This window comes from Camelus ferus, chromosome 10, assembly GCF_009834535.1.
Source record: "Camelus ferus isolate YT-003-E chromosome 10, BCGSAC_Cfer_1.0, whole genome shotgun sequence".
NCBI lineage: Eukaryota > Metazoa > Chordata > Mammalia > Artiodactyla > Camelidae > Camelus > Camelus ferus.
Window position 1 is genome coordinate 9728822 of NC_045705.1, and position 288358 is coordinate 10017179.

The 288358-nt window shown below is 43.2% G+C and overlaps 1 protein-coding gene, 2 non-coding genes and 1 pseudogene across 3 annotated transcripts; 1 reads left to right on the top strand and 3 right to left on the bottom strand.

The window, feature by feature from the left end:
• Window positions 1-9041: 9041 nt before the first annotated feature.
• On the bottom strand, window positions 9042-197331 carry FAT3 (FAT atypical cadherin 3). The gene is given in 29 exon segments (XM_032490429.1): window positions 9042-14737; window positions 15366-15401; window positions 16176-16235; window positions 18299-18412; window positions 21995-22650; window positions 24553-24706; window positions 36491-36959; window positions 44135-44292; window positions 46150-46284; window positions 57273-58071; window positions 61090-61287; window positions 64293-64436; window positions 65489-65599; window positions 65601-65627; window positions 66759-66973; window positions 69652-70041; window positions 91684-91917; window positions 94219-94372; window positions 95395-95591; window positions 100374-104447; window positions 109181-109391; window positions 111815-112090; window positions 128026-128165; window positions 136834-137044; window positions 139295-139609; window positions 189990-190103; window positions 192408-192465; window positions 196304-196362; window positions 197266-197331. Coding segments are annotated over 29 exon segments (10401 nt in total). The 3' UTR covers window positions 9042-14111.
• On the bottom strand, window positions 105926-105997 carry TRNAV-AAC. Its single transcript has one exon. It is a non-coding gene; the product is annotated as a tRNA-Val (tRNA).
• Window positions 112784-112856, bottom strand: TRNAA-UGC. Its single transcript has one exon. It is a non-coding gene; the product is annotated as a tRNA-Ala (tRNA).
• Window positions 197332-263825: 66494 nt separating the features above from the next.
• Window positions 263826-265324, top strand: LOC116666590 (annotated as a pseudogene).
• Window positions 265325-288358: the final 23034 nt, after the last annotated feature.

The window sequence follows — 288358 nt, forward strand, 5'->3', positions numbered from 1 at the left end:
ACAAAACAGAGCCGGCCTTCATGGAGCTGACCTCATGGGCATCATTTTGCACAACCTCATGGATACGATGTACTGTCTACAGTACCAGCAGAGCCAAAGGCAAACTGGTATCCAAACATTCTTTGCCTCTTTCTTAATATCCCTTCCTTCCTTCCCCTTCCTTTTCTCTCTCCTTTCCTTCTTGACTGAATTTGTTTTCAAACTCTTGAGTCCTTTCATATCAACTCAACAAACTCTCCTTAAGCACTTGTTAATTTGATAAAAATCTAGAAATATTTATTTATTTAAAAATTGTTTACTTGGGTATTCTTTTTTTGAGATAAGTTTTATTTATTTGTTTTTGGGGAGGCAATTAGGTTTCATTTATTCATTAAAAAAATTCTTTTTTCTAATGTGGGTACTGAAGATTGAACCATGCATGTTAAGCACACACTCTACCACCGAGCTATACCCTTCCCTTGTTAGAAATATTAAAATGAGTATATCTTTTGATCTAACAATTTCACTCTTAGATCTTTATCACACAATATTCCTGCACAGAATTGTTAAAATATGTTCAATGATATACACTGCAGTGTTGTTTGTGACAGTGCCACCCTGGAAACAATGCAAAATATCCATCAATACGGGGACTGTTAAACACATTATGGTGCATCCATGGAGCAGGAGATTATGCAGCTGTTAAAAGAATGTACTCATTATAGGAAAATATCCAGGGACTCCCGTGAAGTGAAAAGGGCACGTTTCAGAACAGTGTGTACAATTCAGTCCCATATTTGTAGAACAGATTTCACACATTTACATTTCATTATGAAAAAAGACCAGAGAATACGAATCAAATTATTATATGTGGGTACCTCAGGGGAGTAAGTTGGGAATAGGAAAGATTTTAGCTTTCTTCTTTACTTGTCTTCTCATTTAAAATGTGTGTAGATTACTTTTATAATTAAAATAAAAACAGATGAATAATAATTGATCAGCCCTGAACACTGGACATTCAGAGATGACTAAGAGGGCATGACTTCCTGCCCTGAAGGAGGTTAACATTATGTGTCAGCTTGGCTGGGTTACAGTGTCCAGATATTTGGTCAAACATTATTTGTAATGTTGTATTAAACATTATTTTGGTCAAACATTCTTTGAAGGTGTTTCTTAGATGAGATGAACATTAAACCAGTGGATGTTGAGTCAGGCAGATGACCCACCATAATATGGGTGGGTCTTATCTAATCAGTTGAAGACCTCATCAGATCAGAACAAACATCTGATCTCCCTAGAGCAAGAAGGAATTCTGGACTTGAACTCTTAACTCTATCCTGAGTCTCTTGACTGCTCACCTACCCCATCAGATTTTGGACCCATTAAAACACCACAAACACTGAAGCAATTCTTGAAATAAATTCTCTCTCTATAACTCCTGTTGGTTCTGTTTTTCTGGATAACCCTGACCAATACAAAGAGCATGTGGTTTAGTGGACCAGTGACTCTCCCCGGGGAGGGTGGGCCCTCCAGGCAGTCCTTAAGGCTAAATACGTGATCAGTGGGAGCACCAGGGGGTGAGTTCGGGGGTGTTGCAGGGCTCCAGCATTTTCAGCCACCTCAAATAAATGCAAAACCTAAGACTGTGCTTACCCTGCAAAGCAGCTTCAAGAAAGTCCTCATAGGACCTGGTGGGGACTGCCTCTGGAGAACAAGGCATGGGGTTTTAGAAAGCATGCATTCCTTGTGACCAGCAGGGCACTGGGCCTTGGCCTCAAGGTCTCCCAAGGCCTCACAGAAGCATCTATGTCTCCAAGGGGCCTCATTCTCCAACACAAGATGCCCTCGCCGCCGCCACCACTCCAGTGGACAGGCCCATGATCCAAGGATGTCCAGAGGAAACAGGGCCTCCTTCTTTCTGACACCAGCCTCAGCTTTCCTGGCTTGGAAGCTCCATCTTCCATGAACTCATCCATGACCCTCAAATATAAAGAAGGTAGGTCATTAACACTTAATTATGATGACTTTGCAGGAGCAAGAAAAATGTTTCAATATACAGACTGAAAAAACAGAGTATGTAATGATGTCTATACTGTGAATACAACTATGAAAATTATGCAAATGAACGAAAGACTGTTAAGTAATCATAGAAAACGAGAACAGAAATTGTTGGGGGGTAGAAGTGTGGCAAGTTCTCCTCCACAATGAAAGCTTATTTAGAATTGCTCTTGTTGCTTGTCAGTCAAAAAGTGTCAATCATGATGGAAGGATGGCCCTTTTGCCTGAGGAGGACAGGGTTGTTTATCTCTGCCGGGCTTATTTCTTACCTCTAGGCCTCCTGGAACTAGAAACTAGAATCTTAGCGTGTGCCAAGCTCCTATAGTGTTTGTCCCTATAAACAGCTTCTCATTTAACCACAACCCCAATTCTGTAAGGTAGATACGATTTGTTAACACCAGATTTCATAATCCACCTGTCAGCAGGGTTACTTTCTTCTGGAGTTTCTGAGGGCGAATTTGTTCTAAGCCTCTCTCCTAGTTTCTGGTGTTTGATGACAATCATTGGTGTCCCCTGGCTTGCAATCATGTCACTTCAGTCTCTGTCTCCATCTAAACGTGGTGTTCTCCGTGTGTGTGTGTGTGTGTGTCTGTGTGTGTCTGTGTGTCTTCTTATAAGGACAACAGTCATACTGGATAGAGGCCACCCTAATCCAGTGTGATCTCATTTTAACTTGCTTACATCTGCAATGACCCTATTTCCAAATGAGGTCACATTCATATGCATTGGGAGCTAGGACTTCAACCACTTTTCAGGGGACAAAATTCAACCCACAGCTGTGGATGTCAAACCCAGGTCTCTCTGGAACCAAAACTATGCTCTTGGGTGGGGCCCTCAGAAATCTTGATAGTGCAATTAAAGTAGAGATTTTATAGGTGCAAAATGAGGCAACAGATTTCAAAACATCGTTGTCACTGTCTTGAAAAAATGCATGTTGGATAATTGATGTATTAATAAAAAGCATCACAAGTACACTTGGAAATATTTAAATAAGCAATACCTGAAATAATGTGAAAAATGTGAAATTTAAGCACAGTAGATTGCAGCACATCTTCTGTGAATGCTGGGTTCATCCAAAAGTGAATTTCGTTTTTAATTTTTAACTCTATGGGTACTAACTGGAGGCTACAAAGTGTTGACATTATTTCCCTGTCGAGAAAAGCAAGTCACCTCCATTATATAGTGGAATAATTTATTCATCCCCTTTGTCCCAGTGCAAGTAATGAAATAGATTTACACACACACACACAGATACACACAACACTGAGTAATTACAAAAGGAGCAACACGGGCAGCTTAGTGTTAAAGACAAGAGATTCAGTTGCAATTTGTACATTTTTCTATCAAGTATTTTTCAGCTCTGATGATCATTTCCATGATTTAGATTCAATCATTTGATCCTAATTTTGCTGGAAAATCAAAATCAAAAGAAATAATTTAATTTGCTGACTGCACTGGATGAACATTGCTTTTTACATTATCCAAATTCAAAATCTATGCCACATGATGGGAAAATTAAATTTTCTCATTGTTAAAAATGATGAGAATAATTCAGCAGCATGCCTGCAGGTTATGGTTTCTCTAATTACCTTGTATCTTGAATTCTTAATTAATTATATTCTGAGACATGAAAAAGTCCCTTTGTGCTCAGAGCCCATCCTAAGCATTTTTTCTGTGCTAGGTGAATTATTTACACAGTAAATCTTACCACTGCATTTCAGTTTTGTCCCTGAAGTTGCTGCCCTTTTGGTCATTTTAATCTCATTCCACTCAGAGTCAATTTCCTACCATTTAGAACAAGCATCCAGACCGTTAGCCTTCCCGCGCTCCGAGATCTTGTCACCTGTCACTGAATTCCTCTGTGACCTAGTTAAATGGTGTTTTTTTTCTGGGTCACAGGAATGATACAGCTTTAAAATTTCTGCCTGGAGAAGGAGCTCCTGAAATTGATGAGGGACCCGGCTTCATTAGAAAATGACTGGGTGACAGAGGATGAGTTTCAATACGGATGTGCAACCGCATCAAAGCTCTGCACCTCCTATCTGTGCGAAACACATTTATTTAAATAAGATGCTGGATAATGCTCCAAAGAGTTTCCTCAGAAAGCATGACTCCAGAGAACACCTGAGCTTTAACTCAAAAGAGTTTTCTATTTTTATGACTAGCTTTAATCATTATGAACTGAAATCTTTCTCCAGCAGCCAGGCTAGCTGGGGCCCCTGGAAATGATGAAAGCTGCTTCTACACAGTGGGACCTGGATGAAAATTAGGAAAAATCATACGTGGTTGCTGTCTGATTGCTTCTTGTTTGTCAGATACACTCTGTATGCATTGCATCATTGTCTTCCTGGGACCCCCTATCTTATAGATGAAGCAACTGAAGTACAGAGTGATTAAGTAACTCCCCCAAGTTCACACAGCTGGTATGTAGCCAAGTCCAACTCAAAAATCCAGCCATGCTTCCTAGACATTAATGGGCATACATCTGTGCCACCTGGAGAACTTGTTAACTTGCAGATTCTGACTCAGTGGGGCTGGGGTTCTGGAGTTGTAACACATTCCCTGGTGAGATTGATGCTGCTGGACCCTGGACCACAGTGTGAGGAGCAGGGTGGTAGAGCCTAACTCCACAGCCTCTAAAGCAGTGCATTGCGAGTGGCGGGGGTGTAGCTCAATGGTGGAGCACATGCTCAGCATGCATGAGGTCCTGGGTTCAATCTCCAGTACCTCCATTAAAACCATAAACAGCAAAATAAATAAATAAAGTGATACATTATAGTTCCTCTCAATGGTCCTTTTTTGTTTCCAAAACAAAATGAAAGCCCATATGGAAATTCATGTTTTAAGGCTTCCTTTGAGTTTGTCTACATAACAGAGATAAACAATGTCAAGGTTAAAAGTCGTGGAAAAACGATGATTCAGACACAGGCCTGATGTCATGAGAACCTCAGCCTCCAAGCTCTGTAGAATCCGCTTACATTTTTCTTGCCAAAATCTGTCTTGCTTGGACACCTCTGTCCAAATGTATGGCGTGAGAGCCAGGCATCCAGCGTTTCAGTGAGAGCGAGTTCTCGATGGGTCTACCAGCCAGCTGTCTGGCCCTCCTCTGTGGGCCTGCTTTGGACAGGCAGACACGTGACAATATTTATAGATGTCTAGACTTAATGGGTCAATTCTCATGGTGGCAGCAAGTTGCCATACCTAGCAGTCCCCAGCCTGGGATCTCCCAAGAATCTGGAGCAGCAGCATGGCTTCTGGAGCACGCGGCCAGCTCCGTGCACTTGGGGGAGAGACTGCATTATAGAGGTTGCTACGTACTGTGTGTAACTGTTGGTGGGTTTATTATTGGATGAAACCATTTTGAAAGCAATTAAAATGGAGAAATGCTTAGACTTATAAATGGGTGTATTCTTTGACTTAAAAATTCTGCTTCCAGCAGTCTGTCCTTCAGAAATCCTAACACCGTGTGCGTATTTACACAAGGGTGTTCATGGGAGCATTGTCCATCATATCCAAACATCAAAGCAGTGCAGCAAGAAGGGAGTGTGGAATTTAAAACATAAACCAAATGAATGAATATAACCAAACGGAAACAGACTCACAGATACTGAGAATGAACTAGTGGTTACCAGTGGGGAGAGGGCAAGGAGAGGGGTAAGGTAGAGATATGGAATTAAGAGCTACAAACTACTATGCATAAAACAGGTAAGCAACAAGGATATATTGTTCAGCACAGGGAAGTAAGATCTCATTTTGTGATAACTTTAAATGGAGTATAACCTATAAAGGTATTGCATCACTCACTGTGTTGTGCACCTGAAACTAATATAATATTGTAAGTCAACTATACTTCAATAAAAAATAAAGCCATGATTAAATAAAATTATGGAATAACCATGATATGGGAAGCAATGCAGCCATCAAGCAGAATACAGCACCGACCTGCGAAGATGCCTAAGACAGACAGCGGGGCAAACACAGCAAGTTTCAGGACAATATACAAAACAGGATCCCACTGTGTTAACTCCCTCCCGTCTACGTTATGGTTGTCTGTGCACATGGAGGGAGTCTTCACTATCTGGATCCCTTGCGGCTGGGAGGTTGAGAGGGGAAGCAAAGGTATTCACGCTAAGAACATATTCACCAATGAACTGAAATCTGGTAAAAATAGTTTCTACTTCAACATCGCTCTCTGCTTAGCCCTGGAGTCAAGGTCCGTGCTGCGCTGGCTCTAGCTGGCTGTACACTTAGGGCCAGTCAATGTGACTGACAGCCAGATGACAGGGCACATCTGGAGAACGATGCAGGATTTCAGGAAGCTTGGGAAATGGACACGGGAGCACTGTTTGAATCTTGCAGAATTCAGTGGGCCAGTAAGAGGCTCATAGATCAGAGAACATGTGAAAAGGAAATCATCAAGAAAAATCACAAAAAGGCATCTGATAGAGAATAATTTGAATATACAGGATTTAAAAAAATGCTCCCTATATTTCAAGAGAAATGATCCTGTTTGTTTTGGAGGTAGAGGTTGTGAGGGAACACCAACTGAAAAGTGCAGGGGACTATTCATGCTTCGCTTTGCATGCCTTCGTATTATTTCTGTCTTTGCATGGGAAAGCAGTCCTCTATTACTTGGAGCAATATTTTTTAAAATCCCAAAAATATATTCATAGTCTCCTTTTAAAATATGTTAATATATATCGAATATTAGGAAGAATATACTCTGATATACAAGTGATCATTTTTGGAGACATATGTAAATGGGGATTATTTACAACCTTCTTGTGCCCGTTTTTGTTTTCTCATTTTGTAATGAACTCACACTGGTTTGGAAGTAAGAAGAAGATGGGAGAAGGAAGGAAGGAAGGAAGGAAGGAAGGAAGGAAGGAAGGAAGGAAGGAAGGAAGGAAGGAAGGATGAAGAGGGAGGGAGGGATGGAAAGGGGAGGAAGGAAGAGCAGTGTGAAACATTAAAGGGACACTTTAAAAAAAATGCTTTAGAATTTTCTATCTTTAAGCCACATGTTCCTGCTTGGCTTGTTGGGCTGTTTTAATTTGGAGGCCAGTTTGTTCCAAGTTCTCATTTGTTGTTAGGTATCTAAGTTGTTCCAAATCTTCTTGATTAAAAACAGTATGGGAGCAGGCATAACTGGCTGAAAATTAACTGGAATTTAAACAAGCAAAAGAATGGAGATGAAAATGGAAGAATTTTGAGAAATGGGCCAAAGTGCTGCAAGATGAGTATCTAGTTTGGAGAGCTGCCCTGTTGTGCACCAAACTAGCAGTTATCTGAAACTAGTGACCAGAGATGACAATTTTTGGCTATTGAGCAACACGGCTATATTCACTCAGGTGTTTTGGCAGAACTGTATTGGTTGAATCCTTTGTTTCCACAGAGAAGGGCAGGTAAAGATTTGAAGAGCAAGGGGGAGGGTATAGCTCAGTGGTAGAGTGCATGTGAGGTCCTGGGTTCAATCCCTAGTACCTCCATTTTTTAAAAAAGTGGAAATTGTTAATTGCTCAGTTTGGAGAAACAGGATGTCCATTTGGTAGAAATTTCAGAGGGCCTATGGAGGCATTAGCAGGCCTAAGGCTGTCCTCATACGTTGGGTTCCCACCATTTGGAGGTATGGGTGGAGATTTAAACGAGTTCTCTTTCTGCTAAGGGCAGCCACAGGGAGATGTGGACAGGAGTGCTTTCCTGCTGGTCAGTTCATGAGCACATCACCGCGCTGCTGGGTTGAAATACCAGAGAGACTTCGAGCATTCTCTACACTTGCCTCTCTTGAAATACTTCTCACCAGTTACTAAATTCACCAAAATGAGGAAGGATTTATAAGATCAAGGGGATTTAGCTGGAGACATCACTGATTTAACTTTTTAATAAAAAATGGCTAATGAGAGTCAGTACCACACTGGGAACCTGGGGGACAAAGACAGAGAAGGCTCAACTCTGCCCTCGAGTAGTTTCTGGTCTAGTTGGGGAGCCCCTGGAGGCGGTCCACTGGCAATGGCTCGTACTGGCTTTCGAGAGGCGAGTGTTAGACGCCCAAGAACCTGTGGGCTGGGGCACATTGCCCTGGTAGCTTGAAACCAGCCATGGTGCAAGTGTTTATATCATGGAAGCTGACAGATGCGGTAGTCGGTGCCCCCCTCTTTTCTCCAGTTGTCAAGCACTCAGCTGCCTACCAACGCGGGGATGGACAAGCAACTGGAAGGTCACAGCACCTCTAGCTCCACCCGCGCAGTAAGGATTTACAGTAAAGAGAAATTAGAAGCCTCGTCAGGGGCCATTCTGTAACGAAAGTGGCTCCAGGATCCCCATCAGGGTGGGGCAGGTGGAGTTTTGTGCCTGGCTCCAACTCCAGGGGCAGCCCAGGGCCTGAGGAGGGGCCTTTCTGCTGCTGATGCTCAGACAGCGCTGTTCTCCCAGCAGGCCTGGCCCTCCCTCACCAAGGCTGGGTGGCGGGTGCCCTCCCCCTCTGGAGACCTTCCTGGTCTCAACCTAACTCCTTGCAATGTCACTTCTTCGAAAAATCAATTTGTCTCTCCTCCCCAGTTTCTCCTGCATTTATCTTGACTTTCACTCTGTATAGAAAAATGTCCAGAGCTCTGTTCTTTGAAGGAAAACTGAAGTGCAAACTGTGCCTGAAACGTTTGGGTTTATTTATTTTGGAAGAAGGATGCTGGAGAAGTGGGCTAGAAGGCATAGGGGTGTGTTTAGGAGAGATATCTACAGACATGTGGCTAATGACTCTTATTTATCCAAATCTCTAGTACTGTTTGTAATCTCATAAGGGAAAAACCCTACACGGTATGTCCCCAGTAAGAAGTTATTTAAGATTTCAACATATGTGCACCAGATCCAATGGAAGTCTTTCTGGAGGTAAGAAGTGTCTAAAACAAACCACCATCCCTGCAAATTTAAGCACCATGTGAGCAATTTACTAAAGACAAATAAAAGGCAACACTTAATTAAAAAGAGTCAACACAATTGCTAGATTCTTTTTTTTTCTTTTTACTTGAAAACTTGTTTTAACCATCAAATTTTGGCAGTTATAAACCTGTACACTGTTGGATTTTTTCTTTTTTGGCCATCTTTTTTTTTTTTTTTCTTTCATTTTTTAGAAAAAGAACACAAGACTGAATACTGCCAACAGTAATATATGCAGAAACAATCTGTTTCCTTAAGGGACAAGATTCACTTTAAGTGTTAGCTTTCCCTTTGCATAAGATTTGGTGAGTGATGTGTGTGCGAGTTTAAGTGAGTGCACAAGTGTGTGAAGAAATGAAATACTTCATTCTGAACCTGAAGTGGCATAAAAATCAGGTACTTAGTAACAGGGCAAAACACACTCGTTTTTAAAAACGTCAATAAAAATATTTTCTTGGAAACAGAGAAAGTTAAATGAAAACAGTAGAACCAAAGAAATGTTACAGTACATTTTGAAATGATTGAAGAAAACATCATTTTCAAATCTAAAACCCTTTATGTGTGAGTGTGTGTGTAGTTACCTCCAAAGTTTGCAGACCAACAGCCTGGATGACTATATTCGACCCCCCAAATTAAAGCATCCTGACAGGCATCAAATACAGTATCTACAAATCCTGGAAAATTGAAACCATTATATACAGTTTTATAAACATTTGAAACACCAAAACATACATCTTTTACAAACCAGCCTGTTCGTAACAGGTAAATTTACAAGACAATCTCTCTGATACAGTGCTTAAAAAAAACTGTTTCCATTTCTGAACACATTTGAACACGTTTGTCACTTCCCGAAATGCAGTAGTATGGGCTCATAAAATTGGTAAATTGTAGCAAGTCAGGTATTTGCTTGCAGGAAGGGTACTACAGTACATACTAATGGGTCCAAACACGCTCCAAATGACTATGCGATTCTCTAGTGCATCCTAAACACTGGAAGAGACTAATTATGGCCTTTGTGTAATATTACTTACTTGTAATTATTGCTTTTCATTATTACATAAGGAAAGAAAATCTTATTCTTTTCCTCTCTCTTAGCCAGCTGGCTAAATATTAACTGATGCCAAATCCACAAATGGCGACTTTAAACCCTAGAATTGTACAACCAGAAGCTTAAAGACAGTGTGGATTTCCACCAGAATAACGTGCAGTTGAACGTCGCAGGACAAAACCCAGCCACAATGCATAACCGCTTTTGCACAGACCACACAAAATGATGACGCTGAAGAAATGCCTCTTCAAATCTCCATTTCTCATGGTTTGAAGCTAAAAATGGGAAACATAAAAGCCTAACCACTTTAGCAATTTCTGTGCTCTGGGAGGGTAGCAGGGGGAAGAGATCAGGGAATCATCTGGGCAAACCATGCAAAATGAACACCGGATCGTCCTGAATCAGAAAACGCCGAAGTGTTTTCTGGGTCCTAACTGATTTATTTTGCTAATCTCTTTTCTCAATTCCCCTGACGTTGATTATGTAGACTCAGAACTAGTGGGGGTGCAGTGGGAGAGGGAGGGAAGTAAGCAGGAATTGACCAATAGTGTACATCTTTACTTGGTTTTTTTCCAGGCTGTACTAGTGGGTGCCAAGGTGGTTCCAGGTAAGTTCCAGGAATGCATCATCAATTCCCTTTCCAGGGCTTCTCCCTGATTGTCTGAGAGGGTAAACCTCAAGTGCATAGACTTGACTTGTTCATATTACTCAGTCTTCTACATGGCATCTCACGAACTGGCAGGATATGAATGCGTGGAAAGCTGGCGTGGCATGGAACTCAGCAGCAAAACACTCACAGAAGAAAACAAATAAATTAAACACCTACTTTATCTTTTACAGCCCCATAGCTTCTGTTTACTGTATGACAAATATGACTAGTCCAGCTTCTCTCAACCTAACCAGAATGTTGCAATACGAGTAAAGTGCCCACAACAGGCTATGGAAATGGCTTCCAGAGGTAGCACATACATGTTAGAAAAAAGGGCGGGAGACACCAATTGGCTTAAATCTTTTCCACGTTCATCATGGTGGCGTGGGGGCAGGAATAAACAGGGCTGGTGGGGGGAAGGAAAAAGAAAAATCAATGCACCTGGTAGGTAATATCATAATCAAAGTTTCACTGTATTTGCTGACTGGTCTGAGTTCCATTCTGAAATGATCATTCCCTCCTCAGTTTAGAAAACATTCATTTGGCGAAAGCAGCATTTTGATAGATGTAGAAGGAAATGAGTGAATTCTGAAACTGTGTCCCTCCTAGGTGAGCTGTATGGAAACCTAAGATCTTGAGGTTTCCAGAGTAATATTCTCCATGAACTTTCTCTTCTAGCATATTCCAAAGCAGGAATGGTGAGAGGTCAGAAGGTCCAGCAGAAGCAGGCAGAAACCATGCCCCAGGCAATTTAGTGATGAACAAAGTTATATAGAAAGAATACTGGCACAATGGATGGATTCTAGTTCCTTATCAGCTACTTAACTTCCTGTGTGAGCTTGGGCAAGTCCCTTCCCCTCTCTGGGCATGTTTCCTCTTTTTATAAAATAAGGGATTGGACAAGCAGATCTTAAGGAACCTTCCAGCTCTTAAATCAGTGGTCATCCCACCTAGTTCCATCTTGGCTTGACTGCAAACCATTTCAAAATCTACTGGGAAATCTAATTATCCAAAAAAGTAAAAAGATTTCATGTATTTAAAGGTAATGAATCAAACAATAACACATGCTTATCTGGTATAGATTTAGCTGCAGAGATGCTCTGCAAAAAATCAGGGGAAGATATCCTGAAGAAAGAGGTATTTTATGTAGGTCAGAGCCAAGAGCGAGCACAATTTTCTTGGGTGACTTCACAACCACATTAGGATCTATTTATTCCTTCATTACTGTGTAGGTCAGGCACTCTGCCTGGAGGGGATGCTGTGTAAGCAGGAGTGACTCATCGGCATTAATCTCCTTCTACTGTTTCCTGGGGGCGAGGAATGAATTGTTGGTTTTACTTTGATTGTTTTTATGTCATTGCATTATTGAAAGTGTAGCAGTGGTTCTATTCTAGACCATTAGTTAGTCATTTTCTCTGTGATTCTTGCAAATGGATTTTTTACATAAGAAAAATACCAAAGACTTTATTCTCCAAAGCAGCCTTAGTGAAATTCATTTATTTCAAGACCACAGTGTGGATAATGCTTCCATGAGTAGGTCTGACTAAGACATAAGAAGAGGAGAAAAGCTGAAAAAAAAAATCCGTGAAGTGTATGCGTGTACTCAGGAAGTTTGGGAATGAAAAGAATCTTTTTTGTTGTTTACCATGAACTTCGGAAACACTGACTCCTACAAAGAAGTGGACTGAACACAACTGAAACGAGTAAAAAGATGTCTGCGTGGATGATATGGTGGACACACCAATGCCATATGTTATCAGAAACTGTGGACACAGAGATTTGCTCAAATGCAGATAGTGCAAATATGCTTTTATTTCCCATGGCCGCTGCGCACGCGGCCACGATCTGATTGAAACAAAAGAGGAAAGTCATTCAGTTCTTCAACTTTAAGCTTTGGGTGTCGGGTTATTGTATTCCCGGTGGGATGATTCTCTCAGTTGTGGGAACTCTGGGCCAAAGCCCACATGTCAGATGAGAGGAGAACCCCAGGGGGAAATGAAATGTGACACATTTTTCAAATCTGAGTTTAGTTCCGGAAAATTATAACAAAATACTGGGTTTTTTTTCCCCCCTTAAAAAAGCACAGTTTTGCTTCAAGTTAATAGAAATGGCAGTACCAAAATAAAGTTAACTGAACTGGAATAATATATGGCGTTTGGTGTTTCTGTAATATCATCAAGATCAGAGACATTGGAAGGTTGGCCTCTCTGGCAGGATTTTTTAACAGAGTCCTTACCCTGAAACCTTCACGTCAGCTTTCCTCAAGAGCAGCCTTAGGAGTGCAAGCACATATTTGTATATAGGCCCATACACACACACTAATATAATTTATACACAAGAACTAATCTACTTTCTTCTCCTTCTTTCAAACTTAATTGCATTTATAGTGATGATGCTACCAGTTTAAAATAACACATAACTTTTATCTGCATTATCAAGAATTGTGATTATCCAGCTGAAAACTTTGAAAGCATTATATCTTATTGTTTTCTCCCCACATTTGTGAATTCTGATCAAACCTCTCAATATGTCTTGTTCTAGAGAACGATGTACCAAAATACTCTTCTTTTTGTCTTTTTATTTCCTGATTCTCAGAACAGAGGCCAATTTCTGCAGCAATGTTAAAATTGTAGTTACAGCCAGGAATACGTACTGGAAAACACAAAAACAGATAATCACATTCTCTCTAATGTTTGCACAATGTTAACTTTTTCCTCAACCTATAGAACGGAACGCAAATATCCTCATATTCCTCTTCATTGATCTTTCTCAAACATCATAAAACCCAACTATATTATATTGGATGCATAACACAAACAAACAAACAAAAATAACTGCGCATACTAAACATGTTACCCAAACCTAATTTTATAGCTGAAAACCGGGCAGCTTATTTTTTTTAAGTTGATTTTAAAGGCTTCAGCCCATTTCCTTATTTGTTTAATAATATTTGTTCCTCTTTTCTTTTGCCTAAGACACTAACTTTCCCAACAATCATAACTACTATTTTCATTTCCCCCCCACTGGCTCGAAATTACATGCAACAATGCCTCTTTGCTTGTTGCCAGTTATTAATACTGCAAAGACCGACGCTGGAACCCTTGCCAGGGCACAATACTGCACAAAGCCGTACAAGGTGGACTGTATAACTTGCTGAAATTTTTCTCTCCGTTAAAAAAACTTGGTGCGTGTTCTCGGTCAAGAATGCAGGGACCCACTGCCAGGGTGATCGGTCACCTCTCAGAAACAATTTCTGAGCCTTTCCTTTTCACCCCACGGGGGCTGAGCTTTCTTGTGACAGTACGACTCGGGGAGAGGTTCTCAGCGGAAAATGCCGCGTTTGCTGCTCGCTCACCCCGGGACCCTCGGTGCAGACGCGGGCCCAGCCAGCCACCCTCCGCGCGGTTCCCGAACACACAGCGCGCAGGCGCCGAGGCGCATCCCCTACACTTGGGTCTGGTGCTGGGTCTCCACAAAGGGAATGTGAAGGCTGGCGAGGCTGAGCTCCCCGACGCTCTCATAGTCACTCATGGCTACTTCGGAGTCGTCAAAGCCGCAGCTGGCTGACACATCCGAGGACGAGGTGCCCCTGGAATTGTGCAAGGAGAGAGACGCACTGTCTGCTGGGCCCGCTGCGGTCTCTGTGCCCTGGTTCACGCTCACGGCAAAAGTACTGAATTCACAGGTGGCGGGCGGGCCCACCAAATCCGTTTCGTTTGGGAAGGGGTGGGGAGGGAGGTACTGGCTGGGATGGAACTGGGGCCTTCTCCTGCAGTCTGGGCTCAGCGTGCTGGCCAGGGAGACGGGCTGGGAGGGCGGCAGGGCCTCGTACTGGTCCGGGAAGTCCTCTGGCAGGGGTGGGGGCAGCTGGTCCTGACTCAAGAACTCCTCCTCATGAGGGGGTGGGTACTCGCTGTCGATGTCATAGCCGCCCAGGTAGTAATCGCTCTCCAACTCCCGGGTGCTGCCCTGGTGTGCGGAGCCTCCCTCCTGGTTCTCATAGTTGGGTACCTCTTCTATGTCTGACAGGCGGGCCCCCGGCATCCAGTCAGAGGTGTCCCAGTGATAGGCTGTGTGAGAGAAGCCGTGACAGTTAGTTTCCTCTAGAATGGAGTTGGGCGGGGCTCAGAAAGGAGCAGGCAAGGGACCTGACATGCAATTCTTAGCATCCAGGAGACCCTAGGAGAAGCCAGGGTTCCCTGCATGCTTTTTACAAGGGGCTCGTAGGGGCCAGCCATGCTCTGGCCCAGGGAGTACAAGGTGATGGCAACTCTGAGTGAGGATGGTGCCTGGTTGCTGCAGAACTCAGCCATGCCGTTAAGTGTTGGCCAGTGAGGGCATGCCGAGGAAACACGGTTCTAGAACCCCTTCCCCCCATCCCCTCTTCCCAGCCATGGGCTAAGTGCAGAGCCAGGCTGGCAACATGCTCGTGGAAGAGATGCATCAGTGGTCCTGTGGACCACAGGAGGCAGGGAGATGTGCACGCAAATGGATGACTGGCTCACGCAGGGGAGAGGCTGGGGGATGGGTGCTGGCAGAGCGTTCACCTCCGGTACCAAGCACACAGGACACCTGGAACATGCAAAATTCAGATCAAAGAAACTCAGAAAGGATGCAGGGAGAGGGACAGGGTGAGAACAAACTCAGCAATTCCAAACGCATGAGTAGCATGTTATGCTGGGGGCGTAGCAGAGTCACCTCGGTTGTAGTTCTGCCCTTGATCCATGACAGACACTGTTTAAACACAAAGCGAGAAATGAAACTGACAGTCCAGGGCATGTGAAGAGGGTGCAATAGAACATTTTAGATGACTTTAAAAAAGCTCCTGTTTCTCCCTGTTGTTATTTATGAAATGAACAGATAAATCCCATCTATACCAGGCCCTAAGAGTATTAAATCACTAATAAAAGTTACCTGATTGAAATCAATCTCCATAATATTGTAGCTTGGAATGATTTTTTTAAATATTCCCAGCTCACAGTAGGTCAATACAAGTTGAATATAAGAATGAATTTCGTATTAATCTGGATTCTAACCAATTAAGCACTCTTCTCTTGAAAGGGATTTTATTTAAAAAGTACCCTACATATTTATTTATTTAAAAAGTTATGAACTGGATTTTATTTTATTTTTTTCAAAACTGTAAAATTCACTCTGGAGAGAGACATCCAGTGTCTCATTTGAAACCACCTGCTTACTGCCCCCTCTTTTGCCAGCTGATTAAAATCACCCCTAGATCATAAAATAAATAAACTATCAGGCTATACTGAACAGCCCAGAGAATATAGCCAACATTTTATATAATTGATAAATGGAGTATAACCTTCAACAATTGTGAATCAGTATGTTGTACACCTGAAATTTATAATAATATTGTAAACCAACTATATCTCAATAAAAAATGAAATAAAAAAATAAAATCACCCCTAGTTCAAACTAACAAGGAAGCAATATTTCTAAAAGGATAACTCTGCACAAAGAAATGCTATGGAAGAAAACAGTAAATACCTTCATTCTCTATAGTGTCAACTACATTGTTGACAAGCTGAATGACAGTCACTATGGATGCTTGTGGCCAGGAAAAGAAGACAGGAGGGAGGGGAAGGACAGCTTCGGGTTAGTTATGTATTTTAAACATACGTTCACTTGTCTTAGCAACAACAAAGGCACAGCATGCAAACACCCGAACGAAGCTTCCCACAGTCCGTCCACTGGACCCCAGTGGACACTTTAATCTCGGGGGCCTGAGGATTCTTGGAATCGATGGGAAATGGCACCAAATCCGAGCCCAGTCCGCCTGAAAGGCATGATCGCCAGGAATTGCTGGGTAAATTCATACTTCATAGCCCAGTGACTCAAGCTAGGAAGGCAGTGGCTAGTAAGCTCATGCTAATTTCTCATTAGTAACTCCCAACACCTCTCTGAGGAAGACCGCACTCTTCCCAGGGCTAATTACTCATCTTTCAGCCATGCTGCTCTGAGCCACTGAAGGAGCCAGTGATTAAGGATAATCTTTGCAGGACTGATGGCTCCACACTCATATGATGCCACTGATCACCTAGAATGATCCGAGACCCAGCTCGTACTGGTAAAACATAGATGGAAGTCAGCATTTGGCCTCTGAAATAGTCAGAATCTGGGAAGGAGATATCTGTGCTCATGTGGGTTGCCTTAGCACCTGTATCAGTAGCTTGTGGAGAGGTGATCAGGCTTCAAACGAATTTTTTGAAAATCCCTAACACTTTAGGAAGCCTGCTTGCATCAGGACCAGCCCAGAATGCGACGATGCAGGGCCTGGGAGCCAGTCCGTCAGGCACCACCGCTGGGGCTGCTGCCGGGAGTCTGGAAACACAGTGCTCTCGGGTGCTTCTATATAAAATGCAAACCAGCAGCAGCTTTGCTTCTGGGGATGAGGAAGGCCGTAAACACCAAGGCAAACAGATCTGGAGGCTTGCCTTTGACCTTCCGAGATCGCTGGGAAGAAATCCACCGTTACATGGTTTGTTAATCCAGCCGTCAGATTCACTGAGGTTTCTGCACCTCTCAGGAGTGCTGGGCACCGGGGAAGAAGGCGGAAGAGATCTGGGGGTGATGGCGGGGGAAGAAGACTATTTGACTTCCATGATGGCTTCTATGGCCTTGGGGCTCTCCTGTTCCTATACTTACCTGGGGGGAAAAGACTCCATCATTTTCATTTTTTACTTCTGGGTACAAAATGCCCAGCATAGGATTCAGTGCTCAGGAGAAACTCAGTAAGGGCTTAGGGGCTGAATGATTACATACATTAATAAATTGCTGATAAATAGGAAAATGATATAAGGCATAGACTAAGGGAAGGCTGCTTGTCTCTGTATTTGAAATTATTCTTGGCTCACCACCCTAAGGCAAACTCTCACTGTTTTATGACCATTTCTGCTCCCCTCCCTTGCTCTAGGCAGACAAAACCATCCTCCAAAGCTGGTTCCTCAGCTCAGAAAACCCAATCCAGCATTAGCACCCTCTCCATAAACATGGGTTCACAAGAGGTAGAGGCAGCAGCTTTGGAATGTCAGTGAGGTCCATGAACCCCATGGAATTGCACACACTTTGGGTGTATGTGCATTTTTTTCTAAAGAGCTGATCCATCATGTTTTAATAGCTTCTCCAGAGACCCATGACCCCAAATGATTATAAGGGGGATTCAACTGAACGACAGTAGCACTCCTGTGGGAAGCAGGTCTTGTCTCTGAACTACTTCTAATGATGGGGAGGCTGGGTGTATAGTGGAGTGGCGAGACTGTCATCAGTTAAAATTTAAAAAGGAAATAAATCACACTGTTTGCTAGGGAGTATCATTTGGGATGAGGTAGTTCCATCATGAACCAAATCAAAGAGGACGCATTACTGGAGGTCTGAGGGAGTCTCGTCCACCTCTACCCCAGGTCCCCGCCCGCTCACAGCTTCAGTTCACTGAATGCTGCTTCTTCAGTAAAGACAGCCACCAGTGGAGTCCCCCAAAAAGCTGTGAGCACGCGCAAAGGCCCATGATCAGGTCAGGAAACAAAACAGGTCCCATCACCTTCCTCTCAACCAGTGACCGCCAGCACAGGAGACAGAGCCCACCCGCGGGAACAAATCCGATGACTTCTTACCATTGTCGTCGCCAGAATCCGACTGGAAGGAGCTCAGGGACTGAACTTCCGAGTTGCTGCCTTTATTACTGCCTGCAAAGCAGGTCACTTCTCCCGGGTCATCATCCCCTTTGTCTTCGGGGACAGCCAGAGAGAAAGCAGAAATGACACCGTTTACCTTGTGCATATTTCCAGCCCTGTTCCCTGCCAGAGTTCACTTCTCGGGGCGCTTGCATTTGCTTAGAGAAAATAATTTAGCTCCACAGGAGAAAATAGATTGTGCCATCGGGGGCAAAGGTCTGTCAATCAAGTGATTTACATTATGGATTCGAAACCCTTAACCCGTGATAAATGAGCTTCCAAAGAGCTGACAGCCGGAAGTCAGTGTTCCCTCCTCAGTGGGAAGCGACTCAGTGAAGAGTGAAGCGAGGACCAAGTGGCTGGGTTGCTCTTTGCCATTCAGAGTTAATTTAAATCATTTACATGAACCGATGTGGTGTCAACACCAGGTTAAATGAGATTACTTTTAAAATAGGGGTATAAATATTTTATAGGCAAGGATGCCACTACACTTCTCCGAATTTCCGTGTCTGGGGAGCACGTGGAGTACTCAGCTTTGCCTTCCAGAGGGCAGTGTCACACCATTTTTGGGAATTAACAGCAGTCGGCACTGGTAGAAGGGCAGTCGGCGGTGTGGATGTGTCCTTAGCCACACACTTCCTCCCTCTTTGCTGGACAAAGACAGCCTGAACAACATGCACACACATTAAAGGGCTACTTCCTGATCTGATGGACTAAAGGAAGCAATAAAAACAACCCATATTTCACAGTTGTCAAGTGAAAAATGAATCAGTCGCCTAGAGATTGTCTCGCCGGCTGGCTAGCTCTGCCTTGATTAACAAAGAAGGAAATGTACTCGATAAAAAGTCAACAATACTTTGGGGGGACATGTGAGTTTTGGCCCTAGGTGGATTCTGGAAATAAAGCTGTCACATTACAAAGCGGGAGGAGGGAACTGATCACCAGGAAAAGCTTCAAATCATCACATAACGTGATGGTATGAAGAGACGGTGACTTACAATTAAGGGAACAGTTGTGCTTCGTGACTAGAGAAATTGGTCTTTCTTCCACAAAGGGTGATGCTGGTAACAGGCACTGCGGCTCTGCACCTGCTGTCAGATGCTGGAGCCACAGCAAAACCATGAGTTGGATGAACAACTGAGATAAGTGGAGAGAGACACTGGGGAGAAATTCACCTCCCAACAGCAACAGCACCGAAAACATGATGAGCCCCGGAAAAGCAAAAGGTGGGCACCAGGCTTAGCCCTGAACACATGGAAGGAAATGTCGAATGATCCAATCTGGCGGCTACAGTGCTGTGCACAAAACTCTCTTTCTCCACTCCTCCATTCATTCCAAAGGTTTTCTTCATTGCTAAATAGAAAGAGCCTTTCTATCAGTCAGGGGATGTGCAAGGCTGTAGCAAAGTCAAACTCTACACATAATTTGAGAGGGAATATATTTATGGTTAAAATCTAAAGTCAGCGACTTAAAGTGGTCTACACAAAGGCGGAGTCAGCAGAGAGCGTGGTTGAGGCGACACTGGAATAGAATAGAGGCTCTCCTCCGTCATCAGGAGACCCTCTCCCCTCCTGTCCCTCTCCCTCCCCCTGCCATACCCCGTTAAAGTTCCAAAGAGTGGTCCTGGTAAAAGCCCAGGCTTTGGACTTTTACCAGGTTTGAATCCTCACCCCGCCCTTTCCGAGTTACTGCTCTTAGGCAAGTCACTCATCCCCTTCTCCCACTGGTGCACGTGTGGGGCAGATGTGAGGATTTAAGGAGATGACTCAGCACACAGCAGTGGTGGCTTTTAGTGTTCGTCTGCTGCTTCTGTTTCTCACCACTTCTTTGTCCTCAACCCTTGCACTCTGGACTCCATCTTGAGGACTCACTGAGACATTCTTGAGATCGCCAAGAAACTTCTAGGCATTAAGCACAGAAGTGCTTCTGCTTCTTCTTTTTTTTAAAAGACTGTGTCCTCCTTGAGGTTTTATGGTGCTCAGCCCTGCTGACCTTTCTGAGAGGCTTCGGCTTAGATTTCCCTTTCGACTTTCCCTGCACGCTCTCTGTTGGTGGGTGTTGGTTTCCCTTCCTGGCCCCCACCCTCTGCCCACCTCCCACATATGGGCATCTCCAAGATTATTTGAGAGGCCCAGAATGACCATCCTCTCTCTGCTTTGCTCCCCCAGTGAGCTCACAATCTTAGAGATTCAACCATCTTACATGCAGCTGGCATCCAAACTTTCACCTCCAGCTTCTCCTTCCTCTTAGCGCAAGGGGGCTGGGCATGGCTCAGTGGTAAAGTGCATGCTTAGCATGCACGAGGCCCTAGGTTCAATCGCCAGTACCTCCATTAAAAACAAAAACAGAAAATCCCAAAACCAACAAACAAAAAACCTAACAGAGCCAGACATCCCTCAGGTGAACCCTTATGTGTCCCCTACACTAATTGAGCTGCTTCTTGTTCCAGAAGGCCCTCTCCAGTAGTTTCCTACCAAATCGTACTTATGCTTAAAGACACCAGTAGGAATGCCGCCTTCTCCCATGGAGACACCCTTTATCTCCTTGGCTGTGTATGCTTTTTAGCTCCATTGGAAACCAGCCTCCCGGCCACCCTCTACCTCAACACATATCATAGTACCGTAACCCCAGGCTTTGGAAATTCTTGCTAGCCAGGGTGTCACTGCTGCTCAAATATGAAGCCATTAGTCCTGATGCAAAGTCACAGGATACAAAAGAGCTTGCTTTATTTCATCCTGAGCGACATTAGGGCAGGGAAAACAAGCGCCGTCTCTCACCTAGATGTTCAGTCTGCTTTATTTCCTCTTTGGTCCTGTTTAGTCTCTTCTCCACAGATCAATCAAAGGCATCTTTTAAAAATGTAAATTAGTTCATGCTACTTACCTGCTTAAATATCTACCCTAGTAATGCTGTTAAAATGTATCCACTCTCCCCTGTTGCTCACTGAGTTCCAACTACGTTGACCTTGTCTATGTTCCTCAACATACCAAACTCCTTCCTGCCTCAGGGCCTTTGCACTTGTGGCTCTTCTCCTTGTCTAGAATTCTGCTGCATGAGGCTAAAAGGAGAGGGAAACACTAGCATCTGACCTGGACCACTTTTCTTGCTTGTGGTTCACTCTCTTGTTTCCTGGACTCTGTATTCCAGCCAGATAGAAGGACTTTTCTTCCTCTACATGGAATACCCTCCTTTCCCCAGACCTTTAATCTACCATGGTCCAACTCAAATGTCCGTCTGCTGCCCTCAAGTCTTCACACTAAGCCTAGAAGTACTGTCTTCTGACCTGTCAGAGCACACATGTACATCGCTTATGTGGCTACCCTGCTTGTTGTCCTGCCAACGTGCACTACTATTAGAACTTGGGTTTCAGAGGCTGGCAGCCCTGGATTGGAGTACCAGCTGCCTCTTACTAGCTGTGTGACCTTGGGCACCTTGTGCATGTTCTCTGAGCCTCGTTTTTCCCATCTGTAAATGGGGATAAGAAGCAGAGCCATGTTTCAGGGCCGCTGTGAACATTCAGAGCGAGAATATGTCTTCCTGAGAGCGCTGTCCCCGCGGGGCTGCTCTCCCTTCCCGAATTCCCTTCTGGTAAACACTAGTGGCAGAAATAATGATGAACTACTGTTCCCTACTCACTTTCCGTTCCCGCATCCCAGCCGTTCTTCCGGATGGAATCGCAGTCGGAGCGGCAGGGGGACACGGCGGGGAGGTTAGGGGCCACACTGCACACCACCACACCGCGCCTGGCTGTCAGGATGCGCGGGGACTCGGGGTGAAACGTGGTCATCTCCTGGTGCTCGCCGCCCAGACCGTCCACGATCTTATCCAGGTTGCTCCTGGAGTCGCTCTGGAAGCAGGGGGTGTAGGCCATGGGGCGCACGGGGACCTGCGGGGGCCCCACCTCCTGGTAGACGTTGCGGCCGTCCCCGCTGCCCCGCAGGTTCCGGAACGGGACGCCGTTGCTCTTGTTGAGCAGGGCGGCCGTGGCGGGGTCCTGCACCAGCGTGATGTTGTTGCGGGAGTAGTTCTTGCGGAAGACCTTCTTGCGGAAGACGATGAAGAGCACGATGAGGACGAAGATGACGAAGAGGACCACGGCGATGCCGATGAGCTCCTCCTTGCCCACGTAGGGGTGGCCGGCCTGGATGTTGGGCACCACGACCGGGCGCAGCCCGCAGTACTGGCCCACGTAGCCCGGCGTGCAGTTGCAGAGGAAGGAGCCGAACACGTTCACGCAGGCGCCGCCGTTCTCACACTCCTCCCGCTCGCACTCGTTGACGTCCTCCTCGCACCTTCGCGACAAAACACACGAAAGCCCCCTCTCAAGCATCAGGACCTGCGGACGCTTGATTTTTAAACTGCCGTCTTTAAAAGAAACTAAAGCACCTAAAGGGTCCCTGAAGCAAGTCAAAAAATGATGAGGTGCAGCGTGTGGGGGAGGTGGGTGGGCATTTTCGTGCCCACCCGTGGCCCCCAGTCAGCCTCCTGCATGGGGGTGCTTCTCCCAATGCAGTCTCTCCCAGATATCCTGACTCGCCCTGGGTCGGGGGGAGGGAAGAGGCTGTTGTGGGAGAGAAGAGAAGGCACAGGAAGAGAAGGAACAACAGATGCTGTTGAAGAAGCACTGGTCTCCAAATCCTCGCAGCCAGATAAATTTCAGAATGTAAAATTTTGCAGTTTTAGAAATGACATACAGTCCATCTTTCATATTATGTAAAATACCCACCCACCCCAGGGGCTGCTGCTGGCATGGGACCCATAATCAAATATACCAGTGTTTCTACAGTAAAACATATGGCTATTCACACTAAATGAGAGAAATAAAGACTAGAAATAGACTCAGAATGGGTTTGGCTGGTTTTGCCACCAAGTTAGTTTGCCACCAATTTATCCGTAATCCTTTCAGTTCTCAGCGCTTTCGGGGATTGCAGAACTGCAGATCAAGAGCTGTGAACATACAGACCCTATGTAGAGTTTCCTGGGAGGAGATAATCTAGTTCTGAAATTCTCCTCCAATGGATACCATAATTTTTGGTCTCTCTGAGAAGCTGGGGTAATAGGGCATACATATGTAGGTGATGGGTGGGGGGCTACCTGGCAACGTATCTTCTGGATTCCATGCTTATGTTATAGGCTAATGTTAAATGCAGATTATCAGGAAAAAAGGATGGAAGCATTCTAATGAAAAAATGAAATCAGTTTTATTCTCGTTAAAGCAATCCATGACTTGCTTTGAGTATAATTATGAGGCAAAAATTTAAGTCTTACTCTTTCTTAGTTTAACATTATTTGAGAACATGGATCTCTCCTTCATCTCCGCCCTCTACTTCCGCAGTTGTTCTGATACGTTCATTTAAAAGGCCCGGTCACCTACATCTTTAGTAATCTACCTTTTAAAATGTAGTCAAACGTCCCTAATTTGAGCAGATTGAGGCCAGGTCAGCTGGAAATTGGTCAGAATCACAAAGTATTTAAAAATAAATGCAGCTTTATTACTTTAAATTACATCCAACGATTCAAAGTCAGCTAAGTACTTCCTGGTAAAGTCCTCAGGAGATTTGCTTTAATGAATATGTAAGACTGATCGGTAATTAGAGTATCACTTGCTTGAGATTACATATATATGTGTGTGTATATATATATATATATATACTTCTAAAACCATCAAGGATGGTTGAAAGTGGCATTTTACTAAGAACTTAAAACATTCCCTTTCCATTTGGCTAACACTTTAATTTCCCTCATTCTTGGAGGGAAGAAAAGATTTGCAAAGGAAAGGTAAGTTTCAGCTTCTGAGAATGATCATAAAATGCTAGGCAGCAGAGTCCAGTTAATGAGTTCTGGGGAAATGGACTGTTATGTCTGCCTCGGAATTATCCTGGAAATATTAGGGGGCATAGACGACTTTCTTTAAAAAAAATTGTTCTCCTGATTACAGAACACATGGTAATTGTATGTAATTTAAAAATATAGAGAAGTATAAAGTAAAATATATAATTTACCCATAACCTCCCTATCCAGAGATAATTCCTGCTAACATTTTAGTCACTTTTAAGCACTCTTTACCTAACTATATTAACCCTCTGCCTGTCCTAACAGTGGTGAACATTTTACCCCAGTTTGTTGTCTACTGTTTTGTCTTCTTAGCAACAAAAAGCAGCGTAGAGAAAGATTAATTGCACAATCTCACTTACGTGACTCCAGTGAGCCCCACTTTGCAATTGCAGATAAAAGTGTTTCCTATGGGGTCGCAGGAGCCTCCATTCCGGCAGGGGTTTGGGAAGCAGGCTGTGATCTCTGATTCACAGTTTCTCCCGGTGAACTGGGAGAGACAGGTACACTGATAGCCTGGGGAAACAGAGGAGCTCGTCAGCCACCGATGCCACTGGTAATGCTCAGAGTGCACGGACTCGACCGTAATGTGGCCTCCTACTTCCTCCCTACCAAATCTTAGGCAGGACCAAATTCCAAGGAAGATTAGCAAATTGGTTATTTTGAACTTGGAAGACATCTTGCCACAGAAATGCCAAGTTAACGGTTTGGAACTCCTATAGTCCACAAAAATTCATCTAATTAGCCACATATATGAATGATAGTGAGAATGGTAAGAGACATCCCGGGAACAGATCCCAGCGACAAAGACCAGGATGGGGAGAAAGATGCCTTCCCCACCACACTGCTCCTGTTAAGAGGCAGGATGTCTCCACACAGGAGTTTATCACAGGTCCTATGCTCATTTCATTAGAACACATTTTACAGTAGCTTCCTGAGAAGGGGTTTATAAGCAGTCAGTGTTGTGACACCTTGCATAGCTGAATGTGTTTTTACTCCACTCTTACACCTCTTTGATAATTTGAGTATGGAATTCTAAGCAATTCCCCCTATGTTACTTTTAAGAAATCCACAGTTGTTTTGGTTCCTGAAGTTTGCATGTGACCTGGTTTCCTTTCCTCTCTAACAACTTGGAGAGTCTTCTGCCCCCAGTTTTCTGAGCTTTCAGAAGAACTTAAGTGTGGGTTTTTTTCAACCAATACTGGGTATTCAGTGGGCCCTTGCAATCTGGAAATTCTAACAACTTTGGGAAATCTTTAATTACTTTATCGATGATTTTCTTCCCTTTGTTTTCTCTGTTCTGTCTTCATGGAACTTTTAAGGTTTGGATCTCAGATCTTTTGGATCTTAGTTTTATCTTTCTCTCTTATATTACACGTCTGTGGGTTTTTGCTTTACTTTCTGAGAGAGTTTCTCACCTTCTGAAACTTTTACTGAGATTTTCATCTATGTTGTCATTTTCCAAGGCTCTTAATTTGTTTGCTGAGGCTTTATTTTCTTAAAACACATAGCATCCTGCTCCTGTTTTGTTGTTACAGCTTGTCTTAATTCTCTGGAGATATTAATAATATGTTAATGAAACCTTCTCCTTGCATAGTTTCCTCCAAGTTGCTTTTCTCCATTTCTGTGTTTTGGTCTCTGTGAAGGTAGATTTTATATGTCGAAATGACTAGGCTTGGTGCCTAGTTACTGGTCAAAAACCAGCCTGGATGTTGCTGCTGAGGGTATTTGTGGATGTGTTTACCATTTACAATCAGTTGACTGTAAAAGCAGATTACCCTACATAATGTGGGTGGATCTTATCCATTCCAAAGAAGGCTTTAAGTAAAAGGAATTTTGCCTCAAGACTACCACACAGAAATCTTGCCTGAGTTTCCAGCTCTGAGGCTTTCAAATTAAAGATAATTAAAGACTGCAAAATCAACCCTTACGTGAATTTCTAGCCTGCTGGTCTGCCCTATACATTTCAAACTTGCCACCTCCCATAATCCTGTGAACAAATTTCTTAAAATCAATCAATCAGTCTATGTGTGTGTGTATGTATGTATGTATCTAATTGTTTCTGTTTCTTAGGAGAACCTTAATACAGTCCCTGTCTTCCAAGTGAGAGGATTTTCTTCCTTGTCTGGTAATTCTGGATTTTCAGCTAATATTGAAAAGTTTCATGGTGGAAAACTAGAAATCTGATGGGAAACTCTAAGCACATCAGTGGGACTTGTCAACTATGATACTGTGTCTGTATCCTTGGGTTGGTCAATTTCCCCTTGTATGTATTCCCCAGTAGTGACCCTTGTCACCCGCCTAGAGGGGGGTAAAGGCCTCATTTCTAACACTGGGGAGATTGATTGATGTAGAGGAAGGGTGTTTGTGGGTCTCAGCAACCAATGAGCACATTGTATCTACTTTACTCCATCAATAACCATCCTTACTCTTATTTGAAGGGTTCTTGGCCTAATTTCTGCCCCTCAAGGGGTCAGTGACTGATGCTGGGATAGTGTAGATTGATCTTTATAGGTGTAAGATAGTTAATAATCTGTATAGATTGAAATAGTGTATGCTGTCATGGATGTTTTACTGAATCCACACTCCAGAGAACTCTCATGTACAGGAAAACATTATGACTGTGTGGGGGTGTTCATAGGTTTGGAGAGAGAAAGATTCATCTTCAGGAGGCAGGTGGAAGAGGTAAGAAAGAAATCTTTACATTCCCAAGAGGAGGGAACTGTGCGGCCCCAGCCTCCCTGGCGCTAAGAACCACAGAGGGCCAGAGACTGAGGCTCAGAGAGACATATAACACCTCGAATGCGACACCAGTGAAACACCAGGGGACTAACTTATCAGGGAAGACCACTGTAGAAGCAAACTGCGTCCAGAGATGGCTAGTTGAAGTCTAGGGGCAGGATGCAATAACCTGAGGTCTGCTTGGTCCAAATTATGCTGACTTGGGGTAATTTTTTTCCAATTTGGGAAGCTGCTCACCTAATTGGAAGTGTGGATTTCTATGTCTACAAGTCTATTTCTGTTCTGTAAACAAGTTCAAAGAAAACAAACTTATGGTTACCAGGAAGGAAGGGGGGATGGAGGGATAAAATGGGAGTTTTGGATTTGCAGATACTATTATAGGTAAAACAGATAAACAACAAGGTCCTACTGTATAGCAAAGGGAACTAGATTCAATATCTCGTAATAGCCTATAATGCAAAAGAATATGAAAAGGAATATATATATGTATGTGTATGATTGAATCAGTGCTCTATACCAGAAATTAACACATTATAAATAAACTATTCTTCAATTTAAAAAAAAAAGCTGAAAGAAGAAGAAAAATGACAGAAGTATTTTTAAACGAAGAATACTGAAGAGCAGGTTTTCTTTCTGTTAGCACAATTAATTTACAAAATACTAATAAAAACCTACTCTTCACAGTGTGATGCTATCTAAAAAACATGGGAGTGGGGATCACTGAAAGCAGTTGGGATTGGGAAAATGCTTCTTTATGTCACCTAGCTAGTCCTTGGTGAGGATGGCATGCCATTTAGAGGCAGGGTGATTCGTGAGGATGAGTATGATTCCTTTTTCGACTAAAGGGAAGTGGGGGACAACCACAGTAGAGGAATCTGCAAAGTGCTCCAATGATGAGGAGGGAGGGAAGTCAGGAAGGGGAAATCTAAGGCAAGGAGGGTCAGCTCAGGTAAAACCGCTCCCTCTCCAGACCCAATTTGACAAGCTTCTGGCCATTTCTCAAATAAAACTAGAGCAGAAGTAGTCGACGGGCCAGGGAGGGGCAAGGAGGGACTGTCTGGAAATAAGGGACATTTGAATCACTATCATGGAAACTGGATTCTAAAGAGGGTCGAGGGTCGAGGGTCAAGGGTCGAGGGTCAAGGGTCAAGGGTCGTGGGTTTGATTTCTTTGATTTGGTGTCTCTATGCCTTGGAAAATCAGAATTTAAAATGAGGCACTACCTCTAGTGGCCTATTTTACTCCCACACATTTCTTTCTGCATTTTGTCATTTTCATTATCTTTTGTGGGAGATCTAGAGCTACCTGCTGCAGCCGCCAGCCTGACTGATGAACCTCTTCACTGACAGAGTGTCTGAGCCACGGGCAGCGGTATGCTGGAGTCAGCTCGCCCTGGGGGGAGGTCGGGGGCGCCGACTGTGAAGTATTCGGGGAATTTGGCAGAGGGTTATTAAACCGCTGGTAGCCTGACGCCAGCCAGGACGGGAGTGTTTACACTACAGAATTCAACAAACGCTGCCGATCATATTTTTGGAGGGTTGGTTTACCAGCACTTCCCTGGAACAGGGACTGGGGATACAAAGACAGAAAAACGCCACCTGTGAGGCCAGAGATCACTATAAACCATACACGACTGAGAGGCCTTGCTCTTGTCTAAGAAAGCTAGCTTTCTATTTTGAAGATGATGGTGATGATGGTAGCTGACACTTATGTGACATGTGACATTTATTATGGACCAAGAACAGTTCTGTGCACTTTACATATATTAACTCATTTAATTTCCAAAACAAGCTTATGATAAAGGCACTATTATTGCTCTCATTTTATAGATGAGGAAACTGGGGTGCAGAGAAATTGATTCCTTCTTCACAGTCGTGAAGCTAGTGTGGATTTGAATCCCAGCAGTCTGGCTCCAGAGTCCTAAGCCGTTTGGTATTATCCTAAATTGTATTTTTAATAATCACATTTCATTACACTTTCCATCTAGAGTTCTCTGTTTATTAAAAAGAGAAGCAAACTTTCTAGGACCTGTTCTCATGCTCTCAAACCCATGGGGCAAGGGAGGCAGAGACCCTTTGGAAGAATTCTTGCTTTTAGAACTTTAAATCTGGTGGGGTTTTTATGTTAACATGAAAGGGGAAAGCAATTGGATTTTTTAAAAAGGAGGTCAAATTTTTTTTTTTGTTTTTAATGAAAAAATAGTTATGTCTATTATTCAGCCTTTGTGAAAGAGGCTTGTTGAGAAAATTCAACCTATTGTAATGAAGTTATTTTTTATGATCTCCTTAGCCTGGCCTGGGCCCTGTTGTTAATCATTTTTATAATATCAGCAAGTCTGCCATAATTATATTAGTGATCTAATGCTTTAGTGGCTTGAAATCACTTTCAGTCATTCTGTGAAGGCTCAAAATCATCCTGTGGAAGAGAAATAAGAGGCCCTATTAACATCCCAACTCCATGGGGGTGCTGGAGAGAGCATGGGCTTGTTCAAGTCCGCACAGCTAGTAAATGGTTCAGTCTGAACTTGAAGCCAGGCTTTCAGATTCTCAAATCTTTCTACGAAACTGTATTGGCAGTGGAACTTGTCAGTGAGCCAGAACTCCCTACTTACTGGGAATAAGGAGGAGCTTGAAGTTATTCCCTACAACTGTCCAGGGAGCCAATGAGATGCATGAAATGGAGAGCTTCAGACACCCCTTCTGGGAGCCTAATAATTATTAAATAATACAGATAATAGCATAATAAGGCTTCTGTTCTTGCAAAGCATTCCCATATGTTGGTATAAAACACAAACAGAGGGAACGGAATTCCAAAAGATAGCCAGGCCTTATTTGATCACCAATAATATTTTAACACTTTTGTAAATATAAAAGAAACAATAAAATGTAGTGGATAATCTCAGTGGCTTATTAAAAAAGAGTAGGTTTTTTTTTTCCCCTTGGGTTGGGGGAGAATGTCGAGTAAGGAAACTCTTGGCAAGAACAACAGTTTGTTATGCGCTAGGAAAGATGCTAAGCTCTTTCCATGCGTTATCTCACAATTCCTGACAACCACCCTATGCTGGAAGTGCTATTATTGTACAAAACGGGAACTGAGGCTTACATAAGACGCTCCGCCCAGAGTTACACAGTCAGTAAGCGGCAGATGCCACTTCACACTACTTCCCAGACATAAAAAAGATCATTGTCCCACTAGCATTAAGATACACATTAAAAAAAAAACAACAAAACAATGTCACAGCTTCTCTCCTCTCACATCCATGCAAAATGGGAAGTGTGTTTTAAAGCCTTGCTTTGAAGCTATGCTCTTGTTTACAATCCTAGTTACAGTGGATGCAGACAGTTGTGAAATCTGCACCCAGACGAACCTAAAATGCCCCCTCCTTTCCTTGCTCAAAGAGGACACTGCAAAACCTATTAAGTGCAAAAACAGAAATGGTTTTGGCAATTACAGAGTGAATTTGGGCTGTGCAGGCAAATAATCAAGATAATTCATGTCTCATTCCTTTGACTTGCTAGTCTCTTTCCGACCTGATTCATCCAAGTAATGGCTTCAACCTTCGGCCCTGCTCGTGCGGTGTAGGTGAACATCATTCTGGTCGGATTTGGCAGCCTTGATACGGAAACACCTGTCTTCTGCACAAAGGTGGAAATAATGACAAATGGAAAACTAGCACTTGGGATCTGAAGTCAGCATCAACCACTCTGCCTGCTGAATTATGGATTTCACGCAGACACTCCAAGAACTTTATGATTTGAGGAGGCAGCTGTGATGTGTTGGTGAGGCCCTGGGTACAAGTCTAAGTTCTGGCTGTTACCCACTGGCTGGGCTTGATCACGGCTGAGCTGCCTGACCTCTAAGAACCTCCCTATTTGTATCTGATAATTAAGCCTCACTAATGCCCACTTCAGAGAGGATAATAAGGTTCCTGAATTCATCAACCACAATGCAGCCCACAAACATTAGGTGCTTTATTGTTGTAATTACTGTAATTGCCAAGGATTCTGAAATCAGCTTCATTTGTAGGTTGCTCATAAACCAAACAACAAAAAGCCATGGGAGGCTTTTCAGGTTTTTTTTTTTTTTTAAACTGTGACGTTTAGGCTGAATGTCGGGAAGTACTGAAACTTCGAGTCCACATGAATCTCATGAGTGTGAGGAAACTGGTGGCCACATTCTCACATGAGATGCTAATCGTAACCGGAGTGAGCTTAGCTGCAGATTGTGGCCTCGGCCATTAAATTACTTTACTCTTGCAACTTGTAGTCACCTCGACTTTCCTCTTTCACCAAGCAGGGTCCCTGCAGTACCTTCAGACCTTGTAAAATGAAAACCTTTGAAGGCGAGACCTCTAACTTCCCCTAGGAAAGCTGGTTCACATTTCACGTATTGTATATTGGGCTGAGCCTCCAATACTTTCCTTGAGGATCTGGAAACATTTCATGTGTTAACAACATTAGGTGCACAGTAAATTTCCACCCTCTGGCATGTTCTTTTGTGTCTGCACATAACCTGACTGCTTTCGGGTTTGGAGTTTTTCTGTTAGTATCTATATTATATGATTAATGCTGATACCATGAGGTTTTTCCAAAGCACCAAAAAAAAAAAAAAAAAAGTTTAACTCAGTATTTAGAAGAAAGTCACCCAGAAAAAAAAAAATTTTTTTTTTCCCCATAAGCTGCAAAGCTCAGTCAAATTTGTCCACAGGATATTCTCTGGGAGGCTGCTTTCTCCCTTCTCTGTCCCCCTGAGCTCAGTGGGCCAGTAGGCTAAGCACAAGTAGCAAACCCTGTCCAATTTCCTTAAGTCAGCATTGAGGGGAGAGAGGCCACATGAGTGAATCCATTGGTCACAGAGATGGCAACGAGACCCCAGAATTTAACACAAAGCTTGGCATAAATCGGGCACTTGGTGACCGTTTGATAGACTAAGTAATCTGAAGTAATCTAGACACTTATAAGTTAGGGACACAAAATACTTAGCAAAACATCACCCAAAGTTGCACAGGTAGCTTTGCTGCTGAAAATGTTTCTGTGTCCAACTATTTGTAACATCTAAGAACTTGTTTCATTCAACCTGCTCAGATGGAGTAGGTACACGCTATTACTTTGATCTTTGAAGGAGAGCTCAGAGTGACCCCAGACTTCTGACCGTCTGGGGAACAAAGTTCAATCTTCACACTAAAGCAATCATTTAAAAAAATGCAGGTTGTGCATCTGACATTGAATTTCTCATTGTCCTATGTCTCCTGGAACTCACTGATCCACACTCTTGCAAATACAGAGTTCACTGGGATTCCCAAATGTCAGTGGTTCTCAAACTCAGAATTGCACAGAACTACCTTGGAGGCTTGTTAAAAACAGAGATGCTCAAATTCTGAATTCCACCCTTACAGATTCTGAGATCCTGATTCATAGGTTTGGGTGTTTTTAATTCCAAATTTTTCACTGAGAACTTTTTTTGGTTGTTAAGTTTAGGAATTTGCAAATACGACTCAGTGAGCTAGTGGAAGGTTCCCCTGACGTGGACAGGGCACGACGAGGCAAGTCAATAGATTCTCCTTTTCCCTTAACAACTTGGAGAGTCTTCTATCACAAGGTCCGTTTCAATCAGGCCCTCAGGTGATGTGGGGGGAGGGGGTTCTACAAACCTGGATCGGATCCTGGCATGCCTACTTTACAAGCTGTGTGATGCTGGGCTAGTAACTTAACCTCTCTGGCCTATTTCTTTATCTGAAAAAATGAGGGTTGAGGGGAGGAAAGAACAGTACTTGTCCAGAATACTGGGGTAAGAATTGTGTCACAGGGCACAAGCACTTGCAAGGTAGGCTCTTATCACAGTACCATGCGCCCAGGAAGAGACTGACACGTGGAACCTTTTACCGTTGAAAAAGTTACCAACTTCTCATTTTAAGAGCTGGGCTTCCAGTCTCATGCAAAACTGTCGGAATGACTATTTCTGGCCTGGCAGTCATCAGTTGCCACATTGCTTTGCCAAATTGCAGCTTCGCCTTAACTTGGTTTTCCCGTAATGGGTTTGAGCTGAGCAGGATAAAGCATGGGGGACCAACGCCTCCTTATTCAGATTGTGGGTGCTCGCTGGGCTGCCGCCTACCCACTGGGTCTGGAAACGCAGGGGTCACAATGGGACCAGGCCATTTCTTTTCCACGGTGGTTGCTATTTCCAGTTCATATTTATGAAATACATGTAATTTTAAGGCTTTGCCAAGAAAGAGCCTTCCCTCTGTGGTTCATTAACAGAGTCATATTTAGCCTCTTATTACAAGTCAGCGTTCTGGGCTCTGACTCCCCTGGGGTTCCCATGGCTTGCTCCTGGGACAGCCAGACTTACAACACTGGTCAGAGCTGCTGACCATGTCATTCCAAGCTAAGGGTTGCCTCTCACGCCAAGGGTTTGGTTGGGTTTGGAGGTGGCTGGCACAGAATCCTGCTTCTCTGAAAGAAAATACTTCTTGCTGCGGGCTGCCTGCTTTACCAGCTCTGAATGCGCTGGAACAAGGATGGGGTGCTAGACAGTCACAGTTTGAGGGTGGAGTCTGTCACCTGGAGAGCCAATGGCCAATACTCCAGCATTCTTGAGTGGCCAAGGGGATGATTAGGGCAAGGGGAAGTATATGTCCTGGAATTTTAGAGCAATGCATAACTCAGGGTGTCCCAGCGTAAGATATTCAGACAATTCAGTTGTGTCATCAACATTCTCTAGCGGAGGGCAGAGCTCAGTGGTAGAGTACATGCTTAGCATGCACAATGTCTTGGGTTCAATCCCCAATACCTCCATTAAAAAATTATAATAAAGACATAAATAAACCTAATTACCCCCCCCAAAAAAAACTGTCTTATGTGCATATAGTTATTTTAAGGACCTCGCTCAACTTTCTCCAGCTCAAATTTCCTCTCTGAATATTCCATGCGTCCTAGCCATTGATCTAGAGAAGCAAGACTCTCTCCCTGTGATTAGGCATCCCTGGTAGGCAGACAGAATTCTTCCAAGCACGAATATTCTTTTGTTAATGACTCAACCTGATTGTTTTTTTTAAACCATCAGTCATAACTAAGATGATTTCTCCTTTATTTTCAGTAACCTTATAATTAGCTAAATAGTTTCATCAATATGAGTAAAAGGCCAAATTGTTGGTTCTTCCTTTTCTTGCTCCCCTCCCTTTGGTATTTGGCAGCAATTTAGGGAATTTGCAGGGACCTAGCAAAAATTCCTCTGATGTGAACAGATAATGGGGGCAAGAAAATGGATTATCTCTCTTTTTAGAAGCAAAGGCCCCGGTCCTGCTAGCCAGGGAGCAGGCAGGCACCTCCTTGCACATCAGAAGAGGGATCCTGTATCTTTGATTCCCCAGAAACCCTCTTCTTTGATTTCCTGCTGAGTGGCCAGGACTTTGCTGGCCCTGGGCTCAGGACTGCTGTGCGTGAGGCCACAATGCTGCCCCATCCGGACCACGCCAGAGGGGCTACTAAGATAAGGACCATCCAGCCCTCTCAACTAAACAGAGGTAGTAGGCTTGAGAGGAGAGAGTTGTTTAGATGGAGGTGAGGAAAGACACTTTCTTTGGTTTAGGAAAACATTATCTCCTTGGTACAAAGGAGAGATGTGAACTGATAAGAGGCTTTATTCCCCTGGAAGAAAGAGGACCTGCTTCAGAGTCCCAATCCCAAACCCAAACCCAAACCCAATCTTCGGGGAAAGTTGGGGTGGGGGCAGGAGACAAAGGGTAGGAGAGAGGATGCAACTCGTGGGCAAAGTTGGGTCCCTGGGGAGGGGAAAACAAATTCTTTAGACCGTGTGAAAAGTATATGGCAGGTGCTCCTCAGTCTCGAAATTTGGTTAACTCGAATGAGATTTTAAAAATAGAGGAAAACTGCTGTTTCTAATGAGTCATAGTCATTTAACTAACATACCTGCACTCAACACTTTGCTCAAGGATTTCATGGCAGTTAAACTAAAAAAAATTAGAATGCATACTGAGGGAAAACAAGGTTCCTTACTCTTTTTCCTTAATACAGTGATGATTATTATTATTTTAAAGATAGCCCACTGTAGAAGCCCATAGCTTTGCCAGCAAAAACAACATCCTGCCATGGTTAAAAGCATGTTATAATTTGTGGCTATGCATTCAGCACTGGACGTGGAGTGGTGTTCTATTTCAACCCAATTTAATTATATGCTCCTTTTATACATCGTAGATGGCTCACACTAGCAGAATTGTTTTGCCTGGTGAAAAACTGGCCATGACTTGTCATAACGGGCTGGTTTATAGAACCACTGAAGTATACTTACTGCCCATCATTTGGGAATTATGGTACCATAACAACCCTTTATTTACATATACTGCTGAGACAGTAAAAACAGCAAATAGATTTCTTAAATCGAGACGGCAGAAATTTCCCCCCCAGGGCCCTTGGCCCTCATTGTGGCAGTAACATATGCAAGTCTAAATAACTTTGGTGTCTGCGTTTCAGCAGTGCATCATTTCATGGGCAGTTTATAACATTCTAATAATAAAATGGACTCTAAATTTGGAGTTGGGCTTCACGAACAGTAGATGGTAATGCACACGCAGAATCTCTAAGTGATTTGCGGGGAAGGTTTAAATTTGCTAGTCACACTCCCACGGAGAGACTCTGCAGAGGGGATGAAGTGGAATCAGTGGTTGGGCCGTTGAGGTGGCAAAGCCTTGAACCAGGAGAGCGCCTGACCTAGTTTGCTTGAACACAGATCCTGCATCTGGGTAAAGCCAGGGATTCTTTCGTCTTCAGACTCCTGGCACTTAAGTCATCTTTTCCCTTGAACAACAGAAACCCTATAAATCCACACTCCCCCCAGCCCCGCCCCCTTTTGTCCTACTCTATTCTTTCTTCTGTCTTCATGATGTATCTTTGGGGGAAAATTTACTGGGGTAAAGCATCACGCCCTCATTAACTGCTTGTCCTGGTACTTCATGTAAATTGCCCTCTCATTCTTGACTTTCTGCTCCTTTATAGAGTTGTCACTGGGCTTACATTTAATACATACGTTATAAAAGCATGCTCCACTATACTTCTATTCCTGGGGTGATGGGTTCACCTTGTGCCCCCGTTAGCTTCTAACACAGGTATACATCTACCCGGGAAATGACGGTGGGTGGACGTCATAACTCAGACGGTCATTACCAGTCATTCTGCGGTGACATCCAAGTGACATCCAAGGGGCAAATACTTAAAAGGAGAGCCTATTCCTCTAGGCTGCTGAGGCCCGGAAGAGTGTGGAAGGACAAGGGAATCAGCGGCTGTGACAGCATCTCTGGATTCCTGAGGCCAGCGCACTGCGCCTGTGGGACGCTGCAAATGGATTGGCTAAACTGGACATTCCTGTAATTATCAAGGTCTGCGACTTCGGTAAAGGGGATTAGGAAGTGGACGGCCTCCCTGGGGGAGCACTTGGGTCGGTTATGCTTGTGAGAGCGAGGCCCCCTGCAGGTCTGCCCCGCATCCCCCCTCCCCCCCAAACCCGGCAGGGGCAGGGTGCCGAGGGCGCAGGCGCACTCACCTCCGGACGGCAGGCCGGCGCAGCTGCCTCCGTGCTGGCAGGGGCTGCGCTCGCAGGCGTCAGGGTAGAGCACGCAGCCCAGCTTCAGCTCGGTCAGGCCTACCACCTCGGCGAAGCTGCTGCGCTTGTTCTGCAGCGGCAGCTCGTTGTTATTCAGCATCACCGAGTCCAGGCAGCCCTGGAAGCCGCTCAGCACCTGTGTGACCCGAGTGTCGGTCAGGCTGCGGATGTTATCCGCCTGCACCAGGGCCCCGAAGTAGATGGTACTCTCGGTGCTCAGCGTCTGGAAGTAGAGGGGCGCCCTGCGCCGCTCCACGTAGCTGTCGTCCAGGGCCAGGCTCGTGAAATTGCGGTTGAGCTCCAGGAAGACCGAGTGCCAGCTCCCGTCGTTGACAGCGCGGCCCGAGATGCCCAAGATTCCGGGGCCGTTGCCGCAGTCCAGCTGGAACCACAGCTTGCCGTCCACGATCTGTGCGGGAACCAACACCCGAGTGCTTTTAAACATGCATCTGGCAGGACGTTCCTGGACACCCTGCTCCCCACCAGCCTGAGGGCTTCTTCACAAGAAGGTTCTAGGATGGACACTGCGTTTGATCCAGTCATAAATCTGCCCTGGTTTGATTTTTAATAATCACTCTCCCCCCTCATTATGTGCTATGCAAATGTATGCCTGATCTTCCACAAATCTTCTTGTAATTAGCAATAAGAGCAGAGCTTCGGAAATCCACAGTTATGTTTAAGAATGATCCTATTTTTTCTGTTCATCCCTTAAAAATTCACAGCAATTTCTTGTTGAGGAGGGGGTCTGTTTATTTTCTGCACCCTTCTTAGTTACTACCAGGATAGGAATGATTTCTGTGAACTCATTAATACTGATTTACAAATATTTATCGAACACCTACTGTGTGCTAAGCAGTGTGCTATGTGCTAGGGTGACCACTGTGAGCAAAAAGAGTTATCATCTCTGCCCTCTTGGAGGTGATGTTTGAGTCGGGGAGATGGCCAGAAATCAGATAAACACAGAAATGCATACATACTCCCCAAGTCAGTTTATGTGTGTGCTGCAGGGGACAGAAAGGGGCCAAGCAGAAACCAAAGACTTCCTACTTCTCAGCTTTGTACACATTTAAGATTTAAAACCTCTCCCATATTAAACATTAGCATCTTCTTAAAACAGTTCTTCAGGATTGCTGCTCATCATTTAGGTTAAGATTATCTCACAGAGTGCTTGGGGCTTGGCCATTCGCTTAGAATGTATATATATTTAATGACATCTGGAACTCCAGAAGGATCTGGTTAACTGTTCACAGCTTGTGGATACACCCAGCCCCTGGCCTGGGGTCAGCTACAACAGAGACCTGCCTGCTTCTTTGATTGCACTGGTGCAGGGAGGACATTCAAGTATCCCCACCTGAACCTGCCAGGAAGCCAACCCCAGCGGAGCATCAAACTCAGGAAGAAAGTGTGCTGCAGAAGGATACTGGCTGGCTGGCCCAGAGCTGCTGGGCACGTACTGGTCCTCCATGGAGACCCAGGTTCAACTGCTGCTGAGGAGACGGGCTGACCTTTTGAAGCCTCTGTTGTCCACCCTCATCTCCATTTCTCAGAAATACAAGATGGTTTGAGGATCCAGGGGATGAGGGCCAGATCCCTGTCTAGTCAACAAATTGCTATTGGGTCATGAAGGCATTCATAGCCAGAAACCCCTGAAACAGAAGCTCCTCTCCTCTTCTTTGTCTATGATTTAGCAGAAGAAGGATCCTGGGGAGTCCAGCACCTACGTCATGGCAGGGCAGCTGGCCTTTGCTTAGGATCTGCTGACACGTGTAGTCCTACGCCAAATCCTGGTTAGAGAACATGAACTTGTGGAGAGAGGGAGGGCAGGGGAGGAAGACAGACCTTCCAGAGCACTAAGAGCCAAGGAGGTAGGAATGTCAAGTGAATTCATAGAAATCAACCGGACCAGACTTTCCAAAATGCATTTGGCTCACGATAAGCCTGTTAGGGACGACCACAACATCCCCCATCCTCACAAATGGAGTATTTCTCTGTCATCTGTGCTTCAGTGGGATCTGCAGACAGCGGCTTCTCAGGGACTCTCATTTCTGCCTCTGTGGCTCTAGGGATTTTCTGGCACCCTCTCCTTCTGCATATAAAGTTTATCCCACATCAGTGTGTGTATATGGAAGGCAAGGGGCTTTGTGAAGCAGGCAGAGCCTTGGGAATTTAGGAATGAGAAATCTAATTCCGGCTTAGCCATGTCATCATCCGGATGACTTGGAGAGAACTGGCTGGCCTCTGTGGGTTTGGGACCCCTTGCATGGAAAGCAGAGATAAGTGCTGTGGCTTATTTTACAAGGAGACTGGGGCCACTGCAGAAGGCTTAGCCGCCTCATACACAGTTAGTGTGTACCTCCTCCACTCTGCGATGCAAATGTATGCACGTAAAAAGACTGGAGACAAATACTTATGTTCTTTTCAGAGAGCTTTCATGTGTAATCTAAGCTGTTGCCTTCGTCATTTACTTTTTTTTTTTGGTTCAACAAAACGGACTGAATGAATATTGTAAATCATACCAGAATACTTGCTTAGTGACAACTCCTGGATAATATCCATATTCTTATTTCAATGGAAGTCATAAAATGATCAAATGAGACTTCGGGGACTACCTTCCTCTGGCACAGTCCATCTGCTGTTATGCTCAGTGGCTACCAAGTGGGATCCCCAGTCTATCAAGGAAAATCTTGTGATGAGGGTGCAATTCATCTAAGGTTTTGTAAAAGGATGCATTCAATTAATATATTACTTGGTCCATTCCCCTCCCCGACCCTAACCCCAACCTCTCGGGATAAAAAGCAAGTCACAAATTCATCCAGGAGAACTGATGTGGCTCTGATGTACTCACATCCATCAAAGTTCTATAACTAAGGAACAAAAATTATCCCATGGTAACACTGAGCATGGTTGTTTCCTTTTTTTTTTTTTCCTGTTGAAAAAAAACAAAACAAAACAAACCCAGCAGCAACACCGCTGAAGGAATAGAAACCTGATACCTTACATGAGCCTTAGCCTTTTGAAAACAAAAATGACTCCTATCTTCAAAATTCTAGGCGTTTAGAACTATATGTCTTGTTTAGATGACAATCCAGGAAGCTGATGCCAAAAGCTACCTTGCAAAAAGTTAATACTTTGCTAAGTATATTATGTCAGGGAGAGGAGAGGACAGTTTCATATCTGAGTCTTTTCATACTGGAAAACTAGACTCTAATCATATTTAGCTTTTCTCTGCCTTCAGAATAGGGTTTACCCAGTTTTAAAGGATCTTTCTTTTAAGAGGACAGAGCTTTCTTAAATTGGAGGGCAAGCTATTTTAACACAAACTGAGGTGTGCATACAACTGTAAGAAGAGTCTATAGAACATGACCTTGGAACGATGTGCTGTGGGGTGGGGAGCGGCAGCAGGCAGGCAATGCGTTCAATGAAACGCAGAATTCAGGGCGTGGTCCTAATGTCACAAAATATTTAGGTATTCGGGGTTGTGTGAATCAGTGATGTGTTTTAACCCGGATCTTCAGTGGCTTGGGGCTTGGGAGACAAGATATCAGAACTGTAAGAAGTCATCTGGTAGGAAAGTAGGATTTTGAGTTAAAAAGTGTGGCACAAAGTCTTACTCCTTCAGATCCTTGAGATGTGGCTCTAGCAAATGCACTGTAATCATAGAACTCTGAAGAGGGTTATTAAATATTCTTTGAACACGGAACTTTTTGAAAGCCTATTTTTAAGGCTGCCATTACTAGCTATCTGGCACACAATAAATGCTCAAAAAATACGCTCTGAATGAATAAATGAATGAATAAATCTCCGCCCTCCAAATCTCTTCTTTTGATAGATGCTGTAGTACTCCTGACCTGCCGGCCACTGATGCAGGGCCAGGTCCACTAATGACCAGCTTAGGCAAGTCACCGATTCTCTCTGAACCTGTTTCTTCATGGGCAAAAAAAGGCAGGCACTCATAACTGTGCACAGGAGAGTGAGACTAAAAATACATGCTTGTGAAAGCACTTCGTAAACGCTTAAGTATTTTCCTATTATTATAATCTGTAATTATTGTAAGTTAACTCACTTCTCAGTGATACTCTTTCACAGATCCTTGAATCTCTGGAATACTGTGGGCACTTCCTTGTTACTCTTCAGAGCTGTGTTGGACAGATATGGCTGTTCTAAGTGGACTGTTTTACAGACCAAATGAGCTTTCCCTAACTATCTTCCTCTCAGTCTTGGGGTCTTAAATTAACCACGTCTGAGAATCACCAACATGAAGCCATGTTGGGTGACCAGCGCCTGCACTGGATGTTGGGTGGAGCCTCCTTTTTGCTCTGTGGTTGTCACTGCCCTGTAGGGGGCGGTAGCACAGGGAACTACATTCAGTATCTTATGATAACCTATAATGGGAAAGAATCCGAAAAAGAATATATATATATATATATATATATATATATGTATAACTGAATCACTATGCTGGACACCAGAAACTAACACAACATTGTAAATCAACTATACTTCGATAAAAAAAAAATGAAGCATGTTTTGTCCATAATTTTCCTCCAAAATAAAATGTGGTATTTCTAGATTAATAAGCATGTACTTTTTTGCTTTTGCTATATAATATTGGACCTGAGAAGACTGTCATAGGGAAAAAGTTACTTGCATCTAGCAAATCTCTCCTGCTGATCTGGCATGTTTCTTCTCTTTCATTGGTTCAAGGAGAGCCACTGAACTCATCCCACCATTTCATTCTGAATTTGGCTGCCAGGAAATTCAGAGTTATGGTTTGCATTCAACTGACCCCTGGGTCTAGATTTGTCGATGATATTTTGCCATTCCTTGTTTCAGTGGTTGGGTCTTAATCTTTTGTTATCATCTTTTTTTTTTTAAATAAAGTATAATTGACTTACAATATTATATTAGTTTCAGGTGTGCCACATAGTGAATCAATATTTTTATACATTAAAAAATGATCATCAATGGTAAGTCTAGTTACCATCTGTCACCATACAAAATTATTACAATATTAGTGACTGCATTCCCTATGCTGTACATTACACATCCTCATAACTTATTTATTTTATAACTGAAAATCTGTATCTCCTAATCCCCTTCCCCTATCCTTGTTTCCATCTTAATAGTGCTTTGATTTTATTGCATTTGAGTGTTTATGGTAAGTCTAGAATCTCTTTTGGAAGAAGACAGGGCATTCTCATGCTCCTTGTCCATGAGAATTTTCACCTCCCGAGGTCTCCATGCAATTCTTCAACTGTCTTCAAGGGGGTACCCTTCACCCCACAGATTGTCTTAAGTACTTTTTAGAGAATGTGCTCCAACTGGGAAAATATAAACAACCAAGAGGTGCAATTTAAACAAAGCATTTCAGCGTGGTCATGGAACCAAAGTACAAGGCACATACTGTACCTAAAGCCAATGAAATTAAATCTTGCATGAGGCTGAAAATGTTAAGCAAACAGATCCAAATCCCCTAAGTGGATATTCCTGGAGACTCCAGGAGAATATCTGCAATAGTTCAGTACAGCTGTGTCCTGCTTTGGGCAAAGCCAACATATGAAAAGCAAACGTAGAGAGCAGACAGATTGGGGGTGATTATTCACATCACAAAGGGATTAATGGAGGGGTTCCTTCAAATAGCAACCACCCTTAGTTTATTAGAATTCCATTTATAGAGATTCAATTTACACAACTTTCAGAAACACACTTGTTTCATGAAATACAATATACCTTAGGAGCTAGAGCTGCCTAAAAGGTTTAATTATTCTTCTTTCCCATCCCCAGGGATCTGCACATTTTAGACATTTGCAAGCAAAGTGTCAAATGACAAGCTTCATTTTAGGATCAAGCCATTCAGGTCCAATATTTTTGTTCTCTCTCAAATTTAATGCTTTCTAGGAGATTTGCAAATGGAAAGTATATCCCTCCTAAGGATGTTCTGTAACCACCAGCCCTGTAGGAGCCTGAAGGGGGCGAGGTGGAAGGTCAGCGACACCCAGGCAGAGTCCTTGGGAGCTGGGTCCTCTGGATGGGCAGAGCACTTGCCTAGTAGTCATACAAAACCTCACTTCTCAGGGCTGTATAGAAAGTGAGCTAAGGATCCAAGGCAGATTGCTTCAAGGGACAGGAGGTTAAAAAGACAGGACTTAGGTTTTTGAATTTTTCTTCTTCCACTATGAAGATCTGATTTGTATTCATTGTCTTCTAAATTGTGCATTCAGAGTGCTTCTTGTGCTTCTTTTAAAAACACTGCTTTCCTACCAGACCTGAAATTATTCTCTAAGTTGAATGAGTAAGGCCCAACTTTAAAGTCCAGCTCTGCTGACTCTCTCTAGACACCAAGTAATACCTGGCAGTACCAGAAGGGGGTACATACGAGCCTACATGGTAGGAGAGGCCACTGGCATTTAATGTTCTACACACTTTCCTCCCTCCAGGATGAGAGCCTGGGCCACCTAATCAACTTGGATGTGATCTAACAGTCAAAGAACAGAAGCTAAAATGGCCCACCATGATCCCAGTAGTCTAGTGACAGAACACTAGGAAGGAAAAAATCAACAGCCATATCCACTTGCTGGGCATCTCCTACTGGACAGGCTCCACCCGCCTCTGAACACGCTTACAGTGGGCAGTGGGCTGGCATAGCATCTTGGTGAGAATAGCGTTCTATTACACGTGTCTCCCTCCTTCTTCTCCCCTCTCCTCCCATCTTGGAAGGCTTAATCCGGACTACAGATGCCCAAATGTGATTTTGGATAAAATGAGTTGTAGTCACAAGGCTGAGAGTTGGGGAGAGCACGGAGATGAAGGGCACGGTGTGAGAGAGAGTGGAGGGCAGGTCCAGGCCTCTCACTTAGTAGCTGGACAACCTTGGGTAAATCATTTAACCTCTCTGAACTTCTATACTCTCCTTGATCAAATGGGGATGACCATATATATAAAACACATTTTTAGATTAACTTCGTAACAAAAGTCAAATGAGGCATGTAAAGCTATTTATTAGTGTTACTGTTTTCACGAAGGCACCAGAAGCTCTGACCTGAATTCAAATGCCAGACATGCTGTAAAGGAAGTCTGGTGCCTTCCGAGGGTTTCTGAGGCTAGGAGTGATTTAAAAATTGAGCTACTTGGGCCATCATAGGGCATATGGAATTTTCTATACCCCAGATCTCCAACTTCCTCCCTGAGCAAGAACAGAAGTGACCTTCAGGGGTCAGTGGGCAGATCCATGTGGTAGAGGAGGATACAGTCAGTCTTTGTAAAGGACCACCCCTGCCGTGGAACTGATTAGGAAACACATTCTAATGAAGTGTCGAGTGATTACAGCTCAAAGGAGGCCGACCCTTGAGCCCACTCTAGAGAGAGATGCCCCAGTCTCCGAAGAGCCAATTTCCAGGCTGAAATGTTCAAAAGCAAATGGGGTGTTGGCACACTTCCCAGTTCTGCTGCTGCTGCTCCCCTTTGCCCTGAAGTCGGCTTCTGGTTTCCGAACTTAAAAGAACGAAATGATTTCAGACCCCAATCCAAGAGCCAAAATACTAACATGAGAACTGACTGCGGGAAAAGATAACCTGTCTTAATTACCTTCAGAATTATGCAGGGGTTTGCTCTGGTGTACATTATAATCCCGTTGCTTTGCAGCGTTCGCAGGCGCAGAGCTAGCTTAAAGTCCTCTTCTTTGCTATTTTCAGAAAGCCGGTATTTGATGTAACTGTTTCCAGCAAAGCTGAGAGAAGTGTGCCCTGAAAAGACCATGACGGGGAGACAGTATATACTTTTAACACCCAGAAACGAGCAGGGACACATGAACTCACCCAACGACTGCCAAGCAAGTTGATTAAAGACCATGGGAAGTTAATGAAGGCATTGAGGAGAAACCATTTTTTTGATTCAAAACTGCTTCTCCTTTTCAGGTCATTCTCTAATTTCAAAGTGAAAAAAATATTAACTAGTCAGATGCCAAAAAACTTACTGTCTCATGTCAAAGGCAACTTAGTAAATTCTCTAACTTGAATTTTCTGAGTGTCCCTAAGTTCCCCATGCCTCCTTCCTAAAATTAGCACCATTAAAAGATACCCCTTCACTCCCACCCTCATCACAGACTCTCAAGAACTTTCAATTCCATGAAACAAAGGAAAGACAAAACCATTTTCAGAGAATATCCATATTCCTCAAGCATAATAATGCCAAACAGCCAACTGAGGTCATTTGCACTAATGTTGAAAAAAGGTAACTGATGTAAAGGAAGTTCATGTCTTGCGCAGTCACAATTCTACCTTTGGACCATTAATTTCAAGGCTCCCTGCCTAGAATCTTTCGTCCTACCCACATCGGCCAATTCTGAGTTTGCCCTCTTCTTTTTTTTTTTTTCCTGATTCTTAACTTTGTTTTAACAAGCAAAGTAAGGGCTGAAAAGCTGTCTCATTGGGGTAAAAGGTAGAAAGTGTGGAAGTAAACCAACTGGATGATAATCACGGACAATGAAGTGTTGGAAAGGAGAAGAGAGACGGGCAGAAAGAGATATCTGAAGTTAGGCAGCTTGGCCTTATTGTCACCCCACATGCACACCTGCTGTGTGCACAGCGTGTGTGTTAGGGTGGGGACAGCATAACTATCTTTTAAGTCGAAGCCTTAGATGACTTCAGAGGCAAATGTGCTGGTGACCCCCTCAGTTTCAGGGGCAGCTCCGTTCTTGAAATCAACTGTGAAAGAGCTTCGGCTTCCATTTTCAGGAACAGTGCTTGTCTCTGCAAAGGCTGAGCTTCTAGAACCCAGTGCTTGGCAAGTGCCTTGCACACACTAGGAATAATTATTTTTTATTCCTATTATATTATTATTATAATCATCACTCGATAAATATTTCTTGGATTCCAAAATTAGTATCAGTGTGCCTGTATTTTAAACACATCCTCTACCAAAAAGAGGGTTCTCTTGGCACCAAAACTGAACAGCACCCCTGTTAGGGGAAAGAAGCTGTAGAGAATATGGGAGTCAAATGAAGCACAGAAGCTGAGTGATGATCAGAAATGGAGGATCATGTAGACTGAAATAACATAAATACTGATTTTTTTCTTTCTTTAGGACACACAGGTGAGCACCTCTCCTCTTGGGAACATGCAATTAGCAGTACATTTCCTGAGGAGAGTCTGCTTACTTGGGACTGTAGGCTGGGCTTACTCGATGGAAGGTCAACTTGCCTGGCTCAGCTCTACCTTCTGTTAAAAGGTAGAGGTTTGTGTAGCCCTCTGAACATCAAAGGCCATTCCACAAATACTCCAACTCCTCCTGCCTAGCCAACAGCCTTCTATTTTCTGTAATTTCACACCCATAATGTCCAAGTGACATGACTGAAAACACCTGCTGTGGTCTCCTGTTCCATAAGGAGCCCACAGGCCTTGTATGCTTCCTTAGCACAGGCTGCAGCTGTCATAACTCCCAAGGATTCGGGGAGGGGATGCTAGCTGTGGTCCATTCTGAAGGAAAACATTGCATGCAGATAGAAATGTCTTCTGGAAGGGCTACGGGAAGATGAATTTACTCAAGGGCAAGGGCTTCAGGAATATGAATTTAGACCCTTATCACCCCACCCCACTCTGCACCTGAGCACTCTCCGAGCTTCCCCGGTGGACACTGGCAGAGGAACGGTCTCCTGCTGGCTTCGTAACCAACACACTGCATGTCCCCCGGACACGGCTTCTCCATGCAAGGATCGTTGGACCCTGGGCACAGTCCTCCTGTGACAAAGGGAAACGCGCATGATCAGTACAAAGGCAATCAACCAGGCTCTACAGGCTCTGGGCTGAGAGACAAAGTGGCCACCTGCAAGGAGGAGGCCTGGACGGGATTCACCTGGTGTGGATTCCCATCGAACATCCCTGCATCTGCAAAGGCTCACTGCCAGAGTGAAGTAGCTGAGGGGCAAAGAGTCCATGTGGGGCTCCTCTTTTTAGGCTACCCAGCCTCTCGTGGGCTCTGCTGGAGCGGGGTTCCTGCACACTAGTGGCCATTGGAATGCATCACTTGACTTTAGATTTCTCCTACGTCCCTCTCCCATCCTGGAAAACTTAGGGCCAGACTTCAGAAGATGTCAGCCGTTGTTTTCAGAGGGAGGGGGGAAAGGCTTTCCCAAAGAAAAGTAGGACTCATTCTATGTTGTGAAAGCACCACTCCCACTGGGTCCCAATCCCTTCTGCTACCTGCGATCGTATTGATTAGCTGTAAATGTGCCCTGCCGACTACCAAAAATAGTAGAATTATTCTTGGCAGAGGTAGGCTTCCTTTTCACCTGTTCGATGTTTATAGCACCGTGAGATGAAAGGTTAATTCCTCAGAAGGGAAATTCGGGAAAGCACATTAACCGATTAAGGCAGAATTCAGGACCCAAGGGAGTTTTTTTCAGAGATGTGGGGATGGCAAATATGGGTCCACGGAAGGAAATGCACTTTTCAAAGGTCTTGGTTATTTGAAATGTAATCAGGCGAGAGTTTAAGTGGTAAAAGGACTGTAGAAAAGGCGACACAAATTGCAAATAACCCATAGCTGAGTGAGCAGTGGTCTCAAGAAACACCTCTTCTCTGTGAACCAAGAACACACCGGACACTAGCAGCTTCTTTCCTCGGTGAGATCTGGCCCACTCTCCTCCTCCTTCCCATCCAAACTCTTTCCTCCTCACTAAGCATATTGTCCCGTGGTACAGTCATTTCTTTGTCCAGGAGAAAGCAGACAGTGAATGCTAACTACACATAAACACTGTAAGAGCTGTAACCCTGGAAGGGAGCAAGATAAGTAGCATCAGCAAACTCGGAATTCGTCAATCCTCTTTTCCACTGGTTTAGCGCTCAGCCATAAAAGATCATCTTGGCAATGATCCAGCTTATGAAGTCTTCGAAGATGAAGGGATTTTTTAACCGAAAATGTGGACTGATCTTTGCAAATGGTTCTAAAAGACATAAGTGCCCTGAAATACATCTTCCTATTTTCATTCCAAGGAGTCTTTATTCCTGCCACGTATCTATCAATATTTATGGAACTTAAAACAGCTGTTCAGCCACCTTCTGATCTGTTTTAAGAGGCTTTTGATAACCAGTTTTTGAATTTTTGGTGCATTCATCAAACAAGTAATTTTTTAGGGCCAGTGAGGTGATAGGCCTGGACATATAAAGCTGAAAAAAAAGTGATCCCATCTCTTCTCCCGCTCCCCCAGGAAACAGCACCCAAACACGTGATTGCAACACAATCAGGCAACTGCTCTGCTAGGGATACGTGAGAGCAGAGGAAGCACTGGAGAAGGAACAGCCGTGTCTCCTGGGAGAATGTCGGACGTCCTCGCAAAGGAAGAGAGCATTTTCAACTCAGCCTTGAAGGATGAGACCTTTTGAGTAAGAAGAACTGTTTCATGGGAATGAACCAATCGTAGTTGGTGGCTTAACTGCATGCATGCGTCCGTGTTTTCACAACTCTACCAGCCTACTCTGCTCTCTCCATGAGTGGCTTGGTTTCAGTTTCCAGGCCTGTATACTTCTAGGTAGGTTCTACGTGTTGACTAGTTAGCACGTGCTCCAAGTGCAAACTGAACCCAGTGCTCACCTCAGCCACATGGAGGTGGCGATGAGCATAAATGAATCACAAAATGCATCCCATAAAATAGACCTAAGTCTAGATTACCTGGGCATTAGCTTCCAGTTAGACACAGAAACAGTAATTTACATATTCAAGAAGCCAGCTCCTTTCCATCCCATAAATATGCCTTTCCTCATGCCCTAGTTTAGCCAGCCAAAGGTTCACTTTTCTATAAATTTCTGTGTTTCTGAGATACAGCTATATATATATATATATACTGCATTCACAGTCTTTTTGGCTCTAATGCAATGGCTCCATTGCTTAGAAAATCTGCATGATCAAAAATCCAGCTTAAAAGCCCCTTCTTCAAAAGGGAAAAGAGACCTAGATAATTTCAGACTCATGATATCCAAGCTGTTTTCTCTTCTCAGGAGTTACAGTGACATTTAAAAAAAAAAATAGCTGTAAGTACATATAATAAAAGCTAAACACTGTATTTCAGAATAAATACAGCATTTGAGTATTTCTCCCTCTTACTTACGTGTTTTGACCTTTTCTTTTACCACTAGTCCCGCCCTGGTAATTAGCACAGGGCTTCTCACTTTATCACCCAAATCGCTTATATTGGATTAAAACACAAAGTCACTTAGACCAGCAACTGGAGTTCAAAGTCACAGCTTGTTTTGTTCTTCTTATGTCATAACCAAAGAACCATATAATTAAATCCATTAAATCAATGAATTATGTTAGATCCAGTCCCCCTTATAAAAACCCTAGCTGGAGGACAGATAGAAAATATATTAATATAAATATTATAATACATGCATTCTAAAATTAATATTAATGTAAATATTAGACACATGATCATGTATATTTCTATTCATTCCAGCACCCATTGACTTTGACAGGTTATTTTTCCTTCTTTTTCTCTGTAGTAGGTTTCTGAAAGCAGAAGGGACAGTTCTTGGCAAGGGACCGTCTCCTGATGCTTTAAAAAGCCTGTGGGGCCTCCCCCCGGAGTCCCTGCCCGGGACAGGAGTAGCCATAAACATTCGGGCTCCAGCTGCTGCTGTCAGTTTCCTCTGCTCAGAGTCTGCTCTCTGGTGGCTCAAGGAAGGATGAAGGCAGATTAGAGTCTGGAGGTCAGTTTAAATGTAATGTCCTCCTTAGCTGGGGACAGATGTGAGCAGGTGCACAAAATGCAGTCTTTTCCAAATGGAGGGAGACTTCTGGTTACTGAAAAACAGGCTTCCCCAAACCAAATCTTCTCCAAGTGCAGTACTGGAGTTCTTCCCTTTCCGTCAACTATGGTAAGAAATTAGGTTCTTTCTGAAATATTTATTGTCAGAGGGATGTGACCTTCACACGCCAACCCTGAACGCACTGAGTGTCCTTCGACTTCAGATGTACCCAGGTTTGGGTCCTGGGGATACTTCCCTGGGGGTAACAGCCCTCTTCTCAGCCAAAAGCACTAAATTCTCCAGCAACATAAGACCCAGTGTGCTTTAAACGGATGCTGACGGGTTAACTTGTTTTCAGAAGGCATATGCTTCTATCGTCTGCTTTTCAGAGAAGCACGTACACCTAAGATCGTTAGGAGCCTTAAAGGCCGTCTCTCTGGTGGAAGAAAGTGCCTCATCAGCTCCCGAATAACAGTTAACAGACAACAGTGTCAGCTCCCACCGGCTTCTGGGAGGAAGTTTATCTTATTAACTATCATTAAATAATCCAGGTTTAATTAACTTGCGCTGTGATCAGTGACAGCATGGGGGCTGGGGCGCTAGACCTCCCTGCTCTGTATCTCCAGGCATCCATCAATTTGGCGCCAGAGTGAGCGTGAAGGGAGAAGGGTCCCACTTTACCAAACCAACTGATGCCACTGGTGCTAAGTCAGGGCAGGACAGAAGGATCAGACGTTCTTAGCAAGCATCAGAGCGTACAGCACAAAATCTCTGTTCCCCATGCCTAGGGCCCTTCTGGAAGGCAGGAAACCGGAAAGAGTGCTGCACTGACCGAGCAGCAGCCTTGGATTCTGACCCTGACTAGTTATTCAACGTACTGACTGTCTGGCTCGGAACAAGTTGCTTAACTTCCTTGGGACATGCTTCTCTTTTGTGAAAAATGAGGATCAGGATTCTTCACAGAGTTGTGAGCATTACGTGGACTAACATAGCTGAAAGCAACTTGTAAAGGAAAAAAACTCAGAGTGAAAGTAAATCACTGCAAGGTCCCCAAACTGGGGACACCAGCCTGACTGAGCAACACGGCAGAGACCTGAACTCAAGTGTAACCCTTTCCTTGCTGTCCTTTCGGGTCAAATTCATGATTTGTCAATTGACAGATGACATGAAGTACTATGTGCCTGGGAGGAGCTTTTTATTAATCAGTGTCACAGGCCACGTGCAGCTGGCTCAGCCCCTTTGCGACCTTGTCTCGGGTGGAAGTTTTCTGTCCACAAAGCCTCTCCACCAGGGTAAGTGGGCACACAAGGTGGCTGTTCTTCCAAAGAAGGTCCCCCACCCCTTGGCTTGAGTGGAAATTCAGGTCACTTTCTGCAGAACTGAAGACACACAATTCACTTGAGCAGAAGCTCAGAGCTTTGGAACCTGCAGGGAGGAGAAAGGGGATCCCCTTGTGGATTTTAGCAGGGTCTCACTGCCCCGTGCGTGACCCTTCCCTCCTGATCTGCCCCCCCCCACAGCCCCCAGGGTTAAGTCTATGCCTCTAAGCTCACACTTCAGTATCTAACGGTGATTACGACTGCTGCCACTTTGAGCACATTCAACCTCCTGGTTCATAGCAGCCTCATTATACTGAGAAGCTAATAACTAATGGTAAACTTCCTACACGCTGAATTCACATGCTTTGCCAAGATGCCATGTCTCAGCCAATGCCACAGAAGTCAATAAGCTTCCTTCTTAATTCCGAGCCTGCATGAAGTTTTAAAACCTATTCTCCTAAGGTCTCTTGGCTTTGATGCGGTCTCTTGTGGTTCTCCTAGAAGCACAGAATCGTCTAGACTGGTGTTTGGTTGGCTCAGCCGTATTTCTTGGATGATTTTGCTAAGACTGAGCGCATTTTCAATCAAGACATCCTCTCTGGGGCAGTTGCGTGTGGGTGGAATATATAAGGGGCTATTCACATGCTGAGAAGCTGGTATCATCACCGCAGTGGACCCCACCAAACCTCTCCTGGCACTTTTGGACTTAGGCACGCTGGAGATTAAGGATCTGCAGACATATCTGTTATGAATGAAACATATGAACTTCCAACTTTGTAGGGGGAATCTGGTTAAGATTCAGAGACAACACTGGATTATTCAGAACTCCGAGGGTTAGGACCACGGGCTCTCTGCTCTGAGATGAGCATTAACAATCCCCAGCCCAAGTGTGAACCCAACCTCACATTTTTCTATGCTTTTAAAAAACTCATCAAGGTTAAGTTTTAAATGTCTCACTGCCTCCCAGAAGCCGCCGTCATTTTATTTGATTGTGTTTATTAGGAGCGCACTTCTGTAACTGCCTGGCACAGACTCCATATACCTGTCCCACCACACTCCTCCCATGACTGTCCCCATCATCCAGTCTAACTGCATTCCTTGCCGCTGGCCCAGCGCATGATGCTGGTTCATGGGTCACCAGGGTGGGGACCACGACAGCCTCACTCACCACTGTATCTCCAGCCCCCCACCCAAGGCCTGGAAAGGCATTTCATTCACTGCTGAGTGAATGAGGACATGAAAGAGGCCCCCAAGTCCCCTGGGCCTTTCTCTTCACTGCTCTCTCTGCTTAAAATGCATTCCCACGACAAGCTTCATGGCTCCCAACGCCCTTCCTGGACTCCTCCAAGTAGGACAGAAGACTTCTTCCTTTATCCTTGCTCTGTGCCCCAGTGACACCTCCTCAACTCTTTCTAGCTCCTATTTTTTACAGCCAAGAGAAAAGGAACTTCCACTGTTTGTCTAGAAGAAGAGTCAAAGGGTCCTAACAACGACGCTTAGATACCTGGAGGGCGGCTTGTTCAGGAGGGGTTAGAAGGCTCAGGTTCCGTGGCTCCAAAGTGGGGAGTTGGCTCCCATCACACGGAGGTGGATTTTGGTGCCCTGTAAGGTCTGTCCTGTGAGATAGTGAGCACCTGGACTAGGGCTCGAGCCTTGGCTGAACTACTGTACCAGTGAACAGAACGTCTGTAGTCGGTGGGAGGTTGGACTGGGTGACTTTCAAGTTCCTTTCAAATCTGTGCAGAGGTGGTAGGATACAGTGGTTAGGGCTGCCAGGTGTGGACCCTGGCTTGGCCATTTACTAGCTCTGTGACCTTGCGTGCATCAGTTGGCCTTTCTAAGTCTAAATCTCCTTAACTTTTGATGAAAGTTGATGATACCTACCCTTTAGGGTAATTGTGAGGGTTCAATGCAATTATACCTGTGTGAAAAACAGCACAGTAACTGGTCATGGTGCAATAAATGTTAGTTGCTATGTGTGCCCCTGCCTTTATCTGTGCACTGAATTGCACGAGGTTTCTTACCTCCATTCCTTGGCTCTAAGGCCCCTCAGCCTGGAGTGCACCATCCCCATCATCTACTTAATTCTAGGCGTCCTTTCAGACCTAGCGCAGGGAGCATGGCCCTCAGTGCTCCTCTTACCTCCCTGCGAACACTTACGACGGTGCCATAACCCAGTGGCTGTGGGCACAGCTGCTGTTACCCTCACCTCTGCCAGCACTTCGCCTGTAGCAGACACACCACTCATTTCACTGGAGCTCCAGGTTCTAGTCTGGGTTCCACATCTGGACCAGGACTCGACAAATCAGGCATCCACCTCCACCAACACTCTCCCAAACACACTGGTCTTCAACTCTGATGGTCTCGGGGCGAGTCCATGCTCTTGGACAAGCATCTCCTTTCTGATATATTTCTAGATCAGACTTTTGAAAACTCAATAAAGATTTTCCGAAGTGGACAATCAGCATAGCCCCCCAGGCTGCCTTGATGCTCTGTCCTCTGGCTTCGCCTCTAGGGGCTGAAGGATCTCCATTCTTCCCCATCATTTGTGTCAAGCTTTCCTACCCAAGTACCGATGTTCACTGAACGTCTAAAGTTTACCGAGAGACGGCTCACGACATCAGAGCTTTATCTGTCAAACTTCCGTCCAAATGTGATGCTCGATCGATGGTGGCTGGAATATATAATGAGCCTCTTGGGCACTAAAACTCAAGCCTGCTTTCATTTTGTCAAAGCAACTTAGTATTTTGATTCAAGATGCCAATGATGTTAAGTTGCCCCCAAAAGAATCTGCATGAGAGAAAGATGAGTCGGAAGCTGGGAGGAGGGTAGAATATTGAGGCCAAATTGTGTAAATATTACTACACAGTCAAGAATGGGCAGCTACCTCTATTTATCATCGTAATTATTCAACCAAGTGGTGGGAAAGCCCATTTATTGTATCTGCCAGCCTTCCAGGTAAACAAAAAAGCAGCCGAGACTGGTTGTGCATGTGTTGTCTGTGTCTGGGGGTGAGAGGGGCATTTATTGACTTCAATTACCTCTCCTTTCCAATAAACGAGAAAATGCCTAGAATGCTTAATGCTTTCCTTAATGGTTCTTCACTATGTTTATTTAAGAGGATACTTTAGGAAAAAGTGAGAGAGCTATTACTGCTGTAACTAAGAGCTTGCCTCCTGAACCCAGAGGACATTTTTTTCTCCCTTACTGTGCTGTGAGAGTTCTCAAGAGTTTGCTGTCCTGACCGCCAGCACCAGACTCTCCCAGGCTGCCTAGATACTGACTCCCAGGCTCTGAGTGTGCGGCTCAGCGACGGGCATTTCTAGGAAGCCACAGGCGTCCTGCAGACTGAGAGACCCTCTGCTGTCCTACAGTGGGTCAGGGAGGCTGCTGATCAGTCTGTCGGGGAAAATGTGCTTGTTTGAATATTCTTACAGAGTGGATAGCACTGAGGTTATGAGTCCTATAAAAATGGAAGAGTCCCCGTTCTTAAGATGCAGGTAACAAAACAGGGGCCCAAGATGAACCTTTCTTGAAGCAGCACGCTGTTCTCACCAGCTGTATGGTCCCAGCACAGCACGGCACTGCCACATTTATAAAATGGAGATGATCATATATCACCTGCTGAACACAGGGACTGGGCCAGATGATGTTTTCAGGTCCTTTTGCCACAAAAATCCAGCAATTTATTTTATAGCTTAGTTACAAGAGTGACTTGAAGGAGGAGAGCCAGGAGGTGGGTCTGAGTCTGCACAGAGTTCTCGTTCCGGAAACACTCGCTTTTTAAACTGAGAAAGCCTCCTCTTAGGATGTCTAGGGGCTGAATCACAAAAATTTCCAGCATTCTGGGTTTACTGGAAGTAGAAAGGTTTATGGGGACCAGGACAGGAGCCCTGGGCAAGGATATCACCTTGAAACTCACTGCATTTAAAAACATCAGTGTCTTATGCAAAATGCAGAGCCAGCCTCGCTCTCTTCAACAAAACCACCCCTCTAAATCCCCGCTGTAAAGAAATTCTGCCAAGTCTGCCCCACTGTCTCTTCTTGACGAACTCATACTCATCCCTCAAAACACAGCACAGAGGTGGCATCTGGTGTCTAAATGTCACAGAAAGCTTTCCTCTGGCCACAGCAGGGACTCTGTCCTTTCTACTCCCCTGCATTTCTTATAACACTTTACTGCAAACAAGTACTTGCAAGCTGAGTTCACAATAGCCAGCTCCTAAGGGACTGTCATTTTTTTCACTTTGAATCTGCAGTGCCTAGGACACTGCTGCCACCCCAGATTTTTGCTGAGTGAAATGAGTTCTCAGAGCAAAAGGATTAATTAGCTGATTTAGTTTCTCCTGCAGGGTCTGCCCTGTCTTGTTGGGAACCTCTTTTGAACCCTGCTGTGAATCACTGCAGGAAGGCTCTAGCAGAGCTTTGGTGCATAAATCAATTTGTCTAAAAAAGGAAATCTAGGTAAGGCCCGGACAGCTGGCATTCATAAATCCTGCACGTTGGTGGCATCTGCCAGAAACGCATTTCCCCCAGCACGCATGCCTGGAGTCACATTGGAGCTAATTTACATATTCAACAGGTTGGCCATCCCTGCATCTACCTGATGAAAACGCAAACAGAATTCACTGGGCAGCACAGAGTGAACGGCTGGCACTTTTCTAGGCTGCTTGGAGGTCATCGAAAGGTCTCTGGGAGGGAGCTGTGACCTCTGGGGTCTTCCTCTGATGAACTCATTTTCCAAGCTGCAACTAAAAACTTCCTACAAGGGAAGAGGGCAGAGGCCCTGCCTGTCCTCAATTACCTAAAGGGAAGCTTTATAAATGGCCTCTCTTCTGGCCGCAGTCCCTTCGGGCCAAGTTCACACAGGCTAGAAAAACTCCGGGTGCAATTTTCTTTGAAGAGGGCAGTGAATTTATAGCATCACACGTCAGAGAGAGAAAAAGAAGGAGAGAGAAATGCTTCTGGCTGACCACTGCGGCCACGCGACGCTGTGCAGCTACGGCCTCTGACCGGGAAGGTCAAGGTTCAGTGACTCTAGTTACATCGACAAACACGAACCACTCCATCTCTGCCGCTCTGAGGGCTGAATCCTCCTCTTCACTGTGCTCCCGTACAGCTGGCCTGTTTTTCACTCAAGCAAATCCAGCTGCCTTTACCCTCTGCAATAGGTTCCCGACTTGCTTCCCTGCCACTGGCCCTGCCCTGTCTAACCCGGTCCCCTCGGCAGCCAGCAGGCTCTTGGAAAGACAGACCTGACTGTGTCCCTTCTCCACCTCAGAGCAGCCAATGGCTCCCATTGCTTTGGGGTAATTTCTAGACCCTCGTCCTGGCCAGTGGCTCTTGTGTGATCACTGGGCTCAAAAGTCTCTTTTGTCACCACTGAAAATCTCTTTCCACCCCCTCAGTGTAGGTTCCTCTCTTGCCCTTAAACCTTCCTCGTATAAACAGCCTCTCCATCTGGAACGCTCTCCCTCCCTAGCAGTCGTCACACATCTAATTCCTATGTATCTTTTTAAAAAAATTGAAATATAATTGATTTACAAGTTGTGTTAGTTTCAGGTGTACAGCAAAGGGACTCAGTTATATATACATATATATATATATCTACTCCCTTCCAGAGTCTTTTCAATTATAAGCTATTACAAGATATTAAATATAGTTCCTCGTGCTATACAGTAGGTCCCTGTTTTTTGCTTTATAGATAATGGTGTATAACTGTTAATCCCAAACTCCTAATTTATCTCCCCCCTTGCTCCCCTTTGGTGACCATAAGTTTGTTTTCTGTGTCTGTGAGTCTATTTCTGCTTTGCAGAAATTTGCCTCATTTTTTTCGATTCCACATTTGTCTCATTTTTTTTCAATTCCACATAAAAGAGCTATTGTATGATATATGGTGCAGCCACTATGGGGAAGAGGATGAAGGGCCCTTAAAACACTGACAATAGAGTTACCAAATGGTCCAGCAATCCCACTCCTGGGTATCTATCCAGTAAAGATGAAAACTCCAATTCGAAAAGATACATGCACCCCAGTGTTCACAGCAGCACTATTTCCAGTAGCCAAGACATGGAAGCAACCTAAGTGCCCATCAACAGATGACAGGATAAAGTTGTGGGGTGTATACACACACACACACACACACACACACACACACGTGTGTGTGTGTGTATATATATGCATATATATATAAAATGGAATGCTACTCAGTCTTAAAAAAGAACAAAATAATGCCATTCACAGCAACATGGATGGTCCTAGAGATGATCATACTAAGTGAAGTAAGTCAGACAGCGAAAGACTAATTCCTGCTTATCTTTTACCTCAACCTAGAGGCTACTCCCTTTAGGAAACCTTCTTTCTTGATAGGGTCCTCCCACAGAACTCTATACTTCCCCTAACAATGCTTTATCAAGTGGCTCAGGCCAGCCTGTTTGTATGCCTGTGCCGTCCATAAGCTACATGATCCACGGGAGTAGGGGCGAGCCCGTCTTGTTTACCCTGCAGTCCCAGCACCTCTCAAGGTAATGAGGCACATCAGAGGCAGTCAGTAAATATTTCTCCCAGTGAGCGAATGAACAAATGCATGCGTGCCAGGATGGTAACTCAGGCCACCTCTCAGAGCTGGGCATGGGGGGAGGGAGCTCTCCAAACCGCACTCACCGTTACAGGTGCAGCGCACGTTCCTGTAGAAACGCGGGCACACGAAGCTGATGCGAGCCGTGCTGTAGGTCATGAGCGCGTGGGAGTCCAGCGACAAGCCTTGTTCGCAGTGCTGTTCCTGACAGTCCAGCCCCGAGCAGTTCTTTTCCAGGATGGCTGAGATGCGCATGACGTTCTCCAGGTGTCTCCTGGCATTGGACAGCTTCTGGATCAGGTAGGCCGGCTTGTAGAACTCGCTGTTGTGCGTCTCCACCGCGAACAGCATGTCCAACTCGCTGGTGCCCGCCACGGGCTGGATGCTGATGATGTGCAGGCTGTCCTGCTTCTGGGTGAGGACCGCGTTCCGCAGCGTGCGCCGGAACCCGTGCATGTGCAGCCCCACGAAGTCCTCAGGGGACACGTTCTCAAACCGGATGGTGACGGTGTTCTGCAGCATCTCGTGCACCAGCTGCTCCACGTGCACCACCACGTCGATGGGCACCTGGAACCGGCCGTCACTCACCGACACGTTTAGGACGTACTTGCCGCTGTCCAGGCCTCCCAGGGCGATGATTTTCCCATCATGACTGTTCACCTTGAACAAGCTTTTCTGCTCCGATTTCAGGGCAAATGTGAGCACATCATACACGTCTTGGTCTGTGGCATGGATCTTCCCAATGACCCCACCAGGAAAGTCGTCCTCCATGGTGACAATGAAAATTTCCAGGGGGATGGCTGTGGGCTTGTGGATACTTTCCTCGATGACTCGCACGCGGATGTAGGAGTGAGAAACTTGCTGAGGTTTGCCTGAGTCTCTTGCCTAAGACAACCAAGAGGGGGAGAGGAAAGAAAGTAAGAAAAAAACCCATAATAATTAAAAAAAGAGAAACCAACAAAACTCAGATAGAAGATGTCTGTTCCTTTAACCACATTTGCTTCTTCCTCCATCCCCTGCCACTCTTCTGTCAAACTCAGAAGATGGGCACTTACATAAGAGGAGTGATCTATCACCTTCTGTCCCCATATGTACACTCTGTTATGGACAATAAAATGTGCCCACACAAGAAAGCCATTGGGGGGGTGAGTTGGGAGAAAGACAGAGGGTGCAGTGAGATCCAACGTGCCCACAACAAGCTGGCCTTGTTTTCACTTTGGACACAAGCCACTGGAGAACCTCATAAAGTGGCGTTCCCACGTGGAGGAGAAATCTTTGTTCTCTTTGGTGTCTATCCTTTTGATCGGGCCAGACAGTACTTTTCTGCTCATTTAAGAAACAACGTTATTTAAAGGGAGAATTACCCAAGATGAAGACTTAGAATAAAAGATGGTACACTGAAGGGAAAACTAGGTAGCTTGAATAAAACCATCTTGTCTTCCTTCTTTATACGAGAATTGACAGAACCAGTACTCTGACAACAGATTTTTACGAACACCTGCCCCATGTGACGTAGTCAGTCAGGAGGGCTTCAGGGAAGGTCAGATTCCCAGGGGCAGGTATCTCAGGATGTGGGGCCTCAGTGGACCTTGCAGGCCAGGTGCCATCTGGGGAGATGTGTCCTTGCATGTGGAAGGTGGTGGAAAAGCAGGAGCTTGGCCATCATACAGACCTGAGTTCAAATCTTGGCTCTGCTTCTCACTATGTGTCTGGCCTTGCATAAATCACTCAACTTCTCTGAGCTTCAATTTTTCCATCTTTAAAATGAGTAAAATAGTATCTATCTCACCGGACTCTTGTACTGTGGGGATTAAGAGAGACAATGGTTGCAAAGGACTTAGCACAGGTCTGAGCCATAGAAGTACTTAGTACGTGAGAGTTAATGTGGTGGTTGTTATTTTTATTATTACCATCAGCATATGCTTCTTTTTAAAGGACTATATGAACCAGAGATGCTGGAATGGAAAATTCATGTAGGAGATAAATTTAGCAAATTAGGTTGAGCCTCAAGTCAAACTGGGTAGGGCCTCAAAGGACAGTGATAAGTTAGGACTTTATAGGCCAGAAGTTGCTGACTCAAATGCCAAGGGCTAGAAAGATGACAGAAAGGCAGGCATGCAGCCACTGGGGTAAGGTGACAGACTAATGGGCCCGCGGCCTGACCAGGACTGGACAGTCATGTCTGCCTAGAGACTCCGAAATTCAAAGTCTAAAAGAGCCTGGAGGCAGAATTCACAAGTTTTCTGGCACTAGGGAGCTCAGATGGTTTTTGTTTAGGGGTCAGCATACTTTTTCTGTAACAGGCTAGATAAGGAATAGCTGAGGCTTTGGGGGTTATATGATCTGTGTCAAGTACTCAACTCTCGGTCCAGCAGGGAAGCAGCCACAGAGCGTATGTAAATGAATGGGTGAGGCTGTGTCCCAATAAAACTTTATTTATAAAAACAGGTTGAGGACAGGTTGTGGTTCAGGGGCTGTAGTCTGCTGACCTCTGGTTTAGCAAATGACATAATCAAAGCGGAATGATTAACTTGGGAGGGGTTACAAATAGATCAGAAAAGAATGAGGCTGAAGCAGAGGAATCACCCAGGAGGTTTCTGCAATAACATGAGTGCAGGACGATACAGAATAACGCGGGGTGATGGCAAAGAGAATATACCTGATGCACACTGGGAGCTTTTGAAGGCAGACACTTGGGACTTGGTGGTCGTTTAATATAAAGAACTAGGAAGAGAAAGCTCTCTGCGGTTTCCAAAGTCCAAGATGTGAAATCTCCTCTCTAACAACCAGAGAGGTTATGCAAAGAACTGGGCTAGCTTCTGTGAGTAGGCACTAAAAACCTCTCCTTGCCCTTGGGGACCTATACTGTGATATAAAGTTGTTCACATAATAGTGTTGGAGGAGTGGGTGGCAACTGAAGAGTTCACTGATGTGCTCAGGGCCAATGTCATTACTGTGGAAGCTTTCATGGAGTAAACCATAACTTATCCAAAGAAATAACAACATATACAATTAAATGCTATATAAAGATCACGATTGTTGGGGTGAGGGTAGAGCTCAGTGGTAGAGTGCGTGTTTAGCATGCACGAAGTCCTAGGTTTAATCCTCGGTACTTCCATTAAAACAAACAAAGAAACCTAATCCTCTCCCCTACCAAAAAAAATATTATGACTGTTATTCCCACCATTAATAATGAGTTTAGGTTGCCCTCTTTGCCAATTATGGGTAAAAAAAAAGTCATTCAGTTTCACTGAAGGGATCAAATCTTGGTACAGGCAAAATGTGCACACAGGAACATTCTGGTGTTCTTGAATTACCTGCTCCTAACCACACCCTTTCCAAAACTGCCACTTTTGCCTCTTTGTCTCACGTCATTTTACACAATGACTTTGAGGAAGCTGAAATGTTGTAAGGACATTTCCAGTTGAGTCCCTCGTCTCCTCCCTACTCACTGGGGAAACTTACCAAACAGAGGTCTCTTCCAAAGCAGACACCATGAAATGGCTCAATAACGTTAGGGCAAGGATTGGTCACTTCCCCAAGTGGGCGATGTGGGAAATACTTCTCACCACAAAGCAGTAAGCTTTGACCGATTAGCTGTCTTGAGGGGTCAACTGGAACGCCAGGAATGTTCAGAATGCAAATGTGAGGACAGTGACCGTCAGCCTGGCACATCCTCCAGGAAGGTCCCTGTTGAACAAGGATGCTCCCCTTCCTTCCTGTTCAATTTCACACACAGAGGCCGCTTTTACTGGTGTGAAACTGAGTTGGAGATGAAAAGGGGAACATCCCTGCAAGGGAATAAATTATGTCTACTTGCTCAGCAAAGAAAACCCAACCAACGGGCACAGCAAGTAGCCGGGGAGAAAGCTGGCCTGATGCAGGCAGAGAACAAGGTGGTACCTGGACACACAGCACGTATTCCAGAGACTCCGTGTGCCGGAAGACCACCGCTGACCGCAGGATCCCATGCGAGTCCAACATGAATGCTTCCTCTTCGTTTCCCGACAAAACAGAGAAGGAGAAGGGAGGCCCATTGTGAAAGGAGTCTCTGTCTGTCACCACCAGCTGTAAAATGCTGGTGCCTACTGGCTTATTTTCCTGCATAAGAGAGTATATTAAAAAGGAAGATAAAATTACACCTCTCTTCACATTTTAAGAAACCCCATCATTACTGGCTGAGAGTGCTGGGCCAGAAAACAGGGCTTTTAGTGGAAGGGATTCCCCGTGATATTATCTTGTCTTCTGAAAATGTGCTGGCGTCTGTTAGTGTCATGCTTCCCATCCTTGGCTGCCTCCCCGTAACTGCCCCATGAGACAACGAGCTGCAGGTGAGAACATGAGGACTTGGCCTTGAACGGATTCGTAGGCTCCAAGGATGGTGCCGGCTATACTTTGTCCTTGAATTCACCTGAACAGCTCTGGAAATACATGGTGCTCACCAACCTTTGTGACTATGTCAGAAATCTTCTCAGGCCAAGAAAATATCAGCCCTTCGGGATGGGAAGGCATTTCCTCACTCTTGTCACAGCACAATTACACGAGGCCCAATATAATGACACAGTGTCACAATACTGGACTTTTTAGAAGGACAGCCTGGAAACTTCCCAGTAAAAATACAAAGGTACATGTCAGGTGGAACACAGGGCTTTACGCCTCCACCCATCACCACACACAGTTTTGCTGTTTGTGGAGAGAAGGGAAAGGGGATAGAATATTCCTCAGCTTGAGAATGAAGACAAAGGAAAGCCATAACTCCAGCAGTTTTGGAAGCCCGGCTGTTGGCCAGCATTATTTTGCAGAACCTCTGCCTTCTCCCCCACATGGAAATACAAAGCCTCTCTGTCACTCCTTCTTGGGTCAAAGGTTGTCCTCACTCTGAAAATGCAAATTACACTCCTGGAGGCTCAGGGGCTGGCTCCTCGTCCCACTGGTTAGACATCGGCATTACTGCGGCCAGGGCCTGAAGTCGGTTTCATTAGTTCAGGCGTTCTAACGACATCAACTTTGGATTAAGTGACTTTGCGTCACAGAGATGGAGACAATGAGACTTTGCATGGACCAGAGTCACGCACCGGGCGGGCACGCTCAAGTTTTACATGCTGAGTTAGTCTTCTAAGAACCATGTGTTGGAATAAGGAAATGATTCTGGGGTGAACAAAGGGAGGAACTGTTTTTTGAAGGAGAAAGAGAAGGGAACCTCAGAGACCTCTTATTCTGCTTCTCCTCCCAAGAGGCCTTTTGATCATCGGGAAGTAGACACCATCTCCCTCTGGAATCTGCGGTGGAACCGCCTCAGCCCAGCGGAGATTTACTGGTCCACACTGACAGCATACTCAGCACCACACAAAACAGAAGATTTATTAATTTGTTTGCTCGCTCTATAAAGGCCATTTCCTCCGCAGAAGAGAGAGAGGGGGGATGTGGGCCCGAGGGGTCGCATCCGAGGAAGGAGGGTGAAATATAACACAGACAGGCCCCGGCGCTGCAGACAGGAGCCACGGTCACCGCTCACGGGCTCGGAGCCTCTGTTCGCTCCCTGCTGACTTCTGTAGCACGTGTGAGAACAGTCTGTCAAGCTGATTGATGCGCGTCATAAAACCGAACGAGGAGCAGGCAGCGCGGCTTTGCGCTGGCGGCGTGCGCACCGAGGCGGGGGCGCGGCAGGAGCGGGAGGCGCGGGGCAGCCGCGTGGTGGGGACCCGCGTGGTGGGGACCCGCGTGGGGCAGAGCCAGCGCAGAGAGCGAGCCACCGAGGGAGGCGCAGGGCCTGCGCGAAGCTCTGCGGAAGTCGGGGAGGGGTGGGAACGCACAGCTGCTGGAAAATGCATCAGGGAGGAGAGGAAAACCGAAATACCACCGCAGAAGGAATCGGGTTTCCCTGACGAAGGGGTGGGAAGGGAGCGGAGAGCTGCTCTCCTCGAACCTGATCCCGGAGAGCTCAGCGGTGCAGGGCGGGTGGCTATGGATGGCCCCCGCTAAGTCTTGGATGTTATTCCAAAGGAGCCTTCAAGACCTGGCTCCCTCTCATCTCACCTTCTACCCGCAAAGCCCTGGGAACCCATCGCGGGTGATTCTGCGGCCAAACTGCATCAGGCAAGAGCTGGTTCTCTAGCATATCTGTGGTCCCCCAAGGCGCATATATCAATCCCTGTCTCCTATAAGTCCTCCACGCTGACAGTATTCCTGGACTGGATTTCCTGATCCCCCTGAAGTTGGGCTTCAGAAGCTTCTAGAAATCTTGGGAGGTGGAAGTAGCTTGGTGCTTAGTACTGTACTCATGAAATATCTTTTGAATTAAAAAAAAAATAGATGGGAGGAAGAGCCATTCTCTCTGATAGCAGAACACCCAGCAGTAAGTCACTCTATCCTGCAGTCTAACTTTAGAGAGCAGGTGGATTTCAAGTGCTAAACAAATTGCTTATGGAAGACTGGCTTTAATGAGTAGCAGGGCTAGCCTGATGTCGTCTCCCTCTGACAACGGTTTGGTTCGCATCAACCTCCTTCCCCTGCTAGAACAGCACAAAGTGGCGTAAAGGCAGCCTGCCGTCATGGAACGGGAATAGTCCTTTCAGGAGACAGACCTGAGTTCAAATGCTGACCCTACCACTGAACAGCTGCGCGATCTTGGGCAAGTCACGTAACCTCTCAGATCCTTACTTCCTTCACTATAAAGTGGGGGCTGGGGATGCAGTGGGGACAGACGGTGTACAGAAAGCACCCGGCACTTCAAAGAACCCTATTGGAGACAGCGATTATCAACTGTTATTAATCACTTGCAGTAAAAGAATCAGGTTCTTTTTTGCTTTTCTTTCTTCCTTTCTTTTTTTTTGAATCAGGTTTTTTTTTTTAGCTGGAAATATTTTAATACTGTTCACAGAAACATACCATTTATGAATTTAAGAAAAAAAAACCTTTAAACCGCTTTGAATTTCACAGTCTCTTGGGATACATCAGGAATATTATCAAAGGTGAAAACCTTGAATCAGGCTCTTCTCATACCAGCCCTATGACAGGATGAGTTGATATTAGGGAAAACCGATAATAAACCATGATGAACCACAGCAGAGGAAGGAGGCTGGGTGCACAAGGCAAGATCCGCTCACCTGAATCACGGCGGTATAGTTAGCAGGTGTAAAGACAGGGCTGTTGTCGTTCACATCGGAAATATCGATGTTGACAGTGGCCGTCGATGACATTGCCGGAATGCCACTGTCTACAGCCTGGACAATCAGGGAGTATCCAGACACCTGCCAAAGCACAAAGGGCCGACAGTGAACTGTGGCGCTTGCTTCCTTCTGGGCCCACTCAGATGCTGCAGGCTCGCTGTGCTTGTTGAAGACCAGACATACTTACTTTATTTTTTTTTTAACGGAGGTACTGGGGATTGAACCCAGGGCCTCGTGCATGCTAAGCATGCACTCTACAACTGAGCTATACCCTCCCCCTGCTTCACTTTGATTCTTTAAACCAGGGTTTCTCAACCTCAGCGTCAACTGACATTTGGGGCCAGATTAATTCTTTGTTGTCGGGCTGACCTGAGCACTGCAGTATGTTTAGCAGCATCCCTGGTCTCTACCCACTAGAAGCCAGTATCGCTTCTGCCCACTTGTCACTACCAAAAATGTCTCCAAACATTGCCAGATGACCCCTGGGGGTAAACCCCCGCCAGCTAGAACTGCAGCTCTCGGCCTTTGTGCAAACTGCAACAGTTGTCAGCACTGATTTGTCTTATGCACCAGTTTGGATACTTCAGGACTATGTTCGGGGCCTCTATCACCCCACGAGGTCTTTTTGCTTTTAAGTATCATGTCTGTGGCATCTTTTTCAATATTTAATTTCACTTTAAAGACATATTTTGGTCAAAAAAGAAAATGTTTAGAAACTTAGTTTAACCTCGGACAGAGGAAATTTTCTGGATTGTTCTTTCTGAGCTAGATACCTTCAGGTGATCCTTTTGTATCTGCTCACTCAGGGCCAAAGCTGCTCATGAAACCAGGCCCACAGGATCCCAAAGCTGAACGTACTTTTCTGCCTTCTTGCTTTGGAAGAGACAAAATTCAAACCATCCAGAAAGACATATTTTTGCTGTTTCTTTAAAGCCTCCCTAAATTAGAAACCACCAGCAACTTTTGGCAGCCTGTTCTTTCAAAGGTCTAACCCAAATGCTTCCTGCTGCATTTTAGTTCATCCATGTTTACTCCCATTGTTTAAAATGGAGAGACTGCTTACATTTTCAGAAACCATGCTTGATTTCAGTGAAGGGGTGGGTGGTGGAGGGAGCTGCCCCAAACTAGCTTACCCGTTCCCGGTCCAATTTCTTCTTAACCTTCACAAGACCCAAGAGAGGATCCACAGCAAATTCATTGTCCCGATCTCCACTCACAATGGAAAAACGAAGCTGTCCGTTGGGCAGGGCTGTCTGCATCTTCTGCTATTAGCTTCATGGGTTATAAGCAAAACAAAGCACAGACATGACACAAGTGACAGAGAAAAGCTTCTTCTTAGGGTCCCAGGCCTGTACAAATGGGTACAGCTCTGACAGTTTTTTTAGGCGCTCTGTTCACTAATGCCACTGACCAGGCCCCAGCGGGAGAGATTTTGGGTTGGCTGACGGGGGAAAGCACCATTACGGAAGCTGCCATTTTATTTCTGTTCATTTTTATCTGTCTACAGCCTGATGCTTGTAAGGACAGATGCCAAACTAACTGATAGGGCTGTTGCGGTGATTCTTTCCCAATTCTGCAAAACAACGGTCTCTGCCACTGAGCGGGGCATTTTCTAAACCTATGCATTTCCACATTAAGGAAGCCCCAGGAAATTCCCCGCTGTCTGCTGCTCCACATTGGTGATGTTGGGGTTTATACGTATGGAAATAGTCTCATAACAGCCCCAGGCCTCAGGAGAGAGGGCCTGGGAAGTCCACGTTTGATGTGTAAGGAATGACCACCCACAACCCGGTGCTGCGGGAGCCAGAGATGAGGATGGGTGGAAGGGACCTCTCCAACCTGGGGATGGTGGGGCTGCTGAGGCTGCTGAGGCTGGGACTCACTGGTTCCCAGATGAAATTTGTAAATCTAACAGCACCTGTGTTCTCCTAATACACGGCTTCCAGAAAGAGCTCCTCTAAGAGTGACCAATCAATCTTAAGCTTGATTCCACTGCCCTACTGTGTGTGTCTGTGTGTCTGCGTGTGTGTCTGCAGGAGGTGGGCTGGAAGGATTTTCTGTCCTTAGCCACCTACTAACTTGTCATCCCAGGTCACAAACTAGTAGGAGCTGCCATTAGAAATTCATTCATGGTCTGTCTTGTTTTCTCAAAAATCATACACTCCTGGGAGGAAAGTGATTAGCGATCACTTGCATCTTGACATAAATGAGCGTTATCAGACCCTTTCTAATAGACAGAGTGGAGAAGGAGCAGCTGAAAGGCTGGTGCTGACTAGAGTTCTTGGGAACAAAAGGACCCCAGAAGGAAAAAGTGTGAAGAGAATCCGAGGGAGATGTGGCTCACTTTTTAACCCTGGTGAGGACTGTCAGTCCCAGATATCTGGACCTCCCACAGGCACCTACCAAAATGACGGAGTCCCCAACCAAGGCGTCCTCACTTATGACAGCACTGTAGACGTCCTGGCTGAACGTGGGAGGGTTGTCATTCACATCCGTGAGGTTGATGCTGACCGTGGCCACGGCACTGAGGGCGGGGGTGCCCCCGTCTTTCGCTTCCACCACCAGGTAAAACTTTCTGCATAATTCATAGTCAAGGACCTCAGATACAGAAATACCCCCTTGGAAGAAAAATGGAGAGCTTTAGATTTGATTCGGAAAAAACACATGTCAGCAGCTCCACAATCATGGTTGTGTTTGTAACATCATCTCCCGCCAAGGATTTTAGATATTCAGGAATTTGTTTACTTAATGCCCTGCTGAACATCCCAGAGTCTGATTAATGCTGTCAGTTAAAACATAGCTATCCACCAGACACAACACTGAAGAAATTAAAGTCTTTGTGTGTTTCTGCAGTAGTTTCTGAACTTCTCTCAAGCAGCCTGAAAATCTCTGGCATTATTCACCCTCATGCAGTCTGGGGGAGGGACAGAAGGGAGCATCCCTGATCAATGTCTCCCCATGATTCCTCAAGTGGACCTAGGCAGGCTGGGAATGAGCCAAGACATGTGGATGGGATTGTAGGACCCCACCCCTCATCAGTTAGTCTGTGCTTGCAGAGTGAACTGAATTGAATTAGCCGCTAAGGTGCCTTTATAATATGCTTATCTAAAATGATTATGGGCAGAAACAGGCAAAGACTGCAGAAAGTTCAAGGTATAGTGACTTAATGGAAAAGAAATACCTGGGAATCAGTGGCCAAAGAGTAAGAGCGAGTTTAGTGTCTACAACTACAGAGCAGAGCTAATGGCCGTGTCGCAGAGTCATTCAAATTAAGCAAGCAGAACAGATGAAAGCCGCTAGCTGGGCGGCACCCCCAGGGGCTCCGTGAGTGCGCCTTCCCTCCCATCCCAGCCCTTCCTGCTGGGCGGCCCATTCCTGCGTTCTGCAGTGGGTAGCTGGTCATCCTACGGCCTGCAGAGCAGACCTCAAGGGCATTCACCCCTCTCCCACCTGGCAAACAGTCACTGGGACCACAGCACATCCGTTCTCTTCCCAGACAGGCAAGTTCTCTAGGAGCTAAGGCTGCCCTTCTATTTGAGGTGAGAAACAGAAGTCACACTTAGAACAAGAGCCTCTTTCTCTCCATAATTAAGTCTTCTTAGCAATTACCTCCTCGAGTGCTTTATTTTGCAACCCGGTCTCGTTATCCAGTGCCAAATGTACACAGCACTTAACCATCTCCCCACAGTGTTCACATACAATGGCCGTAACTAGACAGGCTAAGGCTAACACATATTTAAATGAGGAAAGTCCCCATACATTTTAATTTAAAGTAATGACCTTAATAAACAGAGCTACTGCTGGGAGATGCTGCTAATGCAGTCCCTCCATCGATACTTCCACCTTCCTGTACTGAGGGCAGGGACTATATGGCCTCCAATTTTTGCACCCCCATGGCATAAGCAGTGTTGTCCGGACATCAGAGCATGTATCCCACAGTCAGGAAGACCCGAATTCAAATTCTGGATCCATGTCCCCGCCCCATGTACTCACATCGGGGAAATAATTTAACCTCTCTGCAGCTGTTTTTCTCGTGTGGAAAATGGGAGAAGTCATGAATGATTTAACAGGAATCAGGCATATTTGCTATGCTAAACATTACTAATTATGATATTTCTTGTTCATATTTACTGGATTATCCAACAGAGAATGGACTCCTTTGCCCTTTTGCTCAACAAGTGCCTGTTCCTTGAGCAATGAGGGAATTATGTCCAACGGCCAGAAGGTGTGAGACTCAACTTTCTTACCTGCAAAATGGGGCTGCCTTGCCTATTCATGGGGGAATAGGAGAACAAATGAGAATATCCACAAAAGAGATTAGAAAATACTAACACACTCTATAAAAATACAAAGGTGAGTATGTTTACTTTTCGAAGAGTAGCCCCACTTTTTTCTGAATTCCCATCTTTATTTACTCAAAGCATCCCAACAGTTATTAACGCCCTAATGAAGAGAAAGCCCTGGGGTGCTCTTTTTGTTTTCTTGGTTTCTTTCTAGGCATCTTTTCCCCATGAAAGGCGCAATCTCCCCCAGAGCTGGAAACGGCAGTGTCCTGACCAGGAGCAGTGAGCAGGAATCCAGTACTTCAGCTCCAGCCAGCTGGCTGCTGGGTTCAGAAGGCTTGAGGGTCACCTTGTCTATCACTAATCAACATCTGTCTTAGTAGGTGACCAGAGAGGGCAGCCTGAGTGTGGACAGTGGCAAGCGGAAGCTAATCTCCAGGAGCACTGCCTAACACATCAACATATGTGAAATCCATGTTAAAAAGAAAAAAGTAATTGGGAATTTGAAATTTGCATCTTTTGGGGAGTGATGGAAATGTTAGCTCTCTTGATTGTGGTGGTGGTTTCATGGATGTATACACCTATCAAAATTCATCCAATTGTACATCTGAAATAGGTGTAGTTTACTGTACAGGAACCATACCACAATAAGGGTGTTTTAAAAAAGGGTGTTTATAAGCAGGAATGAGAGAGAAACAAACTCATATGCTCACTATGCAAATTCTACCTCCTCGCCCCACGTTGAACCACGTTACTGTTCTTGACCTTTCCTCTCTGAAAAGTCCTGGAGTCAACCTGGGGGCCAAGTATTTCCTAAGCAAGCCCACAACAAGGAGCTTCAACTCAGCCGGGGCATCTTTAGGAGCAGAGTGCCAGAGGGCCCTCTGGGGTCTGCCTGCAGGCGCTGCCCTGAGAAGAGCTGTTCCACCAAGAAGGGTGGTTGATGAGAGGGTTGGGAGGAGAACCAGGATATAGCGAAGCCTTGGCCTCTAAGTAGGCTGCCGTTTACTCACCTGTCTTTGGGTTGATCCTAAATTTTTCTTGTTCATTTCCAGACCGGATGAGATACGTAATCTCAGCATTCGTGCCTATATCTTTGCTGGTGGCAAAGACAGCAAGGACTTGGGTGCCAGGGGAGGTGTCCTCGGGCACCGTCACCAGGTAGTCCCTCCTCTCGAACACAGGGGGGTTGTCGTTAATGTCCAGGACGGTGATGGTGACGGTGGCCAGGGAGGACAGGGCCTGGCCGGGGCTCTGGTCGGCGGCCTGCACGCTGATGTTGTAGGATGACTGCTGCTCTCGGTCCAGCGGCTGCTCCAGCATGATGATGCCAGATGAGCTGTCGATGGAGAAGTACCCGTCGGCCGAATCGGCCAGGGAGTACACCACCTTCCTGTTGATGCCTGCGGGAGACACAAGTGCGTGAGCAGACAAAAACGGAGCCGGATGCTCGGCGCTAGAACATTATGGCTCTGCTGACTTCCTAAGGGCCACACACAGAAAAACAGCAATGCCAGAAACCCACAGCCACGATCCGATGACAACTTCAGTTTGTAAAAATTAAGACAACTGAACCAAACGGTAAAAAAACGGAAACTATGGCAACTAATGTCAGAAATAGTTGGATTTTCTTAATATATTAAAGAACCCCACGCATCTTTAAGAAAAACTCTAAGACGCCGCCAATAGATAATATGGGTCATGATGTGCCACAGAAAGAGAAAGACAAATTAATCGACTACGTCAACAAGTACTCCTCTAGAGTCTAGCAGGCACTATTCCAGGTGCTGGAGAGTCTCATAATGGATGAGACTAGAATGTTTTCTGAGGAACACATTTACATTCTGGTGAGAGTAAATAAGAAATGAACAAGAATAAGGAATCAGGACAAAAAATGGTATGTTAGAGAGTAAAAAGGGAGAAAAATGAAGCCATAATGGGGGATCGGGAGTGTCGGGCGCAAGGCAGAGAGTCTGGGAGCTGGAGGAAGGCTGGTCATTTTAAATCAGGTGGTTGGAAGTTTGACATCTGAGTGACGACCGGAAGGCGGGGAGGGACTGAACAGTGAAGACTTCTGGGGAAGAAGACAGCAGGCAGAGGGACCCACGGGTGCAGGGGTCCTAGGGTGGGAGCCGAGCTGGTGTGCTTGAGGAGCGCAGGGGAGAAGACCAGCGTGACCAGAGTGGAGAAGAAAGCCAAAGGAGATGAGATCAGGGTCGGGGAGCAGACTGCATGGCAAGGTGGGGAGCACTGGAGGAGGGGATGTCAGGTGATGCGACTTGGATCTTAACAGGATCACTCAGGCTGCTGGTTGTGTACAGAACAGCAAGACAGGAAGCAGAGACCCGCCGGCTGGCAGACGCCTGCAGGGACACAAGCCTGAGACAACGGCAACTTGAACAGACCGTGGTGTTGGAAGGGGTGAGACGTGGTCGGGTTCCAGATGTATTCTGAGCACGCAGGTGGGAGAAGTGAGGGGGTCTTGGATGTCTTCTGAACTTGGAGGTGGTGAGAAAAGATCCCCTTCTCCTTGTGGAGCTGGCAGGATGTGGGATGTAAATGAAAGAGAACATTCCAGAAGGACTTTTAGGTTTTGGCCCCGAGCAACTGAAAAGAGGCTGAGATGCAGAGGACTTTGAGGAGGACCAGGACTTGGACAAAAGACTATGAGCCCGATTTTGGATAGATGAAGTTTAAGGTGGGCATTTTATACTGCAGTGGAGAATCAAGTAGGAAGTTAGTACAGGAGGCTGGAGATCAGAGGAGTTATATATCTGAGGGTCATCAGCATTCAGGCAGCCAGCAGAGCCATAAGAACGCATCAGGTCATAAGCGAAGGTAAAGAGAAAGAAGAAATCCAATGACCAGGGAGTCTGGAGCTCCCCATCAAAGCAGGGGCAGGATCTAGCCACAGGGTGAGCTCCAGTCCCATGACTTAAAGAAAGGCACTGAGTTTTAGCAAAATACCGTTTTACCTTATTATATACCAAAGCCAGAACATAGCAACCAGGAAATGTCCATTAACAACCAACAAATTAGTGAATGATGACTGAATTGACTTCTGGTTCTGACGGCTGATTCAACTATTTTCATGTGAGGATCTTAGCACTTCAAAATGGTTTATATGCCTCAAATTCAGTAGGAGTTATGGTTTATAAGAAGCATAATATAACAGCTTCACAGGATGAGAAAGCATCCTGTTGATCCTGAATGCTCTAAATGAAGACAGTCATTAGTCATGACTTCAGCTATGAAGACAACCTGAAAATGTCTTTTGTGAATCACGAACCCTTAGAATATAAGCTCTTAGAGAGAGGGCCTTCGTGTGTGTTGTTTTCTATTATAACACCTCACCATGGGGGGACAGGCCTTTGGCAGTAATAAGAGTTAAACACTTTACTCCCTTAATGTTCAATTTCCCTTAAGCCAAAATTCCCAGCAAACCAATAAAATAATATATCTGGAGGGAATGACATAAATTGCATTATGTGGCTTTAACCAAAAGGTCAACACTGAGAACTTGTTCTTGGTTCCATTCCAGAGAGTCCATTTTTTCCCAAAGTTTCATCATTTACTCTTATGTCTCTTTCAAAACAACCGCCCTGTGATATATAAACATCAACCTCTGATTTTTATTGTTGCTGGGATTAAAAACAAGAAGTCTTTCCTCTTCCCTTGCTGCCTCTTAAAATCAGGCTGCCTAGAGCAGAGGTTTTAGGGATGCCTTCTGCTTATCCTTAGAAGTGGCTACAAGATTAAAATTTTCAGCATAAATTCCCAGAGTGAATACACAGAAGATTTCGGAGGTGATCAAATGTACACCTGAAAAACAGTAATCCCGCCTGGGTGTCAGAGCTGCTTGTGCCCTGGAAGCGGCCTTGGCTGATGGGATGATGTCAGGACGCCTCTCCAAGGCACAAACATGCATTTACGGAAGCACATTAGCAACGGAAGTAAATACACCGCATGGGTTTTCAAATCACACACGTTCCTTGGGGATTTGACTCCTACCCCTGGCACATGGAACACCACTCTGAACAACCATAAGATGGGGCAGGAAGTCGATGCAGGAGGCTTTCTCTGAGCATCTGGTGACACCACCCCCCGCTGCACTGATGCTCACACCAAGGGCTGAAGGCTGTGTGTGGTGCCGCTAGCATCTTTAGGTAAGCACGAGGGACAAAGTCCTGTTTTCTCTAAGTTCCTTGCTCAGTCCCCTTAAGGATTTCAGGAGATCTGCTCCTGGATATGGTTCCTCCTCAGGCCTGAAGATCATGCAGGTAGAACGCAATGTCTGACTCGTGGTTCTGAAAGCCATGGTGCCGGGACCAGCTGAGTTAGGAGAGGTAGAGACCGGGTTTGCAAACTGTCGCTCTCTGTGGCCTCAAGGCCTCGAGGAGAGGTGCTTTTCATGGCTGCCTGTGTTTCCTTCGCTGTGACTGAAAGCTAAAATCTAATTAAAAATATCACCTGTGTTCCTGGTCTGCAGATTTCTCTTCCAGCCCTCTCCGGAGGCCCTCGGCTCCGCTTAGACCCCCAAGTAGGAGATGCCATGTTCCCTGAGCTCCGGGCTCAGTGGGCTAGCCTTGTTGTTGGAGTACTGCATTTACAAGGCTGACATTAATCAGCCACACAAAGACCACAGCTCCCCTCCGGGCAGGTTCTGTTCATTTAAAACTTGGTGACAGGGTTTTTCTGCTTTACTGCAGCAGAAAACCATCCCCTTCCCCAAAAGCTGCTGACCCCGGCTCCCCCCACCCCATACATTTTGCTTCTGACAGTATCTTGGGCATTCACACCAGAAGGAACAGGGAGATTTATTGTTCACCTCTCCTTTCTGTTACCAATCCGACTGATATGAAAGTAAGAAGCAAGACCAGAAAATACGGGGGGAAAGGGGCACCCAAACCGACAAACATGTTAAGTGGTCTCACTTCTGATTTGGTGGCTCTCAAGAGAAGAGCAGGACACATTTTTAGAATGTATGAAAACTGCAACTTGGACACATTTGCAACGGACTTCAGTGATTTCTAGAAATAAAGTCAGCTGCATAAATGTCACTTTGCTGACAATACTTTTGGTGTAGTGCTTGGGTTTCTGTTGTATTACCAGACGATGGGGGGCTGTCTTTGTTAAACGAACACAGGTCCTGTCACTAAAGTGGAAACTTTCTATCCAAGGGCATTTGATAAATGCCATCCTTCAAATCACCATCCTTTCACTACGTATCTGGCAGAAAAGACGAACCCGGGCTGAAGACTCGGTTGCTAATTGGTCTAACGCTCTTCCTGCATGGCACGATGTGTTCTATTAAGGTATAATAGTAATCCATCATTTTGCGTCTGTATTTTTAAGTACGTAATTCTCTTCTCCAATTTGTGCCTAATTTAATGAGGACGGAGCTACTTAGCTTCTCAAAATGCTGAAATGCCAGGCTACCAAGAGAAGTATGATTTTCATTGCAAGTGACGTTTCTGCCCGTTAACTGTGGCAAATGGAGCAGGCAGGCCTTCAGAGGATTGAAGGCGAGTAAAAAGAGAATGTTTAAAATCCCGATTTGCTCAAAGGAAGTAATAGGTAGTGGCATTTTTGCAGAGTGGGGTTGGAGGAAAGAAATGGCACGTATGACTTTCCAGGAGGGGAGGCTGTGACATCCTGGGGTGGGTTGCCAAGGGCATCTGTATTTCCTCCCTTGGAAGGTTTCTGAATGGAAACTAGATTCTCCTCAACTCGGCCAAATGGAAAGATAGATTATTTAGGGGCATAAAAGTGCATAGAAGTCCAAGTTTTAATTGCTTTAAGATGAAGGCAATGTGGTCCAGTCCTGGAAGACAGGAGACCTTGCTTGTAGCTCATGGCCTACCCAAGCTCTAAGCATGTACCTGGGTAAGCCACTTCATCTCACTGGGTTCTGGGGTCTTCAGTTTTCAAATGCTAGATCCCAGGTCAGTTGAGGTCTAAGATGATGTTCCAGCACTGATTCATTTCCAAATTACACTAATGGAGCTGGTTTTGTTTTTATTTCCAAAGGACTAACCCTCTCCTCCAACTGCCCCTTAAGCCACTGTGGGCATATGTGGGCTGAGTCACCAAAGGAGAAGTCCACCTTAAACCTGATGATGATGAGCTGTCGGAATCTTCAAGATGGGAAGAGAACTTGACACAGCAGACTCATACCATTGAGTTACATGTTCAGAGTTCACAGCAAGGCTTCTATACGTCAGTGAGCGATAACACCCACTGCTAGGATCATCCCCAAGGATCTCACCTAGTGTCAGAGTAACTCAGCTTCATATTTGAGATCATCAGAGGTGTTAAAATCAGCACCAAAACCAAATGGCCAGAGCAGCCAACACAGCAAGTACACCGAGATTTCTTTTTTTAACCTGGTCTTTAAAAAATGTTTCTCCCCTCCTGGTGAGGTCAAGCTCCCTGCGCTATGGAGCCTATGAGAGCTGTGTTCTTGCTGTGGGGTCTCAAGATGGCAGCTGCTGTGACTGTCAGAGCAGAGCCTTGTCTGTGACATTCACGCTGACTGAACAGGGTCTGGTCTGTAGGCAGCACACACACACAATGTGGGCTGGACTCAATTGCTGTAAATTGACTTTTATAAAGAGACTTGAATTTGTACAGCATAGATATCTGGGGAAAAAAATAACTTGAAACAATCTCAACAATCAGACTCTAGAAACACTTTTAATTTCGATCCTAATGACTTATTTTCCTACCAGCTCAATCGATGTATTCAGGTGTCTTAATTTATTCACAGTAACATGAACACCTTTTAAGTGTTTAGCTTATAACTTCTGACATATGTACACCTCCATGGAACCACCGTCCTCACTAAGATACAGAGCATTTCCATTGCCCCTTAAAGTTCCTTCATGTCCGGTGGCTGTCAGTCCCCCAGTCCCATGACCTAGACAATCTAGCAGCTTGTTCTGGAACCAGCACTTTCTCCTGTCTTCATTAATGCTGTTCATCAGTGCTTGAAATCCCAGAGATATATTTAGATTTCAGTCTTTATGACCCTGGTTTGGTGATTAAGGCACATTCTTATTTAAGCTCTAAGGATTGTCTCTCGAAGAAAAATGATAAACAAAGCTTTGGCTCTTGAATATGTCACTGCATTCCTTTGCAACGGCCTTATCCTTAAAAGATAGTTCTTTTGAGAAGCACTTTGGTTTTTGTCTTTCTCACAGGAGACCTTGGCCGTGACCCTCCCATTTAATAAGAATTTGTTGAGTGCCACCTATTTCACTGTCCTAGGCACCACATTGAGAGGAAGTGGAGACCAAAAGACACCTTCCCCAACTCTAGAAGCTTAGCAACCTGCCAAGGAATTACTTAAACTATTAACTATGTATTAAACTAATATCTAAACCATTAGTTTGGGGTTTCCTGGCCGTCTTCCTCTTCCTATCCTATTGGAACTGGAAGGCCAGGTGCTTCTGATTCTTCCTCTGAGACAGCTCTTGAATGTCTGTGGCCAGGTCTCACAGCCAGCTGGGCTCCCGTCCTCTCTCATCTACACTGTTGCAAGAGACTCCTGATGGCAAACTCAGACTCCATCCCCTCCCGGCTAAACTCGACCGGAGTTAAGTTCCTAAAACTCTGGGTCCAGTCCTGCCCCCGCTGTTCAAGATAGTCACCGACTTGCCACTTCTTAGTCAGAAGTAGAAACATTTGAGAATGGCTTCCGAGTCCTCTACAGTCTGGGTCCCCCCCCACCCCCCCGACCCCGTGTCTTCCTGCTCCACTTTTCTACTCCATCCCTCCTGAAGACACAAGCACGTTTACTCCTGCAGGCTCCACTCACACTTTCCTTTCTACTCAGAACAATCTCTTCCCTCCTTCCCTTGTCAAAATCCTACGTACTCTTTGCAGGATCTGCTTCCTTAATTTCCCCAGTTACTCTCTTCCCTGGGCTCCCTTAATGTTATTTTTGCATTATCATTACTTATATTTAGGTCCTCTCTCCCACTAGATTAGTGTATTTTTTAGGCAGAAGAACTGTGTCTTTTTTTCTTAATCCTTTCCACTTAATCCCCCCCCCCCCCCCAGTTATATTGCGAGAGCACTGACATACAGCACTGTGTAAGTTTAAGCATACAGCATAATGACTGGACTTACATCATGAAGTGATTATCACAATAAGTGTAGTAAACATCTGTCATCTTATATAGATACACAATTAAAGAAAAAGAAAAAAATGTTTTCTTTGTGATGAGAACTCAGGGTGAACTCCTAACAACTTTTATATTTAACGTACAGCAATGTTAATTATATGCGTCACGTTGTACATTACATCCCTAGTACTTATTTATCTTATAACTGGAAGTTTGTACCTTTTGATGGCCTTCATCCAATTTTCCCCACCCCCACTCCCTGCCAAGGGACTGTACCTTATTATCTTTGAACCCTGGTACTGAGCAGAGGGCCTGGCACACAGCTGGAGAGCAATGAATGTTGTTGAACTTCAGAATAAAAAAACCAAGGGACAAAAGCTGGTGTGTGAGGCTGCTAACACGAAAGAGGTAGGGGTGTTGTGCATGTTGCACTTAACTTGCCCTCCACAAATGCATGGGCCAAATAACTAGAGATACTCAAAAGGATGCAAGGAGGGGAAGTTAGGAATGTTTAATGTTGATGTTCATAAACATTCATCAATACATACAAAGCTATTGCTAAGTAGATGTTTGCATTTGTGAAAAATACTAGTTGCTACTCCATTTTCCAAGAATGAGGACTGGTTGAATAAGTTATAGGACATTCGTATCACAGAGTACTATATATATATCATCACATAAAAGTGTAAAAGAACATATAATGACACAGATATATGTTTGCAAGCCAGCGAAAAAGGCAGGTTATAAAACAATATCTAGTTTAGGGGCCCATGTTTGTACAGAAAAAGGTGGAAAAGGCAGAAGGGACTTCTGTCAAAACGGTAACAGTGGTTAGAATTGACTTTTCCTCCCTCCCTTTTTGCCTACCCTTCCAGATTTTACCCAGTGGGCACAGATCATGGTTGTATTAAGTAAAAGAACTAGCTCATGCATATAGGAAATAATCCTTTAGTGTCAATCTTGGAGAGTAGTTGAATTTTCAGGTTATTTTCCAGGCCAGTTAAATTCTTAACATACGGACTACTTGAAATAATTGTAGAAAAAGATGCTCGTGCGTTGAATAAGGATTCTTTTTCTGGATATTTCCATTCTTCGTTTTAGTTTGTGCTCAGAAAGACACTGAATTTACTTAGAAAGTTTTTTTTGTCTTTTGTCAAAGTTCTCATTATAAAGTTATTTCAAGGGCTACATTTTAAAAACAATTTTCACACTTAATCAAGCAGTAGAAGAAAATTGCTAGCCTGAATACTTCTCTCGTCTATTGGAGGCAAGTAAAATTCCATCACAGTGAAAAAGCTCAAACTGACTGCTCTTTTCTTTAAAATATGCCTTCAGATGATAGGAAATAAAACAGAAAGCTGGCATGAGGAGGTCAGTGGAATTGCAATTACTTCTGAGTTAGAAATGACTTTTAAATAGACTCTCTAATTATGTCTGTTTTAAGTGCCTTTTAAAAGTTTTTTCAGTGGGTGATAACTAACCCTGGCATGTTCCCACGGGCAGGATACCAACTCTGGGGGTCATTAGTCCCTTGGCTTTCTGAAGAGTCAGAAAAGAAAAGAAAAGACAGAAGGCAGCCCCAGTCAGAGTCGGGGAGGTCCTGACGGTACCATAAACTTCTTGGGGCCTTGGCAGTTGGGCTGGCACCAGCTCTCCTGGCTAGGGCCCGTGACATGATGTGAGATCCCACAGAACATAAAAATGCAGGGTCCTTGTTTAAAAAAAAGTTAACAAGTTAACTTATTTAAAACATAGAAACAGATCCACAGACATAGAAAACAAACACAATTCCTAAAGCGGGGAGAGGGGGAGGGATAAATTAGGAGTTTGGGATTAGCAGATACACACTGCTGTACATCAAACAGATAAAGGACGAGGACCCACTGTATAGCACAGGGAACTATATTCAATATCTTGTAACAAAGTATAATGGAAAGTAATCTGAAAAAGAATGTATGTGTAAATGTTTAACTGAATCACTTTGCTGTACACCTGAAACTAACACAATGTGTAAATCAACTATACTTCCATAAAAAAATGTTAAGAAGTCCAGTGCAGCCATGGGGGAGCATTAAGCCAACATGGGGCCCTTCTAAGCAGGGGGCCCTGTACAACTGCAAAGGCTGCACACTGATAAAGTCGGCTCCATTGCTGTGGCTGCTTTCTGTGAGCCCTCAAAAGCTGTAACTCATCAGGATATAAACTCTTCCAAGCATCTATAGCTTGGCATTCTGCCAGGTCTAGGGTAGTCAAGTATAAGTAAATGAGTCCATCAACCAAGTACTCAAAATTCCATCTCTGTTGGTGCACAGAACTTCCATGCAGCAACAGTAACACTAAAAATATTTTTGCATCATTGACTATGATGGATCAATTCATTCATCCATCCAACAGATATTCACAGGACTTTTGCCATACAGCAGGCATTGGGGATGCAAAGAAGAATGGATCACAGCCTCAAGTGTCTCCCATTTCTCAGGAGACAACCTATATATAGTTGATTATTGGAGAGTGAGGCCAAGGGAAGTTTTCCAGAGAAGGAAACAAATGAATTGAGCCATGAAGGAAAGACGGGCGTCGTCAGGAGCACCAAAGTGGGAAAGTAACAAGAAGAAAGGGCATTTTGGGTCATGTGAACATACGTGAAGTTAAGATGAATTGCAAGGTGCCCTCAGAAAAGGTCAGGGTTCGGTGTCGCTGAATTCTAAGTTTAGAATGGCAGGTCCCGAAGCTGTCTGTTTTGGGAGCCACTAGCAAGTTACCAGAGCTGTTATAAACAATTACAGGCAGAGTAAATGAAAAACTGGCATAAGTTTATGATAAATTAGCAAAGGGAGAAGAAGGAAGGTTGGAAGGAGAGAGATGGAGAGGGCGTATGGGTGGGAATCACTATATAACACGTGAGAAGTTATTCCAAGAGCTCCCCATGGATGATGGACAACTTAATTGTGCTTGTCAAGGAGGCTTCACAAGGAGAGATGATAGCGTGTATCCTGCAGCAAAGCTGATAAGCACACTCCACTGAGCCTCAACGCACCCTGCAGAGGCATCAAGGCAAAGCTGGGGGGTCCAAAGCGATGCTCAGGGGTAGGTGGAAACTCCCCCAGTCACGCCGGCACTCCCTTAAACCATCCTCTGCATTGCTGCGTGTTGGATAAGGAGTGATCCAACTGAGCGGCTCAGAAGCCTGTTACTGACCTGTGGCATCTCTGGATGAGGCTGTGTGTGAGCTGGGGAGCTCATGGGAATAAATTATTGCGATCAACTGTTAGAATTCCCTGCCTGCGGGCGCCTCCTGAAACACTTCACTAAAATAGCCCCTTTCTGAAAGGAATTAGCTGTTTCATTTGACAACTGGTGTTTTGACCCCTCTGCTTGGAAGAAACTGGATTTTAAAAAGAGTAATAATAACAAATTGTGTATGTCCAATGCAAAGAGTCCTACACAAGGCAGCAAGGTCTACTAGAGGAAAAAAATATATATATATATATCTATATATATATATATATATATAGATATATAGATATATATAGATATATTCAGCTCTCTCCCAGACTTTCTGAATCAGATTTTGGAGATGGAGCCCTTGCTTGTTGGTTTATTTTTGTCTGTTTATTTTTAAAAGCTCCCAAGGGGATTCTGATGTACAGCCAGGGCTGACAACCAGTTTGTCTGATTTTTGTGCATGATTTTATTTCTGCTGCTGATCCTGGATTTGAGAGGGAGTGGTTCCCAGGGCTCTAATCAACTGAAGGCATCCTATTTTCTTGGACATAGGGGAGGTCACTTTGTTTTCCTAAATTCAGCCCCGTGTGACAGAAGTCATTTGCATGGTCTCCAGGGGGACTGGAGACGGGGATTTCCAGCCTCTAAGGAGGATTCCAACACGAGGGAGTCTGGGTTGTGTGTGTGAAAACCCCTGAGGAAGGAATCCACACATGTCCTAGACATGACAGTCAGGAATTAAGGTGGAATGTCTAATTAGTTCTTCCAATAACTTGCAGAAAGCACATAGTGGGTGGCTGGTGACACAGAGATGAAGGGGCCAACCGTCCAGGAGCTCATGGTCTGGAGAGGACACAAGGATTTAATACCTCACTTTGCCTGGGGGGAAGAGGAGTTCAGAGGGGTTGGGGAGCTTATTTAAGGTCAGACAGACAGTAAGGGTTGGAGCTGGGAGACTGGATCTGGTCTCATCCCAAAGCCACTGTGTGATGTCACTTCCCAAAGGGACAGGATGATGTGACCCAGAGGTGACGGGGCGTCACAGTCTGCCATGTCGCCGCATGAACTGCAGAAGATGTCCTGATGCTGGTGGGAGGTGAAGAATCAGTGAGGGGCTTACCGGGCCCTGGAGCCCTTTCCTCAGGGCCACTATCCATTTTACAGATGCCCTGGGAGGAGCTGCCAAAACGTTTTGAAAACTCAGTTTCTCCATCTGCAGGCGGGAGTGTCAAGGTCTGTTCTAGCCATAGCAAGATTACATGTGTAAGGGTTTGGGACTCTCCGGAGAAAGCCTTCAAGCGTAAGATTGTCTTTTTTTGATATCTGCCATAGACAAAGGGCTCCGGCCATAATGTGCTCCAGAGAATGGCTCATGTCTCTGTTTTTTTGGGAATTATTTTGTTTTTATGGACATTTTAATAGTCTTTCAGCTGCTTTCAAAAATTTAATACTTCAGAAAATAACAGAGCTTTGGGGAAGAAAAAAAAACATTAAATCATTGATCAGTGCAGCTTAGAGGTAACAATTTCAAAGGCGCGAGGAAAGACAGAGAACAGGTAATACTGAAGAGCAGACAGGTGATGTCAGAATTGAGTCCCCCTCAAAACATCTTCGGATGGAAATTACTAGAGTAGAGAAGAGAGCGTTACACGGACGTGTCAGGATAGCCTCTTTTTAGACCCAGCTCTGCCACTGACGAAGTCATCTTGGGTAAGTCTCTTTATCGCGGGGCCTCAGTTTCCTCCTTAGAAAAAGAGGGGTTTCACTGGATTTTGTCTCAGAGCCTTTCCAGTGTAACATCCCAAGACCCTCAGGGACCACGGTTCACAGAGGGAGGGGCCTAGCACCCCGGGGAGAACCCATGGAGCCCCGAGAACAGCGGTGAAGAGCAGTCAGCAGCTGTTAGGTCCTCGCTCAGCCCCTGCCCACGTCCCAGCAGCTGTGTCCCCAGCTCGGCTGAGCTGCTCCTCCCGGAGGGAAGGCCCCATCTTAACTGCCACTGAGCCACACGAGCCCTTCGTCCTCACAGAGCAGAGCCCGGGGAAGGATCACGGCTGCAGTGGGGAGCTCAAGGCTACACGTGTGGAATTCAGGAGGCCCATGAACTTGCGTGGGGCACTAGCTTGCTATTGCGCCACGCCACATGCCCCTGGAGCTTAGCAGCAGAAAACAACAAATATTTAGGGTCTCAAGGTTTCTCTGGGGCAGAACCCAGGCCTGGCTGAGCTGGCTGTCTGTGGCTCAAGGTTATACGTGAGGTTGCAGCCAAGCTGTTGGGCAGGGCTGCCCAACATCTGAAGGCCCCAGGGGAGGTGGGGGCGGGGTCTGCTTTCAAGCTCACTCGTGCAGCTGATGGTGGGCCTCGGTCCCCCGTCATGTGGGCCTCCCCCACGGCTGCCTCACCATATCCTAGCTCTCTGCCCCAGGGTGAGAGAGTGGGGGGGGGGGTCTTTGCACTGAACTGTGTCCCCCCAACCCCGAAATCGAGGTGTTGAAGACCTAACCCCCAAGATGACTGTATTTAGAGACAGGGCTTCAGGAGACAGTAAGGTTACAGAGGTCATAAGGATGGGGGTCCTAATCCAACAAGTCTGGTGGCCTGTAAGAGGAGGAAGAGAGAGAGAACTCTTTCGTTCTCCACTGCACATGTGGTCTCGTATAAGTACCCTGAGCTGACATCCAGCCTCCAGAACTGTGAGAAGGTTAATTTCTGTTGTCCAAGCCACTCAGTCTATGGCATTTTGTTCTGGCAGTCCGAGCAGAGTAATGCAGAGAGCATGCCCAAGAGGGGAGTCACAGTCCCTCTGTAACCTAATCCCAGAAGTGATACCAGCCATCACTTCGGCCACATTCTATTCATCAGAAATGAGTCAGGAGTCGGTAAGTCCAGCCAACTCTCTAGGAGAAAGACGTGAATACCAACAGGTGGGGGGTCATTGGGGTCATCTTAGTGGCTGCCTACCACAGAGGGGGAAAATCTGCCTTTTTAAAAATTGAAGTATATAGTTGATTTACAATGTTGTGCTAGTTTCAGGTGTACAGCACAGTGATTCAGTTATACACATATATACATCTATACATCTATTCTTTTTCAGATTCTTTTTCATTATGGGTTATTGTAAGTTAGTGATTATCCTTCCCTGTGCTATATATTGGGACTTTGTTGTTCTTCTATCCTGTATATAGTAGTTTGTATCAAAAACTTACATTTTAATTGTCATTAACCTCTAACTGGATTGAACATCACATTCAGTTACAGATGTAGGCAACAGATCACGATAGGATGGGCAGCACCTGTGATTCTGCAACCGCAGCTGTTTCCACACTATTTTACAGTTGTGGTGCATGCCCCTGCTTACCTCTGTGCAAAAGATACACGTTGTGGGATCTACTGTGCCAGATCTTGTAATTTACTGTACTATGGCAGAAATTCATATGAATATATAGGGTTTTTTTTTCCCAATATACAGTCTTATTTTTATTTTATTTTTTAATGTATATACTTTTTACCGACATAGAGTCAGTTTACAATGCTGTATCAAGTTTAAAAAATATTTGGAGACACCCATTTCATTGGTAACCTTTTGGATTTTTTTCTCAATTGTAAAGCATTATCCTGAGAAGCGATCTGTAGGTGTCACCAAACTGTTAAAGTATTCGTGACACAAAGAGCTTAGGAATTCCCAAGCAAGCGGTTCTCCCGAGTGTGGTCCTGGGAGCAACAGCATGAACACCCCCTGGGAATTACTCTGAAATGCCCAGGAGCAGGTCTCCTCCCAGACCTGATCAGAAACTCCGGGGGTAAGTATAACTTCCTACTTTAACCAGTCCTCTAGCTGACTCTGGTGCACACTGAAGCCTGAGAACCACTTCTCAAAGAAGATAGGTCTAGAGTTCAGTGTCTAGAGTCTCTCATTCAAAGTGTGTAGTCCAGTGACCACGTTTTGAGAAACATCGCCCTCAACAAAAACGTAACTATTAGCTGGAGACCTGTTAACCCAGCCTCCTTTGGCCCTGCCACTAAGTAGTTTGTCTTTCAGGGCAAGTTAATCCTTCAGGGTTTATTCATATGTTAAACAGAACAATAAAAAAAACCCTGCCAACTTGCAGGGTTGTTGTGAGAAGTGGAAATAATGTATCTGCGGTACTTGGCACAGTGCCTGGGATGTAGCGGAGGCTCAAAAAGTCAATGTTATTAGCCAGACTACAGTTGCTGTCATTTAACATGGTTACCAAGCCCCAGTCTTGCAGGGTTTAAGAACAGGAGAGAAGAGACACACACACAAACAGTTCCACGGATGGAAAATCCTGAGCGGCTGCTAGGAGCTAGAGCAGGAGACCTGGCTGCACAGGAGGCAGATGTGGCCAGCGTAGTTCCTGCCTTCCTAGTCACTCTAAGGTGAGCCTCTCTCACCGACCCTTTGTGGTGGGCAAAGCAAGCATCGCTCTCATCAAACACTAGAGAAGACAAAACAGCCTGAGGGAGGCCAATGACTGGCTCAAGGTCACACAGCTTGCACACAACAGAGGGCACTAATCATCCAGGGCTTTCCTCACGCCCATGTGACTGCTGGATCAATCTGGTTACTAGATATGTCTCTTAGGGACATCCCCATGGTCTGATCTGCAGGGTCCAGAGGAGGCTGGGGGGCTGGCTGAGCTGGGGAATGAGGCTGCCACGAAGCTGTCTCCTTGGGAAGTCCAAAAAAAAAAAAAAAAAAAAAAAGGCAGGCCCCTTGGATGGCTCCACTGTGGGATACGGATACAACCGACTTCCTCCAGACTTCACAGACTGCCCCTCCTCTCTGTCCCACACACCCGGGTACCAAAGGCCGAGACAAAGGGATGCTTCAGAATTTACCTCCTCTGTCAGGCATGACTTTTTGGTTTTTTTGCTTTTGCTTTTGGGGCCCAGTGCAAAGGTAACATATTCAGCTACATCCTTCTGAGGGTACATGCTGAATGTCTGCTTTCCTCCCTGAGACTAGAGAGTGATGATGAAAGATTTAAAATCAAACTTCATTACAGGGACCTCCATGAGACCAGAAGGGTGAGAAGGAGAATGCTTAAATTCGAACACCAAAACAGGAGTTGAAACTCTGGCCTTCAAATCAAAGGTAGGCAAGAGCTCCAGGTATAGACAAGCATTTCTTTGCCAGGTGGCGGCAGCTGCATCAAGTCCACCGTGCTTCACTGTGCACTTAACTCATCTCGTAGCTTTTCTTTTCATGGCTCCAACGAGTGGCAGACACACAAGGCTCGGACATGTCAGAAGAGGCAAGGAACCACTGGAGAGGGTCATTTAAAGTGGTTTGGTCAGAAAGATCTCTGTTTAATAACCCTCAGTGGTTATTTCCATGAACAATTCCTCTCAGATAAATAATTTCCTGCTCCTTCATGAGAAGCTGCACTCTCAGAGCAAACAATGCTCCGAGACACTGGGCCAGCACTGTGTTCTGACAAGATCTGTGATTTGGAAAGGCAAGTTCATTCCAGCTTCTGCCCCATGAGAGCACGGCACGGGGGTCACGATGCCATCTATCTCCCTCATGAGAAGACGCAGAAAATGAATCCCCAACCTGGACAGCAAGAGTCCATTCAACAGCGAGTGACCGTGCAAGACTAAGGAAGCCGCGGGCCGTTCGAAGACCAACACTTGGGTAAACACGGAAAAGTTCTGTCAAGAGCTACGTTTCCTCTGCCTCTTTCTTGTTCTCTGTTAATGTGAGGATCCAGCTATCATTCTAGACGACTGTGAGAGAATTTCTCACATTTTCCCCGAATGTAGTGCACATCACTGATCTCTATAACCCATCCCCTACGGAGCCCGCAGGGCTGAGGGATCCCTCTTCCCCGTCTCTGGGTGACTCCGTCTCGCATCGCCTCTGGCCCCGGAAACTAACTCCCTGCGCGGACCTCGGGGCACCGGGCCCAGCCCAGGCCGCCACGTTAGCCTCCTTAGTTGACAGAACGTGTCACCACGTGGAGGGTCTGAGGGCCGCTGTATGCCTCCCAGTGGGTTATCCTCAGCATCCCCCTCTGAGTTTCTTCCTTTGAGTGTCAGGTTTTTTTTGGTTTCTTTCTGCTTCTCTCGTTCCTTTCATTTCTAGGGTCAGGTGGTCTCCGTTTTGCTGAGGCGAACCCTCCCTGTCCATGTTAGTAATGCCACCTCCTCCCGCCTCTTTGGGACCTGCTGGGGCAGTTGTCTGCTCCTGCTTTCATCGCTGCAGAGCTCACCAAATAGCCCACAGTCCCTCCTCCATCTCCAGGCTCCTCTGACTGGTTCTGGGCAGTGGACAGCGTGACGTGGGTCTCTCTCAGGCTGAGGCAGGAAGACCCGGTGGGCCTCCCCCATCCCTCTCTTCTGCTGCAGTGACTTTGGGCACCAAGGGTCACCAAGAGGGTGCTGACGAGATGGAGGGGCCCGATCTCCACATCACTGAATGGACTCATGCCGGCCCGCACTTCACATGGGCAAGAATTAAACTTGGGCTGTGCTAAGCCACTGAGATTTTTCAAAAGTTACCTTGGTCTATTGAAGCCTATCTTGGCTCATACAATCCTCATCCCTCTCTCTCTCTCTCTCTCTCTCTCTCTCTCTCTCTCTCTCTCTCTCTGTCTCTACTGGATCTTTTACCCCCTTCTTGCCTACCCAAGTTCAAGCTCCAACATTTAAAACCCAACTTAAATTCTAATACCACTTTGTGAATTCTTCCTGAGGTGTCCCACTTCGAAATTCATTGTTCATGTCTTCACGTTCCCAGAGAGGCCGTGCTAGCATTCACACGTGCTTACTGATCCTTACAAAATCCCTACTTTTGCACCTGCAACTCTATTACATTTATTACAACTTCCTCTGAATGTTCACTTGGGCTTGCCTGTTTCTCACAATGACTGTAAACCCCTGGAAGGCAAAACCTCCCTGCTTTGTCATGATTAGCAAACTTGCTATCTTTATTCTGATTTTTTTCTGAAGGGCTGTATTTAATTCCCTACGTATCTCCAGCTTTTCATCTTTCTACACCAGGTCCGACTTCAGGCCCCTGGTGCTACTTCTGTTCCCGCAGCTCCTTCACCTGGCACCCGAGCTGGAAACCTTGTCTAGCCTGTCTATCTTGCCTTTAATCCATTCAGTTGCCAAAATGGACAGATTTCACATCTAAAAATCTCTCATCTGCTCCTTCCTTTTAAATCCTAAAGCTCCTGCGTGAATTTTGGCCCTCATGGTCTTTCTCAGTACCTTCCTGGGAGCTTTCCTCACACCGATTTTAGAGGCTCCCATCAGATTAGCATTTCCAAAACCCAGACCTGGTGAATTTCTTTTCTTCTGAGTGCTCAGTGGTTCTTTTCCACTCATCGGTTTAAGCACACAATTCCTGGCTTGGTGAACCACCACGATCAGGCCCAGATGCCTTCTCTCCTCTCACTACCTCCTCTGTGTCCTCTCAATGTTCCTCCTTGTGACCATGCAACGTTCTCCCAACTGTTCAGTTGGGCCCACATTTTCCCAGCTTCGCGACTTTATCCCTCTGGTTCCCATCTTCCTGAATGCCTTCCTCCTTCTGCTGGACGAGATCCCATTCATCCTGGGAGCTCTGCCTTTTCTGCAAGGTCTGTCTGTGTGCTCCTGATTCCTGTCCTTCACCACTGCAGAGAACCTGGGCCTGTCGCCGCACACTCTTCATACACTTCCTTCTGTAATGCCTGCCACCTAGCTGCTCACTAAATAGAGTGGAAATTGAATGGAATGGAAATTGAATGGAAAATAACTAATGTGTATTACAAGCCTCCAAGTTTCTCTGAAATCCCTGAAAGAAGTTCTAAACCTTGCAGGACATATTTTGCATGAAAGGAGCAAGTGAGTTGCTCATTAGAACATTTCCCTGCTTTATGTCCCTGATCCATAAGAGGAAAAGTATGCCCTTTTACATCTCAAATATCTGGACATTGGCCTCTCAATAAATCATGTGCTCTGGCATATTTTCCAGGGCAAGTTTACATTTTATTTCTATGTCCTTTTGCCTAAAATGGTCACATATTTTAGCTCTGATCTTCATGCCGGCATATTCCCTTTCCCAGCTTAAAAAGATCCTCAAAATTGAGAACCTGGACACAAATCTGACCTTAAGAGGTAGAATAAATAGTAAAACATTAACCCCCAAGAGGTGGTGCAACAAAAGGTCTCCTCATCTTTACTGAAAGGATTACATTTTTATCAATGTTAGGTCATAAAGTCATGTCATTCATTCGTGGGATTGGGGATGTTCCCATTTTACAGGACAACTAAGAATTTAATGCTAAAATCTAGACAGTTGTGATACTATTTCTTAGAACTCATGAAATGGGTGCTAAAATGAGCTTGCCCTCCTCTGTTTTTATTTTATTCCTGATCTAGGCAGTTACTCTAACATTAGTGTTGGTTCAGTATGAATTATGAATTCAGCATAGGGAAGAGTTGTTTTGTTAAAAGCAATAATATTTTTTTAAATCAGAAAATCAGGATATGAAAGGATAGCAGGTCATTGTAAGAGTTTGGAATTTAGGAAGCGATGGAGTCAGATTTCAGATTAATGTATCTTTGTCTTTTGTTGACAATTTATACTGATTTAGTATACACTGGAACAAAATGCTGATAAAATCGTTTGTAACTTTAGGTAAAGGGATATGTTTAACAAAAGAAGTTTCATGAACCAAAAAGCCCTGTCACTGATACAAATGGAGCCAATGCTCCTCACTAGGATGAAGAACCAGTTAGACAACTTGGATGGCTCTCAAGGGAAGGATGCTGAGTGAAAGAAACCAATTTCAAAAGGTTACAAACCATGTGATTCTAGGGAAGCAACATTTTTGAAATAACAAAATTATAGATATGGAGATGACTGGTTGCCCAGGGTTAGAGATGGGATGGAAGTGCGGGGAGGAGGGTGGGTATGGTTATGAAAGGGCAGCAGGTGGATGAATGAAGGTGGTGGCAGCTACATGAAGCTGCACGGGAAATAAAACTGCACAGAACTACACACAGACACGTGCGTGTGCACACATGCACCAAAATCTGAGTGTACCAGTTATGCAAGACGTTATCACTGGGATAAAATGCGGGGTGTGAAAAGTACATGCCACCTCCTATACTTTTTTCTGCAACTTCCTGTGGCCCTATGATAATTCCAAAATAAATTTTTTTTTTTTAAATCAGGTTATTTCCTTGTCATTATACAGAAAGGGACTATGAAGTCAGGTGGTAACATAAGTAAGAAAAATGGCTGGGGGTTGGGGGCGTGAGAACAGGCTGCCAGCAAGGAGCAGCTGCTATTAAGCTTCTACCACTGTGGGACTGTGTGTCTGTTATTGCTGAGTCTCTGAGTGCTGTTTTTAGAAAAGGCCAAAAACTGAAAGCGCAAATAAATGTCTCCCGACTTTTCTTGACAATTAATTCAAACTTTTTTGAACACTGGATATAAGCCGAACTAAAGATACTGGAGGGCTGGAGTCAGTCTTAACCATTCATGTGTAAACTCTGCTTCAAGCCAGAGGTGAATCTGGTCCCCAGATGAATCGCCCACTGACAACCTGGTCGTCTCAGGACGTGACTCAGGGTCCTCTGTACTGCCTTACAGAAGACCAAGAAGTGGGGTCTTCTGAGAACACATTAGTGTTCTGATCAGGCCACTAATGAGAACGACGAAAGCCCCAGGTCGCTGACACCCAGGGGCTCTGGAGGACGTGGGCTGGATCACAGCTCAGACTGACGCCCCTGCTGCTGAAGTCCCCCTGCACGCTCTGACCAAGACCTCCATGTCCACCGCCTCAGCTTGGTGCCAGGCTGCAGTAGCTGCTCAGTCTGGGTTTTTAGAGGTGTTCATTTGTTCTTCTTCAGCCATTTTAGTTCTTTTCTTTTATTTTTTTTTTAAAGCTAACTGAGTTCTACAAAAACTGAGACAATGACCCAGAATCTGGTAGGTACCCTACGCTCGAGTTTCCCAAGGCGGATACCGTGGCCCTGTGAACGTGCTTCACGTGAGCAGCACTCATCACCTCTGTGTCTGTTTGATGCTCTGAATGTAAGCCTTTTGCTAATTAGTGCAAATGAGCAGGGGGAGGTGCTTACTTACGATAAGATAAGTTACTCTGCTTTGGTCTTTTAAAGGCTTTATCGTCGCTGCCCTGCTAACACCCAGAGTCTAATCATCCCTTCTTCTCCAGCTCCCAACCTGGACCGCTAGCTTCGGAGAGGTGAGCAGGGGGACAGAGCTAACTGCATACTCTTCACCCCCACCACATCCGTGAGCCAGTAACACCTCCCCACCCTCCCTGGTCTGAAATATCACGTGCATCAGACTCATGTCTTCAAGCTCTAGTGGGTACAGCACACCCAATTCCTTCAGGAAGGAGTGAGCAGAAAAATTCCAATTTTTGAAAATTGAAATTCTAATAAAAATTTTTTTTTAATCTTTAAATTTCATCTGTGGCCCAAGTACAGATACTCAAAGTCAAATATAAATTCGTTTGCATGATTTCTGTCCTCTTCTCCCCCAAAGTCTGCTAACAAGAGTCCAGAAAATGTTTTCTCTAATCTTCCTTGATAGAAGCATATTTGTACATATGACATAATTATAAATCAATGAAAGAGTCTTTTCTTGTTTACCATTTTTTTTTACCAAGCTTTGTAATATGCAAACTTTTAAAGGGTTGGTTCTCAGCCTCAAAAATTATGCTAATGAGGTAAGAGTAATAATTCTAAGTGTAGCCACTAATTTCTCTAAGGGGAAATAAGCAGAGACCCAGAGCTCTCTGTTTGTTTTCAACTAATTACCATGTATTTACTTTTCCATTAGTCCAATAATTTTTCTTTCAATTCATTATTAAGCAATAAGACACTGAATTACATAAAGGCCTGTTTAGCATAGCAGACACACCCCATCGTTCCCCAGTCCTCTGATTTACAGCTCTTAAAATGCAAGACCAAGAGGCTGTCTATGTGCCCTTCCGTATTTATATTCCATCACACAGTCACCTCAATAACTTATGCATTCTCAGAAGGACTACCTAGCAATTAACTCCGGTCTTTTCTAACTCACCATCTCATTATGGAAAGTGGATTTGAACACAAACTTTATTAGCAACTTTCGATTCTAATTCCAGCACTTCCCCACCACCACCCCCCACCCCACCTAGTAACATCAGTTCATAGGACCAAAATACTCCAGAATATGGCAGTTAAAAAAAAAATCCACATTGGACTGGCAGCATATTTAGTAATTGGTCTTTGCTCTGTGGGGCACTATCATAAATCGAGATAGTCATATTTCAGCTGAAGCATGGGATGCAATTCTTTGTAGAAATGGAAATGAATTCTCCCCGCCACACAGCACAGCATTTTAACTATGTTCGGGGGGAATGGGCAAGTAAGAAAGGTATCATTTTTATTCCAAAGGTTGAATCCCACCCCCCCAAACTAAAACTCTTCATTAAAAGACAAAGAATTCATAGCATTGCTTCTTCAAACCCTAGAAAGAGGAGGGAAGACGCCTTGCAGAGTTCTCTTGTGCATCTGAAACTCAACGGAAGAGCTGAAACGTGGACTAATGGACAGGTTCCCATGGGAAAGGGCCCGGTGAACTGATGAAACTAATGGATGAGTAGCACCTGAAGATGTGTCAACTGTACAAACAGGGATGTTTGTACCTGACTTACCAACATCGGGATCCACTGCCTGAACTCTGGTCAACAGAGCCTTGGTGGCCGTGTTCTCATAGACACAGGCGTGATAGTGGCCGGAAGAAAACACCGGGGGGTTATCGTTCACGTCCTCCAGGATCAGGCGGATGTCAGACTGGCAGAACCTGCCACCCCCGTCGGTGGCCCTGGCAATGAGGCTGTACGCAGGGACCCTCTCTCGGTCCAGCAGAGCCAAGGTTTTTAACTCACCTGTGAAAATAAGTGGCCTGGCTTTTCAAAGACTATCTTTGATGAGCAGAGAATCAATGACATACAGGATCCCCAGTACAGGAAGGACTGCTGACTTTTGGCTCAAGTGCCTCAAACTTTGAAAAACAGAGCAAGTTCAATTTTTTTAAGTATCAGGGGAAAATGTATGGGATTCTGGATGCAACAAAAAGCAAATTGCATGAACTTCCAGTGGATTAATCCCACCGTGAAGCCTCTTGTATCGGGGATTCCTTCTTTTGGCAACATGGAGAAAGCTCCACACCATGTTAAACCTCTCAAGACCTGCTCTGGAGATGGCTGTGTTTCTGGATTTCTGCTGTATTTCCAGAAAAAGCGTGGAGAATGGACCAATATCCTTAGTTCTCTGATGCTCCATCATGACAACCATCTGTAGACCCAGAAGGGGCCGTCTCTCTCCTTCCAGATACTTAATATCTTTTTACTCCATCTTCAAGGGGAAAACAAATAGTCAAAACAGGCTGGCTTCAGCAGATGGAGGTCACGAAGGAGTCCCACAGTGACGGGTGGACCCCCCTTTCTGTGTCTGCTGGAGGAGGGTGCCGGTGGAGGAATATTTGAGAAGCTGGGAGCAGCAACATTTATCAGCCAACACGGAGGGAGATTATGTCTGTATTTTAACCACTGGAATGGCTGTCCTGGTCCTGGGTGTCAGCCTCCCTGGAGATTGTGTTGTTGTTTATTTACATTTCAAAGGCTAATGGTAATAAGCACAGGGGCAGGCCTGAATAAACATTGTTTGGTGAAAAGCAGGACTCATGAAATATTATTATGTACTCTCCAGTAAAATTTGGATACGTCATTGGGATGAACCCATCTTTACTTAGGAAGCGGTTCCTCCTAGGGCTTCCTGACTGCAGCCCTTTCTCAAACACAGGCTGGATCGGTTCTCTCTCCTCAAAAACATCCAGTGATTTTTTTTCATTTGGGCATTCAAGGCCCTCCACAATCTGACCTAAAGCTGTTTTTCCCTCCACTTTCTCACAAGCCTTCACAGGCCGTTCTGTGGCACATCTGAGCAGGGACAGTGTTGGGCCTGGCGTTCCCTGGATGTGCCATGTTCTCCGCCCACGGGGCCCCCATGTCTGGCAGAGTCCTGCTTGAACTACTAGCATCCTGGCTCACTTCAAACACCGGTTGTTTTTAAAGACAGTTTCCTCTTCCCTTTCATCAGAATATTAGCTCCTTCTTCCTCTGTGCCCAGACAGAACTCTCCTGATATCTCTCCCAGGCACTCATGTCATTCTGCCTTTCATTGTTATAATTGTCATTTCTGTGATTATTATTACGGACTTACTGCTCTGTCTTCTCCACCAGGTTACAATATTCCTCGGGCCTGGTTTGTTTTGTTCATCTCGGAGTCCATCACAAATATCCTATAGAGAGCCTTTAGGTCTAGCAGTTACTCAGTAAAAGTTGGCTAGTGAATAAAAAATGTCCAGCCCTATATAGCCAAGTAGTACATTGCTATGTAGCTAAGTGCCTCCCAGTAAGATATAGCAGACACAGGAGAGGGCTGGGGAGGAGTCAACACCTTCTGGAGTCTAGTAATTAGTCACTGTTCATTAGGACCAACACAACGCTGGAAATACGCAAGTTATTCAATCTGCACATTTCATTTAAAAATTGCCAGTGGATGGACCATCCAATACACAACACTGAACTAATTTACTTCCATAGAAAATGTCTTTCCATTGGCTTTGGCCTTCCACGCGGGTATCTGCCTTTAGTATACATAACCTTTCACCTTATACATTTTACCTCCATATATAAGCAAATCTGGGGGCTCATAGCTTTGGAGAAACTAGGCAGGAATGCTTAATAAAAACCAGACAAGTGTGTTAACAAGCATTGAGAAGGGACCCAAAAGGGATTTCAACAGGGCACAACTCTCCTACTATGCACTGCTGTCTGGCTTGTGTGAGAACCTGCATTTGTGATACAACCCTAATTACACTCTTTATAGCGCAGCTGCTTTAACTCATGGATGGGAGGAAGAACAGGGGCAAAGAGACACGCCTGATTTCTTGGTGCTAATAAATGCAGGTAAAGTCAGGGCAAGTTTTATTTATAAGACAAATGAAGCTTGTGTCCTGCAGACACCATGTGCTACTAGTGTTTCTTAAGAGTCCAAGGCAGCAGCAGGGCATCGCAGGAGGGTTCTTGTATACTAACTGCCCCCTGGTGATGAGACCGGATGAGGGTTTAACTTCTCTCATGGATTAACAATGGCATTTACCCAAAGAATAAATTTTCCCTTACCACTTTCTGGATCTAGAAAAAATTCGTTGTTTCCAGATCCATAGAGTGAGTATCGTATCTCTCCATTGGATCCAATATCGGCATCCTTGGCACTGACCTTCAGGATGATTTTGTTTGATGGGATGTCTTCGGGAAACAATGCTGTATATGCAAACTAGGCAAAGGTAAAGTAAAGTAATTAAATCATTGGTATTTGTGGAACAATTGTCATATTGAGCATTATAAATGATTTCCATAGAAATGCATTCATATAATTTACCTTCAGCTATTTTTTTCCTTTAGCACAGAATCACCTTACACTATGTGATGAAACACAGACTATCTCTTGCCCTGCCCCTCCCACGCTCATTCATTTAACAAATGCTGATTGAGCACCGGCTACTGAGATGCTAGGAGTACAATGTTGAAGAAGAAAGACAAAAATCCCTGCCCCGGTGGAAACCTGACACACATCACATATTGATCATGTGCCTCTTTTCTGTTAAGCACCAGTGAGTCCTTGGGACCCTTCAACTCTTTAAAGAGCCACTGATAACACTTAGCATGAATCTGAGAGATTAAACCTATCTGCAAGGCTTTTCTGAGCTGCAGAACACCAGTATCATCTCTCCGTCCACACGGTAAGGAAAAGGTAAGTGAAGGGTGATTTAACTTTGGTAAGAAACAAAATAAAATTGAGTCCTGGCACCTTGCACTGGCTGTCATGCTTTGAGCTGTGGTAGAAAGGTCACTGCATGAGGAGCCTAGAGCCCCAACCTCATTCCCAACATCACTACCAGCCAGCTGTGTCCACTTAGACAAAAAAAGGATTCATACCTTCGAGTGGTCCACTTTTCTTTTATGAAATCAGTGGTTCAGACGGAAAAAAATCATCATGTCCTTCATGATTCCTTCAACATTTCATTTTAAGATTCATGGTGTTATTTTTTGTCTGTTTGGTTTTTTGGAGGGCAGAATTAGGTACCCGACGATGTTACCTATATTCTTTCCATGTTTATCATATTTCTACCTAGAGTCCACTTCCTACCCTCTTATATCTAATTGGAGCTCCCTAGTTAAGGTGATAAGGGCAGAAATTAGCCTGGCCTTAAGGAGAAAAGTGAAATGGGATTTGGCCTAATTCTAGAGACGCACAGCAAAAAGCAGTGTTGTATCCGGCGTATCCGCAAATCTTACCTGCTCGCACACGGGGCTATTGTCATTCACGTCACTGACAGTCACTTCCACCATGGCCTGTGTGACAAAGAGCCCGTCGGTGGCAGTGATATTGAGGAAGTAAATGTCTTGTTCTTCTCTGTCTAGAGGTCTCTTCACATAGACCTTCCACTCGCTCTGCACCAGGCCCAGGGCGAACCTTCCTCGGGGGTTCCCTCCTGCAGTGAAAAAAGAGTTTTTGAAGATGTGCAATGAAAAGCCTTGATCTCCACCTACAGGGAGAGGCCTATGCGAGGTCATCCACGTGCCCCTATCATTTATAGTGGAAAAAACTGACACTTCCTTCCTTTTGATTCTCCTGCAACAAAGCATGATATTTATATGCTTGGCTTGTGTGGAAAGTAAAACAGTAACTTTCCAAGAGAATAAAATGCACTCAGAGAAGCTAGATATGATCTCTTGTTTAGTTCCCCTTAAGGACAATCAAATTCAAACTGTGAACAATCTATCTTCTTCTCGGGATGATGCAATTGTCTTTCCACTTTGTCTCAAGAGAGAATGTAATACACTACAGCTCTTGTTACCAAGACAGTTTCATTAGCTGTTGATTATGCAATCAAGGAAAGCAGTCAGTTCTATAAAGGAATCTTTTAATGAAGGCTTCATCATACAGCGGCTTCTCTTGTAAGGAGTGGAATTCGGGGGAGAAAAGTTTGTGTGACAGAGGAAGACCCATCAGGACTAAAGAGCCCCGATGAGGGGGTCGTTGGAGGAGCCATTCAAAGATAAGCACTGCAAGTAGATTAGATTGATCAGAGGGGAGCTGGGGCAAGGGGCAGGAAAGCAGCGGAGTTGGAGCAGAACCGCTTTGGACGAGGCTGGAACATTGAAAGTGGTCCCTGCAACTTTACTTTCCCACATCACTGAATTACACAGAAACAAAAGCAGCTTGGAGGAAGGAAGAAGAAAACCACCTTGGCCTTCTTAACCTGAAGTGGGAAATAATGTCACTTCAAACAGGGAGGAAGACTGGATGAGGCAGCTGGCAGGAAGCCCGGAATCCAGTCAGAGCATCCCCGTTTTGTTTGTTTGGGCATTCAACTCGGATTTGTCACCTGCTCAGGGCCAGGCACTGTGCCAGGCAGTAGGGCTACAGCGGTGGACAGAACTGACAAAAACCCCTGCTCTTGTGGTGGAGCCTGCTTTTTTTTCCCCAGTGGGAAAAGTTGACAGTAAACAAATAAATAAGGAAAGCGTGCCGTCTACTGGCGGCTACTGGGTTGAAAAAGTGGAGCCCTCTCACCTTCCTACAACAAATCGTTCAAAGAACAGAGGGCATATGATGCAGCAATCCCACTCCTGGGCATATATCCTGAGGAAACTCTAATTCAAAAAGATACATGCACCCCAATGTTCATAGCAGCACTCTTTACAATAGCCAAGATACGGAGGCAACCTAAATCTCCATCAACAGATGACTGGATAAAGAAGCTGTGGTGTGTATATACATAGGAATACTACTCAGCCATAAAAAGGACTGACATAATGCCATTTGCAGCAACACGAATGGACCTGGAGATCATCATACTAAGTGAAATAAGTCAGACGGAGAAAGACAAATACTGTATAACCTATCTGTGGAATCTAAAACAATGACACAAGTGAGCTTACCTGCGAAACAGAAAGAAACTCAGAGACACAGAAAGCAAACTTATGGTTACCAAAGGGGAAAGGTGGGGGAGATGAATTGGGAGTTTGGGATTAGTAAATGCAAACTACTATATACAGAATAGATAAACAACACAGTCCTACTGTACAGCACAGGGAACTATATTCAATACTTGTAATAACCTATAAGGAAAGAGAACTATGAGAAAGAATATATATATGTATAACTGAATCACTATGCTGTACATCAGAAACTAACACCATTGTAAATTAACTACACTTCAATTTAAAAAAAAAAAAAAAAAGAAAAGAGAGAAAAATCCCTGGTCCTGCTGGAGGGACTGAGTGAAAAGCAGCGGAGATCTGAGGGGCAGACTGTACTCTGGATGTAAGGCCGGGGCAGAGCAGCCTGGGGCCCAGCAGTGCGGGGTAACCGCGGGATACATGGACTTTACTGGGCACACAGCAGAGAAGGCGAGGGCTGCACATTCCTCTAGGGCAGTGGTCCTCAGTTGCGAGTGTAACCCCCACCCCATCTCCAGGGGAACATTTGTCAATGTCTGGAGACATTTCTGAATGTCACATCCAGGGTTATAGTGCTGGTGGTGCTACTGGAATCTACTGGGTAAAGACCAGAGATGCTGGCAATTGTCCTACTGTGTCACCTACAACAGAGGACAACCACCACAATAGAGACTTACCCAGCCCCAAATGCCACTAGTGTTGAGGTTGAGAAACGCACTCTGGTGAGGCTCGGGGTCCTTCTTGGGATATCACTGTCCTCCACCCCTGGCTGGGATTCAGTTATGCTTCAGCTGAATATGATTTCAGCATGCACAAATTTAACCTCTCTAGTAAATGCTTTCAGTGCCGGCCCACACTGCTCTTTTGTGAAATACAATGATTAACGGTCCTTTGTTAATCTGTGGCAGCACAGCCAAGCTGTGTTAAGTCAAGAGCAAAAGTTAAATACAATTAAAATCAGTTGGTGGTTGGCGTGGCCAATAGTAACAGTAGCTTTAAGCTACTCTGTTTCCATTACTTTGGTAAAGTCGATGGGATGGTCCCTTTAAACAGTCCACTAAGAATTCAGAGACAATAGATAATTAATTAAAGCTGAGTGTTGAACAATTTTTCCAAATAGAAACACATCCCTCAGAATGCCTAAGAAGCTTTATGTCTGAAGCTAAATGCAAATAAATCAAAGTGATGCTTCACTCACCTTTCTTACTTTACCACTATCACTCATGTCTTTATTGCAGAAATACACATTTTAATGAAAAAAAGGCAACGGAAGGTATTAGATAAGGCAGATATGCATACAGACCTTTAAACAAAAGATAACACACACACACACACACACACACACTCAAAAAAAAAAAACAGTTCCATAAAGAAAAAGAAGAGTTACGTGGAAGGGAGGTGTGGTGGTTCCCAGCACTGACACACATACTCTCCCCTGGATCTTATTCGGCAGTGATTAATTAACTTTCCCACTAACGTACTTAAGCAGATTCTGTGTCCTGAGGGCATTCTAATTAATTCATTTTTCACTTTGCATAATGTAGTTTTTCTAAAGGGAAGCCACCTGACTACAAGTATTGATGGATTCTTTAAAATCTTCTGGCACTTTGCTTACGTTCTACCTTTGGCTGTCACAGCATCAAAATAAGAGCTTTAAAACCCGCAAGTCGTTTTTAGGAAGACGCCTCTCACACCAGCAACCCTCTCTTCTTCGCAGTTTAAGGCCAGTCGCCCCCAGAATGCCACCCCCGATCAGTGACACCTCTTCTTCACTCCGACAAGAGATCCTCTGCCCCTTAGAGCAATGGTGGCACTTTTTGTGCACTCTGTGTGACCTCGTTTGTCTACCCTGGCTTTCCTGTTGAACCACTATGTACTATTTGGAAAGGCAAAAAAGGGATCCAAGAAAATTATGATATTAGAAGAAATACCTTTTGCCTTGGAGTTATAATGGAAGATTTTCCAGCAAAACGTCAAACAATGCCCTCTAATTTGTGCATATGTGTGTGAGTTTACATGTGAGTTTCTGCTACCAGGAGAAACTTGTAAGTAACGCTTACTGGGATCAAGCTATTTATTTTTCTTACTGCTACAAAAAGTAGGAAGAAGGAATAGAGTTAAAAATATATCCCCTCATTACAAAGAGCTGTTCTTTTTATTTCTTCAACTGAAGTCTTTCGCTGGACTTTTAAAAAAATGATTAAGTGACTCAATCTCACACTGGTCAGAATGGCCATCATCACAAAGTCTACAAATAATAAATGCTAGACAGGGTGTGGAGAAAAGGGAACCCTCCTTCACTGTTGTTGGGAAAGTAAACTGGTGCAGCCACTATGGAGAATAGTGCAGAGGTTCTTTAAAAAACTAAAAATAGACTTACCATATGATCCAGCAATGCCCACTCCCGGGCATATATCTGGAAAAGATGAAAACTCTAATTCGAAAAGATAAATGCACCCCAATGTTCGTGACAGCATTATGAATGGACGAATGGATAAAGAAGATGATATATATATACACATACATACACACAAACACACACACACACACACACACACACACACACACACACACACACAGGAATACTACTCAGCCATAAAAAAGAAGGAAATAATACCATTTGTAGCAACATAGATGGACCTAGAGATTACCATACTAAGTGAAGTAAGTCAGAAAGAGAAAGACAGATATCATATGATATCACTTATACATGGAAATTATAAAAATGATATCAATTAACTTATTTACAAAACAGAAACAGACTCACAGAAATAGAAAACAAACTTATGGTTACCAAAAGGGTGAACTGGGGGAGGGATAAATTAAGAATTTGAGATTAACACATACACACTAACACACTACTATATATAAAATAAACAACAAAGTCCTAATGTATAGCCCAGGAAACTATATTCAGTATCTTGTAATAACCTATAATGGAAAAGGATCTGAAAGAGAATATGTAAACTTAAATGTATAACTGAATCACTCTGCTGCACACCTGAAACTAACACAACATTGTATATCAATTATACTTCAGTAAAGAAAAAAAAAGTGGCTCAAGGACTAGGTACTGGTCTGGGTAATCTGTCAGAGGCAAACTAAAGAACTCCTAATTTGGGCTGAGTTAACAACAGCCAACAACTGAAAAACCAAGGCTACTCAGAGATCGCTTCCTTAGCCCCAAAGAGATTACGTTACTCTCAATTCCTCATACCATCTTCCTTCTTCTCTCCCACTCTTACCCCCTGCCACCTTCCATCTTTAGAAGGCAGAGCACAGAGTGAAAACTAGAGTGGCAGACTTACCTGTAATATGGTAGCTCACTTGGCGATTAATGTCTGAGGTGTCCCTGTCCCAGGTGCTGAGGACGGCTACCACCTCGCCCGGAGGGTCGCTCTCCTTCACATTCCCTCGGTACACCTCGTGGGCAAAGACTGGAGCATTGTCATTTATATCTGTCACCCTGACAGAGACCAACGCTGTGGAGGAAAGAGAGAAGGCTTCTCCAAGGTCGGAGGCCACCACGGAGAAGGTGAACGTGGGGTCTGTCTCGTGATCCAGGTCCTTCAAAGTACTGATCCAGCCTGTGTTGCTGTCAATGTTGAATGCTTCCATCACCTTTTCGGGCTGGGAATCTGAGTGGAGGAAGTACGTAACCTGCCCGTTGGCTCCCCAGTCCGCATCGATGGCTCTCACCTGTGTGAGTTTGGTGCCCACAGGCATCCCTTCCATTACGATTGCCTCATAGCTAGACGTTTCAAAGACTGGCTTGTTGTCATTCAAATCCAGCACCTTGATGTCTACGTCCACGGTGAACACAATGTCTACCTTGTCCAGGGGTATAGTGGCTGCTACTTTGAAGTGGAAAGCTGGGCTGATCTCATGGTCCAGACGTTTGTCCAGCTTGATGGTGCCTGTGTCCTGTTCTATGACGAAGACACCCCCTTTGTTGTTTTCTGGCCGCTCCCCATTAACCGTGCTGAATCTGACGTTCTGAGTGGGCAAAATCCTCAGGGTGTCCACCGTGCTCCCAATGGCTGTATCTTCTGAAACGGTGAAGGAATACTGAGACTGGGTGAATGAGGGCAAGAATGTTTCAGGGGGTAAGACATGGATGTAGACAGGGATGAGGGAGTGCTTCACGGGGATGCCTCCATCCACTGCTTTGACAAAGAAGGAAAGCACTGTGTTTTTCAGCTGGTTAAAATGGCCCTTGGTGACCATCCAGCCATTGTCAGGATCGATTTCCAGGAGGTCAGCCACTGAGACAGAGGCTTCACTGTAGAGGGAGTAAGTAATCCTTGCGTTTGCCCCATCATCTGGATCCATGGCTTGAACCTGAGTGACCAGGTGGCCCCGTCCAACGTCTGCCCTGACGCTGGCTCTGTATTCTACTGTCATGAACTGGGGGGCGTTGTCATTTTCATCCACCACAATCACCCTGACAGTGCAGAATGTTGTTCTCCCTCCGCCATCAAGGGCCCTCAAAAAAATACTGATGTCTCCTTCCAGAGGGTTTTCCCGATCGAGCCTTTCTGTTGTGATGACCTGTCCGTTGCTATCTATGAGGAATCGATCCTTAGCAAAGTCATTGATGATGGCATAGCTGATCTGCCCATACGTCCCTGGATCCCCATCTGTGGCTCGAACGTGAATTACCTTGGTCCCAGCAGCTGCGTTCTCTCTCACCTCTGCTACATAGGTGCTTTGCGAAAAGGCAGGGCTGTACAAGTTAGCCCCGAGTACCCTGATATGCACCTGGGCAGTGCTAGTGAACAGCCCATCGGAGACGGACACATTGAGACTATACAGAGGTTCCATCCGCTGCTTCCGGTGGTTGGACAGTGTGATGACGCCACTCTTGCTGTCCATCAGAAAGCTCGTCCGGTCATTCCCAGATAAAATGCTGTATTCCAAACGGTCCAGATCAGAGCTATCTGCATCAGAGGCTTGGACACAGGTTACAAAATGGCCCCGGGGGGCTAATTCACTTACATATGACTCGTAAATGAGCTGATTAAAGACTGGAGGGTTGTCATTTACATCCGAGATGTAGATATGAACCAGGACCTCGCTACTCAGGGATGGGAAGCCATTATCTGTTGCTCTGACTTTCAAAGTGCAGTGTTGCACTAACTCGTGGTCCAGCATCCGCGCTGTCAGGATTAAGCCACTGGCACTGTCTATGTGAAAATAATCCGTGCTGTTGTAAGTATCTTGGACAATCTGATAATGTACCATTTTATTGTTTTCTGAGTCTGCATCAGTAGAGACAACTTGTAAAACAGGTGTCCCAATGAGAGATGCTTCTGATAATGTTGTATTGTATGTGGGTTGATTAAAAATAGGGGGGTTGTCATTTACATCATTAATTAGCAAGTCAACGGTGACTTCAGCCCTGGCACCAGTAAGGGCATCACTGGCTCTTACCGTCAATTTGTAAACAGACGTAACTTCATAATCCAGAGGGCTAATGACTTTCAGGACCCCGGTATCAAAGTCAATGTTAAATTGTTTATAAAGGTCCCCATCAGTAATGATATATATGATGCCTTGGCCTTCTGGGCTGGTGGCATTGATGCTTAGAATGGGGGTGTCCATGCTGATGTCTTCGTTGATGGATGCTGTATAAAAGGGCTTATCAAACACAGGCATGGCTTTGTTGACAATAGTGATGGGAAGTTCCACGGATGTGGACAAAGAGGGTTTCCCACCATCTTTGGCTAGGATGGTGACTCCATACTCGATGTTGGACAGGTCGGAGTTGAATGCTTCTTTTAAAATAACATTCCCTGACTTAGGGTTAATTTCAAAGTGGCCATAGTCATCCTGCAGGACGTAGGTCACTTCTCCATTTGCACCTTTGTCTCTGTCAATGGCCGTCACTCGGTAAATCAGAGTGCCAGGCTCGGCATCAACTTGCACAGCAGCATAGTAAGGGAGGCCCACAAAGACTGGAGGATTGTCGTTTATGTCTTCAATGTTAACCCTGACCACCACCCTCGCCACCCGCAGATGGTCCAGTTCACGACTGGCTTCCACCACGAGCTCATATAACTCCTGCTCTTCACGGTCAAAGGGGACTCCAGTGGTCTGAATGACCCCTGAGGTAGATTTTATCTTGAACTTATTTCCTGGGTTTAAGATGCTGTATTTTAAGGGCTCATTAAGGCGATTTCCAACTGCATTGACAATAGCAACTTTGGTTATGTTAGTGTTGTTCTCTGAGATGGAGGTGGAGTAAAAGCTTTGTGTAAAGTGGAGGCCGCTGTCCATGGCTTCTTTAACCAAGATGGTGACCATGGAGGTACTGTAGAACTTTCCGTCAGACACTTTAACTATCAGCATGTAGTGATCTTTGGAGAGGTTGTTGTTCTTTATGGTGAGCACTCCACTGTTTGAGTCAATTAAAAAATGATCCAAGCTGCCTTCCATTAGGCTGTACGTCAGTTCGGGGGGCACCTCGGAGTCGGGATCCGTGGCGCTGACTTTCAGAACCTCCACTCCCACGTAGGTCGGGAGAAGCAGCACAGTCTCAAACACAGCCTGAGTGAAAACGGGCGGGTTGTCGTTCACATCTGTCACCTCTATGCTGACTTCAACGGGACTCTCTGCGGTCAGCTGGGGGCTACCGCTGTCTCTCACGTGCACGTGAAAGTGGAAATGGGCGATGGTCTCGTGGTCCAGGTTGGCAATTGTTCGGATTGCACCCGTGCTGGAGTCCACGGTGAAGAACTTCTTCGCCGTGGACTCCACAATCTGATACACGAGCAGAGCATTCCGGTTGCTGTCGGCATCGGTGGCTCGAATCACCAGCGGGCTGTTATCCAAGCTCCTGACGATGCTGTTGACTGGGGCCGCCTCACTTAGGCTGCCCGAATATTGAGAAAAGAGAAAAACTGGAGCATTATCATTTTCATCAACAATCTGAATATTGACTGTGACGTTGGACGCCATTCCTGCCATGTTAGTGGCCTGGACAATGAGCTGGTAAGAGGAAGTACTCTCGTAATCCAGTGCCTTCCGAGTGGTGATGACTCCAGAATATGGATTTATGGTGAAGGCCCCACCAAAGTTTCCATCTTTGACATCATAGATGAGGGTAGATTGACTGATGGCAGAGATCAGAATGACTGATGTTCCAATATCAACATTTTCATTTACTTCTGCTTGGTAGTCTTTGTGAGTGAACTTGGGGTGAGAATTATCAGACATGGTGACAGAAATGCGTACAATTGCGGTGGCAGACATTGGCGGGGAACCCTGATCCGTGACTTTGACTGACAGGACAAACTGACCCATTGTCATCATGTCTGGCTCTTTGGAAACAGTGATGATGCCCAGGACTGGTTCGATCTTAAATGTGTTCCCAGTGTTCCCTACAATATAGAAATCAACAGGGAAGTGAGTTCATGTGGGTCATTTTCTGAAGATTAACTCTTCATCTTAAGGCTACTTTTACACAACACGGCAAGTAGAAAGCAATTATCTGTACTGATTCCACCGCATTCTGAAATAAAATGAGAGACTTCCCTTTTAGGGGTATTCAAAAGCAACTGAATGAGTTTTTCTAGTAAATTGTGAATTTCTGATCAGTATCTTCTTAATCCAGGTTAATAAGAGCAAGAACAACACCATAGCACTGTGAACCTTCAAACTGGGAAATAAGAGTTTGTAGGAAAGACTTCCCTGTGGAGAATGCTTAGGACTTTCTTATTCCTAGCCTTGTGAGAAAGAAACAGATTGCGCTAGCACGTGCCAATGCCACTGGTAAAAAGGTATTTATCCCCAAACTAGTGCCATATCCTATGTTCTAGATTATGAGAAAGAGGGTTGTAGGAATCTCTTCACAACATTATCACATAGTCATTTGGTTTAAGATGATCCCAAAGGTAAGCTTTGCTACATGGAATTGGTATTGTTTCATCTCATCAAAACCAACTTCATCGCAAACACTACTTTGCTGAGGGGGGTTTTGTGCAGGCATGGAGAATTCTTCCCAAGTCACCATTTGCTTTGCAAGTGATGAGGATTTTTCCTGGCTCCCCTTCTACTCTTCACCGACCTACACCCCAAAACACACACATGCACACACAGACATCAAAGTAGACACACAAAAAATTCTAAGGCAGTTGTTCCAATCTGTAACTGTTCTATTCGCTAAATTATTAAGAGGTTTCCGGTGAAGAAGGAAACCATTAATAATCTGAAGCAGCATCCAAACTGAGCACTCGAGGCATAACCCTTATGAAGCTGAGAAACTTTGACACATCTGAAATGGGAAGGGCTGTGGACAAGGGCTGTGGACAAGGACACCGTGCAAGTTCAGAGCTCTGCCTCTGGAACATGCAGTGCTGTGAAGTCTGCAATTGTTGAGGATGAGGAAGGTAAGAGGAGGAAAGAAGGGGGCACACAAAACTTGAAGAATGTGAAGAATGTGGCCCAAAGGTAGTCGACAGTGTGAAGCAGAATCATCTACCGTGTTGCTTTTTGCATCTCTAAAAAGGCTGTCTGTACTTCTCAAAGACCGTACCTGCTATGGGTCTAGATTCTTTTACATCGAGAGTTTAAAACCTTGGTTATTCAACTAAATCTGAATTTTTCTTTCTTTTTGAAGTGCAATAGTATGGCAGACACAGAGAGAGTTTAAATGTCATTAACATTTAGATAGGGTTCAGGACTGAGAGGGCAGCTATACTGTGTGTCTATTGAAATAGACAACAAATACAGCTGTTGACATACTTCTCAGTACGTATTTATTAACTAAACTTTTCCATGTCTGAAAACAAAGAAGTCATGCTTGTATAAAATCTATTTCTATAAAATACCTTGCTTCTTTCTTTCTTTCTTTTTTTAATGGGGGCACTGGGGATTGAACCCAGGACCTCATGCATGTTAAGCACACACTCTACCACTGAGCTCTACCCCCATCCCTGGTACTTGCTTATTTCTGAAGAGGATGTAAATATACAAAGAGATAAAGAATTTGATTCTAGGCCCCAATGTGAACATTAAGCAATATTACCTTTGATGTCACTGTGATGTTTTTTTTACTTTGCCACCTAACTGTGACCATGCTGTGACAACAAGAAGTTCAATGATCTCATGAACAGGCTTGCAAATTTTGAATAAACAGAACCACGGAATTGAGTGTGATCTAATATCTGATTCATAGATCCTCTCAAGAAGGCAGGAATCATTTCACTTTAGCATCTCAGGGAAGGAAAATATGGAGCTACCTGAGTAATGGTCACCTTCCAGCAGGGGCACCAACAGGCAACCCTGAATGATGGATGCAACATCTTCATTCTAGTGGTCCCCTGTGGAGCTTCCAGGTAAGACCTCCCTTACTCTAGGCTTAGTCCATACACAGCAAGATTCATATGGCAGGGATGAAGGAGGACTAGCTTCTGACCTTGACGGCAGCTTCCCAACCCTGCTGTCCCAAGGCTGCTGACCGGCTTGTTACATCGCTCCAGGATGCTGGGCTCATACGCCAGGTCCAAGTGGGCTGTTTGCCTCTTTCCCTCTTCAACATACTGTCCCACTTTCTTAGAATCCACTTCCTGCTTGTTCTCCTCTGCTACACTTGAATCCTTGGACGCTAACCTCTGCTTGTTTTCTTGGAAGCTAGGCTTCTTATAACTGGGCAAAAGCTGTGCTTATTTACTTATCATTATTTATCTAGTAGATGGAATTGTGCCTGGCACCAAAAAAAAAAAAAAAAAAAAGATGCTCAATAAATATCTGTTGAATGATTAAGAGAGGTAGACCCAACCAAAATTTCTAATTCTCTCTCTGTATGCATCTTGGGATCCAATATGCCCCTGTCCTAACTCAATTTTTAGTCCTGGTCTCTCCTGTACTGCCCTGTCTCAGAGCCCCGCCATGAGCCGCTGTTGGCACCAAACGTCAAACCTGAACTAAATCTAAGACCTGAAGTTCTGCACTTGAATTCCACCTCGGTCCTTCAGGGCAAAGTAAAAAGTTACTTTAGGCCAGGAAGGGAATAGGAAACGGCTGCCCCACCAGTAAACAGAGTAAATCTTGCTTATTTGAGAGAACTTAAATAAAATGCACACTTTATACCAACCACTTGTCATTTCCTTCAAAATCCTGAACTAGCTGTGATCTGACCCCCTCCTACCACGATCTGGGGAAACACTTGACTTAACTAGAACCCGCGCGGGTCTAGTGTGGGTCTGTCTGTCTGGCAAGGGCTCCGGTGACCACTTGGGGTTTATCATGCACACTGTAATTCCCATTAGCTTTTTACACATCCAGTCAACATTATTTTTTGAGATACCAATCATTCCTGTGGGTTTTCCGGAAATTCAAGTTTTCCGTATAAAAGATGTTTTAAGGAAATAACTTTTCTCTCTAGTTTCAGGCAACTGTTGAAGAAATGACTGAGATCTTTATGCTCAGCACCAGGCTACAGTCTATGGGGGTTAAAAGATTAGAATTTTCAGCTGCATGGTAAATTACCCCTAAATCATTCTTTGTGAACCTCCAAATTGGTTTACAAATTGTCTGGCTCTCTGAGAGGAATACAAGTAGTACCCTGAATGATAAATATAAAAAGCAAGCAGACACATAGACAAATGCTTAGAAAATGTTAAGAAAAGGAGAAATAAAACCCTATAGCTAAATGATTACGACGACAAGAAACAATGTGTATGAATACGGAGAAAAGAAAAACACGTAAGATTAGGGGAATGCTACAGAAAGAAAAGGAGTTCTTGGGTTTAGGTGACATTTTCTGTGCCATTATTTAAATACATCTTTTAAAAAGTTTCCCTATATTACTCTTGAAACCAAAAGAACAAGGACTGTATAATGAAATAATTAAAATGCCCTGTGATAAACAAGAGGTGCAAAATAGCATTTTAAAAAAAGTATTGTCAGGCTGTGGGTTGAAAGGAAATTCCATGGAAATCTGGGAAAGAAATGGGTGAATTCTCCTGGGGTACTTGGGTGTTATGAACCAATGTCTTTTTTTCTTTTTTTCTTTTTTTTTTTTCTCTAGAGTTTAGTACAGACTCACGTAAAAGGTAGGTGCCTAATAATAGGAGTTTTCGATTGTCATTCAATAAAGGGGCTATTTAAAAGAAAGTTGTTGGCTTTTTTCCCCCCAATATTTTTAGTCCAAAACTGTCATTCTAGCATTCATATTTTAATTCAACCACTCACAAAAATGCTCCATATTTAAGTCAAGGGAAAGAAAACTTTCCAGGGCTGGCATGAAAGGAGACAGCATTTGGCATTATGCACGACAGACATAATGTTGTAGAACATTCTGGAAACACGTGGCTTGAAGATTCAAAAAAGACAGAACAAGGGAAGGGAAAATAGAGCAGATAAAAGATATTTGTCATTTTTTATGGTTCACAGTCCTGTCCTAACTTGGACATTCATCTCTTCTATCATAAACGTTTTCTAACTGTCCATCTTCAAACCGTCAGAGAACTATGGTCTTCCCTTCTAGATATGAAAATTGATATAAAAAATTAATTATTTTTATTGAGGTATAGTTGATTTACATAAAATTGATTTTTAAAAAAAAACTCTCAAATTTAACAAAATAAGAGCTTGTATTTATTTATCTGTCAGGTTAAGCAGGCAGGTCAGTAGCGACAACTACTTTGGTACTCAGTCATCTCTGATGAAGGGAGTTTGTGCTAACTGTGGGGTGTAGGAATTTCTGAAGCCCAGAGCCCACCTACTGACAAATAAACAAAGATCTTGAAGACTCAATTCACAGAACTGTCTAGCAGCCCTCAAATGATGGGAGGCTTTGGTTATTTTAGTCTGAGGCCATGGCGTGTTGACCCGTAAGTGAAATTCACTGAGTTTATTACACATTCTTCTCTCCTTCCCATTTCAGAAGAATCTGCGATTGAACACTGTCAAAGGAAACTCCTTCCTCGCTGTCAATGATGGAAAACATATTACTGAAATGCCAAGAACTTTATACAAGTATGGTAGTTGCTTGGCCAAAAAATTCATTTGGTGACATTCCAGGGGTAACTATGTGAATTTTACACGGTAATAAATACCACTAAGGGTCAAATGCCATGCATTGCACTGCAATCTGTCCACCAGCTCTCACCTGCTTCTATGGTATATATGAGTTCTGCATTTTCCCCTTTGTCTTTGTCCAGAGCCGTCACTTGCAGAACAGCTGATCCCAGAGCAGCCGATTCAAACACAGATGCTTCATACAGTGGGTTGGTAAAATAAGGACTGTGATCATTAGCATCTTCCACATTCACAATGACTCGGGCCAAGTTTCTTCGATAAGGAAACTCCTGATCTCTGACCTTGAGGCAAAATACAAGAAGCAGTAGGACTAAAAGCTTTAGGTTGCAAAGAATTCACATGGCTGTGCCTATGGTAAAAACACAACGAAATAATGCTCACAAAATGCTTGACCCGGTCCCAGGCCCAGAGCAGGTGCTCGAGAAATGGAGGTGTTACTGAGTGGGGGCAGTGACTGAGCACGTTGAGAGCTGGGGCCACACTGTCTTTACTGCTCAGCCCTAGGCCTGGCCTCTGGCTTGTGTTCAGTCCAGTTTCACAAACACGTGCCGGGATGCCCGGATAGAACAACCACAGCACTTTCCTTGGTCCCCCTCGCCCAGTCACTACTCGCCGTTAGCTGTATACACAGTTGCTAATGGAAAAGTGGATGGAGGCTTTTCTAAAGGGGAAACCAAAACGTGGAATTAATGAATGCAAAGTAGGTATTATCATCCAGTCATTCATTCAACAAATATTTACTGTCATCTGTTATCTGTCAAGACTGCTGGTTCCTCAGTGAATCAGATACAGTCCCTGCTCCCAAGAACCTTATAGTTGACTGGGGAAGGCACACAAGTGAGCAGACAGATTCAAGGCCCAGAGGTAAGCGCTGGAATAGGAGGAGGCAGTAAGAAGAGCACAGCCCAGCTCAGAAAATGTAACAAAAACAAGAAGCAGTAAAATGCTGGGGGAGGGGTGGTTGTGTGCAGCATGTATTCCAGGCAGGAAGAACCAACATAAATAAAGGCCCAGAACTAAGAGAGAACCCTGACCACTGGGAAGACGACCCAAATCTTAATTTCTAAAATCTGTAATATCACCAAAGAACCTTGTCTGACCACTTTAAAGTTTTCCCTGGTTTGCATATGGCAGGACCTTGCAACTAATCAATTCTTCACCTCTCACACATGACTTTGCCATAATCCTCTGGGGTGCTAATCCAATGTGTGCTTTTTTGCTTGTTCAGTTTTAGGTCCCCTAACTTCAGAGAGATGTGAAGAAATTAGAAAATATAGCAGGAAAAGCTATCAAAGGGAAAGGGGTTTTCAGAAATAGTCCTGAGGAGGAACTGAGCAAAATGACTCAAAGGGCTGAGCTTGGAGAAAGGCAGCATAAAAGAGTTGTTTGCTCTACACAGCCAATTACATAAATGATAAATGATGCAAGGCAAACAAACTGAATTCTGAGTCTGTTAAGGTAAGCATGAACAGAAATGACTTGAAGAATCATGAGAATGGAGTCAGTCACCGGCAGGAGATTTCTGCTCCTGAAGACATCTCTACAAATCTAGCCAGTGAGTGCACTGAATTTCTCTCTGGACGCCAACCCATCCCACCTAAGGACCAAGCTGGACTCTCTGAAATCTAGGTCCGTTCCAATCGAATGCTCCAGGGTGTAGGGACTTTGTCTCTTTTATATCTTCAGTGCCTAGAACTTAGCACACAGCATGTGCTTGAGAAATATCTGTTGAATGAATGGATGAATGGCCAGAAGGATGGATCTGATGAACCCTGTGAGTCCCTCTTCTGTTCCCTGGAGTCTCATCTGGAAACCAGAGCTGAAGGCGTGACACTCAAGTTTCCTCTTGCCCAGAAAGGTTCCCAGACTTGGAAAGGAAGAGTAGCACTTAGTGGAACGTTACTTTCAGCTGCTTGGGAATTGGTAGCCAATCCGTACAAAGATTAAGTCTCTGTCATCCTACCTGATCTTAAGATACTCAGGGGGGCTCTGTTAGGCAGTGGTTGTTCAATTGCCCAAAGGTTTCTTGGGCAGTTAAAGGGACAGGTTTTATGTCATAAATGAACCAAGGGTGTTTCCTATTCATCTTTATTTCCCAATTCTGTAAACTCATCAAACTTCGCTTTAAGATGAAAGCAGCTTGTACATAATTTGGAGGCCCCATGGACCCAAATTCAGACTTAGTCTCTGCAGGCTTTCATGAGTTTTGAGCTCTTCTGTGGGCCAGTATTTACCACTGGGTCCAATGCCAGAACAATAAGTAATAAATCTGTTCTCTAAACGCTTCCAAGGGCTGAGCACTGCACAGGTTGAATAAATGATTACCTTCATGATGAACTTCTCAAGGAACTTCTTTTAAACTTTCTCACAAAATCTTCTGGATGCGAACCAATACTACAGCCTGGGAGATTTACGGACACTCCGCCCGTTCCTCCTCTCTCAAATCAGGCCGTCAGCAGCATTTACTAAGCAGCCGCTGTCTGTATCACTCATCTAATATTTCAGTTGGGCAAAAATATGAGTCACTAACAATAGTAATGCTTCACTGAACTCAAAAGGCAAGAATGAATGCAACTCTGCCGGGAAAAGACCAAATTTACTACTACTTACAAAACTCAAGGGCTGTGAATGTCTGAAGGCTAAGGTGTGTGCCTTGGATGGTCAGTGATTCTGCTAGGAGAGCGTGCTAAGTAGTTGGCCCTACCATGATGTTGAGAATGTGCTTGTCCTGGGCCTCATGGTCCAGCCTCTCGGCCGTGTAGAGCACGCCGGTGCTGGGGTCGATCCGAAATTTTCTCATGCTGGCGGAGTCGATGCTGCTGTGGACAGTATAGCTCAGCTTGTGCTTCTCATCTTTATCTGTGGCTTCAATCTGCAGTATCTCCGTGTCTGGAAGCACATCCTCGGAGATTGTCACATCATAATGGGGCTGAGAGAATTCGGGGCCATTGTCATTATTATCGAGCACTTTGATAAATACCTATAGTTAAAACAAGACAAGAGTGATGATGGATGCCGATTTACTCATTGCTAATAAAGGAGGCCCCCTCCCTCCCTCCCTCTCCCCTCTGTGTCCTTGGATCCCAGCTTCTCGCAGCCATCTTAACACGTAGGAAGATTCTTATGAAAACGTTCTGAAATTAGAGGTTGACAATAAACCAGTAGTTCACATTAGCAGGAGCATAAACTATGAGCTGATCAATATTCTCAGTATTAATTGAGCAGATGAGACGGCCCGTGGGGGGTGAGAGTTCCACGAAGCTACTTGAGGCATAATGTAAGAGATCTCAAGGTGACCTTAATTTGTGAAGTTCCTAGTCTCTTACCTTCTTGTTATGTGCTCTTTAGTGTGGGCTTTAAAGTGTAGGCAGTGACAAGGTAAGTAACAAAGAAGAGGCGGAGGAACGGGAAGAGTGAATACGGAGGTGGCTCTTTTTCACATGAGGGCTATCTAGCGAAGAACATGGTACTACTGATATGACGTTCCCAAGTTGTTTCCTTTTATAAAGCATTTGGTTTCAAAATTTTCAGGCAGATAGAAAACTAATAGCTTAATGAACCCTTGAGTGCTGTATTCATCACTCAGCTTTGACAATGATCAATTCATGGCTAATCCTTGTTTTGCTTTTTTTTGAGAGGGGTAAATTAGATTTATTTATTTATTTATTTTTAGAGGAGGCACTGGGGATTGAACCCAGGACCTCATGCATGCAAAGCATGAGCTCTACCACTTGAGCTACACCCTCCCCCCACCACGGCTAACCTTGTTTCATTTATATGCTTAATCATCCCCTCCTACGCCCTCATTATTCTGAAGCAAATCCCAGCCATCATATAATTTCAGTGTACATCTCTAAAAGATAAGGACTCTTAAAATAAACACACACACATATATACACACACACACAATATCATTACTGCCTCTAAACAGAGAAAACAACAATTCTGTAATGTCATAAACATTCAGTTGGTGCTCATACTTCTGTGATTGTTTTCTAACATGTTATATGTGTTTGTGTACATATGTACATATATTCTTATAGTTTTTTTAATCAGGATATGCAAATAAGGTACAAACATTGCACTCACCTGGTATTTCCTTTAGTTCTTTTTTGTTTAATTTATAGGTTCTCCCTCTATCTCCATCTATTTTCCCGCAATTTTTACGTTGTTACTGCTAGCATTCAAAAAATGGAGCCATTTCCTCTTATTTCCCACAGTCTGAATTTTGCTCATTGTACCCCATGGTTTTGTTCTACATGTTCCTCTGTTCCCTGTATTTCTTATACATTAATAGTTTTATGTAGGAGGCTTGATAAAATTCACATTTAGATTTCTTCTTTTTTTGATAAAAATCCATTATGAGCGATATGGTGTGCTTCCATCTGGAGACACATAATATCTGGTTCTTTGTCTTGCTCTGTGATATTAGCAGCTGTTGATGATTATGACTTGGGTAACATTAATTCATTATAAATGCAAAATGGTAATATTTTCATTCTATGATGTCTTCCTCACTTATTAGCTAGAATAGTTCTAAAAAGAAACTTCTGTTCAATTATTTGGTTACTGTGGAGTGCAGTCCATATAGAAAAGGAAGGATAATTCTTTTCCTTTATTTATCATTTCAAAACAGTAAGTTGGTTCTCCAGCTCCTGCTAAAGTGATCATGAGGTATTTTTTTTTCAAGCATCATGATGAGCTCATGGATTTAATCACATCTGATGAGTTTCTGTCCACTGCAGTTACTATATTTACAGATGCACAAATGGTCCTTCCATGGCCATGGAGAGCCTCTTCAAGTTGGCTCTTACAATGCTTTGACACAACCCAAGTAGTCTCTGATAGCTTCCTTACTTCTCAATAATTGCTACTGGTAATTTTTCCAGGGTCATCTTGGACATTTTTCTGCCCAGTCTCAAATTGTCCATTTCTTCAAAAAAGTGTTTGCTTGTTTTTAGTTACAAGTGGCATTTAGAGATCACAATCTGGTGCTAGGAATGCTTACTGTTGTTAGCTTTGCTACTGAAGGAATCAATAGTAGATTAAATGATATAGAGGAAAGGATCAGTGAACTGGAAGACAGAGAAGTGGAAATCGTCTGCTGTTGACCAGAAGCTTATGGATAACAAACTATGTGGAGACAAATAAAAATGGAAATACAATGATCTAAAATCTATGGGACACAGCCAAAGCAACTGGAAGAGGGAAGTATATAGCAATATAAGCCTATATCAGGAAATTAAGAAAACCTTTAGTCAGACTCATCAAGTAAAAAAAAGGCCCACATAAATAAAATTAAAAGGAAAGAGGAGATGTTACAACTGACCACCACAGAAATACAAAGGGTCATGAAAGATTACCATGAACAATTATATGTGAATTAAATGGACAACCTAGAAGAAATAGATAAATCCCTAGAAACTTATAATCTCTCAAGACTATATCAGGAAAATAGAAAATATGAACAAACTGATTACCAGTAATGAAATCAAATCAGTAATCAAAAAACTCCCAACAAACAAAAGTCCAGAACAGACAGCTTTGCAGGTGAGTTCCACAAAACATTTTAAAAATAGTCAACATCTGTGCTTCTCAAAATATTCCAAAAAATTGAAGAGGAAAGAATGCTACTGAATTCATTCTACAAGGCCAGCAGAACCTTGATACCAAAACCAGACAAAGACACCTCCCCAAAAAGAAAATTACAGGCCAATATTGCTGATGAACACAGATGTAAAAATCTTCAACAAAATATTAGCAAACTGAATCCAACAATTCATTAAAAGGATTATGTACCATGATCAAGTGGGATTTATCCCAGGGATGGAAGGATGGATGGTACAGTATCTGCAAATTATTCAACATGATCCACCATTTTAACAAGCTGAAGAATAAAAACCATTTGATCATCTCAGTAGATGCAGAAAAAGCTTCTTACAAATTCAACACCCATTAATGATAAAAATTCTCAGCATAGTGTGTGTAGAGGGAACACACCTCAACATAATAAAGGCCATATTTGACAAATCCAGAGCCAACATCTTACTCAATGGTGGAAAACTGAAAGCATTTCCTTTAAGATGAGGAACAAGACAAAGATGCCCACTCTTGCCATCCTGACACAACACAATGTCAGAAATCTAGCCACAGAAATCAGAGAACGAATAAAAATTTTCAATTGGAAAAGAAGAAGTAGAATTGTCACTGTTTGAAGATGACACAAAACTGTATATAGAAAGTACACCACGACCAGAAAACTACTGAAACCGATAAAAAATTCAGTAAAGTTGCAGGATGCAAAATGAATATACAGAAATCTGCTGCATTTATATACACTAACAATGAACTATCAGAAAGAGAAATTAAGAAAACAACCCCATTTACACTTGTATCAAAAAGAATAAAATACCTAGGAATACATCTAACCAAGGAAACAGAAGACCTGTACTCACAAAACTATAAGACACTGATGAAGGAAATTGAAGACGACACAAACAGATGGAAACATGCACCGTGTTTCTGGATTGGAAGAATTAATATTGTTAAAATGATACTAACCAAGGAAATCTACAAATTCAATGCAATCCCTATCAAAATACTATTGGCATTTTTCACAAAACTAGAACAAATAATTCTAAAATTTGTGTGGAAACAACAAAAGATCCTGGCTAGTCAAAACAATCTTGAGAAAGACGAACAAAGCTGAAGGCATCATCCTCCCTGATTTCAAACTATCCTACAAAGCTACGGTAATCAATGAAGTGTGATACTGGCACAAAAACAGAGACATAGATCAATGGAACAGGACAGAGAGCCCAGGAATAAACCTACACTTATATGGCTCATTAATCTACGACAAAGGAGGCAAGAATATACAGTGGGGAAAAGTCAGCATCTTCAATAAATGGTGTTGGGGAAACTGGGAAGCTATATGCAAAAGAATCAAACTGAACTACTTTCTTACACTATATACAAAAATAAACTAAAAATGAGTTAAAGCCTTAAATGTAAGACCTGAAACTATAAACCTCTTAAAAGAAAACACAGGCAGAACACTCTTTGACATCGGTCTTAGCAATATATTTTTTGAATACGTCTCCTTAGGCTAGGGAAACAAAAGCGAAAAAGGCCAAAACCAAAAACAAATGGGACTACATCAAACTGAAAAACATTTGCACAGTGAAGGAAATCATCAACAAAACAAAAAGGCAGCCTGCTGAATGGGAGAAGAAATTTCTAAGATATATTTGATAAGGGGTTAATAAGCAAAATATATAAAGAACGCACACAACTCAACATCAAAAGAAAAAAAACCTGATTTAAAAATGGGCAAAAAAACTGAATAGATGTTTTTCCAAAGAAGACATACAGATGGCCAACAGACACATGAAAAGATACTCAACATCACTAATAATTAGGGAAATGCAAATCAAAACCACAGTGAGATACCACCTCACATCTGTCAGAATGGTTATTATCAAAAAGATCACAAATAACAAATGTTGGTGAGGATATGGAGAAAAGGAAACCCTTATGCACTGTTAATGGGAATGCAAATTGACGCAGCCGCTATGGAAGACAGTATGGAGGTTCCTAAAACAATTAAAAATAGAACTACAACATGATCCAGCAATTCCACTTCTGGGTATTTTTCCGAAGAAAACAAAAACACGAATTCCAGATGACATATGCATACCTATGTTCACTGCAGCATTATTTACTATAGCCAAGTTATGGAAGCAACCTAAGTGTCCATCAACAGATGAATGGATACAGAAGGTATGAGACATATATATATATATGTAAAGTTACTTAGAATAGCTATTCCCTGTGTAGATATGCTCCCAATGGGGCACACACACAAGAATATTACTCAGCCACAAAAAAGAATGAAATCTTGCCTTTTGTGACAATATGGATGGACATAGAGGGAATTATGCTAAGTGAAATAAGTCAGAGAAAGATGAATACAGTATGATTTCACTAATATGTAGAATCTGAAAAAACAAAACAAACATAAAACAGAAACAGACTCATAGATATAGAGAACAAACTGATGGTTGCCAGGGGGAGAGAAGTGGGGAGATAGATGAAATAGGTTAAGGGGATTAAGAGGTACAAACTTTCAGTTATAAAATAAATAGGTCACAGGGATGTAATGTACAGCCAAGGAAATATAGCTGGTAATATTATAGTAACTTTGTATGGTATCAAATGCTAAGTAGACTTGCTGTGTTGACCATTTTGTAATGTATAAAAATGTCAAGCCACTATGTCGTGTACCTGAAGCTAGTACAATATTGTGGGCCAATTTTACTGCAATAAAAAACAAAACAAAACGAAACAAAAAACAATATTAAGGTGCCCAGCAAGGTTTTTATTTAATCACGTTCTTTTTACATGTGTATCTTCTTTCTCCCATGATGAAATTTCTCATGCTCAGTGACATCATCGTAATTATTCACTGCTTTATCTAAAATACATGCACAAATGTCTCTAAATAACACCAACATTGTTATTATAATTACATTACAATTATGGTCATTCAGAATAATATTATTTTTGTCCTTAGGATTTATCCCACTAGGGATACACAGTCAAATTAGTATGTGTAAAGTTACTTAGAATAGTTATTCCCTGCATAGATATGCTCCCAATGGGAGATATATATATATATATATATATATATATATATATATATATATATATATTCATTTATTTTCATTTACTTTCAAATTTTAGACTTGCTTTTGTTTGTTTGTTTTGGAGGGGGAGGTAATTAGGTTTATTTATTTATGTATTTATTTATTTAATGGCGGTACTAGGGATTGAACCCATGACCCCGTGCATGCCAAGCATGCACCCTATCACTGAGCTATACCCTCCCCCCAGTAATGTTATGTTTTATCCATCTATTCTATTAATATAAACATAGTGTATACGCTTCCCCTCAACTGGCGATTTCACTTAACATTGTATCAATAGTTCTCAGTTGAGAATGACTTTGTCTCCTAGGGACATTTCACAATGTCTGGAGATATTTCTGATTGTCACAACTTGGAGGTGAGGGGAGTTTCCGAGATCACAGTGAGTAGAGGTCAGGGCAGCCGCTAAACGTCCTACAATGCACCGGACAGCCCTATATCATGAAGACCACGTCATAGCAGTCCAGAGATACTCTTCCGCAGGTAGGATAGATGTATCACAGGTAACTCAATCAATCCTTTGTTGACGATCATTTAAGGTGCTTCCAATTTCGGTCTCAATATGAATGTGCAATGGAGAGCCTTGTGCCCATGTCTTTTCATATTTTTGCTAATGTGTATTTGGGTCCCTAAAATTGGGATCGCTGGATCAAAGGAGAAGTGCTTATACAGTTTCGTTAGCTACTTCCATGTTCTCCAGCCATTAGTTTTATCACTTTGCATTTCTGTAGTAATATATGAAAATGACTGTCTTCCCACAGCCTTGGCAACATAGTCTGCAGTAAAACTTTTGGATTTTTGGCCAATCTGATAGATGAAAAATGGTATCTCAGTGTATTTTTAATTTTCCTTTCTCTTATTACAAGTGAAGTTGAGCGTCTTTCTCATGTTTAGAGCCATCTGCATTTCTTTTTTCTGTTAAAACTATATTGGCTTATTCTTCTATAGGTTAAATGGCCTTTTTTTCCCTTTATTTTGAAAACATGGTGATATAAATTGCAAATGTTTTCAATTTTGTGATTTATTTTGCTCATGGTGTTTTTTTTTTTTTTCCTTTTATTTTTATTTTCATGTAGTTGAAGACATCAATCTTTTCCTTTACTGTTTCTGGATGGTAAGTCTTCGTTTGGAATATTTTCCATAATTCCAGGTTATAGATGATCACACTTGTTTTTTTAAAAATAGAATTTAAATGTTTTTCTTCTTACATTTACATCTCTAATCCATTTGGAGTTTTTCTTAGTATATCATGTGAGGAGTGAGTCCAGTTTTATTTTTTTTTTCCACATGGCTCTCCATTTATTTCAATGCCACTTTGTAGAAGATCACCACTTCCCCACTGGTTTGAGAAGCCACTTTTACTGTTAACAAACTTTACATATGCAAATGGTATATGTCTGGCTTTTCTATTTTGTTCCATTGGTTTACCTGTCTTTTCATACATCAACGTCAACACATTTCCATTATAGGGGCTTTATAGTGCTTTTTCTTCCAGTTTTACTGAGATACAATTGACATAAAACCGTGTATAAGTATAAGCATACAGCATAATGGTTTGACTTAACATACATCATGAAGTGATTATCACAATAGTTTAGTGAACATCCATCATCTTATATAGATATAAAATTAAAGGAATAGAAAACAATTTCTTTGTGAAGAGTCCTCTTGGGATTTACTAACAAATTTCATGTATAACGTCCAGCAGTGTTCACCTGTCATGTTGCACATCACATCCCTAGTACCTCTGTATCTTATAACTGGAAGTTTGTACCTTTTTACTACCTTTATCCAATTCCCCCTCCCCATACCACCCGCCTCTGGTAGCCACACATCTGATCTCTTTTCCTATGAGTTCGTTGTTTGTTTTTGAAATACAATTGACCTAGAACACTGTGTTAGTTCCTGATGGATGATGCAGTTATTCAGTATTTCCTTTCTAGTACATTTTAATTGTTTGGAAAAGTTAGGCCTTCTTTTTGTTCTTTTTCAGGATTCTTCTGGCTATTCTTGCTGGTTGTTCTTCTAAATGAATTTACAGTCAACTTGTATAGCACTTGACAAAAATTTGATAGCATTTTAAATTGGGATTATGCTAAAAGTAGAGGTTAGTTAAGGGAGAACTCATTTCTTTACCATGGAGTCTTCCCATTCAAGAACATAGTTTGTCTTTTTCCATTTGTTCAAATCTGTTTTGTTTTTCAAGGGAATTTTAGTTTCCTTCAAGTAGGTTTTGAACACTTTTTAAAGTATATATATGTGCTATCCTCAATGGGGCTTCATTTTCATTATATATTTCCACCGTTTTTGGGGTTTTTTTGTTTGTTTCCTTCTTGGTGGGGGATGGGCTATAAATGTAGGCTATTGGTTTTGAATGTTAAGTTTACTTTACCTGTCATTTTACTAATTTTCCCTATCATTTGAAGCAGTTTTTCCATTCATTCCTCTGAGCTTTTCAGGTATATAATTACACTACATGCAAATAGAGATCAGTGTGCCATTTTCTTTACAATTCTTACAACACAAATTGCTTTATCTTAGCTAACTGCATTGGCTAATAGTTACAGCACAATGTTAAATGGTAGTGGAAACAGAGATATTCTTGTCTTATTCCTGACTAATAAGAAAGCCTTTAGTAATTCTTAACTAAATAAATGCTGGCATTTGGCTGCATTCTAAAAAAATTATTTACCTTTAGAAATAGATTTAGTCAGACCATGGTTGTTCTTACAAATGACTGTACGTTATCCATCACTTTGGTAGAGATGTGCTTTTTTTGAGTGAGAGAAAAAGGGCAGAGCTATGACCTCTGTGCCAGGAAGCCTTGCCAGCCAAGTGAGCCTGACCTGGGAACAAGCTTTGCTTGTAGTTTACGGTAGAAAAAGGTTAGAGGAGTGTGCCTGTAGAGTTTTGGTATTGTTTTATCTCTGCTGTATTTGGAAAGCCATACTAGAGTCTTTGTCGATTCTTTTCCTTTAAAAAGTTCAAGTTAACTTAGTCAAGATGCTAAAATATTTGTGTTCACAGAGGCAGTTATATTAACGGGATAAAAGCCTTTCCAGCCAGCAAGCCTGCCCTGACCTTCCTGAAGTTTCAAAGTTGATGTGCTCTTGAAAAGCTTGCCTCTTTCTGCTTGCTTTGTCCTGAGCCTGATCTACAGTCAGAACAAGTGTTTCTCTGGAAAAGACTTCCTTTTCCTCATTTGCTTTTTATTTCCCACAGTTGGGGCCATTTGTGAGCTCCTGAACTAGCAAACAAAGCAAAGTATCTCTCAAAGATGTTGTGTTCAAAACGGTCATTGAAAGGCCTGAAGAGGTACAATGGACTCAAAGCAGGAGGAAACCTGAGTGTGGGAAGCCTCTTCAGGGCGGGTTTCAATGCTGCGCACCGCAAACACTTCGGGTTTTGCAGGCTCGTCTCAGCCAAGTCTGGGTAGACGCCAAGCTTGGCTTTACAAAGGCTCGAGGCATGAAGCGTCCATGGGGTAAGTGAGAGGGTAAGGCCTCTGTCTTTGATTAGAGCCAATTAAATCCTGAATTACTGAAATTCTGCGCTGCCTCTGTGGGCCCTTCAAAACCATATTTAAAACATTCTATAGTTGTGATTTTAAGGTTGACGTCTGTGTATTCTCTTCAAGCTTACAAGTGTTTTGTTTTTGAACACATGAGGAGAAAAACCATGTCGGCCTGTGCTTGTTTTATAGCTTATAAACCTGTCTCACATTCATTTCTTACACTTTAGTATCTCTAGTTTACCAACGAGGAAAATGAGAATCAGAGAAGTTAAGGGATGTGCCCAAAGTCACAAAGGCGAGGTCACGTTCAGACCTGGGTCTCACGGAGCCAAATCCTATATTCATTCCGTTACACCATTTCCACATGCACTCGAATTATATACATGTTAGCTACAAATGTACAGAACATAAATGTCACCAAAGATGTGTGCCAATATTAGGTACTGTGCTCTGCAGAAATCCTAATTGGCAAAACAGCTAACAGACATGACCATTCACACTTCAGGAACATTAGTCATGGGATTATATTGTTCTGAATGGAAAGTTCCCTGCTGCCTTTAAAACTCGAATCCATTTAAAAAAAATTGATTTACTCATAAGTTGTCAGGCACAGATGTGTTATATGCAGTGAGAGCTTATCATTTTTTTTAACAGAAAGTCTCACGGCAGAGTTGGCCTGCTGCCTTAATTCATCTATATAATTGCTCTTGTTTCAGCATTGTCCTAACTGAAATACACGAGGAAGCTTCGGGCCACTGCCTTTTTCACCTGCTAACAGGGAGATGATGTTAAAGGCGATGAAAGAAAACCCTAGGTGAGAGTGTCCCTTGGGAGTCCCTTGACCTAGGGGTCATGGAGCAGCATTAGCAAAAGTGACGTGTTTCTCCCCTCCATCCTTCTTTAAGCAGGTGCAAGGTGGAGGGAAAGGGTAAGACGAAGTCCAAATCTTTAAGGTAAAGTCTGCTTTTTAAGGAAAGAGGCCAGTTAGGAACTCCCAACGCATCACTTAGAGATAAAAAAGGGAGGGAATGGCTATTGAGGGCCAGGCTCACCCGGAATGCACATTGCAGACCTCCTGGCCCCAGAGAATGCAGACCCGTGGGCAGGAAGACTTTGCGATCAATCTGAATTAACTGCCTTTGTGGGTGTAAGAAATGTGGAGATTACCTGAAAGAGATTTTTAATCTCAGGTTTGGCTGTGGAGCATACAAATACAAGTTGATTTTCATATCTTTATAAATCAAAGCAGGACCCGAATAAGAAAATTCTATTAAAACCGCAAAAGCACGTATCACAAGTCCCTGAATCAAATCAGTGTGATTTTTAGATTATTCTTTGGGCGTGAACATCTCTGCTGCTTTCATAAATAACAATAAAAGCCACATACATAGTATTTTATAGTTAGTAGGTAGGTCTATTATTCCAATTTTCAGTTGAGAAAAGATTTCAATAATAAAACCTGAGTGTGTCTAACACGTTGCAGATCTCAAGATAGCTCATAATACCTTCTTTTATTCTTACAACAACCCCTGAGGTATGTGAGATCTTATTCCTATTATGCAGAAGAAACTGAGTCTCACAGAGACAGAGCTACCTTCTGCGGTAACACAGACAGCGACTGGTTCAGTGCGGACTTGAACTCGGGTCACCTGATTCAGGGTTGGTGCTCCTTCCATGAGACGAAATGCTTCTCCTAATGAATTCAGTTGTATATATAGATATGGAGGGGAACGTTCCTGAGATGGTATCTGATTTTGAGAAGGAAGAAGTGGGTTTGTATCTCTTGACTTGTGTGCACCTAGGGCACCCACCTAACACGTCTGTGCCTCAACTTCTCACTGGAAAAATGAGTATAATGATAAAACTTGATTTAACTATTCCCAGGGTGACAGGGACATGAAGCTGAAGATAAGACTTGGTAAGACTTATTATGCAAATAACGGGTGTTATAGATTACTATGTATTCTCACCCACTGGTCTTTCGGAAGAGCCATTCTGTAGATTTGTTTAAGTGTACTGTGAGTTATTTGCTACCATTCCATGATAGTGTATGTGTAGAAGCTGGGAGTCAGCTTTTAAAAATGTGGGATAATTCTTGGAACACAGAAAGCACTCAGAAATGTTGGCTTGTTTTAGGCAAAGAGAAGGCTGTCAAAAAGCCATCAAAGGTGGCCATCCTGGGAGTGGTCCTCAGGAACCAGGAACAGCCCATTAACATCCCCAGGGTCTGGGGAGCCTACACAGCTCTTGACAACGTCTGCATAATTTGATCAGCATTGACGGTGCCTCAATGAATCCCCACGATACAAATGCTCAGAGACACTAAGAGATAACAGCAATAATAATAGCAGTAGCTAGTATTTACTGAGTACTTATTACGCGTCGACCTCATGCTAATACTCTGTGTATGGAAACTCATGTAATCCTCACAGCAACTCTGATGATGCAGGTGTTGGTACCCCCATTTTACAGACGAAGGGACTAGGGTGCAGAGAAATTAAGTGACTTGCACCGGCTGGAGGTGACTCACCTAGTAAGGGCAAGAGTTGGGATTGGGACACAGATTTATTGCTACAAAGCCCATTTTGTCAAATACGAGGCTTTGTTATACGAAGTATAATAATATCCTTCATAAAGTCAACAACTTCTTTATACAGAGGCCCTTATCCAACTTGCTAGGAGGCTTTTGTAAATGTTGGGATGCTTTGTTCTTGCGCTTGGTACCTGAGTCTTTAAGACTTGAAATCCAAAGAACCATTTTACATTCTGTACTCGCACCAGACAGTCTCAGGGAAGAAAAATTCGTCACCAGATATTGTAGCTCTGAGGCACAAGGACCCTATGCGTTGGGAGAACAGGACAGAACTGAAGATGAAAAAAGGGTTCTCATGTAGACACAGAGGTCCCTGAGGCTCTGATTTATTTGACATTTGTGAAGTGAAATTCAACAGGTTGTTTATGGTTGATTTGAAGCCCGTGTCATACCATGTTTCATGGTTCCAAGTGAACAAAGTAGAGAAAAGTTCCCCAAAGGAAACTGAACAGGTGTTTTGGGGCTACAGGACATTTTAGTTACATGGTGAAGAATCTCTGTCTGATGGTAAATATTTAAGTTGCCTTGGGTCATAGGCTGGAGCTTGCGTTAGTGGTTTAAAAGAAATCTAGAATGCCTTTCCTTTCCCCAAATATCCTTTTGTAAAAAAACGTCCTTGACATTGAGGGCTTTGACTAATTCAGAAACTGCTCCTTTCAATGCCGCCAGAGGAGCTATGGAACATGTGAGCAGAGGCCTGGTGGGCAGCAGTTGGCGGGGTCTTCAGGCCCAAATACAGCTGAACAGACAGAATATTGGTTTTCTGATTGTAGTAAGGACCACACACAAGTTTATGCTTTGGAAATTGTTAGTTCTCACTTCTTGAGAAGGTCATGGCCCTGGAGACATGGAGTGACTTGGAAGCTTTTGACAAGAAAATCTCTTGATGCTCTTTATTAACATACTGAGCTTGGCCTTACCCAAGGGGAGCCCCCAGTTCTCTAATTCCTGGACTGCTCTGGAGATAAGGCTGATTATACATGAGTCTGAAGTAAGAGCAACAAAAGCAAATGTGAACCATGTGCATATTCAAAGTCTTGTAATATATGCTTCTATATTAATTTTTAAAAAGTGGGTGCATATCAGTCTTCTGGGTTTAAAACAGAATCACTGTGACCTCAGGCAACTAGTGCAGCTCCTTGCTCTAATAATTCTAATTCTAATAAAACTCTAATTTGAAATGATACATACACCTCAACGTTCATAGCAGCAATATTTACAATAGCCAAGACATGGAAGCAACCTAAATGTCCATTGACAGAATGGACATTTATCCAGAAATGGATAAAGAAGTTGTGACACACACACACACACACACACACACACACACAATAGAATACTACTCAGCCGTAAAAAGGAAATAATGCCATTTGTAGCAACCTGGAGATTGTCATACTAAGTGAAGTAATCCAGAAAGAGAAAGACAAATACCATATGATATCACTTATATGTGGAATCAAAAGAAAAAAAATGAGACAAATGAACTTATTTACAAAACAAAAAGAGATTCACAGACACAGAAAACAAACTTTCGGTTACGGGGGGGTGTGGAGGGATAAATTGAGTGTTTGGGATTTTAGATACTAACTGCTAAATATAAAACAGATACACAGCAAGGTCCTACTGTATAGCTCAGGGAACTATATTCAATACCTTGCAATAGCCTATAATAAAAAAGAATATGAAAAGGAATACATATATATATATATATATATATATATATGACTGAATCACTGTGCTGTACACCAGAAACTAATACAAGATTGTAAATCAACTATACTTCAATAAAAAAAATAGGAAAAAAAGTGGGTGAATATCAGTCATCTGAGTTTAAAATGGAATCACTGTGACCTCAGGCAACTAGTGCAGCTCCTTGCACATGGTATGAACTCAAGAAATATTTGTGGAATAGATGCTGTTAAATGATTTCCCATCTGGTCCTAATGAAATTCTAAGATAAAGGTTTCATAGGTAATTTTTTTTTCAGTTAACATAAATCAGTTGTATGTTTTGGAGACTCAGCATCCCTGCCTTGTAGACCCTGTTGAAAATGTAGAATCTATGATTCATTCATTCACTCTAAAAATATTTAACATGTATCTATAACATTCTGGGCACAATGAATCACCATTTAACTCACCTGTTATAAGACCTTGAAGAACAGTATGAGATGAACAGGGTTCCACGCTATATTTGTATTGTATTCAAATACATCTTATGTTTTTCAGCGGTGCTAAAAAGCTGAAGTTGGATATGCGAACACATGGCTAATTTAAAAAGTCTAATTTAAGTTCTCATTGAATATGAATTAGCACTAAAGATTTAGCAATACTACAAGTGGGTCGTTTTGTATTGGTCTTCGGGGTTTGCCTTTAGATTGTGTGATTCCCGTAGGATTTCAACCCTGGGGTCCTTTCAAGGTGTCTCTAGGTTAGTCTCTTTTATTTCAATTTTTAAATTAAATTAAATTTTTTAGGGAGAGTAATTAGGTTTTTTTGCTTTTTTATTTACTTACTTACTTTTAATGGAGGCACTGGGGTTTGAACCCAGGACCTCATGCAAGCATGCACTATTCCACTTGAGTTATCCCCCCACCCCTCTAGTTCAGTCTTGAAAATACCCTGAAGTAGTCTGGGGTAATGTTTATTGTCCCAGCTGGGGTAACGTCGAGAGTGGATGGCACACTACTGATAAATACACCAGGGCACTGATAAATACACTCAGGTAAACAGGGTGGTGTGGTCGTCCTCCGGAAGGGCGTGGGTTGAAGGGTGAGGAGTTGAAACCCACTGGCAGCCTTGTCAAGTGCATGTGCTCCCCCTTTCTGGGTTTCAGTTTATTCGAATGAAAAGTAAAAGGGTTGTAGTGAAACAAACCCTACTCTTTCCTTCAAATTCCACCCCTTCATGATCACAAACAGACTCAAAGGGAGGTCTCATCATGTCTCTCAAAGAGCTTCGAACGCGAGGCAGCTGGGTAGACAAGCACAGAAAACCCTCCTCCTCTCCCCTTTTCCAAACCACGTAGTTACAAAAGCTTGCATCATATTTTACACACGTCACCACTTGCTTACTTCAAGGGCCGGCGAATATTTCATCTTTGCTAACTGAAGCACTGTGTTGAGAAGGATTCTGAGGCCACATCTGGCCTCAGCAGGGAAAAAAAGAATGACAAAAACCCAAGACACTCTCATCAATTAGTGATGGCTTCTGGGATCACGGGAACGGAGAGAGAGGTGGGGAGGGTGGGAGGGGTTACGGGCTACATGTGTGTGCCAGTCTGCAGGCTGCAGGTGCTTAGGTCTCTGGTGCTAAAACATTAGACAAAAAATTCTGGCATGTAGGTAGATCCGTCCCATGCTGACATCTAACACTGTGTTGGTCTCACCCAGAGATTTTTCTCCTCTTCCTTGCTCTCAGTGCCTTTTCATAAGCACTCAGGTAGCACAGAATGAGCGATGGTCCTCAACCTTGGCTGCATGTTAGAATCATGTGGGCCATCTTGGGGTGGGGCCCAGGCTGCCCTGGTTTTAACACCCCCACGTCCACTACCAGGGGATTCTACTGTGCAGCAAGGACAACGAACCACTGGCACAGGGGCTAGGACAGGAGAGGGGGGTCAGGGCACCCGGCTATTGGTCCTCGGTTTGTTAAGTTGAGTGACCCTGGATATATTACATAGTTTATGTTAGTTTGTGAATTGGATTTGGACGCAGGTATTCTGTATCTGTGACTGAAATGTGAGATGGCGAAGAATATCATGGTGTGTTAACTCAGACAATATAGATGTTCTCCTTTTTGTAAATTCAAGGAAAGCTGACTTTGTTGTCAAAGAGATTAATCTATAGTAAATGATCAGGAAACAAATACGTATCACTCTCCCACGCAAGAACAATCACGATTTCTTGCAAGAGGCAGCTAAGCTATATAACACTGTTGATAGAATCCTTTGCCTACGCTGTTCTCTCAAATGCTTTTTTTTTTAAACACTCGAAATTCATGGACATAATTTACAACTTTCAACACATATTTTAATTGCTTGTACATCTGACTTTAGCAGACTTCTCAGCACTCCCGCTAGTTAGTAATTTGACATCTTACCTGAGTGACAGCAACATTTGTCCCATCAGTGACTTCCACAGTCATATTATAGACGGACCTCTGCTCTGCGTCCAAAGGTTTTGCAATGACAATGGTGCCAACACCCTTCTCTGCGTCAAAAGAGCTGTCAAAATTGCCCCCTGACGAGTTCACAAAAACAACATGAAATTAGCATATCTGAGAAGTTATTACATGTACTGAAGCATATAGCTTTAAAGGGAGCTCTTAAATAAAAATGGTTTTGGACAGGCATCCCCATGGCTCAATTTGGTACATCTCAAACGGGACCCTTTATTTCTAACTTAATTCATATTTCAAAACACAGCCTCTACAATGCATAACAAATGTCACAAAAAAAGACTGTATTGCAAAAAATCCCCTCAGCACTAATGCTAGACTAATGATGCAAAAACCGATTCCATAAAATATTTAGAAAGTCCCTTCAACCCCTTGTGGCTTCTGGGCTAGGAATTTGTAGACCCTTTGCCTTTCCAAAGTAGATTAAATTCTAAGTAAACAAATAGTCCAGTTATTATTAAAAAAAACAAGTAGGCATTTTTAAATCTATTCCAGGATTGATGGTAAACATTTGGTAGAGGTCAGATGCCCTCAATTAGATGTCAGAAATAAAATTATAAATACTAGAAAAGCAGGAAAAAGCAGCAAGATTGAATTTCATATTAAAAATTCTGTATCTGCAAGCTGGGATATTTATAGAAAAAAAATTTTTTTGCCATCTTGATAGTGTGAATTATTTTTCTCCCCTCAAAGTGGAAAGTTTATGGTCAGATTTACAAAATGAAATTTGGAAAGAAGGAAAAGGAAACACCAGCTTATGTAATATCAACTTAGGAAACAATCCATATAAAAGGTTAGAAAACTTTATACCCTCTTCCCCCCGGACCAGGTATAATCCACAATCTGTGACGAATGTGCTTAAGACAACATAGACTTTGCTGAAATTACTGTAGATGTTTCCATCTCCGTGAACCAAAGTGTGGTTTATGGTCTTTCCCAAAATGAAAGGGTTTTTTGTTTGTTTGTTTGTTTTTTTGTTTTTTAAGGGGGAGACAAGATGTTGGTGTAAAGGCTGGAACGATTTTAATCACATATCAGTATATGTTCACAGGCTCTATTTACTTTTGCCAGGAATTCTGTAATGTCAATGAATTTTGTTCCTGGACAGTAATTTTATTTAATTACAGCACACAGGCCAGTGCATTTATTGAATTTTATACTTTAGAAAAGAAATCTTGCCTTCTCTTTCTTTGCATTTCATTTTGCTGATCAATGAACAATAATATATAGAATTTCAAGGATATTACAATTACAAATGGGCAAATGAATTAAGGGAAAGGAGAATTTTACCTGAATTACTAGAATTTGATGTATAGTGACATGAAATAAGTAATGTGGTGTACTTAAAAAAAAAACCTGGTCATATATATTTCAAATACTTATGACTTGCAGCTGTCATATACACTTAAGATTATTTAATCACTAGAGAGAACATAATTGTCCTTGACATTTAATTAAAGTTATGGGATATGGAGGTACCAGAGAACTGCTTGGAGATGATGTATTTTTCAAAAATTTCATCTAAAAAGAGACTCATCTTCCAATTAATATCTTTAATTGATTTACTGAGGGGCACTAAATGTTAACTACAAAAAAAAAAATCTTTTGAAGAAGTCGATAAGGAGAACGGGGAGGAAATCTCGGCTGACATGGAAGCAAGCTTTAGGTCACCGTGCCTCTTTCAAAGGGAAGGTTTCATGTTGATAACCACATGAAATGAAAATGTGAGGCTGATTCAAGGGTCTTCAGCAACTGCCCTAATGAGCAAAGAAAAATCATTTGCTATCAAGTGGTACAGTCTGGAAAAAAAAAAAAAGAAAGTTTGCCATGGAAACTTTCAAAGAAAGGACATAAAATCACCTGAGTGTACAGAAGGAAAGATGAGGAAACAATTTCTCAAGCCATTTCTGGTCGGTATTAAATCGTATCTTCTTTTTTTTTTAACTTTTTGTTTGTTTGTTTTTTGTTTTTTTTTTTGGTGAGGGAGGGAATTAAGATTGTTTGTTTGTTTATTTATTTAATGGAAGCACTAAGGATTGAACCCAAGACCTTGTGCATGCTAAGCATGCCCTCTAACACTGAGATACACCTTCCCTTCAAATCATATCTTAAATCATGTTTAAAATCACCTCTAGAATGTGTTCCTAACCAAAAGTTTTACTTTTTTAAATCTTAGGACCATGATTTTTGGGTGGTGCGGTGGGGAAGAGGTCATCTTTTACTGTCAGTTAATGTAGACAGTGAAAATTTGTAGGTCAAGGTGAAATAGAAACTATGCGAATTATAAAACTTTGGTTTGCTCCAGTTTAAAGATAAATAAAAATGAAATTTAGAGAACATGCAAGCAAAAGTATCCAGTTACTGTTTCAGTGGGGGCATTTTTGTATCACTGCCTGAGAGTCACTCACATTTTCCTCGGGGCCCTATGCAGAAACACAGCATCATTTCATGTGCTTAGTGACATCAAATTTGCATATTTTACATATGGCATATAGATTGTGTGCTTTCTTATCAGTCATTTTTTATATCAAAAAACATTTTGGGCTACTTTTATGGTGGTAATTTTTTATAGTTCTCTCTCTTCTTGTGTGTGTATTTGTGTGTGTGTGTGTGTGTGTGTGTGTGTGTGTGTATCTCCCCCATTCACTTTTATTGTTTCAAATACTCCAGACCAGAAAGCTTTAACGGAGCAGGGGAGACAGACAAAGAGAAAGCAGATCAAGGCGGGCTTGGGAAAGCCTGTGTCTCTCTGTCCATCAGTGTGGCTAGCAGCCTGGTGCTCACTTCTAGGGCGTTCGCCCCTAGTTAAACCAAGATTTCATGGAAAACAAGATTTCCCAAATCTTCCTAAGTTTTAAAATTAATTTCTGACAAGGGACACAGAATTCAGACCAGCAGTTCACCATCAAACCTCTCGCAATTTAATCACCTACCACTTAAGCCTCCCATTTCATAAATGACTCTGTCTCTCTCCCCCAGGCCTCATTTTTCAGGCTCCCTTTTAGCCTGAAAGGTGATTTCATTTTGTAGGAACCCATGTCCAATTCATCTGGGGTGCGACTCTTGAATGGAAGGAGTCTGCTTCCACTAGCAGCATTCTGTTTAAAGAAGATGTGCTTCCTCAGAGCCAGTAACACAACATGCAAAGCCAGAGTGTGCTGGTGCAGCAGCGTTGGGCTCCACAAAGGGGTGGGGAGAAGGGAGGACACCGCCGAGCCGGTCTGATTTCAACAAAGTGGGAAATTAGAGAAGTCACAGCCTGAGCGTTGCTGCAGGGGCGTGCGGCAGAGATGGTTCAAAGCGAGGTTGTGAACAGCCCACATAACAGATCATTCACATCTGGGACATTTCTCTTTGATCATTTTCGGTCAAGACGGGTGTTAGAGAGTAAACAGAGAGCACAAGAGGCATGTTGGATTTCTACAGGATTCTAAAGGTAAACATCGCAAGTCAGAATGTCCCCAAAAGCTTTAAAAATGGGACAGAAATGAAAATACTTTCAGGCAGCAGTAACTGCTGGAACGGCCGGACAGTAGGGTGTTGGGGCATGATTTAGTTCAGTTTTTCTTTAAAGAGTCACCATCTCTCCCTAATGAGATCCAATGCTGAATATCATATAGCTTTTCCTCTGGAGAGGCTTCCAGGCCTCTCCCCTAGCTACGATTCAAATCCGATCTATGTGCAATGGTAAAAATACCAACCAAAATCTAGTAGCCACCGAGGGGGACGAGTTCTGTGAGAAGCTTCCAAAACACTGAGCTGCTGAATCTCAATGAATTAAGGGAGTCGTTCACAAGCTGTTCATTCAAGTTCAGCACGTACACCGAACTTAAGGAACAATGCTGAACACCAGTTATATGGTTTGATCGTGAATAATTCTCTGCCTTGGAATGAAGCAAGCACAGTACGGGGCTAAAAACGAATATTTACACGGCAGGCTGGAGGTGCGGCGTGGAGGTCGGAAACAGTGGTAGGAAGGAAAATCTTTTCTAGAATCTGGTTTATAAAATTCCTTTTCTTAAAAACAATGAATAGCGAAGGTGTTTTAGGTTTTCTATTATTTTCCTAAAGTCTCTTCAGGTGTGCTCCTATGGGCTGCATTGTTTCTTTGGAGAAAAGAGAGCCCTGTCTGGGATCCAGTTAGGAGAAATGAAGGGTTTGATGTCAACTGAATGACTCTGAGCAAGTGTCCTCCTGAGGGAGGAAGCGCTATATGAGAAATAGGACACAGACATGGCTCCTCTCAGGAGGGATGGGTGAGAGTTTTGTGATGAAGAAACCTGGCCATTTGGTTAGAAAAGACCCAGAGATGCTCTATACTCGTCAAGAAGCAGGGCTGCTGCACACACCGTCAGAGCTTGACTTGCCTATTTGATCAGACCCTCAAAAGGGATGGATGGCTCCACTGGGGACAAGGTTCAAGAAGGACAGGTGTAAGCTTAGAGACAGAAGCAGGCAAGAGCTGAGATTCCGCAGGAACCTGTGATGAACTGAGGGCCAGGCGGTCTTCAGGTACCTGCAGCACATTGCACCGTCACAGAATGATTTTCAAAGGACAGCCTTTCTGCTCTCTAGACATTAGGTGAGGCAGATAGCGATATTTTCAGTGTTTACTATTTATAAGAAAAACGTTTTTCTAGTCTAAGTCGGGGAAGAGGTAGAAAAGCGGGCGGCAGCACCCCACCCCCATCAAAATGTAGGTAAAGAGGAATTGTTTGAAGCGTGTAATAACGGTGGTCTTTACAATACAAATATTTGCCATTGGAATGCAGATACAGGGACCGAACTGTGAACCAGATTGCGTGCACATTAGAGAGTATGTAAATCAGGAAACTGCTGAGTTGAAATCCTGGTCTCCTGAGAAGTGTGAAGATATGTGATAAAGCCACAAAGGATTCTGGGTTATTTTTGTTCCCTTCATTTTCTTTCCTTTTTAACACAGAGAAGGAACATGCTGTGCATTGGGCTGTTTAAACACAGAACAGCTGAACTTTATTATGTTTCCTTTTAATTACAGCGTTCTTAACTCGCTTACAAGTGGGCTTCTGTTTCTGGAAGCTGAGGAGACTCTAGCTACGGAAAATGGAACTCTGTAACACCACAACATCGTAAGCAGTGGTCTCTTTGGAGGCACAAGAAAGTATCCGGCAGGTCCCTGGTGCAGGGGTCCAGACGTGGGAACAAAATCTTGCCCTCTACACAGTTTTTGTGAACTCATATCATGGTGGGAGGAGAAGAAATGCAGTTAAACAAGAGTTGGGCAGGTTTGGAAAGACAGAAACAGGGAGACTACTCTCAGGGGAAAAGGCATGCTGGAACATTATTTCTGCTTATGTAATGAGAATTTATTAGTTACAGCATATGTAAGTTCTAAGTGCCAGGCCAGGAGGTGGTGTTCTCTGGAACCCTGAGTGTCTGTATAGGTGTCCATCCAGCTGTTTCTTAAGCACTGAGAAGCACTGATCCCTCTCTCCTCTCTATGTTAGCTTGGCCTGGGAAGATGCTTTGGCAAGGAAGAAGGGAAGAGACAGCGGCGAGTTTTGGTGGCCAAGGATAAAGAAGCAAGAAATCCTGAAAATGAGAATGAAACATCTGAATATGATAAAGGAAACAACAGGTTTTTAGAGAAGGAGAAAGATGTCAGCAGACTGAAAAAAAATACGACTCTCTTAGATTAGAAAGGATTTTCAAAAGGGGGATTTAGGGGAAGGGGGGCCACAGCCATACTGAACGCAGCCAGCACCCGGGGAAAAGATTCTACTTTCACCGTGAAATAAAAAGAGCTGAACTTTCGAGATGTTGGCTGGATGTGGGGATGGAAATAAAATCATGTTCTATTCGGGCGTTTGGCCCAGTAAGTTCAATCTGCAAGAGAAGCTCAGCTAGATGTTACTAGACCTACAGAGAAATCTGTGATTCAAGCATCTAGACTAGAGGGCCAACCCTGCAGGTCTTCATTAAGAGAACTACTTGTGCAATGAAACTGAGAGGTTCTATAAACAAAGTATAGATTTTGGAACAAAGATGGAGAAACATGAAGATGGATGCCATGGTTTTGATCATGATTCCTGGATTCATATCTGGAGCAGCCTCACAGGACTCCTTCCAGGGAGGACCCTTCATCTGCTGTCTGCCCCTCTCTTCTTGGACCAGTTCTCATCTGGTTAGAGGTGCTGTGGTTGCTAAGGCTGGGACTACAGTGGAAGGTCACACTGACTCTGGAGGGATCTCAGGAGGCATCAGTAGGGGTAACACATCGGCTGCCTGAGGGCATCTCCATCAATTGCCATGTTTATTCCACTCACTCTGGGTGGACATCAACAAAAGCATTGGCGGAAGGAAGGAAGGAGGCAGTGAAGACTTTGAACTTGAGGTTGAAGGCTGAAGCTAGGAGAAACACAAGTGAAAATGTACACTAGCACTAATAGTGCTGGTAGGGGAGTCATGCAGGTAAGGTGACAGGCAGCACCACTAGGCATGCTTACCTCTGCACAGCCATACACACATGCAGGAATGCTGAGGAGCTGCAAAACTGACTTGGATAACTGGGGTCAGGTGGCTGGGCAGACTGAGCATCAGAGGAAGGTGTGCTTGTGGGATTTTGGAAGAGGAGGGCAAACGAGGGCATCGTGGGGTGGGAGGGATGCATGCATGTCAGAAGGGTATATGCATGGATCGTGCAAGGGAGAGAAGCAGTGCTGTCAGGCTCTAGCGGTGCTTGCAAACTGGAGTGTCGGGGGAGGAGGGAGACGAACTGGCGAGTGATGGGAGAGAGCAACTCCTCCCATTGCTCAGGACCGCACAGCAGAAGCCCTGTGGCCGGGTGGCTTTCCACTGCACCCTTCCTTGAGCTATTCAAAAGAAATCACGATTGCACCAGGGGGACATCTGTTGACACTGAGATGCATATTTTGTGACTCTGGGGGTGGTGGTGTAGGAATCACCAAAGGTGACAGTACAGACACCTAGGCAATGCTTATATGTGACCCTCTGTTTCACCAAGAAAGAAGACATTGCATCGGATAATAACTCCACAACCTGAAAGCGACGGAGGAGGTAGAGAAGCAGAGCCATCTTTCACGGATCATAAGCAGTTCCATTTTAAATGCATCAAGTGAAAACAAAGGAGTTGACAGCTTGGAATGAGGATGGTCATATACAGGGATGGTGTGATTAATGCCCATTAAGGAGAAACAAAGACGTCCTACCAGCATTCCATACAATGAAACATGAAGAATAGAAGCCCTTTCTTTTGGGGAGTTCAGAGGGCCATCTACTGAAGTTCGATGGGGGGCCATGGGCATTCTTTTGCTGTGCCTCATTGAAACAGATGTGGAATTTTCTAAATGCTTTCCCAGATCCAGCCGTTCCTGGGAAGAGAGGCAGGTTCCTGCCCATCCTATCCAGGCAGTGACATGTGGAAGGAAATGACTCCCCCAGACCAGCTCTCTGGGCTCCCCGCCTCCCACGGAGAACCGTGGGAAGTCAGCTCCAGCTCCACCAGCGCTGGATCCCTGGCTGGCGCACCTCTCCCCTCGTTTGGTTTCCAGGTCCTCAGCACTTATTTCCTCTCCACCGCCTCTCCGTGCCAGGTTGTGGAGGGCAGGAGTGCTGCTTTGCCCTCTCTTTTTGCAGCCTGGCGTGCTTGCTTGCTTTCTTTCAAGGAATTTAAAGGTTGGCTTCAGAGGTCTGTCTATCCTGCCTGCGTCCATCTGCTTTCCCTATTCGGCTCTCACGGGGCACCCTCCCCGGCTATATATCTGCGTCCCGTTTCCTGCCCTTCCTGCGGCTGTGGACCACAGCCAGGGACTCTCCTGGTGGGGCTCTTTGGTCTACGAATGGCATTCCTGCTGCAAGACTGAGGGGCTGGGATCTACTTTATTTTTCACGTGGAAAAGGCCCAGTTAAACCAACCTACAAAAAAGATCAAAACAAAACGAAAAGCCCACATACCTCGAAAGCAAAGAAAAAATATTTTTTAAAGAAATCTAAACACCCCCCACCACCACCTCCCCAACCCAAATCCAAATCCCATCAAACCTCAAACAAAGGAGTCACTGGATATGAGTAATGCAATAGCTGTTAGAGGCATGTATGAAATCTGTGGGCTGCACTTCAGCCTGTCATAGGCAGTTATGAAAGATGTAATTTAATTTGCTTAAAAAAAAAACCCGTAAAAGGCAGATTGGATAGCTGTATTTTAGCAAACGTGTTTGCACTAAGGGTACCTTCTGTTGAACAGTTCTGCCCACAAGCTGTCTGTAGAATATAGAACATCTCTCGAGCATGCTTGCCACCTTGAAGCAGGGCAGTCGGGAGCAGAAAAAAAAAAAAGAACAGAATGCAGAAAAAAGGTGAAGAAAAAGAGAGAAATGAAGGACAGCAAGTCTAGTACCATCAATACATTTAGAAATGAGATTAGCCAAGTGTGACAATAGAATTTAAATGACACACAGAAAGACATTAAGATCGCAGTAAATAACGTACTATGGAAAATCCAGCCAGAGAGCACTTTCTGTGCAGCTTAGCTACAGGTCGGAACGAAAGCACAGGTCGATTATTCATTTTACTGGCTCTTTTGCATTCCAGCACTATGCAGCTTTTAATCTTAGCGCTAATCGTTAGTGGTTTTTTGTGGTTTTTGTTTGTTGTTTGTTTTGCTTTTTGCTAGTTGCTCTGAACGGTCAACAATTACGTTGCCCAATACTGCTCTGGAGGACTCGAACTTACCAACGATGTCAAACCACAGAGGGGTGTTAGCCGGTTGCACAGATACCACCCCCACAATCTCGGTGACTCTGTCGCTTTCCATGACTGTGAAGTTATAAAATGGCTCATCGAAGGTCAACGGTAAAGGTGAAGGAGGTGGTTTCTTAATCCATTCGATGTGGAGGCGGGCCGTGGAGGATTTCTGAGGCCGTCCGTTGTCCACTGCCTTTATCTACTCATACACGGAGAGGACAGAAAGATGTCTTAGAGCCTGGCTCCTGATGGAAGCCCGGATCTGTCACTCTCACGTGGTTGGGCTGAGAGTCCCTCCTCATCACAGAGTCAGCAAGGGGAAGAAGAGAGTGGATATCGGGGGAGAATGGGCTCAGGAACTGGGGGAAACCACTCGGTCATGTGGAGGCCCCAATACTATGCTTGCCAGAAGGTGATCTGAACCACCACCAGGCTTACTGATGTGGAAAACTTGAAAAACAAATGCTGCACAAACTTTAGTGTTTCTATGGATGTGAATGATAGTTACATGAGTAGGAATAGCTAATCTGATTCCTGATCCTTCTGGTGACGGTGCAGGAAAGGGAACAACCTTGCTCAAACTGTCTTAGAGGCCCTTCAGTTACACCGACTCTGAAGGGTGAAGGAGACCTCTCGGTGGAAACATGGGCTCCTGGGGGCAGTGGGGTGGGGAAGAGGGTGTTAATGACTCTTCCCTATGGTCTGATAGAAGGGCTGAGAGACGCGTGTTTCCTCGCCCAGATGTGCAGTTAACTGCTGTGGTGTTCTGGACCTAAATATGTGTGTGTGGGTGCAGGGAAATCCTACAAGTAGACATCAGTGACAGAAAATTTAAAAATAAAAATAAAAAAAAAAGAATTTAAACATACTACATCAAAAATAACATTTACAAGTGGGTAGCTGATAGTTAGAGCCTTTAAAATAGTGACAACGCGTAGCTTCCTGATGCTGTGTGTTCATGGAGGATCACTTTGCCCCAGAAAATTCCTGTGAGATGAAGGACACTTGAAGACAGATGTCTTAGGTTGGGTTTCCTAGGAGCAGAGCCTGAGATGGGGATTTGAGTACAAATGATTTTAGGGAGAAGTGTTCCCAGGAGAAAGGGAGTGAAGAAAGCAGGAGGGACAGAGGAGGATGCTAAGCAGGGATGTGGTCGCAGCTGAAGTTGAACCTCAGCCTGATCCCAAAGGGAGCTCTGAATCATTCATTGTACCACAGAGTTGGGTCCACTGGAGGCAAGGAGGTTGGACTTTTCTATCTGATGTCAGTTAGCTATTGGCTGTGGGCTGCTGAGTGAGGGTAGAAGTAGTGGAAACTCTTGGGCTGAGCAGCTCAGCCAAGGATGACTCTCTGGAAGAGGGGGCAGCTGTGAGCCCTCAGCAGCCAATGCTCACAGCAATCGGAGGGTAGCTGCACCAGCCTGATAAAGGGGATCTGGGCAGGGCACCAGCCGTATCCACTGCAATCCATCTGTTCCTCAGATTCCCACTAATAGCAAGTCTCACACAACTGCGATAGCACATATTACAGCCGAGCTGCTGATGGTAGGAACAGGGCTGGGTTTTTTTTTTTTTTTTTTTTTTTTTAATTTTCTTTTCTCTGCCCACTCTTCTGGATACATTACTCAGCAGGGAATGGGACCTAAGTCCAGGCCATAGGAGTAAAAAGATAAATAAATGTACTCAGATCATCCTTTAAAATAATAAAGGATTGACCATATGCAGTGGAGAAGACTGAAGACTAAGACAAGGATGACAGGTGGTGCTGACTCTTGACGGTTGTTGGGACCTGGGGAGGTGACCGTCACCTGGGAGGCTGACCAGTCCCCCTTCTGGCGTAGGCACTACATGTCTAAAGTGGTTGGGGTTGAGGGAGCAGGCTGGTACCTTAGGCATGAGAGTTTAAGTCTCTATTTGAGATGGTGCTCATGTTTGTTTTTATTTTTAATTTTCTAACACTGAAACCTTTAGTCATTTTTTTACTTAAGTTTTTTTTTTTTCCTTTTTACAGAATAAGCCTAGCTATGTTTGTGTCTCACAATTTATACAGTTATGTTCGTGTTCTATCACACTGTCAACAGTTACAAGGGTTGTTTCCATTGGGCTGTCTTCAGGACATGTTGAGTGGTAGGTGGGATAAGTCACTTAGCTATTCCTCTCCCCTCAGTTTACGTCTATGCTCAGTACCTTGAAATGATCTGGGGCTGCAGGAAATGTGGTTGAGTACATGACGGAGCAGGATGTGTCCTGGGAATGGGGAGGTTGGCTGATGGGACACAACGAAAGGAAACGATCTCATTATTTAGGATTATCACCGAAACAGAAAGTAGCCTTCCACTGTGTGCGGCTACATTTTTTAACTCTAGAGATCAATTGCTTACAAAATATACATGAATAAGAAAATAACTTTCTCCCCACATTAATGTTACTGAGGTTCAGAAACATCTTACCGTTAGAATGTCGTAACTCCCTGCTGTAAATTGCTTTCTAGAAGAAACCATGCCGGTTTTAGGGTCAATGAAGAACTTTCCATCATCGTTCCCATCCACGATACTGTAGGAGATTTCTGCGTTGGGGCCCTCATCTCTGTCAAATGCAAAAGCCCTGTAAATGGGTTCTCCCCTCTTCTTCCGGTCACGCTCAGGCAGCTTGATCTGGTAGACTTTTTCTGGGAACTGGGGCTTGTTGTCATTTTCATCCAGAACCTGAACCACTACCCAAATGGTCGACTGTTTTGGAGAGAAACCGCCATCTGTCACGGTCACCTGAGGTTTGAAAGAGAAAGAGTCTTATGACCAGAAAAGAGAAAAACTTTTCTCGCCACTCCTCCCCGGGCCACCCCAGGAAAGGTGTATTCTGTGTCTTAGGGCATCTCAATTTCTTTTATTCCTGGAGTTCATGTCAAATGCATAGTTCTTCATAGTTCAATCATAATAGCAAGGGGGGGTCCTAAATCCAGGAATGGAAATCATTGCTGAAAGGGCAGGAAGGAGGCAAGGCTCTTGTCATGGTGTGGAGCAGAGAGGGAGAAGAAATAGGATTGACTTCACAAAATGTGCCAAGTAACACAGACACAGTAGGACTCAAATATGTCCCCCTCAGCAGACACAAAAAACAATATAACCATCATTCTAAGTTAATCCATGGGTGTTTTCATCTCCCTTTGGGCAGTGCCATCCCCATCCAAATTCTTTCAGTATTCACGTTCCTTTCTTTTTTCTTTTCCATCCCCATGTAAAATTTGTGATTTTTACGTTGTCACTGAACACAATTTTGATGGCTGCTTGTAAGAACATTTGACAGTTAAGGTATGTTTTTAACAGTCACGAAATACTTTATTTTCCTCTCTAGGAAATGAAGGGGGATGGCTACGTCTTTCCCATACCTCTGAGATGCTATTCTTATGTCTGGCTGTGAAAATTGAGAGGGAGAAGAGAAAAGAATATGTCCACAAAGAATTTGCATGGCAGATGTAAAAATGTCTTTGAGTCTCAGTGCGAATAATCTTCTTGGTCATAGCGATGATATTTACCATCATATTAATATTTAACATGTGAGTGGTGACACAGTTTATGAAGCAGTCTCTTCCCTGCATTATCTCATTCACTTTCCAAAAACACTTTCTTCAGTAAGTGGAACAGGTTTATTTATCCCCATTTTGCAGATGAGGAAAGAGAGGCTTGAGGTACCATTGTTACTAAATGCTAAATTCGGATATTGAACTTTTGGCAATTTTTGGTGTTCTGTTTAATCACAAAACCTGGAGAAACCTATACTCAGTCTTTTAAATCATGACCTTGAATAAGACAGCTTATTACCTCAAAATATATATTTGGAGGCTGGAAGGAACATAAAGAAGCACTGGGCATCAATGGGAGAGAAACAACAATGAATTACAGCACCTGGCCATCCAGTTTCTCACCCTAATAAAGCAACCTGACAGGAATAATAGAAAAAAAAAAAAAAAGAGGCCAAAAGTGTGGGAAAACAAATTAAAGGTTTTTTGCAAAGCAGAATCACAATCTAGTTTAGTTTCTCTTGTCAAGCTCTTTAGGAGGATGGCTTTAATAGACTGCAGATAAATTTTCATAGGAGTCCTTGCTTTCCTTGAAAAATCAATCAAGTTTCCTTCCAGGGTTATTTTCCCAACTGGTTTGTTATGTTTCACAAAAGAAACATGCCAGGGCTGATACGTGCCAAGGCTGGATTTTCATTCTTGAGCGGATTCCTGGACAAGCTGAGTTCTGAAGAGGCACGTTCCACTGCTGCTGCTGAACTAAAATGTTACACTCCCAGGTGAGCTGTGTTGACCAAAACACATTGATTTCTTGGCTGCTCAGCTCCTATGCTTCTGTTTTCTGTCTGAACGGCCTCTTTCCAAATCCAGACAACTCCCACTGTCTTTACTGGGCACAAAATCATCTCCTCGTTGCTGGTCAATAACTGCCCCGCAATGGGCTCCCAGGTGGAGCTCTGGGGCCACGTGGCTGCCAAGGAATGGAGAGACCCTCCTGGACTCAGTTTACCACTCACTTGAGGATCATGCTGCTAGAAAAATACGGTCTTTTGGAGTAGACCTGGATTTACAAACCCAGGTCCTTGACGTGTCTACTTACAGGCAGGGAAGGTGGCACTGCGCAGGCTCACGAAGCAGCCCCAGGGGCGCTGTGGGGAGCAGGCTCAGCTCCATCGACTACCTCACCCTGGGTACCTGCACTCATGCTCCCTCAGGCCACGCAGGCATCCTTCAAGTCCTCGGACACACTCTCTTCCATCTCAGGGCCTTTGCACATGCCGTCCTTCGCCCCTCCCTTCACCTGGATCTTTCTACTCATCCTTTGGGTCTATCGGAAATGTCATTTCCCTGAGGGTGCCTTCTCTAACCCCACAGACCAAGTGCTAGCCCTTTGCTCTATCCCTTTGCTGAATTACGTACTCTTAAATTACCCTACACTTTCTTCTGCAGCACTTACTCACTGCTGGGGAAATTATCAAATGTACGTTTCTCCACCAAGCTGAAAGTCACCCCAAGCCGTCTCTCTGCCAACGGCTCCTCCATTTCCTTATCCATGGCTTCAACCACCACCTGCATGCCGATCATTCCCCAACATACACTCTTGTGCCTGAGCCTCGTTCCCCATCTCCAAACCAACGCATTCAACTGTTTACTAGGAATCTACTCTCCGGATCTCTCATATGCACCCCAACATCCCCAAAGTCACAGACTGAAATCATGACCCTCCAACCTCCTCTTTCTCCTGTCTGCATCGTTTCCATGAATGACACCCCTATCTACTCACATACTGATCCGCACCAGAACCCTGGGCATCCACCTATCTGAGTTCTAACTATCCACATCCAACCAAACATGGAGGCCAGCAGGCCCCTCTCATGTGCACCCCCCATTTGCATCTTGCTTGACTGCCACAGTGGCCTCCTGGCCTCCCTGCCTCCAGCCTGCATCTTTGTTATAAAGTGTTATTTCTTCCTCAAAAATCTGATCATATGCCACTGACCTGCAGAACATTCTTTAGGGGCTCCTTGAAGACAAGGTTCTGGCTGTCCTGATTCTCACCATGCGCTCTCTGCCCCCTCCCACCCTCTGTGCTCGGTCACGTGGTGAGCTAGGGAGGTCCTGAGTATGCCGTGCTCTTACACCTCCTGCACAGCTGTTTGTCTCCATGGAAGGCTTCTCTTGGGAATACACCTGACTCTTACTAGAAGCTTCAATTCAAACGCTGCTTCTGCGAAGCCATTCCTGCCTCCTGCAGACTGCTGTAGACATCCTCACTGCCTTCCCATCCCACTGCGTGCATGGTTCCAGGACACTAATTATCCTCCTGCAATTTGGAGTGTCTGTTTGCTTGTTGGTCTGCACTCAATCCTTCCAGACCGTGAGCAAATTGAGGCCAGGGACCATCCCATTCATTGTTCTGTTCGGACACCTGGTACAGCATTAAGTGCCAAATAAATGTTGTTGAATGAAATTAAGAGTTAATCCTCTCCAAACTCTTCCTTATGACAATAAATGGAGAAAACATTCAGCCACAGAAGGGTCTCTGCTTCTTCATCGGTAAGAAATGAAGACACCGATAATGTAAGATCTCCCAAGAGCTTCTTGCTTTATGACTCTCTGCATGGAGGTCAGGTAGAGGTAGACAATTTTAACCATGCACTCCGGGGTTCATCCCCACTGAGAACACTGCCAATGCCATGATTACTCATAACAATTCGTAGCCAATCAGATTTGTGTTTCCAAAACCGTGCTGGCCACGGTCTTCACTTGTCGACAATCTATTGAAATGATGTATTCACCTGTTGGCTCCTTCAGGACACTCGAAGGCAAGAACCCTGTCTTTTCCTCTCTTTCCTGGAACCTAGTGTACGCTTGGTAAGTGTTTGTTCAACTGAACTACATTGCTGCTAACCTCAAAGTCTTAATGTCCATTATTATTTCTCCAGACTCATTCATGTTTCCAACCATGTTTGTACCTGGAATATTCATCATTGACAAGGATCTATCAGATCCTCAGACTTCACACTTCATGCTGCCCTAGGCCTCAGTCCATCGTGTGGAATTAGCCTACATGGAAGGAGCAGGAGCACCAGAGATCGAAGCAAAACTAACTGAGATAAATCCCCATCACCTCCTCCTCTGCATCATTTTTCATTAGCAAAGCAGGGAATTAGCCATTGTTTAGAAACTATCCATGTGTCCCCTAGCTCCGCCGCCCTAACCCAGATTTTCTGCTCTCATCATCAATCAATAATTGGTGGTTTGGCAATTAATCAAAAGCCTGAAAGATTAATTTCTTTAGTTCTTTACGGCTAACAAAAGGAACCGCAGATAGTTCAGGACCACTGAAAGGACAGCACAGCCCGTTTCAATTTTCTATGATACCCTTGTGATCTGTGAATACCAGGCAGAGCCAGAAGGCAATCAACACGGCCCAATATGTCACGATGACAAAACTGAAAAGAGGAACCGGTTTTTAAGTCTATCCCTGGAAGATGTAAGAACTTTATCGGACCAAAAACGGGTGGGCATTGAGAATTCTGGAGTTACAACAGTTGGTGGAAGACCACACTTCTCAACCACTGAAATTGCCTGATGTACTTATTTCTGTTTTCTCTCTCCCTGCAGTAGAACGTAAGTATGTAAGCTTCCTGAGACCTGGGGTCCTGTGTCGGGTCCACTGCCTTGTCCCTAGTGAACACAAGAGCATCTGAGAGTACATTCAGTATTTCTAAGACGGAGAGTTCAATTCTGCCATTCTCCTTGACCCTTAATGTATCAAAAACGGCTATTTCTAGGCCACTGTATTGAAAGTTGTAAACCTCTATTGAGGGATTACGTATCTCCCCCTCCCACCCTACTCTACTTTATATTTGTCCTTGACACTTTATTTTCATCTGATACATACATTTCGCATATAAGCTTGTTTACGGCATGTCTGCCTCTGTTAGAATATAAGGTCCATAAAGCATGGATTTTCATCTCTTTTATTTACAGATACATGCTTAGCATCTACAATAAGCATTCAATAAATATTTGTTAAATGAATTAATGAAATATTCACCCAGTGTCTTCTAGTTATGAAACTCTTTTCCAGGCAAATTGGGAGATCAAGCAACCAACCAATTTACCAACAAACAAGCATGGATTCCTTTCAAATTCACCCCTACCCCATGCCCCAAATCCTCTGCAATATTTCAGACCTGCACTCATCTGTCCTTAGTTTAAATATTTTCAGTAAGAACAACTAATGCCTTACGAAGCAGCCCACTTGTTGTTTGATAGGATCAGTCTTCCCCAAGTCCTTCTTATTGAGCCTGAATCTGTCTTTCTATAGACTACTTTTACTCTTTGTAACGATACAGAAAAAGTCAAATTCCTCTTCCACATCATCCCAGTTACCTACTGCCGTGCAACCCCGAGGATCATCACAATGATGCCAGGTCACAGGTATCGAAAGCTTACTCTGCATCACGGACTCACTGTAAGAGGCGCCGCCCATGGACTTGTTCCTTTAGTTGTTAATGTTTTAGTAGTTTTAACTGTTTCTCATGAGATAGGTACTAACTATTACACGCATTTGATAGAAAACGCAACTCAGTTGATGAACTTGTCCAAGGTCACACTGCTCACAGTGGCAAGGTTTCCTTTTAATCCTGGCAGTTTGGTTTTAACCCAGGGATCAGCAAACTGCAGCCAAATCTGCCCACTCGTTTTTGTAAAAAAAAGTTTTATTGGGATGAGGCAGGCCCATTCGTATCATCTGTGAGCATATTCCCTATGACTGCCTTCTTGCTTTCAAGGTGTGGTTGGGTACTTGGAGCAGAGATCGTGTGAACCACACAGCCTGAAATATTTATTATCTGACCCTTTACAAAACAGCTGGCCGATCTCTGTTCTAAACCTCCCGTTCTGCTGTGTCTTTGGTTGCACGGTGCTGACTGCACGCCTGCTTTGCTCAGTCCTCTGCAGGATCCTTTACGTTGTCCCTGTTTTCACAGGAACCCTGCAGGCATCGCTGTTTCTATGCTACAGCTGGAGACGATGAGACTCAGAAGTGGAGTAACTTTTGCAAGGCCAGCAAGTGACAGGACTCAGGTTTGCACCCAAGTCAGCTTGGCGTCCCGGCTCCTGCTCCCTTCCCGCGGCTGCGCAGCCTGTGCAGAAGCATCTGTGAACCATCTGTTTAAAACTCCATCCCCAAGTGCGGCTTTGGATCAGCATCAAGCTTGTAGCTGTGCTTCTAGTATCAAGCTTTTCCCTCCTTTGATAATTGGGACCGTCTTTGACTGTCTCCAGCCTTGTGGCCCCCTTCCCGTTCTCCTCAGTTGCTGGAAAAAAAAACTGCCACCAGGTCGTGGGTCGTGGCTGTCCAAGGCTTCTTTAGTGCAACTATGTCTTCTCCTACTGTTTTGTTACTCATGTACATCTTCAGCTCCCACTCACAAAAGTCGCAATGCCCTTCTCCCTGATAAGGGTGATGGGAGGGAGCGTGTTGACTCTGTGCATGTACTTAGTGAATATCAACTCATTTATCCTTACATCCGTCCCGGGGGAAGGTGGGGTGATTATCCCTACACGACAGGCTAGAAAGAGGCACAGAAAGGGGAAATAAAGTGGTTTCAACTTGGCCCAGGGTCTGTGCCCCTGACCATCACCTGAATGCCCACCCCAGCTCCTTCCTGCGACTACAGTGGGAGCACCTTCACTGGCCGCAGTTTCAGTCCTGAGCAAGGCCGGCAGGGCTAGGGCACGTGGGCCTTGGCTGCTCCATCCTGGCTGCCCCATCCAGAGGCAGCGACAGTTCACTCTTCACGCCGCAGGTGGGCTGCGGCCTCGCGCGTCCAGGATAAAGTTACCCAGAGCGCTGTTACTGCCAACCCATCTGCCACTGTCTAGGCTGAACACACCCCAAATCCCAGATATCCCTGCATTCTGACTTGGCTGCCGCATGCCTTCTGCCCATCTGGCATTAGCCCTTCTTCTGCCCAATACTCTTCACCCTTTTCCTGAGTCTCCCGGTTGCTATGAGCTACTTAAGCACCTGATAGTTATCTAAAGCAGAAGACAAAGCTTAAAAGAGATTTAGTTTTCCCTCCCCGCTATCACTGTCAAAAGTCTCAAGGCCTGGCTAACAGCTTCTGTACAAGGGAAAAATCTAAAGATATTCTTGTGATTTTTTGGTGGGGAGGGAGAGGTAATTAGGTTTATTTATTCACTTTAATGGAGGTACTGGGGATTGAACGCAGAACCTCGTGCATGCTAAGCATGTGCTCTACCACTGAGCTCTACCCTTGCCTGCTAAAAAGTCAAAAAATAAAGCCATTTAAAGCTAAGGCAGAGTTTCCAACCACATGTGACAAGTAAGCGTCAGATTCGCTGCAATACTGAAACTCCTAACTCTTGGGTAGGTACATGTGACCTCCTTCCAGTGGTTCTCAGGGCCAGTCACCTCCAACTGGGGCCCGCCTCTCTCTTTACCTAAAGGTATCATACGCATGTTATCGTCTATGTGCAACATAAAGGGAAAAAGCCCCATAATAAATCACAAATAACCTGTCGCCTTTCTCTTGGAACTGACTGTATTCCAACACAATACACCTAGAGGTCCCTGGATCCAAAGGACGCGCTGTCCACAGACAGGCAGGACCTTAGATGCTGTAGCTGCTGAAAGTTAGTTCTAGCGAGGATGCCTATCTATTTTCACTGTTTTCCTCCAGGACCAGCTGTGGACAGTTTTCATCACTTAACATGTGCTTGGGTGTCTCCATTCATGGTTACCACACAGGTAGGCAAACAGATGAAGGGACCCATTGTTGAGTATTTTTTTTTTCCACCCCTGCCATGTTGTCACACATACTGCAGAATCTCGGGGTAAGGAGAAACTACCCTTCCTTACCTCCTTTATGTTCAGGAAAGCACAGTCCTTAGCAGTTAAAAGAACCCAAGAGTGCGTGGAGTTTAGACACCATTTCTGGTTTAATCTGCTCATTTTACAGATGAGGAAATGCGGGTAGATCAATGAGCTTCCTAACCCAACATCATATGAGTGGAAATAACCTCACTCTTCCCAAGAGATTAGGTCCCAATTCCAAGTCGCCCTTTGGGCTTCAGATGAGACATTCATTCATAAATTCTCAGATATAGATGACTGTGTGATTTCAATATGGCAGAGATTTTAATTTAGGTAGTTTTCAGAGCACTATACTCTTAAAAAATAGAAGAAATGTGTTTAGAGCAGATGTTCTGTTTACTTTTTATCTTTAAAATGTTTCACAAACATTAAACAATTAATCCTTCCAAGATAGCGGAGAGATTGAAAATAACTTGATTTCTTCTTTACAAGTGGAGCAACAGAGAATGACCTTCTCAAGGAATACGCAGGGGCTGATATCAAGATGGGGGATGGAATTTAGACCTGTCTGTCTGTGGGCTCAGACTACTGCATTGCTGGGAAGACAAGTGCTTCCTGTCAATTCCAGAAAGAAAACTATGAGCAAACAGCAAATTAAAGGGTAGGTCTCAAAGGAGGAGCAAAACTCTTGGAAGATAAACTTTCCGAAAGGCGAAGTCATTGAACTGAAATTGACCCGCACTGTCACCTGTATTTGCCATGGAGGAAGAGAAATAAAAAACCAGCCTTGAACCATCTGCCCTCAGATTTATTACATGCAATTTCTTGTATCTGATCTATAATTAGGCATTAAGAAACCAACTGGAGATGGGAAGGTGGTCTGGTCACTTCCCACCCTGCCTTCCCCATGCTGTGTTGCTATCTGTTAGGTAGAGTTGAGGGACCTATTCTCAGATATTTCAGGAGTATACTTACGAGGATGAAGAAATTCACAGAATGGTTCATATTCTAAGAGAAAAGTCTCTACCTGAAATTTTAAAGAAACGGAAGAATGAGGAATGAAAGGAAAGAAAGGCAGGAAAGGAAGAGATGAGAGGAAGGAGAAGGAAAGGAGGAAGAAAAGACGAATATATGGGTTGAGGTAGGGAAGGAAAGAAGGGGAAGAAGGAAATAAGAAAGGCAGGCAGGATGCAACTTTTCAGGAGAGGTGACTCTGGAAGGAATGGAGCAGAGAATGGGGTGCGTTACCTCCATGCAGAGAAAGCCATTGACAAAGTCATGGAAACAGGAAAATCTGTTCATTTGGATAAAACAATATGCTACATATATACAATGGGATACTACTCAGCCATAAAAGAATGAAATAATGCAATTTGCAGCAACATGGATGGACCTGGAGATTGTCATACTAAGTGAAGTAAGTCAAAGACAAATAAATATATGATATCACTTATATGTGGAATCTAAAATGATAATACAAATGAATTTATTTACAAAACAGAAACACACTCACAGACGTAGAAAACAAACTTATGGTTACCACAGGGGAAAGGGCGGCGGAGGGATGAATTAGCAGTTTGGGATTAGCAGATACAAACTATAAAAACATAAATACGTATATGTGTGTGCGTGCGTGTATATATATATGTATATATGAACTGAATCACTATGCTATACACATGAAACTAACACAACACTGTAAATCAACTATACTTTGATTAAAAAAAATTCATTCACTAAATGCTATGCTTGCTAATCTTTGGGGGAACAGATTAGAAAAACCTGATTAGAGTGCTCTAAACCATCTTTCAGAAAGCTTGTTTTTCCTAAAAAGCTGTTTTTTAAAAGGCACAAGCTAGAGGTACTCTGTGATTCGTGGACCCACGGAACCTAGGTCCTAGGGCCACTGAAATCACACCCATCATTACTGTGATCTTTCTTTTTGCTCGAAGATGCCACATTCTTGGGGGAGCCCTAACACAAAATTTGCTCAAAATCCACCCAGAGACCCCTGCCGAGCACCTGTGGTCCGCCTTCTGTGGGGTGTTGATCCCCAGAAGACTGTGAGCCACTCCAGCGGCTAGCATGGTGCCAGCGCAGAGATGGTGCTCAGTGAGTATTTGTTGGTCAAATGCATGTTTGAACCTTGTATCTCAGGACTACAAAGCCATCTTTCCTGGCCATGCTTACACCCAGCAACCGCTACATGGCAGCTTTTTTAGAAAGATCCTCAATTCACTTTGGCGGTGGCTGCTAATAGTACGGCTTTATCCAAATCTCTTCTCTGCACTTCAGGAAATACAGTATTTCCCAGCCTGAAACCCCTTAAAGCTTTTTTTCCCCCTGCAGAGAGGTATATACATCGGCTACTAATCTCATCACATTTCCATTTCCTTCCAGGCTCATCTGCTCATCACTTTCTATTCATAAAGCTTGCTTGATGCTAATCTTCCCGATCAGCAGGAACTAAACACCTCCTCAAAGTTTCTTTAGGACGCTGGTGATGATCACACACGGGCTAACTCCCCCTTTCAAACAGACGGGGCCAATCTGTGTGCTCACATGCAGGTCATTAAGAAAGTTCTGCTGTGAACCAAGATGTGACTTCATTTGGCCCCAGGACTAAATCCCCCTGCGCTATTTCCCAATTCCCCTGACATCAAGGCCTTAGTCAATCAGGATACTATTCCACATGCCCTTCTCTGTGAAACCGAATCCACCAGCTATGAATCACAACGGGAAGTGTGTGTTAGTAGCTTCCCTCCTATTTCACAGCACCGGACCTCACACTTCATGTTACTTCTATCCTGGCAGACGCCACGCCTTAGCTCCACCGATGATGCGATTTGGATTTAAGCTCTAACACTTCCACCAGGCACCAGAGCTTCGGTCGTACTTTCCATAGTAAAGACTTAATGCAAAAACAAGGACGCTGCTCTAATTACCAGCTCAGGAAGCATGGCTTTTCTCCTCTCACTCAGCAATTCAACATGGGCTTGCAGGGCAACTTAGCAGGTCATTTCACACCTTGTCTTCCTAAAAATATGAATTTGAAATCTATCACCTGAAAAAAATTAGGCCCATGTGTATGTATGACAGCACATCTGGACCAAGGGAGAGATCATGACCCCGGGGACAAGAGATATACTTTTCTTTGGCTCAGACAGCATATTGTAAACATTTCTGTCCATATCAAAAACTAGAGAGCTATCACATAAAAATTCAAATACCCAGTTTCCCCTGGAAAATCGCAGTAACTGGCCCCACCACTCTCTGTTGTGTTCTTAACGGCCACCATGTCAGGTGTCATTCATCATCAATATTGTGCAGACGTTTTCCTTGGAGTAGAGAAATATTTCTCACTACACATAAGCCTATCAAAAATGGCTATAAAAGATAGATGGAAAAGACTGCATATTCAAAGACAAACGGAAGATAGCCTGTTTATTTTCATAAACGAAGTACACTGTTGTAAACTTAACATGCAAACACTCAGCCTGAGACATTCTTCTCTCACTTATGATGGCCGAGTGGGCTCTGTAGACATTCGAGTTTGTAATCCTTGGTTCAAGGTCTTGGTAAAAATCTCTCCATAATGATAGGATATGGATATATTTTCATGTATGGTAGAAAGAAAACCATAGCTCTTGGCAAAGCCTGTTCAGAGCAACAGAGTTGTCCTCTCATCATTCCTTCCCCAGATATTGTGACTTCAGATATTATGGTTTTAGAAGAATTAAAAGAAGCTCGCAAAAAAAAATAAGGCATCTTTAGCCATGCAATTATTTAAACAAGAAACATGAGCCATCTTGAACACTTTCTCTTGTTTTCCTCCTCTTTTTATCTCATCCGTCATTAATTAGGGACCCTGCAGCTGTGAAAGAGAAAAAGGTGTCCTTCCTCAGGATGGCTGCAGCCTGGCACTAGAAGGCACAGCTTGGTAACAAAGTGTGTGCCAGAGTCAGTGGCTGGGGACCGCCTTGGCCAGGTGTCCCTGAGCAGGGCACAATCTGTGTGATTCTCATGACACCCCTGACACGTTCTACTTCTGAAATGTCAGTTGTCGCTCTTGGATCTTTCTTCTCTCTTCTTGGGGTCAAGCTCTCATCTCTCTTGCCTAAACTGTTGCACCTGTCTTCAGCCTGGTCTCCCTCCTCTGGTCTTGCCTCACCTACATCCATCCTTTAGAAGACCAGAGAATCTTCTAAAATGAAATCCAGACAATGTTAATCCCCTCCTGAAAGGTCTTTAATGGCTCTCCACCGCTTAGGACAGATTTCCATAAAATGTATCATGGAGAATGGTAGTCTCACAGGGTGAAAAGGGTCGGGATTCTAGAAGTCTGAACATTATCGATTTTTCTTGAAGCTTCACAATGCACATAAGCAGAGGGAAGGCTCAGAGAAAGTCTAAGTAAAGACACTGCTTTAACTTTGGTTTAAACCAGTATTTTCCAAGCGTATCTGACAACAGAATACTTTGGCTGAGGGATGCTTATTTACAACCTTCAGATTTGACATTTCAAGTAACATACTTTGGGGAAATGCTGAATTACAGGATAAAGTCCATACTCTTCAGCACTAAACTATGATTCATTAGTATTGATACAGCCTGTCTACTGGGCTATTCTCGTCCTCTAGTTTCAACCCCTCTAAAATTTTAATCCCACAATCAGATGACTTATTCAACAAATATGCAGAGCGCTTACAATGTGCAGGGTTTTAGACATGGGGTATAGCATGGTGAGCAAGACAGGTTCCTTTCCCACCGGGAGCACAGTCTCCTTGTTCTTCCAAGATGGAGCATGTACTTCAACACACTTGCAGCTTTCCTGAGGTTCCTACTGCCCGGAATCCCCTTTCACTCCCTTGTTTTTGTAATTCTTAGAAACTCCTCCAAGCCCCAATGCAAATGTCTGTTCCTTTATGAAGCATTCTCAGAGACCATGTCCAGGTGGAGTTACTCCTTTTCATGAGTCACTTGACTTGATTCATGTACTATTACGTTGCTGATCACATATCTAATTATTCCAAGTCTGTCCTCTTTAATAGCCTTGCATTAAACTAGCTTGTAAGCTCCCTGGGGATGAAGGCAATGCCACATCAATCACTATTGGCAGCATCCAGCTCGATGTCCTGATATGTAATAAACGCTGAACCAACATCAGTTTCTTCTGGTTCTCATAAAAGGCATCAGGAACAAAGCCCTGCATTGATACAGGAATTATTTACTCTGTTTTATTTCCTGACTTCTAAAGGCATGTTATTTTAATTTTGAGTCCTAGCAAGGATCTTAGATTGCTAATAAATTGGGATAAATTAGTAGATATCCTGTTGGTTAGAATCAAACATTATTCATTATTCCATTAACACAGCCATTAAGAATCCTGTGTACTCTTGTATTCATCAGAGAACAGGTAGGGTTTGTTCTTTATACATAATAAAAGGAAAATCCCTGGGGAAACACATTCAGGATACTGCTATTAAAAGAGAAAGATGGCGCCTCTTAGATGGTTAACATATCTTAATTACTTTCACAAGACACAAGGGAGTATACGCAAGTTTTAAATAAAGATCAATTCAGTAGACTTGAATAGATTCCCAAAGATAAATTCAACGGTGAACATTATGATCAATATGCAATATTTAGGAAGTATTTATCACACATTTGTATGCAGCAAATGTATCAGATGCGCATTTACATTCATACAGTTTTCACCTTCCAGGAGAATGTTAAGACACACACGGCCAGTCCCAGGTCTAAACTATGTCCCTTTTCTGGGTTCCTTCAGAACGTATGCTTCTTTCTATCAAACCACATACAAGCCTGCATGAAGTCTGTCTGTCTGTGAGTTCCCTGAGGGCAGGAACTGTGTCTTTCATCTTTCCACTCTCAGCACCTAGAGCAGGAAGAATGACAGCAACGTATGGAAAAGTAAACTGCCGAAGACAGGAAAGCACACACATGAAAAACACTAGCAATGAAATAATTCCACACTGAATCCAGAAAATGAAATCCATCCCAAGTATAAAATAGAAAACCTATCCATCAAAAAGCGTAGGAATGTTAATACTGTCCTAGAGAATATAAAAAAAAATCACATTCGAATTTGAATGACTGTTGCAAAATCAAGATTGTAACAGTTTTCTTTTGAAGCATCTACATTAAAAAAAAGAAATCTCTTGTCCCAGGTTTAAGGGAAAGAAAAGAGACAGATTATCTTTGGATTCAGAAATTCTGTAACTTAAGAAGATAAACAATGATGTGAAAGAATAATTTTTTTTAAAAAGCCTGAAACTTCCACTTTGTTCCTAGTGAAACTACTGATTTAAATTCCATTTAAAGCCTCAAACAATTCTTCACTTTTCAGTTTTTCAGCAGGGGAGGCAGAGGGCTCAGTAAAAGCACGTTCACCATCGCGCCCTCGGCCGCCCTTCTCACCAGGCCTAAGTAATGTAAAAACAGTGGCTGGTGAACTTTCTGCCCACGTCAAAAGCAAAATAGATTAAATACGTTAAATCATCGAAGATAAATGAGTCATACTGGACCCAGAAGTCAATTAAAAATGTATGTCAGCTGTGCCTCTGTAAACTCCAAAAACAGTCTTTTTGCCCAGTCAAAAATATTGAAGAGGCATTTGAAACGAAGGGCCTCCAAGAAGTACTCAGTTTCTCTGCTGCATGGAAACAGGATACTGTAGTTTTCACAGGTGATACTTCACAATCTTGAATTGTATTCTGGGAATGAGATTATGATGATCAGATATGATCCCCTAGAATGTACCATATTCAAACCGGCCAGAGTCGTCCCAGTGCTTAACAGATACACCCTCCCCGTTCATTCTGTGACCCAGGGCATGACTGCCGGGGCAGGTCCACTGCCCCTATTTCCTCCCCAGACCTTCTTCTCAGAAGATCAGGCCCACAAGGACCCATGCGTGAAAACTTCGGAGATCCCTGGTGGGCAGCGCTGGAGCAAAGTGCGTAATGAATAATGAAATGTCTCTTTGTAAGAACTCTACTTAGCGGGGAGTTGAAAATATTTTTACTTTATGGCAAAAGCACTCTGAGAAGAATATTCCCAAACCACATTTCAGAATGTGTGAGAGGCAACGGAGGCTGCCAAGCGTGGGGTGAGATTTCACACCACCGCGCACACTTGGGGAAGGTCAAGTCGTTTGCTGGTTAATTGTTGTGAAGAATCTCTTGTAGGACTTAAACATGTAACTGTGGCTTTGTCAAAGGAGTGTTTCAGAGATCCTGATATTTGACCAATGCAAGAAAAAATAATTCATAAAATATATGGAGAAACAACAAGTTTCTACTGTATAGCACAGAGAACTATATTCAATATTTCCTAGTAATGTATAATGAAAAAGAATATGAAAACAAATATATATGTTCATATATGACTGAAGCATTGTGCTATACATCAGAAATTGACACATTGTAAACTGACTATGCAATAATAATAATAATAGTAAAATATATATGGAGAATGTCCTAGGAAGCCTTGCAGTTTGACAGTATGAGGAACCAACTTCTGAAGCTCCCAAATGGATTAGATTTTTACTAGAATAAATCATTCAGCAGAAAGCTTATGATAAAACTGATTCTTGAACAGACTTAAAGGCAATGGGAAGATCTAATGATCATAAAAAGTTATCAGTTTCCAAACTCCAATGAATAAGCCCATTACCATAACATAGAAACTCAGAGACATCTTTGGAAATCTCCAGAAATGACACAAACAGAAAGATCACACAAGGCATTAAGATCTTGTGTCAGCAGCAGCTGAAAGCTACCTGGCAATGATGAACGGCTGTTATCCAGGTTCTGGTCCTTTCGGTTTGCAGTCTGACAGTCAGGGGCCTGGGCCACATCACTGCAGTCCAGGGCAGGCTGAGTGCGGGAGGGCCTGTGCTCTCATAAAACTGCTCCCCTCCCACATTGTGGACCCCTGAGCCAGATCAAGTCTCAGCACTCTTTCTTGGTGCTTTTGAGTTTGGTGGGTCTGTTGCCAGGGTGATTTAGTATTGAAAACTTCGGGTGACAGGGACCCTTCAGGTTCTGGGTCCCTAAGTCACTACAATAACAAGATTGAGGCCACCTCATTCATGCCACGTCCTCAGAGCACTTTCACATCGCATCTCCTTTGGTTCTCCCCATGACTGACTAGGCAAGCTGGTCAAGCCATATTAATCCCATTTGATAGCAGATGGACACACCCAGCCCAGCTCGTGGGGACATCCTGGCTGATGTGACGACACCCTCACAGATTCACAGGGCACCAGCGCAAGCTCACATACACCCTGAGGGAAAATCAACTAAAAGTAGGGGAGCATCATGTTTTCATGTATGAAAGCATTGTATTATTCGTATCAGGAGGCTTTGCATTCATCATTATCAATCTGAAATACAGATTGTGTTCAATAATGATTTCTCAGGGACCTGCAATGGGCAAGCACTGCTGAGGAGAGAGATTATGAAGATGAACAAGAACACGGTCTCTGCCCTACGTGAGGCCACCTAGAAGACACAATGGGCAGGTTTACAAATAATGAAGGGATGATGGAAGAGAGAAAAAAGCTCTATATGTGGGCTGTACATGTAAGTGGTTCATCTAAAAATTCCTAACAGCACCATCAATACAGTGGTGCCTGGGGCGTCCTGAGGAATCTGGTGTTTTAAAGGAACACTCTTTACTTTTAGAAAATCAAAGTCCCAGAAAAGAAATGTGGATCGTTGATTTCTCTTTTTATAAGGTAGTTATGGAGTTCTTCCTCAGTAAAACGGGATGTTTTTAAGTCTATCTGGAATGATGTAGTTGTGTTGTTTTGGAGGGCTGCCCAGAGGATTTCTCAAGGTCCTGTTTGTCCTTAAGACCTGTACTTCTCACAAAGTGCTATAGAAGAGGAGATCATAGATTTTACACATCTCTTTTATGGGTTTATAGGACATCAAGGTTATTTATCACTGATTCTCAGCTCCCCTAGCCCCTCTATTCCTCCGTCAAAGTGAACAAGGAAGTATGTAGTCCTCGTTATTTCTGGTAGCCTTCTTAGAACCAGGAGGGATGCTGGCTTCCGGATGACCTGACACCAAGGACAGCAGGAAGAATTAGATTTCTTTGCGTTGTTACACAGCTGAGCAATTCTTAACACTGCGTGGCTCCTGGACTCTAGTTGTATGAGTTATGTGAGGAATGCACTTTCTGACTTAAGAGTTTATTCTTCCCAAATTTCAGTAACTAATTCCACTGAATTTTAAAAAGTTCACTGAAATATCTTGAGAATTCTGACTGCTTGTTTTTAGTAATTCTATGTGAGAATCAAACTAACTAGGTAAATTCTTATCTAATGGCCAGGCCATCAATTTTAGTTACTCATATGACTGTCATGTGTTCCTTTATGAATAAACTTTCATACACACACATGCACACAAATACACAGAAATGCAGACGTACACAGACTCTAACTATGGTTTAGGAAGATGCTCTGGGTGAGGTCTTTAACTTGACTTTGGATAGCTGCAAGTAGGGATCAGGATCAAGTTACTTGCATCTGACATCACCACATCATAATAGAACAAAATGCTCTTTGCTATTCTTTCGACTCTAAGTACTGTGGCTACCCGGAGAGAAGCCCCGTTCATAATGAAAGGACCCCAGATGAATGGAAATCAGAGACTAAAATCAAGGGCTGGTATATCCTCTTTGTTACAGAGTGTAATCAGTAGACCAGGCACATTACTCGAAATTCCAGTGTCTTCCCCCGCTGCTGACAGTACACTTCATCTTGTGCTTTTCCAAACATTTTGAACTGTGACTGAGAATTCTGTGAGGTATTACCACTGCAGTCTTGTGAAAGTTGCAATTAAATATGCTCTAAGTAGATGACACCTTGCCACCTTTTTGGAAAGGTATAAGAGTGAAAAAATTAGCCATCAGAGGAAAAGAATTCATAGTTAAGGCTCTTTCTTCCTCCTTAACCGCATTCTGTTGTCTCTTTAAAGCAACAAAGGTCTGTAATCAGAGACTGGTCCCAGCTTTCTAAAGACACCAGTGAGACGGGCAGAGGTGGGAGGATCGTATCTCCTTTTGACATGTATGAAAGGGGGAACAAAATAAAAGACCACCCTGGAGGTGACTGAAATTGCATCTGATTGACAGATCTTTTAAATTAGTGGATCAGATTCTGACTGTCCGACTCAAATACCAGAAATCTTCCCTTTTTAAAAGGGTATAGGTGTTGCTGTATTTATGGCCTTCTTGCACAGAGACAAAATTTCTACAATATCAGTGGAGACTTTCTGAGGCTTTTGGTGGGACAATGCTAACAGCCTCTTGGCAGCAGGGATTCAGAGGGAAGGCAGGCATCTTTAAGTGAATTTGTCCTTTTTTAGCAGTCTTACGTGGGTGTGGCCAAATATTTAAAGGGTCAATCGACATTATTTATTTTCTCTTATTTAATTCTGCCTCTAAATGCCATTCTGCTACCCCATTTCACTCTTTTGCAGTGTAATGGGGTTCTACTGAATTGACAGGAATCATTTTCATGGTTATCTGAACCTGGTCTGGTGGCCTATAGGTGAGGGATGACAGTGCCCTCTGCAGAGGGGGCACACCTGGGCCTGGGGGAGCATCCTGCGAGGCTGGGATCATGAAAGTCGTTATCTTGTTCATTTCACGATGCTGGTGATGCTCTCCGCTGAGGCTTCTCAAACAGCAGCTCCAGATGGAGACATGAAATGTCTGAGTCAGCACAAACAGGTCGGCTGCAATCATGAGACTTTTCCCTGGAAGAGTCACTCAGTTCCCCACTAGAGAGAGAACTGTGCTCAAGGAGGGTCACGCAATACCTTCAAAGAGCCAGAGAAAAATAGTGCTTCTGGATCACAGAGGTTTGTGTTCAATTCCAGTTTTTCCACTGCTTCTGAGCTGTATCAACCTTTGGCAAGTCACTGAAATTATGCCTCCTTGCCCAAGCCTGTTATGTGAGGAGAGTGATATCTACCTCACAGAGATTTTACTGGAATTAAATGAAATGTTATGTGAATTATTCAGCAAACATTTTTAGAGCACCACCTACCTGCCCTGGGAATACAAAGATAAAGGATCCTCCACCATTGTCTTGCAAGAGTTTCTTTTTCCCCACTGCAAAAATGATTACCACTGTAGCTTACCACCCCATGGCATCGCATAATTACCATTTCTTTATTTGCGCTGAGAACATTTTAAGATTTATCCTCTTAGCAACTTTCATGTATATAATAAAGTATTATATACAAGAAGACAGACAAATGTCCAGTAGGTACATGAAAAATGTGCTCACTAATCATCAGAGTCAAACCCACAATGAGTTATCACCTTATACCTGTTAGAATGGCTACCATCAAAAACTTAAGAGATATGCAGTGATGGTGAGGACGTGGAGAAAAGGGAACCCTTGCGCACTGTTGGTGGGAGTGTAAATTGGTGTAAGAGCTTTGAGTCTAATAGTATGTATGCGTCCAGAACAGCACCTTGCAGGTAGCTGATGTTCAATAAATGTAAGTTCGCTGTTTACTAAAAATTTAAAAATTTTAAAAAGTTATTTTAAATTGTTTTTAAATTTATGATTTTTATAATTTTCTTTTAAAACTGTTACCATGCTCCTGGAAACAGAGCAGTAACTGTTATCATTAATTTCTGTTTGCCTGTCTATTTATCTACCTATCCATCTGTCTATCTCTGTCTATGTCCATCCATCTATCCTTATAATCATTCATTCATGTACATCTGTGTCCATCAGTTTAACACACACACACTTGGAATGGTCAAAGGACTTTTGGACTTCTGGGGGTGGCTGAAAATTTGAGAGCAAAAGGTGTATAAATAATGATTTTCATGACACTAGCCTCATGGAATGGCCTTAATGCAAATGACCTTGTCCTAAGATGGTGAAATCTTTCAGGAAAGACCCCTGTGTAAATTGCAATGATAATTCTTTTTGAACTGCAATTCAATTTTACAATCATGAAAATGTCTATGATTAGCCCCCTAGTGACCTGCAAGTGTTAATGCCACCTCCCAACGTGTCAAGAAACAAACAAGAAGACTGTTGGTGCCGGAAAAATTAGACTTATCATTCAGCATAAGTAGGGGTCAGATATGAGTTGCTCAGACTCCACTGGTGGTGGCACTTGGGAACCCTTGTTTGTTTATTGACTCATTCAATCAGCCACCGTGTTTTGTTAATTCTACCAACCAAATCTCTCCACATTCCATCTCATCTTCTCCACCCTTATCATAGTCCCATCCATTCTCCTCTAGACCAGGGCAACAGCTTCCTGACTTGCCTCTTATTTTGGTCTTGCTCCGACTATAAATAACCATGTTCCCCGTTGCAGGCTCAGGGATCATTTTGCAAAGCAAATGTGATTCAGCACGACCTCTCGACACACCTGCACACCATTCCCACTCTTCCTCTCTCTGTGTTTTTGTGCACACAACTTACTCCCTCTTTCTGGGATAAGCATACCTTATTCTTTTCCTCTTTGTCTATCTGGCAAACATTTCTTTTTTCATTTTTGAATACTTACAATGTTCCAAGGAAACAAGTGCACTGCTTTAAAAAACTTAAGACCTTTTTTTTTTTAAAGAGAAGTGTTAGGTTTATAGAAAAGTTCACTGAAATGCAGTTTTCATATGCCCCCTCTTCCCAATTTCTCCTGTTGTTTATATCTCATATTACGATGGTCATTTGTTATAACTGATGAACCAATATTGATATATTATTATTAACAAACATCCCTGGTTGACATTAGGGTTCATTCTTTGTGTTGTACATTCTATGGGTTTGGACAAATCAATAATGGCATATGTCCACCATTATAGTGTCATAAACATTAGTTTCCCTGCCCTAAAGTCCCCTGTCCTCTGCTGTCCTCTACCTGGTCATCCTTCTCTCACTCCCAGCAAAATCCTGGCAAGCACTGAACTTTTTACTGTCTCCAAAGTTTGCCTTTTTCTAGAACATCATATAGTTGGAGTTGTACGTAGCCTTTTCAGACTGGCTCCTTTCACTTGGCAACGTGCTTTCAAGATTCCTCCATATCTTTTCATGGCTTGACAGCTCGTTTCTTTTTATTATTGAATAATGTTCCACTGTATGTATGTACCACAGTTTGTTTATCCGCTCACTTAAATTAAAGGACATAAAGATCACTTCAAAGTTTTGGCAATTATGAATAAAGCTTTACAAACATCCATATGCAGGTTTTCGTGGGAACATAAATTTTCAACTCATTTGGGTAAAAACTCAGGGGCATGATTGCTGGATCCTATGTCCAATTTTGAAGAAACATCTAAACTCTTCCAAAGTGACCATACCATTTCACATTCCCAGTGATGATCAGAGTTCCTGTTGCTCCACATCCTCGCCAGCAAACACCTTTGTGTTTTGAATTTCAGTCATTCTGATCGGTGTGCAGTGTGTCTGTCATTGTTGTTTGCCTCCTCTTTTTCTGAAAACCACCTCTAGTGGTTCCACCTTTGTGATGCCTGCAGAACTCTCTTACAGCAGGTGTCGGTGTGCTTGTGCTAGGACCTCTGTGACTACTACGATTTTCAGAAATTTGCATGCAAGGCAACAACTACGTATGTGCTTCATGAATATTTTGTTAGTCATAATATCGTTCGTCAACTAAGCCAGGCAAACCAGCTTATATATAATCTAGATATTATTTGTAATAGGTACATCCTAGATTTGACATCACCAATAACCGCAACATCTCTGAATCTCTCAATTTCATTCATTTATTTGTTATTTTTATTATTTTTTAGTGGAGATACTGGAGATTGAACCCAGGACCTCATGCACGCTAAGCACGCACTCTATCACCAAGCTGCACCTTCCCTCAGTTTTAAATATGACCCTCTGTGACATCACCTCCCACATTTCCAGCCTGTGTCCTCCAGTACACCTGCTCACACAGCATTGTTGTATGTGAGACCCTATATCCTCTGGCCTTTCCATTGATTCACTCTCCACCACATGCTGCATCCCCTCTTCCTGACTCAGCTTGGATTCCACTCTAGCCTCCTCAAGGGCTTTGCTCTTGCAATTTTTCACCTCTCTCCCCTGTCCCACCATTTCTGATTCCCTCAGTACCGGCTCATTTACTTAGAAGCACAAACACACCTCCATAGTCGTCATCTTACAACAAAACAAAACAAAGCCTTCCTTAACTCAAAGCCTTTTGTTGCTTCATTTTTTCCATCTTTCTTCATTGCAAAACCCCTCCAAAGAGTCGGCTCCACTTCCTGACTCCCCCTCGCGCCCCACTCAGCTGAGCTGGTGCCTCCACAGTTCCACTGAGACAGATCTATCAACGTCACCAATGCCCTCCACTCGCCACAGCCAATGGTCCGTTCTGGCTTCATCTTACGTGACTTCTCACCACTTCCGCCACCTCTAACCACAGCCATTTTGAAATATTATCTTCTCTGGGCTTCCAAAGCACCACTGCTTGCCTGCTTTCCTTCCACCTTCACTGCCTGCACCTTTGCAGTCTTACTAAGATGCTGGACTGCCCAAAGCTCTCAGCGCTTTCCTCTAGTCTAGCTACATGCTCTGTCTCATGGCTTCAAAAACTACGCATACAGTGAGGACTCCCAAGTTTAGACCTCCAGATTTGGATCTTTTCCTGGGGCTCCAATTCCTGGTGTAAAATCCTAATGGCTTCCCATTATGTCTGGAGTAAAATACAGAGGTCATTTTTTTTTTCAATACAGGGTTTTTCTTAACCATGTCTTGTAAGGCCCCTACATAAGCTGTTGAGTCCTCTAATTGCTTCCTCAACTCCACTCCTTGCTGGAATCTTACCCATTTTAGTTAGCTCCAGCCTCTCAGGAGTGGCTGCCCCGAAACATACCAAGTTCATTACTGTTTGGGGCCTTTGTACTTGCTGTTGTTCCAGCTTGCAAATCTTATCCCCTAACTACCTTCTTCTTTCCATTTGGATCTTAACTCAAATAGGACCTCCTCGGAGAAGGCACGTGCTGCCTACATTGGCTAAATAACTCCGCCACCCACTTGATGACATTACTGGGTTTGTTAACATACTTCTTGTCCACCTCACCCCACTTCAACACAAGCTAAATGCGCAGAGGCACTGTGGGTGTTTCATCTCTGCTTTATCCTCAGTGCTGAACGGTGCCGGGCACAGACTAGATGCTCAATATACACATATGGTGCCAGCTGACATTGTCTCACTTAACGGCTAAAGCAACATTGCTGAGCCTTTTGGGTTCAATTCCAATGACTGAGGTTCCTACTCTATTTCCCTGGGCGGAGTCAGCCTCTGTTTCCTTTTATAGCCTCTGGTACAGACCTCTATGTAAGCCTTACCCCTGCTGGCTGTGATTGTTTGCTTGACTTGCCCCAAGAAGACTTGCAGTGTCCCTAGTATTTAGTCCAGTGCCCGGCACACATTAGGCACTCAAATAAATGGGGGTCTCACTCACATAACTGACACCAAACTGAACTTCACCTTGCTTCTCTCCCCACCAGATGTTATCGTTTTTGCAGAAGTAGGTAGACTCCCATCACAGGGTCTGGTTATTAAGAACTCTCACCATAATAAAACTAGTGGTGGTCCCCTCTGAATTAAAACACCAGACACTCATAGAGTGCTTTGGAGGTTGGAAAATTTCACACAGCTTCCAAAAGTGCCAATTTATCACAAGGGAGTTACTGAGGACCCAGAACATGCTGGCTTATTAAGTGGAAGCACTTATTAAACAGATGCTTTTCAGCAAAAAAAAGTATACTTAGAAGTGCCTCTCTGCTAATCAAATGTCAGACTAAAGCAACTAATTAACACTGGAGAATTTCTTTTAAAAAAATGACATAAAGAACACAAAGAACCATTTACTGACTCTTGAACAATCATCTACGTTTTGATGATTCCCATATGGGTACCTCCAGCTTCAATTTCTTGTTCAAGTTTTCCCCACATATACCCAAGGTGCCGAAGGGAAGTTCTACTTTTTTGACTTCCTTCCCTTGCATCTAAAATATCATGTGCCAAACTCAACTCACCATTTTCTCTCTCAAACCACATCTGCCTATTTCATCCTGGAGCCACCGTGCCCTCGTCCCCCTCAGCTCACAGAGTTAGCGATAGGCTCTCCCCTCTCCCGTTCGCACTGTTGGTTCTTCCTTCCGGAAGACTGCTGTCCATCTTTCTGTTTCTGCTGCTCTCCCCTACGCCAGGTCTATGGTTCTATAACTAAATAACAATCTCATACCTGGTATCAAAACTCAAGTCTTTTCCTCATCTAGGACATCGTACACTTGGTGTTAAAGCACCATGTTTGGCACATCACTGGCAGATGAGAGATCACCAAGACGACCACGATCCATCATAGTCTTGCCTCATTCTACTTATTCAAATTGGTTTCCTGAACTTTCAAACATAAGCCTCGGCTAGTAACCCCAGCTTACGCCAAGTTTACTTGAGTCTTCGCCCAAACCCTTCCAGAACACGCGATTATTGTATTCATCTATGATGTGGTGACCAAGCACTCGAGTTCTCCCAGTGGCTCCCACTTGTATACAGACTGTCTCCTAAGGCATAAAGCCAGCTGCCATCCAGCCTTGTTCTCAGTCTTCGCTACTCTTATGTTCCCACCTCCCTGTCCCTTTCCTCACTCTACGTCTCCCCTCTCCCCTTGCTCCCACTCAACCACTTACCCCTCAACCAACCTGCTGTCTTTATGTCTGGAACATCCTGTTCAGTTTCCTCCTGGGATGAACTTCAACCATTTTCAACAATAAATTCAGTGGTGTTCTCCTCAGAAAGCTGTCCTTCATCACCTTTCTAGCAAATCTCTCTCTGATTGCTCATGGGGCACTTATCAAACTATCTTAGAAGGTTTACTGTCCATTTTTTTCTCACCAGGTCATGACCTCTTTGCGGGAAGAAACAATCTCTTATTGAACTATGTCATCTCTGGGCACATAGCAGACACTCAAAATATGCCTCCTGAATGAGCTAGTGATGGACAAAAGAATACTGTCTAATCTCATCCTATTTTAGGAGCATAGATTGAGCCATTTCACTTCCAAAGGCTTCTCTATCATTCAAATTCTATTTTGATATTTCTGTGAATAGATTCTGATAGCATCCAGCCATTCTGTGTATTATAATTAAATTATATATTGCCATTTTTCTTTTACTCAAGTCTTGCCTCCTCATTCTTGCAAGACAGTCTCTTATATCTTTCTGGCAATGCTATGAGCACCTAGCATCAATTAGTAAATTGATGAATGAATTAACTCGGTGAAAAATAGATCCCCAGATGGCAAAAAGAAAACCAATGGAAAAGGTCAAGCTGAAATCAGAAGACAGAGTGATTCTAAGGAAGGTGATGGGAAACTATAGGCAACTGGAATTTATGATCTATGACTTGAACATAAAACTCTAACAGTACAGTTAAAATCATTCATTCAGCAAATATTTGTTATGTGATTTTTGTGTGTCATTATGCCATAATTTTACTGAGCAGACCAAAACAAAACATCACCCTTAAATTATATTAAAAACAAATCCAAATCTACATTATTAGAGATACAGAGGATACAGATGAAGGAACAACCAACTGTACTCTTGAGGGTCTTCTTACTGTCCCAAATGCTTTTTTTTCCCCAAAAGAATGAATCTAAGGCCTCACAGAAATCCTTAAGCCATCAGAGAGCAAGCCACTTTCATTCCCTAGGTTTGAGATGATATGAAAGCCATTTTCTAGGCAAAAGTTACTGAGAAGAAGTAAGAGTGAAGAAGTAAGAATAAATCTGGATTTCTGAATGATGCTCCCGGTTTAAATGCTGCTGGACCTCCTGGCTTAAACGCATGTTTTGTAAAGCCTGCATTTCTGTGCTTTTCAATGGGAAAACAGCCGGGAACACCTGTGAGATGGAGCTGAAAGATGGGTGCTGTTGATTTATGCTGGTGTTTCTTAACACGGGCAGTACTGACGTTTGGGGTCATATTAATTCTTTGTTGTGGGGGGGCTCACCTGTGCATTTGGGGATGTTTCCTCGCCTCAACCCAGTAGATGCCACCACCCCTCATTGGGACAACTGAAAAAATGTTTCCAGACATTACTAGATGTCCCCGGGGGGTAAAGTTGCCCCTAGTTGAGAACTAGGGATCTATGCCTCGTTGAGAACAGTGCTTTGGAAGTATTTCTAGGTTTGAGAACTGAAAAGCAAACCATCGGTTTCCTTATATGCATTTCTATAGTCAATAAAAATACTTTTCCTTTCTTAGTGATTTTTACTATGAGATTTTTTTGACATAGCTATTTGCATATTACATATGGATAGTTATGTCTTACTCACATTGTAGATACTGTTTCATCTATGGTATTTCATTTATCTTTGTTAAGAAATTCTAAATATTCAAGACCTCGCTTAATGTTATGGATAACTTGTCTTCTGGAATTAGTTACGACCCTAGTGATCTCAAATCTAGACTCTGATAATCCTTAGGGTTCCAGAAAAAGACTTCCCAGGAGCAAAAGTTCTAAAACATAACAGCGACATAAAAATACTCCCTAGAAAGGGACAGAGACCCAAAGGCCACATCTAATGAATTTCAGGCGTTCAGTCCTCCGGGACAGAGACCTGGGAATGCCGTGCCTGGCCAGCATGTTCTCTCAGAGCCCGGGAACCCTGAGAGGAGCAGCAGGTGACAGAATTACAAGAATAAAAATAAAGAGAAGAAGATGAAAGGAAATGGGGGGGCAGCATCAGTGGGGACAAGGGGGCACAGTCACAGAGCAGCAGCAGCAGCAGAGAGAAGCTAGGACCCTGCAACTGAGACAAGACAGAAACATGTGGGGCATTTAGAGTGTCGTCTTAAAGACAAAGATCGTCTTCAGGGTGTGTGAGGAAACAGACAGAGCCCCTCCACAAGATGAACATCAGAGGCTCTAAAGAAAGCCAACCCCTGGTCCTTCATCAGTGCCCACCTGCTCCAGCATCCCAACTGCATCACCCACAGCACCTGATGCGGTGATGACACGATCCCCCTGGTCTGTTTCAGCAGGCAGATGCTGCATTTTCTATTTCTAGTCAATTAAAAATAAAAAGTTCTAGCTATCAGGTCCTCCTTTCAGACTCCCTTATTTCACACCATGACTTTTTTTTTTAAGCACTTATTGCAACTCATGCTAAATAATTATCTGTGTAACTTTATTTAATGTCTGTCTTCCGCAGCAGACTGTAACTCCCATGGGTTCAGGGGCAATGTCTGTCTCAGCCACCACTCACTGTACGCTTCTGTTCCTAGCTGGTGACTGTTGGCACTCAATATTTATTTTTTTAAAAAATGAGTCTCTGATTATCTAGTTTGTCCTCTGAGGACACAAGATTTCAGAAGAAAGCCAAATTGCTAAAAATCATCTGCTGAAATAAACAATACACAGAATGATCAGTTTGCCAAGCACAATTTGCCCAAAATCAATGTGCTAAATTTACTGAAACATTTTTTTTTATTGTAACTGTTTGCAAAGTCCATAGAAATTCATTTTATACTGGGTGGTTTTAATAGCTTTTGAAGATTTTAAAGAAGCGTTAGATGACTATTTTTTCGTTTTGTTTTAAGAGCAGCATTTTAGTGAACGTTCATTGTACTGAGAGCGTTAAGAATCAAAGTGATTTAGATTTCTACCAACTAGATTTAAGACTAAGATAAATTTGATAGTTTCCTGATCTTTTGAGTAGTCCCATCCTATTTCCTGTCTACTGCTTTGGACAGTTCTGTTTACGCTGAATCTGTCTGCCCACTGCTGCCAAGGTGACATATCCCATTTATCAGGCACCCCAGTTGCTTGGTAATAACAAATGAGTTTATCATTTGAGATGGAATGGTTTTAGACATCTCAGATTTCTTTAGTTGTTTTTGAATGTCATCTTCTATTATGTTAGAGTTTAACCATTTTCGTACTTTAAACCAGAGTGATTTATTAACCTTAATTTGGTGCTTCTGGCAACTCATTAAATTTTATCCTATCAAGTGTGAAGGGGTTGTTTTGGGCATCTGAGTATCTTCCATCCTTTGTCATTAAAAATATTTTAAATTTTGTCATTTAATCATTCTTTTACCAATGACTCTAAGGGTATATCAGTTAAGATTTATATTTCTAATAACAAGTAACTGAACTTTCACCATTTCCTATTGATATGGTTGCTCTCAATCTTTCCTCAGCAAATTTGTATTTGTGATGAATACACAGGAAACTAGCGTCATCCTGAAAGTGTGATTGTTGGCGAAAAAAAATTTTTTTTCTGAAGATTCAACATATTGACAAGAAAATTAAACTACCCATGACCCTTAGTTTTCGAGAAATTAAATATCCCTAAAGTGCTGGATAATAAAGAAAAACCTGAACTAGAACTTCATAGAAACTGTCAAAGCTCTTAAAGCAATGCCAACCAATGTGAAGTTCTGTAAACTTTATGGTTGGTGTTTTAATAAATTTGATGAAGAGCCTTAAAGGTCTGCGTAGCAGAGTTTTTTGGTGATTAATTATAGATTTTAAAAATTAAAACCAATTTAAAAATTAGAAAAATAAACTACTTGTAGAGGGATAATGGAGAGATAGAGAGATGGAAAATCAAGGTTTTTGCCACGATTTCCAATCTTGACACAATAGACAGAAATGTTGAGAAGGAGCCTCTATATAAATATAAACCTGAGGGTTATAGCAAAGAAAAAGGATCTCGGAAGGAAAAAAACTCTTTATCATCCTAAATTGACATGCTATTAAGAAATCTGCCTAGTACTTTCATTAAAAAAATCTCAACTGTATCTGATGCAACAGATTATAGAAAGAAAATGGACATTTATGATACCTTTTAAGATGCTAGACCTTTATACCTATAGAACATCCTGGGCTCTCCCTGCTCCTCTGGATGTAAGATTCTATTTGATGGTGTGCACTTTAGGAACATGAAAAAAATCGTTATGCTAGGTACATCTGTGGCAAAATTCAAAAGCAAAATTCACACAATTTCAGCAATAGCTGCTGTTATCCCTGCCACTTCCAGTGGGGGATTAATAAAAAATTGAATATGCATGTAAATATTATGACTGCCTATTTAATAACACCCAGGGCCAAATCATCTTCATCATGAGACTTACTTTAATTAAAATGTAAAGGGGTAAACTGAATAACACCAAACCAGATTCAGCTAGATTGTCTGTGGCAGTGGATTGTAAAAATGGCCACATAATTTTGTAGCTCCTCATATCAAGAGGTGAGTTCTATGTGCCTACCTTTTCAATCTGGGCTGCCTGGCATTCTGGACTGAATGTTTGTGTTCCCCCTGCTTTCAAATTCATGTTTTGAAATCTAATCGCCAGTGATGGTATTAGGCAATGCGGCCTTTGGGAGGTCATGAGGTCATGAGGTCATGAGAGTGGAGTCCTCACGAGTGGGATTAGTGCCCTTATAAGAAGAGACCAGAGAGCTTGCTCTGTTCCCTTCATGTGGGGATATAGCAAGAAGTTGTCAGTCTACAACCCAGAAGAGGGCTCTCACCAGCCCCTGACCATGCTGGCATTCTGATCTTGGGCTATATAAACAGTCTGTGGCACTTTTTAATAGCAGCTCAAACTAAGACATTTGGTGACTTGCTGTGACCAACAAAATGTAGTGAGAGTAACATTGTGCAAGTTCCAATCCTAAGTCTGAAGCTAGGGGATGGAGACCACATGGAGGAGAACTGAGCACCTTGGATGCCAGCCTACCAGTTGCCAGACAGTGTGAGTCTGTCTCAGATCAACCAGTCTTCTTGTCCACTGAACAGAAACTCTTGAAAAAGTCCACCCAAGATCAGCCAAGCCAGCCCAGATAAGAACAACCTAGCAACCCCCAACATTGTGAGCAAAACAGAATGATGGTTGTCTTAAGTCACTAAGTTTTGTTACACAGCAAAATGTTACTGAAGCAAATGTGTTTTATTTTTCGTATCTTTGACTTTCTGGCAGCAGCAGCATCACACTGGGACTCAATAAACCCCTGCCCTGAAGACTGGCATGAGCATCAAGGATGCAGCATTTGTATCTCATAAGATGCAGCCGCAGTTGCAGACAACACACAACTTTTAGAAAATTTCTTAGGCAGTTGATGTTTTCACCTTTAATCTGCAACTGCTATTTGTTTCAACTGAAGGTTTATTAGCATCACTGATGCCTTTATAAGTACATGTAAATTAGGGGGAGGGTATAGCTCAGCAGTAAAGTGCATGCATAGCATGCATGAAGTCCTGGGTTCAATCCCCAGTACCTACGTTACAAAATAAAACCTAATTACCTCCCCCGCCAAAACAACAAAAAATAAACAAGCATATGTAAATTAAACCATTATTTTATTTCTGCACCAGGACATAGCTTTTTAAAAAATACGAGCTTTGCTGAGATAAAATTTACATACCATAAAGCTCCCCTGTTTAAAGTGTGCAATTAAATGGTTTTTAGTATATTTACAGAGCTGTACAATCATCACCAAATTCTGATTTTAGAACTTTTTCATCACCCCAAAAGGGTCACAACTTTTTGCTTCATATTTTTCTATTACTGATAGCTGATAAGGACCTCTGGCATCCCATTTAATTTGTAGTAATATATTTCTTGCATTAGCCCAAGTATCCTATACTGCATAACATATGCAGTGTGCCGTGTTACTAAAAACCTTGCTATGGCGTATAGAATCCTGGACCATCACATAGAAATCTGAAGAGCATAACAAATGCTGAGTTCATATATCATTTGCATTATAGGAGCTTATTTAGCAGATTTTCAATTTGAAGTCCTGGTGAAGTTTAGTAATTTTTTTTTGAGGGAGAAAAATTAAGCAAATTTAGACGGCTGTTAGGACAGTTCAAGTTGCTATTAAGACAGAGGAGAGTTAAATTCCAGAAGCTAGAGTGTGGAATCTAGAAATGGGCTGGAGAAGAAAGCTGAGACATGGTGCAGACTTCTAGAAGTGTCAGAAAACACTCAGGGCACTCTCACCCAGTGTGCGATGCTGCCAAAGAAGGGCCCTCCTTCACCAAATGCATCACAGATTAGTATTTCAAGACACATTTTTAACAAAAACATATCTCCATTTGTATAGTAAAAAAGAAAAATGGCAGGGAACTAACTCCACAGCTCCATCGCTCACCTTATCTATCGCTCACCTATTTCCTAAATCCTAAAGAAAAGTTAACAGGATTACATTTTTTAAGCATTTTCAATTATAGGTTAAAACACCTATATTGGCAATGACTTCCTGATTCATTTTCAGCGTATCAAGCTCTAGGTAAAAGAAGATCATCAATCCCAGAGTTTCAGAGATATTAAAGTGCTCCTAAAGATCAACTAGTAATTATTCCACAACAGCCTTCAGTGCCTGAGAGTTAGATGCTGTGGTTAGCAGTGGGAGGAGACAGATGACCATCAACCTCTTATTCTGTGTAAGACACATCCTCTGGGATGTACAGTGGATGGATTTCAAATTCTAGATGCCTGTATTCTACACATTCCGGTCATAAATAATGACACTAACGAAGCCCGGGAAAAACCTCCAGGGAGAGTCATACAACAAACATGTATCAAGCACTTCAACTGTGCTATGGGAGACACAGGGTGGAAAACACTCTGCCCCCCAAACCCCGGAGTAACCTGACAGCATGACTCTCAGCTTTTCCCCCACACGTCAGGTTTGCCTTAAAGACAGAAAGGACAGAGGCAAGTCCTCTTTGTGCTTTTCCATGTATTTCAGGAGTAAGCATCCATTTCTTACTTACTAATATCTATTGTCCAAAGAAGGCTTGAGGAGACTTAATAGGAAAAGTGTGTGGTGTATATATACACATAATCATTAAAATTATATATGTATGTATATATATGTGTATATACAGTATATGGGTGTATATATACTGGGGGCTGTGGGATAGTAATATGAGAAAATGTAAGGGAAGGGAAGCTACTACCAAACGGTTCATTCCACATCTTCTTGAATTTTAATGATGGACAGAAGCCTCACCATATACGTAAATGATACTAGAAAACGGAAACAAAGCATGGGCAAACTATATTATGATTCAAATGCCAGTAACCTTGACCATTCCTTGAATGGTCAATAATAAATTAAATCTGTTTTGTATGGACTCAAAAAAAAAAAAAACCCCAGTTCATTCCATAATAGAGGGCTAGAGTCTTCATCTCATAGAGGAGGAAATGCACCTTAGCCTTGTCTTCCATCAAGTCCTCCCTGATAAGTCCAGCCCTTAACTCTTATAGGACATACAAACTGTTTCTCACAACTGAGTGCATAATTTTATTATGTACTGTCCTATAGTTAATTATCACTTCACTTGTGTTATCTTGTTGTCCTCAGCTGTTTTAGGGTAACCTTGGGTGCAATGATCACATTTTATGTGTTGGAAGTACTCACATGTATGTGTGTATATGTGTGTGTACACAAATACATCTGTCTGTAGTTATTTATTTATTGTGTCAGCCATGGGCTGTTAACCAAATCTCACATCAAATATTTGCATATTCCCATGAATGATAATTTTCATAAATTTAATGTCAATTTAAATATTCCCAGAGCACTGTATTTCACTTCTTGATACTATTTATTTTTAAGAAGTAGGTTAGCTGCTCTAGAAGACCCAAATGAGATACAAGAAAAGTTAAGGACTTCTTAGATAACCCCAACAGTTTTCTCCTTTTAAAGAAGCAATATGAGAAAACACTATTTTAAAAAGATACATGCACCCCAATGTTCATAGCAGCACTATTTACAATAGCCAAGACATGGAAGCAACCTAAATGTCCACTGACAGATGAATGGATAAGGAAATTGTGGTATATATGGTATACATACATATATATACACACACACAATGGAATACTACTCAGTCATAAAAATAATGCAATAATGCCATCTGCAGCAACATGGATGTACCTGGAGATTATTATACTAAGTGAAGTAACTTAGACAGAGAAAGACAAGTATCATATGATACCATTCATTATGTGGAATCTAAAAAAAAAATGATTACAAATGACCTTATTTACAAAACAGAAAAGACTCACAGATGCAGAAACCAAACCTATGGTTACCAAAGGGTAAAGGGTGGGGGGAGGGATAAATTAGGAGTTTGGGATTAGCAGACACAAACTACTATATGTAAAATAGATAAATAACAATGTCCTACTGTATAGCCCAGGGAACTACATTCAATATCTTGTAGTAACGTGTAATGAAAAAGAATATATATACAACTGAATCACTATGCTGTACACCAGAAACTAACACAACATTGTAAATCAACTATACTTCAATAAAAAATAGAAACAATAAAATAACCAAGACTAGGGGTTCTAGAACAGTAGAGAATTTCCCCTCATAGACAATTCATTCATTCATTCATTCATACATTCATTCAACTAAATAATTCCAGAATACTTACCAGGTGCCAGGTACTGTGTCAGGCACTGAGGACATAATTGGCATCAGAATTACTGTGGGTAGTTTCTATCACGCCAAAAGGAAAATACAATTTCATAGGAGAAAATATGTGGAAATGGTCAGATATTCCAAAGTCCAATGATAGCTGAATTAGGGTGAGGGACCAACTTGGCTGTCCTGATTTAAAAAAAGGAAAGAAACTTGTTCCAGATCCACTTGATTTCTATTTCAGCCTCTTCCGTGGATACAGGTTGACTGAGGCTGGTCAGAGCTATTTAATTGTCACAGATCCACCAGAATTTTCTCTGCTTCTCTCCTGTTTTTCTGTGCTAGGGGATGGTGTTGTGGATGGCTTGGAAGACAGAGACTGGAAGAGGCAGTATACTGAGCCTCTGGATTTCAGTGTGGGAAGTAAAGTTCCTCTGCGTTTTAATAAATTTGTGGACAACCCAATGGCTTTGCTCCAAAACTGTCCTGCTGGAGTGGAGGATTATCTCACATGGGTCATTACACTTCCAAGCTTTAAGCCTCAGAATGAGCATTAAATTAAAATTCCCTGCGTCTCGTGGGCAGAACATTGTGGCACTCAAAAGATGTGGAAGTGCTAAATGAATTCTGAGCAATAATATTATTACCACTGCATATTTATTGAGTTCAACGGGGTGCTAAGCACTGTACAGACAGATAATACAAGCAGCCTATTCAGAAAAAAGTGACAGCAATAGTCTTAGAAGAACTCTCCCATTCATCTGCTGTAGGAACAGACAGTGTAACTAGACTTGTTAGGGGAAAATCTCGTCTTTTCTGAAGTATCCTCAAGGTTTTCTATGCTTTTGTTTGAATTGAAAGTGGCCGATTTTCTACAGTTACCATTTATGAATGTGGCCAAGTCTCCCAATTTCAAAATTACCATAAGAATGCTGTAAGCATTAAACTGGAGAACTTCATCCCCTTGCAATTGGAAATCACGAATGGATTTTTCTGGGAAATCTTAAATAAATCAGTTGTGAAATATGATACTCAGACCATTATGTTTTTTATTCAAAGGGGGAAATACGCATTTTCAAAATTAATAATATTGCTCTTTTTAACTAGCATTCAATTTCCCAAAAATGCATAATTTGAATTTGAATGTCAAAAGAATTTAAGTAGTCTAAAAATTAAAGAGTTCAAATATTCAAAGTCAAATCATGAAGCAAATTTCCCATTTTTAACAAATCTAGACACAAACAGAGGAAAAGTTCAAGCACTGTATACCCAATAGGTATTTACAAGAACCAATATGCATGTGGATGAACCCAAAGAGTAACTCTGCACACAGACACTAATTGTGTTTTAGAATCCTGAGTTTCTTTATTTAAGTGCCAGCCCATCAGGGTTATAAGAAAAAAAAAAAACTTAAGCACTTTAGAGAAAATGGGTTATAAACTGTCATTGTGGCGTTCAGCGTTCTGACAACTTTGAAAGTAACTATAATGTAATTTCTCAAGTTGGTATCTAAAATAATGGAACATCTGGATGCCACTGAAATGTATGACAATCAAGGAGAGAACAGAACAGCAGCGGGAATAATCCTTTTCCTTTGCTTATTGCTCTTTGTGGTTTTGAACTCTTGCTCCAAACCTTGGTTGTGGCCGTCACGGGCAACTCTCTTCTCCACGATTCACCTACCACTCCTGACCCTGTGCGTCCATGTCTGGGCCTACGGATCGCTCCCAGCAGCTGTACTTTCCACCCAGCGTGCCTCCTTACTCTGGTCAGGCTCACGCCTGAACACCTGCGTGAAGTAGTAAGCAGTGCATGGTATCTCGTGTCCATGGGTCAGAGGGTTGATTTCAACCGCGCACGCTGGGTCTGGTTTTTGGAAATGGCATCTCTCAGTAATACCTTTATTACACAACACAGAGTCTGGTGTGTTCTGTCCTTCTGCAAACAAGTGACCCTAATGTGGACAATATAATGAAGTTCAACAGTAGAGACAACAATCTAGATATATCTGTCTCACCAACAGGCAACCTCATAGATGGCGCTTCCTTCTACGGTTTCTGAAGTGGCCTTGCCATTTGTGAAATGGCTGAAGTTACATATTTATCTCATTGGAAATATCTGGGCACAGGCCAGTGTAGCTAAAGCTCCTCCCGGATAAGAATTAATTGTAATTGAGTTGAGATTCACTTTCTCCTTCCTCCTCCTAACCACAATAAAGAGGAAGGGGAAAGAATGTTTTTTCAATCTAATTCAGCCAATAGTTTCTTTGAGTCTAACAAGTTTAACCTCAGTGCCAGGAGAAAAATAGAGATTGTCATTAAGGATCTTGTAAATCTATGGTCTCATAACAGACGAGTACTCATGAATGATATATTTCTTTCCATTTTTACTTTAAGAAGGGATATTTCATAGAAGCATATTATTTTTCCTGCCCTCCCTCACTAAAAACCACATTTCAAGGTTGTTTGAAAGGGGATTTTCTCTGGGTGCAAAGATGACTTATTCTCGGCATCACACCGGAGTCTTTCCAAAGTCCCTCTGCTTACCAGCTCCAAGTTGGAACTGCTGTGGCCTGTGTGAAGGCCTCCGGGCTGCCCTCGTGTCTACCAGGCCTACTTCCACTGTCTGATGGCTTTTTGTTCTGAAGCAGGGGATGGCATATGCACCCTCTCAAAGACATGTCAAGCCTCAGATACAGTTTGGTTTGGATCTTTTCCCTCTTTTGACACCACAATTTGTCACCAGGAGAGAATGTGGACAGCCGTGCCAAATGTGAATGTCGCCTGCGTGCCCACATTTGGCAAATGTTTACTCAGATCTTTAATTTGGGATTTAAACAGTTCATCATCTACTAGCTGATCTCTAAGGTACAGTTCAGGGCTGACATTTTATGATTCTGTGGGATTTGCACTTTTGTGAAGAGATGCTGAAAATATATCATTTTGCCTTTGTTGAGAAAATGTTACAAAGTAGAATATTCATCTACAGTGGAAGGGGGGTAGTTCATATTTGTGGGTAAAACGTTTAGGAGTCTAACATTACATATTTAGGTTACATGTTCTGGTTTCTGCTATAATTTTCCAAATGACGTAAGTGAATATGCAGCAGTCCTTTTTTTTTTTTCGTGTTTCACAGATATTTATGTAAAATTTTCTTATGCTGTGTACTTTTCCCTTTGATAAGTGAATAAGGGCAAGTCTCACAACTCCAGCCAAGGGAAGGATTTTTTGCTTATATTTGTGTGCAGTCTGGTCAAGTGCCTGAAACGATCTGCTAAGTGATATTAGGTCACGTCCCGGGTCTTCCTTTTGGTTGATCCGTAGGCAGGAGGTTAAGGGAACGCCTGCTTGAAAGTGGGCACCAAACCAACACTGCGGAAGTGTGAACAGGAGAGCCAGGAGGCTAGGCTGTACCCATGCAGGCTTCTGGAATAAGTGACGGAGGGTTCATTACTGAGGGTCATTAAAAACCCTACCACATACTGCTGCTTAATGCAATCTCATGCAACCAAAAAAAAAAGCCATATTGAATGTGGATTTTTTAATGTTAAAAAATGCCCATAATAAATTGATAAATGCAAAAAGGAGGTAACAAAACAATAGGTAGAGTATGACTTCAACCTTTTTGACAAATTTTATGTAGGATTATATGTAACAGATGAGCTTATACACATAGATGAAAAAAAGTTCTTAAAGATTATGCTAAAAAATATAAAGTAATCATCGTTTCATGAGGAAATGAGTGTTAATTTTTTCTTTTCTTGCTTATCTTTCTCTTTTTTTTAAACAATGAACATGTATTATATACTACATGTTTCTGACATATCATGTTATGTGTTTCTACTTATTCTGTAATTAGAAATAACTGTATTTAAAAAAAAAAACCTACCATGGGTACCATGTAATTTCTAAAAGAAGAGTTTTGAAATAGACTCTAATTTTCTCCCTTTCACTCAAGTGTACAGACACATGCTTGAAACCATTAGAAATTGAGTTCACTCTTCCTTACACATTGATGTCCTTGTGATATGACAGGAACTTTTAAATGAGTTGCTCCTGGAAGCATCAATTTGGAAGATGGGTAAATGGTTTTGTGCATGTATCAAAGCACATATCATGGATCTGTCACAGCCTTGCACAGAGAGATCCGTAATTCTTCATCCTGAGCTGGAGCATGTCCTGGCTACCAATGGCAGAGACAGAACATCGTCCCCTGTTGTAAAAATGCTGTATAAATCCCCCATCATGTTCTCTAGCTGAAAGCACATCTCTAATTCCCTCACCCACAAGAGTGTCTACTGCAGTGCTGTCTGCCTGCTGGCAAGGCTCTAATGTGCTTTAAACTTAACTGCAGAATTTCTGACTCCCTCACCTAATGAGGACTCAGGCCTTTGGAAGGTAATGATGGAACATGTAAAGGTGAGATTTTGCTAAATGTATTCACAACGGCCAAGAGGCTGCTCCCACATCATAAAGAGGAAAAATCAGTCATTTGGTATTCTATGGGATACCAAAAGTTGCTTTCACAGCACTCAGTGTAAAAACAATACAAGAGCAAATCAAACCCCTCTAAAATGGAGAAATTCTGCTTTTTCAGAACACAGGGCCCCCCTCCCCCATGGGTACTAGTTTCTTAATTGAAAATGTCTTTGTGAAACTTCTTAGGAGGGCCATGAATGAGTACTTATACATTTTTTTTAAAACGGAACTTCTTCTATTTTATTTGAAATAGTATCCTAAAAGTAGATTTTATGTCAATTATATATTAGCCAAGTATACCTTAGCATGGAACTTAGTGCTATGTTCAATTTTAAGATTTATCAGCATCTTTAAAAATGTATAATGGCATGCCAGGAGTTATAACAGGGACCTCATGAAAAATCTACATTCTTCTTTCTGAATTATATATTTATGACCTCCTGAGGATGATAGATTTCCGGTAGGTAAATGTGATTTAGGAACTGCTTTTCGGCTCCATATGTACGCTGGAGCTGGCAAGGGGCCTCTGTACTGGCTGGGAATCAGTGGGGTGAAGCCTCTTCCCTTCCTGCATGTCAGCTGTCACCACTGGAGACCTGTCAACCTCTTGCCTAGGCACCTACTTTCTGTGGATTTCTGGGCAGTACAGATCACTGTAGCCCGGGAAGCATGGATTATCTGGTCTGTGGATAACCTGGAGCCCTAAACTTTAAGTTCAACCAACATTCATTGGGTGCCTATGAGGTTCCAGGTATTGTCTCAGGTGCTGGGTGCACAATGAGGAGCACTTGGCAGCTCTGGCCTCCATCTTACTGCTGGTCTCCGTCAAAGTTAGAGCCAGGAAAGGAGATGATGCAGAATGTCTGGGGAGCCCATCCTGCAGCTTGCGAACAATACTGAGATGGCCTGAAGGGGAGGTGGGGCTTGAAGCTACTACAGGTGATGAATTTTGAATTACGGTATCTGTCGCTGAGTATTCACCACTCTGTGGATTACCTCCACTGAGAACCTTTTGACTAGTAATGACCAGTTTATTATTTCCACACAATGGAGGTTTTGACATCTGAATGAAAAGCGAAAAAAATCCCATTGTGTTTAAATATTAACAATTAAACACAATTTAAGGACTTACTGTGGCTATAATTCTGGGGAAGGCTTGGGAATCAGCGACAAGTCTAGGTAGGCCTGGAGATGGCTAACCTGCAGAAGTTAGCCATCTGTCCCAGGTTAGTCTCAAAAATAATTACTTTATTGAATCCTTGGGTTCTTGAAAATGCTCCTGTTTTGCCATTTGGGCTTGGGTGCCTTTGTCTCCATCTCAGATTCTGACTTAGAAAGCCAGGAAGACCACAGATCCTCCAGGAGAGCCCCAGTGACTTTCTTCATAGCCAGGGAAGACCCACGGTTGACCCCTTATCAGACTATCTTAGGAGAATGAGCTGCTCCAACTTAGATGGTCACAGTCCTTTTAAATGGATGCTGGCAAATGGAAGATGATAAATCTCTGAAACTTTGGGCTCTTCTTCAGAAAAGGAAGGAGGAAATTAATCCTCTTTTGAGTGCATACCATGTGCCAGGATCCCCTCTAGGCACATACATAGATGCTATCTTGTTAAAGTACCATAAATATATTCAACAGCTGTAAGCCAAACTATAAACACAATGCATAATATAACGCACTAAGTGTTCTGAATTCTGCCACAAGACTGCTTCAGGAATCACAAGGAAAAATGTTAAGATCCTAATCATAATAGCTAACACATACAAAAAGTTAGTATGTGCAATGTACATGCACCGTGCGAACCCTCACAAAATCCTATAAAGGTATTATTATTATTATTATTATTATTATTATTATTATTATTATTATTATTATTATTATCCCAATTTTACAGATGAGGGAACAGGCTAGATAGATTTAAAAAGGTTATGCAGCTAGTGAGTGGCTAGGCCTGTCTCCAAATCCTATTATTGGTTTTTTTTCCAGTTGAAGTCTAGTCAGTTTACAGCGTATGAATTTCTGGTGTACAGCAAAATGTTTCAGTCATACATATACACACATATATTCCTTTTTATATTCTTTTTCATCATAGGTTACTACAAGATATTGAATATACTTCCCTGTCCTATACAGCATAAACTTGTTGCTGTTTATCTATTTTACATATAGTATCCGCACATCTCAAACTCCCAGTTTATCCCTTCCCACCCTCTTTCCCCACTGGTAACCACAGGTTTGTTTTCTGTATCTGTGAGTCTGTTTCTGTTTTGTAAATAAGTTCATTTGTGTTTTTGCTTTTAGATTCCACATATAAGTGATATCATAAGGTATTTTTCTTTCTCTTTCTGGCTTACTTCACTTAGAATGACAGTCTCCAGGCCCATCCATGTTGCTGCAAATGGCATTATTTTGTTATTTTTTTTATAGCTGAGTAGTATTCATACACACACACACACACACACACACACACACACACACACACACATATACATACACAACATCTTCTTTATCCAGTCATCTATTGATGGACATTTAGGTTGTTTCCATGTCTTGGCTAATGTAAAGAGTGCTGCTGTGAACATTGGGGTGTGTGTATCTTTCCAAATTAGAGTTCCCTCCATCCAGATCCTATGCTTTAACCTCTGTCTATAATTGTAGCACAAGATTAGTTTAAACTTTAAGTGGACTATTATAATTAGGACATTGTTATGAGAGATGTTTTATCTGTCACTAAATCAGATTGAATAATTGTGCTAAATAACCAAATTTATTACAGATGTTTCTCAATTTTAAAGGAACTGTATTTGCCCCATTTTCCTTGGCTCTGACATCCAGGTCTCTCCTAACTCACCTTCCTTACAGTCATCTGTATCCTGCTGATACAGGAACCCTCTCAGCATTTTGCTGAACTGGTCTTGTTGCAAAATAGATGAGGCTGGTAGCCCCTGATCTGCTACAAAAGCAAGTCACTTGAAAGGTCCCAAAACAACAGCTCATTTGAATCGAGCTGTCTGCAGCAAGCAGGAAGCAAGCCAAAGCTGTTTTCCTTTTTCTTAATAGAGGCACTTCAGTTGGTTCAGTTCCGAACCTGCTATTATTCCATTTTTAATTTTCCCACAAACAGACTTAAAGTGCTCACCTGCGTCATACACACTTGCTACTCGGCACAGATGTGGACGGCTTCTGAAGGGTCCCAATGAATCAGACTGGACAGATGATTCCCTGGCTCACAGAGTGTGCTGCACAAATTAAACTAGGAAAGCAACACAGTGGAGAAGGAGGGAAGAGGAGCTAGGGAAGCGAAGGGTAGAGGTCAATCTGCCATCTCCACACTATAGAGAAGCCAGGCCGGGCTTCTGGGCTGTATGATTTGTTGGAAGTTCTCATTGAGTGTTCAGAGTCATGCACGGAAATCTGAACCTCTTCTCTAAAAAGGGATAAGTCATTTGAGTGATAGTAGACCTGCAGGGTAAGAGGTCTCCCACCCACCCATGGTACCCAAGCCCCGGAAGCTTGAGGGAAGCAGCCTCATGGCACCACATCCAGAAACCACACATAAATAAAAACAGAAGCAGAGCCTCGGCTCCCTGCAGCCTGTGTGCCCAGCTCAACAAGCTGTAGCCCCACGGAGCAATTATCTGCCCGCGCACAACGGTGAGCAGAGCGCAAAAGTTCACTCATTTCCGTTTCCAGGCTGAGCCACTGGCTGGAAGAACCTTCCCGGTCCAAGAGAACAGGTTTCATCTACTGTTGCTCTACGAAATCAGCTTTCAGATTTCAGGGGAAACAAAACAAATGCAACCTTTCACAAACAGGCAAATTAGAGGTGGTTATTTATGGAATCAAAGATGTATTCCTGGTCAATTCTCCTGAGCATAGATGAGTGTTTGCCTGCAGATCATGAACTTGGAGGCTAACCAGGGAGGGGCACAGACAGGGAAGGCTAAGAGGTGAAGCAGCACCAGACAAAGTAGACATGACGCCCATGCAACTCTATGTAATCCAAGGACCCAAAGCAACCCTCCCTTCCTCCATTCAGATGGAGGCTGAGTGGGAAGATGGCCCTCAGCTGGGATCCTAACCAAGTGCTCCCGTGCTATCATTTCCAACCTCAACAGGCTCTCTAAGACTCAGCCCTGAGCTCATTTCTTATTTTTTTTAATGGGTCCAGAGGGTCACACTGTAAAAAAATGGGGGGTGAAGAGATGACAAGAGATTAATTGCATTCTGCAATACATGTGAATTACTTCCATTGTGAGAGGGTTACGTATCATGAGGCAAGTAAGAAAAGAAATCTTCCTTTACATCCAGTGTTGGAAAACAGGGACTCATTGGCTTACAGTGTTAAAAAAAAATGGAGGTGCCAAATTTAATATAGGGAGATTTGGCATGTAAATTTGATTTTTTTTTTTTGAAAAAATGAAACTGTGTGCTTCCACATCTGCCACTGGCTGAGCCTTTTTAGGAGGGGCAGGTGGCAGCCACCATGCTTCCTCCTTCCACCCCACCAGCACGAATGCTGCTGCTTTGTATTACCTGCTCAGCCTTACGGGCCTCTCGGAGTCTCTGTTTTGAAATTATCTTAGAATTAATATTTGCTTTGAAAAATTTGCTTGTGTGTGTCTGATTCAATGTTTATTCTTTGGTCAACTGGGAAAGTAGAGTGGCACGTCTGCAATTCACACAGCTGGGAGGCTCTCGGGAAAGACCACTCTTAAGGACTCGCAGGAACTGGGACTCCTCTGCAGAAGTGGAAGGGCAACCCTTGCTCTTACCTTATACGCATGTGTGCGCTCACATATAGACACAAATACCACCACCAGTACTCCTTTGGGAACTCGGGTGCCTGAGGCCATCTCTGCCCATCACCCTGAGGTCATCTCTGCCTAATTCCCCCCATTTAAGGCATAAGAATGACGCTGATTCAGAAAAATCTGATCGGAAAGAACATTTCCTGAAGGTAAAGAAACACGATTTCTGGGAAAGATGGATTGGAAATCTCATCGAGGAGAGTGGAGGAAGCAAGCCCTCAGAAAGGCAGGTGCTTGAGCCTAGATGCCATTGAGCAGGACCCTATGGGGCCTTCTGGGTAGTGCCCCTCCATGTCCCCCGCCTGTCTCTTGTCTGTATAAAAGCTTTAGCCTCCTAGGCTCTCCCCGAGTTCCAAAGAGTCAATCTAATCAGAGAAACGAGGAGACAGTCAAATAAGATAAAATAGTAACAGTTTAGTCATTAAACAAAGTCAAGGCTAAAGGTCTTCAGTTCCTCCTCAAGGGCTATTGATAGTATTCTGAGCCACATCCTTGGAGCTATACTGAAACCTCCAGCAGGCGGAAGAAGTTAACTGTGCGCTGCCCACAAGCACACAGACCCCAGACCAGCTGCAGCCAGAAGGTTGATGATGTTGCTGACTCCTGACTGTCTGCCTCACCACCAGCCAATCAGAAGAACGTTCACGAGCTGGTCATAGATCCCACGATCCCCTTCCCTCACTCTGTGTTTAAAAACCTTTCCCTGAAAACCATCAGGGAGTTCAGGCCTTTTGAACCCTAGCTACCTGTTCTCCTTGCTTGGTGCCCTGCAATAAACGCTGCGCTTGCCTTCTCCACACTGACTTTACCACGTTTGGTCAGTTACAGGGAAGCAGGAGGGGCCTTCTGTGAAGGATTTAAATTTGGGGTATGGAGCATGGAATATGGAGATGCTCATCTTCAGATGGAGGTTTTAGCCTCCCGCACTGTAAGTGTAGTTGCCCTGGACCCTCAGTAATGTCTGGTGCACGTGTAGATCCTTTGCGAGGTGGTGGGAGGGGCAGGGGCAGGCCAGTAAATGAAGTCTGGCCTGCAACTTCAGGCAGCTGAGGCTGCCGCAACAAAGGACCACAGACGGGGCGGCTTACACAACAGAAATGTATCTTCTCACAGTTCTGGAGGCTGGGAGTCTGAGGTGAGGGCGTCAGCAGGGCTATTTCCTTCTGGGGCCTCTCTCATTGGCTTGGAGACGGCCGTCTTCTCCTTGTGTCTTCACGCGGTCTTCCCTCTGGACGTGTCTGTGCCCACATTTTTTCTTCTTATAAAGACACCAGTCATATTGGATCAGGGCCCATCCTCATGACCGCCCCTTAATTTAATTACCTCTTTAAAGACTCCAAATACAGTCACATTCTGAGGCTCCGGGGGTTAAGGCTTCAACACGTGGATTTGAAGGGGAAGCAATGCAGCCCTGATGTACAGTCACTCTTCCGCTGGAGCACCTGCTGGACCCCACGGCAGGGGCGCAGCCTTCTCTCAGAGGGGCTTTATCCTGGACTCCAGGTCAGACCCAGCATGAGAGTGAGATCCTGTCTGATGCTGGCCCTGCTACTCTGAGCAGCAGCTGAGAGGGAACAGACAACCAAAGGGCAGAAGGGAACATCACCTCTTTTCCTACATGTATATGCTGATTCTCGAGGGGGCTGAGCTGACCCTTGGGTAAATCTGTCATTAAACAAGAGTGGGGAAAGATTCGGTTTGCCACATGTTAATGTACCAGTGGGTGGGTAGGGCCATATCTGCTCTATAAAGGGAGGAGGGCCTAAGCTGGACACTACTGTGAAGTGATTGTATGTCCTGGGGTCTGTCTCTTCTCTCTACTAGGTCTCAGTTTCTGCATCTATATAATGGGAGAGAAGCAGTTTGGATGATATGAATGAAAAACAGCCCCTGGTTTCCAAGACAGCAGCTAACTGTGATAGCTCAAGAATAAGCAGCACACTAGTCCCTAACAGACAGGCAAAGAAACAAACACCCAGTGGCAAAAACACACTAACTCCATTAACAGAACCTTGGTGCCTAGCCCAATACCAGCCCCAGAATAAGCACTGAAGAAAGGAAGAAAAAACAGTGAGTTTCCATTAACGTCGTCGAAGCTGATACAACAATGCAAACAGGAACAACTAAGACTAGCGGAGGCACAGTCCTAGAAGGAGAGAACAGTGAGAGAAGGTTCTGGGCTCTCTCGGGAGCTCCGGAAAACAGAAGTCACGATCAGCTCTCCTTCAGAGGCCCGTGTCTGCTACAGGTGTTGTGTCTGTGCACGGATACACAGCTTGTTTTTGAAGGCCTACTGGTACTTCCTGCAAAGTTTTTTCGAGGGTGGTAGGAAAAAGAGCCTAATGAGAGGAACTTCCATTTCACTTGGAGTTCAATTATCAAACTAGGGACTGCTTAATGGGTTGAAATAGCCCTGCAACTCTCCACCACCAGAAATTACCATCATCTCAAAAGCAGGTGCTTACCAAGGTAAGAAACCGCCAAGGATGTGCACTCACTGAAGAAATCAATTTGCATCCTAAGGCAAGAGGAAATGTTGTAAAAACTTAGCGAAGAGCAATATATTTTTTTCCTTCCCTCAGAAAATAAAACTATAAAGAGGGATGAGAACTTCAGACAGGAAGAAAAAATAGTCACATGAGACGCACTTTATAGAAGACGATGGATGAGTATGCTAAGAAGACAGATACTAAATAATTTACACTCCTATAGATCTAGCATATTCCTCTGTAATGGGTTTTGTTATTTATACCGACTGCACTATAAAATCTCACCACATTCTCTGGGCTACTTCAAGTCATACCTACACACCCAATGTAATTTCTCATCCTCTGTCTTTATACTGGTTACTGGGCCTTGTCATCTTTTTTGATTTGCAAATAAAATACGCTCTCTGTTCTCTTCCGGAGACTTTTATCAGAACCATTCATCCCTGAATGGAGAAGCATTTCAAGATCAAAAGAGAGGCAAAATCATACTCTTTTAGCAAGCAAGATAAAGATTCACACATAATTAGGCCAGGACTACAGGATTATTTAAGTGGGTATATCTTTTAAGAATAATCAAACTGCTATCAGCTATTCAAACACTGGGGCCGGTAATGAAAAAAGAAAGAGAACTGACAAGGTGCTTGTTGAGGACACGGGGAGTGGGGAGGGGAGAGAGAGAGGGGGGCAAACAATGGTTTAAGGGTTTCTGTACCTGCCAGGCCCTCTGTGTGGTTCACTGATGTTGTAGGAATTAGTAATCCTGTTTTATAGATGAGGAAATGGAGGATCAGAGTTAATTTAATTTGGCAAGGCAGATGGAAAGAGGCAAAATATTTCATTCTTTCTGTCTCCAAGCCTATGCACTTTCCTGTGTGCTAATGCGCCCGCCCCCTCTGTGATTTCACCCAGGCGGATTCCTCCTTTCAGAGGAATCATTCATTCACACACACCATTTATTGAGAGCCCCTTGTTTCCCAGGTACTGAGCTAGATGTTCTGAATACAGCGGTAAGTAAGACAGGCGGTGCCGCCAACACCCACCACCATTCCTGGAACACGCTGCCTAACAGACATCAACCTGGGTGCGTTTCACCTGTCATTCTGCAATAGAGAAGAACAAATCTGTCTCCATACGGGATCTGTTTCTTTTACTTTAACCTCTGGATTCTATTCCTTTTGTTACAAGTTAAGAATATTGCTTCTAGCCTGAGATATATAGGATAGTCCATTCTCAAGGCTCTAATCTTTACAGATATAACAACTCTTCCATTTATAGAGAGAGAAAAAGTTGCAGAACAGAGAATAACATTTGTCTTGTTGGAGATTTACAGGAACATTGTGACCTACCTGGATAGCTGCCAGAACAAAGGATTCTGACACGGAGCAGTTTTGCACCAACCAACCACACCCCTCACTCTTTTAGTGTAAAAGAAGACTGAATGCTAACTTGGGTGAGATGATTCTTTGGGATACTAGTCTGCCATCTTCTCGGTCTTCTGGCTTTCCAAATAAAGTCGCTATTCCTTGCCCCAACTTATCATTCACTGGCCTGTCTTGTGGCAACCGTGGACTAAGAAACAATTTCCTATGCTCCTTACGCCAACCCTATGTTAGAAACCATTACCCCTACTTTACAGGTGAGGGCAAGGGGGTCCAGAGAGGTTCCACACCCTGTCTAGGCACTATGAGCTGTCCTCACACATAATCTCAGGCCTGCCTGAATGGGACACCCTTGCTTTCCCACAATACTTCCATTCACTCTCTTGATAAATCAAGTTTCATGCCCACAAGGAGTTTAAATCTAGTCGATGAGGAAACAATCTATAGAAGTGATTATGATATAAGAAAAAATTAGTGCATTTTTTCCCCTATTTTACTGCTGCCTTCTCTGACAATGACGTAACCAGGGCTAAAAAGTCACAACCATGAAGCTAAAGTGTTCATTCACTGTTTATGCATCATTTTCAACTTTGTGCATCTGTTTGCTGGAATAAGTCTTCTACCTCCAATGCAGTCATAACTGGCTATCAAGGAATGTATATGACTTTGAATAAATGAGCTGAAAATTCCGTATCTTTGCATTTCATGGTAGGGAGAGAAGATCAGGCCAATATTTTCACAGTAAAAGATTTCCAAATGAGGCAAGAGGGAACACTTAGAATTCACCAGAGAAGGATAAGCTGCACTTGCGAGTTTTTCTCTAGTCCTTTGCTGCTCTTGTTTCTTGAGCAAACCCCTTAGATTCTGATAATGACAACCTCTTCTTAGAGACACAGAGTTAAGGCGAATGTTCTGCAGACTCCAAAACCCTTAGAGTGCACACACACTCAAGCTAAATATCTGCAATTAATGTACAGGCAGAATACCAACAGTACAGAATTAAAGTGCCGTCTATTGTGGGGATAGCAAGCTATAAGCTAATCACTAATGTCCTCCTGGCTGCCTATGCAGAAGTGTACCTGCCCAAATCAGCTTCTAAGAGGATCCTTTCAAGAAGAGTCCATTTTATTTTATTGGGAAGGAGAGATGTGAAATAGAGCCAGAAGATTAATATGAATTTACGAGGAACATAGGGCTATCTTGGCAATTAAAGACTCTCCGGGAGGTTAATTACCCACACCCAGCATTTACAACTCACACAATATATCAGCAGTTACAAAAATTTGTGTGCAGCAGAGAACTCTGTTCTGCACTCTGAACGATATTATTTGGTGCATTGGGGGGGGGGGAAGGGCTAAGTTAAAGCAATATTCTTTCTAGGGATCCACTCAGAAAAAAACAAATGAATGCCAAATGGTCGCAGCAATACTATATAGAAAAAACCCAATCTGGCCAAGAATTGTACAATTTAGAGAGTGTATGTGAGAAAGAGAAGGAGGAGACAGAGGGAAAGAGAGAGGGAGATTGAGATTCAACTGGTTTTTGAAAACCTTAGCAGAACATTTACCAAAGGAAAGAGCAACTATGATGGGGAAATCCCAGCAGGTGGGCAGAGCCCGAGGGCAAGAGAGCAGAATTCACTGGACAGACCGACAGGCTTTTAAATCTCGGTTCTGGAAACTGCAGAAAAAGCCGTTTGCTGCTCGTTAGCCAGAATCATGATGGGATGTGTATTAGACTCTCATCCACATCACCATCCTTTCCCACCTGGGTCCCTCTAAAAGCCCCCTCCCTCCCCTCCCCACCCAGTCTCCCTGTGGCTTGAGCCCTGCCCCGGCCCATCTCTGCCCCGCAGTGGGGCTAGCGCTCTCTCACCTTGGCGGTCCAGTCACTCTGCCCTGCTTAATGGTTTCCACTGTACTCGGGAGAAAAGTCAGAATCCTTATGTCAGCCCTGTTTGCCTTCTCCGACTTGATTTCCTACCATCTCTACCGCCCTCTACCTTTATACCCTTAATCACACTGGCCTTGATCCTGTTTCTTCAATAGAATCATGATTTCATGTCACCAGATGTCACCTCCTCCAAGAGGCCCTCCTAACCATCCCATTGACTGGTGCCTACCACCCCCTCACTTTTGGGCAGTCTCATGGAACCTTCTTCAAGAGAGCTCACGAGATGAGCTTCTTCAAGAGAGTCTGAAGTGATGGCACTTACTCATTTATCACCTGCCTCCCTATCCTTCCAGTTCATTCTGTGACATGGCACACAGGACAGACCTGGGGACACAAGCTGAGCCCAGAGGTTGTTGCCTGTGGCTCCTCCGGCCTGGGAGGTGCCTGGAGCTGCTATCTGTCCTGGAGTGTGGAGATGCAGCTGAACGTTGGAGCGTTCAGGTACTATGACGTCATATGGTAATGATTAAAACCACAAGGATTCTTACTACACTTTGCTGAGCACCTGGGTTCGTCCAAAGGCCCAAAATACTTGGGCAGTATTCCCATAAGTTTAGACAGGATGTGAAAGTGTGAAGGGTTCTTTTGGGAAGTGAATTCAAATGCCTGCAAAACACTCGCCTCTCTTCCCTGTAGTCACACCGCCCCATACCGGACACCGCCTTCCCAGGGACCAGGCAGTGAGGCATCCCAGGCAGATTCCCCAGCTGAGGAGACACCCTCCCTTTTCCCTGCTGGGAGGTGGTGGGTTCAGCTGCCTGAGAACACAGCCCCGCCAGGACGCCTGGACTCTGCTGCAAAGGAAAGAAGCCCATGAACATAATCGAAGGTGCTATTATTCTGGCAAAGGTACTGTAACTCTGGACCAGGTATGTACTGTAGCCCATTAAGGATGATTTTCAAAAAAAATTATAATACTTTTTTTTTGGCAGCCTAGAGTCTTTCATTTTTATGTGATGATAGCAATATTTTAAAAGGATTAGCATAGTGTGGCATAATAATAATAATCCTTTATTATGTTTAAGGCTTTAAGAATTGTAAGAATGCTTTGATGTAAAATATCAGGTTTGATTCTCAGAGCGATCCTTTGAGATATATGGAGTCACAATTCTTTGTCACGTTTCACAGTGGGGGTAACTGAGGTACAGGGCAATTAAACAGCTTCCAGGGCTCCAAGCTAATCGTGGAGGGAAGCCCTAGGACCCAAGGCACCAATCCCTAGGGCAGTGTTCTTTAAATAAACCGTTACTGGTGAACTGACTCAAAGAGACTATCAGAAGAGATTTGAAGGTGTGTGTGTGTGTGTGTGTGTGTGTGTGTGTGTGTGATGTGACCTATGGATTCCAGTGAGTGGTTCTTAGAACTAACAGGTCATTTTAGCAGCATGGACACAATATAAAGCCCTAACAAAGCTCTACCTTCTAAGCATCACCATCCTTTCAGCATCAGCCCATCACACTTAAATCACCGCATCGTCCATACCACCTTCCCAGCCTTAGCGCTTCCCAATAAAGACACTCGATATGTATGGAAAGAATGCTGCACAAGGTTCTCTCACATCTATTACATTCTCATCCCTTGCCTTATGGTACTTTTTTTTTTTCCGGCAGAAATAATGCTCTTAGAGTTTGCATTGCTGCTGTTTCTGTCTTAATGAATTATAGGAGCACATTTTATGGTTTCAGAAACAGCCCTCTCGGGCAGTGAATCAAGCGGCAGCTCTCTCTCCCTCAAGCCCTCTCCCCATGGCAGAAACGAGGAGCGAGCAGCGCCCTTCTGCACACGGGAGGTCCTCCACTGGGGCCGCGGCCTTTCCGCTCTCTCTCTCTCTACCTCCGAGGCCACAACTGCTCATGGGGCTCTGCTCCTCTACTTTCTTCTCCGATTGTTGACAAAGGGGCCTGAAGTCAAGGCGGAGACGTCGCCTGCACCTGCTCGCTCTCAGGAGAGGCCAGACCCCGCCACCTACCCTCCGGGCCCAGGAGCGCGCGCAGACGCATGCACCAGCAGTCTCCAGCTTCAGAACCCACCAGCTCAAGAGAAAGCGCGGCATTTGCAACCCACCATTCACATTCAAGTTCCAGTGCATGAGGAAGGTTAACGCAGTTTAGGGGAAGTCAGTTTTAATGAATGCCAGCTCCCTCAAGGCACTTACCTCCAGAAAATGTTCTGCCTGCTGTTCTCGATCCAATTTCCTTGACGTTGTTGTAATCAGACCTGTGTAGAAATGAGAATATTTGACTTTTAAATATCTGGGGCAAGCAGCGTACTGAGTGTGGGAAACAAGTCCAGTTAAAGGAAGAGCAAAAGTGACAGGGAACAGTAACTCGCCAATCCTCAGTGACCATCAGATGGTCTCAGAACTGCTCTGCACACAAAATCAAAATTACAAAGAAAACCTGAAAAACTGGTTTCTCGGTTCTGCTTACCACATTGATGTATTTTAATCATTTGGGGGACGTAAAATCTCACTAAAGAACCATTGTTTTTTCTGATAATGAGGAATTCAAAGATTCATTTGCATATGACTGGAATTCTACAGCAGGAACCTCATTAAAGATTGTAGAATTCTTGAACAATTACTAGGTTGTTGATACTGATTAGATTTAGGCTATGTAACAACACTTACTTATTTAACTTTTTTTATGCTTAGATAATTTTTTGGTTGTACTTGACAAAGAAGGTTATTTCTGGAATAACTACTTGCATGCATAATTGTTTCAAATTTAGTAACTCATATACGGAAGATCTCACACTGTAGTTTTATCGCTTTGTTTAAATATTTACACAAAATAAGTTCCACATGGAAAATATCTCTCTATCCTTCCTATGAACGGCTTTTCTCATAAATGAATCACCCCTCTGAGTACAAAGACAAAGAAAAGCGAAGGAGAAGACGAAATCTTCAAGGCAACCCGGTTTATTGCACCAATTAGTCTTCTGCAGGATTTATTATGATTATCGTCAAATGGCAAGTAGGAGGTCAAATTTACATTCCATTTCTTGATTCCACAGTGTCCCTGAAGACTGGAGACTCCCGCTTGGGCTTTTTTCATGGCAAATGCTGATCGACAGGAAAGAAGAGGGAAATTACATGAAAGGCTCATCCCTTAAGCTGATAGATACAGGAAGCACAGAAAAAGGATTTTATCAAGATCTGCTGAGGTGCCCACGTTTTTGTTTCACACAGAGGTGCTGGGCGGGGAGTACGTGATTTCAGAGAAAGCCAAGGAAGGCTACAGGAAGCTAAATGGCTCCCCACGGCCTTCAAGATAAAATCCCACTGGGGGTAGCATGGCTGTTTGCAAGCTGCCCCCACTCCCCTCCACTCTCATCTGTCCACACTCCCCATGGGAGGGAAACCCTGTTTCCCCACTGCACAAGTGATCTGCCTTTCCATGAGCACTTTCTGGAATGTGCCCACCCTACCGCTTCATCTGCAGATTTTTCAAATTTAGTTCCAGTGTTAGCCCAGATGTTAAGAGAGGTGATCATCTGTCCCAGGGTTACAGTTCCTGCTGATACGTCCCAACAGAACGGGCCGACTCCACCGCGGTATCGCTTTTGGCCCTTGACCACAATCCTTTGCTCACATGTCTGTATTTCCCACCAGACGGGCTGACAGAGTGATTTCATGGGAGAGGCCTGCTTTCTGATTCAGAAACCCTGGTGCCCACCTAAGCCCCGGGCTTAAAACAAAGAACCGGAAATTCATTAGTGCTCAGCAGACAAAAGTTGCTGCAGAAGAGACAGATTACTCATATTCTAATATCAGTTCTGCTGCAGACAGACTCACAGTGTGTTTGTTTAGGGGGGCAGTGTTTTGTGAGTGGGGAGAGTATATGGGGGGGGGGGGGCGGTGTGCCTTTCATATTCATTTAAAACCATTTCCTGAGTTCTTCTCTGTGGATGGCAGTGCTAGGCATCTCTGGATACAAAGATGAACTACTAGCAGAGATTTTGGAGGGAAGGCTGCTATCAAGAGTTTCAAGGGAGAGAATCAGTGACTTTCCTTCCCATACGAACCTCCTCCTAGGAAACTCACAAAAAGTAGGTCCTCTTCCCCACTGCACCCCTCATTTACCGTATCTGAATCTCTTGGGATGAAGTCTTCAGATGGTCCTCTGAGTCTCAGAGAAGGCTCTCTGCAATTTTAGCATCCTTTGTTGAATCTCACTCTGACTTTTTATTGCCGTGAGGTTTTCTGCCCATCGAAGAATGAAATACACTGAGTGGCTTCAGCATCTGGATCAGACCCTAGGCTCAGTGCATGTGTGTGTGTGTACGTGTGTGTGTGTGCGTGTGTGTGTGTGTAGGGGGGAGAGAGAGGGGGAGATGGAGACGTGTGAATGCACCGGCGGGTGAGGTGATAAAGGAAGAATAAACAGGAGCCTGCTCTCTGAGTCACATTGACTAAGGGTCAGCGTGGTCACACCAGGAGGCATCTAACACACAAATCTGACGCCTTCAACTTCAGGCTGTGCTATCCTACAATGTCATATGTAACGGAGGCTCTTCCTGAGTGAGAAGTAGCTGTTCTCAGAAGGGGGCAGGAGGCTTTCAGGGACCTCACCACCTCTTCGGGGGGCAGCCTCTGGTAGAGGTCGCCATGGGAATGAGAAATACTTGTTCTATGGAGGCCGTGAACAGGTTAAAGGGCTGTCAGCTCTTGTTCGCCTGCTCTTCTTCCCGGCACAAAAAAGCAGGAATCCTTCTGCCCTCTGGTCCCCAGTGGGCTGTAGTGTCATTTCAGGTCCTCCTCACATGGATCATGCAACCGCAGCCCACTGTGGCGTGACAGTGTGCCAGCTTCCTCTCCTTGCAATCGAGCACGACTCGACCGACGGGGCCTTCCTGGGACACACCCCTCCCCCATATGCCTGGCTGCAGCTTTTCTCTAAAGCACCCAGATGATAGTGTCTCTGATGCACACTCCCTGAGCTGTTTTACAGATGCTAAAACCAACACCAAATGGAAGAAATTAACTAGCTGATGACCATGAGTCCCCAGACCTACGGCGCTAAGGCCTGATAATGTTAATCCCCTGTTACCTCAACATCAACCATCTGGGAACTGTGCATGAACTGACTGCATACCCTGCAACCCCGTCCCTCCGTCACCTGGCCTTTAAATATGCTTTGCTGAAACCCTTCGGGGTGTTCAGGGATTCTGGGGCCCAAGCCACCCATTTTCCTTGCTAGGCCCTGCAAGTAACCTTTCTCAAACTTCACCATTTCGGTTAGTTTGGCCTCACTGTGCATGGGGCATGTGAACTTGTGTTCGGCAACATCCTGGTTATCCTGAGGGCAACTGTCTCGGAAAGCCACCTCTGTTCACAATGCATGTGTGTAAGCAGGAGAACAGCCAGGCTTCCTTCCACGTGCAAAGCTTCCCCAGGATGTGCTTTTCACACATTTGTCAGCCAACCAGAAGGAGAGTGGCTTCCTGAGAAGTCTGAAAACCACACACAATAGTGAGCCTGGAGCTGTGAGAAAGCCAAGCAGTTTCTGTTCCTGGAGGAAAGGCGAGGAAACCTCTGCAGGTCCACGTTCTCTGGGTTTCTATCAACGTTAGTTTTACAGATCTAAAGGAAAGGCAGGAAAAAAATCTAAGTCAAAAGTGAAAAAGAGGAGATTGGATGAGATGGGGTAGGGGGAACAGGGAGAGGCTGCTAAGGGGGGCAAGGTTTCTTTTGGAGGTGATGAAAATGCTCTGAAGTCACAGATAATGGTGACAGTTGCACAATTCCATAAGTGTTCTGCAACCCACTGAACTGCATACTTTAAGTGGGTGATTCTTATTATATGTAACTTATGCATCAGTGAAGCTGTTTAAAAATCAGTAGGCAAAAAAAAAAAAAAAATTAGTAGGCGATCATAAACTCTGCCTTTTAGATTTTAACGAGTCTTCCATGTTTGGAGAAGACAGACTTTTAGAAATACTTAAAACGATTGAATGACTAAGTGAAATAAGTCAGACAGAGAAAGACAAATACTGTAGGATGTCACTTATATGTGGAATCTAAAAATATACAACAAACTAGTGAGTAAAACAACAAAGCAGCAGACTCACAGATGGAGAGAACAAAGGTGTGGTTACCAGTGGGGAGAGGGGAGGAGGGAGGGGCAATAAAGGGGTAGGGAGTTAAGAGGGACAAACTATTAGGGAGAAAATAAGCTTCAAGGATTGAGTTAGTTTGGGAATCTGGTAGAAAGAAGGTTGGAATGAATTGGGCCATTGTCCATGGGGAGTCTGGAACATAAAAATAATGAACAGAACATTTTGGGTTAAAACCACAACTGGTGGTTATTTGCACTGAAAATAAATCTTGTTGTCAAGACAGGGCCAGCTAAACCAAGAAGGGGAAAAAGCTTTCTTCCTTCTCAAGGTACATATTCATAGGATGAGTTATGTTGCTTTAGAGAAATGGTACAGTTTCACAGTCAGACAGGAGCCAGGAGAGCCATCCTCCAGAGTCCAGAGGAATTAGTCAAAATTGCCAAAGCTGCATCTCCCTTGCTAACAACTCTGCTGTAGTGGGATGCAGTTTGGCCTTAGAACAGGACAGAGACTGAAACAGAGCAACCTTCCTCTTCCTCTGCTCCAATTCACCACTGAGGAAGGCAACCTCATCGTGTAATCTCTGCGAGAGAGAGGCGTGTACATCACACGTGTAACTGTAGACCCATTGGGCACAGTAAATTGGGGACTGACATGATGAAACTGAATTTCAAAGATAAATCATAGGCGAGCTTTGGAATGTGGTTTGGGGATATAAACAAACACATCATTTGATATAATTACATATGCAAACCTCCAATTTAGAAGGGGGATTACGCCAGTCCTATGTGAATGATACTCAGTAAAGGGAGAGGGGAGAGCATATGGCTGGAACCATGCAATTATGGTAAAAAGGGCTGCTTTTGATTTTTTGTTGTTGTTGTGGAAATGGGGGAATCTAACAACCTTTCTGAGAAACAGTCTGAACATGAAAATGTGGCTGCCTGTTCAAAAGATAACTCAAAATGTTCTAAGCAGTTATGGTCAGAGAAGTGATACTTGCAAGGATGACATCTTTTCCCTGCTTTTCCTCCCTGTGGGTGTCCTGGGTTGCAGCTGTGTAATCTATTGCCATGACATTGACATTTCCTTTAAGTGCTACTCGAAGCAATGTAGATCTTAGCTGTTTCAGCATAATTTTCCAGGACTGTTGGAAGCAGAGTTTGGTATTACAAATACAACTGGATTATCAGCCCTGTAAGCTACAGTTGGTGCTTATTCTGTCTTTTTCCATATCCCATTTCCTCTGCTTACCATTTCCCCATGCCCACCCCGGCTATCTGGTAAACCCCCTCACCATTGTTCCAGACAGTTTAACTGTCACCTTCTCTGCAAGGCTTTCTCTGACCTTTCCTCCTCTAGCATGTTGCATGTAACTCATCTATTGTCTGGCTCTCTCTCCAGACCACAGTTTCAGGAAGGCTTTGGGTGGCTCATTAACTGAGCTCAGGAACCTAGGTCAGTGCCTATTACATCTGTTGAATATATAAGTATCTCTAGTATGGCACCCAGTAGTTGTCTCTAATTATTTGTTAAAGAGTCAATCTTCCCTAACAGGATAAAAGCTAAAAGGTATTTAATAGGTCTCATTCATCTTGTGTCCCTGGCATTTAACATAGAACCTGGTACATGGTGGGTACCAAGGAAAACCTGCCTGAAAGAGAGTGACGTGGATACAGTCTCCCAGAACTCTCAGTGTTGGCCCCAAAGCATGGGAGTTAAAATTATTTGTATGCTATTTTTCTTTGAATGATCTTAATGTTTTCCTAGTTTTTAGACTTCTTCCATGCTGACAGTCGGTGGTCATTAGAACACTTCCTGATAGCCTTTTATTATATACATACACACACACACACACACACACACACACACACCATTTTTCCGCTGGCAGGTAAAGATTTTAATCTTTAATGGTAGACACAGGGGCTTTGTGCCCATTCCATGGTTTTCTCACATCCTGGTTTGTATCTAATCTATGGAGAAAGGTGGGCAAATAATAGCATATTAGTATCCAACATGTATTGAGTCCTATTTGCTGAACACTATACTAAACAGTTCACATACGTGACTGTTAATGTTTTTCAACCTCACAAGAGTTTAGAGAAATAGGAACTATTCTGACTCTGTTTATAGGAGGAAACTGTGAAATAACTTGCCATGACCGAGCCGTGATTCAAATCCAGAGCCTCTAACTGAAGCATCTGCACTGTCTTCCTAACAGACAGGGATGCAGAGCCCTGGCAAAGCCACCTGCCCAGGAGCCAGGAGACCTGGGCTCCTGTTTCAGCTTTGTCAATACTTAGCTATGAGACTAGAGCAACCACATCTTTCTTTTCTAAACTTGTTTCCTCATCTAGGAATGATATGGAAGCATCAGAAGGGATCATTCTGCTCTTCCTGCTCTCTCACCTGACCCCGCTTTCTTCTTCATGGACCTCAGTCCAGCTGTGCAGGACCTGGGCAGGTCCCTGGCAGGAACAAGAGGGGCCGGGTTCCGGTTTTCACTCACCCATGAAATCAACACTTAAACACTCACATGCATATTTCTCAAAGGTGGCAAAGTAAAAACATCAGTTAACTATTAGTGTGTGTTTTTAAGCAGGTAAAAAAAGTAGTTTTTCTCATATTTATTGTCTCTTCCACAAGATTCTAACTTCTAGAAACTATTTCCACCTCTTATTTCAGCCCATTCAGAAGCCTTAAAATATTCCCTGTAGTACTTACACAGGGACATGAGGCTGTGCGCTGAAACTGGAAAAAATGAAATGGACACAGTAAATACAAATTTCAGGATTGTAGGAAGAATTAAAGTTAAAGTGAAGACATGTTTGTTTAAAAAGCACCTAAATAATATGTGTTCTTAGACTACATGATGTTTCTTTGAAAAGAAAAGAATAACCAGAAAAAATATATATACAAGAGCTATAACATGAGTTATGAGGGGGTTAAAAAGAAAAGGATTCTGGAAACTGGCCCCATCAGGAATGCTTCTTAAGTAAGCGCTGTTTCATCAGATGTAAAGATTTGGAGTTGCTCAATTGAGCGCACAGGGCGGCTATTAAATTTCCTTAAGAAATTTTGACAGGGGAATTCACTGATGCAGCTTTAAGCCTGAAACTTGGATTTTTCTTTATAAATCATGATTTCCAAGATGCTAGTAGAACTTTTAAAAGGGTGTGAGACGGCATCTTAAGCCAAAGTATAAAGACCCTGTGGGTCAAACATGGTTCATAGCTGATGGTTTTCTGTAACAGGTAAGTTTCACTTGTTTTCCTTGGCAAGGCAACGGATGACATTTCCCAATTCTGCCTTAGCAGCAGGGAAACCGTGGGCAGTGCTCTTCTGCTAGAAATACCTTCCCCTTTGGATACAGGATTCTGTAGCTGCTCCAAGAAGCAAAGGTGGAAAAGGTTGATGCTGGCACACATCTGATACATCTTGCACCTTCCCTTCAGGCCTAGTTGACAGATGGAATTGTCTGCAGCCTGGAGGGAGAGTTCTGAGGTTCAGGCAAACCCTGCTCCCTCGATGTGTACCACTCATTACAGAAGAAATCGATTAGGGGGTCTGGGTCAAGACAACTTGTCATCAGAGTGAAGGGTAAGACGGTGGCTAACAAGGGACTAGTAATGTTGAGGAAGTATGGTGGAGGAAATTTCCAAAGGTCACCTCCTCTGAATAAGTCTCTCTTGTACCAGGTGGTCCTGCCACACCCACTCACATACACATATACACGTACACACACATCCACTCTTCGGACCAGAGATGCTGTGTACACATCTAATTTTGCCGGAATACCTGGATTCTTACCAGTCCCATCTGTTCTTCCCTCAGTTCCTCTCCTCATCATCAATCCTCATGGCTCTCTCCCCGCCATCTCACAGAGCCCTCCGGCTCTGCCTTCTGATTCAGCCTAGATGAAGAAGTATTTATGCACCTGAAGAAGTCTCTAGGCGATTTTGCTAAACCTTGAATGCCGTATTGGATTTCTTCAGAGAAATCAGGCTGCAGATGGCGAACCAGTATTAGGGATGTCGTGTGAAATGATGCCATTTTAGGTGCCATTAACATGCCCCTGATGAGTGTGCTCAGATGTGCAATATGGCACACGTCTCCCCCTTCCTCTTTCTGCCAAGATTTTTTTTTTTTTTTACAGAATTCTGAATATGGGATGATCAAAATTAGGAAGAAATGGCTGGCAATCTAAATTATACCATATAGATGGGTTTCAAAGATTATCTAGCCTGAGGATCATTATGGTGAACTGATGAGCAGTACACTAACCAGTGCTCAGCCGCTGGCATCCGACCGCCTGGCTTCCCATCCCAGTTCCAGGCTGAGGCAACTGCCTGTTCTTTGGCGAGTTTTCTATTTTCTTTAAGCAAAATGAGATTTATTAAATTAAATAATCAATTTAAAATGCTTAGCTCGGTTCCTGACACATATTAAATGCTCAGAAAACATTACTCTTATTATTAGCTCCACAAATATTGCCTGGAGTACCATATGTGTTCAATGGTCTAAACTTGTTTCCTTCTGATCTTGAGATTTCTCTCCTGTGTCCAAAGATCAGGGCAACAAAAATTGTAAAATTTCTACTTCTTACCTTGTCATCTGACAGATAAGGAAACCAATGTTCACAGTTTAAATAACTTGTTCAAAGATTTATTCATAAGAAATCCTATACACAGTATCATGTCATCCGCATATAGTGAGAACTCACTGGTTAGATTTAAACATAGCCTCTTGTTGTGTTTAGTTTGATAGTATTTTGTGCCTAAGATACCAATAAATACATATATGGGAGTTGCTTTTCCACAGCGGTGTGTTTATCCACACTTTTCCCATCCTGTAGGTTTTTATACGTGTTGGTGTGTATTGCAGTTTTAACCAAAGAGTAGGTATTCGGTAATACTGAATGAATGACTAAATTAGTAATTTCAGTGCTTTCCAGAAATACTGTTCTCCTGCTCATGTTTTCTGTGTTGGCAAATAATTCAGGCTGCATTGTTAATTGAGATTAGCAATTAATTAATAGACACCCTCCCTACCAACAATCCCTTCCCCTTCCCTAAACTATTTTTATTCTAGAATGTTGTAAGTTGTTAAGACAAAAATGACCTCATTGCTCAGAAGCACGTTACCTAATGGAATCAACATAAAAAATTAAAAATAGCTCTCTGCATGGTATTATTTGGCTCTGAGCTATATAGGTCTTTGTTTATGCTAGCTGGTTCATAACTTGATGAAAGTAGCATATCTGAATATTTTCTTATTCTTTTGGTCATTAAAAAATTAATGTATACAAAACCAACCAGACAAAAACAAAACAAAACAAAACAAAAAAACCTGGAGCTTCTTGATGAAGAGCTAGTGATTAGGAGGAAGGAGTTGATACTTCAGGAGTTTGGGATTAACAGATATACACTCCTGTGTATAAAATAGATAAACAACAAGGTCCTACTGTACAGCACAGGGAACTATATTCAATATCTTGTAATAACCTATAATGGAAAAGAATCTGAAAAGAATATATATATGTATGTATAACTGAATCACTTTGCTGAACACCTGTAACTAACACATTGTAAATCGTTATACTTCAATTAAAAATTAAAAAAAAAAAGAAATCCTTCATTCATGCATTGTTCCATTTTATTGCGATGAGAGTGCATATCCTTACTCCTCAAGGTGTGGCAGGGATTAACAGCATCAGCACCGCCTGGGAGCTGGTTAGAAATGCCACAGGCTCCTCCCAGACCTTGGTGATTTGTATGTACTCAATTCTGAGAAGCCTGGCTCTAGACCATTGCTGTGCAAACTTGGCTGTGCACTGGAATCACCTGGGGAGCAGCATCCCACATCCAGACATTCTGAATTATTTGGTACGGGTTCAGGTCTAGGCATAGGGATTTTTAAAAAGCACCAGGTGATGGTACTAGGCAGGCAGGGTATACACAGTTGTTATCTCTGGATGATGGGGTTATGGCTTATCTAATTGGTCTTACTTCCCCACAATGAACAACTCAATTTTATAATACAGAATAATTTAAAGACCAGTAAAATGAGGCACGTGACGCACAGTCTCCTGTGTACCTTCATCTGAATTCTGCCAGGTTCTATTATGAGCCCACCCAGAAAAGGACTCAACTATGGTTGTCAGGTCTGTTCTGACTTTAGATCTGATATGGGCCTGGTCTTCCCCTAATACACTGGATCATCTCAGCTACAGTTTGGCACACTTCCTTATGTTGTGTTACACCGTTCCCAGCCCCTTGTGGTTCCTAGGATCCTCACAGAGAGGGAAAACCTCATCTCCATGGTGATGCCACCTCTTTCCCCACAAAAACATGTTCTTACACAAGGCACAGTACGCACGAGCCAGGAGGATACAACAATAAGTCCCATATTTGCTCTCGTGGAACTAAGATTCCAGGAGGGGAGACAGACATGTATGCAAATAACTATGATACGAAGTGATGTAACAGGGAGGAACAAATCTGACTCCACATTAGATCTGTTCCTTTACCTGTAACCCTGCGCTCTGCTTCCTGTGCTTCCTTGTGCTGGTTCTGCACCTTCTGTGAAAGAATGTTGCCTATAGCCTGAAATATACAGGATAGTCCATTGTCAAGGCTCTGATCTTTAAGGGTATAACATTTTTCCATTTATAGAGATAAAAAGTTGCAGAACAGAGAATAACGTTTGTCTGGGAGATTTACAGGAACATCATGACCAGCTGGGTGGCCAGCTCCAAGAACAAAGGATTCTGACACCAAGAAGTTTGCAGCAACCAACCACAACCTCTCCCATTTTTTTAGTATAAGAGAAACCTGAGTTCTGACTTGGGTAAGATGGCTCTCTAGGACATTAGTCCCCCATCTCAGTCAGCTGGCTTTCTGAATAAAGTCATTACTCCTTGCCCCAACACCTTGTCTCCCTATTGGCTTGTTGTGTGAGGAGCAGAACGAGTTTGGACTAGTTAACAGTGTGAGCTGATACATGCCCTGGACAACTTGGGGTGCCCTGTAGAAGGAAAGATTGTCACTGAATTGTGTGACAGGAAAACATAAGCTGAATTTTTCCAGGGCCTTTAATGGTGAGTAAGATTCTACCAGAGAAGTTGGAAAAAGTTAAAATGTCAAATCTTTAGCTGAGCATCAGGAGACAGAGGTTAATGAAAAAAGGTAAATCTGGGTTTAAATCTTGGCTCTGCTATTTCTCAGCGGTGTGACCAATGACAACTTACATCACTTTTCTGATCTCAGGCTTGTCATCTCTGACATGGGGACAGTAATAACCCCCTCATAGGCGTTTGGTTAGAAACGACCCAGAGGACATGCTTAATGTGGTGCCCTGCACTTAGCAGATACTGTTTTAAGAAATAGAAACAGCATCTATAAAAGGCAGTGCATTATCTTCTATTTTTATTAAAAACCCTAAAAGCGATGGGATGCTATTTCTGGTTAGATCCTAAAGGAAAACCTTACTGTCTCTAGACTGGTTACCTCTGACAATGTCTTGAGAACTTAATAACCAAGCAACGAATAGTTGAAGTTTCCTTCTGCTTAATCAAACGAACACCATAAAGTTTTTTAATTCCTGCCACACTCCCGAGGTGTGAAAACCACCACTGAACTCCCCTTAGAAATGGTTTCACTGCAAATAATTTCTCTCTACATCTGTTTTCACGTGACAGATAAAGTCAGGAGGATGGACAAAGTGTAAATTACTCAGAGGATGTGCAAAGTCTTGAAAACACACACGTGCTTTGTAGGCATGCAGCTCTTGAAGATCATCTTTGCTCTGACTTATACAAGGTCGTAGGCGGGAGCAATGCTTTGAAACCCAATTAAAACAAATCTGGGGAAAATATCACTTGTTATGAAAAGCTTTGAAAGTTATCAGAAGACTGACAACACTGTTTGTTTTTTATATCACACATTTTCCAGTTAATTTTCACATAATTCAATCATTTCTTTTGTCCTAAATTTATATATACACTGTAAAACCTCATTATTTTTCATTCCACCTATCTGAGAATTTGTAATAATTCTGTGGCTGGTTGAAGTTTACCTTTGTACCACATAGGTAAATTAATAAGGTCTCAGGGGAATATTTAATGTACTCCAGACAAACCATTTGCAAAGCACTTCAATTTTAACAACCACCATTTTGATGTTCTAATTGCAAACGACCTAGGTAACTATTCATTCCAGTCTGCACAAGCAGGTCTTTTGTTTGGCAACATTTTGTTAATAGTAACATTAACCTTATGTGTTTATTTGGAAGCTGTAAACGAGTGTTTCCTGAAATATTTTAGAATCCACATTCTGTAGAATCCTCCTCAAAAAAAAGTTTGAATTCATGGAATTTTCCGGTATTTCTTTGGGGAAAGGTACCATCTCTTGCAAGAACGATGAAATTTGTGCTTAATCATTCAACAACAAATGCAGCAACTTTGTGCAAGCCTTTAAAAATGGTATGTGCCTCAGTTTCTTCCTCTGTGACTTAGCAATGATTTAAAGGGGGAGCAATTAACCCCTTCCTCACTAGGGGTAACATACATTTTTTTTTCCTTTATAAATATAAGTGGAAGTAAACGAGGAGTTAGAATCCTTTCCTTGGGAAAAATGCTGTATCAATTCAGGGAGGAGTTGTACACTCCCTCTGCTCTTTTGTAGAGAAATTTTTAAACAGTTCTGTTATAGCTTTATCACTTTGTATTCTGTTTGGGTGTTTGTTTCCTTCAATAGACTGTGGCTTCTCCAGGGCAACCATGTTTTTATTCATTTAATATTCATGTTTTAAGAGCCTAAGCTAATCTTTGTATCTTTCAAAGTGCCTGGCATATGGATGATAATCAATTAAGTATTTGCCTATTGGGTGAATAAACTGTACTATCGAAAATGTTCATGGAAGTGTGCAGAGCACAGCTGCAGGAACACGTCCTCTGGGTCATTTCTGACCAAACACCTCTGAGGGGGTTATTACTGTCCCCACATCAGAGATGACAAACCTGAGATCAGAACCACCCAAAGCAGGTAATTGGCCACTTATGTGGGAATGCCACTCAGCATTTTACATTATGGTTTGCAAAAGCTTCCATGCCTTTTGGGAAAAGCTTCCAAATACATTCAAAATGGAATTATGTGCTGAGATAATTAGTATTTTGGATTTTTACTGTACAATGTTACAAGTTCATAAAGCCATATTTTTTGGTACCATAGGTCAGAGTCTGCAGTCTGGGTGGTTAATTGAGGTTAATGGGGCAGGGGGGAGATGGCAGATTGCCCATGCTAATGAGTTTTTCTTGATTCTTTCTAATATATATTTTATTTCTTTTTTGCCTTTACTTTTTGTTTAACTAAGTAATGTTATTTATCCAAGAATCTGTCACATAGAAGCAGATTCCTAACCTGTCAGAGAGGATTCAGCCATGTTTCCTTTCTCAAAGAACATTAAAACAGTGTTGGGGGGACGGGGTGTGAAAAACAGAAAGGAGGAGGTTGCAAAAAGCAGCCAGCCTCTCATTTCTCTAGGTCCTCCAAGCACTCCATGGTGAATCTCTAAATGGAAGATGAGTCAAAGGGCCTTGCAGAATCACACTCCTGGCTGGGGGCTAATGTACTGATCTTTCTAAAACGCAACCAAAAATCCATAAAACAGAGTGTACTAGCGGGGTATCTCAGGCATATCCTACTGAAAGGTTGACCTAGATGCCATTTTAGTTTCTTGTTCAGAAAATGAAAAACAAAAGCAAAACCAAAAGAACTGGCAAGTAAGTGAGTGAATCACTGAAAGAGTAAAACTTGAGGCAAAATCAGAGAGCAGCTAATCCTGGCTGTGGGGGTGGAGCCAGTGTGGGGAGTTGGGGGAAGGTGGGCAGCCTGGAAGACCACCGTATCATGTCTCTAGATCTTAATTATTCCACATTTATGGAAAAAAGCAATATAAATGCATGTCATTTATTGAGCGTTGCATCACTACTAGCCAGCTCTGTTTGACTCCTGCATTTGTGTCTTCAGCTAGCATCCTATAATTACTCGTTTGGCTTTCCTTTTACGGGTTGCCACGGTAGAGGTGGCAGAAGCTTGTTTAGGTTTTCTTCCTATTTCAGGGATGAGAACAGTGATGCAGACCTGAAATGGGGCAAATTGGAAATTCAAGGCTGCCTCTGGTCATGGGTCAGCTGGGCACCCGTGTTCAGGTTTCTCCATCTCTCTTTCTCACTCCTTTCCTTGTTGTCCCAAGGTTGACCTCCATCCCTCCCATGCAATCCAGCAGAGGGGCCAGAAACAGGGTTGCAAAATGTTCCTTCTATATTTTCAGCAATTTAGCATCCCCTCTTTGAGGCTAACAGTTTGTACTGGGTGAGTACCCAAGAGGTACCCATTTACAAACTAACAAGCCGAAGAAACATGCTACTCCGTGTTAAAGAAAATGTCACCCTCTTTGTTGGCACTCTGAGAAATTCAGTATCTTTTGAACAAATGGCTGGGCATACAGGGGCTGAGAGTGGATTTTTAAAGCATTCACAACACTGTGTCAGTCCTTCTTTCTCAGTGAAAATGAGCTCAATTCTGCTGTGGTTGTAATTAGTGGATAATTAGTACCTGTACATGTTGATGCTACATGTCATGGAACTGGCACCTGGTTTAGCATCCATTCAACAAGATTACTTAATTTTGCTGCAATTTTAATTCTTGCGAGTCACACTGGTGCCCTGGCACTAGAAAACCTGGAACTCAAGCTAGACAGACTAAGGTTTGAAATTACATTAATGGGTTTCATTTCTCCCATGGAAAAGAAAATTGCTAGAAGGTTCTGCATTAACCAACTGAAGCAGCAGACAGGACAGAGGGCAGGATGCATTCCATGGTCTCATCAGTCATTCTGGGCTCTGGGTTTTTAATATAACACAAACTACTGTTCTAGTCTTGGCACTGGGATACTTGCCTTCGGGGAATGCTGACAATATTGTCAGTGGATAAATAATTATAGCTAAGCTGTTAAAGGCTCAGTTAGAATTATGCGGAAAGGTAACGTGGGGGCACAGAAGAGTCAGCCTTGATCTCCACCTGAGGGTGCAAGGGAAGCCTTCTCATGATGGGGTCGCTTGGTTGAAATGAGTAGTTTGTCAGCCAGACGAGGAAGAGAGAACGTTTCATCACATTCTCATGGGACAGGGAAAGGGGCAAAAGGGAAGAACAAATCTGCCTCTATATTGGATCTGTTTCTTTTACTTTAACCTTTGGATTCTATTGCTTTTGCTATAAGTCAGGAATGTTGCCTCTAGCCTGAGATATAGGAGATAGTCTATTCTCAAGGCTCTCACCTTTAAAGGTATAATCCTTTCCTATTCATAGAAAGACAAAAAGTTACAGAACAGAGAATAACATTTGTCTTACTGGAGGTTTACAGAAACATTGTGACCGACGTGGACAGCTGCTACATTCTGACACCAAGAAGTTTGCAACAACCAACCACACCCCCCACCCCTTTTAGTATAAAAGAAGCCTGGATTCTAACTCAGGTAAGATGGTTCTTTGGGACACTAGTTCACCATCTTCTGCTGGCTTTCTGAATAAAGTCGCTATTCCTTGCCCCAACACCTTGTCTCTTGATTTAATGGCCTGTCTTGTGGTAGCAGTATGAGCTTAAAGTCAGTAACAAAAGCATACAGGCAAGAAGGACCCCAGTCCTGTCCCAAAGTTACTTCAGGACATCCTAGGGAAATCTTGGAATTCTGTATTATCTATTGTTGGAAATGGAAAGAAAATAATATCTTTCTCCTTTAAGGTGCTCTCTTAACTTTTAACATGAAAGCGTTTTACATGTCAAGAAACAACATCGTAGGTGACAGTGGGAAAAGTTCCCCTCTCCATTCTTCTCAGGCTCAGAAAAAAGGGACCAAGACCACGTTACAAGCAAGTACCTGAGCCCAACAAAGGAACAGGTAGGGGAAGCTAGGAGAACACCAGTCAGTTACCATTTAAACAGAGCTTCCTTCCTACTCCCTCTGCCTCCTCTTGGAAGCATCCCTTTTTGCGGAGTGAGCAACCTTGCCGGTTTTAGGACTGAAAGTCCCAGCTCTGTGTCCCAAGAAACCCCCCAGTCTTGGGCAAATCAGGATGGTTGATCACCAGAGTTTCAGATCGCAACTGAATGCCAGGTTTCTTGTGATGAACTTATCCAAACGGTAAATTTGCAAGGCATGACACGTCTGAGGGTGTTTACCACCCGGCCTGACATCCCCTTAGGTTTGCAGGTGGGAAACTAAGGCTCGGAGAGGGACAGCATCTTGTCAGGTTCCACAGCGCTTAGCTCCGACTAGGTGCTGCCCCTGCTCAAAAACACTCAGAACTGCTTTATGACTGCTTTTTGTCCTCCTCACATAGTTATGCATTTCCCTAACACAGCTGACAACTGGTACCCTTTTCTGATTATTCTCCATGTGGCCAGTGGTATGCTGAACACTGAACATGCAATAGCTCATTTAATCCTCCTAGCAATTCAAATTTCTGTTGCTAAAATGCTAAATACCACTGTCATCCCCATTTTGCCGAGGAGGAAATCGAGTCTTTGCAAGACCAAGCAACTTAGGTTACGCACTTAGTGAGGGATATCAAACTTGATCCAGTTGTCTGACTCCAGAATCCTTCTTCTTAACCACGAGGATACAAGATTTCTCTTCCTGTTCAATTTTATTTTCCACTATTTCATGTAAAATGACTTCATTATTCAACCAAAATATTTGAAAAAGCATAGAAATGATTTTGTTATTTGTTTTTAATTTACAGATTTATAGTTGATTTACAATGTTGCGTTAGTTTCTGGTGTACTGCAAAGTGATTCACTTATACATATATATTTTCCATATTCTTTTTCATTATAGGAATTTAATTTATTCTGTCTTCTATTCTATCTCTCATTCATTATTTCATTTGCTGGAAAAGCATCTTCAGATAAGGGTCTATACTTGCTTTTCAGTTCTCAGGGGGTTGGGGGCCCCATCAAGTCTTTCCACTGAAATCCTGCTTCAGAAAAATGCAAATTTGGTGAGTGGACAGTGTTTTTGTCTTAAGCCACTGAGCTGTTATAGGATCAATTCAATTAAGTGCCATCGGGGTTCCCCATTAACTGAAGGAGACCCAACAGGGATTCAAACACCACACTTCTCTTAAGAACTCTGCCAAGACCGGGCCCTGATCATTTGGATTCAGCTGCATCTTCTCTGAGGGTTTATCTTCTCAGGTTACGTCCTCTCTTCCATGTCTCCCTGTTAATCACTTTCTTTTGAAAGCAGTCTTCATACTTAACAAATTCAATTCAATTCACCAAAATATTGATAATTTATTGTCACATCCCAGCTACTTGGCAAGTCTTCCTTTTCCTTGAACGTGCAAAGCTTATTTCTGCGTTAAGCCTTTGTCCTTGCCCTGCCCTTGACCGCAATACTTCTCCCTCCCACCCACCTCCATCCCCATATCTGCACGGTTCATTCCTTCCTCACCGCACAGACCACAGTTCAAATATCATCATTCGAGAAAATACTGTCCTCCTCTGCACCTCAAGTCTCCCCCTCCTTGTTGTATTTACTTCTGACCCTACCGTCTGAAATTATCCTGTTTACTTGTTTCCTTATCTATTGTCTTAACTCCTTCTCTAGGATGGGAGCCTCACAAAGGCAGGAGCTCCGTCTGTCTCTGTCTTATGCACTGCCTCATCTGCAGCCCCTGCAGGAGTGCCCGGCACGTAGCAGCCCCTCAATAAATGACCGTCTGACTGTCGCCCAGAAGCAGGAATGCCTATATGCAAAACATTCATGAACACCGCGGAAGCCCTCCTGCCCTGGCATTAAATATTTTTTGCATGCTTTTCCCTCCACTTTCATTTTCACGGTGAATGTTTTCAATAAGGGTTTTTTGACGAAAAGCTTGTGGGTGCTGTCCATCTGGGAGCCGGCCCGAAGGGCAGTGGATGTGAGTCAAGAAAGATCTAGGTTTGGTTCCAAGCTTCCCCACTTCCAGGCTAAATGATCTTGAGCAAGTAACTCAAACTCTTCGAGCTTCCATTTCTTTCCTCATCCATAAAAAGGGAATGCTCATGTCTACCTCGTGGGACCACTGTGACTCTGAAATGAGATGAGGTGGACAAAAGCACCTGCAAGGCAACAACTGATGTGTTCCTTACTCTCTCCTTATGTAGTTATTAAGTACATTGACCTTTAATAATTTTACCTATCTGTCCATACTCAACAAATAAATAATGAATTTGAAAACAGAGAGTTTGGAATAGACGGAAGCTCAGGAAAACCTTAGAATTCTCTATTCTCTTTCAAAAACCCAGGAACCTTATGTGCCACCTGTCAGGAAACATCAGTTACAAGTCTGGTGCCCTAGCAAAGCCTGCTGGTGGGAAACTCTAGGGAGACAGATGTAACTTCTACCAGGAGACCAAAGAGGTTAGTGTGAAGCCATCTAATCTCATTTGAGTCAATGGACTGAATTCAAATCTCGGAGTAGATATTAATCTCCTGCAAATGAGATGATCAGAACAGCTCTCTGGTCCTCTGGGTAAGCACCTCTTATGTCCGTATTCCTTTTGCTCAGTTGTAATCTTCCACCTGAGTAAATGGCTCTCCTGTGCAAGTCCATAGATGGAAGTTTCCAGATCTCTCTCTCTCTCTTTTTTTTTGTTTGACTCTGCCCCTGTTGTTTGCTAAGGCATTAGTGGCCTTTGGTAAGAAAGACTGTAATGGAGGAGAGCGCAGAAAACTCCAGAGCCCAGAGAACAAGGCTAAACCTTAGTTTCTCCCCTTAGATGCCCTATGATTTTATGCAAGTCACACAGCCGCTCTGATTCAGGGTCTGCATCTTAACAGGGATAATGACAACTTCCAACCACGTAGCTCATCCATTTATCATCATCTGTGACTTCCCTGCCACCAGATCTTCACAGTCTATTGAGTACAAAGTCTTAGCCCCACCCGATGTTCACGGCCTTTTGTGATCAGATCCCAGCCTCTCTTTCTGGCCCTAACCCTCCTTTGTGCGGTGCCTACACATAACAACTTCTAGCCATGAGTTGAGAGAATGAATGAAAATGAGAGGATCCAAGTAAGACAACTTTAAAAGACTTATTTCAAATTAAAAAGCATTACTTTCACAAAATAGGACAATGATTAAAGTCCCTTACATTTCGGACCCCAATACAGAGATGTGGATAAAAAAAAGGATAAACAATGAATGAGACTGTCCAGCCATCTCATAATTAAAGTCATGCTTGGACTAAGATCCACTTCTCCTTAACCTTATCAACTTCAAAGCCCGGTTTAACTTTCATCTCATTTATTGAGTCAACGAAAATATACTGAATGCTTTTAGGCTATGCACCAGGGACCCTTACCTCCTTCAGGAACTTTCCAGGTGTGATCATTTGGGTCCAAATGCCTGCCCGGTTCGTGTGCCTGGGTGGGAACTGCCTTTGTGGCAATCATGCTGCCCTCAGCCAAACCTAAGTTAAAATGACCAGAATCCAACAGACTGGATTCTAGCTCAAGCCTCGCTGTTGACTTTCTATGTGATACTGGACTCTCTTTACTCATCTGTTAGGTGCGGGACAATTCCAACCTGACTGTAAGTAGAAATTATGATCATACATATAAAAGCATGTAGTGTGAAGACTGGAGCACAGCAGGTGATGAGCCCATGTGAACACCTGCCTTATCCCTGCCTTGGCTGGACCAGAACTAAACCATTCCCATTGGCAGTAGAGCCTTTATCCTGGTGAAGTGCACTGTAGTACCGCAAAGGCAACAACAGTTAGCAGAAGCTAGAGCAGATAGCTGCTGCTCACTGCTTTACAGGCACTACCTGCTTCTTTCCTCTGGACCTCGGAACCTCCCCTTCTACACGCATCGCCCCCTCTCCTGTGGCTCTGTCCTGTAAGGAATGTCACAATATGCTACTCCCATTAAGTGGTCTCAGGAAGAAGACAGAAAAGACCAGGCATGCAGGCAGCAGCATCCTGTTTTTACAGCTTTCTCGCCTGTGAAAGTGAGAGGCTGGAAGCATCGCCACAAACTACCCAATCAACCGCAAAGGGGAGATCATTTGTTTTTCTCCTGCAAAAACTTTTAACAAGGATTACTGTGAGAGAAATCAATCTTGTGTTTAACTCCTCTAGGAATGATTCTTAGCGGAGAATACGATCAAGTGAAATTTAAGTTCAATTTGACCCAAGTTCTCATAAGATAAACACACCTCAAATGGAGGGTGATGGGAACCTCATTACTTAGAATTGGACAAATAACCTAAGGCGGTATGATTACAACCCAGCAGCCGCAACGGTTTTGCTCAGCAAACTGCCTGAACCTCTATTGGGAACAGTTAACACCACTTGTATTTTGAAATCACAGGCTACATCTACAGGCAATAAAGACTGTTATCTCTCCGATTCATTGCAGTTGCACAAACACCCAGTTAATTCAGCTATAACACATCTGCCCAGAGAAATATTTACTTTTGCAGCCTCCCGGGTGTGCTTTAAATTTTTCCTAATTGCTATCCATTGAGTTCTAAGTTTAAGTGCTGTTGAGATGGACTTTAGGTCCTATTTCTATCCTGAGAAGTTCACCACCATCAGACGCAAAGAGCAGATTCTCAAATGACCTAGCCGCGCTCTCAGGAACTGTTTTCTTCCTGCAATGGCGCAGACGAGCTTCTTTCTGAACCCAAGAAGATGAGTTCTTCTTGCTGCTCAGTAGAGCAAATGGACGATAAATGTTTCTCAAGGATCACAAAGAGAGCAACACTCGGGCTTCCTGCTAGAGAATTAGATTTCCCAGCTGCTCAAGCCGGGAGAAGTGAATTCTCACGATGCCTTTTTAAACTGTGAGGGTAACGAGCATTCTTATCCCATTAAAATGATGAGAAAATTGAGTCAGAGGGAGATCAATTTCAGAGGATGAACAAGGAATAAAACCTAGCAGATCTCATTCTCAGAGGAGGTACTAATTACGAAAACATCTTAATGAACATAACTTATTTATCCTGTGCCTTCCAAAACACTAATCATATATATATATATATATTTCTAGATTATTCTGTGCCTTTAAGAAGCAAGTGAAGAAACACAATTCAGAGCTAAGAGGCAGGTTGGGGCAGGTAGGGGAGGAAGAGGGAGTAGCAACATAACTGACCCTAGATTCTCGGTGTTTTTGCACTAGGATCCACACTTCTCTGTGCACCAGAGTACACACCTATCAATTTCTTCGTCTCCTTGCCCTGAATCTCAGGAGCTCACAGTCCTTGAAGGCACTGATGTCACGGTACTTTGTTCACTACGTCTCCAAATTCCTCATCGCTCCTCACATCACATCTAGCACCTTGTCTGGACCACGGTAAGTGTTTCTGGGGCAAATGTGGAAGAGCCCAGGAAAAATCAAGGCGGGCTCCTTACTCACCTGGTTTCATACCAGTCTTCAGATCTGGAACCATCTCCATTCCAGGCTCCTAAGAATTTTTTTTAATTGCAAATCTGAGTCCAGACTAGGTTGAGAAGTAATTTATAATGATCACATTGTAGTTAAGGAAAAAAGATAATAGCCCAGTACATAAAGCACTAACATAGCACCTTGTGAATATGCAGGCAGCTTCTAGACACCAAAAGAGCAAGTGAACTGCAGACTCTTGGAGGACAGAAATCATAGCTCATCCTTTTTTTGCATTTTGGATGCCTACAAGTTAACCTCCGCTTGGAACGCCCTGACCCCTTATTCTCCCCCAGAATGACTTACAGTCTTCTATGCACTCACATAGTGTCATATGCTAATGTCTATCCCATACCACTGGGATTGTTATGGCTGATGCACTTGTCTGAACTTGACTATGAGTTCCTAATGACAAAGTCTATGTCCTCAGTGTCTAATATAGCCTGACCCACAGTTAACACGCAGTAAAGGCTTGCTGAGTGAATACACGTAATGTGTTCATTGGTGTTTGTTACACTGAACGTAACTGCATATTTAACAGTAAAAATAAAAATGAAAATGACACTTGGGAAAAGCTTTCTGGTTTATGACTTCTTTGCCAAGTACTGAGTTATGAGTTAGCCATGTGAAATTGAGGAAGTCATCTAATTTCAATTTAATTCCCCTTTTAAATCACTTCAGAAAACTAGTCTGACCTTCTGATCCCAAGGCCTCAAGGAAAGTAGCCTAAAGCCAAAGCCAAATCAAACTAATGAATGGTTTTTAGTAATAATCCCAAGCAGAATAGAATTACTAACTCCCAGAGTTGGAAGGAACTTTATAGCTCATTTCAGAACCGATGCATGAATACTTTTTACAATATCCCTACCAAATGGTCTGCCAAACTCTACCTGAATTCTCCTTACAGCTTCATGACAGGTCCCCCTTCAATTCTGAATCCAAAATGGGATCATAGGCTCCTCCTTGTAGTCATGAAAATGTGTATCCCTATAAAGCTCACCTAGTCTAGCCTTCCAGCAAAACACAGAAAAATCTTCTCCTGTTCTGCATGGTACCTCTTAGAATACTTAATGGAAAACACTGGATTGCTCCTTTGTTTTCCGAGTATAATCATCATATCCCAGTTCCTTCTTCTGATTCAAGGATTTCAGATCATGTTCCATCAACAGTCCCCCTCCTCGAAACAAGCTACCCAATCTGTGTATCTGGTTAGATCACAAAGAGACAAAGAGGCTGGGACAACTGTGCTGGATAATATATATTCTAATAGAAATTCTAATTATTTATATATATATATATGTGTGTGTGTGTATATATATGTATATATAATTATATATATGTGTGTGTGTGTGTGTGTATATATGTATATATACATAATTCCAATTCTAATTGGTACTAAGACCTGCTTTCATTCTGTCACCAGGGACTAAATACCTGTATCATTGCCAGAGACGTTCTACCATAAATCACCAGCAATTAAAATAAAGGGTAGGGTCTTCAGCAGTATTTATTCCAATGTTTGGAAACATTGCAAAATTCATTTCTGCTCTAAAGATGCTTCTCTTAGCTTTTCCTGCCCATACAGCAATGGGCAGCCTGCAGACCATGTGGATGGAGAGCTTAACCCTGAAAGGGTCTTTCCAGTGGGATAATGACACTAGGATGCTGGGGCAAGTGGACCACGGTTAGGCAGGTGGAGAGTCTGGGGATGACAGCGTACTCACTGTATATTTTGTCCTTTTTTGCTTCATGATTAACCCTGCCCAAGGCCTCATTCATTCAGCAATTTATTCTAGAAATTATCTAATAAGCCTCTATCATTGCCTAAGCCCTTTACTCAGACATAAATAGAATATAACAAAGAGCAAAGCAGATACAATCCTTGCCCTCTTAGAATTTACAGTCCAGTAGGAAAGACACACATTAAACAAATAATTTCCTACAAATTATTAAACAAATAAGCACAGGGAGATAGCATTGGACACTACAGTAAGTGCTTGGAAGGAAAACCAGTGAGCACAATGAAATGGATAAAAGGGGACCAGACTGAGACTGGAGCGTACAGGAAAGGTCAGTCTGAGCAAGAAGCCTCAGAGATGAGTCCTGGAGGACGGGCACAATTTGGTCCGCCTGAGAAGGCGAGAAACGTCTCGGCAGTAACCAGCATGGAGTACCAACCTGTGGTGGGAAAAGAGCTCCGTGAACCAGTGCAAATGAAAGGTGGTCACTATGACTCATAAAGAGTGGGCCAGGAAGCAATGAGGCGGGATGAGGCTAGAGGAGCAGGCAGGGGCTTTGCATGCTGGGTTTAGGATTTTTGAAAAAATTTATTTTTACAGCAATGGAAAGCTACTTAAGGGTTTTGAAGAAGGGAGTGACGTGACTGATTATCAGCTTGGGAACTGGAGGCTTCCGGAGCCTTCTTCTTGTCCTATGAGTAAGCTCCAGCTAGACACGGAGTGGTTTTGTGTCCAGACAATTTGTCTACCCTAACCTGTCTCGCTTCCCCGCCACAGGTGTGACCCATTTATAAAATGCTTTTTCTCTTTTGAAATTCAAGCCATCTCTTCTGCAGATGTGATCACTGTGTAAATAATCTAGCACTCGCTTCGCTACAAAAAATTTCAAACCATGGAATTCAGGAAACTGTCATGAAACACTGTTTGGCCCCAATTCCCAGGCACTCGGGCACCGGGCTCAAAAGGACACCTGATATAGCAACACAGCTCATCCCCTAAACACGGCAGTTCAGCTCATTAACAAAGTACTTCCTCCCAGAGGTAATTCGAGAATCCTCTAAAAGGATGTGATTTGCTGTGTTTCATTAATAAAGAAACATGTAATGCGGTCGCAGATGTGTATCTAGAAAGGGCTGCCTAGTGGTTTTGTCTAATCGGACAGGGAGGGACACTAGTTTTAGTGCTGATCATTATCAGGTCAACTGAAATTGGCGAACGGGAAGTCTGCTCGTAAGGAATACTCCAGAACGGAAAGCAGTTATTCCAACCAATGGGAATGAAACACCCTGATCACAAGCACATTCACTGAAGATAAACTAGAGGCTGCTTATGCCTCAAAAGCATGTCTAGAAAGCAGATGCCAAGTCATCAGGAACGAAAGCCATCTTGGGGCAGCACCAAAAAGAATAGTTAGAATGTTAATAAAAATAAGGACGCAACTTCCCTGTTATCCCCTTTCAGCCAGGAAGCACCACTATGGAACCCATAGAAGAAATATGCCTTTTGACAGCTAAGAAAACAGACATGGCTCCTCTGTAGTCATCTGGCCAGTTGTTGGCAAAACTGGCTCTTTGACTTCTGATCCACTTTCTGTCTGCAGCCCATGCTGCCTGTTTGAAACAACAGCAGTATTAGCTAGCTGCCTTGTGGTTCATTGACATGTTCTCCTATAATCATCACAATCACACTGCGAGGTTGGCATGATTATTCCCATTTTATGGATCAGGAACACAGCAAAATGATTTGTCTGAGGGCCTGTAGCCAGTAAGTGATGGAGCTGGAATTGGAAACCAGGGTTGCCTGTCCCCAAACATACGCTCTCACTGTTGTTATATTGCCACCAGCCTCCGGAAGAGAAGGCTGGCCAAATTTCCTAAGCCAGATAGGAAAGATGGGCCATTTGCTCCTATGTGCCATAGCCGGGACAGGCAAAGTATTAAGACACTGGCAATTGACATGTCTAAAGTATGGATTCTGTGTAGGACAGACCAGGTCTGGGAGCAACAGACAAAAGAAGGCATATGGTCAAAATCTGTATTTTTACAGTGGCATGGATGGGCACAATGAACATGGGCTTGCCTGTGAAATTCAGAAGGGTACTGCTGGTGGGGCATGAATTATTTCATTTTCATTTGCACAACTGTGCGACATACATTTTGTGATCACTGCTCTAGGGGCTCAGGTGCACTGAGTGGCTGTGCGAGATCACAAAGCTAGAAAGCTCTGGGGCTGAGATCAGTCTGTCTGAAACCAAGCCCAAGCTCTGAAGGGTGAAAGAATTAGTTTACAACAAGTGCAAGAAAGAATTACTTGAGATGGCAAAAGTCAACTTAGATGCTTTATCTTAGGGCATAGAATAGTGTGAAACCATCAAAAAGCTGAAAAAGGATCTAGATAAATCATGGTTGATGGAACCATAAAAGGTGACTTGGAAAGCCAGGGATGTTTTACAGGACCCCCGGTAATCCTGTAAATTAAAATCACTGAAGACAGCCACGTCCTCACTGGGCAGCCTTTGGCACTGTCGTCTAAGCGTCTCGCTTGGTTTACAACTTCTGCACTTCAGCCGGGCCCAGGGGCTCCTTCCCCAGTGGGGGACCTCTCGTGCTGCTTGGACACAACCCACTCTGAAAGCGGACCCCAATGCCAGAGGAGCACCATGAAATATTAAAGCTTAGAAGGTGCTTCAAAGTCATCTAGTCCAAATCTCAGTTTACTGATAAGAGATTGAAGAAATTGAGGCTTCATATAAATTAGTAAGCAATTGATTTGATGTCCAGTGCTGTGCTAGGAGCTTGACACACATTTGTTCTAAACCTCACAATGATCCTGGAGGAAGATGTGGTTTCCCTTGTTTACAGATTATTGGAGAGCCAGGCTCAGGAAAGCAAGATGGCTTGATCAAGGTCACACAGCTTGAGGGCAGCAAAGTCCAGATTCAAACCGACACTGCATGAGCCCAAAGTCCAGGTTATTTCTCCCACTTTCCTGCATCTCTAGTTCTACACCAGAGGCCAGGCCCACTGCTTGAGGCCAGAGTGAATCCGAACCACCCGGATCCCTGCAAACACAGAGATTCCCGGGCCCACTCTGACAGACTGAACAGACCTCCTGGAGGCAGGGATCACGTTTTCTCCTTTGTGTCTTCCACTTTGCGGGCTGAGCTCTTAGACGGTACTGAGGATGTGCATTTGTAAAAGGCTCCCTTCCTGGTTAACAGGATTGAGAGCGATAAATTGAGGTCACATGCAACCAACCTCAATCCTGGGACAGCGACTATGAGAAATTCCACTTGGCCGCTCTCTCTGAGAACTCCTAGCGAGTTCTTACGGCTTTGTTGTCTGGCCATCCAGTCCTGAAGATACACTGAGCTCCCAAACCAGAGGAGACAAACAGGTGAAAGTCCAACCCCCCAGCCAGTGCAGGTTTCATGCTTCTCTGATGATCTTTCCTAAGGGGCATCCCCAGGCAGAACCCCCATCCCACCACCTTTCCCTGAGGCAGGTTCACGTCTGTTTACACAAGGAAAGCACACATATCACCAGCTGCTCTTGAAAGGGTCTCGGTGGCAAAAGTTGCTCAAGATCCACTTTTATATGAGAGTCTGACATTCGGGCAGCAGAAAAAAAGAAACCGGTTCAAGCCAGTGACACGGCTCTGGGAAAGGCCCCCCGATCCACAAAAGAGTGAGTGAAAGTGGCAGTTAACCTTGTGGTTGCCTTATTGTTTCTCATTCACGATTGGGAACACTAGGACCTCCGGGAGCAGGGCTGGGAGAAAGAGGGCTGCCACCTGTTGCTAGGGATGACATCACCGCCCCAGCAAGAGCCAGCATTCTTTGGGCGGCTTGTGTGTAAGTCGTTAATCAGCACTGGCCCCATCCGCAGCCCCATTCACCACGGCCTCGGTCTCAACTGTCAGCACTCCTGCTTCAGAATTCCAAAGGGATGTGCCAGAATGCCTGGCTCCATCCTACAGCGAGCTGGCTCGAGTTCAAAATTACCTTGTAGCGGGGAGGGGGCTGTGGTGATGTTCTCTTGGTGTTTTATCTCTCTTGTGTTTATTTCCCAGAAAAGGTATAAGGGGCTGGGGAGAGGGGAAAGAAAAACCTGTCTCATCCCAAGTCATGGGAATAGGAAAGAAATCTGAGGAAACACTTCCTTTGAACACAAGTGCTAAAGCCCACTTCTTACTAGTTTTTTAAAAAGAATTTTTAATCGTTGGAAAATTCCTTAAAGAATGAACTGCAAATGGATACACACTACTATAGATAAAATGGATAAACTACAAGGTCCTACTGTAGAGCACAGGGAATTATTTTCAATATCTTCTAATAAACTATAATGGAAAAGGATCTGAAAAGGAATATGTGTGTGTGTGTGTGTGTGTGTGTGTGTGTGTGTGTATACACAGATATGTATATATAAAACTGAATCACTTTGCTGTACACCAGAAACTAACAATATTGTAAACCAACTATAATTTAAAAAAAGAATTAACTGCAAATGGTGTAGCAGAATCGGATGAGTGATTTGCTGCCCATCTGGAATCAGAGAGGTTAGAGTTACAAGCAGAATCTTAGGCATCATCCCTTCATCTTACAGGTCAGTAGTAAACTCAGGCCCAGAGATGATGTGTCTTGGCCCTGGTCCTCTGATTGCATTAGCTAGCTGTTCACCAGAGCTGGTTTTCGCTGGAGCTGGTTTCCTCTTCTTTCTGGGCATGCAGCTGGTGCAGACTGCCCAGGTTCTCTTGCAGCTAGGCATGGTCATGTGACTGACTGCAGCCAATGGGATATGAGGAGATGGGATGCTGGCCCAGGGTAAACTTCCATGCTCTGGGCCTCATGCTCTTTTCCCTTCTGCTGGCTTACTGTACTCAATGATAAGACTGGACTACAGTTCAGCTCTCCTACCTTCTCCCTCCTCCTTTAAGAACAATTTATACCAGTAACCTGCTCCTTAAGGATATATTTTTAAAAACCCTTCAAATCCATCCTTAAGTATGGATTTAGAAATAAAAAATCTGGAATACATTAATCTATCAAGTGTTATCTGTTTCCTTGCCAAATTAACATCTAATCAATTAAATCATCAAACACAAATGTTTTACCCAGACTCCTCTCAAGCCTCATGTTCCTAGTTCACCGTTGTTACTACATTCATAACTCATCCCTTTTTTGAGTCTCTTTTTAGTGACAAATTGCCAACAGGCAATGTCATAAAATTTGCATCAAATGAGGCAGAGAAGGTGTTTCAGAATAGAGTGCTGAAAGGGAAAAGATAAGCTTGTAGTGCAAGTGATTTTGAAATGGAAGAAAAGGAAGACCCAATTAAAGCAATTGACATCTCTCTCCACCACAGAAAAGTCAGCATCCTTGTAAGACCCCGGCTACACAAGGAGATGTGGAATGGTTCCCAAGGCAGCTGGTGGAGAAGAGCAGAGACGGCGAGGACCATAATGAGTCAGAAAGGAGAATCAGCACACAGGGCTCGATTCCCCTCCAGAGTTTGAAGCTGAGACCAGGAAGTAGGGAACACTGAGTTCCCACTTGACTGATCTCGGTTATTCTGTTAAATGTTAGGGGTTCAGCAACCAGTAACTGAGGTGATACCACTTCTTTTACAATTCAGTTAAGGATAGTTACAGAAACCCAAGAAGAGCTCTCTTGGGGGCTCTTTGAAAAATATATCCATTGTTATCACCAGTCTTTCCGATCTTGAGTATTTTCTTTCATTTTTTTTCTTTATTAATTAGAAAGAGAAATCTTGCTGTCAGTAAAACCAGATGAACATAGCTACAGTTGGTATTTGTTACATTTTGAAAAATGTGTGATTTTTACTGGGGTCGTTCTTCCGTACTTGACAACATCACGTTGTGAGATGCATCTGGACAACCATTCGATCATGTCGTGAGATGCATCTGGACAACCATCCGTCTCCAGCAAGAGCACAGCAAAGATGACGCGAGGTCAGGGAGGGAGGGGCTGTGGCATTCAAACCGAATGTCAACATGCATTTGTGGGAGGCTTTCGAGGAATCTTCATTTAGTTTTGAGGCAAACAGAGACTCTTCCCACCTCTTCTGCCTCACAGTATTAGAATGATCTTGACTATGGGTCGCAAATGATCTAACAAGCTCTTGGAGGAGTCTGAGCCCAAATCAGCATGGCAGCTGTTAAGGATGACAAATGGGACCAATATGCTCTTTGCTGGGGAATTTTAGGGTAGGAATTTCAGACCAAATATATGACCACATTAAAACTGTTCCTTCTTCATTAAATCTAATATTGCAAATAAAACCCAAAATAAATAGCCAAGCTAGTCTTGCTGAGAGCAAAGGTGGGGGAGGAAAGACTAAATGGGGGGAAAGAAATTTATAAAAGTATCCATTTCAAATAGTAAATGGATAAATAAACAATCTAATATTGGAATATTTTATAGAAGGAAGATGGGTTCCTAAAAGGATCAGAAGTTAATCTAATGTTTAAAATTCTGGGATGAGAGTATTACATAGTTCATGTTGTCTTCCAGAAGCTGTGTTGGTAATATTGTTATTCTTTTAAGAGATATAAAATTTCTCTTAAAAGGGGTGTGTGTGTGTGTGTGTGTGTGTGTGTGTGTGTGTGTGTGTGTTGGCAGGAATGACACATTCACCAAGTGAAGACTATGTGTTAGATATTTTATCTTTACTAAGTCATTTTACAGAAGAACAAAAAGTAAACTTAGAGGAGATCTGAGAGCTCGGTTAAGAAATGGTACATCAGTAATCCACCATACACCACAAATCTAATTGTAGTCATCTCCGTCCTTCATTCATTCTGCAGACATGGATTAGTGTCTCCTGAGTAGCAGGTGACAGAAGGGCAACTAATGTCAATCAGACTATGTCACTACCTTCGAGCAGCTTTCTCCTGGTGAGAGACCAATATGGGAAAATCGCTTGTTACAACACAACAGATTAAAAGTGCCAAACTGCTCATTCTATGCACTAGCACCACTGGAGCACAGATTAGTGCGCTGATTGATCATTGCAAAGAGGAACAAAGGGAAGAATCCAGCTGGGTTTTGAAGGATGAACAGGAGTTCACCAAGCAGGAAAAGGACATGCCATGCTGAGCAAGCATTTTGTGTAGAAGCATGGGAATGATGCCGAGCATGTATAACTGGAAGACACAAGCCCATACATGCTGTGTGGTATATTGGGGGTTGGGGGTTAGGGCGTTGGGGTAGAGGCGTTAGAATTGAAAGGAGAGAAAGGTGGTTTTATCCTTTTGTAACAGAGAGCCAATGGAGATTTTAGAATCTCCAAGTCCTATGAGCTTATCTGTTTTCAAACAATAACCAGTGGCCATTAACAATAACCACAGGGAGGCTGGACTAGGGAGGAAAAATATAGAATTAAATTGAATCAGCTGATGTGGAATGGCCGTGAATATGAGGAAATAAACAGATTCATGAAGTAGGAGTGAGAATCTAGCAGATGTGATGACTGGTTTGATGTGGGAAGTGAGAGACGAGCCACTTAAGGATGATCAGGTTTTATTTTTTTAGTCTGACCAACTGAGTGAGTGGATGTGCTGTTTCTCAAAAAGGAGGAATGAGTTTAGACTATGGTAGAACTTTTGGACATTCTGGATGCAAGATTTGACACGAGAAATCCAGACGGAGTGACACAAGAGGTGGTTAGATATCTGGGTCTCCAGCTCAGGAGAGAAGGCAGGGGCTGTGATGGTCTCCCTGAGAGTCGGTCAGCAACTCCCCTCTTCCTGAACCGTAGGTCTGCCGCTCTCGTGCAGGAACTTCCTTTAGTTCCTTCACTGCCCATAGAATCAGGTGCAGACTCCTTATCCTCACTGTCAAAGACCAGCCTGATCTAGTCTCATCCTCCCTTTCCAGCCTTTTCTCCCTCATCCCAGATGCTCAAGCCAAGCAAACCACCCCCTGCTTCCTGGACACATCCTCAGGTATTCACTGCTCTCTCCCCAGCTTAGCATTCCCTTCCTGCCCACGCTCACACCACTGGTTGAAATCTGACCCATTTTAGGTTTCATCCCAGATCCTGTAGCAGCCAGAAAGTGTTCCCCCAATGGCACCCCTCAATGATAAAAAACCTGCCCTTCCTCTGGGCTCCCAGGACACGCAGTTCACACCTCTGAGGCACAGTCTTGCCTCCTCCAGCCTGGCCCATCGCTGTCTCCATAAGTCACTCTCCCACCTTGAACTGGGAGTTTATCCGAGCAGGGCCATCCCCATAGGATGTGCTAAATAAAGGAATGCAGTCTCCTTGAGTTTTGAGCATATAATGTCCTTTGCTCTGCTCCTGGGAACAGAGCCTTGCTATCATATGAGAAGCTAAAAGCTTCAGGGCTGATCACTCGGGCCCCAGTGGGGAATGGAGAATTCAGGATGATGCGATGAAACATGACAAATGACTTAGTGAACTGACAAAATTGCGAAGATTAGACCTTCCTTCTTTCCTGGTGTTCTTCCGGCTTCTCTACTCGCCGTGACCCTTCCTGCCACGCCTGAGCATTCCGACTTCCACGCGCAGAGCCCAAGAAGAGGGGGAGTGTTTTCCTTGGCAATTTAACTGTGAGGTTTTCATGTTTATGCACTCATTAGACTTTTAAAAAAATGATTATTGCCACTTGTGCGAAAACAAAAGCATCTGTGACCCCAACTGTGGCTAAATTCAGGCTGTGACCTCAGCTGTCAACAGTTTAAGGTCTTTCCAGGAAAACAACATAACACTACCTCTAATTATCAAGGAATTATTCTGGAAAGGAATCGGGTTAACGAGGGGCGGACCTCAGAGTCGAGGCAGCCTCTTCTTCTTTGTAAATTCTCTCATCACCCAAGACTTAGAGATGCAGAAACAAGTAGAAAGAAGCTCCCCCGCCTCCAACCTCTGCCTCTAGTCTCTGCTGTCTGTAAGGCTGAACCACACTGGTGCCGCCTCCTGCTAATGGCTCCTGGCATAAGGTGCCCTGTTCTCACTCCACGTTAGTTGACAAGGCATTAGCAACTTAGATTCTGCGCGCCAACATAAATGGCTACGTCCTTAGATTCTGTTCATAAGATACAGCTCCTTCTATATTTATAATGGTCAGATATGTTAATACTATTCTAATAATTACAGTAATAGTAGTAATAATATTAATAGAGACGTAGAAGAAACAGATCATCCACTTGGCTATCAAGAAAGCCAGTTTTTTTGGGTTTTTTGTATAACAATCACCCACAGTCACAGATGTGGAAGGCATGCATCTTATATCTGCTTGAAGATCTGGCTGTCAAACAAAATACAAAGATCCTTTGTGTCTCTCCATCTTATAATTCCTTTCTCACAATCTCTACCCGGACCGTATAAATAGCCAGTGCTTATTTTAGTAAAAAATTAGACGCTGATTTATCGATCATTTGTAAAACGCCTCTTCCCCGACTCCAGTTCTTTCTGAAACACTCGCTCTTTCCATTTCTAAAGACAAATGAGTTTTTCGCCCACATGAATTTATTGATGCGTCTAAACAGATCAGTAGAGATGGGAAGGCTTATTTATGCTAGTGGACACATGTCAACACACTAAAAGAAGGAAGAAAAAGAGACACCAGTGCATCATAGGATCATTGTCAACCACACTCTTTAATGCCCATCCATTACGCCTCAGAATCCACATGTGAAACAGTCTTCGTGACTCTAGGGGATCCTTGGAGGCAGGATGTGGACCTTGGAATTGAATCCATTTCAAGGCTTCGCCACATATGGTAATGGCATCTCCCCTCAGAACTGCGGGGCAGTTGCGGACACGTGGTGGACCATGGCCAGGGTTCAGAAGACCACACACTGCTCTGTCCCCTCAGTGTGGCCACATTTTATCACATTTACCCCATGAATATTTTTGTATGCCCTTGACTCCGATGTAACTGTGTGTTATGTGTGAACTCTGACGATTTGTATCTGCTTAGCTTGTTACCACACAGGCACTCCCCTGCTCCCCGCTCACTCATCCCTGCCCTCATCCCAACTCCACCGGCTCCTCTGGGGTTCTGAGCCATTTCCAACACCACTCAACACATTTCTTTGGCTCAATCCCACAGCTATTTCTGCTTCATTATCAAGTACTTACAAAATGAAGTGCCCAGATTAAAAAATCTGTATGTGTGCAGATAGAGAAGTAGAATAATATTTTTTTAAAGATTAACTTTTACTAGGTCTGTTGATACTACTCTTTTTGCTGTTGGACCTACATGTTGAAGAATCCCCACTGTGAAGACAGCTGTTGCTGTTTAAGACATAATCTAGAACAAGACGTATTTTATGCACTTATGATTTTGGAGAAACATTTAGGTGAAAGTTGTATGATGAAAGGCTTTCAGCCTGTGAAGTCAGTGGAAGGCTGACACTGTTATTTAACTTCGTCTCAAAGCCATGAAAAGCAGAGCAAGGAAAAGCTAATTCCACAGTCTAAGAGCACAATTTAAATCACGGCACGAGACCCAGACTTCTCACTCCCTGTTCTCTCAGTATAACATGAACTCTGACAGTAATTACCACAGGTCTCACAAAGTAACCACTGCGGGTGACCTCGCCACTATACTTAAAACAAAATTCCATTAGCAAGTGGGATGCAGTCTGGGGCAAGCAGGGCTGCTCTCTGTTACAGGACTGGGCATCACTTTTGGACATCTCAGTGGATGGACAGACCTTTCTCTGACCCTCAAAAGGATGATGCCTGCATATCTTATGACCCAGCCCCTGCTGGTGGCGACCACCCCCACCCTGCCCCCGCCACATGGTAAGATGTCAAAGAAAATGAAATGCTTGCTGTCTTTATTCAGTCGGGACTCTAATGTTAATTTAGGAAATCATCTCTTTCACGAATTTAAAGACACCTTTATAAACCTTGTTCCACCCTGACTCCCAGCACAAATTTCATGTATTGCAAATCATCAATTTACTCTTAGGTTAGATGCTAAAATACGGTATGTTATCACTAATATGTGAAATCTAAAAAAGTAAAAGAAAAGAATGAATATGACAAAACAGAAACAGAATCACAGATACAGGGGACAAACTAGTGGTTACCAGTGGGGAGAGGGAAGGGTGGAGGGGCAAGATAGGACAAGGGGAGTAAGAGGAATGAACTATTATGTATAAAATAAATAAACTACAAAGATATATTGTACAGCACAGGGAATATGGGCAATACTGTATAATAACTCTAAATGGACCGTAATCTGTAAAAATTTTGAATCACTTTGTTGTACACCAAAAACTAATATAATATTGTAAATCAACTATATCTCAATAAAAAAGGTGTATTGTTTTTATGTTAAGAATAATAAAATAAAATAACAAGTAAGCTACAAGGGTATATTGTATGGCACAGGGAATACTGCCAACATTTTATAATAACTTTAAATGGAATATAATCTATAAAAATTTTGAATCGCTCTGCTGTACAACTAAAACTAACACAATATTGTAAACCAACTATATTTCAATTACAAAACAGTTTGCAATTTTAAACAGCTGTAGAAATCCAACGAGATATTTGGGTTTTTATTACATTATATGCGTACTTACGTGGCGTGCCGTACAGTCTCTCAGACTGAGACAAAAAAGTCCTAAGTGGTGCACATCAGTGCTGCACTGTCTTCCCTAGTTTTCCTCTCCTATTTTTCTATATGCTGCCTGGGAAGGACAACCATATTCTCAACAGGTGGCTAAGTGAGAGCCCCAAGAAAGACTAAATCTTGGCTGCTGTTCCCATTTTGTATTTTCATTCCTAGCACCTTACCAACGTTTCTCAGAGTTACTATGTAGGAAAGAGCAGCGTACGCCTAGGGCTGGTGTCCACACAAACGGGAGGTCCAATCTGGGCGTCTGGAGATGCTCCTGGCAGGCGCTCCATCCTCCCTCCCGCCTGGCTACTTCCTGCAGTGTGTCTTCCTCACTGTCAATCATCACTCATCACTCACGTTTTGGGAACAAGGCCATCTACTACCATCAGCTTCACACCTTTTTTTAAAAAAAAAAAAACCTCTCATGCTGCAGGCTTCATAGGAGGGAGTATGACTGAGGCAGCAGCTCTCCAGAGATGATTTCTCTAGAAACCAACACTTAACTGTTTTTCCTTTCAGAATTTTTCCACTGGCAAAATGGGCATAATGATGAGGAAACTGCTGAGGAAAATGTTAAGGTAATATTTGTGAGCATTCTTAGAAAGAGAAAGTGCAAGTGGAACCCTTCTTTGTGGCTCACGGGCATGGCTTTTTAACGAATAGGGAGGAAGGTCATTTTCCCGTCAGCTTTCTGGGCTGACAATTGCACCCTCCTTTGAGAGTAGAAACTCAACGGACTGCAGTCATGTTCCACCGAGGACTTGCTGGGTTACTACATTCCCTGAGCTCTGTCCTCTGCTAGAGGTGAACAGCAGAAACGGCACAGACTTGGGAGTCGGGCCGCCTTGGTTTTATATCTGAGCTCTGCTGTGTGATCTTGGACAAGCCAGTTAACCTCCGTGAGTTGTAGTGTTCCCAACTGTTAGAACCCTCTGCAAGGGTTATGTAAGAATGCCTGGCATTTTTAGCTTCTTTTCTCTTTTCCATAATCTCCTTAGTTTGATACACAGCATGAGAATCTAGGTTCCCCAACCCAAAAGGGAGCTTCAGTTGGACAGTGAGGGTTTGATGGACTGAAAGGATGATGACAACACTGATGATGCTGACAATGGCCAAGACCACGAGGAAAAGAACTATGCTTTAGACCCTTTACCCGTAAGGCACTTGCAACTCATTTAACAGGTGTAGGCCAGGCTGATGGAGCAGGCTGAGCCAGCTATCTCTCCAAGAGAGCATTTATCTGTTCAGACAATGCAGTGGGTCCTTGAAGAGCTATAAGCGTATCTACTTGTAGAGATGAACTTGAGAAAACAGGTGGCATGATAACTTTACAAGGACTAAGAATGCTCAGGCCGTGCGTTTTAAGTAATCACGGTGTCAACGGGCTCTGGGAAGGCAGCCAGGCAAAATGGCAAGATCACTGGACTGGGGCTTTGCAAAACTGGATGCACTCAGAGCAAGGCAGAGGCCATTCAGTCCGGTTTCCCTCCACCATGTTGCCGACGGATGCGAAGCAAGTCCTTCTGCTCTGCCTTCTCTTCCTGACTGAGACCCTACCTCATCCTAATGCCCACTTGGGGAATGATTCTGAATCTAGCCTCACGCTGCCTGATACACTAACCACCATCCTCACGTGGCTACGGACCACACGAATTGTGGCCAGTGCAACTGAGGAGCTGACTTTTACATTTCACTTAACTTTAAGTAGTTCAAATTTAAATTTGAAAACTGATACTTGATTCATTTTTGGAAAATTTAAAAATAGCTTTGGAACCACTTGAATATGTGACTCTATCTGTTCAAGTGTAAATTTTATGAAACCTAAATCAAAGTATTTCTGATGAAAACTGCACGGGAATTGAAATGTACCATTAGTGTAAAATGCACTTTGGATTTTGAAAATTTAGTATGAAAAATAATTGAAAATATCTTAATATTTTTATATTCATCAATATAAAAATTATTTTGTGCCTAGGAATTTAAATACATTATTGAAATTAAGTTTGTCTGTTTATTTTTACCTTTTTAATGTAGGTAGAAGAAACATTTAAATGACAAATGTGGCCCATCTATTTCTTTTCAATAGCACTAGTCTGTACACTCTCAGAAATGGACATAAAGTTTCAGATATTGTCAACCACTGAAGATGTGCTGGGAATACCATATCCTTTGTAATGGACTTGCCAGATCTAACAGGGCACAGGCTTTGGAGCCCAGAGCTGAATTTGAATCTGGCTTCTACTTAATTTAGATATCGTCAGCCTCTTGCTGCTTTCTGAGGTCTCCCTGAACCCTGATGCAATATTTGAAAGTATTTGCTTTCCCTTTTATCTTATGTCCTCTGAAAACTTGATAAATATGCCTTCTATGATTTGGTCGAATGACCAAATGCTGTGGAATTCAGCTGGGAGGGCTTCAAAGAAGATGTGTGAATTCCACAGCACGCTCCAACTTCCTGCCATCATTTGTAACAGTGAGGATATCTCCCTCCACAGTCCCATGGAAGGGGCTCATCTGTACTCGACATGCTGACTTCACAGCCCTCACCGAGAACTCGGCTAACTCACACTCCACGGCTGCACCTCCTAGTTCTTTCTGTGTGCCGACAGTGCAAAAAATAATCAAATGGTTCCTACTGAACTTCTGCCATCAGAATTATTACCCAAGAAATATCACCCAAGAAATGGGTACATCTACCTCTTCACCATTATCTTTATTGAACAAAATTTACTCTTTCTTAGTTTACTGGGCACATGATTAGATCCCTACAGGAGATGTATTTGGGTGGAGGGCCAACCACTCAGTGTAATAGGGAATCAGCTCAATCCCTGTTCTGGAGGTGGGGGGTAAGTCTTTGACGATGCCACTGGACAGCAGGCATGTTTATACAAAGAGATCTGAAAAATGCGACTTTCCAGTGGAAATATAAGCTCTTGATTCAACTCTACCCTCTCTTCTCCTCGGGTAGAGGTCTTTTCTAGCTTAATTCTTGGTGGTAGTTATCAAGTTTTCCTTTGTGCCATAGCTAGCTATTTCCCTCCTTCCCCCTGAGCCTGTACACACACACACACACACACACACACACACACACACACACAGAGAGAAATCCATAAGCCAGGTGTTTAGTGGGAGGAAACATGTGGTAAAATGAGCAGTGGAGAAAGGGGCAGAGAAATAAATAAGACAGAACTCCAAGGGGCAAGTCTGAGTCGATGTGTTTCAGTTTCCCCATCTATAAAATGGAATCCAGGCTGATAAAGTCTTCTGCCCAGGGATGCTGTATTAATTGGCTAATTAATGACTGTAACTCACTCTTAAAAATCCAAAGAATGCCATTAATGCTACGTATTTGCTAAGTTTTTTTTTTTTACACAGAAACCATTTAAAGTAATTAGCAAAACCATGGCTTCTCTGAATTAGAAAGTAAATTTAAACTTGAGAATCTATTATTGGGATGGCAAAAAAGCAGAACTAATGGTGGTCTAAGCCACCACAGTGGGAAATTCATGCTGGTGTCTGGTGGTTTAGGGGTGTCATTACATCAAGATGGGCTCTATGCGATGAGCAGGTGGCTTGAGTTTTAAAAACAAATGTGTAGCAAAACGTGCATGCACGTAGATGCAAAGAATAAAGCAGAAATGTAGGCATCTCTATGTTATATATCCATGTTAGAGGTCGATGAACCCGTCCCAGAGTAAGAACTCACTTCTGAGCCAACAGGTCACCAGACCAGAGCTATTGGGTGGATTTTAATGAAACAAAGCAGATTCATCACCTGTTGGCTATCTGTATTCTACAGCTGAGACAAAGGGAAATATAACAACCAAGCCCCATCTTCATTCCACTGACCGTTATACAATTTTGTTTCTATACCCAAGATGACCTAGCACTCTTAGTTCCCAGGAGAAACATTTGTCAAAGGGAGCAGAGGCAATGGTCTGAATCAAATGTGGGGTCAAGGAACCCAATTCCAGGGATTCATAGACCCCAAATTCAGAGGTCTGTGAGCCTTTGCCGGTATGTGGGCAAAGCTTTCAAGCATTTCACAGCCCAGTTCATCCTGTGTCCCCAAGAAATGCAGTGATGGGCAGGATGGAATGGATTTAGTGCATCTAGTAGCTTAAGATTTAGTTAAGGTGATTCGCTCTTTCATTCATTCATTCCTATATGTGAAATGAGGACCAAACGCAGGGTGTAACGCTGCACACTGTGAGGTTACAAAGCTGAACTAGACACAGAACTACTCGCAAGGAGCTCCCAACCAAGCTTTAGAAATAACCCAGTAACAATCTCCAAAAACAAATACCTTTGCATCCAGCACAAAGCTCAGTATCTCCTGGGTACTTAAAGAATGTTACATAGCTGCACACAAGGCCGAGAGGGGTAAATGCCATGCTCAGAGCAGACACTCTGGGAGGGGGGAGTCAGGAGAGGGCACTTCCTGCCTAGGTAGGTTGGCTAAGCATCTTAGGTGAGAGCTGACCCTGAATGATCCAGATGAAAGGATGAGACAAAAAAGTACAGAGAAATAACACCAGTGGTAACAAATATTTATTGTTACTTATCTTGCTAAAAGGTTTCTATAACTATGACATTTTGTCCTGACAACAGACCCCATTTACAGATAAAGAAGCAAATGCAGGAGAACTAAGCAATATATCCATGGACACAAAGTGACAGGGCCAATATTCCTTCCTTCATTCAATCAGTCATCCATTCATCCAATATTCACTAAGTTTCTACAGAGTGCCAGGAACTGTCCTAGATCCTTAAGAAACTGATACTCTTGCTGCCCTCCGGATGGGTGGGAATTCTGAAGGAAACGTATAAACTATTCGTCTCATCAATTTAGCTCCAGAACGCTAAAGAGGATGCAATATTTAAAGTGCCTTAAGTAAGTGGATTTCTGCCATCATTGACCAAGAAGGGAGGCCAAACTAATTAAAAAAATATCCCGTAAGAAAACAAAGGAGTGACAGCTTAAAACGGACTGATTTAGAAATTCACCAGCAAGTTTCAAGGCAAAACATCATCAGGCTTGGAAATCCTGCAGGACCCCCGTGAGGCTTACGGAGAGCTCTGGGGAAGTGGTGGGCAAGGTGCGTAGGAGTCATTTTTCTAGAACCACGAGAGGCCTCATTTTAGAGGCAGCACAACTCATCTATTCCAGTGAAAAATAAAAAGGGAAAGTGGAGATATTTAAAATTCACTGAAGAATTAATGCTAATGAGGCCCACACTTTGGCAGCCAAGACGAGAAGATGTAATTTGTCAGGTTCACAGTGGGAAAGAGTAACAAGGACCTGGACTTTCCAACTGCGATATATGGGAACAGTGAACAATGCAATGATTTAAGATTTATTGTGAACCAGAACGCAGTGTTTCTTAATACGGCCGGAGCAACTGATTGCTTTCGGAAAGAGAGTTCTGGATGTTCCCCAACACATTTATAATTTAATGCATTTCTGGAAAACAGAGGTCTGATTGTGATAGTGTTTACTGGGTACTAATACACACAAAGCATCATGCTGCTGGGAAGGTGGGCTGCATAGATGGTTCAGGGCTCCTGTTTCCAAGGAGCTAATCGATCAGCTTGGAGTGGGGTTTGGGAAGTCCAGTGCACCCCCATTTCAACACCACAGGTAGCAGATGAGGGCCACTGGAATGGTAGAAACAGAGAAGCAGTTTCAGCGAATTCTGGCTCGAGGATGAAAACAGGCTTCATCGAGGAGGGATGTTTTAGGTGGTTATTGAAGGACGCGTGAGCATGCTCACACACACACACTTTATGACAAGCAGAGAAAGGGATGTTAAGCAGCATGTTAAACCAAACACAAGACAGAAGTAAAGGAGATGAGGCAGGAGCCACGGCCAGGAGAGGCAGTAGCACTCCAGGGAGCATCTTCCCAACTTCTGTATTTAAATGGAAGATGCAAAATCGTTTCAGTAACACACACATATACAACCCGATGGCTATCATTTTCCAGCCTTCAGACTCTTTTTTCTCCCCTTCTATTTCTCAGGAGCAATTAAAGCAAAGGGAGACATTCACAGGAAGAAGCTGGCCTTTTGGGTAACGGGGAGAGAACAGGAGAAGCCCGGCGCTTGGAGGCTCTTTATTCTGGGTAAGCTACTCGTTTCTGAGTTTTAATCAAAGCCTTGTTTGCAGCTCTGAGGAACACAGGACCAGTTTTATTGGAAAATGTGGGCCAAAGTTTTGCATAAGTCTGTCTCTTCAAAGTGGCTTAGTAAATTCTTGAAAGCAAAATCAGTTTGATGGCTTTAAAGGCATAGCGAAATTAAATATTTAAAAATTATGTTAATTTGAATATCTGGCCTCCTTAACTAGACAAGCAAATGTCTGTATATGGCTTACGGCTTTGATGAGAACCAAGCGCCTTTTGGGCTGGATCTGAGGGGCCAGAGGCACTGCCTTGCTGTCAGGGGCAAAGAGTGGGAGGTGATCAGAGCACAAGCTTTGGGAGCAGGGCTTTGGAGTTAGACTGCCCTGGTTTCACCCAGGACGAACAGTGGCATGTTGGGGAGGTCAGAAACCCTGTATTTTGGGAACTATATTATGTATCTTACTAAACCTATAATGGAAAAGAATCTGAAAAAGAATATGTATAACTGAATCACTTTGCTGTACATCGGAAACTAACACAACATTGTAAATCAACCATACTTCAATAAATATTTAAAAAATAAAACAAAAAGAAACCCTGTATTTTAATATGTATGTAAAAGGCTAAAGGCATCATAGCAGCACCTCCCTCTCACAGGCTCGCTGGGGTGACTACAGTGAGTCTGTAATAATGTCAATAATGTCAGGGCATATATGAGTGGGTCCCTTACTCTCAAAGTGTTTACAGTCTAGACAGGAAGGCAGACAATTGAAATGAATATATTATGCAAATGAGCACATCAATTTCCATTTTTTTAAAGCAAGGTGTCCCCTAGATGTCAGTTTTCAAACTCGCAGAAATTCAGGGGTTGGATAGGAAAGATTCGACCAGGAAAGCTTTAGCATTGCCTAAGGCAGGCGAATGCTGACCTGCAAGATACTCATTCCCCGCACCGCCAGGGAAGAGGGAAACAGACAGGAGGACAAACTGGGAAGCCTGAAAGTGTGCAGGAGGCCGCCTGCTCTTTTGGCAGAAGCACCTGCTCTCATCATCAGCTTCATTTCAAGATACTGAGTGTGCACCTCTTGACTCCGACTGTTGAGATGGAACTCTGTGGAAAAGGGGCCACGTGGCTGTATCTGAGAACTAAAACATTATGTTTCTCTCACATTAAAACCAAGGTTTCCCTGACTGAGACTCTAGTCTAAAGCAATGCACAGTCCCAGATGGGATTAGAAGAGGGGTGGGCTTTTTTGACCCCAAAGAGAGGCTGGGTTCACACACCAAGAAAGCATGTCCCATGTTTTGCCCGTCCCTGAAGCTGGGTGTGCTGACCAAGCCCAGCGGCCCTCTTGGGAGGAACAATCCTGCAGTACCAATAGTACTGCCCTGGCTCCCTTCAGCCCTGTTGGCTTCACAATTCTGTTACTTGTACACATCTGTCTCCCTCCACTGGATGGTAAGTTGCCTGAGTGAGGTCTAGACCTGCTAAGTGTTTCTTCCCACCGTATCTCTTTTGAGAACAGCTGCCTTTTAATAATCAATAATTAGTTATCAAGTAATTAGGATAATGGAGCTACGAGAGATGACAGGGGCTGCCAGCCCCACTTTGCTTCTTATGTGAGTCCCTGAAGCTGAAAGAGGCCAGTCTCTTTCCACAACTGAAACCAACATCGTGAGCTGGGGTGGTTTATGATGGAAAGTTCACCAGAGGTAATGCCCACTCCAGAGAGAGAGCTGCATTACTGATCAGATTAAAATGTCTAGGACTCCTAGCTAACTAGGCGTCCCTCACTGAATGGTTACTAGATTCCTCCTGCTTAGCTAAATTCTATATATGAAATACTACCGAATCCTTACCATAACCCTTTGGAGCAATCATTTTCACATTAACCCCATCTGACCCACGAGGAAGTTGAGACTTGCAGAGGCTAAGTAATGTTCCCCAGGGCTGACAAGGGCTGGATCCTGGGCTCAGTCCTAGGGCCGATGGTATCTGGTACCAGCACGTGACAACCCACTGTGCTGTCATCCTTCCTTCACTCTGTGCACAGAGATCTCACTTGGGTGGCTTGAACCTGGCCGTGGTGGGAATATTTACACTATGGAAATCAGTAAGCACTGCAGACTGGGGCTGCATGCACGTGTGTGTGTGTGTGTGTGTGTGTGTGTGTGTGCGTGTGTGCTAGTTTTTACCAGCACGTCCACTATCCAGGGCAGTCTTAATTCCAAAGTCTCTGTGCTAATCAACCACCACTCCATATGTAATCAGTAAACAACAGTACATGGATTCAGCAATGCCTGCATGTTGGCATGACCAGGGCAGTGTGCAGAGGGACCGAGGTGTGTGGGGAGCCTTGAAAAGAACACCGAATATTAAGATTTGTCAGGAAATCCCCAGGACACCAGAAAGTTGTGTTCATGTAAAGCAAAGGAATAGTTTATGAGTTTCCACTACAGGCTGGAACAAGTCTCTCTCAAGATCACCTGTGCCCCTGCTCTGACTCCTGGCAGCCTTCTGATATGTGGGAGGAAGAGCAGACACCAGCTTTCTGGCTGTTAGAAAGGTACACACTCATTGTGATGACAGAAAATGGTACTTCCGCCAGCCCCTGTGGACCTGGTCAGTCGTTCTCCAATGCCTGATCCTCCTGGGAGGACCGATGAAACTGCTCTCCACACAAAGGTAAGAACCCAGCGGTCTCCTCGGAAGGGCCTGACTTCCCCTTCATTTATTTGCTCTAGAGATAAAGTGAAAAGGGAGAAAGAAAAGGACAAGAAAGGGAAAGGAGGTGCATATACAGGATGGTACACAGTGGGTGTTCAGTCAATGCTTGATGAATGAGAAAAGGTAATAAAAAAACACTTGATCGCTAACCATCTCATATCTAGGTCACTGATATCAAAACTTACCTAAGAACAGACTGACCTGGCTTCACTGGGATACAAGGCCCATTTCCCTTCATCTGCTATCCTTCGCCCTACCTGGCAAATCCAGGAAGCCCTCTGAGATCAGAGTCTGACTAACAGAGCACTTGGCCAAGAGGCTGAGGCCTCTTCTTTAGCTTTGGAGAGGACCTTCCCGAAACCTGGATGATCGACAACCAGATCACCTGCTGGCAATATGGCAAGGAGATATATCCTCCACCACGGATAAAAGAAGAAGAGACTGAGGAAAGAAAAGTCAATTTCAGATGAGTTCTAGAGCTCCGTGCACAACTCGGCCGTAGCCCCCGCCTCAACCAGGCCAGTATTCTGAAGGATGGCTGGGAGACATTTGCAGATAAAGCACAAGCAATTTTTTAAGTCATAAACCCTTAGACGAGCATCAGAGGCTGATTTTTATGGTACCCTCTAGAGCCCTGCTTGCTATAAAACACCCTCCTAAGGTATCTATAGCTGTGGACTTCCACTGTAAGATTCATAACTCTACGCAAGTTAATGGAAATCAATAGATCCAGTGATCCTATATTCTTCATAATTAGTGAGAAATGCCGGTCTTCATCACAACCCAGGGTCAGACCTGTTCTATCACGTGCCCAGACACTCTTCCCCACACACCAGCTGTGAAAGACAAATAGCACCTTTTATGCCTCGCTGGGCAGGTACATGAAGGGGAATTATAAAGACAAACAGATGCACAGGGACTCAGAGCAGGCCTGCGGAGAGAAGGGATGGGAAGCAGAAGTGAAGGAGGGTCCACTGCAGTTACCCCGGGATACTGGGCAGCGTTCCAGGGTGATCCCTGTTGTTTCTTGACAGTTGCAGACCATGGGAGTCATCACAGGCCTTATTTAAGTGTGCACCTTCGGGCCTGCTATGAGTCCCTGGTCAAAAGTATGTGCTTCCAATCGTTTGTTGGATCCTGGTCCTGGGACACAATTTTGAGAACAGCCCATGTTTTGGGCTCAGGTCCCCCAGGAAGCAGACTGAGATGAAGACTGGTGTGCAGGCAGGTTACTGGGAAGCTCTCTGGGATCAACAGTCATGAGGCCCTGACAGAAGCAGATGGACAAACCGAAATGGAACAAAAGCCCCAGACTATCCAAGGAGAGCCCTGGAGCCGGAATGACCCTGCAGAGCTGTCCTGCCTTGAGGGAAGGAGGCTGTGGTGTATCTGTGGATGTAAACCGTACCTGGAGGTCAGGGGGCTCTCTTCAGCTAAGACTATTCCCAGAGATGGAACCAACCGAGAGTCATAGCTGTCAACACTCCCAGAGGCAGGAGATGGTGTCTCAGCCCTGAGGGGCCTGAGCAGCGCACCACAGCATCCGCTACAAGACAGTGAAGAGCAGTCAAAGAGGCCGCTCACGTACGGAGCTCTTAACATGCCTTGTCCTGTCTTCAGTGCTGTCAGTGACTGGTGCCACCCTTCAAGTAGCCACTTCATGTACCTTCTTTGCAGAAAGTCTCATTCCTCCAAAACAAAAACATGGCAACTTGATTCATCTGCCATTTACTCTACAACCCAGAAAGAACTTTACCATTTCCCTCCTCCACTCACCACTCCAGCCCCAGAACAGAGTCTGGCAGATCCAGCCATCAAAATGAAGGAAAAACACCTTCTTGACCGCCAGTAGTCCTGGTCTCTTGACCATTTTCCTCTTCTCAGGACATGGCCAGGTGAATTTCTACTGAAATCTCCATCCGGCCATTCTGTCCCTGGGAGGTGACAGTGACTTCCTGAAATTCACGAGTCCCAGTGTAATGAGACCAGGCCTGCTTTTCCCAGGGTGAATACACAGCACAGGAAACAAGCATATTATCATTTCATTTAGTGATTTCCTGTTCTGTACATTTGACATTTATTAAGAAACTCTGCTCATTCCGGAGCAGTCTATGTGTCCCATCAACCAGAAGACAAATGTCTACTATTTCCTATGTTCCTTGTTTAGAAAGCCTGAAAAATTAAGATCCAGAAATATGATAAGGGACATACAGCTTATTTGATAGGCTGCTGGGTGCTGATAAATCAAAGTGTTGTCTCTCTGACTCGACTCTAAACGTGCTGCAAGTACAAAATGCATCCTCCTGGTCCTGACATCTCCCAGATGCCCTAGCAGAGGCTTCTGCTCATTTTGGCCCTCAGTGCAGAGGAAGTGAAAAATGTAAGAATTCTGACCCACTCTCTGAATGAGGAAACAGTTTAGAAGAAAACCTCCATGAAACATTCAACTCCTTGAGAAACATACACGCTATATACCTTGTCACACTGATGTCAGACTTTCCAAGTTTTCCAGTTGAGGCAGGCTCTTTATTCAAGCATTCAAGGACTCGATCAGGTGATCAAAACGTACCTTGTTCATCTTATTTCTAGCAATTACCTGATTTGAAGTCCATTCCTCAAATTGGCCACTGTTCTTAGCATCCCCCTGTACATGGATCCCAACCTAAATGATACAGTCCCTTTAAATAAGGAACTATATTATTTGCTTTTAATTATTTATATATCTTTTTTCCCCTAACAATTAGCATTAAGTACTCGGTGTTTGCTCAATTTATTTTGTGGACAATTTTTGAGGCAGATTAAAGGAAAAATTCATACAGTGAACTAGCAAAACAGAAAGAGAATTAAAACATTAGTATCAAAGAAAAGGAGATGCTGCAAAAATGCCAAACAGAAGGCTCTGCATAATTTCCAGAGTTCCAATTTAAGGTCTGAGCCTCCCAGAAGCCAATAGGACAAAGAAAGCTGGAATTGTCCTAGTTCTTATCAGCAAGAATAAAGCAGAACTGGTCTAACAAAGCCTATTCTTAGCATGATTCTGAAAGAGAACTCTCCACAGGGGATTCTCTAGGGAGGGACACTGTCAGCGTTTCACAGAAAATGTAGTCAAAAATTATATATGGTGCCTTTCCAAAAATAGTGATGGTTATGTCCTTTTATCTCTAATTTATGGTAAACTAAGAGCTTCTAGATAAAGAAATGCTGTTAATGTTGACAGTCCTGGTACTACACCCACACTGAAGCAAAAGTTCCTTCTGTGGGAATACCCTCCTCCATTATCTTCCAGTTTTGAAACCTTATCCTTTCTTCCAGGCTCAGGTCAAGACTCACATGTGGCCTCCATGAAGCCTTCCTTCATCATGCTGGTTTCTTACTCTGCCTACGCATGACAGTCACATATAGAGAACTCAACATTCTTGTCTAGAGATTGCTTCAGGGTTATGCTTTTCTCTTCAATTCAATGGTGCGGTGGGTTAAAGAGGCCTGCAGTTAATTTTTGCTACTAGAGGAGGAACCAATCATCCTCCCATTGAATCTGGCGGACCTTAAGGACTTGCTTAAATCATAAAATATGGGATAGCTCAAGTGGTAGACTGCATACTTCGCATGCATGAGGCCCTGGGTTCAATCCCCAGTACTTCTTCTAAGAACAAATAGGCACACCTAACTGCCTCCCCCACCAACAAACAAACAAAAATAAATAAAATATGGTGGAAGCGATGTTAGGCCTATTCCAGGCCTATCCTCTCAGACAACTGGCAACTTCTGTTTTGCCCTCTAGGAACCTGGGGTGGTCACACTGTGGCCACATGGACAGGCCACACAGGTGGTCTGATCAATAGTTCCAGTAGAGCCCAGCCTTCCATCCACTCCCATCAAAGACTAGGATAAGATGAAGGTGTCTTGGACCCTTGAGACCAGTTCATCTGCCAGCTGAATACCACCAAGTGATCTCCATCAACACCATACAGAACAAAAGAACTGCCAGTCGGGTCCTGCCCAAATGCTGAGCCAACAAAATCTTGAGATCTAATGAGATCTCATTTGTTTTAAGCCACTTAATTTTGAAGGCGGGCGGTTTATTATGGAACATTTGATAGCAAATCATAAGCATCCTGAGGCTGAAATCAGGCATTCTACTTCATTATGAATTCACTAAAACAAATAACCATGGAGTGTCCACCATGTACCAAGCACCATGGTAGGAGCTAGAGATACAACAAAACGAATGTGACAAAACTTCTGCCCCTTATAAGCTGACATTCTAGTGAGGGAGACAGACAATGAAGATGAAAACAAATAAGGTTATTTTGTAATATCCAAATTGCCGGGCACAGAGCTAACCAGCAGAAGCGCCTGAGGAAGGCTCTACTCTGTGCACTACAGCGCAGCTCAATGGCTCTCTCTCAGTTGTGCCTAAAAACAAAAAACTGAAAAAAAAAGTAACTGAATCCAAGTATCTGGAAGACTAAGTTACCAACAAGACAAGTCAGATAAGCCAAAGAAGTTTATAAAAGCACATTTCCGGAATAATAGGTATAATGAAAGGATGTTTACCTATTTCTCAAAAGCAGCGTCTCCTATTGCCCGTGACGCCCTAAAACTTTTATTAGGAGAACCAGGGGCAAACCCCCAGGTTTTCAGAAATGTAGTTTAGTCCCTAACCAGGGTAGAACGTATTGCCCCATAAAATGTCAACAACAAAACAATATAGAAAAAATAATTACAGACAGTGTTAGTGTTGTAAGCTGATAAGGACCAGATGGTCTTTTGTATTTATGGTTTTCCTTGTGCATACAAATGCTTTGGGGATCTAATTAGCCTTCTACAAAACTCAAACTGGGTAATTACTATCATTATCCCCTTTTCAAATAAATCTGAAGTCTAAACTGCAATTATGTTTTTTATCTTACATTTGGTATTCACATATTTTCAGAACTGTTCTTTGCCATCTACTTAGAAAACTTCTTAATGTGAACTGAAGCAAAAAAGGTGCAGGAGGATTATAAAAAACTCTTAAAAAAATGGATCATTCTGTTAGAGGAAAGTGCTGACAACCACCGAAACACTTTCTCCACCGGGGTCCTGTTTCTGCCACGCTTTCCCTCCAATCAAGGATAAAGTCCCTGTTCTCTGAGACTTTATATTTCCACTTACGCTTTGCACAGCAAAACCGAAGAACTTCTACGTGGAGACAGAACCAGTCACGCATGTTAGAGAAAGGATTCTCCGTAAGATGCAAGGTGGCAGCCATTTTAATTAACTTCTGACTCTGCCCCCAAAGTACAGCACCTGGGCTGGCGATGAGCTATGGAAAAGCAGCAGTACGCATAACGAGGCTGGTATGTCATCTTTATTGGATTTCTGGCCTCGGGACATTCGAGTCACATGGTAACAACATCTCTGTACCGCGAGGCGAGGCAGACGTAATCATGCGTGCCAGTGAACTCATAATAGAGAGTTCATCAAAGTCTGTCTCCAGTGAGAAGTACGTAAGGCGGGAGCTGTGTTGCAACTGTGCCATTTCAGGTGCAAGGCCAAGGATTAGAGGTTATGGGGTGAGGGGTGGGGGGCATGTGTCTTCCTTGACAGAACGAAACATGGGCAGTGACAAGTTATGAGGAATCACTGCCTCTTCTGCAATAGCTCCCAGGGAGAAGGGTCCAGAATCTTCGGACTGCCTGGTTGATACCTCAGAAGTCAGCATCATGATTACTGGTCCAGAGGGAAAGATCCAGAAATAGCTGACAGAAGGAAAAATCCAGATGATAACCCAGAACTGAGGAGGGTGCTCGGCCCTGGGAAGGCGCTTCTATTAAATAGGGTGCCGATGTGTTGATGCAGGCTTCAGAGACGGCCCACTGGCCTGCCCGACAGAAGGATGGTTCTGGGGCTGCCGCCTGGGCCCTCCACCCTGGGGACTGCCCCGGGCTGCCCTGGCAGGCAGCAGCGCAGGCGCCCTGCAACTGACAAGGATGGCTGCGGGTCCAGGCTTCATATTCCCTGAAACGACGGCAGGGACCTCGCAGCCCACTGGGAAGAATCTTGAAGGCATGCATGCACTCTCCCATTTAATCAGCAAGGTGCTTACCTTCTTCACGCTACGCACGGTGTGAGGCGATTTATGCAAGTTCAGGTGTCAGTGAAGACACTGGCCTTACAAGTATTATCGTCGGATTCCCCTCCTAAAAGGCCTTAGAGATGCAGCCCAGCACTGTGGCAGAGTCTAAGTGCAAGGGAAGTGCTGATGGCCCGCGGGGTGTGTGCCCAAGTGGTGCTGGGTCCTCTGAGTTGGGAGATCAGTCGTGTAAGGGACTGTCTGTCTAGCTCTGATTTCGTGTATCTCCTTATAAATGGCATCTTAACATTTCTACAGCTATTTTTAGTGTCTCCTTACCATCATCACCTCTCTCGTTGGAAGCATGACGGGTGGTATTTTGTTCTGTTACAGATGCACAAGACAGATCTGAGGCATTGAGGAACATGCCTGAAGCCAGACAGCAAGTAAGAAGCCCAGTCAAGACTCACACCCAGGTCTTCTCATGACAAACCCAGACATTCCAGACTCTGCCCCGTCTCATGGGGCTTTTGCTGAAGCCTCTGAACAAAAGTTTGGGTGCCAGAGCTGCTAGGCATTGCCAATGTCCCTCTTGCTTCTGCGGTTGCAGGTCCAGAGCCCCAAGGAATGTGAGTCAGGGGAGGACCAGGGCATCGGCACTCATTAAGCTGCCACTGGATACAGCAGAAAGGGCAAAGAGCTCCAGATGGCAAGCATAGGTTCAGTCTCAGCATGGTCTGGGTTTGCTTCATCAAGTAACTTAACCTCTTTAAGAATTTGCTTCCTCACTGGTAATCATATCTGTGGGTATGCTGCAATGACTAGTAAATCAAAAGCGTCCGGGGCTGCCATCATGTATGCTACTTCATTTATTCATTCATACCATCTCACAGGGGCACAGGAGCACGGAACGAGATGATGGGGATAATGCACAGGTGCAAAGCCTGGCACAGAGCAAGGGTTAGTTGTGTTCCTCTTTCCGTCAGACTCCCCGGTGGGCTCTGTCCATTCTGTAACGGGGAGGAGAGTGTTTTTAAGAGTTCCCACTGTGGGAATGCCCCAGAACTCCAGGCACTGAGGAAAAGTTCTGTATAAACATCAGGAAGGAAGCCAGAGGGAAGTGCCAGGAATGACACAGTCTGCTGTCTCCCCAGGGGGGAGGGGGAGAAGCCACGCCCCAGTGCTGTCCAGATATGCTTGGCCAATCCTCAAATAGGCAGTAGTGCTTCCTGGTGTGCCCTTGTTTATGGATGCAAACTAAAGGAAAAAAATAATAGCAACTATCCTGCAATATCATAGGCATTTCCTGTTGATTTAAATATATTTTCAATTTTCTGGCTAGGATAAAATCCAAATTACCTTCAAATAACTGTCTGGCAGAGTGGGCATCTTGCCAGGCAAACAGTTTTGTGAGGCCCAGACAGTAACTGAGCTGATGGTCCAAACTGGGTTAGCTCTTTGTCCTGATGGTGACCCACCCTGTCAACTTGCTCAACTGATAGGGCAGGTTGACCAGGTACCTGCATGACGGCATCTTTGAGTCATGGTACTTGGGCACCCAAAGGCACTCATGGCACCGGGTGAAGATGGGAAGCAGGATGAGGCTGAAGGCCAAGGCATTTCTAGCAGGTGCTTCTCTCTACCTCTGTCTGTGACTGTCTTGAATAGTTCCTCAAGTCTCTCAAAGGCAAAGCAGAAAGGAAGATTCACAGGCCCCTGTTTCAAAGACATGCATCTCATAACTTACTATAGCTGGTCTCATTTCAGGGGGGGCCAGACGTGTGGTCCAGGTTGGACCAGTGCCTTTCCTAAGAATTCAGTCTTCCCCAAAGGACTCCTCCAGGGTGCTTTGTGGTCTCTTTCAACCCCACATTCTACACATCTCAGCATCTTAGCAGGAATCAGTATGTTGGTACAATTTTTCAGCTCGCCTAACAGCTATTATTTTTGTTTGTGTTTTACAGTTATAGGAATAGACTTCACTTCCAAGCTTAACACGAATGGCAGGGTTACAGATGGTTAAAACAGATATGCAGAATGGTTAGACACGTGTGTAGAGGGCTGAATGGTGGCTCCCCCAGAATATAGGTCTGTGTCCTCCTAACCCTCAGACCCTGTCCATGGGAGCTGATTTGGAGAAGGAATCTTTGCAGATGTAATTAAGTTCAGGATCTTGAAATGAGATCATCCTGGATTATCTGAGTGGGCTCTCAACCCAGTGACAGGTGTCCTTAAAAGAAAAAGACAGAAAGACAGAGAAAGATTTGAAACACAGAGGGGAAGGCCAAATGAAGATGGAGGTGGAAACTGGAGTTATGCTGCCAGAAGCCAAGGAATGCCTGGAGCCACAGCAGTCCGAGGAAGAACAGATTCTCTCGCAGAGGCTTCAGTGGGAACAAGGCTCTGCCACGCCTTGGTTTTGGACTTTTGGCCTCTCGAATTTTTGCTATTTTTAAGTCATCAAGTTTGTGGTAATTAGTTAAGCATCCCTAGGACACTAATGCAGTACGTTTATAACATGTATATATGTGATCTGTGTATCTGCATATCTGTATCTGTGTTTCTCTCTCTCCAGTGTGTGTATGTATTATATGGTGATCATGTTGTTTCATCACACGGGATCTAAATTCCTTCATCATCCCTGGTTGCATGATGCTACAAAAAAGCAAGAGAGATTGTCACCCGTTGACCAACTGCCTTCAACAACTGTGTCTTATGTGGGGGAAATAAATAATTACACTGGGGCTCTTAAAATGGGAATTGAGTAGAAAGAACACCTGACAGGGTTCTCTCTTCCTCAGAAAGAATCATTAAATACTACACAAGGTTAGGGTACCTGAAAGAATTTGAGCTAACTGTATTAATAAAATCTATATTCAAATGCGAAGGTAGAGTACGCTCAATATTTAAAGGGATACACAGCATGACACTGAGAGAAATGGTCATATAAAGCATTTTGTAATCTCATGTCCTCACTTTTATATGTATGCATTTGGAGTAAAGCTTTCTGCTGTGTTTCTAACCCGTTCTACAAATAATAATAGTCACAATGGTTCAGATAATAAAGTAATAGTCACAGGAGTTATAGTGAATGCTTACTGAGCATTTGCTATGATTCAGGCACCAGGCCAGATTATTTACAAGCATTGTTTTTTTTTTAACGAATCCATATAGAAGTCCTGTGAGGAGTGTATCTTTACACCCGTTTTTCAGATAAAGAAGCAAACATCATGTTCATGGAGGTGAAGTGACTCATCCAAGCTGGTGGTCGTTACAACAAGCAGGACTGATGGGCCTCTGCCCGTCCACTGCTGGGCTCCAGAGCTCCTGACCCCAACAAGTACACAGAGAGGCCTGGGAACAGGAGGACCTGAAAGCTGTTGTGGGAGTCTCTCTGTGCTCACAGTCAGTGACAGGACCCTGACACGGCCTCTGCAAACTCCCTGTTCCAATTTAGTTGAAGACAGGAAAACAAAAAACAAAAAACAAAAAAAACCAAAAACCCACTAAAAGAAAAAAAGATCACAGTACTAAAATGAAGACTTCCAGGAACTGGGAGGTATTAAAAAGATGAGCAGGGTTTGGACAAGGGTAGTGGGGCAAAGGGCATTCCAGGGAGGCGGGATCGGGAGGTGGAACATGAAGGCTCACTTGGGAACCTGTCCTGGCATTGACCACGGACGCCTCCCAGGCCAAACTCATGCATCTGAGTAGAGCCCAAGCCCTTTCCTGCAAGATGATGAAATAAATTTCCAATCTAGAAAATGGACTTGTAAAGAGGTTACGTGTGAGTCAAATCCCTGTAGTTCATAAGATAAAATGGTAATTCTCAACAGCAACAGAGATGACCTGTAAACAAACACCACGGCTGGCTGGTGGAGGACTGGGGAGCATGGCACATTCAGAAGCAAAGGCCCCAGAGGCCCTCAAAAGCGTGCGCCTCACCAGCTGAGGAGGTTCACACAACTCTCAGACGTTTCTGCCGCAGGGGTACTTCTCTACTTGGGTATACATATCGTCAAGCACCATGCCCAGATAGTGAATGGCTCCCAGCAGAGTTGGTAGGCCAGGTGGGCTAGGGATGAAAGAGAGAGAGAGGAGAGAGAGGGAGAGGGAGGTGTGATCCTGAATTTTCCACAAGCACGCGGCAGTGCGATTTGCTAACTACGGGATGCTGCAGTGCTCCTCAAACTGCAGGAAGAGGCACTCAGCTCTCTCTGCATTCATGATCCTTAGAGTGTAATTTATTAGGCTGGAGAAGGCAGGTTTTGTTTACTCCCCAACGTCAGGGAAATGAAGGAAATGTTGAAGACAGTGTTCGGGAACCTGGCTCTAGAGTGGCAGATGATAGTACATCTGAAGCCCCTGAGATCCCAGGATGTCCCTGTTGTTGGTGATTATTTCTCCCCTCCCACGTGCATACGCTGATTCGCATATTAGGGAAGGGCTAGAGGGTTGCTTCCGGGACAAGAGGGGATTTGGTCTGGAAGGCAGCCTGACTTAATTCATCTGTGTCTGTGCCTCAGGCTATTAGCATCCATACACTTACCGTATTACAATAACTAATTAATGTATTAATCAGGAGAAATGTGGGTATACAGGGAATGAAATATGCTGACTGGAATCGGGACTAAGGGATCAGCATTTTCTCAGTTAGACACGGCAGGCAGGGGCTCTAGGAGGTTAACAACAAGTCCGTGAACAAGCACCATTACGTTCTGAAGGATGACAAATACCACTACCAGACCAACCATCATCAGGTTCCTTTACGGGATCAGGTGGAACCTTTGGAGGAAGGGATTGATGAGTATTGGAAACCAGGTACGCAGCACACCAGGGGTCCACTTTCATGCACGTACACCACCCAGAAAAGCAAAATTCACATCAGGATGTCTTCATGACTTCCAAAAACCATTACTGACACTGACATTGGCTGTGACGCATGCTAGTAAGTTTCCAATCCAGTTGCAAAAATCCAAGGTGGGTCCAAATGTGTGGAAAGAAGCAGCAGAAACCACATTTCAGAACTCATATTCATTTAAATACCACAGTGCCCAACATGGCTTTCCTCATTTATACAGTCTGGACTCCATACAGTCCAAATTCATGATACAGCATAGCTTACTCAATTCATTTAGAGGTAAAGGGAGAATCAGAGAGATGCTATCACGACTGACCATCAAGATGGAATACACGTGAGATCTGAGCCAAGGCCGACTGATGTGGAAACAAGAGTAAAGAATGCTCAAGAAAAAAGTCCTAAAGTAGGACTCCAACTACTTTACTGTACTTGCGTCAAGAGCATGTTCAGTAGATCATGCAAAGACACAGGAGTTCAAGGTTATGTATAAACTTGCATTCACAAAGCCCATTTGCTTTCCATATTATTTAATGTAGCTTAAATTTAATGTGCAAATAGTCACCCTATCACCCAGTCCAACGAGTACCTTTCAACCTTTTTAAAAGGTTTTATAGTGAGCTCTATTTATTGCAAATTGAAGTCAATAAAATCCATATGATGAGATTCACATTTTCACATGATCCACGCCAGTGGATGTATCACACGCAACATGGAGTACATGGGCTCCCAAACCTCAATAGTACCTGTTACGTGAAGGAGTGAGATGCACTATAATAAGGTAAAAAAGTAATATTCACACAACAGGCAGCTTTTGCTAAGGGTCAGCTTTATTTCTGGTTGCTTCATCTGCCTGACCTGCTAGTTCATTTATTTTAAAAACAACCCCCCCATGTATACTGTATAATGAGGGGAGATCATTATCCAGACAGTCAGAATTATTTCCACTGTACAGAGAATCTTCAGAAGCTCAGCAAGGTTAGATAAACCCCATTATTGACAGTTACCGTGCTCCTGTTTTCTTGGGAGATTTTCATAAACCACGTGGAAGTAAATACTCACGAAGTGCCTACAGCGCTTTCTGCTCCTGACACTGTATGTTGATGCCAGATTGTGAGTTACTTGGATACTCGGTGACAGTGAACATTGTGTTGCTATTTATCAAGCCCTGCTGTGAAGAAGGCATTGGTGACTTCAAAGCCACTGATGACAGAGGTATCATATGGTGATCATTAGTCTTTGTAATGATTCCTTGCAAAACTGAGAGAAAATAACAACCTTTTCACCAAGATAGGTAGCAGGTTACAGTGTCTTGACTTTGTTATTAAGTGAAACAAATGGTATAAAAAGAAGATGCATCCTTCCTGAGCTCTCCTTGCTAACCATCCTCTCTTCTAAGATAACAGGACAGGGCTTGGAGGAGAAGTTTGGTACTTTTTCTTAAACCAATATTTGCTGGAACATTGGTTTTTCAGACATTTGTTCCATGCCTTACACCATCTCCTCAACAGGCCGTCAGCTTCATGAAGGCAGGGGCTGTCTTTTCCTTTTCATATGGACTGTGGACCCTGCCCCCTTTCTCACACTGGTCCTGACTCTCCCAACATAACGTCTGGCACTGAATTTTTACTCAGCAAAAGTCTGTTGTAGTTGAATGAGGGAGCCTTCGAATATTTACAGAAATGGGCAAGTTGGAGGAGGGTGGAGAAACTACTCTGAGAAGAAAGGGTGAACAGTAGAAATGAGAAACTGGTACATCCTGAGTCTGTAGTGACAGGTGCCCAATTAGAGAGGATGCACAGGACCAGCACTGAAGTCCTGGGTGAGACTGATATCTGGAGCCAAGATAACTTAATTTTACTTAGGACTGGTCATTAGTCACTTGAAGAATGAAACAGCTGTGGCTAACAATGAAAAGGACACAGCTGGACTGTCACCATGGTGCTTCTGACAGAAAGAGACTGACGGAGCAATCTAGTTTGCACCTTCACTTAAACAGAAGGAAGACTCCTGAAGCCTGAAGTCCAGTTTGAGCAAGATCTTCAGTGAATTCTAAACTGTGCTGTCAATAGAAAGCTCCCTAGCTGTTGTGAATCTCGCTGACTTTATTATTTTTTAATAACACATTGATTTCTCCTTTATTGTTGGATCTTTGTTTCTCAGAAACTAGTGGATGACCAGGGATGTTTTTGAGAGCTGCTAAACTTGCTGCCCAATTTGTCTAAATTCTTCCTAAACCTCTCAAGCCATACTGATGCATTAAGTCCTTTAAGAAGATATAATGACTGAAAGGAATTGTAATTTATAAAGAACTCTGACAGGAATATGGATTATGGATAAGCTAATGACAAGTCTCTGATTTATAGAAAGAAGAGTCCATGGTATAATTTGGCCTTACCAGAGCTCAGTCATGTATCATGACCAAAGTCAAAGAATGTCTTTGCATCTTTTAAGAAGAAAGTGCTCTGTAGGAACCACTTACATCTCTCTCTAACGCTGTGTTACCAAACACCCGATGACCCAGTATGCTTTTCCTAAAGAAATTATAGCCACTTCATATTGAAATATTTATTTTGAATTGTAAGACAGAACACTTTTCTCCTTGGCTTTAATCTTTCCTTAACACAAAAGACTGTAAGTGTTTAAGTCACTCCAGTAACATCAAAAGGGAATAATCAGTTTCTGCTCAGTACTAGCTGAGTTAAATAGCAGCTCTGTTTCCAGAAAGATAATAATGTCAAAAAAATTAGCCAGAAAACAGCAGGCATTCTGGGGAATTTAACTGTTGAACAAATGACTGGAAGGTGTTTCAAAGTCAATTTAAATAATTTTTAAAAAATTACACCCTGACTTGAAACCTAAGAACCCTTTTTCTCTCTATATAATTAAAACATAATGCAGAAGACCTCGTCAGACAATGATTCCTGATATTTTAATAATAAAGTAGAATGCCCTCATGATATAGCTGATTATTAAGTATATTTGAATATACGACAGATTAAATCAGTTCCAGTGGAAAAACTATCTACAGTACCCAGTAAAAGCCTGGTTCAACGAGCTGTTCTGCATAATGCATTCCTCAGTATCAGGAATATGAAGATGTCCTGCTGAAAATGTTGTTTTAAATATTCTGCTGGAGAAGTAGGTCAGAATGGTCAGGGGGAAAAATCTCAGCATCCTAGCAGGCTCACGCAGGAATAAACCTTGTGAGGACAGAGGCACGGAGGAACGGTCCAGGGATGACCCAAGAACTGCTTGTGTTTGTCTGCTCGGGCTGCCACAACAAAGGACCACAGATTGGGTGGCTTAAACGACAGAATTTCACTTTGTCACAGTTCTGGAGCCTGGAAGTCTGAAATCAAGGTCCTGGTGTGGTCAGTTTCTGGTGAGGCCTCTCCTCCCGGCTTGCAGATGGTCATCTTCTTGCTGTGTCTTTACATGGCCTTTTCTCAGTGCAAGTGAGTGGAGAGAGAGCAATCTTCCTGGTGTTTCCTTTGATAAGGTTATTAGTCCTATCAGACCAGGTTGTAGCCTTAAGACTTTAACCTTAATTACCTCCACAGAGGCCCCATCTCCAAATACAGTCACCCTGGAGATTTAGGGCTTCAGCAGAGGAGTTGGTGGGGGTGGGGTGGGACACAAACATACAGTCCACAACTCTGCTCCTCTCATTCCTGTGCTCACTTCACTTCTGTTCTGTGTGGGGTGCCAGCTCCTCAGAGTGTGTGTGACTGTCCCCAGCTGAGGGGAGCCTGGGAAGGGTCTCACCACCTCTCCTTGCTGAGGCTCCACGAGAAGCCCTGCACTCTACTCCTCGGAGTATGTGAGCAGCGCATGCTTCAAGGTTTAGAAATTGAAATAGATGAGCAAAGGTCAAAGGAACAAAACTGCATAGCTGAGAGAAGAGATGATGGAGGTGACTTGACAATCTTTAATAGAGGAGGAGAGAGTATGCACAGAATCCTGACCAGCTGTTCCCTGTTGCTACTGGCGGCCAATTAGGAGAAAAGAGGACTCAGCCAGAATGTGGGGAGAGATTTAAATGAGATATAATGGATGGATTCTTGGACAGTACAAATCTGTTGCCTGACCATGAGAACTGAAAAATAGGGCAAAAGATGACAGTGGGACTTGGGCTCTCAGGAGCTGTAAGAAATAGGGGTCCAGTTTCTCCAAGGAAGACATACAAAAGGCCAAAAGGCACAAGAAAAGATGTTCAACGTCTCTAATTACCAGAGAAATGCAAATGAAAACTACAATGAGGGATAGCTTAACATTGGTCAGAATGGCCATCATTTAAAAGTCTACAAATAACAAATGCTGGAGAGGGTGTGGAGAGAAAGGAACCCTCCTACACTGCTGGTAGGGATATAAATTGGTGCAGCCACTAAGCAAAATGGTATGGAGGTTCCTTGAAAGACTAAAAATAGGATTGCCATATGATCCAGCCATCCCATTCCTTAGCATCTATCTGGAGAAACTATAATACAATAAGATACACGCATCCCAATGTTCATAGCAGCACTATTTATAATAGTGAAGACATGGAAGCAACCAAAATGTCCACTGACAGATGACTGGATAAAGAAGATGTGATATAAAATGGAGTATTACTCAGTCATAAAAAGAACGAAATAATGCCAGTTGCAGCGACACAGGATGGACCTATAGATTATCATATAAATAAAGTCAGAAAGAGAAAGACAAACATCATATGGCATCACTTAAATGTAGAATCTAAATTATGATACAAATGAGCTTATTTACAAATCAGAAACAGACTCACAGACTCAGAAAACAAACTATGGTTACCAAAGGGGACAGGAGTTGGGGAAGGATAAATTAGGAGTCTGGGATTAACAGATACACACCACCATGTATAAAATAAACAACATGGTCCTACTATATAGCATAGGGAACTGCATTCAGTATCTTATAATAAACCATGATGGAAAATAATATGAAAAAGAATATATATATACACACACACACACACACACACACACACACATATACACACATACATATAACTCAACAAGTTTGCTGTACACCGGAAACTAATGCAACATCATAAATCAATTATACTTCAATAAAAAGAAAAAAACAGGGGCCAAAAACGGCAGGAAGAAGTAGTGGCAGGTCCGAAACAAAGCACTGAGTCAGTCATACAGCCTTTGTCCAGAGTTCTCTTGTGTCTGAAATGCTATCTATTCAAGACTTTACTGTTGGACTCTCTGCATTTCTTTCCAAATCTGTCATGGACTGTGGAGGGCTGCTGTGGTCAAGAAGATGACTGTTTATAACACAATACTCTAGCAAGCAGAGGACAGAGGGCCTCAGTTCCTTTGCATAAGGAATGAAAAGTTATGTTATACCACAATCATTATATGCTCACGTGCCCATCTCTGTTTCAGTCCAAGCCCCTCAGAGAAGAAGTAGTTCATTTAATGCCTATAGCCACAGCACAGCTATCGCATTTAGCACAGTACTCAGTACACGTAGGCAAGGACAAAAAATTTTTCCCTTTCTGGAGCAAAACTAGTGACACCTGTAGGCAGATGATGAACCCAACTGAACCCTGACAGGTTCAATTACACTTTATCTTTAACCTCACCTATTGAAGATCTCTCTGGAGAAACCATTGGCAAGGAGATCAACAGTGATCAGACTCAGATTTATCAAGTGATCTATTGCCTCCCATCCTTCACCTCCAAAGCTGATAAGCAGCAAGATGAGCATGGGGCTGATAGAACATGGTTTGCTGACCACTATATCGTCTACAAGGGGGAGTTCACTGCCTTTCACTCTTATGCTTGAACTTTGTGTTCTCCTTTCTGAAACCAAGTCAGTCTCCTGAGTTTGAAGACAGAGAATGAGTAATACACTGTTGGATTACTCAGTGGTCTGTTGGACTGTGCTGACTCCCCACTCGATCATTGGCATTTGTAGAGTTCGCAGGGCCATGATCTTGATTTTTAGGATGTTGGCAACAAACAATACTCTTTTTTTTAAAAAAAAAAAAAAAAAAAAACTCCAAATCAAGTCACCTTTATTTTAAAGTCACTCTCTGACAACACATTTGGCTTATTTTGGACTAGAAAGTGTAATCATCCAATGTACTGCTGTCTTGGGGCAAGACATAGCTATCTGAGCCCACGTGGAGCCAGGGCTCCCTTAGGCCAAACCTGGGAAAGCTCTCTCTTCTCTATTAAAAGCTATTGACCCAAGAGGGATTAAAGTCCCCTCAAATTGTCATCCTCTTGTGTGGGGAAAGCTCCTTCTGTTTGTGAAGCTACTTATGCATAGAGTTAGCGACATTTAGTCAACCCACAAATGTGTCAGCAAGTATCAGAGAATGAAGGAAAATAACCAGGAACGTACAACTAATTTATCCAATAAACACAGCCAATTATAATACCAAGATTTCCGTTAATTAGTGTCAATGAAGGTAGCAGGTGCAAAATAAGGGAAAGCGTGTAGACAATGAGCATAGGTGGCAATGTCCCCTCAAACATCAGATACATTTTCAGAGGCAGTGAAAGTAACTATGCACACTTACCAGCCCACTGTGCCCACCTGCTCTAAAACATGTGTTTCTCCAAAGGCTGAGGAGTGAAGAGAGGCACCTCCTTTCTGAATTTAGGCTCAGAATAGAAATTAACCTCCGAATTACACATCTGCAGTGAAATTTGCAAGAATAAATTCACAGGCCAGACGGTGAGATTCCCCTCTCCAGTGCTTCTCTGCCTCCAGCCTCTGAACCCCCAGCACATGGAATCTCCCTGGTGACACTGATCAGGCGCTGTGTTCTGTTCTAGGAATTTGTGTACCAACCATGTCCTGTTTACCTTCTCAACTTCTGCTGCATCCCCCAGAACCTGACCCCAAGGAGGTCTCACTTAATGCCTGCAGAACAGAAGTGACTGCCTAGCCTTAAGGAGCAGTCAAGACGAGTTGAATAATGCTTTTTGAAACCATTTTTCAGGAGCTGATTATCCAGTTGTTGCCTCAGCTCATCCCTGAGCTATAGCTCCTTCTCCAGTAATCCGCCTGCCTCTTGGCCATTTCGCCTCTCATTAGCACCTTTTATGAAAGCGAATGGGGAAGGAAAGGGATGTGAAATTCAAATGACTGCTGGTTTGACAGCAGGAAAAGAGAGATAATACCGGGTGACTCAAGACTCTTCTATTATCTGCAGATTTATATTATCCGTACCACGCCTCGTCCTCATTAGCATGGATAGTCCTGGTCTCGCTAGAATGGCTATGTTTACTACATGGCAGGTGATGCAGCAAACAATCCTACCAGTCTCCGCAGGTGTTCTATGTGGATGATCTTTCATAAAGAGTGACTGAAGCAAAGGAAAACATTGCAAATATAATCCTAAAAACAGTAAGTGTAAACATGGGCTTTCAAATGTCACCTATCACCCATGGTGACACTAATAAACACCCATTTAAGTTGACATATTTCCTCCAAGAAACTACAAATGCTCTTTATACACCGTGCAGTTATCCATGGAAGGGCCAGAAAAACCAGTAGGTTTTGCAGAGGGAGATGTAGAGTCAGAGGGAGTCTGAGTGGCTTCCATAACGTCCAAGAAGTAGATGGAAGCTTTCAATTCTCCCAAGTCATCATCTGATTGGACAAGTGCTTGCTGCCCTGAGCTATACTTTCTGCCTGTGTCTAGGGAATAAAAAAGAAGGACAGGTTTTAATTCTTCAATGATACTTTACTGTAGCAAGGATTCCCACTTTGTGACAGATCCAACAGGGAAATCAGAGACTCAGGGAGGTGACCACCATGGTGATCCTTTGTGACAGAGAAGACTCAAGCCACATTGACCATGCCTGTAATTCACTGCTAATCTGACTAGGTCAGGAGAGAATACACAAGTCTGAGTAACTCACTGTAAAGTTGAGATTCTTGGCAATGAAACTAGAGAAAGGTCACTTTTCAACAAAATAGCTGGCTCTCACAGTGTGAGGGGAAGATTCCAGCTGACCTAGTTTGGTGCTGAGGACCTGAAGGAGGGAAATAATTGAAAAATCCTTGACTTAATACCAATACCAATCTGGTTGCTGGCAACTCGGATTTTAAACACTCTAGCCCTAAAGCTCATCACTTTGTATGTTTGATCTGTAAGTAAGGATTTCCAAAGAAGCTGTGTGCTGGATGGTTCACACTTTCATTCATCTAACTGTATTGATCACCTGCCAGGCATCCAGCTAGATGCTCAGAATACAGCATGAAGCAGCCATATTTTCTAACCTCACAGAGCTAACCAGCCAACGGAAGAGGCGAGAGCATGAATTACTGCCAGATATCTAGGGGAACCTGTTCAAAGACTGTCACAAAGGGTAATAAAGGCTTGAAGCTGAGAGAAGAGAAAATACAATTGAAGAAATACTCAGGAGAAAAATGGAAAGGAGGTGGCAATGTTTAATGTTGAGGGTGAGGAAAATTAGGCAAGGATGACTTCAGGTTTCTGGCTTGGGTGACAGTGGGATCTGTCCTGGGAGAAAACACTGTGCGCGATTTAGGGCAGAAGACAATTTTTGGAGAAGCTGAGCCTAAGGTGCTTACAGGGCATTGGGGCACGTGTCCAGCGCATGGAGATTTCTATGAATCTGAAGCTTGGGTAAGAGATGGTCAGGGTTGTCAGTACATGTGAGTTTTATCAACATATCTGTGGGAGGTAAACTATATGAATGGATAAAACTGCTCAGTATCTGTAGGGAAATAAGATTAGAAGGCTGAGGATGGTATTCTGGGGAAAACCAACCCTTAAGGAGAGGATGAAAAATTAGAATCCACAAGGAATACCAAGAAGAAGCTGTCAAAGGGGCAGGAGGGACGCTTGGGAGAGCACAGTGTCACAGGTGCCAAGTGAGGGAAAGAGTTCCAAAATCAGAGTGGCCCACCATGTGCAGAGCTCTACAGTGGGCCAACGCACCGCCGCACTCAGCAGTTAGGAAGGATCGCGGTGACCCTGGCGAGAGCATTTCACTGGCATGAGAAAGGTGAAAGCCAGATTGAAGAGTGTGGTGAGTGAACAGGAAGAGAGGCAGTAAGAGGCAATGAGTACAGATTAGTGTCCCAACACTTGACAGCACCCCAGAATCACCCAGGGAGCATGCTAAAAACAAAATCTCTGAGCTGCAATCTGAATCGAAACCTCTGATGAGGAACCTAGCAACCTGTGTTTTATCAGGCTCCCCTCGTGATTCTGATGTACAGGATGGTTGCAAACAGCAGACTGTTCTTTTAAGACACTTGGCACACAATGGAATGAGAGATGGGCAGGAGTTTGATTTAGATGGGAGTGGGAAGCAAGGATCAAGATGGGAGAGAATTGAGCACATTTACAGGTTGGTGTCAGGGGGAGACGAGTGAGAGGTCAGGGTGTCAAGAGAGAAGAGGCAGAAGAAAAGATCCTGGGGAAGTTAACTGCTTATCACATAGTAAGAACTCAACAAAACGTTAGTCCTCTCTCCTTTCATTTGCCCTTTAGCAGAATGAAATTCCTAGCATAGTTATGAGTAATTGAATTCTCTCCCTGCTACTGTATCTTGATTCATTTCCAGTTACATTGATTAATAAAGAATGACCAGCTTGGAGGAAGAGATCTGGGTGCATGCCACACATTAATTGGCTCTGTTAGCAAGTGTTACAGTTTTAGGCAGTATCTTATGTAAGAAAAGTTGTACATCCTTCCTCTTGTCGCTATTTTAATCCTGAAATGACTGAGAATCCAGGCTCTATGAGAGCAGAATATAAGCTCGACTAAATTAGGAAAAGAAAACTGGATGCACTTTTTCCTTCAAAAAGTCTGTGATGGGATCATTTCAAGGAAGAATTTCTGCACTGCAGGCTGGGTAGGTGGGTGGCTGGCTGGGTGCGGCGCACCCTGCCTGTGCATGTGCCCTTCTTGTTTCAGGAGATCTGGCTGCTAAGTCACCACTTTAAATAATAGCTCAACACACATGACATCATAATAGTCTCCACAGCAAATGTGAATGATATTACAAACCTGTCTAGGTCTAAATGGGAACGATAAGCAAGAAGACAGGAGTGGGCAATCTCCTAAGCAACAAACGCGCTTTTTCCATGGAAACACCACCTCGTGGAAGAGAAAAGGAAACACAGATAATAGACATAGGTACACAATGGTTCCTAAATACAGCGTTTCACTAAGCACTCTGGCCACTGCAATTTAAAGACCATTCAACCTATGAGAATAATCGGCTGGAAGAAAAGTTTCCCCTAGTTTCGTGCTTCAAGAAAGGAGGGCAAAGGCATTTCTTGAAGTCGGTCATCACGTATCATCACAGCTGCTCACAAAAGCGGGCAAATGGGAGCTGAGCAAGATACTAGCGAGTGCTCAGGTGTGCTCTGCTTTAAGAAAACACCAAAGAACAGAAGCCAAACTTCATAAGCCAGATACATTATGAGGAGGTAATTAACATTGTAAAAATCTCCTTATGAAGAGAAACAAGCTAGATTCCTTTGCAACAGCACGGTCCTTAGTGAACGGATGATAAAATGTACATTCTGAGAGCTATTTAAACAATTTTGGGGCATAATGTGCTCAACATGCCAACAACACGGTGCACGTCTGCGTTACTCAGAAGTAAAGGGCCCAGTGCCAAAGGCCCACTACGCGCAGTCCCCTGCTACACCCTGGGCACCAATACCTGAACTGCCTCATTCAACATCCAAATGAGGAACACTATATCGTTCCGTGTGTCACATGACAAATGGTGGCCACAGTAGCAAATAGTCCCCAGGACACACAGCAGGCATCATGCTGGGATTCAGAACTGTTTCCTGGCTCCAAAGCCCCTGACACTGTTCTCGGGGCTCTGTCCTCTCCCTGCACAGGCTGCTCACTTACAAAGCTGTTCACGCCGTACCTTTTCCTGTAATCCTTTCGTGATTAATGTCAACTCATCCTTATAATGCCGTCACCCTGTTTATCAATGGCATGCACATTTTGCTCTCTACACTATAATCATCAACTGTTAGAGGAAAAGGAGACTTCAAGAGAGCCTGACCAAATATCTCTTTTTATTCGCTCAGGAAACCAGAGTCCAAAGGGAGCAAACTCCTTCCACAGAAGTGAGACCTGAACTGCAGCCTTGCCTGGCTTTCGAACCTCAGCTTCTCTCCACCACCCATGACCTAACCTTGTTATTTACTGCTGATTAATTATTTTCCTAAGTGGGCATCTTGAGCCCCTCTTCTTTCTCCCTGCTTTGCCTCTACCAACTATCAATCCCTGGAGATTTTTCATAAAACTTTAAACCTCCAGAGGACTTTGCTTCCAAAAGGACTCCCTTTCGCTCTGTTAACTGCTGTAACGGGGACCTTCAGAGGAGCTGCCTTGCCTTTTTCCGTTCCCTCCCCAGCCCATCACAAAGTTGTACATCCTCTGATGTAATAGAACCTTCACCTGTGAATCAAGCCGGCGACCTTATTTGCTCATAGAGGGCCACTGAAATCTTCTTTACTAACCTTTATATAAAGAGGTCTCTTCCATTAATCTGCAAAGAACATTGATTAATGTTAACCAGAGTTACATGCATGACAAAGAAGATCATGATGATCTGACAACATTCAATTTCCTCTGAAGACCTTTAAAAAGTAAGACATCTATAGATTACCCGTCACTAATAAACAGGGATGTGCAGGCTGATTAAAATTCACAGGGTGGGGAAGTCTATGCCTGTTTCAACACTGTTGCAGCTTCATTAGTAAAATTCACTCACATTTTCTTTTCTTTAAGTGTATATCACTGGGTGAATTAAAAGTGCAGTTATATCAAATGGCTCTTACTGGGATGAAGAGCGTTTGTGATGGGGCCCCCTCCACATCAGAACAAGTACCATACATAGTTCATTAGAGTAACATGAGCAACTTTAATAGCTGGCAGAACCAATGGAACTGAGGAGATCTGCCTTGACAGCCCTGTGACAGCCATCCCATTCACTCCCCACTCTCATTAACTCTTTGTTGTACTGGGGAGAAAATCCAAACCTCTTCACAAATCCCAGTTCCTTGTGAAAACTTGTAATGGGGAAGAACAAATCTGACTCCACATTAGATCTGTTCCTTTAGCTCTAACCCTGTGCTTAGTCAAGCTTGTTCCGCATCTTTTGTAAAAGAATGTTGCCTGTAGCCTGCAGTATACAGGCTAGCCCATTCTCAAGGCTCTGACCTTTAAGGGTACAACACTTTTCCGTTCATATAGAGACAGAAAGTTGCAGAACAGAGAATAACGTTTGTCTTGTTGGAGGTTTACAGGAACATCATGACCTGACCTAGGTGGACAGCTGCAAGAACAAAGGATTCTGACACCAAGAAGTTTGCAACAACCAACCACACTCCATCCCCCTTTTAGAATAAAAAGACCTGAATTCTAACTTGAGTGAGATGGTTCTCTAGGCCATTAGTCTTCCATGTTCTCGGTCTGTTGGCTTTCCAAATAAAGTCGTTATTCCTTGCCGCAATACCTCGTCTCCAGATTTATTGCTTTGTTGTGGTGAGCAGAACGAATTTGGACTTGGTAACAAACTCACATCACTTCTCCATCAAGACAAAGTTCTAGAACTACTTCTCATTCATTCTGGAGCTGGCACATATGGAAACTTTAGAGTCTTCTGGGATATAATACTTGACCCCAAAAAAGGACCCTAGCTTCAAGTATTAGAAACAGAAGCCATCAATTCATCTGACGATAAACTCAGTAAGGAAAGCATCAGGTTCTTTTCTGAAAGAACAACAACAACAAAAATTGGAATATGCCTTGACAATGTCAAATTTCTTTTTTCATGAGCTAAAAAAATCTTTCTGCTTAGCCAACAAAATGGTGCACATAAATTCTTTTTTTGTAACTCTCTAATCTAAAAAGTCCCAGCATGCTATTTCTCTAAATTCTTTGATTAAATCAGGTTACCAAATTAAATCTTAACTTTTGAAACTATTGTCTCAATTGTCTTTCTTTAAAATTAACTCGCAGTAACAATAATTTAGGCAAATATAATTCCAGTGTCTTTCTTCAGCTGGGGAGAAAAACAACTCTGGATAAATCCAAAGCCAGACTTTGGGGCTGCTCCAAGGGCTATAATACAAGGAGTTTCCCAGAGTAACACTTGGTCATTTTCCAAACCTCAGGCATCTTCCAGCTAATCCTCCATTAGGATGTCATTTGTTTGGTTCACTTCAAAGATCTGGCTACTTTCTTGCATTTTTCTGAAAACAAGGAGTTATCTGTGGAAATGATTTTGTCAGGCGATTTGGCAAAGTCACTTAAAATACTCATCAATTTCAGCACTTTAATTAAACCCAGGAAGTCCCTCTGCCTGATGTGATTCTTCTCTCTGGATGACAATTTATCTCTGCCTTCAGTGGGACCCAATGTTGCAAAGGGACAAAGGTGAGGAGTCTTTGGCATGGAGTTAGCTAAGTGTGTCTTGGGATTTGGGCAATACCGACTAATCTGCTTTAAAAAGAAAAGTGAAGGACAGATGCTTGGTGTATTGACATAGGGGCTGACAATCTACTCACCCTACCTCGCCCCATAGAGCATCAAATGACTATAGCCAATGACAACTTTGGGGAAAATAAAGAGTCAGTGTGGTGTCTGAGTAGATTTAGCTGCTAAATTTGACATCTTTGTTCTCTGGGCTATCGGTCTGAGTTTTGTTGGGGGCTCCAGCTGACAACATGATTGTGGAGAGTTTCTAGAGGCTGGTTTTGCTGGCCTCAGGTGTCATTCCCAGGGATGGCAGCCACTGTCTTGAGGAGGGGGGAGTTGAAACTTGGATTAATGTCATCCAAGAAGAATGCCTTCAATGCCATAGAATCTGACAGCCCATGTATAAGCCGGACAGCCTGCGGTTCCCCCCAGTACCCCTCACTTAGGTGCTGTCAGAAGACTAAACCAGAAAAGCGAGATAAACACAGAGACAAAGCTGCTGCATAGGCGTAAAACAAAGGTCACAAAAGCAAGCAGCTATGTGACTGCAACACTCTATATTTAAGCAAAACGTCGCATGGGCAGCACGGTGTGAAACCAATCTCGTTCTCTTGCCCCCGCGCCCACCAAGTCTCCGCCCGTGTGCTCAGTGGACGGCCCCACGTGCACTGTTACAGGTTGAACTGTGTTTCCCCCTAAAAATATATATGTTGGTGTTCTATCCCCCCAGGACCTCAGAGTGTGACCTGATGTAAAGAGAGGGTCTTTGCAGAGGTTATCAAGTTAAAACAAGGTCACTAGGGTGGGCCCTAACCCATAACACTGGTGTCCTTAAAAAGGGGGTGGGCTTGGAGATACAGCAGAGGTAGACAGATGTGAAGAGAAGATGGCCATCTACAAGCCAGGGAGAGAGGCTCTGAACAGATTCTGCCCTAACAGCTCTGCCAACTCTTTGATTTCAGACTTTGAGCAGCCAGAACTCCTAGACCGTAGATTTCTGTTTAAGTCATGCAGTTTGTAGTACTTCTTACAGCAGCAGCCTGAGCAAATGAAAACTCCTGCCACGCCAGACATTTCCTCTCTCTCTCTTAACCTACAGCCAAGCAGTGCTTGGTTCCATTAACTCCACTACTTAATATTTTCAGAATCCGTTCACTTTTCTCTACCCCATCATTAGACGTTAGTTCAGAGCACCACCATCTTTCACATGGGTCACCACCAGAGGCTTCCAGCAGGTCGGTTCACCTCGATTCTTGCCATCCTCCAATTCTTATAGTCACCAAAGTGGCCTTGCTACAATGCAAATCTGCTTCTAAACCTTCACCATCTACCTCCTGGCATCAGGGTAGAGAGAGCATCATTGGCCTGTACGCCCCAGGCCCTTCAGGATCTGACCCAGCCAGCTTCTCCTAGACTTTTATCTTGTTCTTTTCCCTTCCCTCAACGCCACGCTCCAGCCTTCTCTGGTTTCCTCAGCCTGACTGGCTTGCCCATCTCCATGCATTTGTTGATGTTATTTTCCCGGCTGAGAACATCCTTCTCCTTGCTTTTCACCTGGCAAAATACTGTCCAGCCACAGCCAGGTGTCATCGCTTCCAAGGGCTTCTCTGGGAAGTGTCCTTGGATCTTAGGTGGGCTGAGCTCCTTTCCTGAACTTCTTCACAGATTCTGTGTTCGGCTCTGTCCAAAGACTCGCTAGATTGCACTCTAATAGCATCTTGCCCATGAATAACTTGGAAGCGGGGCCTGTCTTGTTTGCCCTTGTAGCCTCGTTTGTTTTTGTGTCTAGCACAGTGCTGGACACATAGTGAGAACTTCATACATATCTGTAGCACAGGGTAAATGTTTCAATATTTAAAAGCAGGTGATACTATTTCTATAACACTCTAAATGCTATAATTTAAAAATTATCACAGTATCTTCTCCCTCCGCAATTTAGTTTCCTTTATGAAGCAGTGAGCAAGTAATAGATTAGCTTGCCCTCAGACAACATGGATACAGCAGATTCCCAGTCTCTTTTTGGTACACATAACCAAAAACACAAATTCACACATCCTCTGCTAATCCATCTGATTTAAGACTAATTAAGACCAATCTGATTGAAGTCAATTCAGTGCTCTTCTAACAAGCACATAAAGTACCGTGAGTACCTCTGTATCTGCTGTCCGTTAAATAAGGCATTGAAGGGTGGGAGTGAGGAAGGCAGGTGGTATGGGGAAGACTGAAGACACTAAAATGAACGACCAGGTCCCTGTCTTCTGTGTAAGCTCACAGATTAGCGGGAGAAGGTACCTCCTTCTCTGCAATATTCAATTAAGCTGCTACATGGAACTGTGTACAGCAGACATGACAGAAATGTTTTGTTTTCAGGTTCTTTTCTAAGTTTTAAGGAGAATTTAGGGCTGAACACCCAGGCTTTCACGAGCAAGGAGTGAAGGATGTTCAAAGACATCCCTGGGGTCAGCTTTGTTATGGGAGGTGCCTTGAATCCGAATTTGCTGGGAGGCCACCCTGGGGGAGCTCTCGGTCAGTGACTGATATATCATCATGGAACCACCCAGGAACACGGCAGTAATTCTTTAAGAAGAAGCTTGTTCACATGGCAGAGGCAGACATGAGGCTGCTTTTGCAGCCAAGTTTCTTACAGGGAGTCTCAGGAAAGAAGAGCATCATTTCAGGCAGAAGATTTAAACTCCTTTTTATTAACCTCTGTGGCTTCCCTATGGAACGAGCAGGGCTCAAACAAGAACTCAACATGACCCTGCACTTAAGAGGCCCTCCATCCTCCCCTTTTAGTTGATTTTCCACTACTTCTTCCTAAAAACCTCATGAAAACAGGTCACAATGTGACTTCTGATATGTGATGCTTCTGCTTGAAGGTTGATACAGAAATACACACAGCATGCCTGCTTCTCATCACAAGGGAACACCTCGAACGCTCCCCAGAAGTCAAGGCTGAGGAAGCAGAAATGATGGACTCACAGAATCACTCAATAACGATCTCACCGTCTGTCCCTCTGTTTGCTTGTGTTAACAGCTGATGTTGTATGCACGCTACTGTCTCCAAAGAATTGCTCAGCAAGGGATCATTGGGAACACTGTCTATGATCAACCAATAATATATAGTATAAAAATAACTGCACTGACAAGAGAGAGCAGTCCCAGGAACTCTACCATAACTGTGTTCTACAAGAATTTTAAAGTGCTGGGGGAAGTTAACTAGGTGCTAAAGGTAAGGGCAGAGTTCTTATCTACAATGGGGCGCCTACACAATGAGCCGCAGATCTAAAACTTTATTACATTACAGTTACATGAGTTGCTAAGATGCAGATTCCTGGGCTGCTACTCAGAGCTACCATGCCCAAATCTGATTTTTAAACAGGAATCCCAGAGGTTTCTGATAGAGGGGGTTCTGCTGACCGAGCCATGAGAGATAACACCGCGAATATTTATTCATGTCGGCTTTTGTTACCGGCTCATACAATTTCCACGTAATTCCTATCATATGAACTCAAGCAACTCAAAAAACAGACTTTAGAAATCACAAACATTCAAAGAACAGCATGATTACAAGATAAGCCTTTAAAGTTTAAAAAAAAAAAAAAAAACACAAGTAGAAGAACAATCCTGACTGCTAATGGTAGAAGAAACAAGATAGTCATGAGCTATAGGTGCCGTTGAAATGAATGGTGTTGCAGCGGCATCTGGAGGGCTGAGCCAGATCAGACAGTGAAGCTCCTGCCAGGTGTCTTGTGGTGGATTCTCTCCATCTCCCCAAAAGAACTGATCTGGCTGAATGAGGTCCAACATTTCAAGGAGGAGGATTAGGGGATGAAAGATAAGTCTTAAGGATAAGCAAGAAGTGCTGATGATTTAATCCATTGGGAAACAGTTCCTCTTAAAACTAATTTTTCTTTTCTCCTGACTTTCTGCACAAGACAAAGAATTCGTCTGCTCCCTCTATTTCTGTTTACTTGGATACTCTTGATTCCCCGATGAACCTAGAGCAGACTTAAATGCATTTCCTGATTTACCAGGAAGAAACATTCTGACAGGGATTAAAGGCAGAATTAAATTTTGTAATCAAATTAGGAAGTAGTTTTCCAGATCAAGCCTTAATTTAGGATGGTACTTGTTATGGACTACATGTTTGTGTCCCTCCCAAATTCATATGTAGAAACCGTAATGGCCAATGTGATATTTGGGGATGAGGCCCCTGGGAGGCAATTAGGTCATGAGGGTGGAGCCCTCATGATGAGGTAAGTATCCTTATAATAAAAAGCTTCCTTCCTCTTTCTGCTCTCCACCATGTGAGGCTATAATGAGAAGACGGCTGTCTGCAAACTAAGAAGAGGGCTCTTACTAGATACTGGATCAGTTAGAACCTTGATCTTGGACTTCCCAGCCTCCAGAACTGTGAGAAATTAATGTTTGTTGTTTCACCCATCAAGTTTACGGTATTTTGTTACAGCAACCTAAAATAATGAAGGCAGTGACAGATGGAACACAAAAGTCAAATAAAAGAGTCTTTTATGGAAATAAACACTGGACTCAAACTTCAATTAAATTGTGAATTACAAAAAGAATTTTAAAAATAATGGGAGAATAAAGGTATGTGAGGGTGTAGTAAATAAAAGAAACCAACTAAAATTTCCCCTAATTAGCTTAGAAGATAGTATGACTGAAAACCAGTTTTTAAAAAAGCTAAACTAAGATTTTTGCTATAGAAAGCTATGGAAGAGAAAGGTGAAAACAAATTTAAACGTGGGACTTAAGTCAATATAAAATCTATACTATTGAGATTTCTATGTCAAAGCACGTACCCCATAGAACAACTAGGTCAAAGATCAACAAGGAAATAAAAGACTTAAACAGCACTATAAACCAACTAGACCCAAGAGACATCGAAGTAACACTTAGTAACAGGTTATATATTCTTCAGAACATATGGAACAGGACAGACAATTAAAAAGACTCAATAAATTTCAAAGATTAGAATCATGCAAAATGTGTTCTCTAACCACAGTGAAATGAAATTAAAAACCAATAATAAACAGAAATTTGGGGACACCTTATGTATGTGGAAATGAAACAACACATTCCCAAATAACCCATGGGTCAATGACAAGGAAAATTAGAAATACTTTGAGATAAATGAAACCAAAGGTGTGACATAGCAAAACTTACGAGATACAGACAAAGCAGTGCTTAATGGGAAATTTATAGCTGTACATCACTATATTTAAAAAGAACAAAACTTTCAAATCAATAATCTAAACTTCTACTTTACGGAGCTAAGAAAAGAACAGAAAAACTAAGCCTAAAGCAAGTAGAAAGAAGGGAATAGTAAAGAATATAGTGGAAATTAGTGAAATAGGAAAAAACAGACCTAAAATAAGTAAAGAGACTGAATTAATAATAAAAATAATTTTAAAAACAGACCTAAAATAAGTAAAGAGACTGAATTAATAATAAAAATAATTTTTAAAAAATAAAAATAATAAAAATAATTATTCCCCAAAATAAGAACCCAAGTTCAGGTGGTTTCACTAGTAAATTCTACAAAACATTTAAACATGACTTAATACCAGTTCTTCACAAACTCTTCTCAAAAATATGGGAGAAGGGAACACTTCCCAGTTCATCAGGTTATTACCATGATGTCAGTACTATCGAAAGGAAAGAAAACCACATCCATATCTCTTATGAATATATATACAACGTCATCAACCAAATACTTGGATCGAGTAAAGTATAAAAGGGATTATACAGCATGCCCAGCTGGGATTTGTCCCGGGAATACAAGGTTGGTTTAAAATGTGATGACCGAGGCGGCGCTGAACACGGCCAAGACGGCGGCGGCGCGGCTCTGCGCGGCGGTGCTGGGCCCGCGGGGCGCGGGGCTGCCGGGCGCCAGGAGCAGGGTCCGCTGCGCGGCGCGCGGCCCGGGCGGCTCCCACTGTGGACACCTCAGGTACTGTCCCTGTCGCCGAAGTCAGGCCTGCCCCGAGCCGGCCAGCGCTGGGCATGCTGGCGACAGGGGGTGCAGGGCTGGCTGAGGCTCTGCTTTCTGCACTGAGTGCCAGTGACCTGCAGCCATACGCCCCAAGCTGTCCGTGGTCCCACCATGGCCTCCTCTCGTCCCTGGACCACACCAGCATCCAGAGGGGTTTCCAGGTGTACAAGCAGGTGTGCTCCTCCTGCCACAGCATGGACTTCGTGGCTCACCGCCACCTGGCAGGCGTGCGCTACACAGAGGGTGAAGCTGCGGCCCTGGTTGAGGAGGCAGAGGTTCAGGGCGGCCCCAGTGAGGATGGGGAGATGTTCACGCTGCCAGGAAAGCTGTCTGACTACTTCCTCAAGCCGCACCCCAACCCTGAGGCTGCACGAGCAGCGAATAATGGCCCCTGCCCCCTGCCCTCAGCTGCCTCGTGCGAGCTAGGCACAGCGGTAAGGACATCTCCCTGCTCAGGGCTTATGGCGAGAAGGCCCCTACCTCAACCCCTATTTTCCGGGCTAGGCCATTGCCATGGCCCCGCCCATCTACCCCGAAGTCCTGGAGTTTGATGATGACAGCCCAGCTACTATGTCCCAGCTAGCCAAGGACGTGTGCACCTTCCTGTGCTGGCATCTGAGCCAGAGCACGGTCATCGCAAACGCATGGGATTCGAGGTGTTGATGATGATGGGCTTGCTTTTGCCCTTGGTCTATGCCACGAAGCAGCTTAAGTGGTCAGTCCTCAAGGGCCAGAAGCTGGAATATCCACTGCCCAAGTGACCCTGCCCAGTGTCTGCTTGCTGTCCTGCCTGAACAGGTCCTCAAGCCAAGGAATCACCCTGGGCCTGTTCAGGCCTCAGCTGGACCTCTTGGCCAAGCCCCTCTTCCTCTGGAACAAGAGGGGAAGGGGCAGGAGACATGGTTCTAGCACCAGATTGTTCAGGGCCCATCATGGAAATAAATTAAGTTTCTCAACATAAAAAAATCTGATAACCAATTAATATAATATTCTGTTTCGATAGATTAAAGGACAAAAACCATATGACTATGCTAATAGAGAAAGTGTCTGACAATCCAAACACTTTCATGATTAAAACACTAAACAAATTAGTAATATAAGGGGACTTACTCAACTTGATAAAAAAAATCTTAAAAAAAACCCCACAACATAATATGTAATGGTGAAAAAATGGATGCTTTCTCTCTAAGCTGAGGAACAAGACAAAGATGTGTGTTCTTGCCACTTCAATTCAACATTGTACTGCAGGTTCTGGCCAGGGAAAAAGACAAAAAAAAAAAAAAAAAAGCAATAAAAGACATCAAAGTTGGAACAGAAGAAGTAAAACTATCTCTATTTGTAGACTGCATGATCTTGTATATAGAAAACTCTAAGGAATCCACAAAGAAACATCAGAGAATGAGTTCAGCAAGGCTGTAGGATACAAGATGAATATAAAAAAATACCAATTGCATTTATATGTGTTAGCAATGAACAATCCAAAATCAGGTTAAGGAAGTAATTCTATCTACAATAGCTAAAAAAAGAATGAAACCCTTAGAAATTAATTTAACAAATAAGTGTATGACTTGTACTTTGAAAACTACAAAATATTGCTGAAAGAAATTAAAGAAGACAAATAAATGGAAAGATATTCCTTGTTCATATATCTTAAGGTGAAATATTATTAAGGTGGCAATACTCCCCAAATTGACCCAAATATTGACACAATACCCAACAAAATCCCAGCTGGCTTTTCTTTTTTTAAGAAATTGATGAGCTGATATTAAAAAGTCACATGGAAATGCAAGGGACAAAACAGCCAAACAATCTCGAAAAAGAAGAAAAAGTTTGGATGAGTCACTCTTGCTGATTTCAAAGCTTGCTGTATACCTTCAGTAATCAAAACAATGTGGTCCTAGCCTTAAGATAGATGGATAGTTCTATGGAATAGAATTGAAAGTACAGAAATAAACACTTCCATTTCTGATCAAATGATTTTCAATAAAGGTGCCAAGACAAGTAAAAGGAAGAAAATAGTCTAGACAACAAATGGTACTGGGACAACTCGGAATCCACATGCAAATGAATAAAGTTGGATCTCTACTCACAATATACCCAAAAAAAAAAAAAAAAAGTCTCCAAATGAATCATAGACCTAAATGCAAGAGCTAAAACTATGTAACTCTTAGGAGAAAATATAGGATTAAATATTCATGATCTTGGATTAGGGAAAGCCTTCTTAGATATGACACCAAGAGTACATATGACAAAAGAAAGAAGATAAAGTGGAGTTCATAAAAATTTTAAACTTTCGTTTTTCTATGGCCATAATCAAGGAAGTGAAAAGATAATCCATTGATTAGGAGTAGCATTTGAAAATCGTATATTTGATAAAGAACTTGTATCCAGATACCTAAAGAACTCTGACAACTCAATAGTAAAACAATAAACAACCCAATTAAAAATTGGCAAAGAAGGAAAAGCATCTAAATGGACATGTCTCTAATAAAGAAATATATATCATTAATAATCACATGGAAAGATACTTAACATCATTAGCCATTAGGGAAATGCAAATAAAAACCACAGTGAGACACTGCTTCAAACACAGTGGGATGGCTAGAATCAAAATAAACAGATAAAGAAATGCTGGTGAGGATGTAAGGAAATTGCTCATCCACTGCTTGTAGGAATGTAAAATGGCATTGCACCTTTAGAAAACAGTCTAGCAGTTACTCAAAATGTTAAACATAAATTAACCATATGACCACATCTATTCCTAGATATATTTCTAAAAGAAGTGAAAACATATACTCACACAAAAACTTTTGCATGGATTACTCATAATAACCAAAAATAGAAAAATCCCACAATCCATCAACTGGAGACTTAATATATAAAATAGTCTACGCAATGGAATATTATTCTACAATTAAAAATGAAGAACTGATATATGCTACAACACAAAGATCCTTGAAGACATTATGCTAAGTGAAAAAAGCCAGATATTAAAAACTATATATTGTATGATTCCATTTATTTGAAATGTCCAGAGTAGGCAAATGTATAAAGACAGAAAATGGTTTTGCGGTTGTCAACATCTGGGAGGATTTGAGGGAGATGGCGAATGATTGATAATGAGTGCAGGGTTTTTTTGGGCAGTGATGAAAATGTTTTAAACTTAGTTGAGGTGATGGGTGTACAACTCTGTCAGTACACTAAAATGACTGAATCATACAATTTAAAAAGAAGCAAAGTGCATATTTCATCACCCATCTTATACCCAGAATATCATTATCAGCTTCTCTATTGAGCTGCCTGATACTTTGATGAAAAAAGTTCTTTGGGAGTCAGCGGCTTCATTTTCCTTGGCCAGTTTCTAAATAGAGGCTGAAAGGTGAGGTTTGGAGAGTAACCCCAAAGTAGTTAAGCAGAGAGGAGAGTTAATGGGTCATCAGTTATGAGTATGTGTGTGTGTATATAATGCGCTCATGGGATTTTTAAAAATGAATACTGAAAAAGTTATTAAAAGAGGAGTTAGAACCATCTTTTCATTATCTTTTAGATCAAGTTAAAGTTGGTTTAGAAGTTAATTGTATTATTTAAAAACTCAGTTAATCTTTTTACACTTAATTACTTTGGCACTCAATATGTTCATCCTCAATAAAGGTGTTTTAAATGAACTTGCTGGTTTTCTTAAGTTCTAAATAGGATAGTTAAAATGATGTCTAAATTCCACAAATGAGGAAAAGTGAAGAGGTTAGAGGTAACAACTGTGAATGACTTAGGCTGGTGAGTTTCAAAGTCTTCCTGACCAAAGAAGGCCAAGAGACATTATTCTAAAAACAAACAAACAAACAAACAAAATGAAGATGAACAAAACAGAAGATGCACATATAGACCCTATTATATACTCCAATATGTGCTGCTGGAAACTCTTGCCTTAGAATCGAAGAAGATGATCCTTGAGTTTGATAAGAGCTATGATTTTCATTTAAAGAACTTTAATGACTCCAAATCTATGAGATACTTTCAGTATGGTAAGTAAGGTTTATTCCATGACCCCATTCTACTTTGTAAGCTTTGTTACTCAGTCTCTCCCTCCCAACACCTGAGTAGTATACATTGAGGCTTAATGGAAACATCACTATTTCTCACACATCTACCCACCTGTGTGTCTTGGCTCCTACTCTTCCCTCTGCCCGTAGTGCCCTCTCAGGGTTTTATTTTCATCTATCAAAACTTCAGCCATCACTCAAGGTTTATCCTCAACACCACTATCTTTCAGGAAGCATCTCCTGATTTCTCCAATCAGTGCCATCTCTCCCACCTGTGAACTTCACACAGCACTCCCTTTGAACGTCTCTTACTTAATCTAGGGTCGCAGAAAGTACATACTTAAAGTGTCCCTTCCCAAGTTAGCAAGGGGTTTGGTTTGGAGCAGGCTCTCAAGTATTTGTGAAATGGGAAAGAACGCCATCACTTCTCTCTGACACAACCAATGTCGTTTCTCTACAGTCAAATTCTATGAATTCATTTCCCCATATCAAGACAAGTCTTCTGATGGAACCGCATCTAAATCCTGGCTTAATTCAGATAAGAGAAGTGAAGTCCCTGCTCTTATTTCTTCCTGTTTTTCTTATCCTGCTGTGTTTATCTATGTTGCCCAATTACCAGCACTGAAAGCCCTGTTAAAGTCTCCCGCTTTCTCCCATTCCTCTAATTGCAAGAAAAAAAATCCATTGGTAAAACTGATAAAATGGTTTCTTATCATTCTCATGATTAGGTATCCTGAGTTAATTTGCAAAATGGAGACTTGTTGTGGGGGTAGGATGTTATTTCTATGGTTATTCTGAGACAAAGAGAAAAAAATCATTTAGTATAAAATTGAAACAGTTTTGTATGAAACACTGTAACAAGTAAAACAAGGAAAGAAAAATGTGGAGATGTTCTCACTGTGGGTTAATTCTAACTAGAGGAAAATAACAAAATAGCTCATATTTATTGAGTGTCCCCATTGTGCCCAGTACTGTGTTAATTCAGCACTTTTCATGTATTACCTCTTTTAATAGTTAAACAACTCTATGAAATAGGTCCTATTATTTCCCCCCCATCTTGGAGATGAGGAAACTAAAGTAGAAGTAAGTTAAAAAACTTGTTAAAGGTCACAGAGAGCAAATGTGTGAAATACTTCCTGTAAAGGTGACTGAAATAACCCTTCTAGTATGGCTTTTACTGCTAATGTATTGTAATATTTTCATTTAGTTAGCAATCCTTTATGCCAGTGCAATAGAACATGTCAGCTCAATCCGAGCTAAATTATTTCAAATCATCACTTAATATGGACTTACTAAAGTTTATATGAAGTAAAGAAAAATTTCAAAAGGAATCTGCTTAAAAATGCTTTGTACATTGTTAATGTGGAAAAAAGGCTGAATAGAAATTCATTTCTAGAATGATTGTTAAGTTTCAAACTTAATAAACAATTCTTCGTTTCACTTACTAACAAAGAAAGGCAATTTTAGTTTGCAGGTTTTAGGTAGTTCAGTGTCAATGGGCCAATGTCTGAATCCACAAATTGATAATATATGATACTGCTTCCAGGCCCATTTGTAAAGCAGAACTGAAACACCGTCTCAAGGAAACGATGTGCTTAAATTGTAGACATACCCATGTGCACACAGGCACACACACCTACCCACCCACCCACGCACACACACACACAACATCCATCCAGTCTGTTCTTTTATCCACAAGATCAACAAACTTTTATCTGCAGTTCTCGTAATTGCTGCTTTTCATTTATATATCTGATCTTTAGTTTTGCTTGTTTTTTTTTTTTAAATTTCCAAACAAGCTTTGATATCAAAATATACTTTGTTTTTCCCACCACTTCACTCAGCTCAGACAGTACCTGAGCTAGAATGAGGTTTTGGTGCACTTGTTTTTTGTGAATGCACACAGCAAATCCAAATTCAGATTCCACCAGGGACTATGTGCTTCATACCATACATGCTCACATGCACAAAGCAAATAATACATAGAGCCACCTGCAAATTCCAAACAAGTTTTCATTTATGTCAATTATGAACTAGAAACTGTCCAACCCTGGTGCCTCGGCAAGTGCACTGCTATTCTCAGGGAATTGCTTGTAAGTTCATTTCTGCTAGGGGAGTGGCGGAGGCACACCACGGAGCAAGAGGTGTACGCAGTGCATTTGAGTTCTGAGAACTGAACGATCCACAGTGAATTATTCAGCAGTCAGGAATAAGTATCAGTGGGAAAGGAAGGAACTTTTTGCTCAGTAAGTGCTCAAGGATACATCGCTCAAAACGTATGCAAAACAAAACAGCAGCATGCATAAACCTCAGACATAAACATGAAAAATTAGGAGGTATCTCTGGGAATGGTTTTCATCTATCTTAACGCTTTCCCTTCCTTGCTCTGTGCCACAGAGCTGTAGACTCCAGATGCCCGGGCCATGGCAACAGTCTATTTCTAGTCTTTCCAAAGCTCCTGCAAAGGGGAGGTTCTCAGAGCGTTCCCTGGCTGGCTGGCGCTCTGTGCTTACTTCCGCCCCCACCTGCCAGCGGAGACGCTGCTCCCTAGGCACTGCCTGCTGCCCTAGAACACGGCCGCATTAGACAGGAGTTTTTTTTGTTTGTTTGTTTTTTTAAATTACTGAACTCAGGACTGTATTTTCATGAAGAACATTATCTCACTGTCAGATTTTTTTTTAATTCTCTGATTCTTACTGGCATAATCATCCAGGAATGCTACTATGCAATCAGCCAGCCTATTCTAAAAGCTGTATCTTTTGTTTCATGATGCTGTCGGGAGAGAGGAGGCAGGCTGGAGAAGTTTTGAGGTATGATGCAAAAAGAAGAAACGGGCAGAAAATATGTAACCTGCAAATTCACATATTTCACACCCAGGCAGGATTTTTCCATTTAGTTTTCTATTAAAAGCTGAGTAATTGCAATATGAAAGCATGAACACAGATTGAAAAGTAACAACTAACAGCATATCATTCCATAAAGAGTTGAAAATGAAAAGTAAATTAACTGAGCGTTGGCAAGTATCAATATCCTGGTAATATAAAACCCATCAGAACTCACGTGTGTAATACTGCCTCAAACAACTCACTGGAAATGGAAATAAAATGCATTAACTTAACATTTGAAGATTTTAGGGTCAGGGAATTGGTATTTGTTCACAGCAAAAAGGCAGTGATGACTCAGCTCTTTCCGATATATGTGAAATTTGTCACACTTATCATCCATGTATCATTATCTTATGGTTCCTGCAGGGATCCTGGCTTTTAATTTCCTGAACACACTTAAAACCTCAACTGCAAAGTCAGATGCTATGATATTTCATTTTAAGGTAAAAAAAAAAAAACTGTTCAAAAATGGAAGGCACTCTTTGTTTACTTGATCACATATCTAAGGAAATTTAGGTAGATATGAAAGATATTGGTCCAAAGTCTCTTATCAGGATAAAGGAAATTGCACATGGCTATGGACAGTGGGAACCAGTAATATTAAGGGTGACCAAATGTATACTCATGTTTGCTCGTATTATCTAGAGAACTTGCCTCACAAGTGAATCAGCAGGAAAAGTAAATTACCTTTAAAATGGAAAGCTGTGAAATGAGAAAACGTAAATGAGAAATTAGTAACAATTCTGGCCTAATATGACTCATGTGCAAAGAAAAGTTGATAATAATACATGAAATATGGGGGTTGTTTTAATCACATGGTCTTCAAGAGGGTGTTCAACATTTGAATTGTTTATCTGAGAGTTAAATACATGTTTAAAATATATTTCTGCTTGGTTAATTTGTTTTAAGACTGAACAGCAAAACAATAATTATCCCTTCATATATGCAAGAAGTTCCTAAACATTTGCTTCAAAGCTGGTTTGAAAACAGTGGGAGGAAAAGAGATATAGTTTCCTAAGGAGACAAAATCTTCTGTTACTAACCAATTGTTATATTAAAATGTCTCTAGAAGTTAATTTTAAAAATCAGTCTAATTCCTGCCATGTTTCTTTGATCAAATAGATGACTAGAAGAAGGCAGCTAGCCACGGCAGTTGGAGTGGGGCATCTTCCCTTTCTTCTGTCAGCAGCCACCCTACCCTGCTTACTGGGGTGGGTACCGGGAAGAGAAATGGTAGGTCTCCATGGGAAAATCTCCTGAGGTATATTCCAGCAAGTACTTTCAATGATGGGCAACAAAAATTTCCAAGCATCACAGAAAGTTCACATCTACCAAAAATACTAACTGGGTTCCCAGCCAAGAGATACAAACATTAAGATAGACTACTCAGGTGAAAACTAAGGACATCAATAGGATGTGATGGTTAGTTCACACCTCTTCATTGTTAATGGCAGGTGGCTTGGAACAGAGAGGATGAAGACGCAGGAAGTTGCCAAGATGCTGTGTCATCTAACAACATGTTAGGGTCACTGTGATACCCTCCATTTCCCCATATCACTGTCTTAGTTGGAAAGGGGTACCCACAGTGAACCAAATGATAAGAAATTGAAGTAAGCTATGAGTACTTCCCACCCCCATGTGCTCCAAAGCCTGCAGGAACTGATTAAGAACCAGACTGGGATTCAGCTAGAGCCGTGAGCAAATCAGTTGACTATACTGAGTCTCAGTTTCCTCAACTCTAAAATGTGATTTAATAATGGTGACCTTAGAAAATTGTGGCGAAGATTAAATTAAACCACACATATGAAGCAGTTAGCAGAACACAGCGCTCAGCGAAGGCACTTAACAAAGGAAAAGTGCCTTTATTATTGCCATTATCATCTTCAGCAAATGGAGATGTTTGCTCCTTGGTGAGCTGGAAAGAGGAGGCGGGAGCAGCCCAGAGCAGCCCATCTTTCCTGCAGGCTGGAGTTCCAGGCAGTGCCCAGGGTCTAACAGGGTACCAGGTCCCTGACCTGGAAAAGTGTCTGTTCTCGGGTACACGCAGGCTGCACCGCAGTCCTCGCAGGAGGAGGGATGACTGCAAACTACATGAGCCTGGAAGGCATGATGTGTGATGTGGCTTCATCCAGAATGAGAACAGAATTTTCTGCTTAGTAACTTTTAAAAAAATAAAATCTCATTAGGAAACTCCTGGGACAGAATTATGAGGCTCGAACACCGCAGTAAGAGAAAGCTCATAACTCGTTTGACTGAGAAAACACTGTGAGGCTTTCTTGACTTTCCTGAAATAAGTAGAAAACTGGAGGGAGTTGAGGACTGGGAATCAGTCACCAGTTGTTGACGGCCTAATGAGGGAAAAAGCAGATGCTTTATCATACGACTAATTCATTCAGCTTGTGAATGAGGAGAGAACATGAGTTTTTGGTTAAAGGATGACATTCTGTGTTTACTGAATTTACTGTCTGCCCCGCGCTAGCAAGCTTCCCTGGCTGGTCACCCATTCCGAAAACTGATGTTCGCTGGCGATATGGCGAAGGGGCCCTGGCAAGGAATGTTACAGACTGATCACGGGCCCAGGACCGTGGGTACCCTTGGTGGCAGTCCAGTCTCTGCCATTTCATACAAGTTGACTTCGGTAAGAGTTACCCTCCGTGAGTTTCCGTTTTCTCATTTGTAAAAAGGGGATACTAGTAGCTATCTTACTGCATTATTTTGACATTTAATTTTTTGTAAGGTTTAATTTTTGTAATGTGTACAAAGTACGCAAAGTAGTAACCTGTAAGTCTTTTCAATTATGATGACGTGTTCGTGCGTTCAGAGGGGATTTCCGTGAATTTCCGAACCGAGTAAGTGCCCTCTCCCTTTATTCTTTCTCAAGGCACCCTCCTCCTTCCCTCAGTACACACTAATGCTCGGTTACTGAAGCATCTTTTCCCCTAGATGAAACCTGTCTGAGGGCAGAGATCATGCTTGTTTTGTTCATCACTGCTCTGCAGGGCCGTGCCCACGACAAAGAGTCGGCACCTGGGATGAGGTGCTGTGGGATGAGCGCCCGCTGACCCCAGTCACTGCCCAGCCCACCCTGGACGTCAGAGAAGCATGGTCTCAGGTGCTCCAGGATGGCCTCCTTTGACACACATGCTGTGGATTTAAACCCTCAGAGGAGGAGGTAGGCTCAATTCTGTCACTTAGACAAGAGTCAATGGGTATTTGTCAAGCCCCTCTTGTCTGTCAGATGAGGTGGGTGTGAGAATTCAAAAGGAGACTCAGTTCAGGCTTTGCCTTGCAGAAAGTCTGTGACTCAGACTCTGAGTCCAGGAGGCAGCTGGAGGGGGGCATATGAATGACGCTGGATGCACTGGGGTAAGTTTCATGGGATGCCGCCCAGTTGGAGCTCCACGCCCCGAGTGCCTTCCATGGGCCAGGCGCTGTGTCTGGTGCTTTGCATACTTGCCTCATTTCCATTTTCATAAACATCTTGCAGGAGGGACTACATTAACAGGGGACGAAGTACAAGGTCAAAATGTTGAAATAACTTGCTCACGGGCACTCGGCTCAGATATAGCAGAATCCAAACTTGAACGCAGACCTGCCTGACCCCGATTCCTCAGCTCCGAGCATTACTGCATGTTCCTACTTTCCCGGCTTGTCTGGGGAGTGAGGGGTGCCGTGCCAGTGAGGGGTGCAGAGACCAGCGCTCCTGGAGTTGAACACTGCTGCTGGGAGCAGAGTAAGATGATGTAGGATGGATACTGGGGTCTATTACTAAAGGGCAGTGAATGCCAGTATCTCTACATAAAGTTTTAGTAGCGGAAGGAAACTGTCCTCTTGGAATAGTGACATGGTTATGAGGTCTAGCATGATTTGGCTTGGGGGAAAGACTGCGGGACTGGAGAGGACCTAGGGAGGATTATACACTAAATTACCTGCCAGAAAAGGACAATTCTTGTGTCATTTATTTCTTCACGATTCTCAGCTTAGTGCTGGGATGTAAGAAGATATTAAAAAATAATTAAATATAATTAAGTTTAGAAGGTTATTCTGCACTCATCAAGCACAAATTCATAATGAAAAGAAGAAAATAATCTTTACCAGCAAATTGGCCCATGTATATTACCATTTGCTTTTTCACAAAGCTTTTTTTTTTTGTACATTTTCTTATCTGTCCAGCAGCACTACCGTGAATACATGCCCTGCGATCTTGCCCTCTGGGTGGGATCATTGAACAACTGTGCTGCTGGGCACATCCAAAGAACAAAACAGAACCCTTGAACATATATAAATGTTGAGGGGGACCTCAGGGAAATATGTGTGTGACATCCATTTCATTGTAAATGAAAACTGTGTTCATGTAGGGAAATTCTGGTGCATATCACAGCATTTTAAATATAAGTGGTTGGAAGGCTATTTTAGACTGAGCATTAAGGGCAAGATAAAATATGTATCTTAGTTTTTTATCAGGATGCAGAATATAAGAATCCAGGCAGCTGGCTCCATAGCTCAGGGGTTAGAGCACTGGTCTTGTAGGAATCCAGTACATGTGAAAACAGATCTTGGAATGGCTAAAAGTCAGGAAGAAAAATGTATTATAAAAGCATAAATTATGCTTCTTTTTGATACGATATTTTCAATGCTAGTTATTTCAGTGAAATCTGGTGGACTTTTCAGAGCTGTTCAATTTCACAAACATGCAGTAGACACATACTGCATACAAAGCCTGGTGTCAGATGTTGTGACATTCCAAAGCTGAGGCAAGACCCTGCGGGGCACAGAAATCCCTGGGACAGAAGCAGACCCCAGAAAGGGTTTGAGAGGAAAAATAAAAAACATGCGGCCCAAATATCTGATGATTTAAACTGAATCTTTCCCTTCATGAGGAATGTAAAACTTCTGAAATTCCAACCTCTTGTTGAAATTGTGGCCCAGTTTTATTTCATGGGCTCTAATAGAAGAGCAAAATCCTTTTCTTGAAATGGCCAAGCGATTAACCTTGAAAACCGCAGATGGACAAACACAGCTCATTACTCTCCCGTCACTGAAACTTTGGTGAGTTGACGGCTCGTGGCCTAACTCATTTATACACATTCTAGTCACTAGGAAGGGAGCAGAAGTTACTGTGGTATTTCGCGATTCTGAAAATGCTTTTCCCAAGACAGCATGGAACATAGCTACCACAGGGGTGTAGATGGGGCAGCAGCAGAGACCTGGAGCGAGCCTGCAGTTCTCACTAATGACCTGGAAGCCCAGCAAAGCTTACCAAAGTTTGGGAATTACTGAGAAAACATAAGCCATCACAGTATGACTTCTTTACATTTATTCTGATTAGTAAAGTTTGGGTTAAATGATTTATCAACCTATCTCGCAGTACGCATGCTGAAAGTAATGACGTCTTTGCAACATGAACCTTCCTTATACCACAGGGTTAGTAAATCTTTGTTGAAAAGCATGCAGAAGCTGCCAGGATGATTATTTTTATTTTTCTGGCTGATGCCTGGCAAAGCCAACAAATAAGTGGAATGAAAATTCTCCACCAGTCCTGAGTCCACTGAATCTTTTGTTCAAGGGCTCCGAAACTTTTCACTATGTTCTTTGCCATCTTCTTTTTCAACAAGCCCAACAATAAATACCTACTATCCTTCTATCAAGGAAGAAGCTGCTTTGGGGTGGGAGTGGGTGACAGTAGCTGTTTACCAATGAAGAAGACCAGTCAAGGAGGGTCGAGCTGCATAGCAAGCCAGGGCACCAAGTGGCAGCTCATCTGTGCCTCTTGGATTTCCCGCGAGTTCCACACGCACTTGTATCCCTATGAGTCCTTGCAGGACCATAAAGGCTGAGGGGAGGGAGAGGGGTGAACAGCAGGGGCTCAGAGGCTGCCTGGGTTCAAATCCTGCTGCCACCTCTAGTTATCTGTCAACTTGAACAAGCTAATTGGCCGATTGTGCCTGTCTCCCCATCTGCAAAATTGAGATAAAAAGGGATGTGAACTTTAAATAAGGTATACTCATGAGCAGGGAGGGAAGACTGTGCCTTGCACATGGTATGAACTCAGTAAATGTCAGCTATTATTATTCTTACTGAGAAAGAAGCAGAACCAAGTATGTTCTAAATACCTGGCTGGAATCGCCCCAGATTCGTCTTCCAAAGCCCCAGATGCACAGAGCGCACATGCCCGCAGAATGGAAGGACGAGCTATTTTGGAATAAGAAACTGGGTGCGGTGTAATTTCTTTGATGTAAACTCTCAAAGGCAATCAAGTCTTGGCACTAGCAGTGTGAATACCAACCCTAAGCTGTTTTGCAGAAGGATAAACAAAGAAACGTAGCCCTCTCAGCTACAGAAGTTTATTCCATATATGATAGATTCCATTTGAAGATTCCACACACTTATGCCCCTCCTCCAACTTTATATCCTTTGCCATTCTTCTCAGACTGTTTCTCGACACTTTGCCACCACTCCCACCCCTGACCCGTCGCTTCTCTCTCTTTCTCTTTCTCTCTGTCTCTCTCTCACAATCTCTCTCTCTCTCTCTCTCTCTCTGTCTCTCTCTCTCCCACCTTGCATTCTCTGCTTATTTGCCAGCCTTTCAGCTCATCTCCACTCTTGCCCCACCTCCACCGTCTCCTCATGGCAGCCAGGAGACCTTTCAAAAAGCAGTTGCTTCACATCACTCCCCACTCAAAGCCTTCTTCTAGCTTCTTGTGCTTATAATAAATTCTAACCTCCCAGGTGCTCCCACCCCACCTCCCTCTCTGGTGACTTCCCCACCCCCACCCCTCGGCTCCTGCCTCGGCAGCTTTTCCTCTGGTCCTCGACGCTGCTACGTTGGCTCCAGCCTCAAGGCCTTTGAGTTTTGATTCCCCTTCCTGGAATTCTGTTTCTCTGCTCTTCCTGTGGCCAGATCTTTCTCTCCATCCAAGTTCCACCTAGAACCTGACCTCTCCTGTGGCCGTTCCCAGCCACCTTCTCTAAACCAGCCCCTGGTGCCTTCACCCACTCAGTCTCTGCCATTCTCTTGCCTATTTTTCTATCTTCTTTGTTTCCAGCAATTATTACCCTCTGATGGCCCTTGTTCCTTTCTCACTTACTTGTCTGCTGTCTCTCCACTCTCACATACACGCTCCACGAGAACAGAAACCGTGCTTGGCTTAGTACAGTATCTCTTGCACTTACAACACAACCTTGCCCATAATCGCCCTCTGTAAATACTTACTGAACCAATGCACGAACGAGGGAGGGAGAGAGGGGATATACAACTTTAAGTAGTTCTTTGAGGTCTGCCTTAAGTGTCTCTCTTTCTCCAAAGTCTTCTCTAATGGCTTCATCTAGTCTGAAGTCCCCATGCATTTGGTATCACTGCTCAGCACTTTCTCATAAACATACCTGTCCTGTTTCATCTGGAGAAATGTAAGCCTTCTCTGCCCCACTGGCTTCTAACTTCTTTGAAAGCAGCAACCTTGGCCATCCCCAGTGAAGCTGCAAGTCAGGAGTAATCAGAGGTTCATGCACTTAACTTCGAGGGGAGGCTGCTCGAGCCTCGCTAAGGGTCTACATACTCTTATTTTAGGCCCTGTTGTGGCATCTAAGCAGATTCTGACAACAAGAAATGACAGCTAAGAATAAGCGGTAAGGAAGACAGTGATACAAGAAAAAAGTGGGTATGAGAGGTCAAAAGGCACACACGTGTGTGAGGGGGGTGGCATTTCACGGTGAGGTCCAACACCCTGCCTGCCTCAGAACCATGAGAGCTGCTTCACTGAAGCACGTGGGATCTTGGATGTACTGTGACTCGTGATCAGTTTAAAAGGCACAGGAAATTACGATGGATCACAGAAACGTTTGCAATCAAAAGAAGTCCTTTGTGGTATAAGCACTTAAAGGTATAGGTTTCAGTTGTCAAAACTTCTCCCTCTTTGGCTGGGGCACCTTTCCCCAGTGAGGTCAGATAAATAAGGCATTCTTGTTGTAAGCTTAGCACATGACTGGGCACAAAATTTTTACTGATGGAACTTTTTCCTTGGGGAAGCAGCCTAGCATGGGAAGTTTAATCTCCGCAGTCACTAATTCACGTTGCTAAGGGACAACAAATGGATCTGATATTTGCTGGGACAGCGATGGGGCTTGGTGGTTGGAACTTGTGCACTTTCCACTCATGTTTCTTCCTGGGATGTTGAGACCCTGCCCTTAAGCAAGAAATGAACTCCCTGGATAGCAGCACCAAGCAGGGAGGTGGGAAGAAGCAGGGGGCTGTTCTCATCCCCAGATTTGACGCAGACCAGAGGGGATGTGTCCTCTTCTCAGAAGCGGCTTCTATGGCCAGCAGGTGCAGGATGGTATGAAGGAAAGGGCACAGGGCTAGGAGGCAAAACTGTTGCAAGAGGAGCTGACATTTATTATTTCTTTTGTTCTAGGAACTATGTTGAGTACCTTTTGACTGTTATCTCACTTAATATTAAGAACAGTTCTGGGGAAAGGGAGTGGGAAGGGATAAATTTGGTATTTTGAGATTTGCAAATATTAACTACTATATATAAAAATAGATAGAAAACAAATTTCAACTGTATAGCACAGGGAACTGCAGTAACCTTTAATGAAAAAGAATATGAAAACGAATATATGTATGACTGGGACATTATGCTGTACACCAGAAATTGACACACTGTAATTGACTATACTTTAATTTAAAAAAAGAATAGTTCTATAGACCTTTTCTATTACCACCACAACTGCCATCATCATCATTGTCATCATCATGTAGAAGACGAAACTGAGGAAAAGAGAGCTTAGTGCTGGACTAAGGTTAGCTAGCTAGTAAACAGAGGAGACAAACCTCAAAGCCAGACTTTCCCTGCCGCTTTCTAGCTGGATGTCTTACACACCTCATAAACTTTCTGGGCCTCAGCTTTCTCATCTATAAAATGGGAATAAACACACCCATACTCTCCCTCACAGAGTCGCATGGAGCTCAGGTGGAGACACCCTCAAATTCCTGTGGAAACTTTTATCTGACACGAAAAGGTAAGCCCTACATATGTGACTTTGTGGATGATTTCTGTGTGAACTCACGTGACACGCAAAGAAACTCATGTTTTTCCTCAAGCCTAGGAAATCCATTTACAAAAGAAAAATGTACCTGGCCTTTACATGACAAGTTCACGTATTTCTTGTCCCCACATCAGGGATTTCAACATGGATTTCAAAATTGTTCTCCGACTATGAACTTCTAAGAAAAAGTTATCCTGCAGAGATTGTGCTCTGAGGAAACTCCGGATAAAATACAGATCTTTTAAATGAATGAGGCTATTCGTAGTTCCGTGGGTTACTGGTGCATTTTATTTGCTCTCATATTTCAAACATTTTCCCAAAGGCTTTTTTCTCCTTTTGATTCACGCCAGCCTGGCATGTTGAACTTAGTTATAAACTTGAGACAAGTCACGCACCCCTGGGTCATTTAGTTTTGTATCCTGTTATCCATAATATATAATAGGACCTACTTCAGAAGAAAACTCTACATTTTTCAGAATATACCTTGAATCAACATTTTTGGCAATCTCCAGGGGCGGCTAGAAATACGTTAAACCTTTTACTTCTATTCTCCATGCAAATAAGCAACTAAGGAGAAATTGCTTGAGAAATGGTCAAAGGGCTTCTCAAAACTAGGACCTCTCCATCCATGAAGGGGCCTCCATAATGCGTGGTCGGGCTTGGCTAAAGCCATAGAGACCAGAGATTAAATCATCGCTCCATCCCTTCCTCAGCAATGTGAGTCTAGGGAAAAGACTTAAACTCAGTCTGTTTCCCTACCTGTAAAACGGAAATAATGACATCCTATAAATTGCCTGTCACTTGTAGGTGCTCATTAAAATGTTAACAAAAAAAGGAGATGTATTCATTTCTTTTGAAAAGATTTGATGGATTATTATGTAAAGGCTATCAGTTAAGCTATAACTTAAGGCAGCTATAAGAGAAGACCTCTGTAGAGTCATTTCTATCCAGAACATCCACCCATAAATGACGCAGTTAATGTGACATCAGACAAGTCCTTAGAAATAGAGAGAATTTATGAAAACACCCTGTAAGCCATTAGTACATCCAAGAGGATGCAATGAGATAGGTTTAATGAGAAAGACTATTGAGGGCGGGAGTGAGAGGTAGTAAAAGGTACAAGTAGGAAACAGGTACACAGAAGAAAAGAGGAGTTAAACTAAAAATGAAGGGAACAAAATCCACACGAACGTCAAGGTTTGTCATTTAAGTGATAAAGAGGAGGCACATGGGGAAAAAGAACCACAAGATCTTAGGACTACAGGGTGGGCACAAGTTCATGAGAACTCCGGTGGCCTTACTTGGGGGAAGAGGGCACCAGCAGCTGGTGGTACTGCGACCGGAGGGATGTCTGACAGGACTAAAGCCTGATGTAGGTTGTTTAGTTAAAGCTTTTGGATAATCATGGCCACTAGGAAGCTGGGAGGAATGCAAGCTGTTGTTCTTGTAATCAGATACCAAAGAGCCTGGTATCCAACTCAACAGAACAGAGAAGGAAGCCCATCCTCACGGTACTCATGGCTCGCTCCCTTGCACTGTGCATCAGAGTGTCAATGGCAAGATGGTTCTGTCTGTCATTAGAGAGAGTGGGTGGTGACCTTGCACACTGGAACATGGCACCTGCAGGCCACCCATCAGAAGAGCTTGTCACCAAAGCATGGCACCCCAAACCACCACCAGCCCCATGGGTCACCTTGACTATATATGCAATCTGAACAAAAAATTGTCCTGGTTCTGAAAACGTGGCCCCAGCAAGTCCAGGAAGCCCCCACCAAACTAGTTGCCCCCCTTCACCCATCCTATTCAGAAATTCTACAGCTGCTGTTAGAGTGTCTCAGAAAGTGAGATTTGGAGGGTGTGAGAAGGTGGCGGAGTTAGGTTCCACAGGTTACTCAGAGGGGAAGATGTCACGAACCATGTACTGACCCAACATGGTGAGGCTCTCCCCACGAATCCTTTAAAAAAGAGCACATGTTAAAATGTAGTAAATTCCTTATCAAAAAAGCGGTTCCCCATGAGAGCTGTGATTGGTAAGGATGACCTGGCAAACACCACTCTCATAAGTCTTCGCGCACGAGCAAGCTCTCCACCACCCTGATCCCCCTTCTGTCCTGGGCCACACACACCAATATGGCCCAATGCTCTCCCTTGTTCTAGGCTAATCAGTAAAAAAAAAAGTGGGTGTCCATTACCCCTCTAGGCCCCAGGAATCTGGATGTCAAGCATGAGAACACAATAGTTGGGGGTGGGGAGCTGGTCTGGGAGTCTGACCAACACCGTTGCTGTGTAACAGTAACACTATTTGAGAACGTGCTTGTATGCACATCAGGTGTCAGTCTCAGGGGTGAGGCTCCACGTGAATGAGGTCATATTTATTTATTCCGTCTAATGCCTGATCCACAACCAAGGAGTACTTGAAACGGTTCCTAATGAGAAAGTATGTCTTGTACCTTGGAATAAGATGTGGGAATAAGCTTGCCTTTATAAAGGACTTAATTACTACTTCGTTATTTGGGTTACAAAGGTCTTGTTCTTTTCTTTCTTCATTCACAGACCAACAAAAGAGAGACCAAATTCAACAACCATGGAAATCCTGGGCCAGGAAGTACCACCATCATGTTCGGGAAGAAAAGCAATTTGTGTTGCGGACAGAATGCATTTCTCTCCCATTAGAACCACAGCCTGTTAAAAGCCTGTCAGGAAATAAATAAAACACGTTTTGTTCAGTTGCCCACATCCCTATACTCAATTCAACAGATTCCAGCTTTCTCAGAAATGCAGTCTAAGGTGAAGCCAAAGAGGACACACAGGCTGGGGAGGGGAGGTGCCTCAGAGGAGCCTCGACAGGGACACTGGTCCCTCAGCACTCTGTCTCCACCACCCTCTTTTGAACTCACATGTTATTAAAATCAGATTTACTCAAGAGGGTCACATGCCTGAAAAAATCCCATCCTTCCTGCCCAAGAGCAGCGTTCATCTCACCAGGGAAAAGGGGAGTGAAATTAAAGAGCATGCAGAGTACACGTGGACATCAGGATGCTCCTTACTCCTAGCTCCAAAGGAATACTATAACTGTGAATGCATGCTTTAACACGTATGCTTTTCCTAACACGGTATTTTATTTTAAGCGAGCTCTACTATATATACATATTTTTCTTGTAAGCAATCCACCTCACCCTCATTTAGAAGCACTACCAAAATAGAAAGCTTTCTGAAGCATACTGTGGATTTTGGCAGCAAATATCAAGGATGGGGAAGGGGGGCTGGGTTTTATGGTAAAGCAATCTGGGGTACTACTGCAAAATGCACAGGCAGTCTTCCGACTAAGAGCCTCTGCCTTATGAATAATCCATAAATACTAACGGAATACCCTAAATGTCATCTACAAGTTCAGAAACTAAGTCATCTTCTCCACCACCGTGTGCCCATGCCCAGCACAGTGCCTGACCCACTAGATATTGAAAAGATGTGTTCCGTCCAAGTCTGGCCCATTGACTAAGGGAAGAATGAGTTCATACAGAGAAGTGAAAAAGGTCTTGGTTTCATGGTTCTGAACACCTAGGGCTCAGGGAAGACTATTAAATCACTCTTTTACTCTCTTGTGCAGGTGTGCAAGTTAAATATTTGGTATCCAAAAGTCCCTGCCATTCACACCCACCCCCAGCTCCCTGGATCCCACCTCTGATTCTTTCTGGTTCTAGCACTGAGTTGTCACTGTGACGGATGCCCTGCTTATCAATGGATGAAAGGAGGATCAATCAGAGAGGAGGGGCCTCTGCTCCTCCTGTTTTTGCTCAGGGCGTGGATGCAATGCAGAGTAGGGATGTTGTGTCTCTGGCATCACCACCTGGAAGTGGGAACATACATGACTGAGATGATGCTTTATAACTAAACCCATCTTACTCAGTTATCACTTTTTGCTTCCGCATACTTTCCTGACCTAGCTCAGGAATCAAATCACATGTTATAATGGCAAGTGTTCTAATAAGAGATCAGTAAATATATTTTAAATACAATCTGCTTGTAACCTTAGGATTCCTTTTAGGTGAAGTCTTGAGACAGGGTGCTATATGTTGCAACAGGGTTGGCGTTGCAGACCCTTAACCTTATGTTAGTGACCCTTGTAGAATGTGGAAGGGATAGAATGCACCTGATTGATGGCTGAGGCCACCAGGTAACTGTTGATCAGGTAGCCGACTGTAAGGGAAACACTCTCAGAGCTCAGCACAACCCAGCCCAGGGTCTTTTTCCAGCAGGCACTCCATAAACATTTGCTAAATGGCTAATTAAAATCAAATTATAGTACCTTACACCCATCAGGATGGCTATTATTAAAAAATCCAGAAAGTAATAACTGTTGGTGAGGATGTGGAGAAACTGGAACCCTTCTGTATTGTTAATGGAATGTAAAATGGTGCAGCTGCTATAAAAACAGTATGGTGGTTCTCAAAAAATTAAAAAGAATTACCATATGATCCAGAAGTCTCACATATGGGTATATACCTAAAGTCATTGAAAGCAAGGTCTCAGAGAGTTATTTGTACACCTGTGTTCACAGCAGCATCACTCCCAAGAACCAGAAGATGGAAGTGGCCCAAGTGTCCATCCACAGATGAACTGATAAACAAAATGTGCTGTAGACATACCATGGAATATTATTCAGCCTTAAAAAGGAAGGAAATGCTGACACATGCTACAAACGGATGAATTTTGAGAACACAATGCCATGTGAAATGAGCCAGTCTCAAAAGACAAATAGTGTGTAATTCCACTTACATGAGGTACCTAGAATAGGCAATTTCATAGAGACAGAAAGTTGATTAAGTGGTTGCCAAGAGCCTGTGGGAGAGGCGGATGGGGAGTTGTTCACTAGGTATAGGGCTTCAGTTTTTCAGGATGAAAAAAGTTCTGGATATCAGCCACTAAACAATGTACTTAAATGTCCTTAAGGCTACTGAACTGGACATGTGAAAATGTTAGGATGGTGACATTTATGTTATTGTCTTTTGCCACAGTTAAAAAAATTTAAGTCCACAGAAACAAACAAACAAAATATCCACAATACCTAAAGAAATAGAATTCTTTAATACCATCAAATATCCATCAGCAATCAAATGTCCAATTGTCCCATAAATGTAATAGATACCTTAAATATAGCTTGTTTTAATCATTACCCCCTAAATGGTTCATACTCTTTAAAAAAGCGAATTAGAAGATTCAGAAGATTCCTGACCTATCGTTGGGCAATGTTGTTGTCTACAAAAGAGTTAGTGACTAGACAAGTTTAAAACCGACACACATTCCTTAATGACAAGACTAAGGACTTGAGGGCAGGAGCTGTGTCATATTCACTCTGTATCCCCGAAGCTGAAGAACAAACACCCAATAAATGGCCAGATAGCGCACGCTTTCAGTTTAACTACTGTTGAAATGAGACAGGTCCAAATAAATAGATAGAAAACGTTCATTTTCCTTTGCAACAATTCATATGTCAGGAGCTGGATGCCTGCTATTCTGCCTGCAGCTAAAATGATAAAATTCCATGCCTTTTTAGGAGTGAAAATATTTTAAGTCCCTGTCATGAGCTTTGTAAAACATCTGGTATGCTTACAGTTCAGCAAACACTGACTTGGGCTTCCTGCTAGTCTCTGCAATGGTGAAACTGTATTAGATAAAAAAAAAAACAAAAAAAAAAAACCAACTTTCTGAGAAGATAACGTTCAAGGCAGAATAAGGCAATGAAGAGTGAGGTAATTAACACACTGAAGTCCTAGCTGCTATGATTTGGTGGTTGTAATACGGTTGTTTACAGTAAACAAATGCATTCTTGGGACTGACAGAAATACATGAGTACATTCCACAGTGTTCCAGAATCCTTCTAAAATCCTCTCCCAGAATGGTCCTCTCTTACGGGGGTCCATATAAGACCTCTACTGTGAAAACACCCAATGCAGGAGCCCGTTTGTGGGAAGCACAGGGGCCCGTTAGGAACCATAGGCTCTTCTGGCACTTATTTCAGAGATGAGGGATAATAAACTTTTAACTTTAGAGAATATGAGGTCACCATAGCCACGTTTCAAAGCCAGAGGGCCAGCCTAAGTACTTTAAGTGGGTTTTATTGTTTTGTTCCTAGGGCAGGTAGATTTACATTTGGCTTGGGGATAGAACTATTCCAAAGGGTCTTGAATTTGAAAACATTCAGGCCATTGGCTTCCCTGCTTTTGTATTTGATTTAAACACATACAGAGGTCAGCCTCATCGGGTTATGGTTAATTACGCGTCCAATAGTAGAAATTCTCTGCCTTTCTCCCTTGTAACCAACTCAGCACAGGTCAGACTCTGTCAAAATCATACTTCCTCTGACCATATAAAAACATAGAGGAATTGTTATTAAGAGATGAAGGAAAAGAATGGATGTAGGAAAAAGGCAACAAATATTTCCTTTGTTTTTTACCTCTACATCAGCACGCAAGCCCAGCATATATAGTGAATGCTAATAAGCTATTACAGCGAATACTCAATAAACAAAGGCTTTTGAAGCATCTGCTCCTGATCAAATCAGAAGAAGACTGCTGTATAACAGAGGACTATTCCATGGATAAACAAATGTTAGTTTTTGAGCGCTCTTTTCTTCAACCTTTTTATATAAAGTCAGCTATTTTTAGGGTATAACAGAAGTAGTGATAACTAGTTAAAATCTGAGTTTGGTTTTATGATGAGACATTGTATTTTGTGAGTCTCACCACCTTCTGTCACACAACTTCTCAGATGCGTGTCCATCCACAATCTGGCCTCTACCTACCCACGTGGTTTCTCTCCTTTATCCTCCAGCCCCCTCCAAACACACCAGTGTGCTCTCTTTCTGAACTTTTCCATCTTGGAGCTCAGCTCTTCCTCCTGCCAGGCAGAGCCTTCCTATCGTATGTACCCATCTAAAGTTTAAAGGCCAAGTTCAAATCTTTCTTCTCCCAAGAAACCTCTGCCACCTTCTCATTTTGTATTAACCTGTTGCTCCCCCAATCTCCTACAGTACATTGTTTAAACCTCGATTATACCACTTATGAGCAAGTTCCTGGTACTAAAAAAAAAAAAAAGAAAAAGAAAAATCTCTCTGTGTCACCCTCTATGTACTAAGCCCTTGAATCGTATACACAGCACTCGAATCATAGCAGCTCCTTAAAGAATATTTATTGAAATGATACTAAAAGTAAACAATGGGGAAAAAGGTGAGATTCTACAGGGAGAGAAGTTGGTTCCAACTGAAAATTCTACTGAAATTTAATTTGGGGTAAATATGAGCATCCAGGCACCTATTTATATTGGTCTGATGGAGCAGGCTGGTATTCCAGGTGCCTGCTGATGGTACAAGATTGATTTCCTGTATTTAAGCATCCTTTTATGACAAACGGTGCTTGATATAGAAGCAGACAGCAGCCTCACAATATGAATAGCCTCAATTAGGCCTCAGTTAGACGTGTTACATCTCTGTTATTGAGATCAGAGGGGAAGGAATGTCATTTACGTGGCCAGAGAGAGAGAGACCATCAAACGTCATTCCAAAAGATAAGCCTACTCAAGTCAGGCAAATATTATATACCCACTTTGCTGAACAAGTGAGCGATTTTTGGCTTAAATAGCAGCATGACTTCCTCAGGAGGAGGAAATTGTGCCTAGATGGTGGTGTCTGCACATGGGGAGAGGGCCAGGATTCGGTATCCTTAGACTGGAACTTGTCATCCTTCTTCTTACCCAAATCGACTCATTCAATGAAAATATATCGAGTGCCTGCAAGTGCTAGTTATATGCCGTTTGACAAAACTTTCACCAGTAAATGAGAAGTGCTACAGCCAATAAATCGGTGGAGGAAACTGCCACTTGTCCACCACAATCTGTTCTCTTCTGTCACAGTAATGGAGAATCGGGACCACTCAGCTGGAAACCACATACATCCCTCATCCCGCCTTTACGGCTGGTGTGGCTAACTCAGGCTGACGGGAGGCAACTTCCAGGTCATCTCCTACGCAGAGGTCAAGCCATATGCCCTGGGGTTCCTTTCTTTCCTTTTTCTGTGAGCTAAAACATGGATGTGCCTGTGTCTCAGCTTCAAGCATAGAGATGAGTCAGACCCAAGGAGATGGTGGGATCATAAGATGGAAAATCCCTAGTCTTTAAATTGACCACATGAAACAGCCACCCCATCTACCTGGACTGTCACCTCAAACTTGTTACATTAAAGAGAAATTAACTATCTTCATTATGCCACTGTACTTTGGAAGTTTCTTTATTATGACAGCTTCATTTTCATCCTAATATAATTCCTCATTAATTCTCTAATATAAATTGCCCCAGGACTATTGGAAAGTGGCTGC